The 228,628-nt window shown below is 36.0% G+C and overlaps 3 protein-coding genes across 3 annotated transcripts; all 3 read right to left on the reverse strand.

The window, feature by feature from the left end:
• Positions 1-41,325: 41,325 nt before the first annotated feature.
• LOC150076957 (cell adhesion molecule Dscam2-like) lies at positions 41,326-170,932 on the reverse strand. The gene is made up of 15 exons (XM_090386065.1): positions 170,443-170,932; positions 146,704-146,985; positions 117,991-118,110; positions 105,844-106,011; positions 98,476-98,629; positions 92,274-92,425; positions 86,463-86,591; positions 76,212-76,373; positions 66,646-66,716; positions 66,296-66,536; positions 50,365-50,463; positions 46,052-46,243; positions 43,660-43,848; positions 43,325-43,548; positions 41,326-41,859 (listed from the first exon to the last, which is right to left on the reverse strand). The coding sequence occupies exons 1-15, from the start codon at positions 170,513-170,515 to the stop codon at positions 41,815-41,817; spliced, it is 2,301 nt and encodes a 766-aa protein (XP_090242191.1). The 5' UTR covers positions 170,516-170,932; the 3' UTR covers positions 41,326-41,814.
• A 16,168-nt stretch (positions 170,933-187,100) lies between these two features.
• On the reverse strand, positions 187,101-196,467 carry LOC150076958 (uncharacterized). Its single transcript, XM_090386037.1, has 4 exons — positions 196,103-196,467; positions 192,738-192,936; positions 191,033-191,180; positions 187,101-187,979 (listed from the first exon to the last, which is right to left on the reverse strand). Exons 2-4 carry the CDS (start codon positions 192,900-192,902, stop codon positions 187,957-187,959), a joined length of 336 nt encoding a protein of 111 aa, XP_090242163.1. The 5' UTR covers positions 192,903-192,936; positions 196,103-196,467; the 3' UTR covers positions 187,101-187,956.
• Positions 196,468-196,475: 8 nt separating this feature from the next.
• LOC150076959 (cell adhesion molecule DSCAM-like) lies at positions 196,476-221,405 on the reverse strand (the record flags this gene model as incomplete). The annotated part of the gene is made up of 25 exons (XM_090385743.1): positions 196,476-197,106; positions 197,199-197,424; positions 197,975-198,142; positions 198,662-198,850; positions 199,016-199,114; positions 199,408-199,651; positions 199,761-199,831; positions 200,221-200,400; positions 202,344-202,475; positions 202,650-202,798; positions 203,053-203,194; positions 203,471-203,641; positions 204,120-204,239; positions 204,355-204,639; positions 205,200-205,311; positions 207,209-207,585; positions 207,715-207,952; positions 208,638-208,708; positions 212,675-212,851; positions 213,002-213,133; positions 213,404-213,552; positions 213,684-213,831; positions 218,322-218,492; positions 220,303-220,422; positions 221,270-221,405. Coding segments are annotated over 25 exons (4,041 nt in total), but the record flags the coding sequence as incomplete, so codon positions are not given.
• Between the last annotated feature and the right edge of the window lie 7,223 nt (positions 221,406-228,628).

Genomic DNA, 228,628 nt, shown 5'->3' on the forward strand with positions numbered 1-228,628 from the left:
CCACCTGACACAGTGTTCTCTGTCCCTCAGGTGGGTTCACACGCTCTTTCTATCCGTGCCACCGATTTTTTTGCTTGCTACTCTTCCGACCTACACACCCACCTGCAGAGGTAGGCAATTTCTTCTTCCTTCAGAAAGCATTTGAATTTGAATGACATCTGTAACCTGAGCCCCCCCCTTCCCCTGTATGTGTGTGTGTATTGTGCAACTCATTCGGTGTCCTATTAGGTCGTGATAACCTACACTGCATGTTCTTTCACTGCACTTATATGACTTATCTCTAATACGTGTTGTAGCTCTGACTTCCCCATTCGAACGCACGCGTGCTAATACGAGATTCGGATGGGTTGTTCGTATTGGCAGGCTACCATCAGGAAGTGTTCAAATTTCGAGAAGTTAATCGACGAAAAATAGATTGAGGAAATCAATTTTCTAGAGATCGTGTTCATACTAAGGTGGAATCACCACTGGTTACGTGTAGACTCCATGAAAAACAATTCTGTAAAAAGCATCTCGTGATCCAGCGTAATGAATACATGTATTAGAAACACAGTTTGTAGAGGGAACCCTCTGCATCGTTAGACAAGAAACACTATATTCTCGTAAAATGCGCGTGTTCTCTGTGGTCAGTTTGTCTTTTTCGCTGGATGAAAAACCGAGAGTTTCCTGGATCAAAAATCGTGAATACCCAGAGAACCATAAATTTATTTACTTGTTAATTTGGAGGTTTCGAAGTTAATTTGCTTTTACCCGAGATTATTATTGGATAGTCCCAATAATTCAGTCATTAATTCCTAATAATTAATTCAGTTTTAATCTAAATTGCTTGAATAAAGTATTTCTGGTTCAGGAACTGGACTATATCTTCAAGGCCAGATGTCGGGAGAATTAACAGTCCGTAGAGAGTGAGAAGATGGACAGTTTACTGAATCTTTTATAATGGCTGGACCCATTGAGGCATGGAAGATTGAATTGTTTATAAAGACAACGTAAATCAATGCCAATATCAGTGATGTTCTTCACACACTTTAGAGTTTTTTCATTTGACTTGTAAATGTAGGAAAATTGGCGGTTGGTGACATTGTGAGCTCTCTACAGGGAACTCTTAGAAACATTGAGCTATAGGTGTTGTTTATGTGAACTACTGTTTGTGTCGTTGGAGCTTTTCAAGAAGACAACAGTCATTAAAAGCAGAGATACCAGTATATTTGAACAGTTTCATATAATCGGCAAATAGAAGTAGCTGATAATAAATTTTCTAATACAGGTTGGAAGAGGTTGCGATACCGTATATTATTATCATCAGCCTTTCTTTTATTCGCTCATTTCATATCTTTGGGCGTAACTGAATGTAATTCGACAATGCTAATTAAGTTAATTGCTTATCATTTGCGAAAACATCTTAATTTTCCACGCTTGTGAATGACCTTGATTAGGTGAGGCAGTTTTACGTTGAGAATTACAAAATTTATTTAGCATGCTAATATGAAAATTAAGGCCAATGTCCTGTGTGTTCTTGTTTTAAAGCAGTAGGGAGTTTTGATAGCATTTCTGTTTTAAATCCAGAGAGTAAATACTCCAGTATCACGCATTCTATTTACATAAAACGTTACTTTGGATTACTTCCACTCGTTTATTCGACACGCATACTTAGCAATTTGCATACCTTAATAAAAGTGTAAAAACTATGTACCAGGTGCTTAAAGGCGGAACGGAGTTCTTAAGTAATAAACACGAACGAGTTTATTGTAATGAGTTGCCAAGTTAGCGGTAATTAGCGAATGAAAGAGCTGGCCGATTTTACTTGGTAGAAGTCATTCGACTTTGACCAACCGCTTTGAATTTTGAAATGTCTTTAATGCAGTTTCCATGGAAAGCAAACTGACGTGGTCTTGACCAATTTCAGCAAAGCCTTTGACAAAGTTTATTCCGCATTGTCGCTAAAAATAGAAACTTTGGTGTTGTGGGAAAAGAAATCCCTTGTTGTCTGCATGATACACCCTGTAGAGTAGCAGTTAATGGTTTTACATCTTGTATGCGTGAGTAGATAAACTCAGTGGAGATATACTGTTCAGAACTGATGATTTCGTATTTTGTAATGGAACACCTGAGTAGTGATCTTCAAGGGTAGCACTGTGATTACAATAGCTGTCCTTTCTCACACTTTGTCCGAGTTAACCGGCCTCGGGCATCAGCTGCATAGTCCCATCCCAGAAATTAGTTTTACATCTAGCAACAGGCAAACGGACCACGGAATGTACCTAATTTGTAGAGAGAGAGAGAGAGAGAGAGATAATCTTTAATGTCCTTCACGGCCAAAAAGCCAGGGGTTTACATTTTTTAAGGCCTCCCGAAACTTCCGGGACTCTCCAAAAATTATTTACAAAAAAGTAAAGAAATAAATTTAAAAAAAGTAAATAAATAAAAAAAAAAAAGTAAAAAAAGGTAATTTTACAAATGAAAACATATTTTGATACAAAGGAGAGAACTCCTTATGAGAGTTAAGTTTGATTGAGCTGGCTTAACATCGAGATAAGAGCACCAGCGCAATCAAACAGGAACAGATGCAAGGTACACATCAGTCATTGCTGATAAGTCCTATTAGTCATAATTTTTTTCCGGTAAGTCCGGTCAACAGCGAATTTGTTCAGGTCGGCGTCAAGTGCCTGGGTTTGCCTGAACATCTGCTGAGGGAGGAACCTGTCCGAGAGATGGAGTCGTGCTGAATGCGAGTAGAGCTCGGGATTGGCCCTAAGGGCAGCAGGGGGAATCCTCCAGCCACAGGTATCCCAGAATGAAGGTGTTGCGATTATGCCTGTTATCATCTTGACTGTTGCTAGGAGGCGTTGGTCGTCGACTAAGGTGGGAAGCCGTGGAATCCCGAGAGAGTTGGCAAGCTGCGTGGTACGAATCAGAGCTGGAAGGTTGTGCTTCCTGTTGGCCCACTTTAGGAGCCAAAATTCTGTGGCAAAGAGTGGTTTCTTTATTGACGGTGCCGCTGATGCCCAAATTTCAGCAGCATAGAGTAAAGGTGGAAAGATAATTGTTCTTATGTACCTCACGGTTGTCTTTTTATCTCTGATATGAAGGAGTACCCAAGCAACTTGTACCCAAGCAACTCAGCATAAGTTGAGTTGCTTGGGTACAAAAACAAAACAACAACTGAATACTATTCAGCTTTCGTGGAAGATACCAAGTTTTTTTCCTTGCTCTCTAATTTATATGACCTCGCCCAGTTCCAAATCTGCTTTTCTTTATCATCTGGTAGTAACTGTTTATTTCTAAATACCAGCACATGTAATGAGTTCTTTCTTTAACGATCATATACACCATTTTACAACATGTTTTTGGCACACTAAGTTTGAAAACGATAAATGCCACGGTGCAATTGGCACTAGCGGAAATCATGGCACACAAGCAGAAGCAATGGACTTTGTAGTAGTGGCAGAGGGTAATGTGGAGTGATGACCTACGCTCCACATTAGACGGTGCGTATGGATGAGGTAACTTATAAGTCTGTACAGTTTTACCAAGACTCATAATGATGAAAACATAACCATCAACAATAAATAAATAAATAAAAATAAGCCTGTCCTGCATAATATAGGCGTTTAATAGACAATATGATACTCCTGATATTCAAAAAAGCCTTTTGAATTCTCATGCTCCAGATGCATACAGGCACGTCCACCGCAAACCGGGTGCAAAACGCCAGGATTTGAATCCCATCAATGACTTGAGAAATTTTTATGTGCTTTTTCCACAACATGACAGTCAGTAGGTCTAAGGCGAGTGTGGAATGGCATTTTCTAACAAAAACTCAGGATTTTCGTCAAGCAAGCAAATGGCAAATCAACCAAAGAATATACTGTACACACAATTTAGAGACATAATATATCCGGCACAATATGATCTAAGTCGCTGATGCGTCTAAAATTATACAATTTACAGAGCTGGTAATAAATCTTGGTATAATAAATCTCGTCCCTTAAAAGTAGATCTTAATGGGTGGAGAGTTCCGAAAGAGCGGAGTCCCCCTAAAGCATCACCAACTTACTCCACTGGATTCAGGTCCAGTGATCTGATTGGCTACTCCTACAAATATTTTCACTTTCAAGTTATTCGTCGATAAGCTGCGCTTTATGAGCAAGATCATTGTTGTTAAAAGCCTCGCACAGGGTTCAAGTATCTCATCCTATACAATGAACAGTCGAGATGCCCTCAAAGGGGGTTCATTGTGGCTGTTCGTCGTGATGACTCTTCCAGATCATTAGCCCAACCTCCACAACAGTGGTCTCCATCCCTGAAGTTAGATATGTGGAAGCGTGATCCACTTCCACGCTCTCTCCAAATGGGGAAAGCGCTTCGCGAATGTGTGTTTACGACCAGCAGGATTTAAACTGTTTCGGTAATGTAGTGATTTAATATACTTTGTCTTTGCTACTAGTTACCCTGGTATCGCAATACTTTCAAACATACGACCTCTGCCAAAAACATGCTTGTTTGTACAATCCTTTCCTATCGTATGTTCATCGATTCAGATGTCCCTAAAATCTCACCACACTCAATCTCAACCACCCAGGGTTCCAGCGATCGACAATACGCTGAGCAAATGTAAACTTCCTTCAGTCCATTTTATTAGTCTTTCCCAGAAAGTTTATATTTATGTACCCTGGTTTTGTTCCACCTCAATGTGAAAATTCCGCGCTCCTTGATTTTGCAATCCTTCGGTGTCATATACACATCAACCAGTTATTCCCACTCCGAAGATACCTACTTTAGAGATGCGAAATTTCCAATCTCTGTAATTCAAATCTTCGTAATCTCTCTTATTGATGTTCTTTTTCTGTTCTCACCAGATGAAGTGCCTAATCTTTGGACTCTTTCAAGAAGCTCATTATTAATCGGACCCGGCTGCTAGACCTGAACGTAATGTTCTAAATGCAGTCTCACCATTGATTTGTATAACGGAACTATAACCCCCTTCCTCCTCCCTGAATGCAAAGGTACCGCAAACGATTGATAAAACATCAGTCCACTTTCCTAGCCAAGTGTTTACACGGCACGCTGACCTTCATGTCTGATTACATCATAAAACCACCCATGAAGAGTGTATACCCTTCAGCTTTACTCACTTATCTATGTCCTTAATCTTATACCCCGCTCGGCGTATAAGTTATTCTCCAGTTATTACCATGTACTTGGCAATATTAAAATATACTGCTCGACAAAATTAACAGAAAACGCGCTGTAACTCATGTAGCTTGTAATGAAGCGGGACAAAATTTGGTATGTTGGTGTATAACGATGAAATGAGGAGACAGGGAGAAAGTTAGGACAGGAAAGTTAGGAAATGTTCCTTATAATATAAGGAACATTTATAGCGGTTGTATAAGAATTACCAAAAAGGTCACATTACAGAAGTCGATACAAGATGCTCAAAAATATGGTCATATGACATCAGTACAGCTGATGATCCCTTCCAAAGGCTAAACAGGCCTAACAGCGGTGAACCATGCTCCATATAAGGGTGCTTGTAAGATTCTGTCACAAAAAATCCCATTCTTCCACCAGCGTTGACCTTAGCTCACCAAGTGACCGAGGAGTTGTCTGTCAACTGTAATGTGACGCCCAAGGGCGTTCCATACATGTTCGATCGGATTTAATTCTGCTGATCGTGCTGGCCACCACTTTAGCTCTACGTGGAGTGGCGTTGTGCATGAAAAGAAAATCTGGGCCAACCGCACCCCTAAAAAAGTTGCAACAAGAATGCAATAATAAATACAATCACCTTTTTTTTATAACAGAAATAGAAGTGTTAGATATAAATGGCTCATTCTGTTCATCTTACCACCAGCCATAATTTTGCTCTATCAGGTACTAAGAGAAACTTCTGAAATGGAATGTTGCATAGGATCGGATTTAAGAATTTAAAACGAATAATTCTATAAATTATATTTTGAAAATTCCTAAAGATGATTTGTTATGTCGTCTTTTATTTCGAATTTTCTAAAATCCTCTTCCTTCCAGGGCATAGTTAGTCGATCTCAGGCAAAAGGTGAAGGGTTCTTTCCTGTGAGTTATTCCGAGTTTTTCAGTCAGTACAACGTGCAAATCAGACCAGGCACATATTTCTGAAGACATAATACACTAACGATTATGAGCGTATGCTTGAGGGCCCCTGCCCTCATGGATAGCCGATGGATTTAATGACCGTTCTTCCCACAACGGTGGAAAAAATATATATAACATTTTCAAAATCAATATTAGGGGTTAAACCTCACTTTGTTTAGGGCATGGAAATTGCTTGGCACTTTGAAACGCTGATATGGAAAGAAAATCACGTGATCAAACGTAAACTTCTTTCAGTCCATTTTATTAGTCTTCTCCAGAAGTTTTTATTTACGCCTCCTTGGATTTGGTTGCCTGTCAAAATCCATCTTAAACTTAATCAAGCTATCTACCTCGGCCAACGTTGCAAGAAGTTCCAATGATTCAATTCAATTTTCATTCCACTAATCTACAACACGCTGTCCGAAGGTGAACTTCATGAAATCCAGCTCAATGTTACTCCACAGAATTTTGTATCTATTTATGTCCCCTGATTCTTCCTTCTTTTGTCAGTGAAAATATCCTTCCCTCTTTCATTTTACTGATTCCCTTCATTCCTAATGACCCTTTATCAGGTCCCTCCCCCGAGATATAGAGTTGTGAAGCTTTGCAGTCCGAACCTTTTAAAAAAGTTCTATTTTCCTAGAAGTCCTAAGTCTTTCTTCAAGTATGTCCTCCAGACTTGAATACAATGTTCCAAACGTCGTAATTAACTTTAATAAAACAAAACTATTTTTAATTAAAATTTCATAACTAAATTTAATTAAACAATCTGAATATTTAAAGCGAAATTATAATAAATAAACTGTACAGTTTTAAAATTAAAAACCAAAATAAACGTTCAAGTATTGTTCTCAAAACAGAATTCATTAGCGAAGATTTCCATGGTAAAGAAAAAATGAAAACCATGTGGGAAGCATGTCAAAAAAGAAAAAATCATGCATTCGAGGAAAAGTATACGGGCAAAGCCACTGAAAGGTGAGATGGTCTTTAAACTGTGACCGGAATGTAAATTATGCATCCTGGATAGGATATTAATGACATCACACAGTTAACTATTAATTATTAACCACTACAAGACCACACGTTCTTCTACGTGTACTATTCTTAGCGTTTACCAGGTGCAAGGTCGTGATGCCCTTGAGACGGATGGTAGCAGACTTCTCCAGGAAGTGGCAGGGGCCGGAAAGGGGCGGGGAGGGCGAGAAGAGATTACGGAAGTGTTCGCGCTGACTAGCTGTAGGTCATAACCTAGTGGCTTACAACTAAAAAATATTAAAGCCGGCTCTCGGTGTCAAAGCGTACAACTGACACACATCTGGCTAGGTGGCATGTTTGCAGTTCGCTAGGAGGAATGATCGTGACACCATTTCATTGCTATAAATTTTACCTTCCACCATAGCGCCCACAATGTCACTTGATCCACTGCTTTATTTAGAGACGGTTATTGTAACCATCGAGTTTAGAATGAAATGGGAGTTGAGTTGGGGAAATATTGGGTATCCGTTTACGAAAAATAAGAATATCGAGGCCCTCAGAAGCAACAAAAGGATACTGGTAGTTAGAAATAGTCAAATGTAACAGTGGGGTCCAGAAACATGGACTATTTTTGTCGATTATTATTTTTTTTCAGCACACTAAAGGTTCAGTGCTAACAGGACAATTCAGTTCCGGTTCGAGCACAATTGTCCTGTTAGAATTAAACTTTCGGTATGCAGGAAAATAATAATAATAAATAAAATAGTTTTTATCTGTTGCTTATATGGCATCATCTGTTACCAAATATTTATAACTATATTTTTTTAGACAATCATGTTCCTGAAGGCCCATTCCTTTGGAGCTTAATATCAATTCCAATTGGAACTATAAATTCCTTTACAAGCGGAATTGTAAAAATTCCCTTGGAAATTTAAAATTAAAGCAAATATAAATTCGAATTTACAATTAATATGCGAATTCCAAGTTACTTGGCCATGACAGTATGCAGATAGGTATAAGACAGTTTAGTTCTTCATCTATTAATGTATAACTTCTTATGGTCGCTCCATTATATTCCACCGAGGTTTTATCTCGCTCATTTCCTTAAATTTAAATTTATTTTCTTAAGCTTTTTTTCTCTTGTCATGTTAGCATCCATTGCACAATTTCTTTTCCTAAGTTATTTTTTTTTTGTGTTATTGTAACTACATTTTCTTTACTCTTAATACTTAATTCTGCGCTACCCTTCCTTACCTCTGTGTGAGAGCGTATTGGTGCTTGTCAAGTTCACAGTTGCTGATGTTGCTCACAGATCCAGATCACTGCACTTGTTTACAGGGGGACATATCCAGAAATTCATATGGGGCAAGGTTTTTGTTGTTTTAATAAATAAATCAGCGTGCATATCTGAAATGTTAATATAACTTATAATCGATATACGAAACCTTTCAATGTCATTCGTCTTTTGTAGTAGTCAGCTATTTCTTTCTCTAATCTAGGAGAGAGAGACAAATGCTTGGATGATTGCGGGATACTGCAGCGTGAAAATGCTGATGTCAAGGTTCAATGCATTTAAAGGCGTATTTTGTAAAACTTGCTCGTAGCGATTCAACTGTTGATTAAGAGAAGTAGAACTTGCCTTCCACTTTTTCTGTGTTTTCAATAATTAGCGATGGGCAGTCTTGCATTAATATTTAACTCTTTGCTCAATAACAGCAATTGGTAACTCGAATACCCGAACTAATGCAAAGCGCTGAGATTGAACAACCCGCAAAGCAAAATTGGAAACATTGAAATAACGCTTTTGGATCTCGTTGAACGCGCTTAATTATAATCTGAGATAACACGCTTAATTTAATCTGAGATAATAATAATAATAATTTCAGGAAGTACACGAACCTAAGACAGGAGATCAAAGAGATGTGGCATATGCAACAAGTAACGACCATCCTGATCATCGTGTCAACCACATGTATGGTGCCAAAGACCCAACTTCAGCCTAGCAGCAATAGGTCTCCCAGAGAACACCTACAAGGAACTCCAGAAAGTCGCAATCCTGAACACCTGTAGGATAGTCAGAGAGTTCCTCGACCAACAGTAACACTAGACATAACAACAACCACCCTGCATTTGGTAGCAATACCCGTCACGAGGTGGACCTCCCCCCCCCAATCGGGGAGAAATAATATAAGAGCAATAATAATAATAACAATACAGTACAATACGATTTATTTTTATCAAGAGAATTTGTTTACAATAAATGAACTTGTTAAGAAAAGTAAATTTCTTGACAACAAGTTGTAATTCTTCATTTACAACAGTTTTTGCATACAAATTTGTTATCTAACAGAAAAGATAATGAAATCACAACACATAGTACATTCCGCACTGCAAACAGAGATAGCAATTTATCTGCATAGCAATTCTAATCTGTATCACTGAGTATCAAAAATTTTCTTATTAAGAATTTTAATTTGGAGATAGAATAACTTCTCCTGGGCCTGATATCTACACTAGCCAACAAGTTGTTTATTATATTCATTGTATGCCTATCTCCAAATCTATTTAGTACCCTAGGGTGAGGCAAAACAATTGCTTTTGGGTTCCTTAAATTATGTGAGACATTTCTTTGCAGATTCGACTCTTCAAAAATAGTGTTAAGATTTTTCAAGATTAAATTTAACTTCATTGCAGTATATTGTTAAGATTACACAAGAGTTCACTATCTGTTTGTTTGTTTGTACCAGAAATCTGTTCTAATAGTGTTTTAATTTGATTTCCCCTGATAATTTCTTCTTTGTACTTAACAGGTCATTTATAATGTTCCATTTATCCTTTTGAGTTATCTGCTTATCCATAAAAAGTTGATTGTAATAAGTGTTTTTTTTTTGTTTTCTAATCATACCTGTCAATTTATTTCTGAGTGTTTTATAATTGTGATAATGTTCTATCTTTGATGGACAATTTCTATACTGCCTGAAGTATATATAATAATAATAATAAAAGTTTTTTACAAATTAGGAAGTACACAAACCTGAGACATGAGGTCAAGGAGATGTGGCATATGCAAGAAGTAACGACCATCCCGATCATCGTGTCAACCACCGGTATGGTGCCAAAGACCCTACATAGCAGCCTAGCAGCAATATGTCTCCCAGAGAACACCTACAAGGAACTCCAGAAGGTCGCAATCCTGAACACCTGTAGGATAGTCAGAGAGTTCCTCGACCAACAGTAACACCAGACATTACAACCACCCTGTGTACTTGGTAGCAGTATCCGTCACAGAGTGAAATACCCAATCAGGGAGAAATAATATAAGAGCAACAATAATAATAATAAATAACTAAAATAAGAAACCATCGATTGAATCCAAACATTTCTGTAAACTTCGGAAAAATATTTATTAAGGAATTTTTTCTCGTGTGTTCTAACTCCCAAATTTCAGTTTTATTTTCGTGGAATTTATCAGGAAGTAGTACATAAATGAGCTGGTTACGCACACTTAAAAATGCATACGTGGAATATACGCACACTTACAAAAAATATTCGGTCACCATCACGTTTGAAAAACATGAGTTTTAATGAAAAAATAAATAAGGTACACGCCCATTGTTGGTCCTACTTGCGAGCACCGATCACTCGTGGAACTCATGCGACCAGTTCCTCTAGCAGCAGCAACAATTTGAGCCCATTTTTCCTTCAATACAATCTTTAGTTCAGCTATAGGAGAAAGGTATATTGATCGCGCACTAATCCAGTGTTGCAGATCATTCCAAAGGTGTTCGATCGGATTCATGTCTGGACTCTAGGGCGGTAAGGGGTTTTTGAATTTCATTTTCCTCAATCAAGGTTTTTACACTGCTCGCTGTGCGGGATGGAGCATCATCGTCCTGGAACACATAGGGCACATTTCCACAGAACTGCCAGAGTGTAGATACTATGAAGTTGCCCAATGTTTGTTGGCATTACAGCAAACGGTCCACTTCTGAACCACCAAAAGCAGACCCAAATCATAACCCATTCTCCTCCGAACCTGACTGTAGGCAGAGTACATTGTGGTAGACGACGTTCACCGGACAGTCTTCACACCCAAGCTGGACGATCTAATCCGAAGACTATAACGCAACCGCATCGAACCACTGGAGCTATTTCCATGCTACAGGAACGATGGGCAACGCATTACTGCAGACGACGTCTGGAGTCCTTATGTTGGTGTGGTGTCTGTGTGTAGAAACTCTGCTATGAAAATGAAAATCCATGTGATGCAACTCCCTAAGGACCATATTGAAATTCCAAATGTCCACAAGAATCTCTTAGGGACATTCTTGTGGACATCTGGAGCTTCATTATAAGGTTTTCCAAGGACATTTCCGGGTTCGCTTTCATCGCTTTCTTCAGGAATCAGCAATTCGATCCACTACTTTATTTGTCCTACGTGACGCACCTACAGTGCAACTCCTTCGTTCTTGGATATTTTCACTATGGTGTTTTGGTTACAGTTGACTTTTCGAGATTCAGCATGTGGCAGTCACATACAATGGCAAATTACTGTTATTCCACCATTATGCCTCTTTGAAACTGTAAATAGCTTGATTCATTCAACTTGTTTGATTAATTGCCTTCTACAATAGCAATAAGTACTTCAAATGAGTACTTTAATGAGTACTGCCATCAGTCTATCGATTACAGATGCCCTATCATCTGCCGTTTCATAAGTGAAAAATGTTTATGTACTGTTCTCCAATATCTTGATGAATTTTGCGAATGTCATGACAAATAGCATTCAGATAATTCTTCCTCAAGGTAGATTCGACTGGAATGTTTTGATTTGGGAAATTTTGTTTTTTAAATCGTCTGAAAACTAGATTGCTTAACTTATTGAAAGTAATATTGCTGCTTACCAAGGCAAGATACAGATCCTCTGAAAAATCTATTTTCTCTTGAAGTACACGGCTTGGTTAAAAGCGACATCTGGTAATTTTTCCTTGATGTCACATGTTGGTCAGGCTGGAATATTTTCTGCACGGATCCTTTCACCATACAGAAGACAATACTGTCATTTGTAGTATAATCTTTCCCGTGATTGGCAATAATGATTCCATAAGTGTAGTATTAAAGTTGAGTTTTCACATTTGAACGAAAACTCAATTGCCAATTTTATAACATTTTTTATAGCAAAATTAAGCTCTTATGATACGCATACAAAAAATGGTGCACCCGGAAATTTTATTTGATTTATATAATAAGAAACAAAATGTTCTTGGGAGAGAGGGAGTTAGTCCCTTTAAGCCCTCACCCATGGGCGCACCTATGCCATTGAAATAATATATAATTATTTATATATTTTATATTACTCCTCTTCTACTTAATTAAAAATGGAAACACACAGACACATACTTCCCAACCTGTAGATACAAAGCCTGAAAGCATACCACAAGTTGGCAGAGTAGGATTATTTAGCCCACAATGCAACTGCAGCCTCAACTTATTAACTTTGTGACCAGCTACTGGTCAAATGTACATCTCTTCAAAAGGTTGCGTTCACAGGCGAAAGATGGACGCTTAAAAAGGTCAAAGGTAGGTATTAAAGATCATCAGCGATCGTTAAGTTACTATGTATGAAGGCCACGTCGTGATTTCAAATGATTGTTATTATTTCTTTTAGCTTTATTCGGGTCAGCGTTAAAACTGTTTTCAGCTTGCTATCTCCAAGATAAGGCAACAGTGCATAATCAGGAAAACTTACAACGACATCCGCCAACTTATCCTGTTAGACGAATGCCCAAAAACGACAAGTTAAGTAGTACAGACATTAGTGGCGGATGTAATAAAGCACTGCACCTTCCAACATGCCAACTGTCGGCCCCATTAGTAGCAAACCAAACAGCAGGTTCGGGATCAATAACAGAACCAAGCGGTCTGTTGAATGAATCAAACATTTCCCACCATCACTATCAGGAGGGGGTGTGGTGATCCGAATAGGCTGTTAACGGACCGTGAGGCACGTCAACTAGGGGGATCACCGGCAACAGACGAAAGGCAGAGGCCATTGACGACTATACACAAGGAAAAATCTACTTCCGACAAATCCTGTCAGCCACAATCACCACGGGGGGGCGAAGAGATTACATGCCACCGTTGCGAGGTGTTTTTGTCTAGACCGGAGAAGATAACTGCGTGTATGACGAGAGAGTAGCACGGGACCAGGCACGTACAGGCCATTCGAAAGAACTCAGTAGTGGCCCACATTTACGAAGGGAAAAATTCTGCCAATGAATATTGCAAATCCATAGGTATCTAAAAGCCTCCCCGAGTGGGGCCACATAAGCATTTTATCCAAAAAAGTGTTATGAAAGGCAAATCTATCGGAAATAAGTAATCTGAGAACGAGCCATAGCTTGCATTATTTCAGAAAAATAGTTCCAGGCAGAGTTAGTAAGTGTCTGGTGAGGATTGTATGGTTTCCTTTCAGGAAAACTTGCAATTTTTTTTCCCTCCTGGAAACTTCGGGTTTCATCCTGAAAAACAGAAATTAAAAAAGGAAAGATACACTGACACCTTAAGTACTTCTGTACAATTTCAAACAGTTCAATCCCTAACTTAAGAAAAATAGATTGTTTTACAATACGTATGAATAGCTTTTCTACAGTGTACGCAGTCAAATTCTCTACCTGATACTTTCAGTTACTAAATTTATATTACTTACGTTTTGGGGTACGCTGTAAACAAAAACTTCAAGAGTATATTGTACAAACCCGTTTTTGGGGTAAACTGAGGAATAAGATTGTTTTTAAGATATAGCTAAACCGTCTAGAAAATCTGATTATTATTACACCCCACCAAAAGGTCAAATTTATTATTTTGGTATTGTTATAGAAAGAATCAAATTTTTGCATTACCTTAGTTTACATTTTGAAATTTTCAAGTTTCCTTTTTTGTCTAGAAGACGGTTTTACACAAAGTATTCGAAACATAGCCTATATAAGTTTAATACACTGTCGACAAAATTAATAGAACACGTAACAAACGTGATGAAACTCGGGCATCTTGCGATGAAGCGGGACAAAATTTGATGGTGTATCATAGAAAAATGATGAAAGGAGGAGACAGCAAGAAACTTCGGACAGATATAAGGGACATTTATAGGAGTTGTATAAGAATTACCAAAAGGTCACATTACAGAAGTCGATATAAGATGCTCGAAAACATGTCCACATGACATCAGTACGGCGTATGATCGCTCCAAAAGCTAAACAGGCCTGCCAGCGGCGAACCATAGGGTGTCTATAAGATTCTGTGCAACAAATCCAATTCTTCTACCAGAGCAGACCTAACAAAGGAGACCGAGAAGTTGACTATCGGCATGCAATGCGACGTCCAAAGGCATTTCGCACACGTTCGATGAGATTGAAGTCTGGTGATCGTGCTGGTCACGGCAGTTGTTGTATATGTTTTAGCACTGGTAGTATGCTGTTGAAGAAGGAGACGGCAGTTCTCCGAAAGCTCCAGATTGTATTGTTTTATCGCTTTTAACCTAGTTTATTTTAATTAATTTTATTGTTTTTAACTATATTTTAACTATAATTTAATCAGTGTTTTATTTTATTTGCATCATATTTCATTGTATATTATTTCATTGTATAGTAAATTTTTAGTTTAATTCCTGGCTGGTGTCTATCATTAATTATTATAGTATGGAAATTCCCAGCCCCATAGGCCTGTTTCAAGATATAGTTGTTGTATATCATCGGTGTCAAGATATTCCTCCTTCACTTGAGCTCTATATGCAGTGGCGTTGTCGTGCATGAAAAGAAAATCTGGACCTACCGCACCCCTAAAAAGTAACATACTAGATTCGAGGATCTATTTTCGGTACCTCTGCTCAGTTACTTCTACCAAAAACATGAAGGGGTGGACGTTGATCATTATTCCGCCCCACACGAGAACACCGCCTCCACCATAAGTGTCCCTTCCTCTGACGTTGGAGGGATGGTACTGCATTCCTCGTTGTCTCCAGATGAAATAACGTCTAGAATCTGTTTGTAGGATAAAACAGGGCTCATCAGAGAACAGAAGTGTACCCCATTTGTCAGGGCTCCAAGTCACATGTTTAGGGCGCCAATTTCGACGAGCTCTGCAGTGGTTTGGGATTAATGGGATACAAATCATTGTATTCCATTAATCTGTTTATGGAAATATTTTCACCTGTGGTCACAGCAACCTCAAGAGACAGTTGTTGACAGGACATCGCAGAGTTCCGATTTGCTGTTAGAGCCAGATAGCGTCTGTTCTGGTTGACGTAGCTCTCCATCGACTTTGGCCAGCTCTTCTTGTAATGGTTCCTGTCTCCTGAAACTGCGCAGTGCCGAGACAACACTGCGTGACACATTAAGCAACGTGCCACCTCCATCAGCGACTGCCCGGCTTCAAGTCGTCCAATGGCCTGCCATCTCAAAGATTCATCTAAGCGACGAAGGCCTGCCATCCTGAGTACTGGAGATGTGGCTATCCCACTAATCAAGCCAAAAAAAGGAGAATGAAGTGATGTGGTCACCAACCTGTGTTTTTATAGACATGAATAATTTGCATAATCTGCAGCTCTGTAAAGTGGTAGATCGATTTCTATAGGATACTCGGAATTCGCATTCCAGGATGCCCATTATATCAGATATTTGCCTTCGGCAACACTGTTCACAAAAAATATTCATGAAAAACATTTTGTTCTGTTAATTTTGTCGAGCAGTACAATTTAGAAGAATGGTATTCGAATTTGTATCCTCGCATGTACAATATAATCAATAAACTACATTTTGTTTATGGTTTTTCCTTATTTTTCTATATACAATATAAAATTATAATAAAGTAGGAAGAAAGTCTTCTTAAGTTTTTATAATTTTGGAAAAGGCTGAGTGTTACGGATTTCATAATGTCGAAATTTTAAGCTGTATATATTATTAGTGTAATATTTAGTTATTTATTCGTCTAGTTATTCCCTGTACGCAGCTTAAAATTCTTGTAAGTGTAAGATATATGCAGTACTTTAATGCAGTACACTGTTCTCAGAAACGGCGCCAGTACTTTTTTACAATTAACTTGGAATGAGAAACTCACTCTCCAGCCTCAAAATGAAGATGAAGAATGAATTGTCACCTTCATTCTAGGAAGATGAACAGAATGTCGCTGTTTTCGTCCACTTGAACGCTACTCCTCCATAAATTATCTCAATATTTGTATGGCTTTAGTCTTAGCCCGAATCTTAACCTTCAATTACTAAGGTGATGATAAATATGACATAAAAGTTTTGTTATTTTTTGTTCTTCCTCAAATAACAATGGTGCACGCCACGTAATCTCAATTCCAGATCTTATATTTACTGTGCAAATATAAAAACACCAATTTGACTTGTGTTTTGGGTCAGCAGTGGCTCCCCACCATAATTACGTTACCTTTAATGTCTGCAATATCGGGAGACGGAATAAAAGATAGAGAGAATATATGATTGTATGGAAACTCTTAGTTTGATCTAATACTTCGTCTTCATTTTGAAACTCACTCTCCAGCCTCAAAATGAAGATGACGATGGAATTAGTGATAAAGAAAGTGAACATAACGATGACAATATTGGATCTGAAATATCAGTAAGTAATGGTAAATGTAAGGAAAATAATGATGCTTAAAGTGGTTATGTTACTATCGTAGCAGATTGCAACATTCAGTTTGTTATCTGATCAGTGACTTTCATGCATAGACGTGCATAAGTTAAAATATATATCCAAGTTGGCGAGCAAAATATAATATGTACATCCAAATACACAAACTGTTGTGATTTGGATGTATATATCCAATATAATACAAAATTTCAAAAGAGGAGTTCCAAAATTCCACAGAGGCTCAGTGCCTCAACTAATCTAAACGCCTCTGTGTATCTGAAGAAGAAATTTGAAGAATTTATTACAAGATTTAAAAGTGGAAAGAACCTGTCGATATGTCTGCACATTCCTAACCTTTATGATAATTTTGTCAATGCTTATGAATAAACAATACTGGAGTTATAAAGTTTGAAATTTTTATAATATTACTTTCACTCTTAAAATGATAACAGAAATATTGCTTTTAGAAAATATTACTTCAGAAAAGAAATATCACTTTAATTCTGAAGTGAAAATCAGTAGTTAAAAAGAAATAATCTTGATAAGAACACAGTTATACGGCAATCACAGTACCAATTTCTTAAGAATTTCTTGTATAACCTAATTAGCTACTATGAGGTAACCATCAAGGAACTGGAGTGTTCAGAGTTGGCCCCTTACTGTTTTCAGTATTTATTAACTGTATTGAACTAGGTATATCAAGTTCAATATCTAAGTAAACTTAGATGTTTGTTTGTTATTTGGTTTTTAGGAGCATTAGCAACTAAGACCATATTGCTCCTTGAATATGCGGTGGTCATTCCTGAACTTTCCGCATCCTCCGTATTTGGTGGTGACGGGCTGGAACCCCGGTCTAATCAAAAAGCGTGTGCTACGCACTGCTGCTCCTTCCCACCTGGCTACGGAGGCGCCATAAACTTAGATATAACAAGACCTGTATAAATTATGTAGATGGGCTGAGAAGAAGAAATTGAGACAAGGTATTGCGTATGGGCAGCAGTAATCGCAGAATAATATAAAAAATCTGCGAAACCACATTCAAGGTAGTGAAAAACGAAAAAAAAAAACTTAGGGGTGATTGTGTACAATCACCCCTAACGGGCTGTTAGGGCAACTCATGAAGTTTTGTCAATGATACACATACACGGAAATTTTGCCCGCACGGACAAATAGGTGATAATCCTGTTGTCTGTATACAAGTTTGGAAACCTCATTTTAGGAAGGATGTTGGAATTAGTCAGAAACATAAAAAGGGCATTCTTACCACGTAAGACCCGAATCTCTAAATTGCAGCATTCCAAACCAAGCACTTGTAAGGAGACCTCGTTAAAGTGTTTAAGGCTTTTAATGGGCTGTGCAAACTAAATGCTGATGGCATTCTTTCTCTTCATCAGACAATACACACGAAGGGATAAAAGTTAAGGAAAGATGGTTGAAGGGTAGATTGATTGGTGGAACAAACATCTGATGTAGAAATGGGCAGTGTGAATAAATTTAAAGGAGTGAGCAGATTAGCATTAGTAGAGGTATATGATGCAAGAAAGCAAACTTATGCAGCATCAGCCAAAAAAAAAAAAAAAAAACACTTCCACTTCATCCCTCCGTTCGTTCAAAATACCTGCCCAGCTGAGCCTTAAATTTCTTTAGGCTATCAACTTCCACAACAAGGGATGGAAGTCTGTTCCACCAACCAATTACCCGCTGGCTAAAGGCAAATTTCCGCACATCTATCCTACATCTGTCTTTCCTCAATTTGAATTTATGCCCTCTCAGGTGATTATTCTAAGCAAGAGGCAGATTCCCATCAGCATTGAGCATGCTCAAACCACTCAAGGCTTTATACACCTCTATCAGATCACCTCGCCGGTCCATTCACTAATCTTGTTGCCCTTCTCTGTACTCGTTCCAGCAGCTCTACATCCTTCGTGAAATGAGGCCTCCAGACCTGTATACAATACTCACGGTGTGGCCTGACCATTGCCTTATACAAGGGAATAATCACCTCCTTATCCGTACTAGAAAAATTCCAGTACATCATTGACAAGACACCATGAGCTATTCTTGCAGCCCTTCTTCACTGCTCAGAGAACTTCATATCTGCCTGCACAATTACCCCCAGGTCCTTTTCATTCACTACCACTGTCAGTGAAGTACCACAGAGTTGATACTTTGCTCTGGGGTTGTTGTTTCCCATATGTAGTGCTTTACATTTGTCAATGTTAAAACTTCATTTGCCACCTCTCAGCCCATCTGCTCAACCTTTCCAGATCCTGTTGCAGCAGCATAGTGTCAGTAGTGTCCTAAACAACCCTGCCAACCTTTGTATCGTCTGAAAACTTTGACATTAAGCTTGATATACCATCATCAATATCATTTATAAATACAGAAAACAATACTGGACTCAACACTGAACCCTGAGGGACTCCACTCATCGTGGACATTAGTCCACGATGAGCAGTGCCCATTGATTACCACTGATTACCTCTGCCTTCTCCCCCTCAACCATCCCTTTATCCATAGCAGCAATTTGCCTCCAATGCCATACTTCTCCAATTTGTGCAGCAATCTTTCTTGTGCAACAGTATCAAAAGCCTTTTTAAGATCCAAATATACAGGGTGTCTCAAAAATATTGGTACAAATGTTTAGGGGCGGTAGGTAACATATAAGGGAATATGAATCGCATATTAACCCATAACCGGAAACGTCAGGGGAAAGTAGTAGCAGAGGCACAAGAAACAGAAATGACACAAGACAGTAATTAGTGGCGAATATTTATTTGACATAATATTAACAATGGAGTACGAGATGGATGCATTTCATGATGTTACAACAGATGCGCGAAGGTTCCACCATGAGACGCGGTGCATGTGTGACACCGACGCAGCATGGATTGGGGGATACGGTCGAACACACCTGTAGCAGTGTCCATTGATTACCACTCTCTGTTTTCGCCCCCTCAACCATCCCTTTATCCATAGCAGCAATTTTCCTCCAATGCCACACTTCTCCAATTTGTGCAGAAGTCTGCCATGTGCAACAGTATCAAAAGCCTTTCTAGGATCCAAATATATAATATCAAAGTTATTCCCTGCATCCAGTTCTTTTGTGACTGCATCATAGGATCCAATCAAATTGGTCAGGCAAGACTTTCCCTTAACAAAACCATGCTGTGTCCGAGCTATAACTGAAGCCTTGTCTAGATGATCCCGCAGTGCTTCTTTAACCAGTGCCTCCATTAATTTTCCGGGAACAGAAGTTAAACTCACAGATCTATAATTACTTGTGTCAGCCTTTGGTCCTCCTTTGTGAATTGGGGTCACATTTGCATATCTCCAGTCAATATCTCCAGGCTAAGGGTTTGCTTACTTCCTTTGCTGCCTCCTTTAATATAACTGGATAGATTCCATCCACCCCAGGTGCCTTTCTTGTGTTTATCTTCAACAATTTCTCCTCCACTTTACTCTCAGTTATTTCAAGATTATCTAGCTTACTGCCAGAGTTGAATACACCTCTCGCATTCACCTCGCTGAATAACTCTTCATATGTGAATGTCGATGCAAAATATTCATTTAGTTTGTTAGTTATCTGAGCAGGATCATCAACAGTTGAACCATCGACATCAAGCGGGCCAATCTGATTCATCCCCTTCCTTCTAGAGTTTACATAAGTAAAGAACTCTTTGCTGTTTTTCCTTTCATCCTTTGCCAAAGATTTCTCGTAATCTGCCTTTGCCTGCCTAACCTCCTTTGTAACTTGGTTACAGATCAACTTATATCTATGATAGGCTTCTGTGTCACGTGTTAACGTGACACAGAAGTTATATGCATCCCATGCATTTTTCTTCTCTGCCATATGTCTCATTAGTTCATCTGACATCCATTTAGGCCTTAACCTTGAACAATATTTCTTAGTTGGTATGTAAAGCCTAGTAGCTTCCAAGATAAGTTCTTTGAATGCTTCCCATTTTGAATTTGCTGTTGGTAACATCATCAGTTGGTCCCACTGTATAGAATTTAAATACTGTCTCAGACCATCGTAGTCGCCTTTACGAAAGCAAAAACCCTTCACTTTACCCCTGATGGTAGTTACTTCTTTGAGTAAATCCCACTTCAGCACACTGTGATCACTGCCACCTAGTGGTTCCTTTATCTGCAGATTCTTAATGCATGAAGAATCACTACTGATAATTAAATCAAGAGTATTACTCCCTCTAGTTGCCTCCCGAACATGCTGATGTAGAAAACAATCGTCCAATAAATCCACAAAAGCCTTGATAATGTGTGAGTGACCGACCCACAAATTCCAGTCAATATCTGGGAAATTAAAATCTCCCATTATAAGACTCTTTGATTTACTGGCCCACTCTATTTCCCTGTACAGTTTCCTATTATACTCATCAGACTCATTAGGCCTATAGCACACTCCTACTCTCAATTTTGATCTCCCAATGCTTATGTCACACCAAACTGACTCGACATAAAACTGTCCAGCGATGTCGACTGGCTTCACTTCCTTGGATTTTATGTGTTTCTTAACTAATAGCATAACCCCTCCTCCCTTCCTATCCTGTCTATCCTTTCTGTAGACATTGTACTCCCCAAATTCCAGTTATGCATTCCTTATATCTGTGTGACACAACGTCTCTGATATCTCGACAATATCTGCCTTTGATGTTTTGAGCAATTCCTCAAATTCATCAAATTTATTTACCAAACTCCTAGCATTGGTGTACACACAAGCATACATGCACCTGTTCCTATTCTTAGCTACCCTAACACAACCCATGTGTTTACTTGTACCGCAATGACTCCCAGCAGTCTCTGAAATATCCTGCATCTTGTTTTCCAGGCTGCTGCTCATTTCAATAAAAGCAGTGCAAGAATCACTTTCACCTCTGCCAGTGGCTACTGTTAATCTTTTAGTCCTTGTATCCCCCCAAGCTAGCAGTTTTTCGACCCACCTAACACTGCCTCGAAAGCATCAGCAAATATTCTTGCACCCTTTCTATTTAAGTGTAGGCGCCTCCGTAGCCAGGTGGAAAGGAGAAGCAGTGCGTAGCACACGCTTCTTGATTAGACCGGGGTTCGAGTCCATCACCACCAAATACGGAGGATGCGGAAAGGTCAGATAATGACCACCGCATATCCCGGAGCAATATGGCCTTAGTTGCTAATGCTCCTAAAAACCAAATAACAATAACATTTAAGTGTATCCCATCCCTGTAGAAGTAGTCTCTCCTGTTAACAAGTACAGCCCAGGCTGAAAAAAAATTCTACCCCTTGAGACTTGCACAATCTTTCCCGGGCCGAATTGATCGACAAGGCTCTCATCATGTACTCCCTCCTATCGTGACTGGGCAGAATTGCAGATACTTTCAAATTCAACCCTAATTCTCAGCTTTTGTTCGACAGTGACTTGTACTTGTTAAGCAATTCTGCCGATCTCCTACTATTAATATCATTTGTGCCAACGTGTACAACTATATCACCTTTTGTGCCCTTAAAAGATGATATCCGCTCTACAACGTCATCAACCTTTGCCCCTGGCAGACATACTCTGGTCCTGTTCCACCTATCCTTTTTACATACCATGTTCCCCGTTTCCCTGATAAAGAGTCACCAATAACTACTAGTTCCTGTGGGACCAGCGCATTCTGCCTTGGGGGTTGCCGCTGTGTGGGTGATGACCAAGTGCAAGCTCTGGCGTTGATGTGGGCAGCTGAGAGCTTGATGGGCCCCTCAATTTAGATCCTTCGAGGGCATCCACCCTGTCCTTCAAGCTCTCATATAGGCCCATAACAACGCTGAGTTGTCGCCTGATTTCGTTACACTCCTTGCATCGCGCACGCACAAAGACATCCCCCATGGCAATATCATGTCCCTTACCCAATTGCTCCACAAACATCATGCAAACAGTGCATTTTAAAGGCTGTGATTCAGAGGTCAACTGTTTCCCCTCAGTTCTCCCCTGAGGCACAGCACACCCATTAGCTTGAGCCTTTTGCTTTGCTGCCCTGGTCTGAGTCATGATTTCGATTTAATTTCAATTTCAGTACAAAATTATAACCCTAAACTTGTATCCCAACAGTTATAACGCTATATATATTTTTGAGTTACAAGGCCGAGTAAAGAATAAATACACCAGGTTAAACAGAAAATCGCAAAATAATGCTATACTACTAAATTTAAATCAAAAGTTTTAGAAAAACAATAATTTCAAATCAATAAATAAGAAAATCCACTTCTGACTCCCACTAGCCTCGACAGCAGACCGATGATAATCTAAGCTGGAAAAAAAGATGGATGAAGTGGATATTTTTTTTTTCTTTGTGGCAAGCTTGCGTCCTTGCATCCTTTTCCACAAATAATACTAATAATAAAATCTTTTTCTCTGATATCGGGTAACTTACGAGAAAACAATCAATGATTGCAAATATCGAGTTTTGAAATACCCATATCAGTTCTCTTTCTAGTAAATGAAATTTTATGTAACTTTTTTTTTTTCACTGGAAGTATTAAAAATTCTATATATTTCTGAAAGAATTTTTTTTTCGAAAAAAAATGTGCCCATAACATTCTGAAATATAAATGTACCATCGAAAACAAAATTTTTATAATAACCTTTTGTTAGATGTGCAGTAGTTTTAATTTCTGACTTATTTTTTTTTTTAATTTCGCGAATATTTTTTAAATGTAATTACTTTTTACTCCCATGTTAGTGTTGAAACACATTTGACGTATTGTGCCGAAATCCAAAATTTTCCGTATTTATTTTTGATATTTTTAAAATTGTGGTCAAAAATGGCCTCTATCTTTCACAGGAGAGTCATCTGGAGAATCATCTTTGATCCCTAGTGATATTTTCACGATCATGTGGCCTATCTACAAACAAAGATAGTCGTAAAGAGATGGCGAGGAAAGCAGACCTATTGCATGTCTCTGATCTGCATGCCATCATTAAGGAGAATTAACCACCCTGAAATTCTGCATGAAATAGAATTTTGAACATCTGCTGTGCCAACAACAATCGCAGGAGAATTTTGTCTTCCAAAGTGGATTGTATACAAACACTTGATCCATTCAGAATTGCACATCATAATTTGGAACTCCTCTTGACCACCAGAGGTCAAATGCTGAAATTGAAAATGTGTGGCTGGTGGTAACCGTTAAAATGCTCATTAGCGATTTGAACCTTCCTGATGTTTGATAATGGAAGAGACAACAATTAGCTTTTCAAACAATCCCAATCTACTTCTTAAACTCTCGGGATGATTTCTTCCTACAGAAATGCTACTTGCAAACACAAACTCTTCATGTTGACTTCCACAGATTTTTAACCGGATATACCGGCCGAAGGAGAGGTACTCAAAATCCGTAAATAAGTGACTTTGAATGAACCATGAAACTTGCTTTTATCCCTGTAAGTGAATCCTTGACTAATTTATATTAAGTTCTGTACATTTTGCAACCTCTCTGCCTATTTGGTGGAGGTTGATGACACTACCATTGTTTACTACGGAGGTCATATATCTCGATGTTAGAGTTCACCTCAAGTTTACATCAACAGACTGCATAATAAAAATTTTACTTAAAAATCATTGTCAGTTCATTCGAAGAAAATAATCGGAAATGAAACTTTTAAAAATCTGTAAATATATAGATAAATCTGTAGATCTACAGATACCTCTGTAAAAATCGCAAAACTGGTAAGACAGGTAATGTGTGACACCGAACTTGAAAACTAAACATTCTTTCTTCAAGATTCCAACGCACGTAATATATTTTCTTTTCAGGGTCATGGGGCCGTGTTCCGAGACAGGTGTTAATTTATTCAGACACAATCAACTCAGTCGCAGAAGTGTAAACAGTCTACTTTAAGTAAAAATTTTTTAATGTTTAAAGTGCATAGGGAATAATTGAATTGGAACGTTAAAAAACTACGAAGAGACATGATAACTCTACAGATTATTTAAATTCTGAAAATAATTAAGAAAAAAATGTTTAAGGTCACTTAGTTGAGAACCAAATAATTTACATCACGTCATTCGTAGTCTTGGTTTTCAATTTAATAACTTTAAAATAATTTTTATTTGTTCCACCCACAACTTGTAATTCTACTGAGAGGGCGCTCTCTACAGAAGAGGGAATTAAAAATATGGCATACGAAGAAATTTAATTACGCCATTGGCGATTAGAGATATTGCAAGCGTATACTATCATAAAATGACAGAAAAAATACTCCAGAAAAAAAAAAGTAAGTAGCTTAAATTGATATTTAAATTTATATGATTTTTTAAACTTTTTCAGAATGCCTCTTACCTATTATTCAAATAACGATTTTCGTGTCCAGCCAGTAATATTTTATCTGATTCTGATAACGAGTATAGAGGTCGCTGCGTACCATTTTGTCAACATATTAAAAATACAAATACATTATTTAAAAAAAATGTATTTTGATATTTATTGTATGATACATGCGGACTAAAATTTGGTTTTTACAACTACAGCGACAAACACGTAAAGTAGTCGCGGTTTTATATAAACTAGGGGTAAAAATAATATATAAAAATCCATTTTTAATAAATAAATTTTCAGTCCAAGAAGCACAAATAATGTTTATAAAAAATTAAATATTATGTAAATTACTTAGCTCGGGGTTAAATTTTCGGGATTACCCACTTTCATTAGAGGGAAGGGTTTCCGCGTTTCAATGCACATGTAAAAATGTACACGTTAAGTAGCGTTACCTACATAAAGACAGAATTCCTACCGATTCTGTCTGTCAGCAGTTTCTAAGCTGGTTCCTGTCACAATTCGAAGCTGGAGATTGTTGAGGTTCTGTTAGAAAATGTAGACAGACTGGTGTCTTAAACGGGTTTTTTATTGAGGTTGTTTCTTATCGTAATTGTTTATTCTAAACGAACAAAAAAAATGAAAAGAAAAAGAAAAAACAGTTTTCTCATTGTGTGCTAATTCTTGTGGTCTTTATAGTGTATTACTCTCATGGGTATATCAGGATATGTTCACGAGTTGATTTGTATGTTGTGTGGATTGAAACACTAGGAATAACCTAATGGGTTGTTACTCTCTCTGCCTCAGATTGGATAACTACCCGATTGATGAGGAACTTGAAGTCTTCCTCTATTATTCAATGGATTCGAACGCGGATCTGTCGAAACAAGTGAAAACAAATCACTGTACTATCACGAGAGACATTAATATACAGATCATATTGTTGTTGTTGTTGTAAAGTTGTTTAGACGCGTCAGCAACTTAAACCACATTGCGCCGTATATATTGTTTGTAAATTGTGTTCTATGATCGATTTGCCTGTTTGCTGGAATAAAAAACCGGAATTTCTGGAAGAAAAATCATTCAACGCTTGTCTGAGACTGACTAACGGAACTACTTTGAGGAAATACCCATAAAAATTCCTCACGTTATTTACGGGATCCGAATTCGGGCTTTTTTCATCGGTATGGGATGCACGACGTTACCAGAGAGGGTATGCAGTATTATGTTTTTAGAATAATGTTATGAGTGGGGTACCTCAGGGTTCTCTGTTGGGCCATTACTGTTTTAATATTTATTTGTAAATTGATATAAACATTAATTTTATGTAGTAACATTGATATAAACGCATCATGTCTACGTTTGCTGATGATGGTGGGAAGGGTGGTAATTATTGTAAATTTTGTAAATCATGCAGTTCGGGCTGAAAAATGACATTTGCATTTTGGCATAGAAAATATGCAAGGTACTAAGTAGCAATAATACCAGAATAACATACCATTTGGTTAGTACCAAACTCAGGGTAGTAGAGAACAAAAAATGATCTAGGCTTACAGTCCGATATGACGTTCGCTGAGCAATGCAGACAGGCTGCTAGGCCAACTGATGAGGTTGGGTTCTATTAATAAAATAAAGAAATTTTGCAAGCAGGAATAGAGAGGTAATTATGCCATCGTATAAGGTTTCCTTTAGGCTGCATCTCGTGTACTGCATACAGGTCTGGAATCCTCATTTTAGGATGTAGCTCTGTTCGAACAGGTGCACAGAAGAATGACAAAATTAGTCAGGGACACAAAAGGGTAATCCTACCAAGAGAGAAACTTCAGTTCAGTAAATTGTAAATTGCAGCGTATAGTGGAAACTAGGTATCTGTGAGGAGACGTGATTGAAGTGGTTAAGACTTAAATGGAATGAGTAAACTACATGCTGATGGCATATTTTTTCTCGGATGACACATATAATGGGAAGTACATTTAAATTGGAAAAGGGTAGCTGGAGGATAGATGTGCGGAAATTTGCCTTCAACAAGAGAGCAGATGATTGTTGGAATAACTTCCATCCGGTGTTATATAAGTTGATAGTTTGAATAAATTTAAAGGAAGGTTGCAAAAATTATGAGAAAATAAAGTGGGTGTAAAATATATTTTTTTTATTTAGGGCTGATACTGTACAAGCTTGCTTCCTTGCATCATTTTGTCACTACCAATACCAATACTACTAATACTGATTAGTGGAATTAGCACTGGATAACTGAAACAGGAAATAATTCAAGCAATAGCATTTTTCTATTCACGATTAGGCTTATATTCTCTTGAAAGAAGAAATGCAGCCTGCGACTGCGCTGCCATCTAGTGACGCCTATCGGTATTAAAGATCACTAGCTCGTGAGATTTATTAGTCACAAACAAAATCAAAATTTGATTTTGTTTGTGACTGTAAATTTTTGATGTAAAATTTCGATCACTAGCTCGTGAGATTTATTACAGTCACAAACAAAATCAAATTTTGATTTTGTTTGTGACTGTAAATTTTTGATGTAAAATTTCGATTCCCTTATATGTATTTGCTGCTGCCTATTATACAACTTCAGTTCAGTTGCACAACACGCCATTAAAGTATGTAACACATAAATCGTGTTGAGATAATTTACTTATTTATTTAGTACAGTATTCTCTAATTAATTGATTACATAAATGAAGTAACCAAACTGACAAACTTTCGTCATCGGTTATCCTCATCGTTTAGTCTCCTGGTGGTAGAATTTCGAATTACGTTTTTCGAAATATTAATCAAAAAAAAGTAGGAAAGGATTTTATAATTAACCTGTATTTAAAAAAGCCTTGGAAAACATATTAGCAACTTAATAAGGACTGTTGTTCCTTATGCATTGATCTAGTAATGCGTTCATATTATCCTTGGATATTTTTTTATTTTTTTATTTAATAAATTGTCAATTATATTCGATTTCTCTTTGTGAGATACATATTTATCCATAAAGATTTTTTCTATAATAAGTATTCGTTTGCCTTGCAATCATTATATATATATATATATATTTTTTTTTTTTTTCCCCTCAATTTAACCTTTAGAAAAATTTACATTTGTTGTACGTACTTCTGTAAATTACAATTATGTTTTTTTGTTTATATGGGAAAATTCTTCAAAAGTTTTGAACAGATGATTTAAAAAAAAAAAATTGGCACAACCCTTCTTAAGTTGGGGAGATTCGATGCATATATAATAGTCAATAAGAAATATAGGCAGAACGTACTCGATCTACTTCCTTCTCAGGACACCGTCATAGGACATTAGAACCTGCTCCCGAGGGCCTGTCCATTACTGCCATAGATCCATCGCTCCAGTGTTCAAACCTTTCTAGACAAACATTTGGAGTGACCGAATGGGTGAAATTAGCATTAGCATTAGTAGAGGCATATGATGCAAGAAAGCAAACTTATGCAGAATCAGCCAAAAAAAAAAAAAAAAACACTTCCACTTCACCCCTCCGTTCGTTCCAAGTACCTGTCCAGCTCAGCCTTAAATTTATTTAGGCTATCAACTTCCACAACAAGGGATGGAAGTCTGTTCCACCAACTACCCGCTGGCTAAAGGCAAATTTCCGCACATTTATCCTACATCTGTCTTTCCTCAATTTGAATTTATGCCCTCTCAAGTGATTATTCTGAGCAAGAGGCAGAATCCCATCAGCATTGAGCATGCTCAAACCATTCAAGGCTTCATACACCTCTATCAGATAACCTCTCTGGTGCCTAGTCTTCAGACACTGTAATTTGCAAAACTTAAGCTTTTCTTCGTAAGAGCAACCTTTTGTTCCATTCACTAATCTTGTTGCCCTTCTCTGTACTCGTTCCAGCAGCTCTATCCTTCTTGAAATGAGGCCTCCAGACCTATATACAGTACTCAAGGTGTGACCTGACTATTGCCTTATACAAGGGAATAATCACTTCCTTATCCCTGCTTCATATCTGCCTGCACAATTACCCCCAGGTCCTTTTCATTATCTACCACTGTCAGTGTAGTACCACAGAGTTGGTACGCTGCTCTGGGGTTGCTGTTTCCCATATGTAGTACTTCACATTTGTCAATGTTAAACTTCATTTGCCACCTCTCAGCCCATCTGCTCAACCTTTCCAGATCCTGTTGCAGCAGCATAGTGTCAGTAGTGTCCTTGACAACCCTGCCAACTTTGTATCGTCTGCAAACTTGGATATTAAGCTTGATATACCATCATCAATATCATTTATAAATACAGGAAACAATAATGGACCCAACACTGAACCCTAAGGGACTCCACTAATAACATTAGTCCACGATGAGCAGTGTCCATTGATTACCACTCTCTGTCCTTCTCCCCCTCAACCACCCCTTTATCCATAGCAGCAATTTGCATCCAATGCCACACTTCTCCAATTTGCGCAGCAGTCTTCCATGTGCAACAGTATCAAAAGCCTCTCTAAGATCCAAGTATATAATATCAAATTATTCCCTGCATCCAGTTCTTTTATGACTGCATCATAGTATCCAATCAAATTGGTCAGGCAAGGCTTCCCCTTAACAAAACCGTGCTGTGTCCGAGCTATAACTGAAGTCTTGTCTAGATGATCCTGCAGTGTTTTTTAACAAGTGTCTCCATTAATTTTCCTGGAACAGAAGTTAAACTCACAAGTCTATAATTACTTGTGTCAGCCTTTGATCCTCCTTTGTGAATTGGGGTCACATTTGCACATCTCCAGTCTATGGCTACCTCCACTGAGTCCAAGGAAGCTCTCATAATTATGGCTAAGGGTTTGCTTACTTCTTTTGCTGCCTCCTTTAATATAACTGGATAGATCCCATCCACCTCAGGTGGCTTTCTTATGTTTATCTTCACCAATTTCTCCTCCACTTTACTCTCAGTTATTACAAGATTATCTAGCTTACTGCCAAAGTTGAATATACCTCTGGCATTCCCCTCCCTGAATAACTCCTCATGTGTGAATGTCGATGCAAAATATTCATTTGGTTTTTTAGCTACCGGAGCAGGATCATCAACAGTTGACCCATCGATATCAAGTGGACTAATCTGATTCATCCCCTTCCTTCTAGAGTTTACATAAGTAAAGAACTCTTTGCTGTTTTTCTTTGCATCCCTTGCCAAAGATTTCTCGTAATCCGCCTTCGCCTGCCTAACCGCCTTTGTAACTTGGTTACAGATCAACTTATATCTATCATAGGCTTCTGTGTCACGTGTTAATTTATATGTATCCCATGCATTTTTCTTCTCTGCCATATATCACATTAGTTCATCTGACATCCATTTAGGCCTAAACTTTGAACAATAATGTATTTCTTAGTTGGTATGTAAAGCCTAGTAGCTTCCAAGATAAGTTCTTTGAATGCTTCCCATTTTGAATTTTCTGTTGGTAACATCATCAGTTGGTCCCACTGTATAGAATTTAAATACTGTCTCAGACATCGTAGTCGCCTTTACGAAAGCAATAACCCTTTCCTTTACCCCCGATGCTAGTTACCTCTTTGAGTAAATCCCACTTCAGCACACTGTGATCACTGCCACCTACTGGTTCCTCTATCTGCAGATTCTTAATGCATGAAGAATCATTACTGATAATCAAATCAAGAGTATTACTCCCTCTAGTTGCCTCCCGAACATGCTGATATAGAAAATAATCATCCAATAAATCCACAAAAGCCTTGCTAGTGTGTGAGTGACCGACCCAAATTCCAGAGTCAATATCTGGGAAATTAAAATCCCCCATTATAAGACTCTCTGGTTTACTGGCCCACTATTTCCTTGTACAGTTTCTTATTATACTCATCAGAGTCATTAGGCCTATAGCACACTCCTACTCTCAATTTTGATCTCCCAATGCTTATGTCATACCAAAGTGACTCGACACTGCACTGTCCAGCGATGTCGGCTGGCTTCACTTCCTTGGATTTTATGGGTTTCTTAACTAATAGCATAACCCCTCCTCCCTTCCTATCCTGTCTATCCTTTCTGTAGACGTTGTACTCCCCAAATTCCAGTTCTGCATTCCTTATATCTGTGTGACACCATGTCTCTGAAATCCCAACAATTTCTGCCTTTGATGTTTTGAGCAATACCTCAAATTCATCAAATTTATTTACCAAACTCCTAGCATTGGTGTACACGCAAGTATACACCAATGCTAGGAGTTTGTATACACCAATGCACCTGTTCTTTTTCTTAGCTACCCTAACACAACCCATGTGTTTACTTGTACTGCAATGACTCGCAGCAGTCTCTGAAATATCCTGCTTCTGCATTCCTTATATCTGTGTGACACCATGTCTCTGAAATCCCAACAATTTCTGCCTTTGATGTTTTGAGCAATACCTCAAATTCATCAAATTTATTTACCAAACTCCTAGCATTGGTGTACACGCAAGTATACACCAATGCTAGGAGTTTGTATACACCAATGCACCTGTTCTTTTTCTTAGCTACCCTAACACAACCCATGTGTTTATTTGTACTGCAATGACTCCCAGCAGTCTCTGAAATATCCTGCTTCTTGTTTTCCAGGCTTCTGCTCATTCCAATAGAAGCAGTGCAAGAATCACTTTCACCTCTGCCAGTGGTAACTGGTAATCTATTAGTCCTTGTATCCCTCCAAGCTAGCAGTTTTCCGACCCACCTAACACTGCCTCGATAGCATCAGCTAATATTCTTACACCCTTTCTATTTAAGTGTATCCCATCCATGTAGAAGCAGTCTCTTCTGTTAACAAGTACAGACCACGCTGAAAAAAATTCCACCCCTTTGAGCCTTGCACAATCTTTCCAGGGCCGAGTTGATCGACAAGGCTCTTATCATATACTCCCTCCTATCCTGTCTGGGCAGAATTGCACACACTTTCAAATTCAACCCTAATTCACCGTTTTTTTTTTTTTTCAACAGTGACCTGTACTTGTTAAGTAATTCTGCTGGTCTTCTACTCTTAATATCATTAGTGCCAACGTGTACAACTATATCACCTTTTGTGCCTTTAAAAGATGATATCCGCTCTACAACGTAGAGCGGATATCATCGCTTTCTTGTATCGTATGCATCAACTAATGCTAATGCTAAAAATCGACCAGAGAACACACGCAACTTGCAGGCCCAATACACATGGGTAGCTGAATTATCATTCTGGGTGACCTTAATAGTTTTTAGATTTCTCCCCACATTTGGTGGAAAATACCCGAGTTCGAGCTCGTCGATGACATGAGGAATTTTTATAGGCCTTTGTCACAACGTGGCTGAGTTAGTAGGTCTCAAGCGAGGGTAAAGTGGTGTTTTTTCCTGAAAAGGGTTTTCAGCCAGCAAACATAAAATCGATCAGAGAAAGCGCGCAATTTGTACAATATACAGAGCAATATTGCCTTAGTTGCTAGTGCTCCTAAAACCCTATTACAAAAACAAGTTTCGGTTTGGTTTTTTATGGCACATGGAAGGCACAAGCCCATACTCACATCTGGTATGGGCTTGGCATACCCAGGGTTCTGAGCTGGATATCATCATTCTTCTCTTTCTTGGTGATTCCCTTCTATTTTTCCCTCTCTTTCTCAGGGGTAACTCAGAATTTTTTTTTTTTATAATAATTTTGCTTTGTCCAAGTCTTAATACAGGTTCAAGGTGAAAGTTACACTTTATACCAAAATGGACACAAATGGTCTTCTCCAGGAGAACCTAAAATCATTGGCCATGGCAGAAGAGTTAAGATGGTCACTGACTTGTTGCAGTTGTCACTCAAAAATCCTCAGATTGCATGATCGAGAAAATATACTGAAGTAATTGACAGAGTGCTCTTTGTGGTTGGAGAAAGTTGTTCTCCAACCACAAAGCAGGGAGAATGTTAAGCAGGTGCTCTTTGTGGTTGGAGAAAGTTGTTCTCCAACCACAAAGCAGGGAGAAGTAATAAAGTTTACTTTAATGGCAAAGAGCGTAACACTTAAGACAGATCCATGAGGCACTTCCTCCTCTTGGCAAAAGGACCAAGGGAGGGTGAATCCTACTCACACTTGGAAAGAATGAAGGGATAAAAAGTTTTTAAAAAAGGAGACGGTGACCTCTTCGACTGAGGTTATAAAGAGCTTTTAAAATCCCAAATCTCCAAGTTGTGTCATATGCTTTTTCGAAGTCAAAGTTGGACACCACGTACTCTGTTTTTGAGAAGGCATCTTGAAGAGATGTTTTCATGTTTCCAGTCTAATTAAATGGTCCAAAGCAGACCTGTTCCTTCAGAAGTTGCACTGAAGATGGGAGAGATCATTTGATTTTAAGTACCATAAAAGACAAGCGTTGGCCATTCTCTCCAACATTTTGCAAAAACAGTCACTGAGAGCAATTGGTTATATATATATATATATTTTTTTTTGTAATTTAGGATCCTTTCTTGACTTAACAAAAGCAACAATAATTGCCTTGCACCAGCTGTCTGGAAGCTGCTCTTCAAAGAAAAATTGTTGCATAGAAAAGGCAGGTGATCATTTGATTTTGGTGACAGATGTTTAATCATCCTATAATGGATATCTGGTCAACAGCAATAGCCTTGTTAAGCATGCAAGGTTTCCTACTTGTATGATAAATGGCTTATTATATGGGTGGATACCCTTTCATATAAAATTGAGGGCGTTTTTCAGTTTCGCGTTTAAGGATCAGAAACTCTGGGGAGTAAAATGTTGCTGAGATGTTATGATAATGATATTTAGTTTTTAGGAGCATTAGCAACTAAGGCCATATTTCTCCAGCTGAGATGTTATAAAGTGTTTCCCATTTCCCAACATGTATTGGCTATTGTAGTTGAGGCATGCTTCCATTATATTCCAGGACTGATAGGTGTGCTGTGTAATTTCCCTTCATTTTCAGAATTTTGTCCCAGACCACTTTCATGTCATCTGGTTAATAGATGATGTGAAACAGATCCACAATTCCTTCTGATTCTGATGGTAATGTAGCTCGTTTTGCAACATGCACATTTGAAGGCTATTAGGTTGGCTGTGATAAAATTATTGTCAGAATATCCCCCAGGCTGTCTACCAGAGTTTTGAAAAAGATGGATGTATTTGGAACTGCAATTGCAGCTGCATAGACAATGCTTTCTGCAGTGTGTGACTGCATCATTGATAGGCTTCTGACTGTAGTGATGTCAAAATTTTCCAGATCTTGAAAGGCATTCCATTCGTCAGCCTGATCAATCTTCCATCATGGTAATCTAAAAGGAAGATAGACATGGTCTCCGAGTAAGCAGATTATCATGGTTATTACTTCCATATGGATTTTCATCTATTTCCCAAGGTAAGAGAAAGGCAGCAGATAAAAAGGTCAATGGCAGAAAAGGTACAAGTATGAATGTGGAAAGAGGTGTTCATGCCCACATTTAGAAAGGACAGTTCATTGTCAGTGAGCATATGCTCTTTTTTCCCCTTCCTTTGATGACCAAACTATCCCACAGGGTGTTATATCCATTAAAATTCCCAAAAGGTATTAAGGGAGGCAACTGCATATCAAGATCTTTCTGGTGGTATGTCAGTCCTAGGGGTCAAATAAATTGAAGACTGTTAATAAAAAAAATGCTGTAAGGCAAATTGCAAGTCTCCATGCTAGATGTAAGTTGCAAAGGCTGAAATGGGGTCTGGTTGCCAAGGGTAGACTTCTCCATGGGTATCACTATTCACAGTTCTATCCATTCAAATAATAGTAATGTTATTGCATGATGGGGTCATCATTTGACTTTAGATAAGTCTCCTGTAAACAAGAGCATGTTGGTTAATGCTTTTGCAGTTCATTGATGTTTTCTGCATTTGCCAGAATCCATGACAATTCCACTGTAGGAATTGAGCCATTAGTTGGGCTGAGTGGGGCTGTAAGTTGGCTTCCAAAGTGCTGAGGCCTTACTTTTTTTTTTGTCTTGGATTTATCTTTTTTTGGGAAGCATGGATGCCGTCCTGAGTCCATTTCTTCTTCTGCAAAGTTCTAAGACTGTTTCATCAGGTACCTCCTTGGTTTCGACATTTTTTTCTTGTACAGTACTGATATTGCCAGGTTTTCTGTTGTTACTTTACCACTCAATTTTTGCAGTGCTGGGGCATAAAGAGGTATCGATATTGGTTGGAGTGGCAACTGGCTGTTTTTGTGCTGCTTTTCCTGAACACAGTAAATATCAGGCTATGGGTGTAAATAACTCTTGGTGTTAAGTCATTTTGGTTCGAGTCCCAATAGAACATCCCTTGGCAACCTTTCCAGCATGTTGCCATATTACTATTTACTGGATGTTCAGCTGTCTTTAGTCTTTGTATTTCTTTTTCTTCCTTCCACCTTGGCATGCTTCAGAGTATGCCAGAAGTGGAAGATAACAATTAATGCAGGTGGGCTTTGCAAGATGTAACTTCATAATTTCAGTCCTTTGAAACACGGCACGCACAAGCAAGAGCAGCATGGAAGGCCATTTGTGAATGTCTATATTTCTGGAATTTGAAGCATCTTAACAGGTTTGGAACGTACAGACATGCTGTGGTCAGATAACAATAACAAATCTCATTAAGTGATATCAGCATATTAAAAGTAAGGATGAAGTTTCTGGTTGGCACTAGATTCTCATCCTATGTACAAACATTTTTTTGGCAGCTGTCACTCCTTGCAGTTTTAGTTTAGAACAGATCTTCTCTTCAGACCAAGTAGATCCCATTCAGACATCATGCCTCAGGATGAATTTAGTGTCTTATGGGGTGTTACTGTAATCAGCATTCCCCAACAGACGTTGCTCGGAGGAGCTATTCAGTGTTTGTTACATTTATTTGTATGAGGATATCCCCAGAATGCAGCCATTTTACACATTTGGGAAAGCTCTCCCAAATGTGTAAAACGGCTGCATTCTGTCAACCCTTCCAAACCTTGAGCTTGTCAACCCTTCCAAACCTTTCTGAATGAACAAATGGAATATTTTCCCTATATAGGTTTCTCTCCAGTGGAGAAAATTACCAAAAAAATGTAATACATAATGTCAGTCAAGCTCCATTACTTACACTCTCACTTAGAGGATTTAGGCAAGCATTGCCTAGATCTGGTGATGCAGGAAATGCTAGTGAAGAGGATGGGATGACATTCGACTCGGCTGTATACTCAGTGAAGAGGAACCAAGAAAGGTGATGAAGATGTGATGTGATGGGCAACTATATCTGGTTATTGACATTTTGTAATTTTGACTCGGCTGTATACTCAGTGAAGAGGAACCAAGAAAGGTGATGAAGATGTGATGTGATGGGCAACTATATCTGGTTATTGACATTTTGTAATTTTTTGTAATTTTTTTAGCTTTAAAGACTAATACTGTATTGTGTACAGCAGTTAAACATTGTTATTAAATCTGATATAGTATTATTGCATATTTATTTTTTTTTAACTTCTGGTCAAGCCATCAGTGCTATTCGAAAACTAAGGTTCATATTCGAAATCAGAATAAATGCAGATAAACAAAACCTTTTTGAAAATTTGTTATATAGTGCTATTTAGTGCACAGTACAGTAAAATTAAATTTTCTTCTTCCAAAAAAGGTCAAAACCCTCTTGGGACACTTACTTTTCTTTTAGCTGACATACAAGCAAATACAAATATACTAAATTTGCTATGTCTATATTATTTACAAAGAACAGCATTCTTAAAGTTATAAAAATATTTACTAAGAAGTAAATGTGTTATTTGAATCATTACTGTGGTCTAATGCTCCAAGTACAAATTATGGAACTCAGAAACTGAGCAATCCAACATTTACTGAGTCAGTACCTTGTTTATCAATAGCAGACAATTCCACAACCTAATAAATTTCTTGATGTGCAGTTAAAAGTAATTATTTAAAAATAATTAAGTCTGCCCCATACACAATTATTTGTAATGTGTTGCTTTGGAAAATGGCCAATTCAAGTAAGATTTGTCAATTTCTGATGGGTTTTCAGATTTGCCCATTTCTTAAACACAGCAATGATTCAGCTGCATTGCAACATTGCAACCACATCCAGAGCATGTAGTGCAGAATGGGGCACAATCTAGATTGGGTACTAAACTACTTTAGTCAACAAGCAAGTCAAAGTGAAAATCGAAGTTGACATTTTATAATAAAGACTTAATATTAATGACAAAATAATTAAAATAGAAATTTGTGATAAGTCACAGCTCTATACATAGTTCTTATAACTAAACAAAATTTTTATTTACTTTTTCTTGTTTGTTTGTCATTTGGTTTTTAGGAGCATTAGCAACTAAGGCCATAATTGCTCCGGGGATATGTGGTGGTCATTCCCTGACCTTTCCGCATCCTCCATATTTGGTGGTGATGGGCTTGAACCCCGGTCTAATCAAGAAGCGTGTGCTACGCACTGCTGCTCCTTCCCACCTGGCTATGGAGGCGCCTTTACTTATTTTTTCTTTCTGTTGTAATTCTCGTGCAAATGTCATTCAGATTTTAAGTAGGTCAATTGGAATCAAGTGAAACTGAAGAATATGCAAACCAAGTTAATAACACCTAAGAGAAAATAATTTCAAGCAAATAACATGGTAAAATTTGTCTCTGTACATTATAATTATGGAAATTATAAAATTGGGGAACAAACTGCCAAAGAATCTAACTTTGGACATTGCAAAATTACCTATTACAATTTGATTTTTTTTTATACCAATGCTTTGTTATGTCTAACTATATACAATAACAAATAACAATAAATTTATAGCATGGAGATAAAAAAAATATGAATTTATTACCATCCAATTACACATCTGCATATCAATTCTACAGAAGCCATATCTTTTATAATAATTATTTCCATTTCAGAAATTTCAATTATGAGTTTTCTGTACATCACATGTTACAATGTTTCTTGTTAATGATGGCTAAAATGCAAATTAGTATTCTTTATTTTCTCTGAATTGCTATAATAAAGCAAGCAGTCATAATGCTAATTGGCACATACAACACATGTACTGAACAATTAAAATTTACACTAATTTACACATTTTACACTAAATTATATAACTACCATCAAGTTTTTCAGCAGAGAAACCAAATTTGTGTGCGTGCACATACAAAATTTAAAAAAAAAAAAAAAAAAAAAAAGGACAATATGTTGCTGTGCATCCATTTCTAACCTTTTTTTTTTTAACCAATTTAAGTAAATTTATTACTTTATTCCTTCAAAAGTAATGAATTATAGGCTTAATCTTCTGCTTCTTATGGCAAAAACAGTTAAAGACAATTTAAACTTAATCTGGACCATTTATTCAATTTCTGGTAAGAAACCACAATCATGTGATAAATTATATTTAAAATTCTAGTTAAAGGAATGTATGGTTAGATCAGACCTACTTTTCAAAGTGCAACACCAAATTTAATGAAAGCAGAACACATAACATTAATTTATGTGTTATGAATTACTGTTAGATCTAGATTATTTAGGCACACTATTTTCACAACTGTTCAAGTCATTTATAACAAAATATTGATATAAAAATTACATTTAGCATCAAAAGATACAAATGCCAATATCACTTCCTATAAAAAAATGCCCAGAGATATGTTAAGAAATTCAAAATCTCATAAAAATTTCTGTGAAGTGACAAACACTGGACTCAGCTGACTAAAAAGGCAAAAAATTCTAGGCACTTTTAATGATGAAATATGCATAGTATTTCAGTTCTATACTTGCAGCACTACTAGGAACAAATAGAAATGAACCTCGTATGAAAGAAAAATTCATATTTATCTTCCTATTGACCATGAAGCTACTATGGAATTTTTTTTTAAAATGAAATACTGATGGAAAATCTAATACTTGAAGTATAACTGTACATCCATTGTAACTGTGAATCTGTTCTTAAGAAGGACGAGAGAGAGAGAGAGAGAGAGAGAGAGAGAGAGAGAGAGAGAGAGAGAGAAAATTTAAACATAAACATATCTCAGAAATTGCAAATTATTATTTTTAAAATAATTTAGATATAAGTTGTCTTGGTGTGACAAAATGATCTGTCACTTTCTAAACACATATGACTAAAAATTGATATAAAACACATTACTTTTAGATATGACACCATTGAGCATTGTGATGACTAGATTTCAAATTAAGACAACAAAAATTCCTTCATTAAAAGATCAGAAAGTCAGTTATTGTCAACATGGCCTATTATATTTATTTATTTACTCAGCACAACTTTAAGCATGGATTTCAAAGTTTTGCTTCTTTTTTTTTTTTTTTTTTTTCCCTTCCATAAAATAGAAGTCAGAGATTCAGTGAATGGTAAGAAAAAAATTGAAAAATGAAAACTAAGTGGTCATTTTACATTTTTTGACATACCATCCATTGTGGTATTAAAAAAATTTTACAACTCCAATGAATATTGGTTAAGGACTGCAATAGAAAAGTAAGGCAACAAGAGGGCATTATGATGCCATAACATCAATGAGTGAAGTCTGGTGTATTGCAATATCCCTGAGAGCTGCAGTTCCTGGAAAGTCTCTGAAATGACTCTTCAAGAACAGCTGTAAATTAACCTACTTAATCAAGGATTTTGCCAGGGAAGAAAAATTCTTGTATTGTGCAAAAAAAATCCTCACAGGATAAGTAAATATCAAGATTCTACTTTCAGTAATCTACTCAATACACAAAGAAGTAAAACAAAAGTATTCAGATACACACCAAGTGACACTAATAAAATAATTACTACATACAAAATATAAAAAGTGCTTATCAACTCACATTAAATACACATTGCATAAAACCTACACGAGGATTCATCTACTACACTTCTATGTAACAAAATTTATGACAAGGAAGATCAAAACTTAGGAATCTCTTCAAAATACATAGGAATATCGAAAGGTCTGTTTACCAACCCTTCAATATTTTTATGAGAAGGCCATAGCAGGATTTTATTTGGATGATGCTACCTATAAAATTCTAGAAATCACTTGAATGCATTATTCACAATTCTGAAATATTTATAGTAATATCAGTGTATGTGGCATAATGTTATCCCCATACATACAAAAAATATATATATTAGCTGTGCACTAAGCTGTAATATAGAGAGTACAAATCCAAAAAAAAAAAAAAAAACATGATGATGTTTTCCTTCCATGTTTTTGGAGTAAAATATTCATCACATACTTTACTCAGAAAACTGGAAATCAAAGATAACATTTATAAATCTTTATAAAAGTCAATTCATAATACATTGAAAATGTTAATATTACCAAGTATGTACAAAAATATAAGCCTGAATTACTACTGCTTATCATCATAAACTACTATAAGGCAAAATATGATATAAAATATTCTCTTGTTATATAAGAAGACATCTGAAACAGGAAGACAACAGAAGTGAAAAACAGTGAATAAAATACAATGAAAATTGTGGTCTTAATGTGCCAAGTAATTAATCAAAATAGTGTAAAATTTATGTAATGAAATGATTACTTTTTTTTAAAAAATTTCAAGTATAAAACAGCTGAATAATTTTAGCTGTTGAAGGCATATAAAAAAATCTTAATATATTCATTTTCATGACAAAATGAGTTTTCCAGTCTTAATGAATAAACACTAGGCTTGCGAGAGGGTATTTCAATTGCCACTAAAATTACATATTAGAGAAAATTCCTTTGGGGGTGGGGAGGTGAGGAAAAAATTTTTTTCCCCTCCATACTGACAGTACAAAAAAAAAATTCTCCAAAAACACACACTGGATAGTTATTCTCCCAAAGTTCAAAGTTTATTAAATTTATAATGTCCTATGATGTTAAATAATTACTATATACAAACATAGCAGTATCTCCATAAGAGAGACTTCTCAACAATGTTATTTTTGCTTTATGAATAAAATTTATATAAAGCACAGTATTTCTCTGTTTAATATCTGGTGAATCAGATTTCATATCACAGTTGAATAGCTAGAAAAGTAAAGTTTATAAACTACAAAGCTAAGCTATAAAAAAGAGGAAAGGATACAGAAAAGAATCTTGGGGAAACAAAAACAGCAATGGCACTTCAATAAATATCAGTTAACAAAGCCAGGCACTTTTATAAATAAATTAATTTTATACTATTATCTGAAATTTGAATTTACAATTTTGATTCTTCATTATTAATATAACAGCTTTCTTTTTTTCTGTATAGAACATTCATTATTCAAACTCAGTGAAAAATCTCATAAAATATAACTTTCAATATCATTTATGTTGTTTTTTTACATAATATCAGATCCTAAATGATAGACTGCATCTCAGGCACTTATATAATACAGCAGAATATACTATGAGATTAAATGTTATGGGACTGATGAACAAATTTTCAGAATGATTGATCGAAGTATCTAAAATATGCACAATATGAAACAATATTATGTGACAATGACTTAAAATAAATATTTATTTAAAAAAAAAAATTAAATATCTTCTCTCCTTTTAAGGAAAAAAAAGATGGCAATAGGCCCTAATACATGTGATGATCACTGATGCACGTCCTGCCTGCTTTTATGAAAGTGTCAAAGTTCCACTTTATATCAATAAGCAAACATTTAGTCCGTGAGCATTTGTTGCAAAAATCAATATCTTTTTCACAATTCCACACAACTTTTTCAGAAATCCCATGAGTTTGGCACACAGTTTCTAAGCGATTCTCCTTCATTCATAACTGGTTACATTTCCCCTATTCTCATACGTAAAGAGTGTTTGGACACTGCAAGTGTTCAATTTATAAAGAACAAGAAGCATCACAAAACAATGTCTGCACCTTGAATTTGAAGGGTCATGTTTCTCTGCAAGTAAAAACCATGCAAAAATCAATAAAACAAAAACTGTCATTCTATAATAAAAAAATAAAAAAAGCATAATTCTTAAAAAAGAATTCAAAAATAAGACAAAATAAAACTGATCTTGTAAAAAAATTAATAGAACAAGTCTTCTTAAAAATAACGAGGAACAGAATTTTGATTGAAATCAATTTGCTGAAATTTCATTACTTCAACATAATTTTCTAATTCTGGAAAATTCTAACAGCATTATAAGATGAAAGATATAAAATTAGTTTTGCCTACATGGAGAAAATTAAATTGTTCTCTTAGATTAGGCAGTGAATATATCCATATATAAGGAGCATTAATAATTATACTAAAACCTTCATAAAATAATCCCATAGAACATGCAGGCCATTTGCAATATATAATATTATTCTTGTTTAAACAATTCATTGGCCACATACATGCATGTACAGCTATTCTACAAATGTTTTTAAAATGACATATCATATGTTTATACTCATGAAGAATTACAGTGGCAAAAATTGGATTTTTCACACAAAGAAAGAAATATGTTTCAATTTTTTTCTAGTACAATGATTTTATATCATGCATTTGTCATTTTTTTTTTTTTTTTTAATTCTAATTGGATTTGATTTTTGGCAATAATTGCACTGTAAAGTTGAACAACCAAGATAAGAACAAATTAATATTTAAAAAGGTTTACATACATAGTTTTTTCCACAAAATTTCAAAAAGAAACACTCCCCAGACTCATGCATATTTTGGGAATTCACTGTACGAGCTCACATCCATTCAGAAGCTCACTTATGACGGAATTAAAGTGAATGGTTATTTTAAACCTAGCTGTTGACAATCACTGAGTTGCAAATAATCACATCCTATTTTCATGGCATCCTCATGGACTTCTTTCTACAAACTAACACACTTTTTATACTGTCTATCACAGAATCAGGCTTAAACTTCTTTACTAACCTCAAAATTGCTAATCTTTCTGGGCATTTTCTGCAACCAAATCTCACTTTAGACTCATGCTGCACTGTAGTAAAACTGCCTTTCAGGGATTGTATGAAAAGTTTTATAAAATATTTTCACACAAAAACAAAATACTCTGTAGTGTATTCTCAGCAATGTACTCCATCTTGCTTAAAGAAATTTCCTGATAGGATGTACCAATAACAAGTAAAAAAAAAAATAAAAATAATATCCATGTCTTATGTGTTTAATTACAAACTTACCAATGCTAGCCCAATATATCAGAAAAATATAGGCATTCAAAAATGTCACATCTTTCTTTGAATCTGCAGAATAAAAATCTATCAAACTTGGCCTATTTACACCAATCCTGAGCTAACAATAAGAAATTTAAAGCTTAAAAGAAAAAAAAAAAAAAAAAACTAGATTACATTCTTGTCAGTATAAATTATCAGCTTCTACTAGTAAAGCACAGCACTAACTAACTAACCTGCTTAATTACCGACTTCATCTCATCAACAACACTCTCATAAATTGGTTCTTCCTCTTCAATGTCAGATCTTGTTAAAGGCACTGTGGAAGCTGGAGAAGTGTTAGGACTGTACTTAATACTGGGACTATACTTGGCCGAATTAATTCCATCATACATATTCATCCCATCTCTTCGTCTAGGGGTAGTTGCTGTATAGCTGAAACTTTTGTCAACATAAAAATCTGAAAAATATAAGAAAGTGGAGTTACTTAAATTCATCATAATAACCACACAAACTGCAGACAGTATTGTGGGAAAGGAATTAAAATTCTTAGTATTACCTCAACACTTACCTGTATATGGGGTAGGAGGTGGTGGTGTTGGTGGTAGTCGCTTGCTCTGCACATACAGACAGGCAACAGCTACAACAATCACTATAATCACAGCTGACACAGACACTGGAATAACAATGTACAGAACTTGGTTCACTGTTTCTCTGTTTGTTACACCAACAGTTTGTGTAGGATAAGCTGGTGCATCACCTGTAAGTCAAATAAGAAAGCTACTCAAATTCTGAACAGGAGTTTGTCCAATTAAATATGTAAACTAGAAACAGCTATGGTGCTGTGGTCTGTCAAAATAAAAGCACTTATGTGACAACCATTTCATTATACAATATCTTATTTTTATGTGAAATGATTAAACTTTTGTAAATAATTCCACTTGAAAAAATATAACAGCAAAGTTAACGGTAATAATTAAATAGTTATGAATAATACATAAGTGGATTATAACACACTCAGTTCAATCAAATAATAAAAAAAAGCAATGTTCTAAAGCAGTGATGAGTAAAATATGGGCCACATGAGGCCCTCATTAGTTTACAAATACAGCCCAAAATCTAATTTCAGTAACAAGAAACATAAAAAGAAAATTAAATTCCACAAATAATAATTATATTACTATAAAAATATTAAAGTTTTACATTGTTAAATAATTATATGATTAAAAGTATTACTTTTAATACTTTTAATCATATCAGATTGTACATCTGAACTGTAAAAGCCTATAAGTTCTGTAATTACTCACTCCACCTTTGATCTCCCTATGTAAATAGAAGAGATAATTGCCCATCTCCAATCTGTAGGAACCCTGGATCCTGGAATGCTCTCATTATTATGGTCAAAAACTTGCTGACTTCTTCTGCTACTTCTTTTAATATAATTAGGTAGATTTTGTCAGCTCCAGGTGCCTTATTTAACTTCAACAATTTCTCTTCTAATTTCTTCTGAGTTATCACAGAATCATTTAGCTCCTTGGTATACTTCTGGTAACACCATCCCTAAAAACTTTTGCGTGCATGAATGCAGATGCAAAATATTTATTATCAGCAAACTAAGCAGGATCAATAGTTATTTCATTCATATATAGTGGACCAATAGGGTTCATCCTTTTCCTTCTAGTGTTAACATATGCAGAGAATTCCTTGCTACTTTTCTTTGTATTCTTAGCTAAAGCCTTCTCAAAATCTGCATTAGCTTGTCTGACTGCAGACCAGTTAATACTTACTGTAGGTTTCTGCAACCCCTGACAATTTATAATCATCTCATATGTTTTTTTTTTTTTTTTTTTTTATTTTGGCTACTAGTCTCAATGGTTTATCTGACACCCATTTAGGCCTGAATCTTGAACAATATCTCTTGGTATAAAAAGCTTAGTAACTGCTATGACTACTTTAAATGCCTTCCATTTAGAATTTGCATTTGTTGGCATCAGTTTGTCACACTGAAAAGAATTCAAAAATCTAAGACTTTAGACACTTTCTGAAAGCAAGGTGCTTTCCTTTACTTATGTTATATCTGTAAGTAATTCTTGTATCAATAGATTATAATCAGTGCCACCTAGTGATTCTTTTATTAGAAAATTATTAATGCATGAAGAGTGTCACTGCTAATAATCACATCAAGAGTAGTGCTTTCTTTCAGTGCCCCTCTAACATGCTGGTAGAAAACATCCAATAAACCCAGAAAAGCTCTATTGCTGTGAGAGTAACCAGCCGACAAGTTCCAATTAATAAGTGGAAAATTAAAATCCCCCATTATAAGCCATTCACTAGCTCATTCTATCAGTTTGCATAGATTTTAATTATACTCATCATCATTTGGTTTTAACATATTCTACTCTGAGTGCTTATATCACACTAAACTGACTCAATATTACACTGGCTGCCCACATCAACTGGGTGCACTGCCTTAGATTCTACATGCTTCTTAACCAAGAAGAATAACTCTTTCCCTTCCATTCCTATCTGTAAAAATTAAATTTAAAACTCAAACTAAAACCAACACTACAGTAAATTAGGTTTTGAGATTTTTCCCAAGACTTCAGATCTCACTAACATACTTGCAGAAGGGCTGATAGTTGTCTAACTGACATTATTATTAGCTAGGAGGGAAACTTAAAAGAAAAAAAAAAAAGAAGACTGAAACAAGAACATAAATTAAAATTAAAAAAAAAATAATAATAATAATAAAATAAAAATAAATCTTAAATCTATAGACTAAAGTAAGTAATCTATAGACTAAAGTAAAGTATCTAAAGTAAGACAAAATGAGTTAACTCTGTTGTTTAGGATATCAAGGATCAGGATATGAATTTTTCATTTACTAAATAAATTCTATTTAATTTATCACACAATACAGTTCACATAAGCAAAAATCACAGTTCTAGGTCTAAAGCACTTGCCTGTCTGATGAGAAGTATGAGCAGATGCAGTTTCACTTGGCTCACTACTTCCTGAACGACTGTGAGCAACAATATATACCTGATAAAGCTCTTTGCTTTCAAGATTTGTTAGGGTAAAGGTGTTCTGAGATGGATCAGGTATTGAAACTTCAAGCCATTGATCTTTATTCTTACGATAATATACTGTAAACCCTAAAAAGGAAAATAAAAGATAAAAACTGATTTTCTTAAATTAAAATTACAATTTGAGGATTAAGACCATTTGCTAAATGATATGGTAGTATCCAAATATAATTTGCACAAGAACACACACAAACTGATCTATAAAATTTTATATATACATAAGAATAGTACCCAATTATGTTGGTACGGCATGGTTCAAGTTAAAGCCCATCAAAGCATTATTAAAAAAAAGTATCCTTTTGTCCACAATGGCTAAATATTTAAGTGACTTTTTAAAATTTAATTTTTGAAAAATCACTGATTCAAAAAAGATGCATCGAAACATATTCAAATTCAACACAATATGAAACTTTAAAATACTGTCACTGAAAATACCAATTTAATGCAAAAAAAACTTTAATTTGAAAACCTAGATAATCATAAATGGAAATGACTTTTAGCTTCACGCTAAAACAATTGCTCAATATAATTTGAATAAACCATAAAGCAAACAATACAATTTTTTTTCAAAGAAGGGAACCACATGTTTGTAACTTGGTTGCAGTAATCCCAAGTTAAATTATCAACCTGGGATAGCATGCCCAACACTGTTGAAAATGAAAAGACATTGTGGTTGTAACGTAATCTGATAAAACATCTCAAAAGTATATAAAGCTGCAAGGACAAAGCATGGTGTACTATCAATACACAGGAGTTCTGCCTGCAGAAATTAAAGAAGTAATTTTTCTTCTGTGTAAATCAATGGTCAGACTACATCTGAATCTATATACAGATTGAGATTCATATTCAAACAACATCAGAATCTACATCTATATACAGATCTGGAGCTCTCAGTTCAGGACTGATATTGAACTGTCTAAAAGGGTATAAAAGGAGGACAACAAGACTAGTTGTGATGCAAAGGTATATTCATTAAAGTAGAGACTCCAGTTTTGTGAAATTTAAGTTTGGAATCTGTGTGTGTGTTCGGATCTCATGTATTTGTTATATAGGGTGAGGAAGCCACAGGCTTTTGCTGAACTGAAAAAAAAAAAAAAAAAAAAAATAGATAAGAAAATACAAATAATATACTTCCCTCCTCACACAGGTAACTATCCAGTTGACCTTTGAATTTATTCAAACTGTCAGCCTCAAATACATGGAGAGCAACTTGTTTCAACAATCTAATCTAAACTTTGACCCCAGTAATTTGAATTTATGGCCCCTAGTTCTGGAATTCTTTATAACAGTAAGAATTTCACCTTCATTTATTTTACTAAGCCCTCTCAGAGCCTTATAAACCTTAATCAGGTCACATCTCAGGTGCCTGGTTGCCAAGCTCTGTAGCCCACATAATCACAAACTTTCCTCATACCTTCCTCAGTCCTGCCAATAATCATTTGAGTTGCCTGTCTTTGGATCCTTTCAAGAAGCTCAATGTCTTTTTTTCAGATGAGGTCTCCATAACTGAACACAGTATTCCAAATGTGGTCTTACAATTGCCTTATATAGTGGAATTATGACTTCCATATCTCTACAGGATAACATTCAATAAATCAATGATAGGCCACCATGGGCTTTCCTAGCTGCCTGTTTACACTGTTTAGAAAACTTCATCTGCCTGTATTGTAACTTCCAGTTGCTTTCCTCCTCCACCATTTTTAATTCAATGCCACCAAGTGTATAATTTATTTTGGGGTTGTATTCCCCAAATTGCATTTGCATTTAGCAGCATTTAAACATATCTGCCACTTCTCTGAAGTCTGTTCAAGTCATCTTGGAGTGCTGCTGGGCACTGATCATTAATGACTCTTTCCAATCTTTACATCATCAATAAATTTTGACATCAAGCATTGATGTCAAAATTTATCATGAGTAACTGTGTCAAAATAGCCTACTCAGTTAGTTAAATATGATTTTCCCTTAATAAAATCATGTTGTGCATCCTTCAGAATGCCATATCTATCTAAATGTCCCTGGATTGCACTCTTAATCATTGCCTCTAAGATTTTTCCTACCACTGAAGTCAGACTAATCAGCCTGTAGTTACCAACTTCACTCTTAGTATCACCTTTATGTATTGGTGATACACTGGCACTTCTCCAATTCAAAGGAATCTCCCCTGAGTCCAAAGATGCCCTCATGATTAACCTGAATGGCGCAATACACTACCTGGTGCTCTCCCTCAAAATTACAAGCTATATGCCATCAACTCTGGGAGCCTTACTTGCCTTTATGCTCAAAAAAATTTTTCTAATAAACAATCATCTGTAATTGCAACATGACTAATTTCATATGACTCAGCCTCACTCGCACAGCCTCTTCTCAGCATGAAGGATCTTTCGTCAGTAAAGACTGATGCAAAGTACCTAGTCAATTCATCTGCAACATCAGCTGGGTTATTTAAGACTTACCCACACCCAGTACACAAGGATCTGATCTGATTATCTTTCTTCTTCGATGTTTTCACATACAAAAAAAATTCCTTATCCTCATTGTTTGCTCTCTTAGTCAATGCTTTCTCATATGAGCATTGGCTTCCCCGACCTTATTTGTGGCACTATTACAAATTCAAATTATTATATTAGGGCCACCCATAATTTTTTACATATGCCCGTATATGTATTATGTCTGTAAATTGTGTGTGTTCTCTGGTCAATTTGCCTGTTTAGCTGGATGAAAAAAAAACCCAGTTTTTGGGAGAAAAAAAACTTTGCTATCTACGCCCGAGACCGACTAACTTAGCCATGGAGTGTAAAAAGCCCATCAAAGTTCTTCGTGCCATTGACGGGATTCAAACCCAGGCCTTTTCCACCCAGTGTGGGGAGGACGGTGATGATACCACTGTGCTACCCATGCAGACTGTAGTACTATTACAGATCAACTTGCACTTGTTGTAGGCTTCAGTATTTTTCATTGCTCTGTAATTGTCCCATGCCATCTTTTTCTGCTCTATTTGATGAGCCAGCTCTGCAGTCATCCATTTCGTTATCCTCCTCCTGCAATATTTTCTTAAAGGTATGTATGTGTTCATGGCTTTTGTGATTTTTGCTTTAAGTGTATTCCGAATTCAAATGTATTCACCACACCTTGGCATTCTGCTCAATTCACACATGCCATATAGCACCTTAACCTGTCAAAGTCCCCTGTCCTGAAGCTATAACCCGTGCCTTTATTTTTAACTATTGCAACATCTTTCTTCATCTTTTGATGATTGCATAATCACTTCGTAACAATGGTTCCTGTATACTTTGTATACAGGAACCATTGTTAGGAAGTCAGCCCTGTGATGTCACCTGATTCGTTAGTAATGATGAGGTTAAGAATATTCTCACCCGTAGTACTTTCCTTAATGTGCTAGTACAAATAATAATCATCTAGTTTATTTAAAAAAGTTTTTCCCCATTTTGAGTTTCCCTCCCACTTATTCCAATCAATCGGCGGCAGATTAAAGTCACCTATAATAAGACATTCACACTTGTTTACCCATTCCATGTGCATGTAAAGACTCTCATATATTCTTCACAAGCTTCTGGTCTGCAGATTATTCGAACTCTCATTGTTCCCTTGCTTTCAACTAAGTCAAAGCACACAGATTCTATGCTGGCAGACATAACTTCAGACTCAGCAAAAAAAAAAAAAAAGCATGATCAGGCTGCTTTTGATAAGAAGCATGACCCCTCCACCCCATCTATCTTCCCTAAACACATTATAGATACCACAGTAGAACTTGTAATCACTAATTTCCAGGTGGCACCACCACATTTCTGTTAGCCTTATTATATCAGCATTAGCTGTCGTAACCAGGAGTTCAAATTCAGCCATAAACTCTGATTGGATTAGTGTTTAAAACAAGCTTCAACAAATAAGTTTGCAAAAATTTGTGCTGATAAAATTATTTGTATTTTTAACTCTACACACCATTCTGGATAAATCATTTATCACCATTATTGCCTGAAGGATTCATTCAACAACAAATAATTTTTTTCTCTTTTCAGACATTTTTATGTTGCCACTTCCTACAGATAAATTGACATTCACGATAAATCTATGCAAGATATAAGCTGAATGATTCTATTTAATGTGAGCTAATACAGCTGTATTAAAAGTTGATAATTAAAACTTATCAGAGTTCTGGACAGTTAACTTACCTGTTAGTGGTGAGCTTTCCTGTTTCTTAACATACCACTGAATTTGAAGGAAAGTTGTTCCTATACTCTTGATACTCAGATTTGGTGCAATAGGGGATTCTAAATAAATAGAGATAATTATCATCATTTTCAATTAACAAACTTTACCATAAATTTTGCTATGAATATAAAAATGTTCCATGTTCATAATGATGTCAATATGTGCATGTTCAATATAAATTAAAAATATTCACTACAATTCTAAAAACTTTAATATTGAAATTAGAATATATTCCATGAAAATAATCAATTTATATATAGCAAACGCTTCAATTCATCCAGTACTTACCTCTCGATCCGTATTTATAACCTTTTGAAGTTCGTGAGAAGGTAAAAGTGAAAGGTTTAAAATTACATTAATAGTTAATAACAAACATTATGCTCAGAAGAAGAAGAAGTGCACCTCTTTTTTTCACATCAGTGCGCCAACTGATGATGAACTTACCAAAAATCCTTCATTTAGACTCTTGGCTTTTAACGAACAGTTTTTAGTTCTCGTTTACACAATGATTTGTGGATGACAATCGGGGGAAAAAAAGAGGTGCACTTCTTCTTCTGAGCATAATCTTAGTTATTATGCTATTATTAGACCTTTCACTTTTACCTTCTCACGAACTTCAAAAAGTTATAAATACAGATCAAGAGGTAAGTACTGGAGGAATTAAGCTTTCGCTATAAATTGATTATGAGAAAATATACAAGCATTTTAAGGCTTAACTATAAAAATCTTCTAACTGTAATTCTACTCTGCTTCAGTAGCTGCTAAAAAAAAGTTACTGGAAAAAAAAAAAAAAAAACTATAAATTCATATATTTATAGACAACTTAATAACTTACACAGCTTATATCACTATTTTATCACCTTTTCTCCATTAAGTATTTACTACCAATTGGCAAGGGATACCTGCAGATACAGTTAAATGATATATTTGTATATGGGCATATACATATGCATTGTGCAGGTATGTATTACTGGTAAGAAGATTTCAAAAGTTTCTGTAAGTCCAAATTTAAAACATTTTCTGTTCTGCAACAGGGACAAATACTTGTTGTTCAATATCAGATTCTTGAATACATCTACCAATGGTGTTTTTTAAAACAGCAATTTTTAAAATTTAAAGCTTCATTCTTTTTCAGTTTCATTTCTGAATAGTTTGTAGCTGCATTACCATATAATGCATAATCTGCCTACTGTCTTCACCGTATATGTCAGTCCATCCATCTGTCTGCATGTAATGCTCAACTATAATAATAATAATTATTATTATTATTATTATTATTAATAACTGAAGAGAAAAATTCAGCAATGATATTAGGATGGAATTTGGTATAGAGAAATGCAAGACCCACGGATTGCACCAGGGAAAATTAGTCAACCGAAACTACCAGCTGAAGACTGGTAAAGAGATCGAAGCCATGCAGAGGAAGAGGCCTATAAATACTTGGGGATGATCCAGGCTCAGCAGTTACAGCACAAGGAAATTAAGGCCTGCCTGACCGAAAAATACCATCAGAGACTCAGAAGCCTGCTGAAAGCAAAGCTGAACAGAGGGAACACAGTTAAAGCCATAAACACCTATGCAGTCCCAGTGCTAACATACACCTTTGGGGTCATAGATTGGACTAACACCAAGCTGGAGGATATCGTGAGAAAGACAAGGACAATGATGACCAAGAGCTGCCAACACCACCCAAATTCAGCTGTTGAAAGACTGACAATTCCTCGGAAAGAAGGAGGAAGGGGCCTGATAGACCTCATCGAGCAAAAGAAAACAATGATTGCTAACCTGTTTTCTATTGCTAATGATGGCTTCAGGGCAGGAGGCAGAGGGTTGTGATAAATGGCTATTCCTCAGATTGAGTTGAGGTAAGAAGTGGGGTTCCCCAAGGATCAGTATTAGGACCACTGTTGTTTTTAATTTTCATAAACGACATTGATGAAGGGATAGAGGGCATGATGTCCAAATTTGCAGATGATGTTAAAATTGGTAGAGTAGTTAATGATCACTGTCAAGCTGAGCTTCTTCAGAGAGACCTAGATAGACTTCAGGAATGGTCAGAAAAATGGCAGCTATGCTTTAATCCAACAAAGTGTAAGGTATTACACCTAGGAAATAGTAATCCCAAAATAACTTATTCACTTGGTGGAGTTCAACTAAACCCAGTACTGAAGGAAAGGGACTTGGGTGTTACGATACAGTCAGACATGAAATTCTCTGAGCATTGTAAACAGGTTGCAAGGAAGGCCCATGGTGTCCTATCGATGATCTATCGAACTTTTGCAAGTAGAGATAGGGACGTGGTAATCCCATTATATAAGGCTTATGTTAGACCACACTTGGAATACTATGTTCAAGTATGGAGACCGCACCTAAAGAAAGACATCGAGCTTCTTGAAAGGGTGCAAAGATGGATAACTCGCTTGGTGAGATCGGCAAAAGGGCGTACTTATGAAGAAAGACTTCGAATATGTGGGTTGCAGAGTTTGGAAACTAGACACCTTAGAGGAGATTTGATTGAGGTGGTTAAGGCTCTGAGAGGCATCAGTAAAATGAATGAGGACAAAATTTTCATGATTATAAATGATGCTAGAACTAGGGGACATAAATTCAAGTTAGTGGGGGAAATGTTTAGATTGGACTGCAGGAAGTTTTATGTTAGCCAGCGAGTTATAAATTACTGGAATAAGTTGCCTACATGGGTGGTAGAGGCTGACAGTTTGGGGAAATTCAAACGTCATCTGGATAGTACTTTTGGGTAAGGGAAGTGCATAGGACGATAGGTTTAATTATCTTTTTTTTTATTAATTATTATTATTTATTTTTATTTTTTTGTTTTTATCATTGTTTTGTTTGGATTTTTTTTGGCTGGTGCAGCATAAGCCACAGGCTTTCTTGCACCATGCGGCCATTACTAATATACTAATACTAACCTGAAGGATTACTTCCAGAAACACACAGCAGCACTCCAGCAGGTCATAAGGAAGATAGACAAGCGGTATACTCCACTCAACCTAAGCGAGGAGTCCCCTCCCAACCAGGAAGCACAAAAGAAGCTAGAAAGATGGACAGAGAAGACACTCCATGGCAGGCACTACAATGATCTCCATCAAGATCACATATATAAAATTGCTTCTAATGCATGGCTCACAAGAGGGACGCTCTTCCCCGAGACTGAAGGATTCATACTCACCATCCAAGACCAGGTAATCAACCCCAGAAACTATAGAAAATACATCGCCAAGGAGTTTGTTTGTTTGTTATTTGGTTTCTAGGAGCATTAGCAACTAAGGCCATACTACTCCAGAGATATGCGGTGGTCATTCCCTGACCTTTCTGCATCCTCCATATTTGGTGGTCACAGGCTCGAACCCCAGTCTAATCATGGCTAGGGTTTGAGCAATGCACTGCTGCTCCTGCCCACCTGGCTATGGAGGCGCCTCGCCAAGGAGCCCAGAGTGCCTGATGACACATGTCGACGATGACACCTAGCCTCAGAAACAATTTAACACATCACCACGGGATGCAAGTGATCACCCAGACTGAGTACACTCATAGACATGACTAGGTAGCCAGGATAATACATCAGAAGCTAGCAAGGAAACACCAGCTGATCGAAGAAAGTGTATCATACTACAAGTATGAACCCCAGGCAGTACTAGGGATCCCAATCCGCAAGCTGTACTGGGACCACATCATAATAATGGATAAGACCATCCCACACAACAGACCAGACATAACCCTTGTGGACAAGAAGGAAAAGGCTACCTATCTGATTGACGTAGCAGTACTCAACACTGGCAACCTGCAGAAAACTCATGGGGAAAAAATCAGGTAGTATACAAACCTAAGATCAGAGAGATGTGGCATATGCAACAAGCAACGACCATCCCGATCATAGTGTCAACCACAGGTATGGTGCCAAAGACCCTGCATAACAGCCTAGCAGCAATAGGCCTCCCAGCGAACACGTGTAGGATAGTCAGAGTTCCTCGACCAACAGACATAACAACAACCATCCTGTGTACTTGGTAGCAATACCTGTCATGAGGTGGAACCCCCAATCAGGAAGAAATAATATATAAGAGCAATAATAATAACTCCCTGTTGGTGGATTTTCATGAAATTTTACATTTGGCTCTTTTAGGATAATTTGCCATGCCATCACAAATTTCGTTAAACTCAACCAATCAAAACCAACATTATTTCTTTTTCTCCATACATATCACATAAACTATCCATACAGCTATGTGATATGTAAATTGTAGATGAAATACTGGATATTAAGTCTGTTGCTGTGCAGTGATTAGGAGAATGAATAGACAATATGGTGGATGCACAGAAATGAAATGTTCTCAGTTCGCACATCAAATTCATCAATTTTTGCTTGTTTTTTTTTTTTTTTTTCCAATTTAGGAAATACAGGAACTCCCCCCGACAAGTAATACTCAACTTATGGAAATTTGACTTTACATAAGTTTTTGCAAGCCGGTGCAAACAAAAAAATTGTGGAAATGTATTTTTTTAAAATACTTAAAAAAAGAAGTACAGTCAGTCCTCATATAACACGTGTTTACACTACACGAATTCGATCATACACGATTTATAAATAGGGGAACGATATCTTATATAACACGAACCGAATTCGCTTATGCACGATTCGCCTTTGTGTTTACAAGAAATGGCAGTCGAACGCAGAATCACCCCAACTGAACGCAACACGATAGGAATAAAGAGAAGATTCTAAAAATGTATTTATGTTTTTTATATCAGTGAAGGGGAAACACATTTCACCATAATAACGTAAAAACCAACACAATTCCAGCTATCGGTATAATCGCAAATGCAATTAGATCGAGTTTACTACTAGTTTATAACAGATTCCACACACAGAAACGCAACTGGAAATTGTTTTTATTGTTTTATGGTAGTAACCCCTGGAAATGTGCATGCTTTAGTAAAATGTGAGGTGTTAATAGTGTATCTCAGCCTTTACGGTGTTGTTTATTCAGTTGCTACACACGCGCAGCTTTGTTTATGTGTATCAAGCGTGCCTCCTCATTTTGTAATTGTGCTTTGTTCCCTAAAAATGAGTAAAATACTTAAAAGGTGTGAAAAGGAAGCATCCTGGTGAAGACACTGCAGATTCAGAGAGAAAAAGAAAAGCAATATCGATAAACAGAGGCGGACTGGATCAAAAATTTATAGTGGTCTCATACTATGGTTTATGGCCAAAATCACACCGGGGTTTCCCCGGTAAGGCTTATGGCCAGTCCGCCTCTGTCGATAGAGAAAAAAATATGAAATTGTGAAGCGCTTTGAGCGAAATGAAAGACCATGTGATATTGCACGTGCTACAGACCTAAATGAGGCAACGCCGAGAATTAGAAAGAATGCAGAGAAAATAAAAACAACTTTGATAGTAGGAACAACTCAAAGTGTAATTAAAATCCATTAGATTAAGACACAAAGAATTGGAAGAGATGGAACGGCTGTCATCTGTTTGGATAGAAAATCAAACAAAAAACAAGTTTGCTTATGATAGAAGTAAAAGCATTAGCAATATTTTATTACGTAATAGTCGTAATAAAATGGGTAAGTATTTTATTACGATTATTTATTGTGTTTGGTAATGTTTTGGTTACAAATGTGTGTTCAATCTTGGGTGGTCGGCACCTAACCCCATTTTTCCCATAGGGCCTGTTGTTTATATTGCACGATTTTGCATTGCACGAGGGTTTCTAGGAACGCAACTATCGTGCTATACGAGGACTGACTGTATTGCGAAAATATCGTAATGTGAATGCAGTAACACATTGTTGTTTTTTGTTTTGTAATTCGTTCCAAGTCCTTGGAAGTTGAAAATATCGCTATATTACTAAACTATTTATCTCTCTAAAAGGTCATATTTATAATGGAAATTGCACTACCCTTTCATCATTATCATATGTTCCCGTTATAAGAATCAATTTTGAATGCTTTTTTGATACCTTTCTAAAGCATGTTTCTGGAGGTCACTACCAAAAAACAATAAAAACAATTCACGTTCCAGTTTATTGGGCTTTTCTGTTAGTGCATCTAATTATAAACAGGTAGTAAATTCGATCTTATTGAATTTGCGATAATCCTGATAACTGCAATTGTGTGGGTTTTTACGCTATTATGGTGAAATGTGTTCCCCTTCAGTGAAATCTTCAATCATATAAAAAACTAATTTTCAGAAACTTCTCTTCATTCCTATTTACGTATTACAATGATGAAGGGAAAGCGACCAACGAAAAGTGCAAGTGATGGTAGTGGCAGGAAACGATACAAAATTGATTTAGAAATGAAGGTGAAAATGATTAAGAAGTACGAAGCAGGACAAAGTTTGTCAGCTACTGCAAGGGAATTAGGTCTCGCTGCTTCAACAGTGAATACTATTTTAAAGGACAGTGCACGTATAAAGGAACGTGTCAAAGGATCAACACACTTAAGATCAACAGTGATCACAAAACAGAGTTCAGGTGCTATATTGAAGATGGAACAGCTGTTAATAATATGGATGGAAAATCAGATTCAGAAGCGAGCACCACTGAGTCCAAGGCCATTCAAGCAAAAACAAGAAGTATTTATGAAGATATTAAGGATAAGTACAGTAAGCCCCAACCCAAGTTCGTGGCAAGCAACAGGTGATTTAATAGGTTCAAGTATCGCGCTGGTTTCCAAAACATTAAAGTGTGCGGTGAAGCCACCAGTGCTCATTCTGCAGCTGCAGAGAAATTTTGTGGTGTGTCGGAAAAAATTATTGATGAAGGCAGCTATTCAATGCAGAAAATTTTTAACATTGATGGGACTGCTCTGTGTTGGAAAAAAACTGCAGGATCGAACATACATCGCCAAAGAGGAAAAGACAATGCCAGATTTCAAGGCTTCAAAAGATATGGCCGCGCCTTTCTTGCTTGGGGCTAATTCAGTGGGAGATTACAGATTAATACCACTACTTGTGTACAATTCTGGAAATCCTCGTGCATTTAAGGGCATCAATAAAGCCACCCTACCTGTGCATTTCCAATCGAACCAGATAGCACAGATAACAATATTTCCCTTTGGGGATTGGTTTAAGTGGTGCTTCATTCCCAAGGTTGAAAAATATTGTAAAGACAATGACGTTCCTTTCAAGATTTTGCTTCTGTTAGTTAATGTTCCTGGACATCCTACTGGATCTAGATGATTTCAATTCGAACGTGAGAGCCATATTTCTACCACCAAACAGGACTTCACTCATCCAACCTATGGATCAGGGTGTTATTTCAAATTTAAAAGCATTCTACTTAAGCACAACATTTGCTTGGGCACTGTCTGCAGTAGACAATGAGAAAAATTAAATATTGTAAGAAAAATCTTACAATATTTACCACGCCATCTTAAACATTCATAAGGCAGCGGCTCACATCTGGTGAGTATGGGCTTGGTACACCCAGGGTCCTGAGCTGGATATCATCATTCTTCTCTTTCTTGGTGATTCCCTTCTACTTCTCTCTATCTCTCTCTTAGGGTAACTCGGGAAATTTTTTTTTTTTTTTTTGGCTGGTGCAGCATAAGCCTCAGGCTTCCTTGCACCATATGGTTAATAATAATAATAATAATAATAATAATAATAAGGCCTGGGCGGTTAATAATAACATTAACCATCCATATGGTTAATAATAATAATAATAATAATAATAATAATAATAATAATAAGGCCTGGGCGGAAATTACTAAAAGTTGTTTAAATGGCACATGGAATAAAATATGGCCACAGCACGTAAAAGGCTTTGAAGGGTTTGAAAAGACTAATCATATGAAGAGGTTACAGATAAGACTGTAAAGGTTGCAGAACTACTTTAGTTGGAAGTTGATGCCAAAGATGTGGAGGAGTTAACAGAGGAAGAAGAGAAGGAATTATCTAACGAAGAACTTATTGACTTGCAGGCAGCAATAGTGAAAGAAGAAAATGCTGAAGAAGCTCAAGATGAACCAAATGAGGAGCCAAGACGTTTCATCACCAGAGGGATGGCAATGGTATTTCATGAAATTGCATCGGCAATAGTGATGTTTGAGAAGATGGATCCTGACAGTGAATGATTCTTAAAAGTTAACAGAGGAGTTGTTTGTTTGTTGTTTGGTTTTTAGGAGCATTAGCAACTAAGGCCATATTGCTCCAGGGATATGCGGCGGTCATTCCCCAACCTTTCCACATCTTCCGTATTTGGTAGTCGCGGACTCAAACCGTGGACTAATCAAGAAGCGTGTGCTAACAGAGGGGTGAATGATATGCTTGTTTGCTACAAAGAAATCTATGATGAAAAGAAAAAAGCCACAGTCCAGTCATCCATTTGTAAGGTTGAGCGGCCGACCCCTTCTAAATCTCCACAGCTTTCAACCTACGCAGCGGCGTACTTATCAGCTGAAGACGTTGATTCTGGCAACGATGCTCGGGAGGTAAAACTTACTGACGTTATGCCTTTCTCCTCTCTTTTTTTGTAATCTTTTTTTGCACAAGCATAGGGAAAATTCCGACTTACGTAAAATCCGACTTATGTAGCGTTCCGCAGAACGCAAACCTTACTTAAGTCGGGGAGCCCCTGTACATAAATTGTGAATTATTATTTCTTTATGTTCATCAAATGAAAAATGTTAAATATGTGCGTTATTTTCAATTGTTTTTAAAATCCAGGAAGAAACAAGTAAACAGCATTAAAATAAAAGAACTGACAGTTTACTATGATGGTGCGGAAAAAAGAAAAAATTCACTTAATTTAAGAAATAAAAATCTAGTGCACTTGAAATGTAACACACTATGTAAACCGACAACTTGTTTACCATCACTCTGCAAGTTGTCAAAAATCAAACTTTCTGTAAATGAGGAAGTGAGAAATGCATATGCACAATGAAATTTTTGTATAGAAATTACCCGAACAATGTAATACTGGCTAAATGAGCTCTCCAAAAAACCATTGCATATTTTAAAACTCTTGGACAGCTCTTTCCTTTATTCTATTAGCTGTTTAAAGTAATCAACATCTTTAGGTATGTTAACACGCTCTGTTGAAAAATGACATTGTATTTTTTGAGAACCAGAGACCGATTAGAAAATTTTTAATCACATACAACATACAGGGACAATCAATTTCTTTCAACACCATCACACAAAATCTAAATATACTGAAAGAGGGAACACTTAAATCACAAAATAAACACTGCAAATTAATGCTGTTAATATGGTTATAGATAAGACTCCTATGAACCTAAGCACCCTGTACTAAGAATGAAAGAACACTGCTGTGCATGAATTATAAGTGATTTACTGAAAATGGCAATTGCCTTTTTTTGCATACTGGCTGAATAATAAACAAAAATAAATATCAATAAAAAACCAAAGCAGAAACAGAAAACAGATAATTAAGGGCAGGGAAGAATACCATGTTACAACCTTCAACAGTGGATTTTGGGGGATTTTTTAGACTGGGAAAGAAGTACACAGGTTGTATTCACCTCTACAAAGCAACTTGATGGTGGCTACAAAGGCAGAGGAAGATTGCAATTAGTCTGAGTTCGATGTATGTGGAGCTGTATACTTTCAACAGTAGCAATTTCCTGGGGTCAGACAGACTAAAATACCATTGCAGCCTCAAGAGAAAGCTACAATTTGCTAATTGGTCCTGGCTTGTCTGTTTTGAACATGCAGTGATCTATACAGGATGACTGGGTATTGAATGGATGGTGCTTGGTTTGGCTGGCTGTTAGCTCTCTAGCAATTCTGGCTTGAATTTTCTGGGACCTCCTAGTGCCGTCAGAAGCAACCCTGGATGTGAGAGGAAGTGAGAGAAGGATAACAGGATGAGAGATCTGAGGAAAATGGGGTCAGAGGTATTTCTTGGGGGTGGCTTGAATTTTCTGGGACCTCCTGGTGCCGTCAGAAGCAACCCTGGATGTGAGAGGAAGTGAGAGAAGGATAACAGGATGAGAGATCTGAGGAAAATGGGGTCAGAGGTATTTCTTGGGGTAGTATCTGAGGCCAGGGAAGAAGGAAATCCAAGACGAAGGGGCAATGAACCTGTTAATGTTTCTGTTGATGTTAGCACCTGGGCTGTGTGAACACTGGTCCATTCAACAAAAACAGACAAGTTTGCCATCCCCCCTTCTTGGACTGCTGTCTTTCCCCCATGCTCAGCTGCCACCCTATTTTCAATAGCTTTAGCAATATAACCATGTTCTCACCCACCCCACAGTAACTGTTACTTATCTAAATATTTCTCATTGTAATTTTGAATTGATAGCATAGATTTCCTTTGTGCACTTGTCTGTTGTTCCAGAGAACAACAGACAAGTACATAAACAAAAGTTACTTGCTTACTTCATAGTATATAAAAGTTGCAAAATAAATGAACTACATTCAAAATAACCAACGTAATAAACCACCATTGAGCAAGAGGCACTAATACCATTGGATTTGGTTTGTTTTAGCTAAAAAACACTAACAGATGGATGAAGTTGCAATAGCACCTGCATGTTCACAAACCACATACTGTTTTATGTTAGTGCTTAGGAAGTACAATTTTAATGAATTTTAGAAATTTTTATAATACACTAAGGCTGTTTTTGCAACACACTAAAGTAATGATAATGCTGCATCTCTGAAAGTTTGATTTTTGATAAACAAAACTGATTTTTGGCAAACATGAACAAACTAAAAATGTACAAAACAGTTTCAAATACATTACATATACAGAAATGGGATACAATACCGAAGTTATGTCAGATGTTCAAAATATCTGTCACCAGTATGCATACACTAATGGTATCATTTTTTAAAAACAGCCCAACATATAGGGATGCTCATGTCAGCTGTAATTCTGAGTGCTTCCTGTTATATCATTACCCATAAATCTTGTGATGTCTGTGGCTTGTGAGTGTATACTTTATCTGGCATCCCATGCAAACAAGTCTCGGGAAGGGGAGGATAAAATCTTGTGGCTATTCAAAAACGCTGCCCCCCATAACCTATCCATCACTTGGGAAATTTATCCACATAAGCATGGACATCAGAGTGAAAATGTGGACGTGCATCATTCTGTTGAAGGTATACCAATGTACCCAAAAATTGTTACATATCGTGGGAACTACATCATTCATTAACAATTCGAGAAAACTTTGCTCAAGTAATGGTATCATTAAATCTATAAGGTCCAATTACCCTGTGAGAAGAGAGTCCCATCCACACACTGACCTCTAGCATATTTCTGTAGATGTGAGGAGAGGATTGCCACTGGTCCAATAAACACAGTTGTGACAATTCAAATATTGATTTAAATTTAAAATTTGCTTCATGTGATCCTATGTTTCTTCTGATAGTTTAACTCAGAAAATCAAGCTCACTAATCAGAAATATCTTCCTGAACCAAATGACATAGCAGAGTTTTGAAAGATTTGAACTTTGTGTCTTTTAAGATTCTTCTTATTTTTTATTATTATTTTTTTCGGAACAAAGGACATGATTGTGCGAATATGCAAATTGTTAATCAGAAAAAAAAATGCCTTATCAACTTTGACAACTGTTTAATAGTTAACATCTTCCTGTGGCTCCATCTATGAAGTGAATGTTGAACTATTCTCATTTTTAGTACAAAACTGGCCCATTCTGTAAAATAAAACTATTCGAAATTTTTAAATTTTAACAACTTTGTGCACACCTAGGAAGAAATATCTTCAATTTGAGACCACTTCCAGCCCGGCTGGTTAAGCATATTGTTCACAGTGACGGAGTAAAGAAAACAGCTTCCGTATTAAATATATAGATAATATTCAGCTGATTCAAATGTAGTTCTCAGGAAGACCTGAGAACTATAGTCTTGCTGACTTTTTAAGTGACTGGTTACATGCACTTTGAACTGTATGGATTTTTTCATCACTTCTTGATGTATATTTTCTCGCACAGGTTTCCTTAACTTCTAAAGTTTTTATATTTCCAGTGCAATTTCAAAATGCACTTGCTTTCTTCAAATGTTACTTGACCATTTCCATACTCAACTGAGAAAATTGGTAATTCCATGTACAAATATGACTATTTAAAGTGTTTATACATAACTATGACTCTCTGTATTTGCTAATTAAGGGTTCCCTGGTCCCAAGGACTGGCAAGGGATACCCATACATGTATAATTAATTAGTGTGCAGTCGCTAACAATCCAAGAAACAGATTTCATATTTAAAATAAGACATTGTTCTAAAGCGTTACACATTAAATATATATGTAATATGTATTTTATACATTCTAAATCATTATAAATTATATGAAACTTTCTTCTAACTTTATATAAAATAAAATCTAGGTCCTATTTCATAGCCAAAAATTTTTGTTGCCCAATTACATATAAATTAGTTTATGATTGTTATATTTTTGATTGATAGAATGAGCAGTTGTTCTATCAGTCAAAAATATGACTGATAGAATAACTTGTCAATAATAGACTACCTAAAATGGAAGGAAGGGGACTTACTGGACCCACTGCAACCAAAAAATGTTTTTTCTATTGAAGTGATAACCACATGAATATCAGTATTCTTTCATTACAATTTTGATGGACTTTCAATCTCTGTCATTGTTAAAATTTGAGAAATATGGCACTGCTTAAAAAATTATTTTTTTTATCATAAAAAAAAAAAATCAGATCAGTTGGAGTATGCAGCACACCAATGTGTTTGCTCATGGCTTTTTTTCAGTATGACTAACTTTATTTAAATTTTTTAATTAAAAAAATAATATAATGTTAAAATAACCCATGCTGTCAATGTATCCTACAATACATTCTTAATTATGGATTCCACAATTTTCCAATGCCACAGAAGTTAATCTTACAGGTCTATAATTATCTATTTCATTCATGGAACCATAATAGTAAACTGGAGAGAAATTTCCACATCTCAATTATGCTGGGACTTCACCTGAGGCAAGGTTACAGCATATTTAATAGGGGTCTGGCAATTTCTCCTGCTACTTCCTGTTATATTACTGGATCAGTTCCATGTTTCTTTTTCACATCCAAGCATTATGCAATCATTTAGTTCACAATATTTGTTATGTAGGCCAATCATCTAGACCAGGGCTGTTCAACCTTTTCCTACTCACAACCTAAATTTATATGACAATGATGTGTGACCCCATCTATTTTCTTAGGAAACAATATGAAAAATACTCATTTATAGGTTTTGAATAGTATTTATTATATTTATACAATGAGGATGGTACAGAATAAAGAATAAAAAACAAAAGACAGAAAAACTCTCTCACACCTCACTGTCTATGCATTTAACCAAAAAATGTCACATCCATGAAACAATGAAACCAACAAGTTTCAGTAACAAGCACAATGACAGCAATTGTAAGTGGAGAATACGATCAAAAGGCTTACTGCGATTGTTCAACTACATTTTATTTATTGTATCGTATTGTGTGGAACTGCATGAGCTACAATGGGGTCATGAGGGAGTGTCACCAATTAAGAAATTTTGGAAAGAAATAAGACCCAAACATATTTTTATCATTTAGCATGACTTTGTATTTCCTACAATGTCATGCGATATGATAAAAGTATTATGGTTGGGTATAATTTCTCTTTCAATGTTCCTTATTTGACATTCCTCCCTCGCGACCCCTCAAATTTCTGCAATTCCCAAAAGGGTTGGGACCCCTGAGTTTCATATCTCTATTCTAAATAATGTTATCCTTCAAATTTAAAGAGGGAAAAAATTATTTGTTTATACCTGTATAGCCACATAATCAGACGAGTTTACCCCTAATCATTCTGTCAAGAACACAATTATTTCTGTATTTAGCAGTCACATGAGACTAACCAAGTCAGCTCAAAAGTGTGTTTTTTTTTTGTTTTTTTTTAGGAGCATTAGCAACTAAGGCCATATTGCTCCGGGAATATGCGGTGGTCATTCCCTGACCTTTCCGCATCCTCCGTATTTGGTGGTGACGGGCTCGAACCCCGGTCTAATCAAGAAGCGTGTGCTACGCACTGCTGCTCCTTCCCACCTGGCTACGGAGGTGCCGTCAAAAGTGTGTGCTACTGCACTGCCACGTCTGACCACTCATCTACACTGCTTTGTTCTCATGGTGTATAATAAATGTGATATGTCATCATGTGATAAATGCTCATTTTTCCTACAAGTTCCTACAACAAATTCCTACAAGAAGCCAAAAATTAGATTCACCAGTTATAGAAAAGTCAGAGAAACTATGAGCTTTCAAAACCCACTCACTTCCAGTTCTTTACAAAAGCCACAAGGAAAACTGGTTAAACAGAGAATCACTTACCAAATGGTTTCAACTCTGAATTTGTTCCATCTGTTAAGAGACGTGTGAAAGAAACAAAAATGCCAGAAAAATCTCTACTAATTCTTGACAACATCAGAGGTTAGTCAGATGTAAATGAGTTGCAAAGCAATAATGGAAAGATTGTAATGTTTCTTCCTCCTAGTTGCACACCTCTAATGTGGCTAGTGACCAATGGATCAAAATGTGATTCAGAGATCAAAATACACTATAGTAAAAATATCATTAGATATTTTTACAAATATCATTAAAAATAAAAATATCACTATAGTAAAAATAAAATAACATAAAAAAAATAATAATAAATAAAAAAAACACCTTTAAAAGATGTAATGTTTTCCCTTACTCAGATTCTGTGTTACCCAAACTTATTGAAGCCTCATGGGAAGTGAATAAAAAAAGTTGGGATTGGATGACTTTCTAAATTATTTAGAAACTGGGAGCAATGAAGTTGAAGAAAACAAAGAACTGGTGAACCAAACATGCCAAGGGTAAAATATTTTAGAAACAGGTTACAGACTGCATTAGCAAGGAAAAATGAAAATGCTTCTGAATTTCAGACCAATAGTTTGTGTACATATAGTTATTTAAGTACAGCTACAACTTATTTTAATTTTTATCCTGTTTTTAGTATCAGTTTATCTTGCTTAAGTTCTTCACTGATTGGTTCTAATCAGTTGCAAAATTTACATTTCGTCTTTTAATTTACTTGAACTGTTTCCTGTGTAGGGTGCATACATATCTAAGCATGTGTTTTGGGCTGGATCTGTGAGATCAGAGTCAACCATAGCCAGTTTGACACTAATAAGCAGGCAACAAAATAAATGCAAATATTCAGGAATTTTTGAAATGGCAAACGTTGCCATGACAAAGCTGTTACTGTGGTCCCCCAAACTCTTTTTTTTTTTTTTTTGTTATTTTTCTTCTTTTAGTAAGTGTAAGCAGCATGGGCTGTTGAACGGGTAGAAGCTCAACTTATTCTTCCAGGATTCCATGCTGCTATGCTTCCCTGAGTGACAACTGGTTCTTGTTTGTTAATTTTGATTTGTAGTTTCATTGTTTCCCTAATTTGGTTTATTTTAATTGCTTGCAGGGAACAGTTAGCACATCTCAAATATCTTATTAATTTTAGAAGCAATTTTCATATGTGATTAATTGTCTAAAATAAATCTCAAAATAAAAGTGATTAATTTGAGACATCATTAAAAGAAGTCTACCCATCTATTCATTTTGATCTATTTATGAGAGTGACACGTTATAAACTTAAAAAATATAAACTTAAACTTAAAGAATATAAACTTAAAACAAAAAGTTGGAATTGGATGACTTTCTATATTATTTAGAAACTGGGAGCAATGAAGTTGAAGAAAACAACAAACTGGTGAATCAAACGTACCAAGGGTATTAATTAATTCTTCAAGTAATTAATCCATCCTACAGTGCTACACAGCATTTAATGTTTAACAAGTGAGTAAAAAAATACAAAATTATTACTATTTTTTTTAAATTCTCTCTGTACATAATCTTACCATAATTTTGAGTTTTGAAAGATAATCTTGATGACATTGGACCACTTCCAATACTGTTATAGGCTTTAACAATAACAGTATATTCAGTAGATCTCTGCAGCCCTCTTAAGATATAGAAGTGACTACCAGTTCCATTTTCCAATGGAGCAGTACAGTAAGTATAAGGCAGAGATGATGCAGATGTTTTATACCCAACATAGAACCCAATGAGAGGGCCATTCCAACGAAGACGTGGAGGTGGCTAAATATAAAATTGGTAATTAATTAAATTTTAATGTTCCAAACTGTCACAAAGAAAAAGTTAATTTTGAATAAAATTTTAAAATTTTGAAAAAGTAACAAAAACTTACTCTCCAAGAAAGTTTTAAATATGTAGCACCAATTTCTTCAATTCTTAAGTCTGTAGGCGATGCAGAGGGCTCTAAAAGAATTAAACTAAAAGTCAGTTTTGTCTGGACAGTCATTTATAATTATAATCAGTTTTTCTTTCTAATATTTTAAACATTTAGGTAAGTTCACTCATTTTATTCTCCATAAAGTTTTGCATAAAAATACCAATATGATGAATGAATTAATTATTAGTAATTTCACCTAAGTAGACCTATTTTCTAAAATTCTAAGTGCCAGTCCTAATAATTTTGTGAAAATATGACATATATTTTGCTTATGTACTGTGACTGTACATAAAGCTAAAAAAAAAGACATACACATATTTCTGATAGATACATACATAACTGACTTTTGAACAATTGCCTGTTTTATTTCATTTATTTATTTTTTTAGAATAAGTAGTTAATGGTGGTATATTTAATAAAGAGATCCCTGAAATGGAGAAACTCCTCCATGCAGTTTATCAAAACTAAATGTTTGTTCTACTATGATTCTGATGAGACAGGCTGTAGCTTAGGAACTAAGAGGATTGATTGCAATTACTATTTATGATGTTTTAAAAGGATTTCTTTTAGCAAAAAGCAGGAATTCTGTGTAAAGTTTGCTTGCTTTCTGTAAATTTCCATTTTATATTTTAGAAACATCTTTGAATCATTTTGTGACAAGGAGAATCAAAATAAATAATTCTGACTAGAAGCTAATTCTAATTTCAATGCATAAAAATTACAAGTTCTACAATGCCATCAACAATACCTTATTTTAATCACTGTTGTAGAATGGGGAAAATTTGCTATTTTAGTTTATGAGATCAAATACTTAAAAGGTAACTTACAATCCCAAAAGAAATAAGCTGGTGAAACAAAAATGGTTAGAATAGTTTAGAAAAATGTTTGAGGTCAAGGGAAGTAAGATCCTGCAAACAGAAGTTACTGCAGACCAGCTGATGTAGAAACATAAGATGGTGTGGTATTGGGAAGGGGGGGGGGGAGATTCCTTGGTTTAAAAAGTTTGGCAAGAGAACATACTGTGTTAGGACAAGGAGGAGCAGGTTAAAAAAAAAAAAAAAAAAAAATCTGTTTATATTGACATGACCACTATATCAGAGGAATTTACAACTAATCATTTCAACAATGAATTCAATCATTAACTTTAATTAGCAACCATGTGCGTTTGACCCATACCCACTCAAATGAGTGGGCATGGGTCAAATGAGTTCTGAGTACTGCTGCAGTCTAGCACTTAACCACTCAGTAAACTGAAGACATGGTTGCAACTTATGATCTGATGTTAAAAAAATGTCAGGAGGACTCAAAAAAGATCAGGAATTTTGCCTAGACATGGAAGGAGAAAATAAATGACAGAAACCTTGATGGGTAGCATTACAAGAAATTACACAGGGATAAATGTGCATTATTTTCTCAGTATGATCTACACCAAGTTCTAAAACAGAATCTCTGTTCTAGTAAAGATTATATAAGTTATTAACTTTATTAATTTCCTTTCCTTTATTTCCTGTCTGCTTTCAGATTATTTCATTATGGCTGAAAAGATTAACTGATGTTCAATGGGCATAAACTGCTGAATGATATAAGGTTTAGCAGTATATATCAAACTTCATTCCACCCATGCTTGCAGTTCAAAGAAACAGGAGGACTTGCCATTCTAAATCAACAGATAATCAAAATGTGCACCTTATAGAATATGTTATCAGTATGCCTACATCAACCAGGTATATGCTGTTTGCAAGTAAATCAAATACATTATCATGAGGTGAGAGCAAGTGGAATAAGCCGTCATGCAGTTCAAAGAATTTTGAAGAAAGACTTAAAAGTCAGAATTTTGTGAACATATCCATCAGTGGAATAATTATTGTCCAGATATGTTACACAGTATTACTTGGTTGTAAAACAGACTTAAGTTATTTATCAAGATTGACAGCCTTTGTCAAAAGACATAACTACCATTATCTGAGAGTTGTATGCATCCAAATTCAGCCAAATTTAATAAGCTTGAACATGTTGGGATTACTGGAAAGAATCTAAGATGGACTTCAGTGTGGCTGTAGGGCAGGAGACAGAGGGTTGTGATTATTGGATATTCTCCAGATTGGTGTAATGGCAGGAGTGAGGTTCCCCAAGGATCAGTTCTTGGACCTCTGTTGTTTCTCATTTTCATAAATGAGATCAACAAAGGGATAGAAGACATGATGCCAAAATTTGCAGATGATGTAAAGATTGGAAGAGTGGTTAATGGTCAGTGCCAAGAAGTGCTTCTTCAGGATGACTTGAACAGGCTTCAAGAATGGTCAGAAAAGTGGCAACTATGTCTTATGAGATATGGAGTTACGAAGTTTTCTGAGCAGTATAAACAGGCAGCTAGGAAAGCTCACAGCATCCTATCAACGATTTATCAAAATATATCCTTAGAGATAGGGAGGTCATAATCCTACTGTATAATGCATTTGGAATGCTGTGTCCTAGTATGGAGACCTCATCTGAAAAAAGACTGAGCTTCTTGAAAGGGGCTAAAGATGGGCAACTCACATGGTGAGATTAGCAAGAGGGAGACCATACAAGGAGAGACTTCAATTATATGGGCTAGAGACCTTAGTAACCAGGCACCTTAGAAGGAATCTCATTAAGGTTTATAAGGCTCTAAGAGGGGTTAGTAAAATGAAAAAAGGCATAATTTTCAGTCATAAAAAATTCCAGAACTGGAGGCCATGAACTCAAATTACAGGGGAAAGAGGTTTAGACTAGATTGTAGGAAGTTTTCTTTTAGCCAGAAAGTCATTGATTGCTGTAACAAACTGCCTTTGCAGGTAGATAAAGCTGACAGCTTGAATAAGTTCAAAGGTCAACTGGAGAGTAACCTATCCCCAATTCACAAAGGGGGATCGAAGGGTGACACGAGTAATTACAGACCAGTTAGTTTAACTTCTGTTCCGAGTAAAATAATGGAGTTACTGGTAAAAGATGCATTGCAGGATCATCTAGACAAGACTGCAGCAATAATTCAGACACAGCATAGGTTTGTTAAGGGAAAGTCTTTTCTGACAAATTTGATAGGATATTATGATGTGGTTACAAAGGAACTGGATGCAAAAAATAATTTTAATATCACATATTTGGATTTCAGGAAAGCTTTTGACACTGTTGCGCATGGAAGACTATTGTATAAATTGGAGCAGAATGGTATTAAGGGTAAGCTGCTACAAATGGATAAAAGGATGGTTGAGTGGGAGAAGACAGAGGGTGGTAATCAATGGGTGCTGCTCTTCGTGGACTAATGTTATTAGTGGAGTCCCACAGGGATCGGTGTTGGGTTCACTGTTGTTTTGTATATTTATCAATGACATTGATGAAAGTATATTAGGCTTAGTGTCGAAGTTTGCAGATGATACAAAGGTTGGCAGGGTTGTTAATGACAGTAATGGCAGTGTGCTACTGCAACAGGATCTAGAAAATTTGGGCAGATGGGTTAAGAAGTGGCAACTGAAGTTTAACCTTGACAAATGCAAAGTACTGCATATGGGTAGAAGTAACCCCAGAGAAATGTACAAACTGTGTGGTACTACACTTAAGGTGATAGAAAATGAAAAAGACCTGGGAGTAATTGTGCAGTTGGATATGAAGTTTTCTGAGCAATGCAGACAGGCTGCCCGGGCAGGTCATGGGGTTTTGTCAATGATATATAGGAATTTTGCTAGCAGGGAGAAGGAAGTGATTGTTCCTCTGTATAAGGCAATGGTAAGGCCACGCCTTGAGTACTGTGTACAGGTCTGGAGGCCTCATTTTAGGAAGGGTGTAGATTTACTTGAGCGTGTACAGAGAAGGGCAACAAGATTGGTGAGGAGAATGAAGGGATCCTCTTACCAAGAGAGGCTTAAGTTCTGCAAATTGCAGTGGCTGGAGACTAGGCAGCTGTGCGGTGATCTGATTGGGGTGTATAAGGCCTTGAATGGGTTGAGCACGCTGAATTCTGATGGGATCCTTCCACTTGTTCAGATTACGAACCTAAGGAGGCATAAATTGAAATTAAGAAGACAGATGTAGAATAGATGTGCGAAAATTTGCCTTTAGCCAGTGGGTGGTTACTTGTTGGAACAAACTTCCATCTGTCATTGTGGAAGTTGATAGGTTGAATAAATTTAAGGAGGAACTGGACAGGCATTTGGAGGGAATGGTATGATTTTTTTTTTTTTTTTTTTTTGGCTGATGCTGCATAAGCTCATACACTTGCTTTCTTGCATCACACGCCACTACTACTATCATGCATAATTTGTATTTTGTTAACTATGTTCTTTTTTTTTTTTTTTTTGGCCAGTGTGGCAAAACCCTGTGGCTTCTTTGTACTATATGACTAATACTAACACAAACTGGCAGCTAGATACTTGGAAATGCATCCAAACTTTGGGTGTTAGCAAAGCTTTTGCCTCAATCCCTCATGATAGGTTACTACTATATAAGCCAGAAAATGGCTGGAATCACAAGTAGAATTCTAAGATAGGTCACAGGGATAGGAAGCAGATGGTTACACTTCAGATTAGTCTACTGCTAGAAGTGGGATCCCCTAAATAGGATGGGAGAGAGATCATCCATATTTTGGGATATTATTTGATGTTTAATACTCATAATCCACAACAAGGTGACATTCACCTCTTTTAGTACTAACATATATTCAGAAAACTATGCTGGTCACAGTTTGCATGGACTGAGTGAACTGGTGACCAGTCTGACATTATTTTAGAACAGTGTGTTGATACAGCTGGAAAAATTGTTTGTCGCAATTGTGAAGTTTATCCTGGCTGTATGGAATTAAATTATTTTTTGTGCACATAAATAGCATCACTATTTATGGAAAAGATTAACCATGTAAACTTATTCAGAAGATTTCCCTCATTTCAATACTAGCCAAGCCAAGATAAAATATATAAAAATTATATCACATTTTACATCCACATTCAAATTGGACAATTATAACATCTCACAAATTAGTGTATTTTGTAGTTATCCATTATTTATTTTAGTATATAATTGCATGTAATCTTTTCCTTTCAAGCAGTTTCAAAGGTTAATCAGTTCTGTAAATAGCAATTTACTTACACGGGAAAAAAAAAAAAAAAAAAAAATTTCCCAAACAACCAAGGTAAAATTTCACAAGAGAAGAATGCCACATTTTTGCAAAGATATATGTATTGAACAATAAATCATATCTCAAAATATGGACTCACACTCACTCTCTCAGGTATGTACAATTATGCATAAAAAACAGTGCTCATTTTAACATACAGTTTATATACATCTAGCTATGTGTAAGTAACAGCAGCAAAAATAAAACTCAGCAACCTTCATTACAGGTGAGAAAACAAATTTCTTGAGTACAACTGTTATCTTTCTAAATTAATGTGTTAATCATCTATTCACAAATGTCTGCCACAACTAAACTAAAAGTTTCTTAATATCTTAAATGAGTTTGCAAAAATTATTTGTGGTGTTTGGAGAATCTGAATTTTAAACTGTCACTTAATATTAACATTCTTATCTTGTACCAATACTTCAAATCCATTTAATCCAGAACAAATGCATTTTGGTTCCCTGAATTTAGAATAACCAGATTTTACTATAATAAAGATATTGGGGTGTTATATTTAAATACAAGCAGTGAAATAATTTAAAAATTATATTCATCTCTGCATTGATGTGGAAAATTTTCAGATTAGTTTCTATAAGCCAGAAATTTATTTTTTAGTATTAATATAGTCAATCCAATCCAATTCTTCCTTGAATTTTGGCAAACAAACCCTTTGTCTTGGTCAAAGACAGTGACCAAATGGCCAAGACAAATTTTCAACATTCCATATGTTACCCAAAAAAAAAAAAAAAAATTTTTTAATTTATTTTTAAGGTCCTAGCCGCCGAAATCTCAGAATATTAAGTGGCAAGACCTGCCAGAGTAAATCTTGTCTACTGGTGTTTCCTGGTCTGCCTCCACGGGGCAAAAGTGGGGCAGCATTGGGCCTCAGCAGGGGTCCAGTGGCTAAACGATCAGAAAAACAATGGTACACAACACTACACTTGTACAATGTCCATAAAGTTTTAAATCTCTGGCATTTCCAGCGAACTGGTACACCCACAATGAAAACAACACGAGATGGGGGAACCCCTGGTGCCGTTTGACCCTAAACACACTTTACACGTTGCTTGAAAGTAAGCTTCAATTACATCATATCACTTATACCTCCTAAGATTTTATATTTGTGCCCTCTGGTTCTTGTTTCACTCACCAGTGAGAATATTCCCTCCCCAGTTAATTTCACTAAATTCTTCAGGACCTTAGATTCCTCAATCAAATCATCCTAAAGTGTCTAGTTGCTAAGCTCTGCAGACCACATCTTCTAAGCTGTTCCAATACAGATAAATAATGCTTAGTGCCCTGCAAATGTCTTACCTTTCTCTGTAACTTCCCCAGAATCTTTCTTTAAATACAGCCTCCAGACTTGGATAGAATATACTAAGTATGCTCAGAACATCATCTTATATAATGACCTCTCTCTCTCTCTCTCTCTCTCTCCACCCCCATCTTCTCTCCCTCTCACTCCCTTTGCAAAATTCCAATAAATCACAGACAACATGATGTATTTCTGTGTTGTAATCAACAAGTCTTTTTAATTCTAAACATCCTCTAATTCCTCTCTATATAATCTATAAAATACTACTGAGTTTCTATTCCCCAAAGTGCAATACTTTGGATTGGTGGCATTAAATTGTAGATGCCATTTTTCAGACTAATACTACTACTCTTTTTTTCAGTCCAAAGTCTTTTGAAGTAGTATATCATTAACTATTTTGATCATTAACCATTTTCCCAATCTTTAAGTCATCAGAAAACTATAACAACTTCTCCTGTAATCCCTCATCAATATCATCCAGGAAGATAAGAAACAATAGAGATCAATTCACTGAACCCCTAAGGAACCCCATTTGTTACTCAAGTCTGCTGTGAAAAATATATTTCTTGTCCTTCAACCAACCCCTAATCCACTGATGGATCTTTCCTGTTATCCCAACCTCCTCTAATTTACACAATAACCTCTCATGAGGAACTGTAACAAAAGCCTTACTGAAAGCCAGATATATAATACCAAAGTTGTTTCCCACATCCAAATGCTTTGTAACATCATCATAATAATTTACCAGATTTGTCAAGCAAGATCTCCCTTTGCAAAATCATGCTGAGATCCATTTAAGATACCAATTTAAGATTGATAAGGTGCCATTTAAGATTGTTCTGTACTGCATCTTTAACCACAGATTCCATAATCTTACTAACCACAGAAATCAAACTCACTAGTCTAGTCTATAATTATCCTTTAGCTCCTCCCTATGGATTGGAGATTTTCCACTTGCCACATTTTTCAGCATAACAGGATGTATACCTTACGTACCTAGAAATTTGCACTCCCTCTCTCAGCATTGGCAGCTTTTCAGACAGGTGCTCCTCTGATCCTATTGTCACTTATTTTACAGTGGTTCAGTTTGGCTTCACTATTCCCCCTTGTTACTAATGTGGTTTCAGTAGTAAACAGTGTCATGAAATATTTGTTCAATTCAACCACCATTTGAGCTTGACTGTCAATTGTCCACTATTTTGATCTTGCAAGGAACCTGATGAATTTTCTGTTTGTTTGATTATTTTTTGTCATATTAAGTAAAACTCCCTCCCCCATAGCTTAACTCTCTTTGCCATAGATTTATTTTTCACACTCAGCTTTTCCATTCAAGCAAGTGATATGTTACATGAGAATATTTAAAAATGGAAATTGGCCTATCATTAATTGCTACAGAATAAGAAAACAAAATAACTGAACCATTACCCTTGAAATGCATGCATTATTTCCTCGCTGTCTCTAGACCGCTGAGATAGAACCCATCATTTTTGTCTTCTAGCTACTTCTCAAGCTTTTAGGAACAATTTTTTTTCTTTCACTAAATGAGTATAATTTATTTATTTTAATTACCAATTGGAAAAAAACTGAAATCTTCACCTTGGTAGCCAATGGTACCATTCGAAATTTCTTGTGACAAGGCTTCATTGATGCCACTTCATAGATTCTTGTTTTTTTATTTTTATTTTTCAGAAACTAACTGGCTGACAAACTGATTTCTGGGAAATCTCACATGAAGATTCCTGGGAAACCTCAAAAGAAGTGCCATTGTACAATTCATCATCTCCCTTTTCTGGTCTGCATTCAAACCTTTTGGTACCTATATCACTAAATTTTTATAGTAAAAATGAAGCAATCTGGAAATGAATAAATTTTTGTTCAACAAAGCCACCTTTAAGGGGTATACATTTCATTGAACTTTCCTCGCTGTCTCTAGACCACCGAGATAGAACCCATCATTTTTGTCTTCTAGCTACTTCTCAACTGCATAAATAACATCATTATTTATTCATGCTTTTAATTTTTTTTTTCAGTGCAGGAAACAAACAGTGATCTAAAGGAGCTCTAGGGAATATGGTGGGTAGGCATGACAATAATTCATAACATAAATCATTGATTATCTCCATGGTTATCAAAGCCTTGTGACTGAAACATTGTCACAAGAAAAAGATCCCTCTGAGAAGAGTTCGCTCTATGATATTTAGCCTTAAATTTCTCATTAAATTTTAATTGCATAATATTCATATCAATGTATCTATGCTTTCAAAGGCAATCAATGAATAACTACTCCTTCGTTATCATAAAAAACTGAAACCTTCACCTTGGTAGCTAATGGTGCCATTTGAAATTTCTTGTGAAATGGCTTCATTGATGCCACTTCATAGATTCTTGTTTTTTTTCTTTTCTTTTTCAGAAACTAACTGACTGACAAACTGATTTGTGGGAAATCTCACACAAAGATTGCTGGGAAACCTCAAAAGAAGTGTAATTGTACAATTCATCATCTCCCTTTTCTGGTCTGCATTCAAACCTTGTGGTACTCAAACCTACTGAAACCTTTTGGTATTCAAACCTATATCACCAAATTTTTTTTCATACTCATTATAATCGACTCATTCACAAGATATATTTAGTGTCTTTCCCCTGTATTATAATCTAATAAGCTTTCAAAATCATACTGTAAACAGCATTAATATTTTCTGTGGTTGACACAGTCACAGACTCAGACCCGGGTTCATCTTTGGTGACTATGACCTCTTTTGAAACCAGCAATCCGTTTCTTGACACTGTATGATGGACAATCGTTGTAATATTGCCATCATATGGTTTCACTGGATGTAACATTTTTAAATCTAAAAAATAACAATAATATTTAAGAAATTCTAAATTTGGAATAAGCTGCTTACATGTAAATGTCTGTAATTTAATATTATTGTGTTTATTTTATTTTCAAATAAAGAAATACATTGTATACCAGAAATTTTTCAAATATGTGTCATATTACAAGCAAATTTTACTTTTCCTAAGATTTTTTTTTTTTTTTCAAGTCTTTAATTCAACACAAGTTCAGAAAAGTACCTTCATCAGATGTTGTAAACTGCACTGGATCAGATGGAAGACTCCAACCAACGTTATTTTCAGCCCACACTCGTAAGTGATATGTTGTTGAAGGAAGAAGATCTCTTAATATAGCACTTGTTGAGATGCCAGCTACACTTAAGTTCTTGTGTGAATCTGCAGCTTTAAAAATCATTCAGATGATGGTATAAAAATCTTACAATTTATGTAACATTAAAACCAAATCTTTCTAATAATTAGTACAAGGAAGGTACAAGAATGAAGAAAAAAAAAAAAACAAGATTAATCTATTATTATTGTGCCTGTTTTACATTGTTCTTTATCTATTCAAAATAAAGAACAATGTAATCAACTAGCAAAGTCCACTTGTAAAGACTGTGTGTGTGTGTGTGTGTTGGATGGCAAATATACCTATGATATAAATAAAATAATTAAATTTGTTGGAATTTTCATATGTTAATGTTTGAATTCAGCTTTAAACAAAGGTATAAATCACTTGGATAGACATATAATTCAATTACTGTATTCAGATTACAAATAGTGACTTTAAATAAATCCTTACATTAAAGCTTCTCTGAAAAACTTCCTCACTGATTAGATTAACTTTTACTTATTAAACATTGTAGGATTACATACCTTTGGTTAGCCCCAAATTTAAGAATAGTACATTATTAATACACTTTCATTGTAAAGTGATAAACTACAAGTGAATGAACAAAAGTGATGAGAGAGAGACAGTGTCGCAGTGTTGTGTGGTTCCATTGGTTTATTGCTCTGTAAATTGCAAGAACATGCAAATCTCAAATAACCATGCCATTCTTTTGCTCATGCAGTCTACAAGGCTGTACAGAGATGTGCTATTATCAGAAGCAAAAGTAACTCTTAAAACAAAGGTCTCCAAATGGATTCCATGCAAAAAAGGGAAAAAAATAAAAAATGAATTTTTAGTATTTTGGTACATTTAGGCACCTTGACATAAGTAATCCAGAACACCAAAAGCAGAGAAGAATTAACTGTGGACATCGCATGTAACAGGCCATAAGAATCATATTTGATTTAAAAATTATCCCCAAATGAATAAGTATGGTAAAGCAATTCACATTGATAAAAACATAAAAACGAAAGATAAGAACAACAGCATAATCATTATGAACACATCAGACTGCAATTTGAAGATGTATAGCATCCTTTAAGATAAGTCATTAAAAACCCTAGAAAATAGGGCCCACAGAAAGGGAAAAAAATCAAAAACTATTCAAAGATCTCATTGACAGCAAAAAAACTGATAAAAGTGTCTTATGAAGTAACTCTGAAGCACCTATAATTTTAAAACATGAAAGCACACAAGTAAGGTTGGCCAATCAGACCAACAGTCAGTGGAATGCATTTCCCAAGAGAATGCCCTAGCCAAGTGTATCATCCCCATCCAAGCAACTAATGTGCCCTAAAGAATACCAAGAAATCTATTTGCCAGAATAAAACAACTTTCAATCCACCCTGAAGACATTTTCTGAAGTCTAAACATCTTGCTGGGTGATGTAGACAAACATAATTCTAATGTAAAATTGACTACCAAAGAAAGAACTAAACTATCAATACAAATAGCCCCCCCCTCCAATGGAGAAAGACAACATGAACATAACTGATAAAGCAGCAAGCTGCTAAAACTTCTGCTTTAAAAAAAAAAAAAATTATAGCAGCAGATATGTTCGAGTGTGGAGAAGTCCCTCTCTTCCGTACTAGCTGAAAAAGATTTACTGACTGCTTTCCATCTAAAGTTAAAAATTTGAGTCTGAATAGCTGTCAACATCCTGATTATATGGAAATACTGAATGAATTCAAAACTTCTTGACTGGCAGGGACCCCAGCACTACCATTCTTAGATCTACTCATATCGGGGATTTTCATGCATTTGGTTTACTGAAAACCAGTAGCCACAAGCCTAATTCTTCAACTAGCTTTTCAATCACCCTACAAATGTAAAAGCTGGAATAGTTAAAACTATCTCACTGAAGTGAATTTGGGTACTGTAGTCTCCTTTCTTCAAAATAGAAATAGTCTTTTAAATTTTATTCAGAGGATGGACATATGACTAGACAATAAAAAGGATGACCTGTTCCGGCTTGAAATTTCATTTTGGTGTGTGTGAAGAGATTTTGGCACCCTACCGAATATTTAAAATATTAAATATTGACTTATTATTACCCTGGTCACCCATGTGCATGTGTATGGTAGTGCCCAAGTGCATTGCACCCTTAGCATGTGTTTTGATTCAGCACTGAGGGCAACCAGCCAACAAGGTATTGATAACAGTCCTCTATCCTTAAATAACAGCTAAATAATATATTCTTAAATACAGACAGTTCCCGCTTTACGTTTTTTTGTTTTGTTTTGTTTTTTTCCAAGTATTTTTTTAAGTATCAAGAAAATCAAAAATATGAACATTAATTGCGTACCCCACTTTACGATATTAATCCATTCCAGAGACACTGTATCGTGAAAATATCGTAATGTGAAATATTGTTTTTTGGAAATTTGTTACACGACCTTGGAAGTTGAAATTTTCACTATATAACTCTCTAAAAGGTCGTTTTTATAGTGTAAATTGTATTAGTTACCAATTCATCATTAATGCACCACACTTTCATTGTTATCATACATTATAAGAACCAATTTTGAACAGTTTTGTGATATTATTCTAAAGCACATTTGTGGAGGTCACTACCATAAAACAATAAAAACAATTTGCACTTTCTGGTTTATTGGGCTTTTCTGTTACTGAAATCAATTATAAACAGGTAGTAAACTTGATGTTATTGCATTTGAGAAAATATTGATAGCCATAATTCTGTGGTTTTTTACGTTGGTAAAACGTGTTTCCCCTTTACTGAAATCTTCAATCGTATAAAAAATAAATAAATTTTCAGAATCTTCTCTTCATTCTTTTTTTTTTAAAGCTTAGTAAACTTGTTACTCCGTGCAAATCATGTTAGTTGCAATTTGTGCGTTCCATTAAAAAAATGCTTATGCATGCTATGGAAATTAAAAAATAAAAGAGAAGATTATCTTGGAAATAAATGCCTCTTGATGCATTCCTGAAGAAGACGACTCCTTGTGCAACAAACCAACGAGTGCCGAGCCAATAATGAGTGATCAATGAGTGTGCATTTAGTTAATGATGATGAAGAATAAACATTCTTTAACATTTGTAAGTCATAAATAATTTCACTATTATTATAATTTGCTTGATATTACAGGCTACGTTTTCATTTCTTTGGATAAATCAATCATTGTTTAAACAAACTAATCAGCTAACTAATTTCATTGTTGATAATGTAACCCCTATTTTTAACATTACGTCTATGGGAAATAAATTTCCATTTTACAAGTTTTTGTTTTACAAGTGTGCGCTAGGAATGAATTAACTCGTAAAGTTGGGAACTACCTGTATATCTAAAATAATGGCATATCTATTCTTGAATTTCATGTTAACCAAAGTTATTTAAACCTAGAATTTTAATAAGTGAAAGTTAATCTAACATCTGAAGGAGGCTTTCAGAGTAAAGATGTAATGCCAGGATTTATTTAAATTTAAAGACACTATTTATAAAAATATATAGTCACGCAAGGCAAAGTCTTTATTTATCTTAGTAATGATAAGTGTTTTAATCAATTAAATCAATAAATTATTATTATTATATCAATAATTAATTTTGTTTTAAACCTCTCAAAGTAAAAGTAGAAAGTAAACTATGTATATAAAAAAATAAGCAATAAACAATAACATTAACAAGGAAATATTATTTCAAAATGTAACGAAAAATACCAATATTTCAAAATGCAACAAAAAATACCAAATTCCATTAAAGAAAACAGACTAACAGCATCAGAGAAACATGGAAAGGTAGAAAGCAGGGAACAAGCCTTAAACACACCTCATTGAAAATAAAATGAGATATCATAAAATCATCAGAGCATGGACATCAGAAATCTAGACCTTTTTTAACTAGATCCACAAAGTTAGCTGATTAGGCAAGGAATTTCACATGGTGAAATAACATTAAATGCCAAATTTATTAGGTAGTGTCCAGCAAGTATACTAAATCTTGGATACAAGCAGTTATCAATATATTTACAATGACAAAGGGTTATAAGAAATTTTTCCACTTCTAGCCTGGTTGCACTTTAAGGAAACACTGAAAACACTAAAAATTCCTTTTAAATAAAACTATTATAATCTTAAGTCAGAACTGACTAACAAACAGCACTTGTAAGGTACATAATGCATTCAACTTAGATGTCAAACACACACACACACACACACACACACACACACACACACACACACACACACACACACACACACACACACACACGCTCATGCACACTGCTGGTGTACAATAGTAACAGAAAGCACAGGACCACAGTTCTGGAAACTTGTGGAGGAGACTTCCATCCTGCAGTGAATCAACAACAGCTGAAGATGATGATGATATATATATACAGTACAACACATACCCTATGGTAAGCTAAGCCTTCAGCTGTAAGCCTATACTTGACTAAGAACAGTTTGCAAAAATTAGCCACTGAGAGCTAATACAAAGTGGTACCACTGGCAACAACCATCACAAAGTGTTTAGAGTACAAAGTGTAACAATTCTACAGTAACTGAATAAACAGAAAGAGTAAGACCCACTTTTTGCTTTGGAGCAACATTTAACACAAGTTTCAACACCACTTAAGAAGTGATCCCAACAATCAGCACGCCACTGCAGTCATTATCAGCTAAAATAGCAGTTTAAAGAAATTTTAAAAACACACATCATACACTAGTGTGCAAAATTCAAGGACCTTTCAGGTTTTCACCTGTACCTTATCATAGGAGTGGCCTGGATATGGGAAATGCATACCAAAGAAACCTTGTAAGGTACAGAAATGACGAAGAAAACAACAACGGAAACAAAACGGTATAGAGGGACTTTATTCAAAAATGGCAACATAGTAATGGCTGCCATGATACAGATGCATCACTGCCAAAGTTGGAACAAAGGGAAGAGGTGGTCCTCAGTAGAGATATGGCCGCCCCTAATGTCGATGCAGGCTTTGCACTGTCTGTCCATACTTAGAACAATGTTGTTGATAAGTTCTTAAAGTAACATCGTCCATTCTTCTGTCAACACCGTCTTCAGCTGGTGAACATTTTCTGGTGGGTGTGGACATGCCGCTAGGTGACTCTCCAGAGTGTCCCATATGTGTTCGATGGAATTTTAATCGTTGGAACGGGCAGGCCAATCCATACGAACAATGTCCTCACTTTCCAAAAGCATGTCAACAGCTGCAGTGCGATGGGGTGGGGTGGGATATTATCATCCATAAACACAAACTAGGGGCCAATGGCACCTCGGAACAGACGCACATGGGGAAGGATTACTTCAATACAATAGTGTGCACCAATTACAGTACCGCCTTCTAGTATCTAGAGTTGTGTGCGTCCATCCATGATAATGCCTCCCCAGACGAGAACACCTTGATCATCATATCGTGATGTTTGTGGGGTGATACCGTGTGCCAACCTCTTGCCAGATTAGCTGCCATCCAGAATCACTGCTGAGACTGAATCTACTCTCATCAGTAAAGAGTACCTTAAGTAAAGATTTTGTGGTTGTACCCTTTAGAAATAGTGTTGGTCCTTAAGTTTTGCATGCCAGGGTATTACAGTTTGAACAAAATAAATCAGTAATATCCATTCAAGCTCGTTTCATACAAAATACTGCAAATAATCACAACCAAGACAATATATTTATATCATATCATTTGTGGAGGCAGACTGCATTTGTAATGTGAAAACAACAGTCAACAGGAAATGTGAAAATATAAACAGAAGGAACAATTCCTAATGCTTACACAGCAGTTGAAACTTTTACAGTGGACAGCAAACCTCTACAGTCATTCTCTTGACCATAAAAGTTAAACTTGTACAGTCAGGAGATTGACTCTTTACTGCACAAGTTTCAAGTGCTGCAAAAATACCACCACTTTGCTTATTGGAGGCTTGAAGTGGCGAAACCCATGTTTAGTCTCTAGAGCAAAGTTTCCGGCATCCCCCTCTCCCCATACTTCTCCTTCAACCCATGCACGGTACTAAGTACTATAGGTTTTGATACCTTTCGTGTTTGGGGTTCTCATATAAAAAAAAAAAAAAAAAGCATCAATGTCCAGCGATGAATTTTTCCCCTTCTCCAATACACTCTGACCATTCTGTGAATAAGCAGAACTGCCTTGATGTGGGAATGTTATTATTAATTACCTAAATAATTATACAAGGCAAATTTCGTGTGTGTGTGTGTGTGTGTGAATGTAAATTTCAGCTTCAGAAGTAATAAAGTTTTAAAAAGAAGAACCAGAAATCTGGGATTATGGAAATGGAAGGCATTCCTTTTTATAAAACCTGATTTATACCTGAATTCAGATAACTCCTGTATCAGGGTAATACACAACAACATTTCATCCATATCTTTTTTTGCATTTCTTTGCAGTTACTTGCTTTTAAAGAGATAATGGACAAAAATTTAATTTCCAATTTACTTCACTTACACAGGAGATGCCAAGTCACTATACAAGCAGCACTACTGGTGGAGAGTGAAAACAAGTTTGTGGTAAGGTTTGATGAAAAAAATAATTAATGTCAAAAATATAAACACTGGTGTTCAAAGAAAGTGCATCACCTAGGAATTTCACATTTCTAACCCTTTTTCGCGATGGTATGTTACATTAATGACTAGTATCACAAATGGAAATACAAACAAAAGATACAGTAAACCTCCGCTATTTGCGGGGGTTACGTTCCTGAGAAATGTCGCGAATACTGAAAACGCGAATACTGAGTTATGGCTCCCATAGTAATAAAGGGGTTCCGTTCCACAGTATGAAATATATAAGAAAAACTAGTCTAAAATTTTGCCAACATAGTGAAATGCAAGCATATGGCATCAAAATGAAAATAAGAAACAATTTAATATTAAATGTAATATTTATTAGAAATTTCAAACAAATCTTTCAAACCAGCGCCTTTGCTAGCAAAAAAACTTATCCCGCCAGTGCTATCACCAGTTTCGCTAAAGTGTTGATAAAGGAGTTTTGCCTTTTCGCGAATGATGAGTGAACTTAACGGAATTTTATTTTGAGTTCGGTCTTCTATTCACAGATTTAAAGCTTTTTCCATTTTTTAAAATTGAACATCACGAGTTACAGAGCAAATTTTTGAAGCAATTAGTGCGTTTTCATGGACACTACGGCGGATCTTTTCTTCCAATTTTTTGACTGATCGCACCGTTGACTCATTGATTTTATAATGTTTTGCCACTGAGGAGACTTGGTTTGGTTTGGTTTGGGGTTTATTGGCGCATCAGCAACTGAGGCTATAATGCGCCGCCACTGAGGAGACACTTTCACCATTAGAAATTTTATCTAATAACTCAATTTTATTCGCTAATGTCATCACCTTCTTTGATATTTTCACATTTCTCTTGTTATTCGTAGCCATATTTTTGTATGGGTTAGAAAGAACTTGTCCACAATAAAGTCACTTTCTTCCGTTAACATACTCGAAAAAGTCTATTTTACACTGCAAAATGGTAGAGTTATAATTTTTGTAAGCATATCAATTTATAAATTGATAAATTTATTCAATTTATATGCATATAAATTAAAAGCAAACGACGAAACCTTCCATGACAAACGCATAACACATACTGAACAAGGATTAGCGAGAAACATCCACGCTCGCGATTTTGTCACCCCTCTCCCCCCCACCCACTGAGCGCTGTTTTGACCGGGAAAGATAATTTTAGCCACGCCCATGTTTTTTTATTGCGGAAAATATTCACGGCGCTTTAAAATTCACATTTCTTTAGGTTTCATTTTATATTAAATTGGCGATCGCGAATACGCGAAACCGCGAATAGCTGGGGTTTACTGTATTTATTAATAGTTAAGGCAAAGCTAAGTAATATTTGACAGGTGCTCTCAAAATATTCCAAAATGAGCATTTGCAACCTTTATACAACAGTTTTGGTAAACACTACAATTATGGCTGCAATGTTATCAGAAGCCCTCAATTTGCTTCAGTTTATCATTTTAAATGGAAAACAAAAAGAAAAGTTCACCAGGTGCAATCTAATATTTAGTTAAACTGCCTCTGGCCCTGATGACAGCAGCACACTGTTGAGGCATTGGCAAAATCACTTTCTGAAGATAATCAACTGATAGTTCGTGGTTCCAAACACGAATTATGGCTTCCTGAAGTTCACGAAGGGTCTTTGGTTTCTTTCTGGCAACTGCAGATTCCACACCATGCCAACAGTTCTCTATAGGATTCAGGTCCGGGCTGTTTCCTGGCTAGTTAAGAGTTGTAATGGACTGTTCTTCCAACCATTTTTTAATTTTTTCATCTGCAACAAATGTAAACACATTACTTTCGCACCTCTAATGCAGAAATGAAGCTAAAGTAACTACAGAAGTGCCTACTTACACTTTTTGCCTGATGACAAGGAGCAGAGTTGTCCTGAAAGATGCAGTTACTTGGCAGGTTGAAATGGTCTCTAACGATTGGCAGCAATTTGCCTTCCAATATAGCCAGATATCCATTGGCATGTATGGAACCTTTTATAAACTGCAGGTGACCTACTCCACGATACGAAATGCACCCCATATCATTTGGCTGGTAGGGAATTTCACTGTAGACACCATACAGTCTGGATGGTATTCTTCACCATGTCTATGGTGAATCGTTTATCTCCCATCAGAGCCATGCAGGTTGAATTTCTTCTCATCCGAGAAAATAACTGGAATTCCACTGTTTGGGAGTCCATTTGACATGCTCCTTACACCAAACTAATTGGGCCTTTTTCATTTTTTTGTGTGAGGAAGGGCTTCTTCTTAGGACGACAGGCTACAAGTCCATTTTTGAAGAGGCATCTTCTGACTGTTACTGCACTTGCTACCACTCCTGTATGCTCTTCCCATTCTCTTTTCAGCTCAGATGAAGAAGCTTTATGGTTTTTAAGGCATAAGCGCTTCGAAACGCGGTCCTGTTTTGTCACAGAGACTCGTTTGCATCCGGTTCCTTTTTTCCTTTCCTTCCAGCAGAACCAGTATTCTTCAGTTTGGAAAGAAATCTACTCACTGTCAGCTGATTACAAGACACTCTACTCTATAAGCAATGTGACAGGAAGAACATCCTTCCTCACGTAAAGCAACAATAGCACTCTTTCTTCATGGTGTCAACTGCATGTAACTCACCATCCTGACCCAAGCAAGGAATGACTGCAACTCTTGTAGAACGTGCTTATATAGCCGAAAGTAACAGCTGATGCAATATTATGTCATCACCTAAGCGTGTCAATCTTATCTGAAGTAATCTGAAGAAATATTGCCATATACTTTTATTCGGACGACAATTACAATTTTAAGGTGTGACACACTTTTTTAGAACACCTGTGTGTGTGTGTGTGTGTGTGTGTGTGTGTGTGTGTGTGTGTGTGTGTGTGTGTGTGTGTGTGTGTGTGTGTGTTATACAGTATTTTCAGTAAATGCACATATAGTAATAGTATTGGGAGTGGTAAATTATGCAAGGAAGCAAATTTATACAGCATCAACCAAAAAGAAAAAAAATAATAAAAATTCACATATCATCTCTCCATCCCCTCTACTAATTTGTCTAACTGTTGCTTAAATTTATTAAAACTACTCACTTTCAGAACTCCAGATGGAAGTTTGTTCAACAATCACCTATCCATTGGGTGCAGAGAAGAGGAATGAGATTAGTGACAGGAACAAAAGGGTACTCTAACCAAGAAGGCTTGAGACCTGCAAATTGCAGAATCTGGGGACTGCATACCTGCAAGATCTGATTGAGGTGTTTAAGGCTTTGAATAGTTGAATAAGTGCAACGATAATTGTACTCTTATCTCTTTCTCAGACAATACACATGAATGAGCATAAATTCAAATTGAGGAAGGGTGGTTGCAGGACAGTGTGGAAGTTTCCCTTCAGCCTGCAGGTAGTTGACTGTAGGAACAAACTTCCATCTGGCATAAGTAGAAGCTTATTTTCTTGCATTGTTTGCCACAACTAATACTAACTTTCAGAAAACCAATATATATATATATATATATATATATATATATATATATATAGAAAAAATCATATGTTACAGAAAAATAATATTTGATTATTTTAAAAATGTATTACCTACTGGTGTCCAGTACTCTAACACATAATTCAAAATTGGACTGTTTCCAGTGAAAGGAGGCATCCATCTAACCCTTACATTTCTGCTCCAAAGGTTTGAAATTTCAAGTTGAGGTGATTTTGGTCGTTCTATATATAAAGTATTTCTGAATATCACTGACTGTTCCAAAAATATAATAAAAAACAAAATCTTAAATCCTACATACTGACAACAGTTACACTTCACTAAGTTACCACTGCTTAATAAAAGGAATGAATGCATCTAACCAAACTCACTTACTCATATCTAGTCTACACTTTTTGAAATTTCATAAAGGAAATAAGTACAGGTATCACTCACTGATTTAAAACTTATTGATCAAGGCTGTGCCTTGCAATTTGCTTTTTAATCTTCAGTTTGAAACAGTTTCACTTATTTACGATTTCCTTAATACTCTCCAGTTGAACATTTCTAAGCTGCATTTTGTTTATTCACAGAGAATGCAGTGAATGAAGTTAATGACGAACTCCAAAAGGAGTTACTCTGAAGATAATTTATCTTGTAGCAATAAGAAAAAACTACAATATTTTCAAACTTTATTTTTAATTTATTTTATTTTAACATACAAACCACTATTTGTTTCCATACACAACTGAAAACGAGTTTGAAAAGTAGTTTTTGTTATTGCCAAAAGATAAATTAATTTGTTATCAATCAGTTTTATTTAGGTTTTAAAAAACAGGAATGTTTCAAATGGAATGAATTTCGGGATGAACATGGTTGGTTTTTGAATCAAGTTACATCTCACGAGTTTTAAAAATTCTTTCATCAATATTTTTTTTTTATGATCAGTTAATCCAATAGATAGTGATGTGAGTTACTTAAAAAGAAGCTCTTGCTTTTTTTAAATATTAGATTAATGAAATTAATAATTTTTCAATAATAACTTATGCTTAGCACATGTAATGAAAATGGTAATAATGGTTATCTGAATAACTGAAATTAAAGCCCTTCGTCTGGATAAAATTTAGAATCGGTTTATTACTAATAGAGTGTAAAAATGTACATTTTGCAGATGTTTTCTCCTCTATTTCTTAAAGCATAGAGGAGAAACATCTGCAAAAGTACAATTACACCAACATAAACACCCAAACTGACAACGTTGGCTTGTTTGGAGTTTATCAGTTTGGTCTTTCTGATAGCAACTTCACTGATCCTGTTGTTACACCAACAGCCCCTACTGATGGTGTAATAGCAGGATTACAATTAGTGAAGAAGCAGAGGAGAAAACATCCACAAACATATCATTTCTAGGCAATCAGTAATAAATATATTTAAATTTTGCAGGTGAAGTTTATTTATTTCAAGTATTCAGATAAAGAACCTATTCAACATGCTGTTCATTATATTACTGAACAGCATGTTGAAGAGTTATTTTTCAGATGCACTATCTTTCTATGAAATGTAAGCCTTTTGAAGTTGTAAAATACTCTCCACCATAAGCAACAAATTGTTTTATAAATGCACTTGCCTTTAGCAAGAGCTGGCTTGAAAATCAAAAAACCTGGTGCAAAGTGTATGGGTAATCCTCTTATTTCAAAACCTTTTAACATCAAATTTTATTAGAATTTAAAAAATGCAACCCATGACATATTTTAGAGAGCAGGTGCGGGACATAGTGCAATCCTAACATTTTCAATGTTGGAAAAAAAAAAGGCCGTGAGTTAGGGTTCAATGTGAAAGTATCTGCAATTCTGCCCAGACACGACAGGAGGGAGTATACGATGAAAGCCTTGTCGATCAATTCAGCCATGGAAAGATTGTGCAAGGCTCAGGGGGTAGAATTTTTTTTCAGCCTGGTCTGTACTTGTTGACAGGGGAGACTGCTTCTACAGGGATGGGATACACTTAAATAGAAAGGGTGCAAGAATATTTGCTGATGCTATCGAGGCAGTGTTAGGTGGGTCGGAAAAAACTGCTAGCTTGGGGGAATACACAGACTAAACGGTTAACAGTGGCCACAGGCAGAGGCAAAAGTCATTCTTGCACTGCTTCTATTAGAATGAGCAGCAGCCTGGAAAGCAAGGTAATAGAGATTTCTGGGACTGCTGGGAGTCGTAGTGGAACAAGTAAATACATGGGCTGTATTAGGGTAACTAGGAGTAGGAAGAGGTGCATGTATACTTGCATGTACACCAATGCTAGGAGTATAGGTAATAAATTTGATGAGCTTGAAGTGCTAGTCAAGACATCAAAGGCAGATATTGTTGGGATTTCAGAGACATGGTGTCACACAGATATAAGCAGTGCAGAATTGGAATTTGGGGAATACAATGTGTATAGAAACGATAGACAGGACAGGAAGGGAGGAGGGTTATGCTGTTAGTTAAGAAACACATAAAACCTAAGGAAGTGTATCACTTGATGTTGGCGGACAATGCAATGTTCAGTCTGTTTGGTGTAACATAAACACTGGGAAAGGAAAAATGAGAGTAGGTGTGTGTTAAAGGCCTAATGAATCTGATGAGTATAATGAGTAATTGTGCAAAGAAATAGAGTGGGCCAGTAAATCAGAATGTCTTATAATGGGAGATTTTAACTTTCCAGATATTGACTGGAACTTGAGTTGGTCACTCGCACACTAGCAAAAGTTTTGTGGATTTATTGGATGACTGTTTTCTACAGCAACATGTTCGAGAGGCAACCAGAGGAAGTGATACTCTTGATCTGATTATCATCAGTGATTATTCATGCATTAAGAATTTGCAGATAAAGGAACCATTGTGATCACTGTCACCCAATGTACTGATGTGAGAATTACTTAAAGATGTAACTACTTTCAAGGCTAAAGGGAAGGGCTTTTGCTTTCGTAAAGGTGACTACAGGGGTCTCATACAGTTCTTAAATTCTGTACAGTGCGATCAACTGATGATGTTACCAATGTTGAATTCTAAATGGGAAGCCTTCAAGGACTTAATTTTGGAGGCTACTAGGCTTTTCATTCCAACTAAGAAATACTGTTCAAAGTTTACGCCTAAATGGATGTCAGCTGAATTAATGAGGTCCATGACATAGAAGAAAAATGTATGGGATGCATATAAAGTATCATGTGACACAGAAGCTTATGGCAGATATAAACTAGTCTGTAATCAAGTCGCAAAGAAAGTTACGCAGGCGAAGGAAGATTACGATAAAACTTTGGCAAAGGATGCAAAGAAAAACAGCAAAGAGTTCTTTACTTATGTAAACTCTAGAAGAAAAGGAATGAATCAGATTGGACCACTTAACGTAGGCGGACAGGATCTATCCAGTTATATTAAAGGAGGCAGCAAAGGAAGTAAGCAAACCCTTATTCATAATTATGAGAGCTTCCTTGGACTCAGGGGAGGTCCCCATGGACTGGAGGTGTGCAAATGTGTTAACAATTCACAAAAGGGGTTCAAAAGATGACAAAAGGTGACCTGTTAGTTTAACTTGTGTTCTGGGGAAAATGATAGAATCACTGGTTAAAGAAGCATTGCAAGATCGTCTGGTCAAGACTGCAGTAATAGTTAAGACACAACACTGGTTTGTTAAAGGGAAGTCTTGTCTGAATAATTTGATTGGATACTATGATGTGGTCACAAAGGAACTGAATGCCAAAAATAATTTTGATATCATATACTTGGATTTCAGAAGAGCTTTTGATACTGTTGCACATGGAAGACTGCTGTACAAATTGGAGAGGTATGACATTAAGGGTAAGTTGCTACAGTGGATAAAGGTATGGTTGAGTGGGAGACGACAGAGAGTAGTAATCAATGGACTCCGCTCTTCGTGGACAAATGTTATTAGAGGAGTTCCCCAGGGTTCGGTGTTGGGCCCATTGTTGTTTTGTATATTTATCAATGATATTGATGAAGGTATATCAGTTTTAATGTCCAAGTTTGGAGATGATACAAAGGTTGGCAGGGTTGTTAACAACAGTAAAGACAGTATGCTGCTCCAACTGGATCTAGGTAAGTTGGGCAAATGGGCTGAGAAGTGGCAACTGAAGTTTAAAATTGACAAATGCAAAGTACTGCATATGGGTAGCAACAACCGAAGACATACGTACCAACTATGTGGAAGTGGAAAAGACCTAGGGGTAATTGTGCAATCAAATATGAAGTTCGCCGAGCAGTGCAGATGGGCTGCCAGGGCAGGTCATAGGGTCTTGTCAATGATATACAGGAATTTTGCTAGCAGGGACAGGGATGTGATTATCCCGTTATACAAGGCAATGGTCAGGCCACAATTAGAGTACGGTGTACAGGTCTGGAGGCCTCATTTTAGGAAGGATGTAGAGTTACTAGAATGAGTATAAAGGGAAACAAGATTGGTGAGGGGAACAAAGGGGTGCTCTTATGAGAAAGGCTTAAGTTCTGCAAATTGCAGTGCCTGGAGAGTAGGCACCCGTGAAGTGATCTGACTGAGGTGTATAAGGCCTTGAATGGGTTGAGCACGCTGAATGTTGATGGGATTCTTACTCTTGCTCAGATTAAGAACCTGAAGGGGCACAGTTTCAAATTGATGCAAGACAGTTGTAGAATAGATGTGAGGAAATTTGCCTTTAGCCAGCGGGTAGTTGATTGGTGGAACAGATTTCCATCTTTTGTTGTGGAAGTTGATAGCCTAAATAAATTTAAGGCTGAGCTGGACAAGCATTCGGAATGAATGGAGGGGTAAAATGGGAGGGTTTTTTTTTTTTTTTTTTTTGGCTGATGCTGCATAAGCTTGCTTTCTTGCATCGTATGCCTCTGCTAATGCTAATTTCATATTTTGTTACAGTGATGCTTGGCCATTAGGCAATTAAATTTTTATCATTAAAACATCACTGATCAAAGACCATATGTATTAGTGAAATAATAAGAAAGTGTTTATGGTGTTACTGTATATGGCATTAATGCAGTGGTTCCCAATCTTTAGTCACACTTCAAGTTAAAAGACGAATATTAATAGCACACCAAATTAGTGATTGCCATCAAACAATGAAAATTTTGCTAATCTTGTGGCACACTTTAAAAGGGTCGCAGAACCACTGCATTAATGTATTAAAATATAACTGAAGATAAAATTAGGGCACATGTTCATTATGTGGCAGTTGTAGTCAACAAAGTTGGCGTGCAAGTAGATATGATATACCTGGATTTCTACTAGGTTAAATTCCTAGACTATTTTTATTCAAAACTTACACTGCTCATTTTTCCTATTACTATTGCTTAAAGATTGAGTTTCTGTATTTTCCAGCTTGCCAGGAATGTAAATCCGCTCTCTTTAACCCATTACGGTTCCCAAGGATTTGCCAGCTCCAAACTCACATGATTGGTGAGGGATAACCCTAAATATTTTATCCTTAAAATTAGCCAGAGAATACTATTAAGGATAAAGCTAATCTCATAAGTTGTAATCATTAAAATGATTACAACTTATGAGATTAGCTTTATTAAGAGATATAGTGGCAAGATTAGTAATAGGCATGCAATGTCCATTCATTGTTTCATATTATTATTATGGAATTCTCTATTTAACTAGTTAAAATTCATGTTTCTTCCATCAAATAAATAAATAATAGGTGATACTCTCTTTCCTAAAAAAAAAAAAAAAAAAATCCTCAGGTAAAACAATGACAGATCTGACCTTGAGATGAAATATACCTAGAGACTCCCCTTTCCCCCTTTGAGAACCACTGAGAGAGAGAGAGAGAGCTACATATCAAAAGACTGTACAATTCAAGAATATTTAATTTGTAGAAAACCATTAACATATTCTCTATGCATTTAACTTTGTAACATTCTAAACAGATAGCTCACCCAATACAATTAATTTCAGATCCATCCGATCAGAACCAAAGTCATTACTGATAATGCAACTATAAACACCCCCATCTTCAACTTCAACATTATGTATTCTCAAGAGTGCCTTAGTCTTTCCACCTTCTATCTCCTCTTCTTCGAATGATGACCTGAAGACAGCAGAAACAATAAACTGTATGATTTTATATAAAATTAAATTTACTTATAAGTTTTCAACAACCTTTGTTTTTTTTTTGTTTTTTTTTACTTATTTTGAAAATTAAGATATTATCTTAAATTATCATAAATAACTGTATTTCCTTAATCATGTTCTTGAATAACTGTTTTCTTTGTGGTTAAAAGAAATCAAGTAAACTGGTTAAGCTATACAATACACCACCATGATACTAATAATAAAAAATTTATTTGGTGAAGATTACAACACTACAATAAGCATTATGCATTATATTACAGCATTTAATGCTAATCTTTTAACTAATGCAGTTTTTTTGTTCCCTTTGATAGTCTTGCATGTAATTAAAAGAATGGGCATAGCACAAGGAATGTAATGCTTATTCTAAATATTCAATCAAATTCAATTGGATTTAAATGATTAATAATACAATTAGTTTTAAATATAAATTAAATATTCGATACCTTACTAAAACAAAATTCGATATTGACAATTTGCATAAATGGAATCATTGAGTGTCACTGATGAGAAAGTTAAAGATAAGGAACAGTCCTTTTATATCATGTAATTTTACTTTGGTTTATTGTTCCTACTGTTAGCTGGACAGATTAATGTAAGTTAGCACAGCCTAGTATCATTCAATAACTAATAACAAATTTGTTTATAAGCAATGTTTCTGAATGATAGCGCAAATTGTCATTAGACCAAGTTGAAGAATTTAAGGATGGCATAAAATGCTTCATTAGTAGCTCAGTTTCTTCTGAACTAATATGATGGGTGTCTGATTTGGATCATCTCTCTAGATCAGTGGTCGGCAATCAGTGGTCCACGAGAGAATTTTGGTGGTCCGCAGAGTAATTTGAATATATTTGCAATTTTCGTGTTTATTAAAATGTTTCATTATATTCTGATTCTACTTTTTTTGCAATTTTCTCCTTATTACGTTGCATGTTTATAAAAGGCCCAGTGCAATATCTGGTATTAGTGATGCTTTTATTGTAAAAAAATATAGAAAGCTATTTCTATTGTTGGGCTTATTCAAGAAGCGAACTTTCATCAATGCTATACTGGTGTTTATTCAATACGATACTCTTCTTAGGTAAGTGATTAGTGATATTTTTATTTTAACTGTGAACAGTGTGATATTTAATGGCATCAAAGAGCTTGAGTTTGATAACTATCTTATTTCTTGTTTGGTTTTAGATTCAAATAAAATAACCCCAATGAGTGAGAAAAAGCAAACAAGCATTTTGCGCTTCTTAGGTAATACTTTGTGTTGTCATGAGTTGGTTAATGAATCAGAGCCTCCGCAGCCACCGCAAGGCATCATCAGGAAGGACATTAGAACTGGAGGCAGAGAGAAGAAAAAGTTCAAAGTTTCAAGAAAATATGATGCGGACTACTTGAAGTTTGGATTTATTCAAGAACCTGGAAGTGAAATGGATCCATGGCCGCTTTGTATTATATGTTCTGAGAGTTTATCCAATGATGCCATGAAATCTTCGAAATTCGGCAGGCACTTTCAGTCAAAACACCCAGATTTAGCTAAAAAGCCAGTTGAATACTTCCAAAGGATGCATAAAAATTTGCAAAAGCAAAAAAGTTCATTAGCAACAATGATTGTCGAAGATAAGTCCTTAGTAAAATCTTCTTATTTGATAGCACTTCAAATCACGAGATCTAAAAGGCCACATACGATCGAAGAAGAATTAATTAAGCCTTGCTTGTTACAAGCCTGTGAAGAGGTTTTGGGGAAACAGGCTGTCCAGAAACTGGAAGGAATTCCTATGTCCGCTAACACTGTGAAGTGCAGAATTGAAGACTTGGCCGAAGATATTGAAAATCAAGTGATTGAACTTGTGAAAGATTCTACGTTTTATTCAATTCAACTTGACGAATCAACAGACATAACTAACAAGGCAGTTCTTCTTTGTTTTGTGAGGTTTGATTGCCAAGGAGAATTAAAGGAAGAACTCCTCTGTTCGCTAATCTTGTTGGGTAGAACAACCGGCTCTGAAATTTTCAATGCACTTAATGGTTATTTCCTGAAACACAGTATTGAATGGAAGAAATGTGTTGGGATATGCACAGACGGTGCCGCAAACATGACTGGACATCGTTCAGGAGTTGTTGCAAAAGTGAAAGACATTGGACACCCAGATATCTTGTTTACTCATTGTATTATACATCGTGAGCAATTTGTGGCGAAAAGATTATCTCCAGAACTGCATGAAGTACTCTCTGATGTAATTAAAATTGTAAACGAAATACGCCACAAAGCACTCAATTCTCAAATATTTGAGGCACTTTGTGAAGAAATGAGTTCTCAGCATACTCGTGTTCTTCTTCACGCTGAGGTGAGATGGCTATCGAGGGGCAAAGTGCTAACCCGATTGTTCGATCTGCGCCAAGAAGTCAAATTATTCTTCCAGCAGCAAAATAATTAGAGGCTCCGTGATCTCTTGTCCGACAATGATTGGCTAGCCAAGCTTGCATACCTGGCAGATATTTTTTCTCTGTTAAACGAGCTGAACACGTCCTTGAAAGGACAGCTTACGGACGTGTTCACACTGCGAGGCAAAATGGATGCATTTCAAAGGAAGCTACTGCTGTGGCAAATGCGGTTGGTTGAAGAAGATCTGCAAATGTTCCCAAATTTTGATGATTATATGAAACAGGAGGATGTCAACCGACAGGTAATAACTCTTGTTTGATTGCACTAACAGCCGCTGACTGACTCTTTTGGTCGTTATTACCCAAAGGAAGAGGGCCCCAGACACGAAAATACGTGGATAATAGATTCATTTTTGGCAAAAATCGTGGATAGTAATTTTAACATGAAAGAAAAGAAATCCTAATCGATCTATCATCCGATGACAGTCTCAAGGGTAAATTCCACTCATCCCTAACAAGATCTCATTTTTGGCTTTCCGTAAAAAGTGAGTACTGAGTGCTGAGTGAGAAGGCCATCAAAATTTTAATTCTATCCGCAACTACATATATGTGTGAAAAGATATTTTCATCAGTTACGGCAATTAAAAACAAGTACTGCTTGTCGGCTAGAAATACAAATGGCTCTCTGTGTTGCAGTAACATCATTGAAGCCAAGAATCCAACAGCTTATTTCAAACAAGCAGCAACAAATGTCACACTGATTATTCTGCTACAATTAATCCTTTATACACCTCTATGTCAAGATGCACTCGATATTTGATAATTGTTAATATTAATTGTTTCTGTTAATTCTTTTTTAATAAAATTAAATTTAAAATGTTTTTTTTTGCATTTTTCATAATGAATATATCTGCATTTATTTATTACACTTTTTTTTATCATTATAAGGCCATTATATTACTAATTATATTAACATTAATGATATCCACTTTTATGCAAATAACTTGGAGTACAAAAACAAGTGTAAGTACCATTTCATATTTAGAATGTTACTTTTATGAAAAAAATCATGGTAGTGGTCCGCGAGATTCAAAATTTTGAGTTTAGTGGTCTGTGAGGTCCGAAAGGTTGGTGACCGCTACTCTAGATGATCCAAATCAGGCCCTTGTGGATAAACAGGTACGTGATTAGTTTTCTTCTCTTGCAGAGATTTACTTATTTTGAAATAAGGGAACATAAGTTTGAGGAGATAAAGCATATTTAAGTTTGGAATATTATAGAGCATATAATAAATGGATATTTATTTATTGTAATAATGGTCAGCTTTCTAAGTTGTTCTTCCTTATTTCTTCTATTTGTGCTTCAGGTAACCAACTGATCTGATAGGAATAGCTGATGGTTGATCTGGAAGATCACAAACTATCCCAGATCAGCACTCAGCAATTTCCCAATAAGGAATAACAACTCTGAACCAAAACTGACCACAGTTACGACTTCCAAAACAAGATCCACTTGTGAGCATGTCCTTCCAGTTTCAGAAGTAACCCAACACCAATGGATCATTTAAAAATATCATTCGGGGTTTGGATCCTTGAATTCAAATTTGGATGACAGTATCCAAGTCAACTGGATCAACTGACAAGTTGCCATAATGCACTCAGAAATACTGCCCTGTAAGCAGTTTTGTTAGTTATCGCATAATAAGGTTTAGGCCATCATGTTTAAAGTTACATATAAGCTTGATTTGATTTGATTTGATTTGATTTTGATTTTATTGGCGCATTAGCTACTAAGGCTATAATGTGCCAAGACCGCCATATAAGCCACTGCACTGTAAGTCACATATTAAGACCACAGAGGGCAAAAGTATAAAAGTGTTTCCTCAACTTTTAACATATGTTTATTCTAGTATTTTAACCATTCATGGAATAAATTTGTTATTATTATCCTAGTGTAGTGTAAATATAACAAGTTTACTTGAAATTGTATTTGTTCTCTAATTACAAAGACTATGAAAACAGTATTTCAAGTTAAAACTTGAACTACAGGATTTCAAGATATAATCAATTTGAGTAAGATTTTGAACTGCATGAGAAACTTTATTATCTGAAAAACTTGAAGATATCAATCAAATTCAATTGGGTTTAAATGATTAATGTTGAAGTTTTAAAAATTCGATACCTTACTAAAACAAAATTCAATACTGATTTTAGTTATGATTCTCCATTAAAATCTAAGTTAAATGGATGCAATAATGTTATTAATCTAAAAAAAAATAAGGAATTAATAATATAAATAAATCTTTATTGTGAAGTAGAGTTACAGCACAATATCCCATCACGGCAAAGAGCGCCAGGGGGGTTCACATAAGGGGTACAATAGTTTTTTGTACCAGGAACCTATCTTTTATGTATGAGAAAGAGGATTCTTCAATTATAAAAAAAAAAAAAAAAACACCAACTGAATCTGATATACATAAATTCGATGATAATTCCTTCAAATAAAACAATTACAAATAAATTCTTATGGAAAATAAGCTACCAAATGCAGGCACTTTCTCTAACCATCCACCCACTAACCATCTGCTAATGGAGAAATGGGAACTAAAAGACAATCTTATAATATAGGTACACACACAAACTGTTTTTTTTTTTTTTTTTTTTGCAGTGTTTATTTCATAAACAGCAAAAAAATCATTATCTACCAAAATATTGATGAAAAATGAAAAATAGCCTCCAAAATAAAAGGGGATATTTTTCATTTGGGCCAGTTGCCAAAGAAAGCACCATAATGGGAGATTACTATATATATATTTAATGCAAACTATAAATTCTAAAGCTATCTTCACATTGCCAGAGAAGTTACATAACATCTACAGTAGCATTAGGATGCTGCAAAGGAAAAAGTGTCTTATCTACTGTGCTGTAACTAGTAACTGTACCTATAAAGGATAGTCAATCAGAGTTATTTTTATGTGTTTAAGAAAATTCAGACTAATTTAATAATAGGAAAAATTCATAGGAAAACCGGAACTATGGTCATAGTGTGTTTGCTGAAAGGCATGGCAAGAGTTTTCATAGGAAAATGCTTCACTGCATTGGTTTATTATACTGGGATTTAAATTTAAAATTGGAAATTTAGAAAACTGGAAATTAATCCAGTATGATAAACAAAATGGAAACAATCCAAAGGAGAGATGTGTTTTCATTTGCAAACTGAATTCTGGCAACATGTTATAAATTAAAAATTCAGTTAGAGTTAGCTTTATTAGAACATACAAACCTTAACAGGCAAAATTTCATTATTAAGAAATGTCTATTTGCTAGAAAAAAACATGAACAGGCAAAAAAAGGATTGGTTAAAAAAAAAATAATAATAATCCTGTGATTGTGGCTTTTAACTGAGTTAAACTGAGCATCTCCAGTACAGACTCATGAACATTTAAAATGTTAGAGATTCACAGATTTAAAAGTGCATAATATAAATTTTACTACGCTGTGGAAATGCATCTGATGCCTTATTATTGAGCAAGAATTTATCATATTAAATTTTCTTAAGATCATAAAAAAATTTTTTTAAATAATTCTATCCCTATCCAGAATAGAAAAATATATTTTCTTTGTCAAATATTACCTCCATGTCAAAGTTCCTAAGCTGTTCAATGGTTCATTGTCTTTGTTCCACAGCACTTTAATAGGCTTATCACCTATGGAAAGACAAGGAAGAACTGCCTCCTGTCCTTTCTCAACTTTATGCACATCATTAGGCTTCTCAATATGAGGTGGCACTGGAGAAAGACCATGTTGTAAAAACAATTTTATAGCTGATAAATTACAAAAAAAATAATTACAATTTAATAGTAAGGCAATGCTTTAAAAAATTTAAATGATGCAGTGTTTAAACATATTGTTTAACCAGCTTGATATGGAGAGGTGGAAGTAAGGCTTTCGTTTTTGGAAAAAAGTGACTGTTTACTACACTGTGTGTGTCAGGCTGCAAGTCAATTCTGGCAGGCTATTCTCTTCTCCTATAGTGCTGATCTACTGCCCTTCTGTCTACAGACAGAGAAAGCAAAAGAACTTGGTGATACCACCTTGAAAACATAGAAGGAACTCGTGCATCTTGAATTCCTCACAGACATTGCAGTCATACTTGATCTCATGTGACACATGCTTTATATTGCCATAATCTTCTTTAATATGAACAGAGTGAACTATAGGAATTGATGGGTGTATATTGTAGATTTCCATTGTGAAGAAACAACTTTCAACCTTAAAGATAGTTCAGAACTGACTAAAAGATCTTCTGAATTGCAACTAATACCAATTTCCTCATAAAGATCAATCAAATCAAAACAGTAGCATAGGGATTCTGAAAAGGGTAAACATGTGCATAAAGGACACGTGGAATTCTTGCAGTTGGAATCCAAGAGACTCCACTCTTTTAAATGAGATTCCAGAAGCTCTGCTATGGACTTTGTTAGGCCCATGTCACTTAACTAAGTCATCCAATTCTTGGAAATGTGGTGCTTTACTTGAACAGACTCCTGAGGTGCCATCTCAATTATCCTGTTCGCCATATTCATCAACCAACTCTAAATTGTGTGTTACTGGAGCAATCGAAGATGGTACATTGGGATACACTACACCTCTTTGATCCATAGATGATTGTAGACTTTCTACACCCTCCTACTCTTGTTTTTGCTTTCCCAGTGCTTATGTCACAACAAACTGACTCAATATTGCAATAGCCGCCCATGCCAAATGGATGCACTGCCATAGATTTTATGTGCTTCTTAATTAAGAACATAACACTTCTCCCCCTCCTACCCTGTCTATCCTTTCTGTATACATTGTACTCCCCATATTCAAATTCCTCATCCTTTATATCTAATCACATCTCTGATATCCCCACACTGTCTGCAATTGATGGCTTGACTAGCAGTTCAAACTCGTCAAATTTATTAACTATGCTCCTAGCATTGGTGTACATGCAGGTATACATGCAGCTATTCCTACTCTTATTTACCCTAACATAGTCCATGGATTTACCTGTTCTGCAATGACTCACAGCAAGTGTTGAAATCCCCAGCACCTTGCTGTTACATGTTCCAATAGATACAATGCAGTAATCACTTTCACCTTTGCCTGCTGCTTTGTTAATCTATTAGTCCATGTATCCTCCCAAGCTAACAGTTTTCTGACCCACCTAACACTACCTTGATAACATCAACAAATATTCTTGCAATTTTTGTGTTGCATCTCTTATATGCATACATACCTTAACCATTGTATTATTCTTGTTGCTATTTCTTTCTCTTTCTTCAAATAAAATGGTTTAAGCTCTATTCTGAAGTATACCAAGGATGTTTTCTGACTAGCTGAAATCCTCCCCATTTTTAACTAACACACTCTATACAGAATATCGGCACCTTCGGGGATTCAAGATGCTGTTATTTAGATTTTTCTGTTATCTAGAAAGCTTTATTTTTACTACATTTAATGCAGAAACAATGAGGCTAAATAAGAAAGATTAAGAATGCAATTTTATTAACTGCATATAAAAAACAAACATGTTAATGATCCAATGTTATATTCTGCTATCAACACACTAGACTAAACTTGGTATTATAAAGAAAATAGAATGGGGCTTACACCCCATTCTATTTTCTTTATAATATCAAGTTTAGTCTATGCAGGTAGCACAGCTGTATCATCACTGTCCTCCCAAACTTTTATGGGATTTTTTTACTCCATGGCTGAGTTAGTTGGTCTCAGATGTTGATAGTAAGGCGTTTTCTCCAGAAACTGGAGTTTTAACATCCAGCAAAACAGGCAAATCGAACAGAGAACACACAATTTACATACACAATACACATGGGGATATGAATTAACTTTCTGGGTGAGCCTAATGTAATAGTTTGGATATATCAAGTTTGCCACTAAGCTTTAATGTTGTTGTTCTTTTCTTCTCTGTATGAAGTTTATTAATTTTAGGAGCCATAGTGAAAGGGTTTTAATTTAAAATAAATGCAAAACAGTGGTATGATCCATGATAACAGTACAGAATTCACTTTTAAATTGGCGAATGTAAACAAATACAGTAATCACGTGACGATGTTTTCTTTTTTCGGCACTGCACGACATCTGCACTGTATGTAAACATCCGATCTCAATGTGCTGTTATTTCAACAGTCTACTGTATTTTGAGCATAGGAATAGCACTGCATATAAATCTATAGAACACAAACTGGTTAAGCATTTATAAATGCAATTATGAATATCATTTTGGTTTTTACAATTAAATAACTTAAGTTTCTCAGTTTGTGTGAGGCTTTCAGCCCAGAACATTTAAAATTATAAGTGTACCATACAGAATTGAAGAAATTTATCACACAATTACTGAAACTGAAATTAGATTGCATTAAGGACTTTAACCATTTTAAACATGTTGTCAATATCACCAGTTATCATAGAAATCCCCCAAGAGTCAAGACACATAAACTGTACTCTGCTATATACAGCACACAACCTCTATTTATAATGCTACTCTGCAGATAATGAGCAATGACTTTGAAAAAGCAAAACTTTATATACAATTAATCTTAAAATAATTATGTTAGCTAATCTTCAGAGGTTTAATACTGAACACTGCAGTTATGCTTGGCACATTCATATATGATTTAACTCTAGGAAAATTAAAATTTTCCATTTTCAGAATGTGATAAAACAGAATCATAGCTCACATTAAAAAAAAAAAAATTTTTTTTTTCTTTTGCTGTAAGCACATTATTTCATTAATTTTTTATTCTTTTATTTTCATCATCTTAATAAGTATATAAGACAGAAAATATCATCCTGAAAGTAGACGTGCTGGAGTCGATTCCACACAATATTTTAATTTTGTTTCTTGCTTTATGGTAACCCAAAACATCAAAAGTTATTGGCATCTATTGTGCTTTTATAGCGTGGTTGAGAAGACAGAAGACAATTTTTGACATTAGACTAGTTTCTGTATATCGTAATTTTCAGGAAATATACAGGGAGCTAAATGATTTTGTAATAACGGAGAGCAAAGCGGAGGAGAAATTGTTGAAGTTAAACATAAAAAAGGCACCTGGGGCAGATGGAATCTATCCAGTTATACTGAAGGAGGCAGCAAGGGAAGTTAGCAAACCATTAGCCATAATTATGAGAGCATCCTTAGATTCAGGGGAGATCACCATGGACTGGAGATGTGCAAATACTAATGCTAATATAACTAAGAACACACAGTTTGGCAAGACAGCAGTTAAACTATTAATGGATTTTGACTAGTTGATACACACATTTAGACTGGTCTGGAAAAAAAGTGATTACAAATGCAAATTCAGAAGAATAATGCCCATGGAAGTATTTGTAGAAACGGCAAATCAGACAAACTGAATATCTGTATGACAGGGAGGTTGGTATCAAGTGACATTCCATATGATTTATTATGTAATGTGTATGAAGCGTGTGTACACATGTTGCAAGGGCTAAAAAATGATGCAGAATAACTCGGGGGTGGGGCTCTACTTCTCTTGCTGAAACTTATTAATTACAGCCCTGACTGAAGAGGCCTTTAAAAATTCAAAAACACTCCATATAATTGCCTTCCCACAAAAATGAGAAAAAAAAACTGAGTTTTCTTTCATTTCTATCTGAAAGCAGTGTATGAAGTGTTTTTTGAAGTATGATTTAGTATAGTGAACATTTTGGTAGTTTAGGGTTTCTCAATGTTTACCAAATCAATAAAAAAATTATTGATTTTCAAAAATGTGATGGAGTTAGCATTATTCAATTTTAACTCCCACATTATCCCTTTTACTCAACACTTAGGAAAAGAAGAAATTCCATCAGTCCCTGGAGACTTTTTGACATCAAAATTGTTTAATATTTCTTTTGAATGACTTTGACAAGTTTCCAACAGTGATATTGGTCTTAGCTGAAATTTTGACAGCTGCTCAAAGGCAATTCCATGCTGTGACTGGAAATTTCAGATAGATGCTCTACTATTTCCTTAAACCAGTAGCCTGTACTCATCTCCTGGAGACAGTGACTAAAATCAAAGAAAAAGCTTGCAAGTTGTGTGCCTCAGCAAACTTCTTTGGATGCAAACACAAATGGCTGTTCAAAATCAACCATTATTTATTGCACATGCAATCCTGCTACAGCCACTTCATATCAATCAAATCTCTTTCACAGTTCTCCTGCCTTTTGTCTAGCAACAAACAGTATGCAAGAGGCAATACAGATGCTCCTTTCTTGCAATGAATGGTGTACAATTGTTAGAAGAATGTGGAGATTTCTGATCATAATTTTGAATGTGCCATTACTGTACCATTCTATACAGTCCTCCAATACAAAAATGTTGTTCCTGTTTGAAAATATCAAAACCTGATTCTAGTCATTGCTGTTGTGTAGAAGGAATTCTTCCCCATGAGCAGTTTTCCCGTATTCCTCTTCTCAGGGAACTGTTTTAGGACAGAGTAAAGATCAAAAGATGCTAGGAAGTTAATGAATCAGATTTAAAAAAAAAAAAAAAAAAAAATCCATATTTTTTTTTTATCCCTCATATCATACTCTTTTTTGCTGCCAGAAAGTACCCAGCTGTCCCATAAATTTCACCACATCACCCTTTCATGCTGGATTTCCCTAAAAAGTAACTACATGCCAGCCCTTATTTTGCAATTGAGACAAACAAAAATAAATATCCTTGTGCAATTACTGATCTGGTGGATTCCATAATACTTCTAGAAGCAGTTTCATCTGTTCCATTGAGTGCATAACACCAAAAGCAATAATTTCTGGAGCACGCTTGTGGCTCACCTTATGGACAATACTGACAGAGGATTCAGTGAAAGTAGTGACATCTTCCAGAGCACCTCTGATTGTAGTAATAAGTGTACTACTAGATCACTTTCTCAGTACAGCTGAAATGCAATAAACAGATAAAGCCATGAACAACTATTTCTTGGAATTTTCTGAAGAGAGTTAATATTTCATCACATTATTTTGGTAGGGTTGTTTTACCCAAGGTTATTTTGATGTGACATTATATGCATAATAGTATAGTCAAATATTTAATTTTATATTTGCAAATTTTGCAATCTAAATATTAACTTATATTTACAATAATTATCCAAATAAATAGTACTTCCAAATTACAGATGTGCATCTCATTTTTTGAAAGAAAAATTAAAAATAAATAAATAATATGAAATTACTGATCAACTGTAGTACAGAATATCATAATTTGTGCAATCATGTATAACACTCCCTATCCACAAATTTAATCTTGGCAGCTCTCTCTCTCCCAGCAATAAGATAATCTCACATGCTAAGTAGTGTTTGACAATAGAGAAATGTTGTGATTATTTTTTTGTCTTATTTTAGGGAATATATTCATAGATGTACCTGACAGCTAACCAATACTATACTCAGCATCATTATCCATGCCATCTAAACTGTTTGAAATGTCATGTTTCATGAAACCTTTGACTACATCTGTATAAATCTGTCCCCATGCACACTTGGTCTCCTAATACAGATATTCAAATTATTCAAATTCTGGCTGTTTGAATCAGTTTGTGGTTTATATATATCATTAACCATCATATTGCTGCTTATTAAAGCAATGTGCACCTCCAATATACAAATCTTCCTAATAATTTTTAAAGTAAACTTTTCAGGAAAAAAACACATATGTATTAGTTGCATAAATTTGGTTTTTACATTATACAGTTAATAAGTCTTGGACTTTTGAAACAACTGCAAAAGGCTTCACATCTATCTACATGGAGATAAAAGAATACATAGTCAACGACTGGTTTTGACATGCATTCCCAATCAATCTGTAGAGACCAGAAAAGGTAAGTATGTATTATGAAAGTATATATTATGCTCTTCATCAGAATGAGTGGTTTTGATATTGTGCCAGGACATCAAAATTTGAACAAAGAACAAGATCAAACCAGATGGGGGAAAACTTTCTCACAAGCTTTTGACACAATGGAGAAAGTTAGAAAGATAGAAGTCCGTGTTCCAGACTTGAGTACTGCATCCTTCAGTAACTTACAAATGTCTAAAAGTTTTGATTTTGCGATGTAGAAAGTAAACTAGTAGTGATATTAATATAATTAAATATATAAATTAACCTAGCCCTGCCTATTGCTGGGCAAGGTTCAAAGTACTGGATTATGTAAGGATTTCTTTTAAAATCAATACTAATCTTATAACTATTATACCCTAACATTTACTAGCAATTCTCAAATTCTTGCAATAAAGTCAAATTTAATTTAGTAATAAAATATTTTAATATATATTTTATTACCAAATTAAAGATGTGAATAATTATTTTTAATCAAAGAAGAAAAATATGAATGTTAAAATATAAGAATATGCAATACCTTTATGTGCAATGCTTAAATTGTAATTTAGTTTGGTTATTAGCAACATCATTCACTACAATGCATTACTTCACAAAATCCCTCGATATGAGATATTTTTGGTATAAAATTTTCTTCATGGGATCTAGATCTAGTAATTATCTGAATGAATTGTTCAATAATATTCATTTGTATCTTTAATTTGGTAATAAAGACCTACCTTTGAAGTAAGGATCTTAAGCCTTATAGTGAATGAAGATTTAATCTGGAAAATGTTTCTGAAAAGTTGCCTTGTATTCGAAGGTATCTGAGAATTTGTGTAATGAATATTAAAAGTCAGAACCATAATTACACATTTAGTATATTTCTAAGACATGTGAAGCACTTGTTGAAATTTAACGTTATCATTTTAATATATCATTTTAAATTTAGTAATGTGATAAATAATCACATTACTAAATTTAAAATATTAGTATGAAGACAAGATATGAAATCACAAACAATTATGTTTAATTTTTCTTGTATTAAAACTGACACAAAAAAAAGATATTCCTATTAACGTTCTTTTCAAATTTGACAACTGAAATATTTACCATATACAGTTAATTCAATTTCTTTCCTCAGACCAGTCCCAATATCATTATTTACTTCACAAACATACACACCAGCATGCTGCTTTTGGGCTTTTGTTATCACTAAACTATTATTTTTCAGGATACGGATGAAATTTGACTCAACTGTGCTAGCATCATCTGCTCTTTCTAAATACAACAAAACAAAAATAAAATGTAAATTAATGATGAACAATATTATGGGAGAAATATACATAGAAAACTGTTTATCACATAATTCTTTAAAAAAATAAAAATAATAAAAATAAAAAAAAAGAGAAAGAAAATTGTGTTTTGTTTATTGCTATAATTTCTTATATATCCATCTCATTTTATCAACTCTTAACATTGTTATTTGTTTTTTTTTTAAGGAGCATTAGCAACTAAGGCCATATTGCTCCGGGGATATGTGGTGGTCATTCCCTGACCTTTCCGCTTCCTCCGTATTTGGTGGTCACGGGCTTGAACCCCGGTCTAATCAAGAAGCGTGTACTACGCACTGCTGCTCCTGCCCACCTGGCTACGGAGGCACCCAACTCTTAACAGAAATGAAAACTGGCAATTGCTGCATAGCATATATAATTTGCACATAAAGGGTCAACAAGAAAAGATGTAACACTTTTGAATGCTTTTTTTTTTTTATGTACTAAATATTTTGTATGGTTTTGTTAAACACATCAAACATTGGAGTATTTTTTTAATACCTAGTGAGGCACTCTAGTGGGAAAATCAAGATATAAGCAAATTGGAATACACTATTGATCAGTAATTTTTTAGTGAAAAGGTTTCATAAAACTGGCAGTTTCTGAGTGTGCAGTGAGAGTGTAAAGTAAAATCTAGAACAGTCAAGAAGTTTGAACAATAAAATTCTATGCACTAGCGGCAGAAATAAGTCGGTGAGGATGACAGAAAATATTCCAAATATACAGAAGTAATTATTTACTGTCCAAGGAAACCTGTGAAACAATTATATAACAGCTGGATTTAAAACAAACGTCTATTATAAAAGCACAGTTCAACAAAACTTAAAACTAAATTAGAGATGATTCTATTGTTAACATTTTAACAATAGGGTCATCTCTAACTGATATCATGGATGATGTAGAGCTAAATTTTTTTGGCCACTGCTTACCAGATACAAATCCTTGTGATTATTTCTTGTGGGGATTCCTGAAAGAACAACAATAATCTACAGGAATAATCTATAGGAATAGTCTACAGGAGTAATATACACTCCACTGAAAAACTGAAAGATGAAATCACAACTGCTGTGAAAGATGTCCCTGAAGGAATACAGGCTGCAGTTATGTAAACTTAATCAGAATGTCTTGTAATGGAGGATTTTAACTTTCCAGATATTGACTAGAACTTGTTTATTGGTCACTTGCACGCTAGCAAGGCTTTTTTGGATTTATTGGAGGATTTTTTTCTACAGCAACATGTTCGAGGGACAACCAGAGGGAGTAATACACTTGATCTGATTATCAGCAGTGATTATTCATGCATTAAGAATTTGCAAATAAAGGAACCACTAGGTGACAGTGATCACAGTGTACTGATATGGGATTTACTTAAAGATGTAACTACCATTAAGGGTAAAGGGAAGGGTTTTGGTTTTTGTAAAGTTGACTACAGTGGTCTCAGACAGCTTTTAAATTCTATAGAGTGGGATCAACTGATGATGTTACCAGTGGTGAATTATAAAAGGTGAAGCCTTCAGGGACTTAGTGGAGGCTAATGAGGAAAAATGGAGGCTACTAGGCTTTTCATAACAACTAAGAAATACTGTTCAAAGTTCAGGCCTAAATGGATGTTGGATGAATTAATGAGGTTCGTGGTAGAAAAGAAAAATGTATGGGATGCATATAAATTATCAGGCAACACAGAAGCCTATGGCAGATATAAGCTAGTCTGTAATCAAGTCAAAAAGGAGGTAGTAGTAGTAGTAGTGGCATGTGATGCAAGAAAACAAGTGTATGAGCTTATGCAGCATCAGCCAAAAAAAAAAAAAAAAAAAAAAAAAATCACACCATTCCCTCCAAATGCCTGTCCAGTTCCTCCTTAAATTTATTCAACCTATCAACTTCCACAACGACAGATGGAAGTTTGTTCTAGCAATTAACTACCAGCTGGCTAAAGGCAAATTTTCGCACATCTATTCTACATCTGTCCTTCCTTAATTTGAATTTATGCCCCCTTAGGTTCGTAATCTGAACAAGTAGAAGGATCCCATCAGAATTCAGCGTGCTAAACCCATTCAAGGCCTTATACACCTCAATCAGATCACCGTGCAGGTGCCTAGTCTCCAGCCACTGCAATTTGCAGAACTTAAGTCTCTCTTGGTAAGAGGATCCCTTCATTCCCCTCACCAATCTTGTTGCCCTTCTCTGTACATGCTCAAGTAAACCTACATCCTTACTAAAATGAGGCCTCTGGACCTGTATGCAGTACTCAAGGCATGGCCTGACCATTGCCTTATACAGAGAGACAATCACCTCCTTTTCCCTGCTAGCAAAATTCCTATATATCATTGACAAAACCCCATGCCCTGCCCTGGCAGTCTGTCTGCATTGCTCAGAAAACTTCATATCTGACTGCACAATTACTCCCAGGTCTTTTTCATTTTCTACCACCTTAAGTGTAGTACACACAGTTGGTACGTTTCTCTGGGGTTACTTCTACCCATATGCAGTACTTTGCATATGTCAAGGTTAAACTTCAGTTACCACTTCTTAGCCCATCTGCCCAAATTATCTAGATCCTGTTGCAGTAGCACACTGCCATTACTGTCATTAACAACCCTGCCAACGTTTCTATCATCTGCAAACTTCGACATTAAGCCTGATATACCTTCATCAATATCATTGATAAATATACAAAACAACAGTGGACCCAACACCGAACCCTGTGGGCCTCCACTAATAACATTAGTCCACGAAGAGCAGCACCCACTGATTACCACCCTCTGTCTTCTCCCACTTAACCATCCTTTTATCCATTGTAGCAACATACCCTTAATACCATTCTGCTCCAATTTGTACAATAGTCTTTCATGCACAACAGTGTCAAAAGCTTTCCTGAAATCCAAATATATGATATCAAAATTATTTTTTTCATCCAGTTCCTTTGTAACCACATCATAATATCCTATCAAATTTGTCAGACAAGACTTTCCCTTAACAAACCCATGCTGTGTCTGAATTATTGCTGCAGTCTTGTCTAGATGATCCTGCAATGCATCTTTAACCAGTGACTCCATTATTTTACCCGGAACAGAAGTTAAACTAACTGGTCTGTAATTACTCGTGTCACCCTTCGATCCCCCTTTGTGAATTGGGGATACATTTGCACATCTCCAGTCCGTGGGAATCTCCCCTCAGTCCAAGGATGCTCTCATAATTATGGCTAAAGGTTTGCTTAGTTGCTTTGCCGCTTCCTTTAATATAACTGGATAGATCCCATCCACCCCAGGTACTTTTCTTATGTTTAACTTCAACAATTTCTCCTCCACTTTGCTCTCAGTTATTACAAAATCATTAAGTATCCTGCTACAATTTGATAACCTTCTGCCCTTTCATTTTCAAACCTTAATAATTCCTCATGTGTGAATGTAGATGCAAAATACTCATTCAGTTTGTTTGCTATCTGAGCAGGATCACCAACAGTCGAACCATTGATGTCAATTGGACCAATCAGATTCATCCCCTTTCTTTTAGAGTTTATATAAGTAAAAAAATCCTTGCTGTTTTTCTTAGCATCTTTTGCCAAGGATTTCTCGTAATCCACCTTCCTAACCTCCTTTGTGACCTGATTACAGACTAGCTTATATCTTCCATAGGCTTCTGAGTCGCTTAATAATTTATATGCATCCCATGCATTTTTCTTCCCTGTTACGAGTCTCATTAGTTCATTAGATAACCATTTAGGCCTAAACCTTGAACAATATTTCTTAATAGGTATGAAACTTTTAGTAGCATCCACGATTAATTCCTTGAATGCTTCCCACTTAGAATTTACTGTTGGTAACATCGGAAGTTGATCCCACTGTACAGAATTTAAAAACTTTCTGAGACCACTGTACTCACCTTTACGGAAGCAAAAACCCTTTCCTTTACACCTGATGGTAATTAAATCTTTAAGTAAATCCCACATCAGTACACTGTGATCACTGCCACATAGTGGTTCCTTTATCTGCAAATTCGTAATACACGAATGATCACTGCTGATAACCAGATCAAGAGTATTACTCTCTCTGGTTGCCTCTCGAACATGCTGCTGCAGAAAACAATCATCCAATAAATCCACAAAAGTCTGACTAGTGTGTGAGTGACCAACCCACAAGTTCCAGTCAATATCTGGGAAGTTAAAATCCCCCATTATAAGACATTCTGATTTACTAGCCCACTCTATTTCTCTGTACAATTGTTCATTGTAATCATTCGAGTCATTAGGCCTATAACACACTCCTACTCTTATTTTTGCTTTCACAGTGCTTATGTCACACCAAACTGACTCAACAGTGCACTGTTCATCTATATCAACTGGGTGCACTTCTTTTGATTTTATGTTTTTCTTAATTAACAGCATAACACCTCCTCCCTTTCTATCCTGCCTATATCCTTTCTGTACACATTGTACTCCCCAAATTCCAGTTCTGCATTCCTTATATCTGTGTGACACCACGTCTCTACTATCCCAACAATACCCGCCTTTGATGTCTTGACCAACACTTCAAATTCATCAAATTTATTTACTATACTTCTAGCATTGGTATACATGCAAGCATACATGCTCCTATTCCTAGTTACCCTAACACATCCCATATACCCACCTATTTCAGGATGACTGCCATCAGTCCCTGAAACCCCCAACATCCCTCGCTCCAGGTCGCTACTTATTCTAATAGAAGTTGTGCAAGAATCACCTTCACCTCTGCCTACAGCTACTGTTAAACTATTAGTCCTTGTATCCCCCCAAGCTATCAGTTTTCCGACCCACCAAACACTGCCTCGATAGCATCAGCAAATATACTTGCACCCTTTCTATTTAAGTGTATCCCATCCCTGTAGAAGCAGTCTCTCCTGTTAACAAGTACAGACCAGGTTGAAAAAAATTCTATCCCTTGAGCCTTGCACAATCTTTCCAGGGCCGAATTGATCAACAAGGCTCTCATCATATACTCCCTCCTATCGTGTCTGGGCAGAATTGCAGATACTTTCAAATTCAACCCTAATTCTCAGCTTTTGTTCAACAGTGACCTGTACTTGTTAAGTAATTCTTCCGGTCTCCTACTCTTAATATCATTAGTGCCAACGTGTACAACTATATCACCTTTTGTGCCCTTAAAAGAGATGATATCCGCTCTACGTCATCAACCTTTGCCCCTGGTAGACATACCCTGATCCTGTTCCACCTATCCTTTTTACAAAACATGTTCCCTGTTTCCCTGACAATAGTCACCAACAACTACTAGTTCCTGGGGACCAGCGCATTCTGCCTTGGGGGTTGCCGCTGTGTTGCGTGATGACCAAGTGCAAGCTCTGGCGTTGATGTGGGCAGCTGAGCTTGATGGGCCCCTCAATTTAGATCTTTCGAAGGCATCCACCCTGTCCCTCAAACTCTCATATATAGGCCTATAACAACGCTGAGTTGTTGCCTGATTTCCTTACACCATGCACACACAAAGACATCCCCCATGGCAATATCATGTTCCGTTCCAGAGAGTTCGGCAAACATTTCACAAGTTGCACATTTTTTTAGGCTGTGATGCGTTGGGAATCGCCCCCTCAGTTCTCCTCCGAGTCACAGCACTCCTGCCACTTTGTGCCCGTTGCTTTGCTGCTCTAGTTTGGGGCATGCTATTTTAAATTAATAAGATCAATAAATTAAATTAATTAAATGTCAATACTACGCTATCTAATAGAAACAGTGAAGCATATTACTCTATATAATTATATGTTAGAGCTACCTAGCTACCTCAATTAAAAATTTGAATTCCCTACCACTATATACAAAGACAATGGCTGCAAGATTCAAATGAAATAACGGTTTTACGTATATTAAGTATTAATCCACCAAAACTCTTTATCTAAATTAAAATAAAAATAACCAGCGTAACTATAACTATAAGACTATGTATTAAGTACAATATAAAATAACAATTATGTAAATAAAAAGGCAAACACATCGCTTTTTCGGAGCCTGTAACTCACAGCTGTAATTTTTAAAGAGAGTCAGCGCCCTCTTTTCTGCAGGCGAAAACAGGTTAGGCAGGCGAAGACAGATTATGAGAAATCTTTGGCAATGGACGCAAAGAAAAACAGCAAATAGTTCTTTACTTATGTAAACTCTAGAAGGAAGGGGAAGAATCAGATTGTTCCAATTAACACAGATGGTTTGACTATTGATGATCCTGCTCAAGTAGCTGATAAACTGAATGAGTATTTTGCATCTACATTCACACATGAGGAGTTATTCAAGGAGGGGAATGCCAGAAGTTTATCAAACTAACAGGTAACAGGGAGATAAGTGATTTTGTAATAACTGAGAACAAAATGGAGGAGAAATCATTGAAGTTAAACATAAAAAAGGCACCTAAAGCAGGTGGAATCTATCCAGTTATAATGAAGGAGGCAGCAAGTAAACAAACTCTTAGCCATAATTATGAGAGCATCCTTAGAGTCAGGGATTTGTGTCACCCTTATTTGTTTGCACAACCTTTGTTTGTATCACCCTTTGAACCCCCTTCACAAAGGGTGACGCAATAATTATAGACCTATTAGTTTAACTTCTGTTACATGGAAAATAATGGAGTCACTGGTTAAAGAGGCGATACAGGATCACCTAGACAAGACTGCAGTAATAGTTCAGACACAGCATGGGTTAGTTAAGGGGACAGTCTTGTCTGGCCAATTTGATTGGATACTACGATGTAGTCACAAAGGAACTGGATGCAAAAAATAATTTTGATATCATATACTTGGATTTCAGGAAAGCTTTTGATACTGTTGCACATGAAAGACTGCTGTACAAATTGGAGCAGTATGGCATTAAGGGAAAGTTACTGCAATGGATAAAGGGATGGTTGAGTGGAAGATGGCAGAGAGTGGTAATAAATGGACATTGCTTTACGTGGGCTAATGTTATTAGTGGAGTCCCCCAGGGTTCAGTGTTGGGCCCATTGTTGTTTTGTGTATTTATCAATGATATTGATGAAGGTATATCAGGCCTAATGTCCAAGAGTTAAGATTCAAATTGAGGAAAGACAGTAGCAGAATAGATGTGCAGAAGTTTACCTTTAGCCAGTGGGTAGTTGATTGCTGGAACAGACTTCCATCTGTTGTTATGGAAATTAATAGCCTAAATAAATTTAAGTCTGAACTAGAAAAACATTTGGAGTGACCGGATGGGTGAAATGGGAAGGATCCGCCCCCCCCTCCTTGGCTGATGGCTGTATAAGCTTGCTTTCTTGCATCATATGCCTCTGCTAATGCTAACTTCGGTGGATACGCAAAAGGGATGTGTATCATTCAAGGAAAAACACTGAATAAGTGCATGCTTGAATGAACAATTCCTGTCTTATGTGTTAATTACACCAACTTATCAATGCTACTGAAGGTAAAGGGATGGTTGAGTAGTAAAACATAGCCACTGCTCTTCACAGACTAATGCAATGAGTGATGATCCTTGGGCATTTTTATTGGGCCCTTACATTTTTAAATATTTATGAGAGGTAGTCAATAAGTATTTACCCTCACTTAAAGATATTTGAGTTAGTAGTCTGAAAGTTGGCTGGTAATTCCACCCTTCTATGTCTTTTTTAATCTGTGGATAAGCTCTTTCAGGCCTCTTGAATAGAACATCACTTTGAGCAGATAAAACATGCTTCCATTTTATTACTTCCTACTCAGTCTGAAATCTGTGGCATATGGTTTATTCATTTTGGAGAAGAGGAAAAAGACTAAAGATGAAAGGTTGGGAGAATAAGGTGAGTGCTGCCGAATTTCAAAGCTGCATCTGATTGCAAAGTGCACTTTTCAAGCAGCCTTGTAAGCAGGAGCATTGTTGGTTGGGAGGTAGACACCTTGGGTAGCTTCCTACATCTCTTCAACTTGGCTGCCTTTCTTAACTTTCTCAGGAGGTTTCTGTAGTATTACCGAGTGATGCTGTTGCCTTTTAGAAGGTAATCTGCAAGGATGATAATTTTAGAGTCCCAGAAGACTGGCAACATGATCTTGTTAGAAAACAACTAGTTAGACAATTTGTTGGGTGATCATCTAGACAGGAATGTGGTTACACTACAGTCATAGCATGGATTTGTTTAGGGACAATCTGTCTAACCAATCTGATTGGATACTATGACTCAGTAGCAAAGAAACTGGAAGCAAAAAATAATTTTGACAGTGTACGCTTAAATTTCGGAAAAGCTTCACATACAAGACTGCTGTACAAAGTGGAGCAGTCTGGCATTAAGGGCAAGTTACTACTATGGATAAAGGATGGTTGAGTGGGAGAAAACAGAGAGGTTAACAATGCGCACTGCTATTCTTGAACTAATGTTATTAGGAGAATCCCCAGGGTTTAGTGCTGAGTCCATTGCTGTTTTCTGTATTTATTAATGATGTTGATGAAAGCATATCAGGTTTAACAGCTAAGTTTCCAGATGGTACAAAGGTTGGCAAGGTGGTTAATCACAGTAATCAGGGTATGCTACTACAATAAGATCTAGAAAAATTAGGCAGGTGGGCTGAGAAGTGGCAATTAAAGTTTAACATCGACATATTCAAGGTACGGCATATGAGTAAAAGTGATCCACAATAACATACCAACTGTGTGGTACCATATTCAAGTTAGTGGGGAACAAAGATCTGGGGTAATTAAGTAGCAAGACATGAAATTCTAAGTAGTGCAGATAGGCTGCCAGAACAGCTAATGGGGTTTTTCAGTGACACACAAAATTTTCCCTAATTGCCTAATTAGAGATAAGGAGGTGATTATCCCGTTGTGTAAGGCAATAGTAAAACCATCTTGAGTACTGCATACACATCTGGAAGCCTCATTTTTGGAAGGATGTGAATTTGTTGGAACAGGTGCAGAGAAGAGCAATGAGATTGGTGAGGGGAAGTAAAGGGTGCTTTTACAAAGGCTTCAGTTATGAAAATTGCAGCATCTGAAGACTTGGCACCTATAAGATCTGACTGAGATGTTTAATTGTTTGAATGAACTGAGTAAGCTCAAGGCTGAGAGCATCCTTTGTTTTGCTCAACCTACATATATAAGGGGGCATAAATTCAAATGGGGGATGGTTGCAAGATAGTGTATGGAAATTTGCCTTCAGCCAACAGGTAGTTGACAGTAGGAATAAATGTTCATAGAGGGGATGGACAGGTAATATGGGAATTGTGTTTTTTTTTTTTTCCCCCTACTGCTGTATAAGCATTTTTACATTATTTGCCACTACTAATACCAATTGAAATTTGGCTTTTTTTAGGAGTTGAAGATGAATGTTTTTGTTATCTGTTTTGTTTCTGGGTCATGGTGATGTATCCAGCACTCATCCACCAACACAATTAGGCCAAAAATAATCATCAGCTCTCTCTCTCTCTCTCTCTCTCTACAAAGCTCCAAAAACTGGACTTTTTTGAGGAGGTATCAATATCTCAGAACTCACTGGGCTCCTGCTTAAAGGTGAGCAACTCGTGCATTGTGGTGCAAACAAACCAATGGCTAACGTTAACTTCATTTGCTTTAAAATCTATAGTCACACATCTATCTTCAAGGACTAGCTGTTCCGCTTTGGTGACAATGGAAGGGCCTGTGATTGAAATGGGTCTTCTTTCTATTGAGTCATAATGCACACTGCTTCACTCATGCCTTAACTGTCATTTACAATTTTTCACAGTGCCACAGGATTGGCAATCCTCCCCATATACAGCTTTCATCTCTTCACAGATGAAAATTTTTGTACTATTTGTTTTGCTTCTTTGACTTACACACAATATAATTTTAGAACGGAGAGAACCTTAACCTTCTCTAACATCTCACCTCTTACTGTATCCATGGCTTTAGTTCAGTAACCAATGGATCTAGGAAAAACAAATAAATATATATTAACTTATAGGACTTAGTAGTTGTGTATATATACAGGGTGGTTACAAAGTCCTCGTGCAATTTTAAACTTTAATAATAACTTTGGATGTACACATGATAGAAGCACACTGTAAATGACATATAAAAGCTTAAATCTTAGTTTTAAAGCAAATACAGTTTGATTTTTTTAACCTTCAATATAACCACTATCATTTGTGACACATTTTTTAAACAGGTTTTCAAACTTGTTGAAAATATTCCTCAGTTGCTGATCAGTAATTTTATGAATTGCATTTGTGATCTCGACCTTAAGTTCATCCACAGAAAATGGTTTAGTTGAGTACACGACAGTTTTACCATGACCCCATAAAAAGTAGTCCAGAGGGGTCAGATCAGGTGAATGGGGTGGCCAAGCAACTGGTCCAGCTCTCTCGATCCACTTGTCTGGGAGGATGACATTCAAAAACTGTCACACATTCGTAGCATAGTGGCAAAGTGCACCACTTTGCTAAAAGGTGCTACCTGAAAGATTTAACCATCTTAGTTCAGGGATGAGGAAATTCTGCAGAATTTTAAGGTAATATTCACCACTGACAGTTGCTTCCTTAAAAAAGAAAGGATTGATAATGCATGACTTCCTGAGGGCACACCAGACTGATTTTTGGGGAGTCTCTTTCATGTTACCAGAATTCTTGAGATTTCTCTCTTCCCCAAATGTGGCAATTGAGGGGATTGACTTTGCCACTAATGTGGAAAGTAGCATTATCAGAAAATGTCAACTCTTCAAGAAAGTCATGGGAACTGTCCATTTTTGATTTCATCTGTTGGGAAATCCAATCTTGCCTGGTAGTCTTTTTCCTGTAACATTCGAACCACCTGAATCTTGTAAACATGCTCATGCAGTTTCACTCTTACAATTTTGCACACTGTTGACTGCAGAACATTTAGTTCAGCAGCTGCATGCCACACCAACTTATGTGAACTCCTTTCAAATGCTTCCTGGACTACAGCCAGTCTCTTCGCTGATTTGTGGCCTCCCCAATTGTGGCTTGGCGTTCACAGACTCAGATTCTCTAAACTTTTTCATCCAACTGTTAATTGAGTTCTTTTGTGGTGCATCTTTCCTATAATAAGCAGTGAATCTTCTTCTCACAGCTCTTATGGACTTCAATTATGTGAGACATAATACATGGTTGACCTTTTCTTCTACTGTTGGCATTTTCAATCAGTTGAAGGATCTGAAAAGAAATAAAAATTAATTAACCCAAAAGTAACAACACTAATGCATAAAAAACTAAGAATTTGCCTTTTATATTCCATTTACAGTGTGCTTCTATCATGTGTACATCCAAAGATATTAAAGTTTAAAGTTGCACAAAGACTTTATAACCACCCTGCATGATATCATACATCTACTTTAAGCATTATTTGACAAAATTCTGTAAAGTGCGATTTCTGGAAACAGCTTCCACAAGGACACCTGATTAAAGGTGGGATTAGTATACCAAGGACACCTGATTAAAGGTGGGGTTAGTATACCAATCCCACCTGATTAATAGACTAATATCACCAAATTTAAAGTCATTTAAGGCTTTAAATGGATTCAGTAGACTAAGTGCTGATGGTAGCTTTACTCTTTCTTAGAATATACATACAAACGGGGCATGGATTTAAACTGGAAAAAGATGAATGCAGAATAGGTGTGAAAATTCGCTTTCAGACAGAGAGTAAGTGATTATTGCAATAAACTCTCGCTTAGTGTTGTGGAAGTGGGCTAATTTGAATAAATTTATATGAGCATTGAATAAATTATTATAAGGACTGGGCATTTGAAGTGAGCATTTTTTATGATTGATTCTGTATAAGCTTGCTTTCTTGCATAATTTTCCAGTACTATATAATTAAAACAAATATATGAAAATAATTTTATATTAAAACAAATATATGAAAAACAGGCAGGTAAAACTAGTATCTTTTTATGATGATCTAGTAAAATTTGCATGCAACATGTTAACAGTGTAAAATATACACTGGTCAAACCTCCTGCTCTTTTCCAGGTGACTTTCGGTGGTGGAAAACCAACTCCATTACAAGGTATGGATACTTGCCCATCAACTTGAACTTGGGTATTTTCAGGTTCAGTAGTCCATTTAGGAGGAGCTAAAGAAAAGAAAAAAAAAAAAAATCATGTAACAACTAGAGAAATAAGTTACCCATTCTTTTGCTTACTGAATATCATTTTTTGTATTTTAAACTAAGTTTGTTATTTTCAGCTATGCTGCACTGAAATATGTTCACGCATTTTTTAGTGCAGCCAGTGTTTATTGAACAACAGTTACTATAATTCAATAAATATGAAACTACCTGAACCTTACTCATAAAGGGGGGGGGGGGAAGTGAGAGAGAGAGAGAGAGAGAGAGAGAGAGAGAGAGATAATTTTACTATTGATTCAGTAGAGCCTTATCCCCATTCTACTGTTGGCATTCATGGCAAGCAGACATGACTATTAGAGCTCTTCATAGATACAGTACAGAAGTATAGATAAGAGGGGATTACAGCAGAATTTCATAGGTTATTTAGTATTTGGTAAAGTTTATTTTAATAAGTTTTTTTTTCCCTTTTCCTGTAATAGTTTGATTTTTTTAATATTATAAATATAATTATTTTAAAGTTCCTTTTATTAATAATTAGTAAATTTTATAATGGTTATTACAAGATCCGCTTTGAACACTTCGTCAGAGGGTACCATGACTCATACGGAAATAGCCAAGGCAATTCCCAGGTGAGTCATGATTTTATCCCTTGCAGAACCTGTGGCATGTATTCCAGGGTCAACCTAATAGATAATCCTAGCTCACTTGGAGATTCTTTTCTTTGTCACTGTTATAAGGAGTGCACTAAACTTAAGTTACAATTTGGTGCATTGCTAGAACAATTTGAGTCACTGAAAAAAATGGATGCTTGCCCTCAAGAATAATGTAACTGGGAGCTCATCGGGGACTCAAGACTCTGGCAACATAACAAGTGATGCACTCCTGATTCGGGCCCCAGAACAGAATAACCAGGTGCAAACTACTCTGGTTCGAAAGGACTTAGTTTTATTAGGGGACTCCATTGTCAAGGAAATGGGAAATATTTTTTGTAATAAGGATAGGTGGACTACAATCAGGGTATATCTGCCAGGAGCAGCTATTAATGATGTCACCAACAGATTGTCAGATTGTAAGGGGGAAAAAGAAAATATTATTATTCATGTGGGGACTAATGACATTAAGCATACCCGATCTGATGATTTGTTAGACAAATATAGGACCATGCTGAAGAAATGCCACAAGTTAGGTCACAATGTCTGTCTGCAATTCTGCCTAGATGCGAAAAAGAGGTATTATATGCTGAAAGCCTTGTGGATTAACTCAAGACTTGGACTCTGCAAGGCTTTTGGGGGGGGGGGGGGAAATTTCTATCAGCTTGGCCTGCACTTGTAGGTAAAAGGAATCTGTTTTGTAGAGATGGGATACAATTAAACAAAGGTGGTGCAAGAGTTTTTGTCAGTATTATTGAGGATAAATTAAAGGTTCAGGGAACCTGCTAGTTTGGGGGAACGAGGGATATACAGTATATATATATACACATTATGCATTTATCTGATAATATTGGTCAAATTAACGCTTGCACATACCTCAAGAGTTCTTGTTTGTTACCACAATAGAACATATTAGCAAGATGTTCTGAGGGGAGAAACGTTTAAAATGAGCAGGCAGCTAATACCAGGGAAGCAAGTTTAAATAACATTAAGGGATGTGTCAGGGTAGTTAACTATACAAATAACACTAAGTCTTAATTGTTTATACAGTAATGTCAGAAGTGTTGTCAATAAAATTAGTGAATTTCAACTGCTTGTTAGGACAAGTAACGCTGACATAATAGGGTTTACGGAAACATGGTGCCACCCAGAAATAGGGGATGATGAGTTTCGGTACGGTATGTATAATATATTTAGGAAGGATAGGGATATTAGAAGGGGTGGTGGGGTCATGCTTCTTATCAAAAGCAGCCTGAGCCCGATGAAAGCCTTCCCGAATTCAGACATTTTGCATGCTAATATAGAATCTGTATGGTGTGAGATAGTTGGAAGCAATGGTATAATGACAGTGGGAGTAATCTACAGGCCAAATGATTGTGAAGATTATGATCAGAACCTCTACATACAAATAGAATGGGCAAGTAAGTGAATGTCTTATTATGGGCGATTTTAATTTGCCTCTAATTGATTGGAGCAAATGGGAGAAAAACTCCACATGGGGTCAAAACTTTTAAATCAACTAGATGATTGTTATTTGTATCAACATGTCAGGGAAAGTACTTGGGAAAACAATACTCTAGGCCTCATCACCCATGAATCAGATGACATAATAGGGCTGACAGTACAGAAACCAGTAGCAGAAGCGATCACGGAGTTCTACTGTTGGACGATGAAGAGAGACGGTAGCAGTAGTTAAAGGCAAAAAAAATGGGTTATAACTTCAGGAAAGGAAATTACGATGGCTTAAGGTTCTACATGGCCTCTATTAACTGGGTAGATATCTCACAGAGGGCAAATACAATTGAACTATGGTATACCTTTAAAACATTAATCACAGAAGCCTTGAATGCATATATACCATTAAAAAAATGCTCCACGAGGAGGAGTCCAAGTTGGTATAACAGCTACAAATTGATCTGTAATAGTGCCACAGAAAAGGTTAGGCTGGCAAAGGCAGATTATGAGAAATTGCTGGCAAAGAGGTGAGGATAAGGAATTCTTCACATATATAAATGCAAAGAAGAGAAGAACAAACCAGATTAGACCCTTATGTAATGGACGTGGGATAGTATTAGATACCCCAGCTGAAGTTGTAGATGAACTCAAGTTACTTTGCATCGATATATACAGAAGGAAAACCCTTTACGTCAATGAGAAATTATGGGAGTGAAGTTGAAAAAAATGTAATTATGATGTTGAAATTTCACATGTTTATTTAATAATAAGGCTCCAGGGGTTGATGGCATATACCCTATAATCTTGAGGGAGCGGCAAGTGAGTGCATTGAACCATTGAGGCTAATTATGCGAGCATCACTGGACTCGGGAGTGATTCTGTTGGATTGGAAAAGTACCAATGTATCTCCAGTACATAAGGGCAGTTCTAAGAGTGAAGTGGGAAATTACCAGCTGGATAGTCGAACTTCAGTAGTAGGGAAAATCATGGTGACAATGATTAAAGTTGGAATTCAGGATCATTTAGACAGAAAATGGAATTCTGAAGGATACTCAGCATGGTTTTGTAAAGGGAAAATCATGTTTAACTAATCTGGTTATCTATTTTGACAAGGTCACTCAAGAGCTGGACTTCGGGAATAATTTCGACATTGTTTATTTGGATTTCAGCAAAGCATTTGACTCAGTGCCACATGAGTGGTTATTTTATAAACAGGAAAAGGTTGGAATCACAGGGAAAGTCCTTAGATGAATACCTGGACGGCTTCAGAGCAGGCGGCGGAGGGTTGTGATAAATGGTTATTCCTCAGATTGGGTTCATGTAAGTGGGGTCCCCCCAAGGATCAGTATTAGAACCACTGTTGTTTTTGGTTTTCACAAATGACATCAATGAAGGGATAGAGGGCGTGATGTCTAAATTTTCTATCTGAACACGTTTTTCCAAGTGTGGTCTAATAATAGCCTTATACAATGGGATTATGATGTTCTTATCTCTCCTAGCAATTGTTCGATACATCATCGATAGGACACCATGGGCCTTCCTTGCAACCTGTCTACAATGCTCAGAGAACTTAAAGTCTGACGGTATCATAACACCCAAGTTCCTTTCCCCCACTACCTTCTTTACTTCAACTCCCCCCAAGTGTATAAGTTATTTTGGGGTTACTGTTCCCCAGGTGCAATACCTTACACTTTGCTGGATTAAAGCATAGCTGCCATTTTTCTGACCATCCCTGAAGTATAGCTATGTCATTCTAAAGAAGCATCCAAAAGAATTCAAATAAACTAATACTAGTGCTTTAACAGACTACATGGGGGGGGGGGGTTAAGGCTTGTCTGCTAAATCTGGTTGCCCATTAAACTTGAAAGAAATATGTATGGTTGCCAAAGCTGCTAGAATGCTATGCACTGTGTGGAGAACTTAAAATTTTTCTGTATTGTATATTGGAATTAGAAATTCACTAAAGCTTCTTGAAAGTGCAGGGAGCTCTTCGATACCTTCACTGGAGGTTTCAGGTGACTCCCTACTTATGTCTGACATACTCTGCAGGCTGATGAAAGGTTTGTCTTATTATGAAAATATCATCAGACAGAAGCAGTTACATCACTGGATTCCACACAGAACAAAAGCCTGGTCCAGTGAACAATATCCATTGAAAGGGTTTACTATGGCTCTAAATTGAAAGGGTTTACTAAAAGCTCTAAAATATAAAAAACTTAAATAAATAAAAATTAAAACAAATGCTTAGAAGCCCATCCCCCCCTCCTCACATATGGAATATAGGAACACCATTTACAAGGTCAATACCTGACACTGTCTGGTATAACATGATATACATGCATGCAGCTTGTCTGCCATTCTTCACTAAATGTTTCTCACCCTTTAGTGCTGTTTTGTGCCTAGGGTACTGTTTCAGGGCAATTTATAATTTCTTTTCGATTCTGCATAGAAATGTTAGTGTTGTTGAAGTACTTAAAGAGCCATCTGGAAATAATAGTATTTATCAACTAGTTGTTTACTTTTCCCTTCTTTATTTAAGAAATGCCACCTAGAATTAACATTGTATATTTTTTTTACAGCAAATACAATGCCAATTCTAGTTATTATGCTGAAACTGTAGAGGTAGCTGCCTACTGAGATAGTCACTGTATCTTTGCTGCTGGTGTATTTCTATAGTTAATTTATAGGATGCCAGTCAAAATTTTGTTTAGATTTTTCTTTCTATAACTTAATCTACAGGATAAAAGCCATTTGAACTTACACTTGGCAATATAATATTCTTACTATTCTTTATCTTCACAGCACATTACTGTTATTTTGCAGCATGTTAATCATTGTGCATTGTTTTATGTACTTTTAATGTATTTTATATATCTTTTATGTATCTTTTAATGTTCTTAGCAAATGTTTTAATTCCTTCTACTTTATAAACCTCTGGATTATAAGTACAGATGTAATGAGCTAAACCTACACCTTCCTTTTCTTTCATTACTAAATGTAGATAAAATAGGCTGTATAAAGCAATACTGAAGTTTTATATAACACTGTTCTATGTAACCTTCGTTAGTATTTTTTTCCAACTCATGTATTAATGATCTTGGTAAAACACCCCCCGCCATTCCCAACACGCTCCATTCAATGTCTCCTGTGGTCTTCCATCAAAAGGATTTTGAAAAATCTTGATGCTAAGAAAGCATCAAGATTCGTCCAGGTCCTGATGGTATTTCTCCGCTTGTTTTCAAAACCTTTGCTCCTGAACTTACTCCTGTTCTTTGTTGCCTTTTTTCACTTTCTTATTTCAAAAGTGTTTTTCCTTCTGCTTGGAAATTTGCTCATATCCAGCCAGTTCCTAAAAAGGGTAACAAATCCCTCCCATCCAATTATCGTCCCACTGCAATTACTTCTACTCTTTCTAAAGTAATGGAGAAATCAATTAACTGCCAACCCTTAAAAACTATCTAGAAACCTTCCGTCTGATCAACGATCACCAGTATGGATTCCGTCAGTGTCGATGTTACACATTTATGGACAAATTCAATGGAAAAGTTCAGTGAAACAAGCAGTTGCCCTTGACATTTCAAAGGCTTTCGCTCGTGTTTGGCATAAAGGTCTTCTAAACAAGCTTCCATCTTATGGTTTGTCAACTGTTTTTTGTAATTAGTTATCAAATTTTCTCTCTGACTACTCGCTGAGGGTGATGGTAGATGGCTCTCTGTCTTCTAACGTCTCCACTAATGCTGGTATCCCCCAAGGTTCAGTTCTTTCCCCCACTCTTTTCCTCTTGTATATTAATGACCTTCCATTGACTGGAAATCCTATTCATAGTTTTGCTGATGATAGCACATTGCATTCCACTTTCCAATTGAAGAAACCTCGCCCTGCTCAATCTGCTTCAACTTTTCACATATCTGCTACCAATTCCTTAAATGCCAATCTCCAGGTAATTCTCCAGTGGGGCAAAGATAACTTACTTGATTTCAATCCATCTAAATCTCAGTCTTGTCTTATATCTCAAAAAAAGGATTCTTCTGATCCTATGCTTATATGTGGTGACACTCCAATTTTTAGGCAAGACAATATATCTCTTTTGGGGATTACCCTGACTTCTAATCTGTCTTGGCACAAGCACATTACAAATATTGCTTCCTCTGCATCTAAAAAACTTAGTTTTCTCTTTTGCTCTCGGCGTTACTTTTCTTCCAAACAGCTGTTCACTCTGTACAAATCGCAAATTCGCCCTACCATGAAATATTGTTCCCACATCTGGTGTGATGCCCCCAAAACATCTCTCAGGCTTCTTGATTCCATTCAGAAGAGGGCAGTTAGGTTAATTAATGATTCATCTCTAACAGAGTCTCTCCACTCGCTTTCTTATAGACGTACTGTTTCTGCTGCATGCCTCTTCTACAGATACTTCCATGGGCACTGTTCTTCTGAATTGGCTTCTATAATTACCACTCTCTCTCTCTCTTTCAAAACAGTCCGAACACGTGCCGCCACCAGCCAACATCCATTTACTGTCCAACTTCGGACCCACAGAACCAACTTTTCATCTTCCTCATTTATTCATTTAACTGCTGTCTTCTGGAACAGCCTTCCTTCATACGTGTTTCCTGAAAATTACAGTCTACAGAAGTTCAAGTCTAATGTCAACAAATATCTTCTTTCGCTATCTCAACCTCCAACCCATGCATGGTACTAAGTACTAGAGGTTTTAATTCCTCTAATGTTTGGGATTTTCATTAAAAAAAAAAAAAAAAAAAAAATTCCTTTTTTCTTAGTTAATCGCATAGTTTATATTTTTCCTAAATAATATTTTATTCCTTGAATTTGTGTTACTTGTAAAAATATTTCTTTAACTCATATACTTACAGTGCAACCTTGATATAAAGTGAGTGTAAGGAGATAAATTTAATACCTGCATTATAAGCAAAGTGTGTTAGAGCCAAAAAAAAAAAATGTTGTCATTTTTCTCCGTTTGTTTTTAACATTAAAACTTTATTTATGTAACATTTTATGAGTATACAGACTAAAAGACAAAGTATTAAAGGTTATATCATTTCCTTAACATTCTATTAATACACAATACTGTTATGGACTTGTATTTTACAAATCAATTCTGAAATAGTTGTGTAATTTAGTTTGCTGGAACTGATGACTGTTTTTTTTTTCAGTACATAATTCTTAATAGTGGTCAGGTGCAATAAATTAAGACGTTTACTATCATTGGATGCAGGGAATAACTTTGATATTATATACTTGGATCTTAGAAAGGCTTTTGATACTGTTGCACATGGAAGACTGCTACACAAATTGGAGCAGTGTGACATTGGAGGCAAATTGCTGCTATGGATAAAGGGGTGGTTGAGCGGGAGAAGACAGAGAGTGGTAATCAATGGACACTGCTCATCGTGGACTAATGTTATTAGTGGAGTCCCTCAGGGATCAGTGTTGGGTCCATTATTGTTTTCTGTATTTATAAATGATATTGATGATGGTATATCAAGCTTAATGTCCAAGTTTGCAGATGATACAAAGGTTGGCAGGGTTGTCAAGGACACTACTGACACTATGCTGCTGCAACAGGATCTGGAAAGGTTGAGCAGATGGGCTGAGAGGTGGCAAATGAAGTTTAACATTGACAAATGTAAAGTACTACACATGGGAAACAGCAACCCCAGAGCAACATATCAACTCTGTGGTACTACACTGACAGTGGTAGAGAATGAAAGGGACTTGGGGGTGGTTGTGCAGGCAGATATGAAGTTCTCTGAGCAGTGCAGACGGGCTGCAAGAGTAGCTCATGGAGTATTGTCAATGATATACAGGAATTTTTCCAGCAGGGATAAGGAGGTGATTATTCCATTGTATAAGGCAATGGTCAGGCCACACCTAGAGTACTGTATACAGGTCTGGAGGCCTCATTTCAAGAAGGATGTAGAGCTGCTGGAACGAGTACAGAGAAGGGCAACAAGATTAGTGAATGGAACAAAGGGGTGCTCTTACGAAGAAAGGCTTAAAGTTTGCAAATTACAGTGTCTGGAGACTAGGCACCAGCGAGGTGATCTGATAGAGGTGTATAAAGCCTTGAATGGTTTAAGCATGCTCAATGCTGATGGGATTCTTCCTCTAGCTCAGAAAAATCACCTGAGAGGGCATAAATTCAAATTGAGGAAAGACAGATGTAGGATAGATGTGCGGAAATTTGCCTTTAGCCAGCGGGTGGTTGGTTGGTGGAACAGACTCCCATCCCTTGTGGTGGAGGTTGATAGCCTAAATAAGTTTAAAGCTCAGCTGGACAGGTATTTTGAACGAACAGAGGGGTGAAGTGGAAGTGGGTGTTTTTTTTTTTTTTTTTTTGGCTGATGCTGCATAAGCTTGCTTTCTTGCATCAAATGCCTCTACTAATGCTAATGCTAACAGTAACACAGGTAATTCTCTCTTTGTTAGTTTTCATGCCCACTTTGTTGGGTGCCTTTTTAATATCCAGTGACTTATCAGGGAGAAGCAAGCACACTGCTGTTTCATCATAGTTGTACAACTGTTCATTTGTGAATTCACCATCTTAAATCAACATTGTGCAGAAATTTAGGAAACGCTTCTGCTGCTGTAATGTCACCAAATGCTGATTCGCCTACAAGACTAACATGGGATCCCATGACAAGCCTTCCATCTCCAAAGCCACCCTTTAGAAGCTTTAAATGTGTCATCATCTCCTCCAAGTAGCTTATGAAGTGCCTATGGTTTCAAAATTATTCCATTTTTCAGCACTCTTTCACTATGCTTCTGTAGAAACTATTTGTATACACGAGGAAGAATCCCATCAGCTGATGGGATTCTTCCTCTTGCTCAGATTCCACACCTGAGGGGGCATAAATTCAAACTGAGGAAAGATGGTTGTAAAATAGATGCGTGGAAATTTTCTGGTGGTTGATTGCTGGAACAATTCCCATCTGTCGTTGTGGAAGCTGACAGATTAAATAAATTCATGGCTGAACTAGACAAACTTTTGGAGTGAATGGATGGATGAAATGGAAAGTGTTTTTTTTTTTTTTTTTTTTGCTGATGCTAAAAAAGCTTGCTTTCTTGCATCATATGCTTCTACTAATGCTAATCCTAATAAGCATTGGTGCACATCACTGTTTTCAGAAAGTCAGAAAGCCTACTTCATCTTCTATGGAGTCTATGAAAGAACACAATTTTTCTTCCTCTTTCATCCAACCAGGGATCATTCCTTCTGGAATTTCACACACAATACATATTGCATTTTGTTTTGCCACTCTTTACTCTTTTGATAATCTTTAACTTTTCTTCAACTGTATAATTTTTTATTTTGGTGGTCATTAATTCAGTCCTACAGATTCACTAATTTTGATGTGTATTTATTTCTGATGGCCTAGAATTTGCATTGTTTTGAGAAAACTAAATTAAAACCAAACTGTCTAGCTGCCTATCATAGTGCTGAAGTGACATCACGTGATTTCAATATAAATTACTTGTTAGTTCATGTAAATTTTTGTTTAGATCAGTGCTTAGCAGTTTTTGGTTTTGAATATATCGAAGCAAATATACAACAAATATTTAGCTAATTTCCCTTCTTGGAAATATGATAGTAAGGTGTACAGTAAATATGAGTGTGTATGTGTACAAGGTGTCTCAAAAATACATGGCATAACTTCAGAAATGAGTTCCTCATATGTATACAATAAAAATATTTTACATCAACATAGTTCCAGAAATGATTGGTTCCCGAGTTATTAACTGGAATGTCTTATCTCTCACAGATGATTTCCGTCATCACAAGGTACTGACAGAATCTGGTGGTTTTCCATTCCCACCATGTACTCAAATCAGGAGCAAGCAGATATGCACTTTATGTATGGTTTGGTGGACGGCAATGGTCTGGAGGCTCATTGTTTGTACCACGAAAGGTTCCCAGAACGAAGATGTCCAGACAGGAAAATGTTTGAAGGTATCCATCTTCACCTTTGTGAACATGGGGACCTTTACACCTCGTGCTGCCGACAGAGGATGACCAAGATCTACGACTCCTGAAGCAGAGGGGTGGACCAACTGCCTGGCCGCCACACTCATTTGATTTAAACCCACTAGATTTCTTCTTGTGGGGCCATTTAAAGTCATTGGTGTATGACTCCGGTAGCTGATGTGGAAACTCTCCGTAATCGAATTGTGTGTTTGTGTGTGTGTGATGGGGGTTTAATGCGGCACGAGCTACTGGGGCTATAGTGCACCTCACAATCAAATTGTGGCAGGTTGTGAGACAATACGAAACATGTCGAGAATTTGACATTGTCTTCGCGAGTTCATGAGACATCGATGTGAGGCCTGTATTCAGGCAGAAGGTGGACATTTTGAACAATTACTATAAGGTGATGCGAACGGTTAAGTGTCATAGACAGACCTCCAAAACTCGGAAACCAAGCATTTCCGGAACTATGTTGCTATAAATTATTTTTATTGTCTACACATGAAGAACTCATTCCTGAAATTATGCCATGTATTTTTGAGATACCCTGTGTGTGTGTGTGTGTGTGTGTGTGTGTGTGTGTGTGTGTGTGTGTGTGTGTGTGTGTGTGTGTGTGTGTGTGTGTGTGTGTGTGTGTGTGTGTGTAGTATTCACTTTTTCAGTTTCCAATATAAATTGCTAGTTCATTGAAAATACTACCTTTTTTCATAACTCATTTTGGGGGACTCGATCATACCCATGGCATATCCAAAACTACAGCATGAAGAGACAGTTGCGTGTATATATTTATTTACAAAAAGGCATCAGGAAAATTCTTCTTTATTTCTGTATATTTATTTACATATATCACACTTTGTTCAGTCACACTGTTATAAAACATATCACATAAAGAGCATGTTTCATGTTAAGAGATACTTCATTCTTTTGCCACTGGAATATTTGACAGTGCCGCAATCATGAACATGGAGCACATAGCAACTGCAATAGTGGAAATTTAAATATATATATATATATATATATACGAAGTTATGTAAAAGAATATAAGAAATAGAAAAAGAAAGAGTTGCAGAACAGATTAATGCCATCACATTTATGATTGTACATTTGGCACTTTGAACCAATGATTATAGTTTTCACCCCTAATACTTTTGTCTAATTTATCTAGTTGGTATTATAATTAACTAAAATATTGTTATATATATATATAAAAAAGAAAAAAGGAAATAGGAAATTGCATATTAAGTAGCCGTGAGTAAAAAAAAACGTTAGTTTTAGTAATATACAGCTATACTGATTTTGAATATTTAACTGCTGCTTCCACTCCTTACAAAGGTCCTTCTGCTTTCGAGCAAGGTTTATATTTTGGATCAAAAAAATAAAATGGCAAAGAAAGATTGTATATACTTCTTTATGTTACCATTTAACAAACTTGGGGGAATTCATTATTCTCTGTCTTCTTTGAAAGGAGAGATGCCAAACTATTGAAGGACTAGTTCAATTTGCTACAGTTGTCTTTTTTTCATAAAATCACTTGCCGTGTCCAAGTGATTTTTCTGAAAACAATGATAGCTCTTTATTTATAAGAAGAATAAGGTTAGGTCTTTAGTTTTATGATTTTCCTATATGCATGTGCCCAAAAAATCCTATTCATTTAGAAGCTAACAGAGAATAGTTGTCTTTATAGAAAACAAAAAATTCAGAACTGCTAATGAAACATTCATTTTTTGTAGAAGTATGTTCTTCAAGAATTTTCATCTGTTAGCTATGTTTAACTTTAGTTATCAGTGGGAGTTGCCATTACAGATAATGTAATAGAGATAAGAATATACTTAGGTGATAAAAAATTTTCTACGTGACTATCTTGGAACTTGTATTTTTTTTTCAGTCATGTATCCTTATCAGATCATGCACTAAATATAGATATTTAAAGAGAACAAAATGTGTAGTGTCAATTCTTTTGATTATATCCCACTAAACGATCTTTAAAAACTTAGTGTTTCAGGATTGTGCTGAACAAAGAAATCCCAAATAAGCAGTCATGTGAAAACAGATAGTAAGTTAATTTTTGCATGCTCAAAAAAAAACAAAAAAAAAAAGAAATACTTATTAATCTTAATATACTAGTAAGAGCACAGTATTAACTAAGAACCAAAATTTATTTAGTTAGTGTTTGCCAAATGTTTTACTGTTTCTCTGCACATAACTGTTTGTAAGAAACATGCTAGTTTTGATGAATGGCAGGTATTTAAAAGATATTCACACACGTCAGAAACACCATTTACACCAGAATGGAAAGAAATGGGCATACACAGAGGTGTATGCCACAATTTTTTTTTTTTGGCAATAAATGATTTTATTGGGAACCTGTGGTGGGGGCATTGACAATGCATTCAATAGCATCAGTTCTATCACAATCCCTCCCACTTGGACCAAAGAACTCCATCAAAAGAGAAGAGATTAGTATAAGCCATGTGGTTCAAGGAATCATGAGGCTTTTTCTGCACTAGAGAAAAATAAATATAATAATACTAAGTAAATAACAAAATAAAATAAAAACTGCTTATTTGACTTTCATCATGTAAATACCTATCCAGCTGACCTCTAAATCTCCTCAAGGTGTCAGTCCAATCACACCTTTGCACCAACCGTAGCCAAGTGGTCAGGCAGAAGGTTTCATAAGTGCCCGTGATTTGAGTGACTGGGATTCAAGCCAGTGGCTAAATACAGTGCTGTTTCTTGTATTCTCTCTCTCTCTCTCTCTCTCTCTCTCTCTCTCTCTCTCTCTCTCTCTCTCTCTCTCTCTCTCTCTCTCTCTCTCTCTCTCTCTCTCGAACTCTTCCAACCATGTGGTTGTCCCAGAGTATAAACAGCAAATTTAATTTATTTTAATTTAATCATACTAAATATACTGGTGAGAATCATGGCATGGAGCAAACTTATTCCAGTAATTAACAACTTACTGGCTAAAAGAAAACTTCCTGCAATCCAGTCTAAACTTTTCCCTTCCTGCATCTTCTTATAATGGGGGATTTTTAACTTTCCAGATAGTGAATGGAACTGGATTGGTCACACATAGCAGCAGCAAGAAGTATGTTGATTTACTGGACAACCATTTCCTACACTAACATGTTAAAGAAACAATGAAAGAAAACAACACTCTTGAGCTGATTATCGGTAGTGATCATACTGTATTGATGTGGGATTTACTTAAATATTTAATTCAAAGGGAAAGCTTTTGCTTTTGTAAAGGTAACTACACTAGCCTCAAACAGTTTTTAAATTCTATACAATGGGCTGATGCTACCAAGAGTAAATTCTAAATGGGAATCACTCAGGGAAGTAATCATAGGAGCTACACAGCTTTTTATACCAAATAAGAAATACTGTTCAATGCTTAAACCTAAATGGATGTAAGATACTAATAAGACACATGGCTGAGAAGAAAAATGCACGTGATGCATATAAATTATCGGGTAATACAGAAGCTTACAGCAGATATAAACTATTCCACAGTTAAATCACAAAAAAGAGGTTAGGTAAGCTGAAACAGATTATGAGAAATCTCTGGCAAAGAATGCAGACTTCTTTACTTGTGCAAACACTAGAAGGATACAGATGAACCACCACCACAGAGATATGAATGGTTTAACTGCTGATAAACCTGATCAGGTGGCTGACAAACTGAACAGGCATTTATTATCTACATTCACATACAAGGAATTATTTAGAGAAGAGTAAGGCCTCTGCAGCCAAGTGGTCAGGAGTGGGAGTGCAGTAGCACACTCTCTTTAAGTAGACCAGAGTTCAGGCCCCTGACTGCTAAATACGGTTGATCTGTCAACCCGCACTGAACCAGCGTGGCAGATTATGGTCCATTTCTCTCAGCATGAATTATTGAGGAGGCTCCCATCCTGCAGTGGGTTGATAATGGCTGCAGTTCACCTTTTTTTTATACCAAAAGTGAATCAAATTTTAACAGGTTGCAGGGATAACTAAGAAGAATTTGGAAGAAAAATTATTGAAACTAAATGAAAAAAAAAAAGGCACATGGGGTGGATAGGATCTATCCAACTATATTAAGAGCAGTGCCGGATTAAGGCACAGGCTGACAGGGCAGCTGCTCAGGGCACCAGAAGCTGAAGAGCAAGGGATTTTTTTTTTCTACAAAATCTAAGCCTGACACAATCTGCGGCCATAAAGTAATGTTACTCGGCCTGAAATAATCCATGATATGCCTTGGAAGTGTTGCAATTATTGCTTCTAAACGTTTTTTTTTTCCCTGTTTCAAATGCACAATATAGAACTTCCAGTGACATATTAGATTAGAAGAAATGTTTGCCTTTGTTTCTGAGGAAAGATGAAGCATATTCTGTTGAGATGGCCTTTCCTGCAAACAGATTATGGCTGACGTGTGCTGAAACTGCATTCTGCAAATAACAGAGTACTGATTATTGGGTTTCACCTTGCGTCAGGGACATACTTATGAACAGGCACATGAGGCATTAGCCTCAAGCCTCTGCCACAGAGGGGCCTCGCAAGGCCCTCTGTAATCTCAAATTTTTAAAGCAATTTCTTTTTAACGCCCTGGTACAAACTAGGGTCCACTTGCACCTACTGTGTAAACAGAGACAAGCGAAATTTACTGAAAGTGTGATGACTTATTTCTGCAAAAGAACAGATGAATTTCCAGGATAAAGGAAAATCACTCTTTCTAATTCTCTAATAGGGTGCTTACTGTAGAACACTGGTTGACCACAGCATATTGTTCACATCGGGAATATGCCTAAATCTTTTCCACTGGCTATAGACACAAGAAAGCAATTGACCAAGCAGTTGACCAGCGTAACTTGGTATAGTATGTGGGAGAGGTAGTTGTAAATGTGTTATGAACACCATTAAATTGTAGAATGTTAATCCCTACAGCAGCAGCTCTATTGACTAAAGGCCAGAGATGCAATTTTATTTGTTCTAGGGAAACTGTTTTAATTGATTTCTGAATCTATATAATTTTATTCATTCTAGGGAAACTGTTTTAATTGATTTAAGAATCTATATAAGCTGAGATCTGCAAACTGTAAAATTTAGTTTAATTTAACAGTTGATGTGTAAAGTTAAAGTGAGAGTGTACACATTGAAGTAAATATACGTACTTTTCTATATCTTTGAAAGTAGTTTAACACATTTTGATTCTTTGTAACAGCAAGTTTAATTATCATACTTATGTAATGTTTTGTTATCAATTGTAGCAGTGGCATAAGTTTTCTTTATTGAAAGCATTTTGATCTCTCGCTCTTAAAATATGAATTGATTCAGTGTGCTTACTTATTTAATTTTTTAAAATTGAATCAATATCATTATCAGTTACATTACTCTTAAGTTATTTAAAATAATCACCTTTGAATTAAAAATTTAAAATTGTCAATAAACAACGAATTAAAGGAAGCAAAAATTAAAACAAGGACATATTAATATTTAAAGATGCATTAATCAGCAAATCAGCAGCAGAAAATTATCTTTCTTTTAAATTGTTCCTTTACCAGCTTTGAAATTAAATGCATTGAATATGCTGCTAGATATAATATTAATTAATTATAATTTACTTTCCCAAAAATGGTTTGCCATTTTCATATCTTTATTTTTTATCATAATATAATAGAACGTCTGTTAAAAAAATATAATGAAAAATAATGAACTCCTTTATTTTAAAAACATAAGTTCCAAAAAAGACATCAGCTCAGATAAAATGGCACAAAAAAATAGATTACTGCAGCAGTTCTCAAACTGTGCGTTGCGATGCCCTGGGGAGGCGCCATAGTTTACCAGGGGCAATCACAGATAATGTAATAGTTTATGTAAGATTTTCATGGCAAATATTAAAATGTATTAAGAATGATTTTTTTTTTTTTTTTTTTTTTTGTACTATTAGATATCTACTATTATTTGATCTGCATTATTAATGTAAATAATTATAGAAAATATTTGGATATTTGAAGAAGAGAACGCATAGTGTTCCCTGACCGTATTCTTGGGATCCGGCTACTACAAGCGATTGGTTCGGGTATTTTTGCACGTTATTTGACTTTGCAAGAGTCTGAATTATTGTGTTAAGGTATTAAAAATAAGAAATTGCACAATTATAGATGTTTTACTTCAAGGGAGGTAGCGGGAAAATTTTACAGGTCAAGGGAGGTGTGGACTCAGAAAGTTTGAGAACCTCTGGATTACTGTCATCATCATCATCAGCCACTTTCAATCCACTGCAGGATGAAGGTCTCTCCAGCAACTTTCCAGTTTCTTCTGTTTTGAGCACTGGCCATCCATTTACTACCCAAAAACTCATGAATTTCATCTATCCATCTCTGCCTTTGTCTTCCAGGTTTTCTTCTAGCTCCTCTTGGGTACCATTCTGTTATTTTCTTAGTCCATCTATCATAATGTCTTCGAGCTATTATGTCCTGCCCAAGACCATTTTAGTTCTTTAGTTTTGATAAGAATGTCCTTTACTTGAGTTTGCTGCCTAATCCATGTGTTTCTCTTCTTATCTAACAGTCTGATTCCTAGTATAATTCGTTCCATTCTTCGCTGTGTAGTTCTCAGCTTCTCTTCCATTCTTTTGGTGAATGCCCAAGTTTCACTTCCATAAGTCATGATGGGGAGTATACATTGATTCATCATTTTACATTTCAGACAAACTGGGATATTGCTCTTCAGTATGTGACTATATTTCCTGAATGCTATCCATCCAAAATTTATTCTTCTCTTGACTTCCAGCCATTTATCATTATTACAGCTAATAACTTGTCCCAGATAAGTATATGACTCCACCTTTTCAATTACTGCTCCTTCAATCATTATTTCCCTTTCCGTAGCATACTTGTTCATCATTACTTTTGTTTTAGCCATATTCATCTTTAGTCCAAAATCCTTACTAACTGTGCATAACTGATTAAGATTTTCCTCTAATTCTTTGGGATCGTGGCTTATGACCACGATGTCATCTGCAAATCGTAAATGGTTTAGGTACTCTCCGTTCACATTGACTCCTTTCTGCGACCAGTCTAATGTTCTGAAAGCTTCCTCAAGGGCAACAGTAAACAGCTTCGGAGATATCGTGTCTCCTTGTCGAACTCCTTTCTCGATTTTAAATTTCCTACTGTCTTTGTCTAGTCTAATAAAGGAGGTAGCACTCTCATATATTTACTTCAAAAATCATAATATATGGGGGTATCTATGCCTTGTCTTTCCAGTGCCCGAAACATTGCCTTATGCTGTATGGAGTCAAATGCCTTTTCATAATCCACAAATGCCAGGCATAATGGTGTTTTATATTCATTTGCTTTCTCCATTAGCTGTAATATTATGTGAAGGTAATCCCATAGTTGAGAATCCTGTCCTAAAGCCAGCTTGCTCTTTCGGTTGATTCTCATCAAGTATTCTTTCTAATCTGTCAGTAATGACCCTTGTGAACAACTTGTAGATGTGGGATAACAAGCTAATTGGTCTATAATTTCCAATTTCTGATTTATCTCCTTTCTTATGCAGCAAAACTATGATTGCATTATTCCACTGCTTAGGCGTCACACCTTTTCTAATGCACTTTGTGAAGAGCCTTGCCAGTTTTTGTGTTATGTCTCTTCCTCCCAATTTTAACAACTCTACAGTAACTTCATCTTCCCCCCCGAGGCTTTCCGATTCTTCATTTTCTTCAATGCATGTTCTACCTCATCAGGAAGAATATCGGGTATGTCGTATGTGTTGCTACCTTGCAATCCATCTTCTCCACTGCTGGTATCATTCCCTCGCTCCTTGTATAATTCTCTATAGTAGTCTTCTGCTATTTGAATTATGCCTTCTCTGCTGTTTATAAGTACACCATCGCTATTCTTCAGTTTCAGTATCATTTGTCTTTCTGTATTACTGCTCATGGCTGCTGATTTAAATCCTTTGTTTTCCCTTAATGCTTCTTTACTGTATACTGTAGCAAAAGACTCTTTGAACTGGCGTAACAATTGCAACTGACCTTAATACCTTGGAGAGAGTGAGATTGGATACTCTGATTGGAGTGGATGTAAACAATTTAGAAAAACTGTTTTTATTCTTATGTTAATTTAAACCCACCCTTCACAAAGATGTTTTTCAGACTGCACTTGCATTGCAGATACACCATAAACTGGTTTTGTTTGCACGAAAGTAATTTCTAACAAGTCAGTGCCATCCTTCGGGAAGCATGGAACTGGGTGGACAGAGGCAATAATCGGATAGCTGTGCCAAGATTTGTATTAAACATACAAAATAACAATACAGTAGTAAACCCTCATTAATAAATAAATTTTCTGTTTATACTCCAGCACGACAACCAAGTCAGTAGAGTTTACAATAAATCATCAATACAAATATTTATCGTATTTAGTAGTCACGGGCTTGAACTCCGGTCCACTCAAGGAACGCATGCTATGCACTCTCACTCCTGACCACTGGGCTACATCAGGCCTAAACCAGACTAATAGGAACTGAGGTGTCCATTTTAATGAAAGTCCGGATTATATGAAATACGCTTTGTAATGTCTAGTGTGTAACAAACTTGTACACTTGATTCAATTGATAACCCTCCTTTTGAATAAAATCATTAGTTGTTTCCTGAAAGGATCAACAGCTTCAAAATCGGCACTAAGAATTTCCCCACATATTTTCTTGTTTGAAATGTTATGGCGTCTTATAAATCTAAAAAGCCAACAAGAGCTCGCTTTAAATTGTTCAATTCCTAACTGTTTAGCCAGTCTCTCCACCGCTGCTTGAATTTCTATTCCTCACACAGCCAAACCAGATGAACAAAGTTGGGAAAACCATTTGTACACAGCATCATCTAGTGCTTTATCAGTAGGTATCCACATTCATTTTACTTTTTTTTTTTTTTTCTCCACGTTAAACTTGAGAACAAAATTACAAATTTCACTTTTTTTTCTTTTTAATGTCTGACATGGTTTGTTTTGCGATGCTGTACTCAAGACAGATGCTGGACACTGAAACTCCTTTTAAGTTTTTCTATCACCAATAGTTTATCATGAAGAAGCGTTTTATGCTTACGTTTCTGTCCTACACTAGGCTTACTTAAAGATATTGTTTAACTGCATAGCACAAACGACAAAAGATAGAAGAACGTAACTGCAGAGCAAACGACAGACAACTGTCTGAACCGCAGCCGGGAACCAGGTTGTTTGTGAAGCGTGAGTCATCACGGCCCAATGACCTCGGACACAATACGTATGACCCTTGAGCCCAATCATCGTTTGACTTTACACTTTTAGTTTTTTAGAGTTGTCCGGATTAAGTGACACCCAGATTACCGTGGTCCGGATTAATGAGGGTTTACTGTATAGCACACATTTCTGACAGGGCAAAAACAAACTTTTTAACACATATTAACCGAATAAATTTACATAGAAAAGCCTATCCTTTCACAGGGGAAAGCTATGTGCGTTACATAAATGAGTACTTCATATAAAATGAGTTTGTGTTACCCTTGCTTGGTCCTCCGAGATTTTACTGAAGTGTGTTTATCAGTTGTAGTTGAGTAATCTGTGTGGAGGTGCACATCATAGATTTCGTGACTTAATATTAGTAGGCTACTATAGAGAAGTACAGTATTCTTAATAATTCTTCTGGTTTCTAGTGCTCTTGACAATTATCTTTTTCGATATATTTCAATTATTCAATTATTAGTTTGAACGTATCATGTTATGCCGTTACTTAGTCTTGGGAAAACGGATTATTGTTGCGTTGGTGCCAGTGCCAGATTAAGGCATGAGCTAACAGGGCAGCTGCCCAGGGCACCAGAAGCTGAAGAGCAGGGGAAGGATTTTTTTTTTACAAAACCTTATGCAGATAGAATTCTAGGATATACAAAGGGGTGCAGAAATAATCTTTCTGCCCGGGGCGAAGGAATACCTTAGTCCGGCCCTGATTAAGGGAGACAGAAAAAGAAGTCAGATAAACCATTAGCCATAATTATGAGAGCATTATGAGATTCGGGGAGGTCCCCATGGACTGGAGATGTGCATATGTATCCCCCAATTCAAAAAGTGGGTCAAAAGGTGACATGAGTAATTAGACCTGTTAGGTTGACTTCTGTTCCAGGGAAAATAATGGAGTCACTGGCATCAAGAGGAATGCAGTTATATTGTAGTCAGCATGGATTTATTAAAGGGGCGATTGTATCTGATCAATCTGATTGGATACTATGATCCAATAACAAAGAAACTGGATTAAAAATAATAAATTTGACAAAACATACTTAGATTTTATAAAAGCGTTTGATACTATTCCACACAGCAGGCTGCTGTTCAAATTAGGGGATTGTGCCATTAGGAACAAGTTACTGTTATGGATATAAGGAATGGTTGAATGGGAGTGTGCTTATTACTGGGCACTGCTATTTGTAGACAAATGTTACTAGTGGATTCCCTTGGGGTTTCCGTGCTGAGCCCACTGTTGTTCTCAATATTTATTGATGATAATGATGAAGGCATCAGGCCTAATAGCTAAGTTTGCAGATGATATGAAGGGTGGCAGGGTCCTTTTTATGACAGTAATTAGGGTATGCTACTGCAAAAAGATCTAGTTAAATTAGGCAGATGTGGCAGCTGAAGTTTAAAATTAAAATAAATTTTCAGTTTTTCATACTGAGACAATTACACAGTACAGTCAGGGAGTTCATAGGATAGAATACAAGAAACAGCACTGTATTTAGTGCATGTTAATTATGTGGAAAATGAAAAAGATCTGGGAGTAACTGTGCAGTCAGATATGAAGTTCTCTGAGCAGTGCAAAGGATACCAGGATAGCCCATGGGGTTTTGTCAATGACACTGGAATTTTGCCAGTAGGGATAATGTGGTGATTATCCAGTTGTATAATGCAATGGTTAGGCCACATTCTGAGAACTGCATACAAGTCTGGATGCCTCATATGAGAAGGATGTGGATCTGTTGGAGCAGCAAGATTATTGAGGGGAACAAAAGGGTGCTCTTACCAGGAAAGGCTTCAGTTCTGTAATTTTCAGTGTCTGGAGGCTATATGCCTGCAAGGAGATCTCAATAAGGTGTTTAAAGCTCCAAATGGATTGAGTAAACAATGACAACAGAATTCTTTCTCTTGCTCAGACTATGCATACAAGTGGGCATAAATTCAAGCTGAGGTTATGTTAGCTTGTTATTTGGTTTTTAGGAGCATTAGCAACTAAGTCCGTATTGCTCTGGGGATATGCAGTGGTCATTCCCTGACCTTTCTACATCCTCCGTATTTGGTGGTCACGGGTTCGAACTCTGGTCTAATCAAGGAGCGTGTGCAACGTGCTGCTGCTCCTGCCCACCTGGCTATGGAGGCCAGGAGCAGCAGTTTTTTTGTTTTGCATCATTTGCCATGCTAACACTAATGTACTTTCCTGTCACTGATGGCACAAAAATTAAAGCAAAACATTTTATTTTTCCATGCTAAATGAAATTGCATTCCCAAGTTAAATGTCTGAAAAACTGATCAAGTTAAAAAAATATGCAGAATTGTAGTAACATTTATGTTATATACACTAATGATTAAAACATCCACAACATGCAAATGCATGTAATCCAATGTCGAGTCATAACCTTGAAATCACTTTTAATATGCATAAGGCTCTGGCCATGTCAATTTACAAGTGCTAAACCATCATAGTGCCAGTGAACATCCACTACTCCAAATATCTATACTGAATTCTACAGAAAGATAAAACCTAATCATATGTGCTATGTATCATATGAGATTATAAATGAATAGTGCACACTTTACAGCATGCCTGATTTACATGTTATGAACCTTAAAATCATATTTCATCGTTGTAGTTTGTCATAGTTGAATTTATAATGTTAAATTGTATATTGTATATTATCATAATATACATGTGTATATTATGACACACCATATTTAAAATTAACAGACAGAACATGAGAGTACATCAATTTATCCTAAAAATTAACAATCTCATATGTCAAATGAACAATACTGCACCAGCAAATTGGTATGCCTGTTTGCTATTGCAGCCAGTATTCCAAGCTACCTTTACTGATGGATACAAAAATAATAATCAGGCCATATTTAGTTTATTAATACTTTCTGCTTAATTATCAGAAATACAGGCTTCTACTATGAATGTTTTTATCCAGCATCTTGCGCTAAACAAATAAAATATCAAAACTGCCTATCAATGCCATATATTTTTGTTTATGTGATTTTTTTTTTTTATTTGCTCAATGTTTCATAATATCTATTTATAAAAATAGACTGCCTTGAAATTTGCAATTCCACTTCATGTTATTTTCAAACTCAGTAGTTCTTTGAACTACTTAGTTTTAAATTTAAGATGACTAATTTAAGATGACACCTAACCATCTCTTTTCTTACCACATGCCTAGTTTGGTCAGGATGTATTGCCATTTAACTACCTTGAGATTTTCTTTTCTAATGATCAACAATGATTTTTGCTGTTTTATTATGTTTCTAAAGAACTACATCAAGAATAACAGGGAATATGATGGAAAAACTGGTTCTTAAAGGGCTATTATCAGTAGCAACAACAATTTAGCATATGACCTTAATTATAATAAGCAACAGACCATAAAGTCATCTTTCATCACAGCTTGTAAAGTTTTAACTGGACACATATAAGCAAGTTTTAAATTACATCCCTTCTCATCTCATCATTTTGTACTGGCATCTGAAAAATTGTAAGCAAATAATCAAATAATCAAGGAGATTTTACTTTCACTCTGTTAAAGAAAATTAATCATACTTTAAAGTCTTTTAAATATAACAAGAGTGTGTAGCCAGAATTAAAATTAGCCTTCATAATTACTTCATTGCATTAAAGCTTTTTGGAAGACATATTGGGATACTGTATTAAAATCAGCTTATTGCTCAGCAGGAAAGGCTTCCATTCTGTAAATTTTAGTGTCTAGAGACTAGCCACCTGCAAGGAGATCTCACCAAGGTGTTTAAAGCTCCAAACTAGGGTGCACTAATATTTGCTGATGCTACTGAGGCAGTGTTAGGCGGGTTTGAAAACTACTAGCTTGGAGGGATACACAAGACTAATAGATTAACAACAGCAACAGGCAGAGGCGAAAGTGATTCCTGCACTGCTTCCATTTGAATCAGCAGCAGCCTAGAAAGCAAGGTGCTAGGAATTTCAAGAACTGCTGGGAGTCATCATGGAAAAAGTAAATACATGGGCTGTGTTTGGTTTGTTTGTTTGTTTGGGGATTTTTTTTTTGGCGCATGGGCGTCTATGGCCATAATGCACCGGCTGTGTTTGGGAAACTAGAGTAAGAATGAGTGCATGCATACCAATGCCAGGTATACAGTAAATAAATTCAATGAATTTTAAGCTAGTCAAGACATCAAAGGCTTCCTTATATCTGTGGTATCACACAGATATAAGGAATGCAGAATTGGAATTTGGGGAAGTACAGTATAACCCCCTCTCCCTTTCTGTACACACTGTACTCCCCAAATTCCAATTCTGCATTCCTTATATCTGTGTGATAACATAAAAACTAAGGCAGTGCATCCAGTTGAGATGGGTGGCCATGAAATGTTGAGTCAGTTTGGCATGACATAAGCACTGGGAAATCAAACATGGGAGGAGTTTGTTATATGCTTAATGACTAATGAGTACAATGAATAACTATACAGAGAAAGAGTGGGCCAGTAAATCAGAATGGCTTATAATGAGGGATTTTAACTTTCCAGATATCGACTGGAACTTGTTGGTGGGTCACTCGCACACTAGTAAGACTTTTGTGAATTTATTGGATGACTCTTTTCAACAGTCATCCAATGTTTGAGAGGGAGAGTAATACTCTTGATCTGATTACCAGCAGTGATTCTTCATGCATTAAGAATCTGCAGATAAAGGAACCACTAAGTGGAAGTGATCACAATGTACTGATGTGGGTTTACTTAAAGAGGATTAGAGCCCATAACCACCAAATACGGAGGATGTGGAAAGGTCAGGGAATGACCCCCGCATATCCCCGGAGCAATATGGCCTTAGTTGCTAATGCTCCTAAAATCCAAATAACAAACAATAACTTAAAAGATGTAACTACCATCAGGGGTAAAGGTAAGGGTTTTTGCTTTCATAAAGGTGACTATGGTGGTCTCAGATAGTTTTAAATTCTACGCAGTGGGACCAACTGATGATGTTACCAACAACAAATTCTAAATGGGAAGCATTCAAGGAATTAATCTTGGAAGCTACTAGGCTTTTTACACCAACTAAGAAATACAAAGGGGATCAAAGGGTGCCTAACTGGATGTCAGATAAACTAACAAGATTCGTGGCAGATAAGAAAAATGCATGGATGCATATAGATTATCAGGCAAGACAAAAGCCTATGATAGACATAAACTAGTCTGTAATGAAGTCAAAAAGTAGGTTAGTCAGGCGAAGGCAGATTACGAGAACTCTTTGGCAAAGAAAAACAGCAATATCAATAGCAGGATCATCGATATCAACTTGATATCGATGATCCTGCTCAGGTAGCTGAAAATTGAATGAGTATTTTGCATTTACATTCACACATTAAGAATTCTGTAGAAATGTGGAGGCAAAATGTTTATCAAACTCTAATAGGGAGCTAAATGATTTTTTAATAACTGGGAGGAAAGTGGAGGAGAAATTGAAGTTAAACATAAGAACAGCACCTGGGGAGGATGGGATCTATCCAGTTATATTAAGGGAGGCAACAAAGGAATTAAGCAAACTCTTAGCCAATGATATATAGAAATTTTGCTAGCAGGGTCATGGACGCGATTATCCCGTTATACAAGGCAATGGTCAGGCCACACCTAGAGTATTGTGTACAGGTCTGGAGGTCTCATTTTAGGAAGGATGTAGAGTTGCTAGAATGAGTACAAAGAAGGGCAACAAGATTGGTGAGGGGAACAAAAGGGTGCTCTTACCAAGAAAGGTTTAAGTTCTGCAAATTGCAGCGCCTGGAGAGTAGGTACCTGTGAGGTGATCTGACTGAGGTGTACAATGCCTTGAATGGGTTGGGCAAGCTGAATGCTGATGACATTCTTCCTCTTGCTCAGATTAAGAACCTGAGGGGGCACAGTTTCAAATTGAGGAAAGATAGTTGTAGAATAGATGTGTGGAAATTTGCCTTTAGCCAGCAGGTAGTTGATTGGTGGAACAGACTTCCATCTTTTGTTGTGGAAGTTGATAGCCTAAATAAATTTAAGGCTGAGCTGGACAGGCACTTGGAATGAATGGAGGGGTGAAATGGGAGGGGTTTTTTTTGGCTGATTTTGAATAAGCTAGCTTTCTTGCATCATATGCCTCTACTATTGCTAATTATGAGAGCATCCTTAGATTCAGGGAAGGTCCCCATGGACTGGAGAAGTGCAAATGTATCCCCAATTTACAAAGGGGATCAAAGGGTGCCAAAAATAATTACAGATCTGTTAGTTTAACTTCTGTTCCAGGAAAAATATTGTTGCCATTGGTTAAAGAAGCAATGCAGGATCATCTAGACAGGACTGCAGTTACAGTTTAGATACAGCATGTGTTTGTTAAGGGGAAATCTTGCTTGACCAATATGATTGGATACTAAAAATATGGTCACAAAGAAACTGGATGCAAAAAATTATTTTGATATCATATACTTGGATTTCGGGAAAGCTTTTGATACTGTTGCACCTGCAAGACTGTACAAATTGGAGCAGTATGGCATTAAAGGCAAGTTGCTACAATGGATAAAAGAATGGTTGAGTGGGAGAAGACAGACAAGTAATGAATGGACAATGCTCGTTGTGGACTAATGTTATTAGTGGTGTCCCCCAGAGTTTGGTGTTAGGCCATTGCTGTTTTACATTTTTATCAATGATATTAATGAAGGGATATCAGGCTTAATGTCCAAGTTTGCAGACAATATGAAGGTTGGCACAGTTGTTAATGAGAGTCCACTACTGCAACAGGATCTAGAAAAGTTGGGCAAATAGAGAGGTGGAAACTGAAGTTTAACACTGACAAATGCAAAGTACTGCATATGGTTAACAGTAACCTCAGAGTAACGTAACAACTGTGTGGTACTACACTCAGGTAATGAAGAATGAAAAACACTTGGAGGAATTTGTGCAATCAGATATGAAGCGTTCAGAGCAGTGTAGACAGGCTGCCAGAGCAGCTCATGGGATCTTATCAATGATATACAGGAACTTTGCTAGCAGGGATAAGGAGGTGATTATCCCATTGCATAAGGCAATGGTCAGGCCACATATTGAGTACTGCATACAGGTCTGGAGGCCTCATTTTAGGAAAGATGTAGAGCTGCTGGTACAAGTACGGAGACAAAAAAGGACACAAAAGGAAGAGATGTCAGTTCTGAAAGTTGCAAAGTAGAAAGCAGGTATCTACGAAGGGGATCTATTTAGCTTCTCTCACAAGGTGGCTGGAAATTGATTTAGCTTCATTCTGTTATTTTTACTATGAAATATTAATTTCAGGTCTCATCTAACTTGCTTGGAGGGAAATGGAGAAAAAATATTATGGTTTTCAGATTTGTGGAACTCAGATCTGCAAACACAGAAGTGTCTTTACCATGGGCCTAGTTCTAAGGGCCAATTCTTAACATGTTGATCTTATACTCCTTAACTCGTGAAACTTTTTTGATGTAATAATATAACATCAGAATGTTTTAGACTAATCCTTTTGCATGTATGCACATGTACGTACAAATTTACTATGAGTGAACTCTGTGGAGTACACTTGTATATATATATACATTTTGAAGGTTTTAAATAAAGTCTCCTTAAGTACAAGTTGTCTGGAAATATTCACGTAAGCTACCATCTATTGGAATGCTGTAGTGTATCTTATCTGAATTGCCAAGTAATACTAGACAGTTTATAATAGAAGTTGGACAGAAAATTACTTTGAAAATCAAAAGGGCAGTCCATAGCTGTTAACTTCAGTTATCTGATTTTGATGTATGAAAGCCAATATTGAATAATTCTCTATATTTCTGATCTAGACATTAAAGAAATTGAATCAGGTGATATGTAAACAGATGAAGAGAATATTATTGCATCAAAAAAGGAACAAACACTTTTACTTTATTTTTTCCTGATTTTTTTTTTTTTTAGAATTCTGCCCTTGATTTTTGACAACAATTTGACTATGATGTTGAAGAGGAAAGTCAAAATAAGAACAAATTAACATTTCAAAGCATCTACACAAAGCATTCACTTTTACAAAATTTCAAATTTCCATAAAGAAACTTACTCTCCACAGATCCCATCTCTTGTAAATTCCATAATAACATTAACATGTATTTTAAACATTTATTTGTTGAAAGGGAATAAATACATGTTTAAAATACAAATTCTTAACAGAATCTTATACTTTAGAATGATAAGATAAGAATGAGACTGTGACATATAAAACTTCCATGGACACTGTTGGTGGGGGGGGGGGCAACCAAAAACATAATAATTAAGCATATCCCACATTGCTTAGGATAATATAATTGTCCTAAATCAGAGGTTGCCAGTTGGATGTATTACGTGGCTAGCTAAAACTTCTTAAAAGGGATTATTCAAAATATTTCTCTCACTCTATTCACCATTCTGATAATCCTTGATAGTCCGCCTAATAGATAACATATTCCATCATATGGCTGGGCAATTCATTTATGCACTTTTTTACTTATGTTGTTTAATTTCTTCAAATATACAAGAAGCCAATACATTGCATCATGAAGGAGTGTAAAAAATCCATTCTTCAACCATGTATCTGTAAATGATGACTATTTGAAATATATTTTCAGCACCATTTATTCTATCAACAGTAACTAAAAAATCTGCTGCATTCATTTCCTCAGAAATCCTTTCATGACAGATGTAGGATTTCCTTTTTAATGATTTTGAAGTTTAAGGCAATATCCCATTCAGCATTGAAATTAATTAAGCCTCAGAAAATTCATGGGTTAAGTTAGACAAAGAATTAGGTTCATTATGCCCCCCGTAAGGCCTCTTCTTAAACATTGTATAACTCTCAGGATTTATGACTGAGAATCTGTCTGCCTTTTTTTTTTTTTTACCTCATTTGCCCCCCCCCCCTCTCTCTCTCTCTCTCTCTCTCTCTCTCTCTCTCTCTCTCTCTCTCTCTCTCTCTCTCTCTCTCTCTCTCTCTGTGCATTCCAATAATTCACTGCCACAGGTCCACATGCGTCTAGACACTCATGTGATAGAGAGTTAACAATTTGTGGAAGGACAAATGCAAATAGTATATGAATGGGAATTTGAATCTTTGGCATTCTGTAAGAAGTCATTGCTAACCTGTTAATTAGCCCTTAATTATGCCAAAGAAAAAATTTAATTTTTGGTATTGAATAATGCATAAATGTCAATTTTATTAAAGAAAATTTTCAATGTTTAAAATTTCGGAGCCTATTTTCAAAGAGCGCATACATACCCTTCACCATGAGACTAGCAGTTACACTATCTGTACCAGCATCATTCTTCACAAAGCAAGTATAATTTCCATTATGAGAAGGTTGCAGTGGATCTATGATAAGAACTGAAGTATATTGATCAAGTTGTTGAATACTAACGGAATCTCGTGTCAATACCTGGCCATTTTTCATCCAATTGAAATGGAGGGGCACGGTTCCATGATAAGTTGAACAAACAACTCTAACCCTAGAATTTTCTTTCAAGTCACTTGGAAATGCAAAACTATTCAGTTTGGGAAGTTCTGAAATAATAATACAATATCTTAAGACTTACTGTTATCTTTAATTTAACAATATTAGATTTTATTAATTAATATTTTTAGAGTGTATTATTATTTCATTATTATCAGAGCAGACATTACATACTTTTTACTAGATTTAAAACTTATTTAGCCAGGTAATTTAAAGCTACTGTCCATTGTAATTTTCAATTTTGATAAATCTTTTACCTAGTCAAATATTTTTACTCATCGGCTCATTGATAATCTAAACACCAAATCATTAAAAATAGAGGTAACCTAAAAAACATTAATATGTTCCAAAAAAGTATAAGTTGATACTTAGATTAATGAAAGTGTGGGGTTTTATTTTAACACAGGAATTGAAAAAATATGACTACAGGCACTACTCTCTACATTTTAATTTTCTATCATTGTGGGGACACTGCTCCTTCCACTGATAGCAAGGTTGGTATCAACCTTGCTGTACTCACTTTGGGAGCAATATGGATTTCCTTGAGTCAACCTAAAATTACCAATTCTAATAAAAAACAAAATTAGTAATTTTAGGTGAGCACATGCCTAAGCTTGTCATTTTAAACTGAGGAAACAAAATATTCCCAGAAAAAAAAAAAAAAAAAGACAGAATAACATCTATAATCATAAGAATACTGCAGATTTGCCCTTTATTAACACTAAATGAGCCCACGGTTTCAAAGGTTGCATATGCAATTACATGAGAGATGAGTGTGCAGAATGGGGCAAGGTCATGGTAAATGTATTTTCTACAAACATAATATCAGATATAATTTCAACTTTGATCCTCTTCAGGAAAAAAAAAAAAAAAAAACGCATTCTGAAAACAAACCTTTAAAAATTTTATTCTTTGAAATAATTCTTTGAGAATTCCTTGAAAGATAATTCTTCAAAGGACACATGACAATAAATTGCACAAACAGGCCTACCCTTAGGGCAGGGTAACTAAGGTTGTGGCTTTGGGAACTGCATGCCAGTTAACAAAAAAAAAAATTTGATATTCAAACTTCCAGACAGAAATTGTAAAACTCAAGATGAAACTCAAACAGCTGCTCTCGAGAATTCTAAGGCATAAAGGTCTTCTGAAAAAGCTTCCACCTTATGTATTGCCAACTGTTTTTTGAAATTGGATATCCACTTTTCTTTCTGACTGCTCACGTTCAGTGATGACTGACAGTTCCCCGTCTTCTAATTTCTTCACCAATGCTGGTTTTCCCCCAAAGTTCTCAGTTCTTTCTCCTACTCTTTTCATCTTACATATTAATATCGTTCTTCCACTAACTGGGAATTCTATCCATAGTTTTACTGATGATTGCACACTAAATTCCACTTACCAATTTGAGAAACCTTGTCCTCACAAACTGCTTAAACTTCTTGGATAACCTCCAAGTCCTTAAATGACAATCACCAGATAATTCTTCAGTGAGAAAAAGAAAACTTAGTTAACTTTAATCCCTTTAAAACAGCAGTCCTGTCTTATTTCTCACAAAAAGAATCCACTGTCCCCTTGCTCATTTTTGATAATACTCAGATTTCTAGAAAACATATATCCCAACTAGGAATTACCCTAGCATCTAATCTCCCTGGCATAAGCACATCACAAATATTGCTTTGCTTACAACCAAAAAGTGGATTTCCTTTCTCACTCTCGGCATTACTTTCCTTCTAAACAACTACTCACTCTGTACAAAACTCCAATCTGCCATATAGATTTGTAGACAGGTTGCAAGGAAGGCCCATGGTGTCCTATCGATGATTTATCAAACATTTGCTAGTAGAGATAAGGACGTCATAATCCCATTATAGGTCAGACCACACTTGGAATACATTGAGCTTCTTGAAAGGGTCCAAAGATGGGTAACTCGCCTGGTGAGATTGACAAAAGGTCGTCCATATGAGGAAAGACTTCGAATATGTGGGTTGTAGAACTTAAACTGGGCACCTTAGAGGAGACTTGATTGAGGTGTTTAAGGCTCTGAGAGGCATAAGTAAAATGAATGAGGACAAAATTTTCACCATTATTATTGATTCTGGAATCAGGGGACATAAATTAAAGTTACAGGGAGAGATGTTTAGACTGGAATGCAGAAAGTTTTATTTTAACCAGTGAGTTATAAATTACCTACGTAGGTGGTAGAGGCTGACAGTTTGGGGAAATTCAAAGGTCAGCTGGATAATTAACTATGGGAGGATGGAAATGCATGTTGCCTATTTCCTTTTCTTTTATTAATTATTTATTTTTTTAAATTTTCTTCTTCTTATTATTTTATCCCTCCCCCCTTTTTTTTTGTCTGGTGCAGCATAAGCCATAGGCTTCCTTGAGCCATGTGGCCAATACTAATACCACGGAATACTGTTAGTAGATCTGGAGTGGTATCTCCAAAATCTTTCTCAAGCTTATACACTATTCAAAACATGTCAGTCAGGTTAATTAATGACCTTTGTCTCTTACAGAGTCTCTTTGCACTCTGTCTTACAGATGTTCAGTTTCTGCTGAACATCTGTTCAGCAGAAACTGAATGCCATTTCTATAAATACTACCATGGCACTGTCTTTCTGAACCAGCATCTGTAATTTCTCCTAATCTCTTCCAAACCAGTCCAAACACATGCTACAACCAGTCAGCATCCATTCACTGTCCAACTCCAAGCTCACAGAACCAACTTTCCCTATTCCTCATTTATCCCTTCTATTTTCTAGAACAACCTTCCTTCAATGTAATTCCTGAAATTTTCACGTCTAATGTCACCAAGTATCTTCTGTTTTCCCAATCTATAACCCATGCATGGTACTAAGTACTAATACTTTCCATGTTTGGGGGTTTTCATATCAAAAAAAATAAATAAAATTCAAACCATGAAATGCATACAAAACAGTAAGAAAAGGTTTAACAAAAATACTAAAACTTATGAAAACTTACATGCAGTTAACAATGCTTCTGGAACAAATTAACAACTCAGTATTCTGTCAATTGAAAATGGCATTGTCAGCAAACTGGACTATAGTGCAATTACAGCCATTAAAATCATAACGTTTGTTTATAAGTTAATATAGAGCTGATTGTACACGGTCTTTGAAACACCACACCACCTCCAGCAATGTCCTCTATGCAGCCAAAATTCCAAATAACTTTCAATGAGAGTGTTTTTGATTTCACAATGAAAATTCCAAAAAATCTTTTTTAGTTATTTGTGCAAAAGTAAAAATGTATGACCAAGTTAAGTCTAGTTTTGATAATTATATGAAAGTTCTGTAAAACATGAATTTAAAACCAATTCACTGTGGTGCATGCTCTTCTGCTTTATACTTTCTCATTACACCTTCATAATACATTGCATCACAGCTGAATCTGGCTAGCATCAAATGGTTGCAGGTGCAGGTTTTTTTACTGACATTTCGCTTGCTATCAGTCAAAATAATAATGGAGATCATATGCAAATAAAAGAAGATAAAAATAAAGGTGACATCAAAAAGAGAATATTTTAAATTATTTCAATCATTTTTTAAGGTCATAAATGGGGTAACTTTTGCAAACGAGAAAGCACGCATGAGTGTGTGTGTGGGTAAGAAAAATCATTGTCACACCTGGTTATGAGTTAATTAGAATATCAACTACGTAGATTTTTAAACTTTCCTGGTTCTTATAATCTACAAAAATTAATTATTTATTCGTATTTTTTTGAAGTAGTTATTCATTATTCTGCTATGGTCTTAGCTACTTCTAAAATTTCAATGTCTGTTTATTTTAAACCAAATTTTTTGGAAAAAAAGTGAACTAAATAGTCCTCCATTGCAAGTGATAGACAGTGTGATGGATGGGCACAACTGCATTTTATATAAACTGTAACACCCACTAGAGGAGTTCCTGACTGTCAGAATGCAGCTGCCCTGCACCTGCAAAGCTTAGATGTAAGGCCAAGCCTGATAAACAGAAATGGTTGTCAAAAGTGAATTTATCACTAAAAGCAAAAGGATGGAAAGGTTCACTTTCCACAATGTAACTTTTTTCACTATAATTGTGTGTGGTTGTTTAAAAAATGTTGCTTACTTTGAGTAGAGTTTGGCTTTTTATTATCTTTAGTTCATTTAAAAATTTGTGAAATTATTTCAACTTTCAGCCACAGTACCAAACATTTTGGTTCTAATTTTTAATTACAGAATTATAAAGTGCAGTAGTGTATTTATGTGCAATATGACCAAAGTAATCCTTGTTCCAATAAACCCCTAACAAAAAACAAACGAACAATAGCAGTGTTACTCAGCAGAATAGCGAGTGCCATCTGAAAGACTGAAAATTTTATTATAATAAAATCTTGTTACAACTGTTTGTGTACAGAAAAAAAAAATAAATTTTGCTTTGGTTTTTAGGCATATCTAATAACTTAGACCAGCGTTTCCCAAACTGGGGTCCACAGACCCTTGGAGGTTTGTAGACCAGTTCCAGGGAGTCTGCAAAATGTTCAGAACATATCAAGCGATGTGTGTTTATTTTCTTAAGAAATATACTGACAGAATCACAATGAACTTCATTAGAAGATTACTTATTTTCAATATGATTAGTGTATATAATTATACACATTTCAAATTATTCGCTCTATGTACAGCAAATCGATGATAAATAAAGTTATTATTATGTACTTGTATAAAAATAAGAATAAAGTTGAGTTGTTTCACACATTAAACTTTGAATTTTCTTTTCAGAAAACCAGTGTTCGTACTGGGCTTTCTTTTTTTTAAGGGGGTCCCCCCCCCTGCAAACACGTTTTGATTTTTGAAGAGGTCTGTAAATCTCAGTAGTTTGGGAACCATTGACTTAGACCATATTGCATAATTGTGTATTATTGTAGGAAAAAAAAAAAAAAAAAAAAAAAAAATGTATTCACGGGTTGATTTTAATTTTATGTGTGCACTGAAAAACCAGGAATAGCTCAAGAGGAAAACTATTTACTCCATTTGAGATCAGCTAACTACAGCCTTGATTGAAGATACCTTAAGAAATTCCTCCAGTTTATGATGAGACTATGCCAAGACCTCTCTAATGGATATAAAAACTTGCTACAATTGACTGAACAGCAGTCCTCATGGAGGAATGCTGTTCAGTCAGTTAGTTGTAGCAAGATTTCATCAATGTTACATGATTCATGATGCTCAAAGACTTTTTTGCTAATGGAAAATTTATCGGTACAGAGGTAAATTTGAAAAAAAAAAATTCATAAATTAATTTAAATTCATTCTTTCAAAGGTATCTTGGCAAAAAGTGACTATATCACACACGCATACTAGTTACAACAAAATACACAACTTTCAGCATGCTGGTTTAAAATTATACTTGTACAATACACCACAACATTGTATAATTTTACACCAGAAAACAAAACAGAACTAAAACCACATCTTTATTTTAATTACTAATAGGCATTCATCACATTTCAGCATTTTTTTTTTTTTTGCTGTTGATTGGTCATTTTAAAATGTTTGCTTTTATAGTGGTAAGTTTTATTTCTTTCATGTTATAACTTTACACATTGAAAGGAGGAAGGTGGTGTTAGATGTCCAGCCAGCTTCAAAACTTGCTAAACTCAGAGTCCTACAATGACCATAATAATGCAGTTGAAGTAACATATCTGATGATCTGGACTTACTTCATTTTCCCTTAAGTAACGACACACAAAGCAAGTATGGAAAGTGAGTGGAAACTGAATATTGGTTTGCTGACTTAAAGAACTGCTATACTGGCTGATACCCTCTCCAAAAAAAAGGAAGGTAAATACTGTATAGCTTATATCCAGATCCTATACAGTAGGAGACACTATGTATGGACTAAAGTACTTATAGAAATAGAATGGGTATAGTGGTAGACAGAAATATTGCATGCAAATAGTACTGAGAGCGAGCATAAAAAAAATTAAAAAAACACTCTGACAGCAATGAAAATTATGCTAGTGAAGAAAATATGAAGTATACTTTAATACTTCATCCTCTACAGAGTAATAGAGGCTATATTCACACAGGAACTTGAAATGCAGAAGTTAAGGATGCAATTACTGGAAAAAAGATGGCATAAGATTGGAAAGTCACACATCAGCGGTTTATAACCATTTTTACTCATGCCCTCTCCCAAAAGAAATGAGCTGCTTTATGTTCCTTTCTCCACTTTAACCATTTAGTTCACAAGCGAACTAAATGGTTAAAATTATTAATATCTCATTCTCACTCTGCACAGAGTATGCACCACAGTGCTGAGAACCATTAATACAGAGGATTTAAAACAAATGCAAAACGTGAATTAAGCTGAAGAGGCTTGACAGACCGTCTAAAGCTGGGTGAAAAGAAAAAAAAAAGGACAGATATAACATATACAAAATATATTAACAATGAGAATCGAATGGGAAATGAAACAATACAAAGGTCTCAACAACTGTGGTAAAAGCAGAAAAGATAATGGATAAATGGAAGAGCAATATTCCTTAAGATGTTAAAGATGTCAATTCAAATATAGGTTTGACTGAATAGATTTCCCCTGGAGAGCAACACTGGCCTTCAATGGCACTTGGCTATGACACTGAGGTATGAAAGCCACCCAGACTGGAAGGAATTCAGTAGCCAATAATATTTTTCTATAAGATAAGGGCTGTGCAAGAATTTCAGCGATTTGGAGACATTTAGTTTCCATATATAAGAATAAGGGTAATACTAGCTATAGAGGTTGTGTGTGTGTGTGTGTGTGTGTGTGTGTGTGTGTGTGTGTGTGTGTGTGTGTGTGTGTGTGAGGGGGGGGATTAAAAAAAAGAAACATTTATATCTTGAGGCAACTTACTTAAGAAATTCTGGGAGAGAAAAGAAAGAATGTGCACATTGTAAAAAATAGATAGTATGAATCAGAGCTGTAATACTCAATATGTTCTACGTTGATAATAATATTAGTAAAATAATAAGAGGAGTTTACCTCAATATAGTACGTAGAACACTTCCCCATGATACCCTCCAGAAATTCAAATGGAAAAAACAAAAAAAACCGACAACTTACCGGTACATTAGAGTAAAATATAAATAATTTTCACAGGAATTTTCATTCCTGTGATCACGACATACGGTCGAAAAGCGTTGTCAGCTTCAGGAAGGAAAATCGGTTTGAATATTTTCGTTAGATACTTTTAATTGCGTTAATTTGTTTTTTAATTGTTTTAAATTGATTTGAATTGTGTTAAATTAATTATTTATATTTTACTCTAATGTACCGGTAAGTTGTCGATTTTTTTCATTTTAATTTCTGGAGGGTACCATAGGGAAGTGTTCTACGTACTATATTGAGGTAAATTCCTCTTATTATTTTACTAACTGTAAAAAATAATTAATAAAAACTTAGATAACAGGGTTCAAGAAAGATTAACCAGTAAGCAATAGGAAGGAAACTTCGACCATCACTGGAATATATTAGCATTAGTAGAGGCATATGATGTAAGAAAGCAAGCTTATTCAGCATCAGCCAAAAAAAAAAAAAAAAAAAAAACACACCACTCCCATTTCACCCCTCCGTTCACTCGAAATACCTGTCCAGTTGAGCCTTAAATTTGTTTAGGCTATCAACTTCAACAACAAGTGATGTAAGTCGGTTCCACCAACCAACCACCTGCTGGCCAAAGGCAAATTTCCACACATCTATCCGACATCCGTCCTTCCTCAATTTGAATTTATGCCCTCTCAGGTGATTATTCTGAGCAAGATGAAGAATCCCATTGGCATTGAGCATGCTCAAACCATTCAAAGCCTTATACACCACTATCAGATCACCTCGCCGGTGCCTAGTCTCCAGACTCTGTAATTTGCAAAACTTAAGCCTTTCTTCGTAAGAGCAACCCTTTGTTCCATTCACTAATCTTGTTGCCCTTCTCTGTACCCGTTCCAGCAGCTCTACATCCTTCTTGAAATGAGGCCTCCAGACCTGTATACAGTACTCAAGATGTGGCCTAACCATTGCCTTATACAAGGGAATAATCACCTCCTTATCCCTGCTAGAAAAATTCCTGTATATCATTGACAAGACACCATGAGCTACTCTTGCAGCTCGCCTGCACTGCTCAGAGAACTTCATATCTGCCTGCACAATTACCCCCGGGTCCTTTTCATTCTCCACCACTGTCAGTGTAGTACCGCAGAGTTGATACGTTGCTCTGGGGTTACTGTTTCCCATATGTAGTACTTTACATTTGTCAATGTTAAACTTCATTTGCCACCTCTCAGCCCATCTGTTCAACCTTTCCAGATCCTGTTGCAGCAGCATAGTGTCAGTGGTGTCCTTAACAACCCTGCCAACCTTTGTATCATCTGCAAACTTGGACATTAAACTTGATATCCCATCATCAATATCATTCATAAACACCGAAAACAACAACGGACCCAACACTGAACCCTGAGGAACTCCACTAATAACATTAGTCCACGTTGAGCAGTGTCCATTGATTACCACTCTCTGTCTTCTGCCACTCAACCATCCCCTTATCCATAGCAGCAATTTGCCTCCAATGCCACACTGCTCCAATTTGTGCAGCAGTCTTCCATGTGCAACAGTATCAAAAGACTTTCTAAGATCCAAATATATAATATCAAAGTTATTCCCTGCAGCCAGTTCTTTTGCGACTACATCATAGTATCCAATCAAATTGGTCAGGCAAGACCTGCCTTTAACAAAACCATGCTGCGTCTGAGCTATAACTGAATTCTTGTCTAGATGATCCTGCAGTGCTTCTTTAACCAGTGCCTCCATTGATTTACCTGGAACAGAAGTTAAACTAACAGGTCTATAATTACTTGTGTCAGCCTTTGATCCTCCTTTGTGAATTGGGGTTACATTTGCACATCTCCAGTCTATGGGTACCTCCCCTGAGTCCAAAGAAGCTCTCATAATTATGGCTAGGGGTTTGCTTACTTCCTTTGCTGCCTCCTTTAATATAACTGGATAGATCCCATCCACCCCAGGTGCCTTTTTTATGTTTATCCTCAACAATCTCTCCTCCACTTTCCTCTCAGTTATTACAAAATCATCCAGCTCACTGCCAATGTTTACTTTACCTACATCATTCTCCTTCCTGAATAACTCCTCATGCGTGAATGTAGATGCAAAATACTCGTTTAGATTGTTAGCCACCTGAGCAGGATCCTCAACTGTTGAACCATCAATATCCAGTGGACCAATCTGATTCATCCCTTTCCTTCTTGAGTTTAAATAGGTAAAGAACTCTTTTCTGTTTTTCTTTGCATCCTTTGCCAAGGATTTTTCATAGTCTGCCTTTGCCTGCCTCATCTCCTTTGTGACTTGGTTACCAGACCAACTTATATCTATCATAGGCTTCCATGTCACCCATTAATTTGTATGTATCCCATGCATTTTTCTTCTCTGCCACATGTCTCATTAGTTCATCTGACAACCATATAGGCCTAAACCTTGAACAATATTTCTTAGTTGGTATGTAAAGCCTGGTAGACTCCAAGATTAGTTCCTTGAATGCTTCCCATTTTGAGTTTGCTGTTGGTAACATCATCAGTTGGTCCCACTGTATAGAATTTAAATACTGTCTCAGACCATCATAGTCGCCTTTACGAAAACAAAAACCCTTCCCTTTACCTCTGATGGTAGTTACCTCCTTGAGTAAATCCCACTTTAGCATTAGCATTAGTAGAGGCATTTGATGCAAGAAAGCAAGCTTATGCAGCATCAGCCAAAAAAAAAAACCCACTTCCACTTCACCCCTCTGTTCGTTCAAAATACCTGTCCAGCTGAGCCTTAAACTTATTTAGGCTATCAACCTCCACCACAAGGGATGGAAGTCTGTTCCACCAACCAACCATCCGCTGGCTAAAGGCAAATTTCCGCACGTCTATCCTACATCTGTCTTTCCTCAATTTGAATTTATGCCCTCTCAGGTGATTTTTCTGAGCTAGAGGAAGAATCCCATCAGCACTGAGCATGCTTAAACCATTCAAGGCTTTATACACCTCTATCAGATCACCTCGCTGGTGCCTAGTCTCCAGACACTGTAATTTGCAAAACTTAAGCCTTTCTTCGTAAGAGCACCCCTTTGTTCCATTCACTAATCTTGTTGCCCTTCTCTGTACTCGTTCCAGCAGCTCTACATCCTTCTTGAAATGAGGCCTCCAGACCTGTATACAGTACTCTAGGTGTGGCCTGACCATTGCCTTATACAAGGGAATAATCACCTCCTTATCCCTGGTGGAAAAATTCCTGTATATCATTGACAATACTCCATGAGCTACTCTTACAGCCCGTCTGCACTGCTCAGAGAACTTCATATCTGCCTGCACAACCACCCCAAAGTCCCTTTCATTCTCTACCACTGTCAGTGTAGTACCACAGAGTTGATACGTTGCTCTGGGGTTGCTGTTTCCCATGTGTAGTACTTTACATTTGTCAATGTTAAACTTCATTTGCCACCTCTCAGCCCATCTGCTCAACCTTTCCAGATCCTGTTGCAGCAGCATAGTGTCAGTAGTGTCCTTGACAACCCTGCCAACCTTTGTATCGTCGGCAAACTTGGACATTAAGCTTGATATACCATCATCAATATCATTTATAAATACAGAAAACAATAATGGACCCAACACTGATCCCTGAGGGACTCCACTAATAACATTAGTCCACGATGAGCAGTGTCCATTGATTACCACTCTCTGTCTTCTCCCCCTCAACCACCCCTTTATCCATAGCAGCAATTTGCCTCCAATGTCACACTGCTCCAATTTGTGTAGCAGTCTTCCATGTGCAACAGTATCAAAAGCCTTTCTAAGATCCAAGTATATAATATCAAAGTTATTCCCTGCATCCAGTTCTTTTGTGACTGCATCATAGTATCCAATCAAGTTGTTCAGGCAAGACTTCCCCTTAACAAAACCATGCTGTGTCTGAGCTATAACTGAAGTCTTGTCTAAATGATCCTGCAGTGCTTCTTTAACCAGTGCCTCCATTAATTTTCCTGGAACAGAAGTTAAGCTCACAGGTCTATAATTACTTGTGTCAGCCTTTGATCCTCCTTTGTGAATTGGGGTCACATTTGCACATTTCCAGTCTGTAGGTACCTCCCCTGAGTCCAAGGAAGCTCTCATAATTATGGCTAAGGGTTCGCTTACTTCCTTTGCTGCCTCCTTTAATATAACTGGATAGATCCCATCCACCCCAGGTGCCTTTCTTGTGTTTATCTTCAACAGTTTCTCGTCCACTTTACTCCCAGTTATTTCAAGATTCTTTAGCTTACTGCTAGAGTTGAATACACCTCTGGCATTCCCCTTGCTGAATAACCTCATTTGTGAATGTCAATGCAAAATATTCATTTAGTTTGTTAGCTACCTGAGCAGGATCATCAACAGTTGACTCATCAATATCAAGTGGACCAATCTGATTCATCCCCTTCCTTCTAGAGTTTACATAAGTAAAGAACTCTTTGCTGTTTTTCTTTGCATCCCTTGCCAAGGATTTCTCGTAATCTGCCTTCGCCTGCCTAACCTCCTTTGTAACTTGGTTGCATATCAACTTGTATCTATCATAGGCTTCTGTGTCATGTGTTAATTTGTAAGTATCCCATGCAACTTCAACACACTGTGATCACTGCCACCTAGTGGTTCATTTATCTGCAGATTCTTAATGCACGAAGAATCACTACTGATAATCAGATCAAGAGTATTGCTCCCTCTTTTGTGCCTCACGAACATGCTGATGTAGAAAACAATCATCTAATAAATCCACAAAAGCCTTGCTAGTGTGCGAGTGACCAACCCACAAATTCCAGTCAATATCTGGGAAATTAAAATCCCCCATTATAAGACTCTCTGATTTACTGGCCCACTCTATTTCCCTGTACAATATCTTATTATACTCATCAGAGTCATTAGGCCTATAGCACACTCCTACTCTCAATTTTGATTTCCCTATGCTTATGTCACACCAAACTGACTCGACACTGCCCTGTCCATCGATGTCGACTGGCTTCACTTCCTTGGACTTTATGTGTTTCTTAACTAATAGCATAACCCCTCCTCCCCTCCTGTCCTGTCTATCCTTTCTATACACATTGTATTCCCCAAATTCCAGTTCCGCATTCCTTATATCTGTGTGACACCACGTCTCTGATATCCCAACAATATCTGCCTTTGATGTTTTGAGCAATACCTCAAATTCATCAAATTTATTTACCAAAATCCTAGCATTGGTGTACACGCAGGTATACATGCACCTGTTTCTATTCTTGGCTACCCTAACACAACCCATGTGTTTACTTGTACCGCAATGACTCCCAGCAGTCTCTGAAATACCCTGCATCTTGTTTTTCAGGCTTCTGCTCATTTCAATAGAAGCAGTGCAAGAATCACTTCCACCTCTGCCAGTGGCTACTGTTAATCTATTAGTCCTTGAATCCCCCCCCCAACTAGCAGTTTTCCAACCCACCTAACTCTGCCTCGACAGCATCAGCAAAAATTCTTGCACCCTTTCTATTTAAGTGTATCCCATCCCTATAGAAGCAATCTCTCCTGTTAACAAGTACAGTCCAGGCTGAAAAAATTCTACCCCTTGAGCCTTGCACAATCCCTCCAGGGCTGAATTAATCGACAAGGCTCTCATCACATACTCCCTCCTAGCGTGTCCGGGCAGAATTGCAGACACTTTCAAATTCAACCCTAATTCACGGCTTTTTTTCAACAGTGACCTGTACTTGCTAAGTAATTCCGCCGGTCTCCTACTCTTAATATCATTAGTGCCAACGTGTACAACTATATCACCTTTTGTGCCCTTAAAAGATGATATCTGCTCTACAACGTCATCAACCTTTGCCCCTGGCAGACATACCCTGGTCCTATTCCACCTATCCTTTTTGCAAAGCATGTTCCCCGCTTCCCTGACAATAGAGTCACCAACAACTACTAGTTCCTGTGGGAACTAGTAGTTGTTGTAGTAGTAGTAGTATTACAATATATATGAGGGAACAGAAATTTACATGTAAAGAAAGTTCATTTTTGAAACCTTCCCAGTGAAGGGTGACTCTACCAAAGTCCACTCCTTTTCTTTTTGAATAAACTAGCAAAACTCATACAGTAAAAGATACCATGGTGCTTAGCATCTGTAGATGATATAATCAATGGTACGATTCGGTTCAACCAAACTGGTGTAATGGCTCTTGCATAAGTTCAGTCACACTGGCTGTTAAAAATGTAATAATAAACTTCAGAATAAAAAAAAAAAAAAAATATATATATATATATATATATATATATATACTGTATATTTAATGTGTACAATTATATATCAAATTTATGTAAGGGTAATATACATTTTTTCTTAATATGTGCAGACAATGAAATGACTGACACACAAAATACTGGGTGTCTACACAGAAATGAAACTTCGACGCCTTAATATATAAACTTTTTATATATAAATGCTAGTGAAGAAATAAATATATAAAAATAAATATATATGCTTATATATTATATTTATTTTATATAATGAGTTTCAGGTTGAATTATGATGCCCTCACAACAGGAAACAAAATGTGTGCTACTGATGGCTAAATTAAAGTCCATCCAAAGACAGATCATGCATACTCAGACATGCTTCAGCCGACTATGGTCTGTGTGAATATCCCTCTTAATGAATTCTTCAATAAAAATTTAAACCTTCAAGGTTGTTTCTTTTCTATGTAAACACCTTATACATTAGCACAAATATTCCATAATACTATTTTGCAGGTGTAACAAGAACAACTGCATTTCGTTCACAAATTTGTTTTTTTGATTCTAACCACATGTGCATTTGACCATATAATTTGGAACTTTATATTTATTGAACAGTATGAATCCTATTCGGTTGCTAAGCAAGATACAATTTTGCACAGTTTTAGTCCTAGTCAGTGAATTTAATTTTAAAATTACAGATTCCATTCCATCCTGGCTGATGAACAAAACTGGTTTTTAACAATCTAGCATGTTACCTCTGGATACATCGTTGACTGACCAGGCACAGAAAGAAATAATGCAAAAAAGCCGGCTTTGGGTTAACTTTACAGCAGAATTGCTGAATGTAAAGGTTGAAGAATTAGTGGAACTAAAACAGAATTCAAAGAAAGTGATTTTACTAAAGAAAACAAAAAGTATAAATGATTATTTTGATAAGAAATGAAGGTCATAATCAAACAAAGTGAAAAATTCAAATACTCTAAATCAGTTATGCAGCAGGATGGAAAAAATCAATGGTATATTCATTCACATATAGCTTTAAAATTGTAAATGTAATTAGAACTAGGTGAATAAGACATGAGATAGACTTCTTTCTCTGTTTTCTAATAATGTCATACAATAAAGCTGGCCTCACTTCAATAATTTACAACCCATCACAATACACTCTACTCGCTTCATCTATCTTGTCCTATTTCTGTTTACACATATTTTAAAAGAGATATGAGAGAATTTACTAATTCTTTGTTACATCGGAATCATCATCATCACCAACATTAATTTAACCATTCTTCTATGCTAATGATTCTGAGTAGTTAGATTTCTCATATTTTTCAATTTAAATAAAGGTCACACATATCTGAGATGGGGATGATTGGTGTATAAAGGAGAGAATATGGAATGAATATATTAGAGAAAACTAAGCAGACTTTGGTTGTAGAGAAGTTGCAGCAGTACCGGTTGTATAAATATAGCAAAGAGGCCGACCACGAAAGAAATAGTATGAGATGAAAAAAAAAAGATATGGAAGGACACAATGTTATAAAAAAACTCAACTTTAATAAGGAGGGAGTGAATGGGGCAAATCTAAAGGGCTAACTCCAAATAGCTGAGATGAAATGAAGATCAAATAACTGAAAAAAGGAAAAAATTCAGATACCCAGATGATTTGTAAATTTTATATATAAAAAAATAATTATATTTCCTTTGGTATAGAAATTCATAAAGCTGCTCTAAATCCATCACCAAAAGCTGATTAAAAAGATGATAAACATTTGACACATTATATGCATCATTTTACTTGTGCATTACAGAGCTTCTTGATGAATGATATAAATTTGTGTTGCTGCTATCAAACTATCTAGCATGTTTATGCCTCCAATAATTTTAGTCACGCAGGATGTGTACCTTTCATTACAGTACTCTGTTAAAAGATTTTCCATGCACTAATACCCTAAAAACTCTTTCCTAGAAAACACTGTGATATCTGTGCAAAATGTGGTTTTTTTTTGTTTTTTTTTTTTATGTAAACCCCAAACACAAGAGGTATTAGAACCTATAGTACTTAGCACCGTGATTGGGTTGGAGGTTGAGAAGACGAAAGAAGATATTTGTTGACATTGGACTTGAACTTCTGTAGACTGTAATTTTCAGGAAATATGCATGAAGGAAGGGTGTTCCAGAAAACAGCAGTTGAATGAATAAACGAGGAAGATGAAAAGTTGGTTCTGTGAGTTTGAAGTTGGAGAGTAAATGGATGTTGGCAGCACATGTTCGGACTGTTTTGAAAGAGAGAGAGAGAGAGAGAGAGAGAGAGAGAGAGAGAGAGAGAATTATAGAAGCAAATTCAGAGGAACAGTGCCCATGGAAATATCTGTAGAAGTGGCATGCAGCAGAAACAGTACGTCTATGAGACAGCGAGTGAAGAGACTCTGTTAGAGATGAATCATTAATTAACCTAACTGCCCTCTTCTGAATGAAATCAAGAAGTCTGAGAGAGGTTTTGGGGGCACCACCCCAGACGTGGCAACAGTATTCCACGGTAGGGCGGATTTGCAATTTGTACAAATAAAATGCATTTAAAAACAAACAAACAAATTATATCTCATAAACATAATCAAAGAATTGCCCAACATAAAGGTATTAATAAGAGCAGTTTCTACATAATTACCAAGTGAACAGCTGTTTGGAAGGAAAGTAACGCTGTGAGTGAAAGAGAAAATCAAGTTTTTTAGATGCAGAGGAAGCAATATTTGTAATGCTATATTTACAATATTTGTGTTAATGATAACCAGTTAAAGCTTTTCTTCATTTGGCACTATAATGTTATTATAGTGCAATATAATTTAACTTGACAGCCTTTACGATTAGAAACACCTTTTCTTTAATCCTGATATCAAGATATCCTGAACAATCAATAATAAAAATCCATGAAACACCCATCAATTCATTTTATGTGGTGCAACATGATATCTAGTTAAAATTCAGAACTGAATAGGATACATTAATATACTTTATGCTATCTTTTTTTTTTTATCACATATACACAAAGCTATTGAACAAAAAACAACATATAAGTATAAATGTATGCACTTCATCTGATGAAAATTCAAACCAAATTTTTATTCAAATTAAAAATATTACAAAAGAATACACTTAATGCTTAAAGAAAAACTACAGGCAAGAAAAACAAAGTAAAAGAACACATCAGCATTGTCCTTCCAAAACAAAACACAAATTAAAAAAGGTATTAGTTGTGGTTTGAATTGTAAAACACTTCAGTGAGAAAATGATTAGATAAAAAAAAAAAAAAAAAAAAAAAAAAAGAGTAAAATCAAAACTGATTTTTCTCTACAAAATACACATTATAAAACAATAAAACAGATACGAATGAGAAATCAAATCTATTATAAGCTTAGAGATTCATTTTCAATATTATTCCAACACATAGGGAAAAAAAATTACATATAACTGTATACAAGTAAACAACAGATATGTATTCCACAAATAAAATGCATTTAAAAACAAACATAAACAAATTTATATCTCAAACATAATCAAAGAATTGCCCAACATAAAGGTATTAATGAGAGCAGTTTCTACATAATTACCAAATATCTTTACTTATGTAAACTCTAGAAGGAGAGGGATGAATCAGATTGGACCACTTAACATAGATGGGTTGACTATTGATGATCATGCTAAGGTAGCTGATAAACTGAATGAGTATTTTGCATCTACAATTCACACATGAGGAGTTATTCAATGAGGGAAAAGCCATAAGTTTATCAAACTAACAGGGAGATAAGCGATTTTGTAATTAACTGAGAGCAAATAGGAGGAGAAATTGTTGAAGTTAAACATAAGGAAGGCATCCGGGGTGGACGGGATCTATTCACGTATATTAAACGAGGCAGCAAAGGAAGTAAGCAAACCCTTCCCCATAATTATGAGAGCTTCCTTGAACTCAAGGGAGATCCCCATGGACTGGAGATTGCAAATGTATCACCAATTCACAAACGGGGTTGAAAAGGTGACACAAGTAACTATAGACCTGTTAGTTTAACTTGTGTTCTGGGGGAAAATAATGGAGTCACTAGTTAAAGAAGCATTGCAGGATCATCTAGACAAGACTGCAGTAATAGTTAAGACACAGCATGGGTTTGTTAGAGGGAGGTCTTGTCTGACCAATTTAATTGAGTACTATGATGTGGTCACAAAGGAACTGAATGTCAAAAATAATTTTGATATCATGTACTTGGATTTCAGGAAAGCTTTTGATACTGTTGCACATGGAAGGCTACTGTACAAATTGGAGCAGTATGGTATTAAGAGCAAGTTGCTACAATGGATACAAGGATAGTTGAGTGGGAGAAGACAGGGAGTGGTAATCAATGGACACTGCTCTTCGTGGACTAATGTTATTAGTCATTACTGTCTTTCCTCAATCTGAATTTATGTCCCCTCAGGTTCATAACCTGAGCAAGAGGAACAGTCCCATCAGCATTAAGCCTGCTCGAACCATTCAAGACCTTATACACCCCAATCAGATCACCTCACAGGTGCCTAGTCTCTAGATGATGCAATTTGCAAAACTCAAGCCTTTCTTCGTAAGACCACCCTTTCGTTTCCCTCAGCAACTCTACATCCTTGCTAAAATGAGGTCTCCAGACCTGTACACAGTACTCAAGGTGTGGCCTGACCATTGCCCTTTCCTACTAGCAAAATTTCTGTATATCATTGACAATACCCCATGACCTGCTCTGGCAGCCTGTCTGCACTGCTCAGAAAACTTCATATCTGACTGCACAATTACCCCCAGGTCTTTTTCATTTTCTACTGCCCCTAAGTGTAGTATTGCACAGTTCATATGTTTCTCTTGGGTTACTTCTACCCATATGCAGTACTTTGCATTTGTCAATGTTAAACTTCAGTTGCCACTTCTCAGCCCATCTGCCCAACATTTCTAGATCCTGTTGCAGTAGCACACTTCTGTTATTGTCATTTACAACTCTGCCAACCTTTGTATCATTTGCAAACTTGGACATTAAGCCTGATATACCTTCATCAATATCATTGATAAATATACAAAACAACAGCAGGCCCAACACTGAACCCTGAGGGACTCCACTAATGACATCATTCCCCAAAGAGCAGTGTTCATTGATTACCACTCTGTCTCCTCCCAATCAACCACCCTTTTATCCATTGTAGCAACTTTTCCTTAATACCACACTGCTCCAATCTAGTTACACATTTAAGCATTTACACATGAGTCAAAATCTTTTGTACTTTGGTGGCATGCATCACTTGAACTCTACCTTCTTGTTCAAATCTATCTTTCCTTCCAGCAATCCTTTCTAGATAATAGTAAATGTCCACTAAAAATTAATCACTTTCACAGAAAGTGTATACAGCCCTTCTCTTTTCAGTACACAATAAGATGACAAGGAGAGCCTATTACCACTAAGTGCTCAATCTCCTCTTTGTATTACTTTGCTACTCCAGTTTTTAGGCCTATCATAACAGGGGAGGTCCCCATGCAATAGCAACTTGCTCATAAACACTAAGTGCCAGACAGGTTTTAAAGTAATCCCATAGGCATAACATTGTTCAGAAGATACCTAATGTCGTACCCGTGTAGAGCCACCTTCTAATAATAGCATTAAGAGTAAGCTGCTTTCCATTTGATGAATTTTTATTTTTACAAAAGGTCACCATAATGGGATACAGCTTGGAATCACTTTGATTACTGCCATCTGCAGCAAACAAAGATGGCCCATTTTTCAGAGACATCACTACCTTTCTTTCCTTATAACCATGTAATTTTACTAACAATGCCTCTTGTCTTTATTCTTCCGCAACCATATTTTTATTTATTTTTGCTATTTCAACTATCAGAAAACATTTCTGGACAGGAAAGCATACTTGCATGATCTATGACAAAAGATGTGAATAAACATTTGGCATGCAAGATATCATCATCATGAAATGCCACATTTTTTCTATGCATTTCACGCTGTCCTTACGCTTATTTGCTTGCAAATCATATTTCCTGTTACCTTTTCCAGATTTTACAAGACAATGAAAATCTTGCCCATGTATGTCTTCTGATTTTACATCTAATCTCTTTGGCATCTTATTGAAAGACATTGTTAATTAACCTTGCGCCACACAAGTACGATTAGATGGTCACACTACAGAGAACATAGCTATTATCCCACATTTATATTTTGTAATGTACATCAGTACCACCTGATGGCCAATTGGGCTGCATATCACTTCTAGTAACAACCTGTCGGTTGTTACTAGAAATTATATCAGTCGTTACCAGAAATTCTGTTGCTAGTAGTATTGTTGCTAGTATTATATAGTTGCTAGTATTTCTGGTAATTCCATTATTTTTTTGTGAAAATAAAAAGACAGAGAAACTCTTTGTAGCCAACTATTTTACAATAATTAGACAGAGTGTGAATCAAATAGAGTAAAAAAGGCAGCTTTTCAGTCAAAAATCTAGAGTGTTGGCAGTTATGCTCATATCCAGCATTTGCTTTTCTCAAAAAGCAAAAATAGAAAATAGAATTAGGAGAACCTGTGATCTAGCTCACTTTTTTTTTTTGTTTTGCATGAAAACTGACACCGGCCTGCTTCTCAATGAAAATTCTGCACTATCAATACAATTTTCAAAATGTTATCATATTAATACTATTTTTAATGATTCCAGTTACTGTGGTAAGTTCAGAGCATACAATTTCAAAACTTAAATAATTAAGACTTATTTCAGAAGTGTTATTGAACAAGAAAGCTAAACGGAATGACTTTAATCTCAGCCAAGAATAATATAGTGTGTCTTTAGGAATTATATAAATCGTATCATTAATAGTTTGTGGAAGAGAAAGTATACTGAAATGGAGCATATAATTCAAAAGCAAGTGATAAGTATCACATTTTTCAATACAGTGAAAGCTTGTTTTAATAAAATTGCATATTCAGCTTCTGGGATAGCAGGATTAGAGGGAGGGATCTACAAGTCTCCCCTACCACCAATGTAATCATGTACAGTAATGGTAACATTAGCTGTTATCCAGGGGCAGACTATCTGGGCCAGTCTACCCAGGGACCACCAGAGCCAACAGAAAACTTAGGGCACCAACTAATAGTCACAACGTAAGTGATTCAGATGGAGTCAGAGTTGTTGGGAATCATCAGGGTCAAAACCTGCCAGGTTTTTTTTTTTTGTTTTTATTTGGTTTTTAGAAGCATTAGCAACTAAGATCATATTGCTCCGGGATATGCGATGGTCATTCCCTGACCTTTCCGCATCCTCTGTATTTGGTGGTGACGGGCTCGAACCCCGGTATAATCAAGAAGCGCGTGCTACGCACTGCTGCTCCTTCCCACCTGGCTACGGAGGTGCCACCTGCCAGTTCAACCTTGTACATGTTCACAGGTGTAACTATCAATCTAACTTTCCAATATGACATGCTGAAATTATAATATAGTACTTGCCATTTGAGTAATACTATAAGCAATGAATGTTTTAATAAAAATTGCATATACAGCTTGTTAGCAGGATATGAAATTATCATTAAAGCATATTCTTGTTAAATTTATGCCTAGCAGAGACTAATAATGCTCAGTCAGGAGATGTTACTCAATAGTAGAATTATGCCCAAATATTTTACCTGATGCACACATTATATTCTTAACAATTAAACCCTCCCAAAAATAAATTACCCTACAAATTATTTTTTTTTTCTCTGCAAAATAACATTTCCATTACTCTTTTTTTCACTCTATGGGAAAGCAAATATATACTTTCATGGACTTAAAATCAATGTGATCATCATATTTTATTTGCATTCAAATACGTGCGAGTAGAAAAGCACACATTAGATAAGATAAAACAGAACACAGTGGGAAAAAAAACACCTTGCATAAACATACAAGCAAACATTGGGGTGGGAGGGGAATTGGAAGTATTTGTGTCACTTAAGATGATTAATTCATTTAAGTAGAAGTTCTTGCCATGATAAATAATGGTCTTCATTTGTGATCTGACAGTCTGCTTTGGAGTGATATGAACAGCCTTTACAGGGTTAAGGTTAAAATGATAGTACAAACTTGATGACACCAGATTTGAATTTTGTGGGTTTTAAAGTTGTATCTTCAGAAATATATATAAAGCAAGATCATTCCAAAGAACAGAAGCCAAGGGAATGAACAAGGTGAACAAAATGTTATTTAAATGAGTTTAGAGTTAAACCGTGAATGGATGATACTAGTTGTTACTTTTATTCTCAATTATTTAGAAGAAGCCGTTGGTTGACATAAACAATGATTTTTTTTTTTATCAGATGAGTGGCATATAAAAAATGTCATCGTGTAGGCCATTCATGCATTATAACATTTTCATAAAAATGTTATAATGATGTAATATATGAATATTGATTATCACAAATGTTCTTACTTTAATTTGTTAAAGTTTGAACAGCCAGATTTGGGAAACATATTGTGCAAAACAAATATGCACAGAGATGCTTTCACAAAAAGCTATTTTTATTTAGCTTGTAACAGTATGTGCTCACAAATATAAAATGACAAAGTATAAAGTTGTGACACAGCCATTTTTATTTTGAAATAAAAATGATAATTATCAACTACAATAATGACAGAATCAGTGAAATGACACAATCATATTAATTCCACACAGAGACAATTTTTACATTAGGTGAACATATTTTATAAAGAAATGCAAGAACTTTTATTTGTAGTAAATTAAAGTTTTTTTTTTTCTATATATTTCATAGTAGTCATCAATTTCAGGTCCATTATTTCATAAATGTTAATTAGAAAGCTTCTTTTGAAGTTTATGTTTAATACATATTTCAATTCTAGTGATACCAAGATTATTGTCTTCAATTAGTCCAGGTGATTATTCTATTAGTGTTTGGAGATTCGATTACTCTATTAATCATTTTTATGGGAAAATATAAATCATCAATTGCTATTGGCTTTCAGGGTGATTTGCTATGAAGCATTTCTGCTTTTGGGATGATAAATCAATGACTACTCACTAGTACCCAAATGAATGTAGTCAGTGTTTTGGGTGTTTAATATAAGAAAATAAGTGTTATTTTCAATATAAGAGAAGAAAGTTTTTAGGTTGCTGAAGAAGGCTAGTTCTTTAAGAATGCATGCTGCTTTGTTGACCTTGTTCTGAATATAGGTTAAAGCTCCAGAGTGTCATTGAAAACGATACATCACACAGAGGTTCAAGTATCATTTTCAATGTCAATTATATTTGCTCTTGTTCATTATTACCATTAAAATATTGTAAGGGTAATGGCGAATTTGAGTGAAAATAGTAAAAGTAATAAAAAGTAAATGGTTCTGATTGTAATATAAAATATAACCATAAAAAACAGTGTGAAATGTGTTATTTTATATCCTTGAAATTGCTGGATTTAGGCAAAAGCCAAATAAGTCATTGCTTTGGAACTTTGATATATGAAGGTCATTGCTGTTCACTTTTGTGAGGATAAAAATCTACAATTACATATTATGGTGTGACTTTACATGCTTTGTATTAAGACCTCAATGCGTAAATCGGGTCCTGGTTAGGCCATGAACATAAAAACTCTGCCCTGATCGCTATTGAGCAGACTCTATGGTAATAACTGGAGGGTCATAAAGCCATTTTAGAGGAAGCCAGTCAAAAGAATCCTGTGTTTACACAGGATTCTTTAAGATTATCTAAAACACCGCACCAGTAATCACAATTTCTTGATACTAATAGCATTTCATTAATTTCTTTTTATATTCTTTAATCGTAATTAACTGGAAGAGGGTCAGCTTTTGTCAAACATCTTTGGTGATATAGCCAATGGTTTATCAATCTCAATAAACTAACGAATTCTTTGTAAAAATCAAACTACTGTAATGGAAAACGTGCACCATTCCTGGTGTACTTTATATTGTTCAACTTCCTGTATGCGTTCATTCACGAACACGTTTTTGTTTATTTATAAGTCACGTGAATCATCTACTACGTGGATAAAAACCACAGTACAAACATAACCTGGAGTATAAAATTACCGGTATCATTACACAATTCATATACAATAAAATAAGATGGCCATAATTTATTAAATCACCATAAATAACCTAAAATTTTCTTAAATCATGTAACCATAAATAAAATCATACCTTGTGATTGGGACCACGAATGTTGTATCAACAGTAACAGAGCAAGCAAAGGCCCGAAGTACACATTAAGCATGATTTCCGATTAGTAATTACGATTAGTAACTACATAATACTGCAAACCGCCTTCTAATGATGCCACTCCTCCAATGATATCACATTAGTATATCTGATATGAGTAAGCCAAATACATCACCTACATACAGAGGTAAAGATCATCGTTGTAATTATCTGGATTTAACATAAACCAGAAAGATCAATTTCGCACTGATATTGAGCTTCACATGAATCTCGATAACACATCACGAAGGACGAACTTTTTTTACTTCGAATGCTGGGAAATATTTCGTATCGAACGCACTGCAGAAGAAATCCTTACAGAAGTAGGGTGTCTCATGATTTCTACTATATTACAAAAGACGTAGACTACACCCGAATTTCCGCTCGTGTAAAAAAACAGCTGTCACCTAACAATACACGCGCGAAAGGAAGGCATGCTTGCACCATATGCTTTTTCATTAAGCGCATGCGTAATTCAAAATGAAATAAAAAAAAAAGGGGGGAATCTTGCACACATTGCAACAGGTTTACAACTACTATACCCTCTAACGGGAAATTTTATAACTTACCGTTCTAATATTTCAAGTTTCATCAAATTACGCCTCGTAAATTAACTGTAAAATTTGCTTAACTTTTGTTTCACTTGAATCATATTTCTTTAATGAAAGGTAGTGGATATATGATGCTTTGAGGCTTGCCGTATTTACACGTGTGCTTTTGGATCATTTGGGTAAAGCGCTGTGGATATTTAAGGTCCCTGTGACCAGGGTCGGGGGAACAAGGTAAGCTTGGTAAACAGGCCATAGGGGCGCCAACGTGTGGGGGATGCCTAAATTCAAAACTTTTATTATAATAATATTAAATAAAAGTATCTCAAGGGCGCTAAATACATTTTGCTTAGGGGGAAACAATAAAATTTTCTGCATTTAAAATTTAAGTAATAAAAACCCCAGGAGCTCACATCTGGTGAGTATGGGCATGGCACACCCAGGGTCCTGAGTTGGATATCATCATTCTTCTCTTTCTTGGTTAATTTTTTTGTCGGCTGGTGCAGCATAAGCTTCCTTGCAACATATGGGTAATAATAATAATAATAATAATAATAATAATAATAAATGACAATCTGGACCGACTCGAGGAACAAGTAAACAGGGTACTGGCTCTGGGCATCAGAGTTTATGGCAACGCCAAAAGCTGAGAGAGAAACATAAAAATAAATAAAATACAATGAAATAAAACAAAATCAATGCAAAGGGGTGATCATTTAATTCGCAGACTGGTGCAAAATTTTATGCTTACTACGCAAACGTTTCATAACTGTTGCTAGAGGCGCTCTCTCTGATCGCTACTGAGCAGACTGGGTCGCATGCCAGTACTTGTCAAGCTAGTGTTGCGTGAAGAGAGTTTTTTTTTGCCGCGTGTCACTGAAGATCGTTGAAGCAAGTACCATGCCGGACATACAGATTGAACAGCGATATGTGATTCGTTATTGTGTCAGACGGGGTGTAAATGCATCGGAAACAGTTAAATAGATGAATGAAGCGTATGGTATTGAGCGTCTTGGTAGGAGGCCATATTTAAATGGCACAAACGATTCAGTGAAGTCCATGAGTCTGTTGCAGATTATCCAAGACCTGGTCAGTCTTCCTCCTCAACAAATTGTAAGCAAACCGCAAAAGTCCAGGAAATCTTGGATGAACATAGGCGAATTACACTTCGTGAATTAGTTGTTAGAAGGTTCATTTCATACAGCAGTGCTCGCAATATTGTGAAAGATCACCTGAAAATGTCGGGAACCTGTGCCCACTGGATTCCATATAATATGACTCCAGAATGAAAACAGCAAAGAATAGATTTGTGCAAACAAATGCTTCATCGTTTTGAAACACAGGGCCAAAACACTTTTTAAATAGAATAGTGGCTTATGATGAAACTTGAATTTTTCATTGTGCTCCAGAGACAAAACAACATTGAGTGAGTAAAAGCATTCCGATTCACCAAAACATAACAAATTTCGAGCTTCACGTTCGGCTGACAAACAAATGGTTCTTATGTTTTTTGACACAAAAGGTATTCTTGTTACACATTTTGTGCCTCGTGGAACAACTATGAATAAGGAAGCATACTCTGAGGTTTTCAGAGTCAAACATCGCCCCCGCCATTCATGAGAAACGTCAAGAACTTTCCATTGTGAAGTGATTTCTTCAACAAGACAATGCCAGGCCGCAAAGAGCTAATATTGCAGAGCTGGTGATCACTGCCATAGCTGCTGAGGTTCTGCAACATCCTCCTTATTGCTGGGCTTAGCCCCGTGCGATTTCTTTCTGCTTCCATATCTGAAGAAAGCTCTGAAGGCAAGCGTTTCGCGTACGACAACGATGCTCGTAAAGCCACAAGGGAAGCACTTCGCTGTCTTTCGAAAAATGGCTCCCAAGAAGCATATAATGCATGCGTGGGTACAACGGTGACGAAAGTGTGTAAAGTTCAAGGGAGAGTATTTCGAGACGGAGAAATGCACAGAAGATTCGGATGATGACAATTAGGATAAGATCTTGCACCAGTCCGAGAATTAAATGATCACCTCGTATATCCCTATTAATAAACAAGAAACAAGGGAGCAGTTTAAAAAAGGAATTCTATATAGAAAATCATTGAAAAAAAAAAAAAAAAACTATTGAAACAAATTTATCTGCCTAATTGTTTGGTACAACGTTTTGAGCCAAAACAAATACTACAAATTAAACTCCCTAACAAGCTGCCTCCTTATAGAATTAATTTTCATAATGATCAGAACAGATGATAAAGTAAAAAGGTTTTTTTTTTTATGCAAACCCCAAACACGAGAGGTATTAGAATCTATAGTACTTAGTACCGCGCTTGGCTTGGAGGTTGAGAAGATGAAAGAAGATATTTGTTGACATTGGACTTGAACTTCTGTAGACTGTAATTTTCAGGAAATATGTATGAAGGAAGGTTGTTCCAGAAAATGGCAGTTGAATGAATAAACGAGGAAGATGAAAAGTTGGTTCTGTGAGTTTGAAATTGGACAGTAAATAGGTGTTGGCTGGTGGCTGCACGTGTTCGGACTGTTTTGAAAGAGAGCGGGAATTATCGAAGCCAATTCAGAACAGTGACCATGGAAGTATCTGTAGAAGAGGCATGCAGCAGAAACAGTACGTCTATGAGACAGCGAGTGGAGAGACTCTGTTAGAGATGAACCATTAATTAACCTAACTGCTCTCTTCTGAATGGAATCAAGAAGCCTGAGAGAGGTTTTGGGGGCACCACCCCAGATGTGGGAACAATATTCCATGGTAGGGCGGATTTGCGATTTATACAGCCTTTTAGATAATGCAAAATAGTTAACAACTGAACCGAACCTGAATTTGAGCAAAAAGAAAGTTTGATAATGAACACGAAGACGATGTTTGAAGAAGAGAAATAGAAAAAGCCTCATAAAATTCCTAATGTCTTTGACGGGATTCGAACTCAGGTCTTTTTCACTCGGTGTGGGGGAGTATGGTGATTATTTCAACTGCATACATAAAAAATGTCATATTTGAGTTACCTTATCTACCAGTGTGAATTATATCGGTAAAGTGCGTGTGTTTTCTGGTCGGTTTGCCCGTTTCGCTGAACGAAAAAACAGAGTTTCTGGAGGAGGGGAAAACCTTTTGCTGTCCTCACCTTAGACTGACTAACTCAGGGAAAAAAAACAAACAAACAAACAGGAAGATCCCTAAAAGTTCCTCGCGTCACTGACGAGATTAGCACCCGGGCCTTTTCCACCCGGTGTAGGAATAACAGTGATTGTAAACTCTGTGCCACTGCGAAGGCAGCACCTATCACTAGGCCTCGCCTGAAGTTTAATGTTGTTTTCCTGTCTCGTAGTAAAACTATAATAATTCCATCAAGGCAGTGAAATTCTACTACCTCGCGAGTAGCACGTGGATCTAATCACCTACTTCCACACATATGGTGGAAGAGGCTTGGATTTGAATCCCGTCAATGACGCAAGGAATTTTCATGTTTTTTTAGTTAGTCAGTCCCAGGTGAGGGTTGCATGATTTATCTCATGCAATTTACACATAATTTACAGACACAATATATAGAGGCCTCATAGCAGGGCCGTGAAAAGGTACTTGGGGCCCGGTTGCAAAAGGGGGTGAAGGGGCCTAGTTTATTTTATGTTGAGACTTTGATGACTCCCTTTGACTTTGATGGCTCCCTCTATTGGGACCCCTAAGTTGGGCCCCTGGTGCAGAGCATCCAATGCGTTCCCCATTTGCAAAGACCTGCTTCATAGTCTTATTTGCTTTGCGCTTAACACATACTCACACTGTAATTCTATCACGTGCTGTTTCATTTGTCAACAGTAATACGTATTTGAATCAGAACACCGCATTGTTGGTTTATTTTTGCACTAAAGCAACCAAGTGTGTGAGACATCAATGTTTTTTCTGTATATTGCATATACCGTAATGTGTTTTGTATTTGATTTTCTTGTTTTTTGGATGAAAAATTGAGCTTTGGGGAAAGGGGGAAGAAAATCATGCACCCTATTTAAGCTGACTACTCTACTCTGCCACAATGTAAAAATAAAAGTGCATGGAAATTCCTCCAGTCTTAATGGAATTTAAATGTAGGCCTCTTCTGTAAAGTAAGGACAGTGATCATTACAACTGCATTGTGGAGGATAAAGCACCAAATTAATGTTCTGACATCGCGAATATATCACAACCTTAAATTTGTACGACAGTGCATACAATCATACCATACCGCAAATATTTGGATAACTATCAAAGTAGTGAAGAGTGTGAACTAGATGTATACAAAGCAGGTACAGGTTTTATGGTGTGTAGGAAATAGCCAAGGTATCACAATCAAATAGAACATGTAGTGACAAAGCGTTTTATGGTGTTACAAAGATGCTTAATCATCGGATACTTAGCAAATTGTCGACTGGAATAGTCACCCTTGTGAATCTTTCTGCAAAGTCAGAAGGGTTCAAAGCTGATTTAGTGAAAAATTAAAAATGAGACGATGAGAGAGATGTGGATGTGTACAAAAATGATCAGCCAAGTAAAAAATCTGCCAAAAGACAATCGCCGATTTCTGAATAAAGTGGTGGAATAGATCCGAGACCTGCCTGGAAAACGTTATGCTGGAGCTACAGGTGTGCCATAATTCCCCAACGTTCACAGGCCATAGGGAGCTGAAGAAAAATAAATGCAGCGCTTGGGTTTTCATAATGGAATTTCTGTTCAAAACTTCCATATCACACTAACGTACGTCAGAAATTGTGACAGCAGCTCCACAGTGGTGCTTCACCCATTGTTCTTGGACCATGGATTATTAAAAACGTACCTACGAAGCAATGAGTCACATTACAGCGTCTTCAGATTAGAGGAATGAGCGTGAAATATGACCGGGAAACGTCACAATTGCAGTCTGTGTTCTCACAATAAAGGGTGAAGAATTGGGGGGGGGGGATCTTGGCATGACATATCTTCTTGAGGTTCTTGGACCATGAATTATTAAAAACAGTACCTACGAAGCAATGAGTCACATTACAGCGTCTTCAGATTAGAGGAATGAGCGTGAAATATGACCGGGAAACGTCACAATTGCAGTCTGTGTTCTCACAATAAAGGGTGAAGAATTGGGGGGGGGGGATCTTGGCATGACATATCTTCTTGAGGTTCTGACTGAGATCGTTGGTTGTAATACTAAAAACGATCAATGCAGAATTGCACAGTGACATTTTCGACAATTCCATGGTGCCCGCTTTTGCAACCCCCATAGAAATGGGCCCATCCATGTTCGAACACGATAATGCTCCATCCCATACACTAAAAACCTGGTTTGAGGAAAACCAAGTTCAACAACTCACTTGGCTAACTGAGAGTCTCTACCCGAATCATTTAGGCAGTCGTCAATTTATTCGACTTCCTTTAGGATAAACTGGCGCCTGCACTGAATTAGGATGCAAATTTCTGCTGAACTCTAAAAGATACTTGTCGAAAGCGTCCCAAGAGAGATCGACGCTGTCACTACCACCAGTCTGCGCGGTTAGCACAGTGGTCACCGCCCTCCCTCCGGCTGGAAAAGGCCTGGGTTCGAATCCCATCGATGTCGTGAGGAACTTTGGACTTTTTTCACTTCGTGGTTGAACTAGTCGGTCTCAGGCGTAGATAGCAAGGTTTTCCCCCCAGAAACTGGGGTTTTTTCGTCCAACAAAACAGGCAAATCAATTTGTACATGAAAATTTGCGTTTTTTCAAACGTGATTACGTCTGGTAGAGTATTGAATCATCTTACAATTTTCTTTATATTGGAAATCGATCCTTAGCTAGCAAAGAGGTTGGCTCTCGCTGGTAGTACAGTGAATATTGTCACCGTCTTCCCCACACATTTAGGAAAAGGCCTGAATTCGAATCCCGTCAATGACGCAAGGAAAATTGATGGGCCTTTTTTCACAACGTGGTTGAATTAGTCGATCTTGGGAGAATTTTGCATGGTTATTGCCACAAAACTCTGGTTATTCGTATAGCCTCATAGTCAAGGCTATTAGGATATGACGTCTCATAGCCTTGCTTTGGTACTTAACACACAGCAAAGAGCTATGATTTCAGTTATTCTCTTTCACAAGGAAACGCACTGAGTTCGATTCTTGTTCGGACAGGAATTCTTAAAGAGTTTTTGCCCCATAACCAAGTTTATCAGATTCAGATAGAAAAAATAAACTCAAACTAAGGAGTTTTACCGCAAAAAACTGAAAACAGGTTTTGGAATATATGCTATTTAAATAAATAATAAATAAAATTTCTGATTATACTCCGGGACTGCCAAGATCAAAAGAGTTCGCAAAATAGAGAGAATACAAGAACAGCACCATATTAAATAACCAGGCGGGTTTGATGTAATGTGTGTTAAGCGACAAAGCTAAGGCTGTGAAGCGCCAGTACATTGTCTTTAAATTGAAAGTATTCTTGTGGTCGATTTGCCCGTTTACTGGACAACAAACCGAAGTTTCCAGGCGAACAAATCATGCTACCCTCGCCTGAGACCAAATAAATTATCAACGTTGTGAATAATGGGCCACAAAGCAAGCGAGCTTGAACCACGGTAACTCAAGCGGATGTACTTACGCACCCTCTCTCTTGAGCACTCGGCTACACAGTTTGGTTGGGGTGCTGAACTAGTGTGAAAAAGGCCATCATTGAATTCATAAATTACATGTGTTCTATAGTTATATTGATCTTGCAGGAAGGAAATTTCACTCTCTACGATAAACGTGTAGTCCTCATCTGTGAGCGACTAACCCATAGTATGAATAAAAATCCATAAAACGTCTTGATTGGACGTATTTCTTAACTTCGAGAAGCGAAATAAATCGGACAGTCCTTTTATACAGAATGTACGATATTATGTTGTTCTATTTCTTGTGCCCAGGCAACAAAAGCTATGGGGGGATCGAGAATTGTCTATAAAATGCGCATACTGTATTTTATGGTTGGTTTGCCTGTTTGCTGAATTGAAAATCCTTTTCCTAGAGAGGGGTGGGGGGGGGAAACATACAATCAACCGATACCGGAGACTAACTTTTTCGTGGTTTATAAAAAGCCCATGAAAGTTCATTCTATCTAGACGGGAACTCGGAATACTAAGCTTTTTCAAGCTCTGTGAAAGGAAGGTGATTGCTACCTCCGTGGCAGAGTGGTTATAATTCTGGGACCTCTGCAATCCTAAAATGCCGCAGCAACAACGCCACTCTACCTAGCTTGATGAAATTTAATCAAAAAACAAAAAGTAATTACAGTATTTATTGTTTTTTATTTTAAAATAAAATGGCTACCATTCATTTCAATACAACGCTATTAATTGGGCGCACGCAGATGTAGATAATGGGAAATAAACCTCCTTACACTTTAGTCACAAAATGCATTCCAGTTCTAAAGATGAGATGAATTACAATAGTGAATTGATATACTAGTGGTAACTGATAGGGCAACCATTTGCCTGAGTATTGTGGTAGTGCGACCTTCGATTTGTGAGATGAGTCTTCTAGTACAAGTTACAATATAAATGTGGTGTCCATGAATGAAATCCTATTTTGTTCATTAGAAAGTCCCGGGTATACATATGCAGGAAAAACTAACCCCAAGCAGAGTACTTAAGTATTGTGTATTGTGCTAACGTGTCCAGACAAAGGACAAATAGTTCCTCTTTAGAACAATAGAAACTGTTTCTCCTCCCTGCCGTTTCCCCGAGGGAAAAGAGAAGACAAGCATGATGCTAAGCTCGTAAACACCCACAAATGACCTTAAATGATAAAAGATTAAGGCGATAGAACCAGTCGACTTCCTGCCTTAGGAGTTCGTGAGTGTCAAGTACTCAAAAAGAGAAACGCGGGGTATAACGCTGCGTCTTCTCGAAGAAAGACTGAATATTTAATTTAAGAAAAACAAACCAGTCAGAGAATAACTAAAAATATTTCGAATTAGTTGTTCCAATTAACTTTTAATAAAGCGGCGTTCTCTGATTTTTATTCGGAAATATTTTTCTTTTGCCTTTCTTTAATTCTATTTGCTTTAATAACATTTCAGCAGCAGTAGTGAAAGAGGGGGAGAAAAAATAAAATATCATTGCGTTCTAAGCTAAGAAAAAGTATTTCATACTTTTGGGTTAGGAGATGTATGCCCATGTTTAAAACTTGGAAAAGCGAATGAACTGTTGAGGTGGAATATTTTCGAAATTACCATTTCTCCCCTCTTTGGGTCATTAACAAACAATCGGGAATGGGGTATAATCCCCCCACACCTCATCCCCTTCTTAAAAAAAAAAAAAAATGAAAGCTAATGTGGAACAACATTTTTTATAAAAAAAATCATCATTATTTCCCTTTTAGATTTGTCACCCACTTTTCGAGGGTAGTGGATATGTCCCACTTTCTTTAAAAATCGGAAATATGAATGAATCGTTAATGATTTCATTTATAAAAAAAATATCCTTTTCTGAAATTCCTTTTCAAATCAGTCATTCGAGGAGAATGGATATATTTACTATTCTCTATTTCATTAAATACTCAGCATGCCTTTTCTTTCAGCTTTCGAGTGTTTGGATTTTCATAAATAAAGGGGAAAAAAAAGATTTTTTTTTTTTTCCGAAAATATTTTTTCCTAGATTCGCATTTTTATAAATGCTGTGTTTCAGTTTCGAGTTTATAGATTTTGTGAATGAAAAATAAACGTGAATATTTTTCTCAGTATATTTTTTTCGCAGATATCATCCCCCCCTCCCCCCGATATTTCTTCTTAGTTTCCCTGTTAGCTAACCTTGCTTGCACGTATCTAGTACCTCTTCTTGTGGAAGAAGGGAATTTAAGTTTTATATTGCATTACTGATTCAGCTTCTTTTTTCTGGGATTCACTCAGGAGCTGTTCACAAATTGCGAAAAAAATGTATTTATCCCTTTGAACCTCTAGTGACACCCAGCAGGGGACGTCACAGGTAGAGGCTAAAGAGGCCATGACCCTCGATGATCAAAATAATGTGTATTTTTTTTACTGCTGCCTTATGATTAAAGCTTAACGATTCTTCGGAACATTATTTTAGCCCTTTCCTTTAGAAAATCCTTTGACAGCCCCTGTAACAAATTGTAACAGTAGCTTTGACCAAAGGCGCAGTAATATCCCCATTAAATATCACAACCAACATCGTGTAAATATTATAAGGAACAATATTAAATTACATTTAATATTAAAAAGTTTCATATGACTTCAATTTTTAAACACTTTGCAGCAATAAAAATTAGCTAAAATTACTGCACAAATAGTCTCTATAGATCGGAAGTGTAGGAGCCAGTGGTGTAACCAAATTCTTGAAAAACTCATTTAACCTCAGTGACTTTGGGCAGTTAACAAGAATGAGAGGTGGAGTGGTGAATATTTCTTTTTCTGAGTCACCCAATAGTTTCGCTTTTCCTTACGTCATTTGAACTCCATGTTAAATTATTGTACCGGTTTTTACACGCACACACCATGGTCATTCGTAATGCTTTTGTGTCTGCTCTAAAAACAGCTGCCTTTACATTGCATAGTCAAACTACAATAAAATAAAAGTAAAACGAACGATATGGAGGCAAGATATGAACACCCAGTGCCATTTACCAGGAAGAACAGGTCTATTTGCAATTCCCAATTCGTAACATGTACAACTACTAATTTCAATACATCCACGAAAATTACATTGCGCACGCGCAGAACTTCATTCACATTGCGTGCCCGATACCAGTACAAAGGAAAGTTTGTGTGTGCAGCTGAAAAATTTAAAACGCTATCTTCAAACGGTGTTAGTCAAGTGCAACAAGATAGAAATAACACAATTTGCACAGTAGACCATCTGTGCAATTTTTGTTATCAGCAGTTCTCAGTGTTTGCCATGGTCATGATGTATTATGTTCACTGTTCATGATGTATTATCTCGCTCATACATATAAAAGATTTTAGTGGTGAAGTTTAGGTTTGTTTTCATAAATTACTAGCTAATTACTTAAATATAACAGTCATAAAATAGAACACCTTTTTTGCTTGTTTTTATTCATAAAAGAACTCGTTGAAATAGCAGTTATAATTTGTGGTTTGGTTCTAAAAGAGTTAATGTCAATTTTTATACATACTGTGTTTATGGTAGTTGAAACTATTATTTTGTTATCTATCTTGTGCTAAAAAGGCCAATGTCTAGCACTTTCAGTAACGGAAAACAGCTTGACATTGACGTTGTAGTATAAAGAAATACAGTATACAACAAAAGAATAGTTCAATCATACAGTAAATACAATAGGAATAAAAACTAGCACTGTCCCTTTTGTATTCAATCCAGAATTACGCCATAGGATTCTTCAAGAATCCTATGGCGTAATTCTGTTAACCGAAAGGTTGTTGGTTCGAGTCATGATACAGCTAGTAATATCATTTCCATAAGCAATGATACAATTAGTTTCCCGGTGGCTCAACTGAGTGTCCCTTTGCCTGATGAAGAACCGATATAGCATATAAGTAAATAATAAAAAAAAGCAAGTCTCCAGAAATCCAGTAAGGTGACTTTGAACATAAGTAAAAAGAACAGCCGTTTACAAATCGCAGCCATCTGATTTCAGATCGACTAACACTGTACCTACCAACACCTTTCCTTTTGTCCATGAAAATCTTCCAAAAGAAATTTCATGACTTCAGAAGACGTTTGCAACCAGCTACTCATAAGAAGATCCCATTATTACACAAGTCAAATCAAGTAGAAACATGCATAGGATTTGCTTCACTTGTTCACTTAAATAACATGATTTTGAATTACTATGAAATACAGTACACTGTGAAATACAGACAGTCTGAAAACGAGAGCAAGGACAAATTAGTTCATTTACTTAGGATTTTTAACATTACTTTTCCACCCAATAAGATTGAAACATCTGAATACTTTTTATCCCCCCCCTTTTTTTTCCCAATTTATATAACTTGCTAAATGTCCACATAAAGGGAATATTAGTATATGACAGGTTCCCTTATATTTTGTCGCGACACAGACAATGATAGACACTGGCGTTCAAGGCAATGTGTGTTCTGTCATAATTTTGTCATCCTGAGACTGAGAGTATTAGCCTTTCATTATTAGGCGCGTTAGCATACATGCATAATAGGGTTATTGTCTTCACCATGTCCGTCCGTCAGAATGTCACAACTTGACTCCCAGGGGGCAGATTTTCGTGAAGTTTATATTTGAGCCTTTTAAAAGGATTTGTTGACTTATTCCAAACTTCATTAAATTCGAACAAATAACCTCATGTAATAACTCGACTTCCAGCGAATAGATTTTCATGATAATTTTATATTTGGTTTGGCTCTATTACAATGATGAATAAATAAACATACCTTTTTCATAAAGAAGTTAATAGAGTACTCAAAACTGTTACAATCAGAGATCAAAATGGAAATTTTTACGGATTGGAACTCTAGCTAATGCATTATCTTATTTTTAGTAACCAAGTAGGTACATGCCATTACTGCTTGTGACAAACTGGAACGACGTTCCGGTCCTGTCTGAGAAATTCCGAGCTTTTACAATAAATGGGGAAAGATATGAGCTGAATGAGGAGCCCTTGATGAAACCATATTTCAGCAAAGCGGGAGTTTTAATGTTAAATGGCTTTAGCGAATTCCTTATTGAAATCCATGAAACTTTTGTCTATGGAACTTTTTGAAAGACAGTGTTTAAAAACACAACCTTTGAATTCAGTAAAATTAAAATTTGCAATTAGAAGAGAGGTTTTCAATACTGATTCAGAGCACTTTTATTAAAGTGCGAAATTGTTTGGATACCTTGCTCCAGATTTTACAAAATTGCGTATTTCTTTGGGGTAATAAACTTCACCCTGCATCATTTTGTTCAAATCTCAAATCCAGACCTGGTAGTGATAGTAGTCTTAATAAACACGCGCACAAGTACCCCAAAGCAACGACTCGAACACGCTACCTGAAAGGGGTAGGGAAAAGCCGTCATATTTGGGGAAAAAACTAGTAAAACTGGTTTTACTAAAACTAAGATAATTAAAAGGAGGCCAACCACGAAATAAAAGATAGTTAAATGAAAGAGCAGTTGTCCTCTTAAGATATACAAATAGACAAATTCTATATGTCATAGTCATAAACCTTGTTTTCTGCAATGACTCACAGACGGCGCCGAAAAAGTTCAAACAAAACTCGCACTAGAATGAAAATAATGAACACAATATTAATTTTTTTTTAGTCCTTTTCCCTCACAAACATGGGGCCCCCTCACGTGCGAGGTCTCTTGAAGCTGCAGGCTTTCCTATATAGGATGGCTCTGACTCACAGCGTGACAGGGAAGGAAACGTGCGTTGGATAATTATTTGTAGATGGGATGTTCAAAGAGGAATTGAGAAAGATATTTCCTTTTCCTGAGCAAACGAAAGCTTTAAATATCTACAGGTATAAAGTTTGTTATAAAAAGTTCATGGCTGTAAAATCTTATGTTAATTCATTGAAATTTGTCATGCACTATATTTTACCACGCTAAACAGTGTACAGAACTCAAATAACTGGGAATCTAAAAGGGAGACAAATTAATGAAGTTGGTTTATGTTCTCATTTTTTAAAAATATATCTTTATTTATTGATTCACAATACCGCTTCTCCATTTTGTCATAAAAAAATAATATAACAATTGATTTAAGGAAGAAAAAAACTAATTGAAATCAAAATATTTACGCACAATTAAATAGTGCACCAACCGACCGTTTACAAATTCATTGTGAAGGCAGACAATACAACAGCGCTCAGTTAACAGTGGGTCAGCATTTTTGTGGTGGCGTAAGAATTTGAATATAGAAAACAGCGTACCAATGATAATAAGCTATTTGAAAACATATTGCAAAATCAAGTTCAATCAAAGATTTTCTCCTCTCGTTGTATTCGTAATATTGTATAATGTACAGGATGTATCAAAAGTCGTCTTATTGATAATAGAAATATAAAATACAGGTAAAAGTAAAGGCCATTCATGAAAATCTGATGGATTATTTAATCATAAAACGGCTTAAATATTCTCAATTCGTATTCAGTCAATAGTATCAGTGTGATCACTTTCGTTTTCAAGACAGAAGAATACGTCTTCACGTTTATCTGTCATTTTTCAAATGTTTGTGAAATACAAAGTAACCCAGAATCAAACCACAAACAGAAATTATATCTGAAATGGAGCATAACAGAAAATACAGAACAGAATGATCTAATCAGGTAACAGACTTCTAACGAATTAAAAATATCGCTTTTTTTAAATTGAATTAGTAGAGGCATATAATATCTTTGTTTCTTTTTTTTTCTCCCAAAAGATATTCATAACACTTTAAGAAAGTTGTGATTCCGATAAAAGTCTTAAGAACCTTCGTTTTGTCTTTACTGGAGTATTAAGATATTTTATTGAGAACTCTCCTAAATTGTTACAACGGAATAATCTATCAAAAAAAAAAAACTTTTGTAAGTTGTTAAGTTGTCTGATTAGTTTCTCAACCCTTTACTTTTAATTAACCCTTTTTAGTGAAGACCCAAAATCAGTGACCTGATTGGTCATATTGGTCATAACAAAACGATGCGCTTCTAATCCATTATGATGCATTGCAACCCACCAGGACATTCTTAAAGAACTCCTGGGAGAAGAGTTGGGAGGGGTAGGACTGACACTAAGAACTTGGACAACAAATGTCACCTTTAACCACCCAGCATGGCTTGTAATGCCCTTAACAAGTTCCTTGCATCATTTACAGGATTTGAATTCCGCCTTTTCCAAATACTGACAAATTCACTTGATCACAGGGATCCTTAGTTGACTGAAGATCACATCACATATTATTTTTACTTAAACTAGTATGTTTTTTATTGATCATTTGTTCATTTAAGAGGATTTCCTTTGTTGAAAATTACCAAATTAACAATAATTCTACTTCTGGGAAACACTATTAGATGATTATATGAGCCAAAATAAATAAGGTTAATCATTAGGTTTCAGAAACCATTTGTTATGGAATGATGCTTATTCTCAGAATAAATAAATATTTTCTGCAGACTGCTGAATAAAATATAATACAAATTCATTGTTACGGTATAATAAAATATAAAATTTTTCGCCCTAAGAATTTTCTATCGAAAGAAATTGAATTTAAAACACAGTTAAGAATTATCTGTAAGCAAATAATTTCGAGTAATGTCTGAATTAAATCAGACAAAAATGATATCACCATATCATTTTCTTATATATTAATATCAATTTCGCTTATTGTAAATAAACGCCCTCTTCTGGTAAAAATAAAAATATGGCAGATAATAATTAAATTAATAAAACATTTCCCCATAAGAATTTTCTACTCAAAGAAATTGAATTTAAAATACAGTTAAGAATTATCGGTAAGTAAATAATTTCAAGTAATGTCGGAAATAAATCAGAAGAAAAATTTGATATCAACATATCTTTATTATACATTAATATCAATATTGCTTAATGGAAATAAGCGCCCTCTTCTGGTAAAAACTTGATTAATTTCAAACTCTTAATATATGAAAAAAAAAAAAAAATGGAAAGAAAAATATTATTTAAAAAGAAATAGTGAGTTTCAGATATCTATTGTAATAAAACAAAATACCAATGATTGTGCGAATAACCAATAAGGGAAATTATTTTCTCAGTATAAGGAGTTTAATCAACATTTGATTTTATGGTTATTGACACTAAACCCCATTAAGTGTGAACAGCAGGCATTAATTTCCTCTGTTACTTGCATGTTCAATGATAAATCATTGCCTACTTCCACATTAGCTAATCAGATTAATTGAGTCTTCCTTTTCCTGTTTTCTCTAGCACTTATAATGCTCTCAAAGGTTCTGTGTGAGTTCTCTATGAATATAATCGAAAGAGGTGGTTTGCATATGCATCTTATTAGGATACTAATAGACTTAACCATTGGTTAATGCACAACATTAATTATTTTAAGCTGTATTCTGAATGTAGTCATTGTTGATATCAATAGTAATCATGAATGATGGAAAGATAAATCTTGTTCATTATAGTTGGTGTATATTAAGAAACAAACTTTTTAAAACAGAAATATTATTATGTCCATTATGGGTGTGGAAAACCTCTGTAATTTCAGATCAGCCAGAGTTTATTATGAAGTCACAAATATCACGACCGAAAGACCGAAGCCATTGAATAATGAATGACTTTTCATTAGCGACACGTGGTGCCATCTGTTGAGAAAGAGAACTATGATCGAGAGTGAATTGGATGCCTAGTATATAATCTGTCTATTTTTTTTATTTTTTTATTTAAACAAGGAACAACAACAACAAAAAAAATAATAAATAAATAAAATAAAAGGCCTTTAAAATTATAAAAATATAAAATAAAGCTACTCATAACATCGGTGATTTTCGGCGATTTATAATTTGTTAAATTATAAATCGCCGAAAAATAATAATAAAAAAATAAAATAAAATAAATAACAAACAATAAAAATAATGAAATAACTTAAAAATGTAATTTAATTGTACTGAAATATAAAATATATTTCCCTCATTATTTCCTTAATAACCTAAACCGTTTAAATAAATAAACGTACATGTACACAAGTATATGTACGTTATTTAATTTAACTATTAAAAGCATTTTAAACTTTAATTTTTAACTATATTTCATTTAATTTTTTTATATACTCTGGAATGTTTTAACCGAAAAAAAAAAAAAGCAATATGCTACAAGAGCAAACACAGTATAGAAATAACTGACAGTCATCTGCACTCAAAAAGTTTTTATTTTGTACTAACAGTTGACGTACACAAGGGCAATATATTTACATATTCTTTCATAAGAATTATATAAAGAACACATTATGGTTTGACAGTGTAATTAATTTAAAAAACATTAATGCGCAAAAGTCGCTTTACAAAAAAAGCTTAACAAATCTGCACATAGTTTAATTAATATTAAAGAACTAGGAATTTTCAAGATGTAATATTAACTAGTAGAGACAGTCATAAGTTTGTTTTTGTATGAGGGTATGTGATTCAGATTCAATGCATCCTATGATGATAAGACAGAAAGGCGTCGATATAGCAGCTTAAATTCCGAAGGACACGTATATGCCGATGAGATAATTTAAAACTGGACAGCTCATCAATCTGTAGACTGAGCAGCAATTTTCCTAGCCAGGAAAGGAACTGTTTGACGTTTCGAATGAATACATTCGTGTGGACAATGGTAGGTGCGTCAGTGAATCTTTTGAAGAAGAAAATCCTGGTGAAGCAACTGCCAAGAAGGATTCTGTTCCATAACTGAAGTTGTAGGTTATGTATATATGCATGTATCATCGCAGGATTTACGTGTCTAAGACTATTTCTATCTCTAATGTATCAAATACTTCAGATTTTATGTCTAATCTTATCTAAAGTACTCTGTTTATCCAATGACCATCTAACACTGGCTAAATCAAGGAATGCTGGCAACATTTAGGAAATCACATAGCTGGTTTTTCACACTTATTAATAGGAAACAGTTCGGGTTATTAATTGTACTGAAGTACATTGCTGAAGGCATAGTTCAGTCATTTCTAAGGAGAATATGAGTTATTAGGACAATAAATCTTATTTTATCTGTACAATGTTATCCAAAGTAGATAATGTGCATATGAAATAAGATTTTTTCAATAAATATTGAAGATGCGAAGTGGCAATCTGTAAATCATATTCAGTCTTAAGCTAAGCTTCATTTTCTGGAACTTAACTCGCTGTTCTTTTTGCTTAATTAGAGACATTCTATTGGAAGGATATTCAACACATACTGGAAGGATATTCATTATTCAAGGATATGGACATTTTTTCTTGCGTTCAGCTTAACAATGGCATTTAATGAGATCTGAAAAATAATCCAGAAAGAAAATTAGTGAAAACTGAAAAACGGACAAAAATGTAAAAAATTAATAATAAAATATTTAATTATATACAATTGAATTAGCTGGAAAGTATTCTGTATTATTCGACAATCTTTGCATTTTGTCCACAAGATGCTTCAAATACAGCTTGTGGACAAAAAAGTAAATGCCCTTGTTACGAAATCTCTACTTTTGTATAGATTTTACCCACTGTGTGGAACACTCTTTCATGTGGAACTTTTGAGGAGGCATCAATAATCTCGGAATCCATCAGGTCGCCACTTTAGACATGTACAGAAAATCATAATCATAGCTGTCCGCTTTAGCCACAGTGACAGATTCTGTGGCTGAGATAGGTCTTCCTGCTCTTTGATCATCGTTCACACTGGCTTCGTCTACAGTTGAACTGTGTTTTACAATTTTTCACAGTCTCATATAATGAGCAATTCTCTCCGTATATAGCTTTCATTTCCTCATGGATTTCTTTTGCTTCTCTGCCTAGCAAAAGAAGAAATTTTATAATGTATAATGGGTCGGACTCGGACTTCAATCTTTTTCAACATCCCACCTCTCTTTGTATTTATGACACTAGTTCAATAACCGATGGAGCTAGAAAAACAAATAAACATACATTAATTTATGAGTAGTTATGCATTATGTGACGTTGAAATTGCAGCATCCTGAAGGAACAGGAATATAGAGAGGATACCTAGAGTAATGATAGCCAAGGAGTTAACGAACACATGATAAAAGTTGCAGACGCTAATGTGTGTGTGTGAACACATTTAATGGCACAAATTATTACAATGGCCAGATCAATATGTAAATCCACCACAGTTGAGGCACACATTGAGCTATATTGAGGGATGCGTCTCAGAATTGAGTCATGCAAATGTCGAAAGCCAACCCCCTACGGTATTTCCCACCAAAACATCGGGTGTCTGTGCTGGCTGCAGGTGGCTCTGTAGATGGCCTCCAATCATGGTCCAAACGTATTCGATGGTGGAGGAAATCGGTAGACCTGGCTGGCCAATGCAATTTCTTGGTGACCACACCAAGAAATTGCATGCACTTCCGATCATTCTTTCTAGTTGCTGCAATTACAATGTCACAGAGTGTATATACAAGGTGTCTCAAAAACACACGACATAACTTCAGGAATGAGTTCTTCATATGTAGACAATAAAAATATTTTATATCTACATAGTTCCAGAAATGCTTGGTTCCCGAGTTATTAACCGGAATGTCTTATCTCCCGCAGGTGATTTCCTTCATCACAAGGTACTGGCAGAATCTGGTGGTTTTCCATTCCGACCATGTACTCAAATCAGGAGCAAGCGGATATGCACTTTATGTACGGTTTGGCGGACGGCAATGCTCTGGAGGCTCGTCGTTTGTACCACGAAAGGTTCCCAGAACGAAGATGTCCACACAGGAAAACGTTTGAAGGTATCTATAGCCGCCTTTGTGAACATGGGACTTTTACACCTCGTGCTGCCGACAGAGGACGACCAAGATCTACGACTCCTGAAGTAGAGGAGGAGATTTTGGATGTTGTGCATGCCACTCCTGAAATCAGCACACGCAGAATAGCAATGCAACTGGCTGTTCAACGTTCGAATATTTGGAGTGTTGCGAGAACACCAACTGTATCCTTACCATGTAAAACGGGTACAGGCCTTTTCACCAGCAGATTACCCTGCGCGAGTAATGTTCTGCCAGTGGTTCTTGCAGCAGTGTGGTACAACTCCTCACTTTCCTGCCTTAGTGATATTCACAGATGAAGCACAGTTCACACGAGACGGAATCCAAAACTTTCACAATCAGCATGTATGGGCTGAGGAAAACCCGCATGCAATTCTTCCATCACATCACCAACAGCGGTTCAGCCTCAACATCTGGGCGGGTGTTTTTGGTGATAAGTTATTTGGGCCCCATGTACTTCCAAACAAACTCACAGGGCAGGCGTACAGAAACTTTCTGGAAAACAACGTGCCTGATTTCTTGGAAGCCACACGCCACTGATCATTCGTCAACAAGCACACTTCATGCACATTTCAGCCACCTAGCCCGCAATTACCTGAATCGAAGGTTTCTGGTCGGTGTATAGGTAGAGGTGGACCAACTGCCCGGCCTCCACGCTCACTGATTTAAACCCACTAGATTTCTTCTTGTGGGGGCCATTTAAAGTCATTGGTGTATTCGACTCCGGTAGCTGATGTGGAAACTCTCTGCAATCGAATTGTGGCAGGTTGTGAGATAATACGAAACATGCCAGGAATTTGGCATCGTCTTCGAAACTCCATGAGACGTCGATGTGAGGCCTGTGTTTAGGCAGAAGGTGGACATTTTGAACAATTACTATAAGGTGATGCGAACAGCTAAGTGTCATAGACAGACCTTCAAAACTCGGAAACCAAGCATTACTGGAATTATATTGATATAAAATATTTTTATTATCTACACATGAGGAACTCATTCCTGAAGTTATGCCGTCTATTTTTGAGACACCCTGTATAATATCAAACCCTTAACTAAAATATTTCTAGGTGAGGGCAAATACATAATTGCATCTTTCGAAAATAATAACTAAAATAAAATTATGGACTTTTATCTATGAAACTTTTGGAATTATATACTCACCTAGGTTTAGAACTAATAAATGCTTTCATGCACACAAATCTTCTCCTCCATCAAGCGATAAAAATAAAACGAACAGAAAACTTCATTAAAAACCGATAATAAGGATAGGATCTACTAAAATATATGAAATATTTCAGCAGACCTTAGCCCTAATTACCCAAATATATGAAAATCTTTAAATTTATAAAGGGTATAAAAAATAATTAAAATAAAATATTAAGTTGAAATGGCAAGATATATTTTATATGCAAAACTATTTAAAATGTGAATATCGAAAAAGCTATTAATAATATATACATTTTAAATTATGAGGTTATAGAGATTTATTATTAATACAATAAATGCATTTCCTCTGTTATTTAAAACTATCGGTTTAAAATATTTCACTCTATACCTGTCCCCAAAGGAGGTAGCACCATTATTTTCTTCAAACTACAAGCCACTAAAGGCACTACTGCTATGGAAACAACTCCAAGGATAATAAAAGGTAATCGCTGATAAGGGAATGCTCTTCTGGGGGACGCAAAATAAACCACTGAAATCTGAAAAAAAAAAGTATTAAAGATCATATTAGACGATCATAATTAAAAATTGAATATTCAAATATACATTTTAGCAAAAAACACCATATATAAAAAACCCTTTTGAAAATGGTTAGATAAGTCGTAAGTGTACTCTTTGCTTTACATTTCTTTAACGTTCGATTATTAAATCGAACGTTAAAGAAACTTTTACACTGTACACAAGAAATATCATCAGTGAAAATCACACAATGATGTTTACGTGATGGATAGCTGTGAGATCGGATTTGTGTAGTTATTTTTCAGGAAGGGGGACACAGGTGCAGACAATATGGATTAACCTGTCGACATGAATTTTGGTACAGGAATTTTGGTACAGAAGTCCAGAAGAACATTCTAAATAAATCCTGAAGTCCTCAAAAGGATCTCAGCTGCTGGTCCAGATTTACCACAGCGTTTCTATAGGGCGACTATGAAATCGAAATTCAACCTAAATCCTCTACAAGACTAACAAAATATGCGCTGAAAATTTAATGTCATCTCAAAATTTCCTTCAGAACAAGGCCCAAAACATACTTTATTTAGATTAAAAAGCTATCATATTAGGGTCACCAGAGAACTTTACTTATGCCCATGTATATGTAAACAAATTACGTCTGTTCTCTGGTCGATTTTCCTGTTTTGCTGGATGAAAAACTTGATTTCTTCCGAAATTAATAGCGCTTCTGCAGGGGCAGGTGAGGAAACTGAAGAATGTCGAATGGGAATTGATCCTAAACCCTTTTCCAGGGACTAACAGAACAAATACTGAAAATTTGATGCCAATCTGGCATTTTATTTTCAGGTAGCGGTTAAAATCTAAAACGTACTTCCAATTATGTCCATCAATAGACGATATAAGAAAACGCCTTCCTTATCGGCTGGAAAAAAAACAGACTGTCGTAAACGATTGAAAAGTTTACTGCGTAGAGGGAAGGCTGATACGTCTAAACATTGCTTTGTCGAAGTGAGCTCTATTATTGCCCTCGTGGGGTAGCACAGTTGGTAGAGTCGCCGTCCTCCCCACACCGGTTGGAAAAGACCTGAGTTCTAGTCCCGGAATTTTTATGGGCCTTTCTCACAAGGTGGCTGAGTTAGTCTGTCACAGGCGAGGGTAGCATGGTTTTTTCTCCCGGAAACTCGGGTGTTTCGTCCAGCGAATAGAAAATCGACTTCAGAACATACGAAATTTACAGGTAGTATACACGGAGCAATATGGCCTAGGTTGAGACAACAACAGCTCTGTTGTCTGAACTCAGAACAATGAGCATCATCTGAACACTTCTTGAATTGACCTCGTACATTTTATAGATCTGTAACATCATTGCAGAGAACAGAGAATGTTACTGCAGAGAATTTTAACAATGAGCTTGATTTTATAATAACTCTTTAGTGTGAAAATTGTTTCGGGGTTATATAGCAATTGATAGTGAGAGGTACAGCAATACGAGAGAGCCTTGTTTGTAAAAGAATTTCTTTCAAAAAATAAATACTATTTTCAGAAAAGAAAATAAATAAACAGAAAACGGCTATACTTACAAACTTGTTCAGCGATAAAGTTGCACGATTCTGTTGGTCCACTTGTTCCCACACTGATTTCTGGTTGTCGCAGAAATGTGGAAATGGAGACCAGAAACCAGCGCTTCTGTCGAGTGCACGGTAAAGATATAGAAACAAGAAGTCGCTCTCTGTCACTCTATCCATTGTCCATCTCTCTCCTTCAAAGGTAGCACGTATTCTGGATACAAAATGAAGAGGACAGTTACTTGGTAGACGTCTAACAAATAAGGAGTGAGTCGATTATTTGGTTATATGTTGTCTTACCAGAATATTATCAGACTAAGAGAGTCCAATATACGATTACCTCCTGTCGAATTTAAATAAAACACCGTGTTATCAGCGAGTTCACGAAAAGAGGTCGTCGCTGTCTACGATGGTAGCTGCCTTAAAGGTTTCATATCAGTCCGGATTTATTTCTAGTTAATATCACTTATTACGACGTACACCTATAACCTCCAAGCAACAAGCTGGAAGGTTACTCACGATTCGGAGTGACTGCTTTTTCTTGATGTAAGCAAAATTCAAAAGGCAACACTGTATAAAATCGTGTCCATCTTCAATTCTGTACTGGAGGTACTCATATCAAACAACATCACACATCGGGAGCAAAATGGATTTACCCACACAGCTCTACTGTGGTTTTTGCAAGTCTTTAAAATCAGACCAGAACAGATATCCCCTTCGAGTAAGCAACAGTAGTCGCTTGAGCAGAGTGAACTTGTAATATGGTCCGACTGAACGACGTTTTAAGCTGTTTATCATCAGCAGCAGAGATGTAAAGGAAGCTACACTAAACAACAGATCCAGAGTGCATTGTTTTCTCTGTAAGGACAGCGATATTGCTTACAGAGTAAGGCTGATTTATAGAGCACCCAGAATATATACACATCATCTTTCTTGGCCTCACTATCTCTTTCCCTTCTCACTTGAATTCAATCAAAGACCTCTGGAATATTTTGAAAAACACAATCAGAAAGTGCGCTTCCAATGTATGTCAAACAGCAGAATTTGAGTAAAACCCGGGACATCTGCGTACCTTCTTATAGAACCAATGCCAAGATCATCAATTAATATAATTAATTCGCTGCTCACTAGAATCTCTAATATTCCGGTAGGACAATGTATTAGAAAAGTAATAGCTATTAACTAGTTAAAATGATTTTATGTTGTTAGTTATTTCCAAACAGATCTGCTTGCCTTGTGATGGCAGTTCGATAATGCTTTCTATCAAACAAAACATTTCTAATTAGGTGAAGTTTAATTTTGTAGGTCTTTAAACGAATAATTAATGGTTCTGTGTTCTCTATATGATTCCATTCACACTATTAGAATAAAAATATCTTTGAAATAATGCATTTAGAAAAAGTTTTGCATAATAGAACATCTAGAAACAAAAATCTCTTTCTTCTGTTATGAAAACTTCTTAAAAGTTTGAGTTTCGCTAGTTTAGCATAAATATGCTGCTTTTGAAGTTATTAAAGGTACTACAATGCTCTCTCTCTCTCTCTCTCTCTCTCTCTCTCTCTCTCTCTCTTCTCTCTCTCTCTCTCACACACACGCATACACAATAGAATCGATAAAAAGCAGTTCAGCAGGTATCGATTTTTGCCTGGTTCCTGTAAGTCAGCCAGTTACGCTAGACATAAATATTCGATGACGCTCACAGAATTTGAGTTGCTAACTTCCTTGCATTAAAGCGAATGCATTTTAAATCTAGATGTTTATGAGGTTCAAATCACGTACACTAAAAACCCCTTAATTTACATACTGTATATAATCTACATATAATTAATTCTAACGCTAAAACAAGGATCTAATAATGGTGATTGTCAAAGATATTAATTGCGAAGGGTCATCAAAAAATTCAATTGAAGTTCTAATAGTGCATCTATTAACAGACACGCCCGTTAATAGAAGCACTATTAGATACCAGTTTTCTATTTTTCAGCTCTATTTCTATTTTTTTGGCTAGTGAGTGTATAATCTCCAAAAAATTAGAAACATTTTGCAGTTGGTCTCAAGAGATAATTAAACGCAGGACATGCAAATGTAATTTGGCATATGGTATAATCACAAGTTTCTTGGTATCGCTTAAACACTCCACGCTTTCCTGGGCTTCCCAGATAATATCTTTTACCTCAGTTGGAGCACGTTTAGCAGAAGAGACCACTGAGAAAAACAAAGGGAATCACTGGAGTATCGAAACTGACCATCTCAAAATTACAATGAACGGAGAATGCAGCTTTAAAAGGAAGAAATGTGGTAGAAATTCGGCACACTAAGAACGAGACCATAGGAATTTAGAGCGAATTGTACGTCAAATAGAAAGTCCAGAAAATTATTGAAAAATTCAATTTAGGCAAAGAAAGACCCCATTTCCAACCGAGCTACGCGGCGGCAGTTGAATAATCAGGAATTTGGTCGTGGTGTGGCCACATCCTTCTGAAAAAAATCAAAAGATTCGACTAGAGTGGTGCCGTCAAGAATTGAACTGTGGTAAAAGATCATCTCCCCCTGATGAGTCTCGATTTACACTCTTTTGCACCAACAGTAAGTTGAAAATGTGGCGTGAACCTGATGAAGCCATGCATTCAGACTGTCTCGTATTCATCACTCAAGCGGTTGGTACGGACCGGGTCCGCTCATTATTGTCAGAATGTCGTGTTACCTTCGATGAATAACCTTCTTTCTGCCGTATCGGGACAACTTCATCCTGCTATGCTTAATTTTTACCCCGATTGCGGTGGATTCTTTCAAGATGATAACTAAATCGTCCACCGTGCAAAAATTGTGTCTGAATGGTCCGAGAAACATTCTGAAGATTTCCAACCTTGATTGCCTAATTCTCAGATCTGAATCTAACTGAGATTGTATAGGATATTTTGGAAAAGGCAGTTCGGCTTAGCAGTTCTCTACTGACCATAGAGGACATTGCAGCTGACAGATATCCTGATGGAAGAATCGTCAAATATAGAACTAGATCCTCTCAGACGCGTAGTGAAATCTATGCTACGATATGTATGGACTCTAATTCGGACAAAAGGTGGCCCTACCAGATATTGAATAAAAGTTTATAATTTTTTGAATAGAGAGTATAGGAATCCACTGGGGGATATTCTCAATATAGAATAGTAAATAAAATAACACAAAACAAAATTTAAACCAAGAAGGGAGGCAAGTTCGTTAAGACCAGTGCAAGATTTTTTTTAGCTCAAAATCTGGTTTCCAGAAATTAAGAAACTCTGCCATGTACATTTTATCAATCTAAAATTAATTATATGTTTCATTTCGTCACTTAAATTCAGGAACTTTATTAATATTTTTAGAGGTACGTAAATATTTACCTTTTAATATTTTGGCGAAATTTTCCAGAAGTGAAGCTGATGTCCAAGTGGAGGAGTCATCCATGTAAGGGCAATAATCATGACCTCTAAGATTTTAATTCCATTCTTCTATTGTTTGTTGAGATCCAGTAAAACATCCTTTAGTTAAAAGTCAATTAGAGAAAACTGGCTTCAAAAAGGCGACTTGACCATACTCATGGGTACATACACAAATGATGAGTTCAATTGGTGAATTATTTCTTTATTTTTGGGGATCCAATTTAAGAAAGCTGTAACATAGTGCTTCATAAGAGATGAGCAGGCATGCGGTTGAAAATAGCATAGCATCCTCTGTTGCATTAGTTAAAAATCGCATATGGATGAGAGGTAAAACTCGTGCAAAAAAGCAAGTGATACATCGAGAGGTCACATCCCTCAATTAAAAAATATTTCAGAATTGTTGCCTCTTTTTATATTATTTTTCATCTCAGATATTGACTGCATGCATGCATATTTTAATAAACCGTACGTTGAACAGTATTCGTTAAAATTTAAAGAAAAATTTCGGACGTTTCTTTAGAGACAATACGTATTTATCATTTAGCACGTGATGCCACAGCCAGAAGGTGCATAGAGGTCATTGCAGAGTTTGGTCGTGCAGGTGAAGAACGTTAATACGCTAGTGACTCTTTGTACAGATTTGATAGCTGTGATTTTACGAATGTTTACAAAAGTTGAAATCCCTCATCAACACTATTTGTAACTCTACACGGAAATTTGTTGGTTAGTACTTCATCCATGCTATTTATAGAAAATGAGGACTCGATGATCTTCCTATAAAGGAAGGGACGAAATCTTTTATCAAACAGAACAACGAATTACAAATAAGGAATGATGTACAAAATTTCTTCTCCTGTCCCTTTTTTTTATATGGATCTTTTTTACACTCACAAATAGTTTCTATATCATGGGTCAAACGCTACTAGGACTTCTACTGGGCTTGTTGGGCTTGGGCTGCTACAGCTCTGAAATAAAAAGAAAGATTCGAAATAAGAAAATGTAACTTGGATGCTAACTATTTTAAATGATTTATATTTATTAGCTGTTTAGACTTTACCTGGCTTTCACATTTATAAACGTCTTCATTTCTTCTACAACGCTATCATACTTTGGTTCCTCTTCTTCTGCAACGGTCCCATAGTTTTGTAAAGTAGAATACGTTGACTGAGGAGGTGGGGGTGGCTGAGGCGGTCTTGGAAGCGACCTATTCTGAGGGGCGGGCACAATTTCTGATATTTCAGAAGGGGCTGGAGTATACGTAAAGCCACGTGCTTCCACTCCTTCTGTGAAAAATCAGTTAGTTCATCATTTTAAGAGAAATCGTCCATACCATGAAGCAAATGAATCTTAAAAGTTTGATTTAATAAAGAAATAATTAATAAAACTAATGAAAGAAAGAAAATATTTACAATAACAAAGGTTTTATGACTACAGTAAAACCCTATATTTCTGTTTTTCTGGGGATCAGCGAAAAAAATTGTAATTTTTTTTTTGAATCGTCGAAAAAATGTAACCTTTTCAAGGTTGATTTTGTTTCTTTTTAAAAGAAGCAAAATCAAAACATTTTTGGGATAAGTGGCCCAAAAATGTTCAAAAATTTATTCTAAACAACATATAACCTTTATATAAAATTTTAACTCTTAAAAAACATTTACGTTTGCATTTATATAATTTTTATAAGTTATCCTAATTATTCTAGAAATTCTAAATTATTTAGAGGTTGATATTTAAAATGCACTTCCTGAGCAAAAAATAAAATTCTTTTTGCTGAAAAAAGCGAATTTAAAAAATAATTGTCTTATTTTTTCTGTACTTAATTAATACGTCACATACCTGTCTCCAGAGGAGGTAAAAAGGACAACTTCCTGAAGCAACAACAGGCAGCTAGAGGGACAACAATGACTATTGTTAATGAAACTACTACAGGAATAATAAAGGACAACTTCTTGTAAAAGGGAGCCCCTTCGTCGTCTTCGGTTGATAAAGAAAAGGGTCCTTGATCTGTTAATAAAAAATGCTTTGGTCATCACTTCATAAATGTCTCAGTAAGAAACATGGCAGAATTTAAATTGAACAAATTTCATGAGAAAAAAGAAATTGAAGTACTTTCTCAGAATGAAAATTCTGAAAATTCGAATATATATTCGTTTAAAATTACTTTTAAAAATCGTAAATTCATATTTTTTATCTTTTATTTCATGGCCAGAGAAATAGGTTTAATTAAGCCTTGAAATTTATGAGATATAGGTAATATTGGATTGGACTCAAGGATTAATACAACCTCCTTTCTTAGACCATGAATGAATAGAGCGAAAGACGAAGTCACTGTGATACCATAGCATTCCGGTTTTACCATAGAGGATGAATAATAATGCTCCCCCCATTTAACAGGTGATATACAATAATAAATGCATTAAAATAAAAGTAATTTATGATTATATTTGAACATTGACCATTTCTTTTCATGTTCCTCCACCGGGTTGATTTAAATTTTGTAAATAATAATTTTCATTCACTCACAAGGCTTTTCGGTTCTAAAGCTAAATACATCAGTAGACCCGCTGTCCCCAAACTGATTTCGAGCCGTGACGTAGAATTCGTACAGAGATCCTGGAGATAGCCCTCCAATCGAGTAGGTATGAGATGGAGATAAATCCAAGGGGACTTGTTGCCACTGGGTGTTCTTTTCTCTTAGGTGAAGAACGTATTCTGGATTATGAATGACAAAAACATCTAATTATTAGTAAAATTAGAAGTGGAAATATTAAAAAAAGTATACATCATTCAATAAACTATTTTTAGTCGTTTTTTGCAGTCTCTTTAACACCACAAAATTTATATTTAAAAAAAATCAGTGCATTTCGGAAATTTTACCCTTAGGTGGCGCTTGTTTTTTCTTTTCTGTTTTTATCTTGGCAACTACTGATGAGTGGCGCCTGGATACGATATCCACTTTAGGAACAGCTGGAGGATCTGTTAATCATAATTATTGTTTACAATTATTATTTTTAATTCAAATATATCAAACAATAACCGGACAATATTACCAATAAATCCTGTACTTTATATATTTTTATAAATATAACTTTTTATAAATTAAATATATATATTATTTTTAAATAAACATTTAATTTCGTTCATTTGTAAGATATTTTAATTTTGCAATTAAAATGAAATCCATAAAAATCCCACTATCAATTATAAAATATGAAAAAATAATTCTAAAGACAAAATTATTGCTGAACATATTTCTATTGTTTTCTTACCGCCATAAGACGTTTTCACAGTTGCTGAATCTGATGAGGGACCCATTCCTACTCTGTTAAAAGCTCTAACTTCTATTATATAACTTGTGGATGGTTGTAGGCCGGATATCATGTAAGATAATTCCGTTTTTGTGGTACTGCAATACAATGTTCTAAAAGTTAGCTGCTTACTAGTCAAACCAGCTGATTTGTATCCAATGAAGAAACCAGTTAATTCGCCATTCCAATACTCCTTGGGTGGAACCTGTCAAGAAGAATGTTAATCATTAATAATCATATTTTATAATTGTAATAAATTACATAATAAATATACTGTACACCTAGTGTTATTTATTATATATATATATATATACCTTCCATCGAACTTTTACAAAGGTAGCTCCTCTTTCTTCCAGCTTCAACCCAATTGGGGCCACACCAGGTTCTGTCATAAAAAAAAAAAAACAACAATAACAACAACAAATAAGAAAAAGAAATTCCGGTTATGACATTGAAAAAGACAAAAAGGAATTTGCCATCTAGTAAAATATTTTGATAACAACACTGATTTTGATTTTACTATACTTACTACAGATTCTTGCTGGTAATTTTTAAAATAGAGTGTAGAACGGTTTATCTCTCTCTGTGAATATTTAATAATTCATACCAAAATATTCGGCTGCATTGATTGAGATATCGGGACTCCATTTATTGGTAAATCGTTATTTACCATTATTATAATTTAAATAAAACGTAACTAAAATCTAAATCGTTACTAAAATTTACAGATTTCTAAGGTTAAAATAAAAGAAGATTAAATATATAAACTCACACCTTCCTCGTGAGTTGTAAAAATCACTGAAGAGGATGGTTCGCTGTTTCCCACTTCGTTTATAGCAGTCACTTGGCATTCATATGCCGTGTATGGTTTTAAATCCGTGATATAGACAGAATTTTCAGCACCTTGAGCTTTCTTTTCGTAAATATCGGCAAATTCTTGACCAGTTTTATCAGCTGAAAATATAATTAATGAGATTATATTATAGTCTAATACAGGTATACCTACTATGAACCAGAAAAATATATGAGCAATCGACGTTTTCATTTAGTTCCATCAATACAGGTTATAAATAATTATTTTTCATAATATATTGTGTCATTTCGCATGACCACTTGGGATTACTGACTGAGTAAATTATATGGGATAATTTTCATGAAATGGGACGTTTCTTCTGTAACAGCATCACAAGTTCGTACCACGAGAAAAATATAGCAAGTGGGAGGATACGTAAGGATCTTGTTTGTGTGCAATTTAGTGCAACAATGGGCAAGATGAAAGATTTAAATTATTTTGAAAGTGTGATATTAGTCGGCACCAGATGCACCAGTATAGTAACTCGCAAATCACAAACCTGCTGGGGTTTTCACGTACGATTGTGTATTGGGATTATCGACATTGGCCCAATAATAAAATAACTCATCTGTAAGTTGTTTCTGTCCTGTATCCATAAACAACTCACAGATGCAACAGGCCAACAGAGGCTGACAAGACGTGCAGGGCAACAGAAAGACTACAGTCAGTCAAATAACAACCCATTACAATAGTAGTAACCAAAGAGTCATTTCAGAATGCATAATTCATCGTACTTAGCTCACAGATGTCGTACTCAGCCGATGGCCAACCGTGGTCCCGCTCCCGTTAACAAGAAACAGGAAGGTGCAGTTACAGAGCGCTCAAGAACACCAATACTGGACCGTAGAGGGTTGGAAAAACATTGGCTGGCATGATGAATACCGTTTCCTGCTATTTCGCGTGATAGGATGACCAAAATATGAAGAAGAGAATCTTCTGACACCTGGCAGAAGGTGTAATGGTCTGGGGACTGTTTTCGTGGCGTACAATTGGATTAGTTATACCAGTAGAGCAACATTTGGATGCCACAGGTTATCTAGAAATTTTCTGATGAAGCAAATCACTTTATGGCTTAAGTTATCCATCTGTGAATGAGTCCTTCCAAATAAATAATTTAAGGCCTGAATTGTAAAGAACTGGTTCCAGAACATAACAGTGAATTGAGCCTACTATGATTCCAAGTGGCACAGATCTCAATTTAATTGGGCACTTCTAGGATAGGATAGTATAGAATAGGACGGGATTATTTGGAATAGAGATCTGCACCCATCCAATTTGCAATAACTGGGAATATGGAACAGCATCCCAGATTTCAACACCTCGTTGAATCCATGCCACGATGAATCTAGGCTGTTATGAGGGCTAAAGGGGACCTACTCGTTATTGGGCTTGTGTATATAATAAAGTGGCCACTCAGGGTATATTACTCGTATAAATAGAACATAAAGTTTATAATTATAAATAGATACAAATTAAAATCAATACAGTGGAACAAAAATAATTAAAATTGTCATTAATTGATAAAAATGAAACTGTTTTAGCGTACAGTTAACAAAAACAGGAAAAAAAATCAGAACGCATAAATTTACAAATATATGTTAATGTACTTGTAACGTTACTTCACTTTACTTATTAAAGCCATGTAGTGATAAGGTTATGTTGCAATAAATATATAATAGGTACTCGTGGTAGCACAGTTGGTATAATCACCGTCTTCCCTACACCACGTGCAAAAGACCCAAGTTCGAATTCCATCAATGACGTGAGGAATAAGAATATAACATGCAGTATATGAGAATTATCGATTGAAATAAATAAATATATATATATTCGGGGAGAGAACTATTTCAAACTTCCAGAATTTGAATCTGGGAGTAACAAAAAATAAATTCTATTTGACTGATATAATATATAAACGGTTTATATTAACATATAACAGACCATACAGGTAATCGAGTCTGTCATTGTCTATAAAAATAATATAATTGTTGGACATCCCACAGATACACACGCAAATAGAATGAGTATTTTGATTTTCACAAACCTGTCTTAACCTTGTAAGTGATCAAATATGACTCAATAACACTGTTGCCAGTGTGGGGCTGTTTCCAAGTCAACCTCGCACTCCGACTCCATATATCCACTGCTGAAAATTCTAGGGGGGATCCTGGAGCTTCTGTAAGAAGCGGAAAAATGAAATTTTCTTCTCCTTATTAATAGCGTGGTTGAAAATATTCCAAAAACTACCGAAAGTTCAAAGAAAAATAATTAATTACTGGAAAGATGCCAATTTGAAATATTTGCTATTCTTCTAGTAAATCTTTCACAAGATTATTGTAAGAAGCTCTACCTGTAACTCTCAACATTATCGCTGCTGAGCTACTTCCAAATGCGTTCGAACCCGTGCAAGTGTAGAGGGCGTTGTCATCTCTTTCTGCTTTTTCAATAGTTATACTGGAAACTATTTTGCCTTCGTACTGAGATTGGACAACTTTCACGCTATAAGAAAGAAAAAAGGAATTTAATTTTAAAGAAATGCACAGTTAAATCTGTTAGATAATAGATTTTTCAGATTTATGATTCTTTTCTTGGATAAATGATTTCTGTCAAGTCGAATAAGCTTGGTTATCCCAAAGATTGAATTTTTCGCAGGCAAAGTGAATATTTTTCTGATGATTGGTATACGCAATCAAATACTAAAATTAAAACTATATTTTATAAAAATAATATAATTATAGATTATGTTATATCACCTGGGATTTGAGAGAAGCTGTTCTGAACCCTTCTTCCACGTGACAGTTAATGGTCCATCCCCTGTAACGTTACAGCGAATTACAGCATTTTTGCCTCTCTTGACGGTTTTCAGTGTAGTGGACATTTTTGCTAATGGTGGAACTGTTTAAAAATACACAGTATTGAGTAATAGTTTAATTTTAAATTATCTTCAAATTCTAAAGTCTGAAAACTTAATCTTCGATGATGTTCAGTGTCAAGGTATTGAGCCTAATGTTAACTTAGCACTAGAAAGCATGTCCTTTTCGATGGAGGAATTATTATGATAATTACTACAATTACAACAACTGTGCCCATGTTTATGAGTAGCTGGAACTTATTCGTTTTAAATGAGTCAGCAATTTTTGAAATAAACGAACACTGGATTGCTATACTTACTCTGTACTTCCAACCTCACACTTTTTGTTAATGTTTTACCAACGCCGTTTGTCACTTCACAAGAATAGAAGCCTTCGTGCTCCTTCTGGACGTTTCCTGTACTTAGAGATCCATCATCCTGAGTCCTCCAGCTGGTCCCCGATATTGCTTCCATTTGCCTTGATGCTAAGCCTAAAAATATAAAATATTTATCAAATTGCCTGAAGATCATTATGCTGAAAATTCGTTTTTAATAATGGGTTATTAGTTAAGTAACCAGTAATTAAAAGTGAACACTCACTTTTAATTGCTGATTTGTACACTCATTCTCTGTTATCGCGAAGATGACAACAGAGCTCATTGATCTGCATTAAAATTTAATATTTAGTATATCAAAATAGATACAGTGTTGTGCTGGCACTAAGGGCAAGAAATAATTTAAGACTCTTAACTGTCGGATTGGATTGAACTACTGAGACAACTGTGTTTAATTCAGGTTATGATTCATAATTCGAGTTAAATTTTTCTGCATTTTTCTGCATAAGTAACATTTCTAATAGAGAGACAATTTCAGGATATCCTTGATTGATTAATTATAACCTCTTACCGTTGAAAGTAGCAATAGTCATTTATCTAATTATGATTTTAGCATGTCTATATATTAACCTACCCTTTGATCTCCTCCAGGAACTCAGGGGTTTGGGTGTTCCTGCTGCTTCACACTGAAGTGTTACTTTTGCTCCAGACAGCACAGCTAAGTCATAAGGCTGCCGAATCCAGGATGGTGGAACTAAAAAAAAACGCCATATTATCTAATTTTGTAGAGTAAGAGGTACAGTAGTACCCCTAAGAATTAATACTTATTTTTAATAATAATAAATACAACTCAGCTGAAAGTTAATTACCTAGCACTTTCAAAACTGTCGATGATGCATCTGTGCCAACAATATTAGAAACAGTGCAGGTATAATTCCCATCATGCTCTTCTCTGACAGCTGTGATGATCAAGGTAGAGGAAGAATCATCCAGTCGACGGACAGATACGTCTGATGACTCTACTAGCGGTTGTCCATTTTTTGACCAATGGAATGTCAGAGGAACGTCTCCTCTGGTGGCCCCACAGATTTGATGATATCGCTGACCACGCTCCAAGTTTGATTCTCGAATCATGGGAGATATTTTGGGGGCAACTGGAAAAAAAGGCATGTTTAAAATAAATCAGCTGCATTTTAATTAGTTATTAATCAACTCATAATGATACTAAACATGTTGAAAACTTAAATTAGCATCAAAGTACCAGAATGTAAGTTCTGATGTCTAATGCATAAAGATTTGAGACATACATATATTATATGATCTTCGATTTCACTTATTTGTTCTCCTTATGTTTCGGAGAACACTTCAGACATTCAAAACCATCCAAACATACGAACGCCCAATACTTTGACAAGAATATCTAAAAAAATATTTTAATAATAAAATAGCAATGCAGTTGCGATTATTCTCATGATGAACATAGTTTGTCTTTATGCGTACCGGGTTATGTATTTCATTTCGATATCTGAAAAATAATCTTGCCTTTCAGTATAGATAGTAAAAAGTAACCGAATTTTCAGTCCTCAGATAATCCAATAAAATTATATACGACTCATTAATTTAATTACATCACACAAACATATTAAGACACATCAATGGCGATTTTAGATATGGCGTCCTGCAGAGTACCATGCTAGACAACAAAACTACTTACCCTGAGCCAGACTGTTAAAGCAGAACTTCAACAGGAACGTAATAATAACCTGTGAAACCTGAAATGACCATAATAGAGGCAACCGCATTTTTAAAATGGGAAATGGGATATTTTACATGCTTCACTGGCAAAGCGCTTCGCTGTAGTGTCTGAGAGCCGGGCAGAGAAGCCACCATCCACACGCTCTATAAACGAATACACTGCTCTCTATTGAACGCAGCCATTTTCAGTGATCGGTTGAGGAGGGAATTACAACCACAGAGAAAGAAGTCACGCATTCCACCCCTGGTTCCAACACAGTACACACGATTGCAAATACAGTCCAACTTACTACTGTATCTATTCATTCGCATTTTCTGACAGTTCCAAGGCTGTTACTATTTTTACAAAACAGAACAGTCGTTTCTCCACTAATGAATGACGCCATCGTTTCCAGAGAGGACGATAGGTGGCGCTAATACGTGAACTCTATTTTCTCCGATATAGAAAAAATTAGATATAATTATTGGAAAATTATCACGTATTTGGTTTCATTTTGTAATCTATTATTTAAGTATTTTATGACGATTATTTGGATTATTAAGAACAAAATAGTTAATTATCAATTTAGTTTCATAATTTAGGCTAAGGATCCATGCATTAAACGTAAATCATTTAATAATAAATTATAGATAATAAATTACAGAATTGTAGAAAGTATAACAAATTATTGATAATACGAATAAATTCAATAAACGGATAATAAATAAATAAATAGCTTTATTTTTTTCGGTGATGTCATACGTTTGAAAGTAGTACAATACCTATGCAACCCATAGTACAGGACTTTGTTCTATTGTGAGCACTAATTTAAAACCTGTGGCCGAGAAAATATGTAAGTGGACATAATAGTGGTGGAAAAAAACAATAAACAATAAATAAAACAATAAAATATTCAAAATGGGAAGATTATAACCGACTGTTCAACGCTTTGCTGAACTCAAGGTGGAATTAGTTATGTTGTTTAGGGTTTGAGTCAAGACAACTTAGGCAATGATGTGTCTATAAACCGTACTGGAAATTGTGTGAATTCTAAGAACGGTTTTTCTGATTTTCGGGATAAAAAACCATAAACTCGAGAATCACTCAACTATGGCGTAAAAAAATTCTCATAAAAGTCCTGTCCATATATGCAAAAACAGGTCTGATTCGGATCGCATCTTAGGTGAGGGTTTCACGGGATTTTTTCCAAAAAAAGTCGACAATTTTATAGATATAATTGCCGTTTCTTTGGAGCAAAAAACAACGAAAGAAGAAAGAAATAAACAAATCATAAAAAGGCCGCGATTTGTTTGTGAAGGCTGCTGCAAGTCCTTTGTGGGCCGAAAACCGTCCCAATGTTGCTCGCACCATGATTATTGCTTCAGACAATATGGCTTTATAAACAACTTACAGGTGATGAAAAAATTCATTTTTTCCCTTCTGCATAAACTGTATTATATCGTGCAGGCTGATAAAAACGTTAATTATATATTTTAAAAGAAATACTATTTAAACTCAGAATGAACTAGCTAGAATATTCGAAACTGCTCACCTTTTCAAGAAGAGAAAATAGCACACCTCAAAGAGTATCCTTCCATACAGCAAAAGTCTTCATAAGCTTCTTTGGCTGCCTCTGGGTTGGCGTAACTTTAATTTCTGTCTATCCAAATAAATTTCTTTAAGTTTCTTCGGAAGATAAAATAAAACGTGCCTTTATCTGCAGAACAAAGCATTAAAAGTTAAAAATGGAAAATATAAGTTATCCACTGACCCAAGAAAGATTTTTAATACAGCGGAAATTATTGCCTAAAAGTCCATCTTCCAATAAATATTAATATAAATTAATATCATAGTAACTTCGTCTTCCATCTAAAAATAAATAGCTGGTATAACTTCGAATAACTATCTTAATTTATAATAATCGTCTTAATATAATGATTTTGACATCCAAAATGGAGAACTGTGTTAAAATATGGGTCAGGACTTACACTGTTTCTCTGTTCGAATGCTGAGCATGTCTGTTGTTCCACTGTCGCCAAATTGATTACGCGCGGTAACGTAGATCTGGTAGTGACTGGAGGGGAGCAGTCCCCCGATAGAGTACTTGTGGGTTGGAGAAATAGACAGAGGAACCTCCTGCCACTGACCATTTTCTTTGCGTAGATGGAATATGTATTCTGTGATGAGGGAAAAAGAGAGTTATAACTTCGAAAACCTACAAATAAAGTGAAAGCAACAAGATAATTAAGACATTGAATACAACAACCTGAAGGAAGAGATTTCTTTTTCTTCTCGGCTTGAATCTTCACTTCAATTGCTGATCGACGAGTTGACATTATTTCCACCTTGGGTACTGCAGGAGGATCTGAAATTAGTATGAAACTTCAGTTGACTGTATTGTAAATAGATATAGGGGACCTATATCTGGTAATTATTTCTGTGCTAATTTAGTTGAGTAGATACATTAAAAAGAATTTAACGTATTTGCGTTTACCTCCATAGAGTGTCTTTACCGTGATCTTCTCTGAAGGAGGGCCCATACCCACCCTATTGAAAGCCCTGATTTCAATGGTGTAACTAGTGGATGGATGGAGTCCCAGCAAAATATATTGATGTTCAGCATCGACTTTGTCCACGTTTAGAGTTCTGTACGATAACTGAATGCCAAGAGATCTTTTATAGCCAATGTAGAATCCTCTTAATTCTCCGTTCCATGAATCTTTTGGTGGCGTCTAAAGAAAAATGGATTGAAGTAACTAAATCCACCGCTGAATTTAATTAAGTTAATACACGACTTTATTACAAAACTCAAGTACGAGAACTATCAAACATTATTGTACAGATAGAGCACATGATAGTAGAGTTTTAGGAGCATCAGCGACTAAGGCCATATTGTTCTCTGTATATTGGTTCTAAATTGCGTGTGTTCTGAGATGGATTTTCTGTTTTCTGGATGAAAAACCTGGTTCCGGGAGAAAAGAACCAGGCTACCCTCGCCTGAGACCGACTAACTCAGCCATGTTGTGACTGAGTTGCCACTGTGCTACCCACGAGGGCTAAGAGCACGAGACCATGCCCTATTTGTACAATAATAAAGTTTAATTCTAATATATTTATACATTATGCAATAATAATTATTCATTACATTTTTTAAATAAAATAATTATAATTATTCATTACATTTTTTAAATAAAATAATTATAATTATTCATTACGTTTTTTTTTTAATAAATTTCTTCTGTATTGAAAATTGAATTGCAATTTCAGTTCATTTAATTTTTCATAAGTTTCAATAAATTTATGATATAATTTTTGCAAAACGGTCTCTCATATCGTCTCCTCTAAAGATAATCTGAGGTTATATCAATTAACATCAAATTACATTCGTTACAAGACTACTCAGAACTAGATTCTTACCTTCCATGATAGCTTTATAAAAGTAGCACCTTTTTCTTCCACTTTGATATTTCGGGGAGGAACTCCTGGCTCTGCAAAATACAAATTCTAAATGTATATGTCTCCAAATGTAATAAAGTTAGTTGTAAACCGATGAAAAATGAAGACCAGTGTTAAAAATAACTGCCAGAGTGGAAACAAAATAAAAATATACACCTCTAAGTGGACACAATGACCCTTTGCAGAACTGCTCAAACAAAAACGTAACTATTAACCTCCTCAGCACAGAACTGGATTCAAATCAAGTTATACTTCAGTTGGGTTGGTTGTTTAGGTGGAGACTCATAGTCTTTGTTGAGCAGAGGTATGGCGTATTTGTAAACTGCGTGTTCTATGGTCGGTTCATCAGATTTTCAGGATGGAACTAACAGTCGGCCATGGTTTCTTTCATATAATCTTTTACGTGAGAAGTTGCATACTCTAAAAGGTGGGCAGTTTCTTAGAGTTTCTGAAAGCCTGTTAGTCTTAACTAGTGAATATTTTCCTTGATGATTTTCCAGAGAAGCTTTTCACGTATTGTTAGACCTAAGCTCTGAGGCAGCCAGACCACAGAGCCTCAAAGAATTCCTTGTCTACTTAATTCCTGGATCAAATATTCCTAAACTGCAAGGAGATAATCCATCAGGGTTCTCATCTTGCTGATGGACAGAACACTTATGTATTCCAGTACTGCATGCGTATTTTCAGGATAGCGAATTTCACGACCAGTCTCTGCCTTACCATAAACTCAACCACGTTGAAATCCTAGTTCATACAAAGGTACTTCTTTTGGTATGCGCAATTCTAGATTAATCCTACATTAATCTAGCATTAGTACAAATCAAAAAATGTCAGATTAAGAGCCTCTAATTTTTATTACAATTTATTGTCCCAAAAATATTTTCTTCAATGTCACGCCATAAATTGCGAAGTTTTCGTATTGAATACTACTCACCTACGAAAATTTTAAGTTTTGGCAGTCAAATTAAGAAGGAATAAGCAAGTAATTGATAATTAAATGAATAACTTAAAAAGACCACGAAGTTATAATTAACAAAGTAAAATTTGGTAATTTCAATTAGAATTAATTTAAAATTTAATTGAAAGATACAGTAAAATTATTAGTGCTAATTCATCATCATATATTTCGCTTCTTCGAGGAATGGGATTTTAAACTTTTATTATTGTAGGTTTTTAAGCGTATCAGCAACTTGGGCCATATTGCGCTGCACATAATATGTCTGTAGATTACGTGTGTGTGTGTGTGTTTTGTGGTCAATTTGCTGTTTTCCGGAAAAAAAATCAGAGTTTCTGGGAGAAAAAAACCATGCTACCCTCGCCTGAGTCCAACTAACTCAGCCACACTGTGAAAAAAGCCCATAAAAGTTCCTCGTAATTGATGGGATTCAGTCCTTTTTCAGTCAGTGAGGGGATAAGGGTGATTATATCCACTGTGTTACCCTCGAGGGCACATATACAGTATGTTACTATGCAATAGTGTTATGCGTCTATTGATTATTCATCCGGCTGCTCAATCTAATTCACAAAATATCCATCTGTCTCGAAGAGAGCAAACCAGAATTAATTTGTGCGCGGCATCTTGGATTCAAGTTCATATTATTACCCTTTGGTGCTATTTGTTTCTTGCATGAAAAAACTATATCCTATCTGAATGAGTAATTAAGATATTGTTCAGTTTCGCCACTGGTCACTCGCTTTAAGAGGTTCGAGTCCCGTTGTAGACACTGGAAGAATTTATAAAAGCTTCGTCAATCTACGCTGTAGTTATCCCATCTGAGACGAACAAGTGAGTAGGGTTTTTCTCGTGAGTCATTCCGGGTTTTTCAGCCTACACATGAATAGTGGCAACAATAAATATAGGAATGTGTGTTCACTCCGATCTTGGCTGTCCACTGTAACTAGTCTGCACGGTAGCACAGTGGTATCGTCACCATCCTCCTCACACCTGGTGGAAAAGGCCCTAGTTTGAATTCCGTCGAGGACGCGAGGAACTTTTATGGGCTTTTTTTCACTCTGTGGCTGAGTTAGTCGGTCTCAGGTGTAGATAGCAAGGATTTCCCCCCTAGAAACTGGGGTTTTTCCTACAGCAAAAGTTGTATAGCAGTTGGGAGATAAGTCCAGCAGTGCCTACAACCAATTGTACTGTACGCATCATCAATCTGATCTTCTGTTTTGCCGTCGTATGTAAACAGATTCCTGGCAGTCGAGTGTATATAATATCTTTATTGCAATCAGCGAAAATAAGTAAATTTTACATGGATGCCTGATGCAATGCCCATAACAGCAAAAATGCTAGGGGTTTAACATAGAAAGGAACTAAAACTCTAAAAACAAAAAATAAGTTGTAAACGCGTGAAAACAGTTTTTTTTTCACAATATCAACAAACCGATCAAGAAAAAACAGTGACAGTCACTCGGTTAAAGACTAGAGCTGCTTCCTGATGATACGTCTTCTGTAGGCTTTGTCCTCAATGAATTTCTTGTAGTCAGCATCCATATCGTGGACGTTTTGGAGCGTCTCCATTGGCAGGAATCTGTCGCCCTTCCTGAGCCTCCACGCCACGGACTGTAAAGAAGGGGGCCCTTAAGGGTTTCGGGGGGGATGCCAAAAACTTGGTGTATTGATTTCATTCGCTATCATTTTAATGGTGACGAGGAAGCGGAGGGTGAAGGTCCGTTCTGAGACTTTTCTGTAGTTTAGAAGTTTGGCCATTTCTGAAGTATGTGTGAGGGGTGGAAGTTTGTGCTTGAAGAGCACCCACCGAAGAAGCCAGTACTCATCAGATGAGATGGTTTTTAGTGTGGTTTTTGCTGCCTATGCCCAGATTTCAGATCCGTAGGTAATGACTGGCTGAAGAAACCGGTAAATATATTGAAGGGCGAACCGAGACTCTGTGACATGAAGGAGGTGTTGTTTGGCAAGCCACCTGGATCGGCAGACCTTGTTATGAATATCTGCGACATGGTGTTTAAAGCTGAGCTGAGGATCAAAGATGATCCCGAGATCTCTGTGCTTGGTTACTGGAAGGGTGGAGGTTTCATGGATTTTCAGGTTTAGTTGAGTTGGGTGTGATTTGAGTGAGAACACCATTTGTGCAGATTTATTTGAATTAATCTGGAGAGAGAACTGTGCTAAGTATGTAACAAGAGATTTTAGGCTGTTGTTAATGGTGTCAGGTTGGTCGGTCCCATGGATCCGATAGAGGAGCTTCAAATCATCTGCGCAGCTGAGAAAATCCGTTTCCTGGCACAGGAATGGGTGGATAGCAGCAGTAAAGAGGAGCTCAGAAAGAACTCCGCCCTGGAGAACTCCTACACTGACTTTCCTAGTGGAGGATTTTTTATTCGCCGTCAGGTGGAGAACCCTGGTTGTAAGAAGCGACTTTAAGAATTCAAGGATATTTCCTTTAATCTGGTATCCCTCCTCACATAGCTGAAGGAGGAGCTGGACGTTAATGCAGTCGAAGACAGACTGGATATCTAGATACACAAATGCCACCTCCTCCCTGTCTTGTAAAGCCTCCAGAATGGTGTTAGTGGTTGCCAGCAGGTTGGTGAGGGTGGACCTGCGTTTCAGTGCATAATGGATAAATTGTGAATTACACGGGAAAACCTGGTTGGTTAAGATGGGAAGAAGGCACTTATCCATAACTTTGAGGATGCATGACGCTTTCATAATTGGCCTGAACTGTGATACTGAGGTAGCTCTATGTGTTTTTGGAATTGCCCGAACTATATATTGGTTCCATGCTGTTGGGAAACTTCCAGTTGTGAGAATTCCATTTAGGATTACTAGAAGCGCATCTATGATGAAAACACTGAAAACGATGAAAGTACTGGATAATGTGTTGTATGAATAGGGTCAAGGGCAAGCTGTGAAAAACAGGTGAAAGAAAACATTTGCTACAATAACAAACGGATTTATAAAACCGAATACTATGTTATGAAGAAATATTCTACATTTTATCAGTACAGTCTAAGAAATTATGAACTCACACCTTCCTCATTAGTGGTTACTACAATCGAAGAAGAAGATGCTCCACGTCCAACCTCATTCTCCGCCAATACATGGAACTCATAAGTGGTGTGGGGGCGAAGGTCAGATATGAGAAGGGAATTCTGTGTACCCGTAATTTTCACTTCACGAGGCTTATAACTCGTCGATAACTTATCACCTATAAATGGGGGAAAAAACAACAAAATAATTTATTGTCTCGGCTAACATTTTACTTCACAACTGTTTAACAGCTAAATAGGGTATGCAATGATTCAGTTAATGGTTGAATAATTTCCCAAGTCCCTTTTAAATAAAATGGTAATCTTACTTGATTTTATATAGTAAGTAACGAGATAGGCAGATATGGGACTGTTTCCATTGTAAGGATGGCTCCACGTGAGTCTAATACTACTACTCCACACATCAGTTACTGTAAAATCTTGAGGGGAATTTGGACGTTCTAAAAAGAAAAAATTCCAAATTACTCTGATCTAATTTTTCTATTCCACTGAGGCAAAAAATTCTGAAATACATGGAACGTTAAACCATTTTAATTGGCTCACGTATTTATGAAAACAATAGTAATATTTTACGCCCTTGAAAAGTAATTAAAATACCAATAAGTTTAAATTAAATAACAATAAGAACTACAGTTAATTATACATATGAAATGGTAGAAATTATTATCTCTATTAATAAATACTTCGCGGTTATATTTTTGCATCCTTACCTATAACACTAAGTCTAATCATGGTGGTACCGATACCGAAAGAATTCTTTCCAATACACGTATAAAGGGCGCTGTCGTTCCCATCTGTTTTCTCAATAATCATGGATGATGTGACCCCTTCATCCATGAGCAAGCTGATGATTTTAAGGCTGAAAGGAAAGCAGTCCAAGTTTAAAAGCAGAAAGGCTACCTAATAGTCATTTATTATTAATATTTTGGTTAACGTATTTTACTAATCTTTAATGCCTCAAAACAAAAGGAAGTTTGACTGATTGCTCACCGTCCATCGGCTGATGTCTTCAGCTGCTGCTTCCCTCTTTCCCATATCAATTCCAATGGACTGTCCCCAGTGACATTGCACACAATTTCTGTTCTTTCTCCTTTCTTCACTCTTTTCACAGGGGTGGATAGTTTGGCTACAGGTGGAACTATAGAATTACAAATAAACGTGACAGAGGATAGACCATGGAGTGTTGAATAACTGCAAATACATGCATCATGCATTTTATGTGTTTATAACATTGAATTTATAGTATTTATATTTTTAAAAAATGATGATAACAAAGAGCCAAATATAAGATCCACTGTGTATCTAATTATTTAATTTAAAAGATAAGATTCCACATTTAAATCACCAAGAAGCGTTATTCCTAGTATCTGTTTTTGCAGCCAGCAAGTCATAATTCATAGATAATGCAATAGTCTTAATTATTACAGTAGAATAAACCTGCCTTTGCAACGGGTTGCCCTGGCTTTAAACTACTGAATTTTCAAACAGATCGCCTCTCCAGAAGGTTAACTGGCCATTTCTTTAAGAGATTAAACTGCTATGACAGCCTATTTCAGGACTATCCTCAGATAGCTGGTGGTCTATAGTAATAACAGGTAGACAAAACAGTTTTTAAGCAGTTTATCTTAAAGTAGTTTATTTTAAAGCAGATGTGAGCATACGAAATCAGTTTTCAAAGTTGTAATACCAGGGAAACTCATTACAAACGTAAGTTTGTTCTACTGTGAGAATAAGACTATTGCATTATCCATGAAGTTTAAATCCTGCTCGCTGCAGAAAATGATGAAAAGACAACGTAGTGTCATTATAAATGTTTACAGATCTAAATAAGTTCAGCTGTTTGCGCACAATATTCTGTGAAACAAACTCCTCTAAAACTGCTAAACCATTAAGTATATCTCTCTAAATTCAGGAGAATTTTAAAATCCGACAGCTCTGAATTAATTCATAACTGTCAAATGAAACATTTTTGTATATTTATGCAGAGTAATGTTTCAAACGTAAATGAAACCTTAGCATTAGCATTAGTAGAGGCACATGATGCAAGAAAGCAAGCTTATATAGCATCATCCAAAAAAAAACTACCCTTCCCATTTCACTGATCCATTCATTCCAAATGTTTGTCTAGTTCTGCCTTGAATTTATTTAAGCTATCAACTTTCACAACGATAGATGGAAGAGTGTTCCAGCACTGAACCACCCGATTGCTAAAGGTAAACTTCCTCACATTTATTCTGCAACTGTCTTTCCTTAATTTGAATCTATGCTCCCTCAAGTTCTTACTCTGATCAAGCGGGAGAATCCCATTAGCATCGAGCCTGCTAAAACCATTCAAGGCCTTATACACATCAATCAGATCGCCTCGCAGGTGCCTAGTCTCCAGACACTGTAATTTGCAAAACTTAAGCCTTTCTTCATAAGATCATCCCTTTGTTCCCTTCACCAGTCTTGTTGCCCTTCTCTGTACTCGTTCTAGCAACACTATATCCTTCCTAAAATGAGGCTTCCAAACCTGTACGCAGTACTCAATGTGTGGCCTGACCATTGCCCTAGACAAAGGGACAATCACCTCCTTATCCCTGCTAGAAAAATTCCTGTATATCATTGACAAGACACCATGACCTACTCTGGCAATCTGTCTGAACTACTCAGAAAACTTCATATCTGACTGCACAGTTAGCTCCAGGTCTCTTTCATTCTCCACTACCCTGAGTTGGTACACCATACAGTTGGTACATTTCTCTGGGGTTACTACTACCCATATGCAGTACTTTGTATTTGTCAATGTTAAACTTCAGTTGCCACTTCTTAGCCCATCTGCCCAAATTATCTAGATCCTGTTGCAGTAGCACCCTGCCATTACTGTCACTAACAACCCTGCCAACCTTTGTATCATCTGCAAACTTCGACACTAAGCCTGATATACCTTCATCAATATCACTGATAAATATACAAAACAACAGTGGACCCAACACCGAACCCTGTGGGACTCCACTAATAACATTAGTCCAAGAAGAGCAGCACCCATTGATTACCACCCTCTGTCTTCTCCCACTTAACCATCCTTTTATCCATTGTAGCAACTTACCCTTAATACCATTCTGCTCCAATTTGTACAGTAGCCTTCCATGCGCAACAGTATCAAAAGCTTTCCTGAAATCCAAGTATATGATATCAAAATTATTTTTGGCATTCAGTTCTTTTGTGACCACATCATAATATCCAATCAAATTTGTCAGGCAAGACTTTCCCTTGACAAACTCATGTTATGTCTGAATTATTACTGCAGACTTGTCTAGATGATCCTGCAAAGCATCTTTAACCAGTGATTACATTATTTTACCCGGAACAGAAGTCAAACTAACAGGTCTGTAATTATCGTGTCACTCTTTGTGAATTGGGGCTACATTTGCATACCTCCAGTCCGTGGGGACCGCCGCTGAGTCCAAGAATGCTCTCATCCTTTGCCAACTGCTTTAATATAATTGGATAGATACCATCCACCCGTGGTGGCTTTCTTATGTTTAACTTCAGCAATTTCTCCTCCACTTTGCTCTCAGTTATTACAAATTCATTTAACTCCCTGTTACAGTTTGATAAACACTCGCAAGGCTCCTTGAATAACTCCTCACATGTGAACGTATATGCAAAATACTTATTTAGTTTGGCAGCTATCTGAGAATGATTATCTACAGTTAAACCATTGATATAAAGTGGACCAATCTGATTCATCCCCTTCCTTTTAGAGTTTATATAAGTAAAGATATCTTTGCTGTTTTTCTTTCCATCCTCATTGGTTCTTATCATATGTAACTACTGTCTTTAAGAAGGGCAATAAAACGATCCTTCAAATTACAGAGGCATTGGTGTGATGGCCTCCATGAGTAGGTTATTGAGTAAAATTATAACTATGAGGTTAGAGAAGAGTGTTGCTTCCTATGTGTCAGAACAGGCAGGCTGGCTTTACTGTTGGAAAGTCCTGTATTGATAATATTTTCTTCTTAAGGCTGATCATATAAAAAGGAATCGCCGAAGGGCAGGAAACACATTTGGTTTTTGTGGACCTTGAAAAGGCTTAAGATTCAGTTTCCATTAGCAGACTCTGGAGACGGATGCGGATTATGAATGTGCGCGAGTCGATCATCAATTTGATTAAGAGAATGCATAGAAGTTTTAGAGCAGTTATTAAATGTGGGGGACTTTGTATCGTCTGAGACAAGGATGTGGGATGTCACCGATCCTATTTAAGATCTATCTTGATGCAGTACAAGCATGTTGGAACGCTTCGTGCAGCGCTGTGAGAATTCAGATTGGGAACAGTGTCATTCATTCACTATTATTCGCCGAAGACAAAGTGATGATTACATAGAATCGGGATGACACTGACTTCACGATGAGGAAATTGGTTGATGTTTACAGCATGAGAGGTCTTAAAGTTAATTTTACAAAGACAAATTATTTGATTATTTGGTAGTTGGTGAAGAAGGCAGAGACTTAGACCTTTTAGTCGGCAAAGTTAAAGTAGTAGATCACTTCTTTGGGTTCTATTCAAAGAGGGGAAAGTGTGAGAAAGATGAGTAATCGTATTACCCAGGCCCCGCACTGTTATTAGGCAACTGAATGGTGTATTGTGGAGTCGAGACATTCGACAGAAAACCAAGATGATAATCAAAATGACAGTAAAGAGTGTTTTGACGTATAGTGGGGAAGAATGGACATTGAATACGAAGCAGAAGAGTCGTAAGAGCTGTGCAGATGGATGGTTTACGACGGGGTCTGCGTGTATCTCTCCTTTAAAGAGTTCGGAATGAAACCATCATGGAGAGATTGAATGTGGGAGAAAATGTGAAATGTGGTGGATCGCTTGGAGTGGCGATCTTTGCAATGGTATGGGCGCATCCAACGGATATCCCATAAGAGAATGGCTTAAGAGAGTGATTAATTAGTCGCCACCTGGAAGACGTAAGGGGGGGGCAGCCTCGACTTATATGGAGAGGGGAAGTTGTGGAGGCGATGCGAGCCAGAGGAATGCTCGAAGGTTCCTGGGTTGACCGTTCACAATGGAGAAGGGGATTATAAGGCAACCGCTAAGCAGCGGAGATACCTTAAAGAGTAAAAAGTAAGTTAAAAAATCAATTCGCTGAAATATTTTTCGGGTAGAAACGCTGTTTGCAAGTACCATATTGTTAAAGCGAGGCTATGTTGTGCTAAGGTAACCTGCACTGCACGAAAGTTGATTTAAATGAGACATTTTATTCATATCTTTGTAATTTCATATACTACCTTTATATACTCGTAATAATATTATTATTATTAAGAAGGAACAATTATTTCTGTCCCGTTTACATGTCACTGTAGCCGAGTGGTCAAGCACGAGGATACAGTAGTAAACGCATTTGACTTGATGATGGTTATAGTCTACGTGACTCTCAAATACGGTAATGTTTTTGTATTCTGTCTACCTTATATGGTCGTCCCGAATTACGAAAGTAAACACAATGGAGAAGGGATCTATTATTACATATCTATTAATTTTATAGCAGTCATCGAATTCAATGTGCAAAATCTCATAATCAGCACATCAACCCCCACCATTTTATGATAGACTGCCAGTAATAATGGTCTTACCTTGAACTTCCACACGAATAGTTTTCTTTAAACCATCTCCAACACCGTTGGTCACTTCACACGAATAAAAGCCTTCGTCTTCTTTCTTGATTTCGGAGATGGTGAGAGAGCCATCATCTTGGGTCCTCCATCGGCTTCCGGACACGGGTTCCATCTGTTGTACAGTCAGTCCTAGGAGAGCATCCAGTAGTTAATCGTGATATCTGGTTCTGTATGCACACTAATTTTTGCTTATTAGATTACTATAATTTAATTAACTGACTAATTGCACATACAGTATATCTGCGTACAACAGTTATTGGAGTTATCTTTTAAGAATTTACTATGGGATTTCTATTAACTTATTTGTCTACAATAAAGACCCGTTTGGAAAACAATCTCTTATGATAACTTGGGAAAATTATTCGTAGCATACCTGGCATATAAATATCCAAGAAACTCGTACATGCAAATATAATTTATATGCTTTTGTTATTGTTATTTTTGGTTCTCTTAAGGGTTTCCAAATGTATCGGGGTTTCCCGTTCCTCTTCAGCAAGAAACTGAGGGGAGTTTCCAGTACATAAAGTTTAATGTTATGGAATAAGGAGCTTCTTGAATTCTAATGGTTGAAATGAAATATGCAAGGGAAAAGTACTGTTGAATCATGGGAAACATTCAAGGCATTCATTATCGAAGCTACAAGTAGATTTATTCCATTTAGGAAGTGCTGCACAGAGAAGATGGATAAAAAGGAATTGAGAGAGCTTGGTAGGACAGCAGATTGCAGTTTAAGACAGTTATATCTTGACGAGGGATTCAAATTCGTACAATAAATATAAATAAATTTGTAATAAAACCACAAATTTAGGTAGGCGAAATTTGGGTATGAAAAATCACAAGGTAACAGAGCCAAGAATGGGGTCAAGGTGTTTTATTCGAATGAAAATACGAACAGGAAAAGAGTAAACCAGATAATATTTTGCAATGAAAACGGCATAATTAGAGATAATTAATCAGCTGAACGAACAGTTGGCACTGATCATCACAAAAAAAAGAAGAAAAACAGGCCTCCTCGCCCGAGATCGAGTAACATGGCCACGGTGTGAAAAACGCCTATAAAATTCTTGATGTAGTTGGTGGATCTCGAGTCCAGCCATTTCCACATGATGTGAAGGACGGTCATCACAACCACTCTGCTACGTATGAAAGCATCATCAATAATAAGTAATATGTCCTTTTTGGGCTAGAGAATATGGTTCAAGGTTAAGTGATGGTACTTTTACCAAGAAGGGCATAACAGAAAAACTACTGAGCTTGAAAATGGGTAGGGCCTCAGGTAGTACCGATGATACGTGTCGGTAATACTCATAGAGACGGTTTACAGTGAAGTCATCGTCGGACTGAGGATTAAACCCATAGAAGTTGAAAAGTGCGAACGATTTGCCAATTGCAAGTGATAAAGCGGATATGGATGATTACAGACCAGCCAGTTTCACGTCAGTTGCATGCGTTTAAGTTAACCGTGGTTCGAGTTCTGTGACTGCTAAATACGATAATAATTTTTTTCTTGTAAAAATTATCAGCTGTAAACTTCTCTGACGTCATAATTGTGCCATGTTGGAGTATAAACAGAATATTTCTCTTTAATTAACATAGGTGGCTCCAGAGGTGTTGGAGTCACTCTCGTTTCTGATTTTCTTGAATGATATCGACAAGAGAATAAAGGTTTAGCTGTTAAAATCTGTAGCTCATATAAAAGCCGGAAGAGTGGTTATCAATTCAGTCAGGATAAGCTCCTTCAGAATAATTTGGACAGAACTTCGAGGATGGTCTGAGAAATGGCAATTACATTTTAAGACTGCCGAATATAAGGTTCTACATTTGGAAAATAACAACCAAAGAGTAACTCGGAAACAACTTGAGAATATTAAGTGAAATAACTTACGAGATTTATCAATGAAGTGTACTACATTTCTGTTAAAAATAGTTTTTTTTTTACCTTTTGTTCTTCTCCAATTGAAGATTGGCTGCGGATTTCCTACAGCCTCGCAACTGAGAACAACTTTTCTTCCAGAAAGTACAGCAATGTCGTAGGGTTGGCGGACCCATGTAGGAGGCACTGAAATAGTTTAATGAAACATCACGTCAATTACAGGTGAGAATTAAAAGCATCTCAATGGAAAAGCAACTTTCTTCCTAAATATTAATGTGCAAATCAAATTAATGGATACCTATATAGAGTATCCAGGCAGAATCTGCTAAACTTCTTGGGGTTGATTTCTTGAGCGATTTTAAGCAAAAAAGTTCTTATTAACGCATATTCGATTCTGAATGGTTGAAGAGCCATGGCTGTTTCAATTTTTAAAAATAGTTTTCAAGGATAAAAAATAATAAAAATAAAATAAGCAAAGATGTACCTAGTATAAATAAAGACTTTGCTAGGCATATGCATATTCTTATTTATTATTTTATTATTTTTTTACCATTGAAAACTCCATAACCATTTTTTAAAATTCAGACAACCGATTTCCAATATATAGAAAGGGCCATTGTCAGTTTATTCAGAAATTATTTCTACAATTTAAATCTTTAAGTGAATTTCGTATCCGTATTACTTCATTAATAGTAATATTATATTAACATGATGTTACTTCTGACATTTAAATGAGATGTTGAAACTGTTTTCGATAATTTACTTCTCGGTTCTGAGTCACAAAGCCTGAATGTAACACCGAGGTACCTCGAGCCTGGCTGTTTATTACAGTGAAATTATAAAAAAATAACAGACAGGTTTAACTGCAATACTCCAATAAAAACTGGATAATTGAGGTTGGACATCCAACTTGCAATGACTCTCTCTCGATCAACAAAATGTCTAGATTTACAAACAGGATAAAGGAAACTGGATGAACTCCTTCATATGCAAAGAAGTGAACTATTTATGTAAGAAACTGGCAGAATCTTACCCAAAACTTTTAGTTTCGTAGTATATGTGTCTGTTCCGACCATGTTAGACACTATGCACGTGTAGTTTCCAGCATGTTCTTCTCTCACTGATCCTATGATGAAAGATGAAGAAAAGTCATCCAGTCTACGAACTGAGGCATCCGAAGTTTCCACAAGAGGCTGCCCGTTTTTCACCCAGTGGAAAGTAGTTGGAAGGTCCCCTTCACTGATGGTGCAAATCACCTGGTAACGTTGACTCCGCTGAAGGCTGACCTCTGGAAGCATTGGGACTAGTTTAGGCGGCACTAATAAAACATAATATACCAGCAATAATTTTAATACAGTTTAGAATATACAAATATCTGCAACTGATAATTTATTTTTAAAATAGAAGTTTGGTCAATTTTTGTAAATTACTGATTACAATACAGACCATAAAAGTACCTTAAAAGGAGAGAGGGAATATGTTTTGACTATCAGTATAGAGAAACTAACTTCTAATAGTTATCTTCTTGAGTTACCATAAAAGCATTTATCCCAATAGTTATAATCTATTAATACAGAATTAGTATTATGTTATCAATACAAGGTATGACAAAAAATAACCGAATTACCTTCAACATACTGTCCTTCAGACTTAACCCAACGTCTCTACCATGCTTAGAAACATTGCTGAAAATAATATTCTGGAAGGTCTTTTGCGTTACTCAAAAGCCCATGCTGAACTTTTTCGATATCAAAGTCGACCTGGTTCTCCCACAATAAAGCAATCTACCTTAAAATTGTCGAACGTTTATAGCGAAGCAACCTTCTTAAAGGCGCGAATATTTGAGCGAAAAATGTCTTTCAACTTAATAATTCGGGTTCTGATTTGGACCAAAATTGCCTTATTAGTTTCAACAAATACGGTGCATGTTGAAACAGTATTTTTTAATACTCCTAGAACACACATCAGCATATTTATCAATGATATTGAAGAAGGTATATAAGACTTTGAGTCGAAGTTTGCAGACGATACAAAGGTTGGCAGGATTGTTAATGACAGTAATGGCAGTGTGCTACTGCAACTGGATCTAGAAAATTTTTGGAAGATGGGCTGAGAGGTGGCAACTGAATTTTAACCTTGACAAATGCAAAGCACTGCATATGGGTAGAAGTAACCCCAGAGAAATGTACAAACTGTGTGGTACTACACTTAAGGTGGTAGAAAATGAAAAAGACCTGGGAGTAATTGTGCAGTCAGATATGAAGTTCTCTGAGCAATGCAGACAGGCTGCCAGGGCAGGTCATGGGGTTTTGTCAATGATATATAGGAATTTTGCTATCAGGGAAAAGGAGGTGATTGTCCCTCTGTATAAGGCAATAGTCAGGCCACACCTTGAGTACTGTATACAGGTCTGGAGGCCTCATTGGAGGAAGGATGTAGATTTGCTTGAGCGTGTACAGGGAAGGGCAACAAGATTGGTGAGGGGAACGAAGGGATCCTCTTACCAAGAGAGGCTTAAGTTCTGAAAATTGCAGCGGCTGGTGACTAGGCACCTGTGAAGTGATCTGATTGAGGCGTATAAGGCCGTGAATGGGTTGAGCACGCTGAATTCTGATGGGATCCTTCCACTTGTTCAGATTACGAACCTGAGGGGGCATAAATTGAAATTGAGGAAGGATAGATGTAGAATAGATGTGCGGAAATTTGCCTTTAGCCAGCGGGTGTTTAATTGCTGGAACAAATTTCCGTCTGTCGTTGTGGAAGTTGATAGCTTCAATAAATTCAAGGAGGAACTGGACACACTTTTAGAGGGAATGGTTGTGTGAATTTTATTTTTGGCTGATGCTACATAAGCTCACACGCTTGCTTTCTTGCATCACATGCCTCTATTACTGTTACTATTAATACCGTACTTACTGATCTTTGTTAATATTGTCGAGGATATGGCTTTTATTTTCCAAAAATGAAAGCCGCATTGAATGGATCAATTCAAGACATTCAGAGTAATGTTTCCAGGCATAAAAATAAGACTTAGGGATCAAAAGGCGAGTATTTTGAAAGAGACCAATGACTATAAAGGTTAATCATTATATTTTTCCCCTATACTATACTACATTAAATAATGTTTACATAATTACTCATTAATCAACCATTTCAGATCTGGTATATTTTGATTCATTATATTTTTCTTATTATTTATTTAATAACATACCACACAAACACAAAACGCTTATAACCAGTAGCTACATGACAATATACTGGGTCGAAATATTTGACCAATACAATATCAACGTTGCAAAGGATTTAAAAAATTATAAAATCAACTTGAATTAAATAGTGCAAGTTAAATATGAATATTTGAAATAATAAATCAGTCACACCCTTTCCTTCTGCTTCTCTTATTTCGAACTGGATTAGAATGAAAACATTAAACAAGTTATAAAAATAGCTTGTCGTTCACAGTCGTTGCTAATAAAAAAAATTCAATAATAATTAATTTTGGTCATAGTAATGAAAATCAGTACCTGGACTTTTGGTAAATGCTAATAAGATTAATATTTCTTCGTTATTATTTACATGATTTTCAACAATCAACCCTGCCCTTGAGGCTTTTTGGTTCAATAATTAAACAGATTTTAATAATTATAGATGGAAAATGTAAAAACTGAAATAGCCCACTGAGAGTCGGTCACAATGCATGCTTGCAATGAACTGCTTATTTCTAAGCCAATAGCACACCGTCATTGCTGGATCACGAGGTATAATGGCGTCATCAAGGTATAGCTGTATTAATATAACTGACTTACCTTGGGAGTTTCCACACGCGCATAAGCATAACATCCATACTATGAACAAGAGTTCTATTCTTTGGACGAAGGGTATCCTCACAATTATCATCGTTGGTTAAGGGGGCATATGGCTAACCACAACAATATCACAACATGGCGGCTTCCCCGCATGACGACCTCAAAGCCATGCCGCGAAGGAGAACACTCACCGACAAACACTGGACAAGCTCCAACTCCATTTTAAATTTCATTCCACCCAAAGTACTAACCCTTGGAGGATAAAGTTCCTCGCTTCCAGAAGATTCGCATAGTCGTAATCTTTGGTACGTGCCCTTGATGAAAAAGGATCATTTGAACAGCAGTTTAGCCATATTTAAACGAACGGCATTATTGTAATCCTCCTGTTCCCCATCACTAATAACAACTATGGCAGAAAAGTTACTTCCGAAACTGGACGTTTGATGGCGCTCTTCAGAAGAATCGTTGATCACTGGGTGCAGAAATTACTAAAAATAATTTGTATGAAGGTAAGTTTTATATCGACTGGGTTGGTTTATTTTATTAAGTAAATGACACTATTATGAAACAGATGGGTATAATAACATTTTCAGTTACTTTATTTTGCTTCTTGAATATTTAAGTGGATGAAAAATTACTAAATATCGTTAGTTGAGGATTTAAATTATGTTAAAAACATAAAAAAGGGTTCAAACTTTGACCAGCGAAGAGTGGAGGAAATCAAACCTAAATCATTTTGCATATGATATAAAAGAGTGGCAGCAGTAACGCTGGTAGCAGATAGGACTAATTCCAGCTGAAGAAATTTGTTTGTCTTTGAGAAAAAAGTAAAATAATATTGAATCATAATTTTTTTTTTGTATTTGCAGATGCTGGAGTGTTAAAAAATGAATTAGTGTTTTAAAACAAAATAGAAGCTATGCCATAACATTTTAGAATCCTTTTAAAATTGGCTGTTTAGTTTCATAATAGAACTGCTGACAATTTGGAATGAAGGAAGTCCCACTTGATTTTTATTCGATTATGATGATTTATGAACAGGAAACGATTTTGGAAAGAATGCTTTCTTTGTACATTAATATTCTCAATTACCGCACAAAATCAAGCAGTGAATTGAAAGGTGTTACCTTTAGCTGTTAGCAAAATGAATGTCGACGTGGATTTTGGATATGCAAGGAAGATTTGGCTAACAGCCTTCGTGTTGGCTTCATAAATTTTGAATTTTTAAAGTTCCATAAGTACGAAACTATAAGTCAGACAGTTTGTTTTATTTTTTGCATTTTGCTGCGGTTATGATTAATGGCAAAGACGAGCATGTGGAAGTAGTTCGTTTTATTGTGGTCATAGTCAGCGAGAAGCTGCAAATACGTTTAGCGCACATAACCCAAAATGATCCCTAATTATCCATTCCTGCGTGTGTGGATGGAGATTTTCAAGAAGACAAGGTCAATGTTGGATAAAGAACGCAGTGGATCTTCGCAGAGAGTTTCTGATGAAGAAAAATTGGCAGCAATTCTTGGATAGTTTGCTGGTTTGCTTTGCGCTTACCCCAAACAAATCTCTGAGACGCATGATTACGGAAAATGGGGTATCAAAATTCAGTTTTCACCACATCTTGAAGAGAAATCAGTAGCATTCTTATAAACCACAAATTCATCAGGCGCTGAGGGTAGAGGTTCCCGGTCGACGCATGGCCTTCTATTAATGAGCATTAAGCTCTGAGTAAGAAAATCCTGGTGTCAGAACAAGTGCTTTTTAGTGATAAAGTAAATTTTTGTATGAGTCGAGAAGTTAATCGCAAAACATGTTACCGGTACAAAAGTAGCCCTAACTCGATTAACCTATCTCAGAAGCAAGATGGTAGCTCTGTTGTGGCACCGTCGCCCACACTTGTTCGAAAACACAGAGAAAGGAGATTTCTTGATATATTGCGGAACGAAGCTTTTCCAAGTATTCTCGGTGAGCAGGGCGAATATCCAGAATGATTCCAGCGAGCTGGTACGCCTGCTCATTGCTGCCGAGCAGTCAGAGGATGTTTTGATGAATAGTTCCCTCAACATTGGATTGGAAGGTGGTACAATGTCGCGCATCTTAAAGAACGAATTCGTATTAAATATAATGGGGTCATACCTTAAAAAATTTATGCTATTTTCATGGACCCGCAAAAATGTTTGTATTTTGTTAGTGTTAGTGTGACACATATTGAACAATTTTTATAACAATGCACTATGATTCCAGATTTATTGAACACTCTGTATAGCGATTTTTGTTTAAGAGGTAAACGTATTTGCTTCTCAACATGCTTTACGTTGAAAAAGATAATTGTGCACAACCACAATAACAGAACCGAATTCTCAATTGAAATAAAAAAAATTGGAATTCACCATTGGAGCGAAGTTATTTTATAGCATATCCTAAGTTTCTGATAATGAATAGTTTGATTACTTTCTTCCTCAAAAGGGAAGTTTCAACTCTACGTGGTTTTTCCAGTCCTGACCTCTTTACGAATGTTATCAGCGTAGGTGAGAAGGCTACTGAAATCTTGTTCCAAAACAAGTCCGGGTAGCGTGGAAATCTTAGTAGGAATGAAATTTTCCATTTTTGATAGAGTGAGGAGTGTTGTAATCATTCGGTATATGTAACTTAGGGGTTTTCTGTCACACAGCCTTATGTTCTGACTTTCCTGGTCTTAAAATATCTTTTGACGTTAGGTTTTTATAAAGGACATTTCTGAGTAGCATAATTAATGCCACCTAAGGTAAAAAATAGAAATATTAAATTTGGAAAGTAATACAACACAATAACTGGTTTAATCACAATGTCACATATTAAAGAAAATACCATAATGAGAACAGCCCTGTCAGCTAACTCAATGGTTAGGTAGAAGAGTCAGTACATTGTGTCTGCAATTGCGTTTATCCTTCGGTCAGTTTGCTGTTTATAGCCCCTATGCTACTAGCGAGGGTAGAATCATTGTCCTTTCACACCTTGTGGAATAAATTAAATAATTGTAGAACCCGTTTGTTCCTCAAGTATACTTTTATAGCACGGTTAGTAAAGGTGAGCACCTGCAAAGACCACGAAGAGGATACAGGGATTTGAAAACTATTGTCCTAATATGATTTATAAATGACACTACGTAAAAAAGAAGTATTCATATCTAAAAGAATATCACAAAATGTACTACGTAAAAGATATAATTCAATTAACGTAAAAGTTGCACAGAAGAATTCACATTATTTGTATATAACTTCGGCGTGCAGTTTAAACATAAAATTATTTATTTAAATGGCATGCGCAATCATTAAATATTTTACCTGAACAAACAGAAGCTAATCAGCCCATTCAGAATATATGAGGATGGCGCAGAACACTCTTCTCGATTTCTAAACACACTTTTATTAATGATGGGGACATAATCTCCTTTAAAATGGAACTTCTTCACCTTCATCGATGTTATAAAATCAATCCTCTATCTGCAGAGTAAAGTGATAAGATTAGACAGTGGTTTCGCATGGTGAAATTAAAATCGAATTCTTGCCTTAAATCTGCGAGTTATCTGTCGAAGACTGTAATGGATTAAGGCGAGTGTCAAGTCAGAGAAGCAAACATTTTCTATAAAATATTTTCTAAAAAAAGACAAGTTAAAAAGTTCACAGTGACTTCATCTCCCTTTAGAAACAGCAAATTTTACCCACTTTACTTCAAAATAATTATCTCTAGTTCAAAACCAGAAATGTTTAAGTACATTCTACAATAATAAGAAACAGAACGAACCATATATTGTGGAAATGTTTTAGTATCAGAAACAGGAAAAAATATGTCAGTGCAGGACAGTGACTTACACTGCTTGTCTGTTCGGACGCTGAGGACGTCTGTTGGCTCGCTGTCACCAAACTGGTTTCGTGCTGTGACATATATTTGATAGTGACTACCCGACAGCAATCCTCCAATAGAATATTTGTGGGTTGCAGCAATAGAAAGAGGAACTTCTTGCCACTGGCCATTTTCCTTCCTTAAATGGATGATGTATTCTGTGATGGAAGCAAAAATTGGATAATTTTGTAATGATACATTTATAAACTACTTTGTTGTTAACGAAAAAGAATAGAAGAGTTCAGGAAAATTATATCTCCCTTCTTCAGCCTGCCTTTGGTTGTATCAGACGCAGGCTGAAGAAGGAAGACGCCACATCTCCTTCTACGAAGAAATATGGCAAAGAGAGCGAGTGTTGTCAAGAAGCAAGCACACATGCATCTAAATAACAAAATCTTTTTACTCATTCATGGACGATGCTGAATGATGCAACCACTTTTTGTGTAACTGCAATTGAACTGCCATCTTTGGGCAGCGCACGCGCTTATTGCTTAGTATTTTTTTGTGTCAAAGAGCAGTCGATTTAATAAAATAAGAGTTCTGTATCGTTACCTGTTGGAGGGGCTTTTTTCTTCTTCTCCGCTTGAATCTTCACTTCTATTGCAGAACGACGCGTAGAAATAACTTCCACTTTGGGCACTGCTGGTGGATCTGCAAATGAGATGAAATCTTAAAAAACCACAACTTTTCGACAACTCGAAACGTAAATC

Source organism: Mastigoproctus giganteus, chromosome 12 (genome assembly GCF_048544385.1).
Source record: "Mastigoproctus giganteus isolate SK-2022 chromosome 12, ASM4854438v1, whole genome shotgun sequence".
Classification (NCBI taxonomy): domain Eukaryota; kingdom Metazoa; phylum Arthropoda; class Arachnida; order Uropygi; family Thelyphonidae; genus Mastigoproctus; species Mastigoproctus giganteus.

Coding starts and splice junctions, on each gene's coding strand:
- LOC150076957 (XM_090386065.1), bottom strand. CDS start 170,515: ATGCTTAATGTGTACTTCGGGCCTTTGCTTGCTCTGTTACTGTTGATA. Junction 106,012..117,990: donor CACCTGGAAAAGAGCAGGAG/GTTTGACCAGTG, acceptor TGTTGTATTTAG/AAAGAGCAGATGATGCTAGC. Junction 98,630..105,843: donor AATTGAATTAACTGTATATG/GTAAATATTTCA, acceptor GTCTTTCTCCAG/TGCCACCTCATATTGAGAAG.
- LOC150076958 (XM_090386037.1), bottom strand. CDS start 192,902: ATGGATAGAGTGACAGAGAGCGACTTCTTGTTTCTATATCTTTACCGT. Junction 191,181..192,737: donor CTTTATCGCTGAACAAGTTT/GTAAGTATAGCC, acceptor TTTTTTTTTCAG/ATTTCAGTGGTTTATTTTGC. Junction 187,980..191,032: donor GCTACCTCCTTTGGGGACAG/GTATAGAGTGAA, acceptor ATTATTTTTCAG/ATCTCATTAAATGCCATTGT.